The following is a 288358-nucleotide window of genomic DNA, read 5'->3' as shown; positions in this document are numbered from 1 at the left end:
CTTTCATATAACCCTGACAAGGATTCTCTCACACATGTTGAGTGAATGGCTTCTGTGCCTTTCACTGCTGGTGAACCCAATGTTAGCCACTGCAGAAAACTGGGATTAGGACCACAGCTAGGGTTTGGTATGATAATTCATGCAGTCAGCTACTTGAATTTCATACATCATTTGCATAAATCTCACCTAGCCTGTCCTCATTGTGAGCTGCTTACAAAAGATTTTATGGACATTTCCAGTGACTTTTAGCAAAAAACATGCATACCTGGGGCAATCAAAGAACAAACCAGATTCTGAACATGCCTCCAGGTATGGTTGTAATTAAACAAAAATAAAAAGTGCAGCAGCAGAATATTAATTACACATAATAATACTATCAATTCACCTAAGGTCTGAACCAGGGTTTTTTTGATACCAAATTAGTGTGGAAGGATGGGCTAAATGAAGAGTTCTATAAAGAGGCGGATGTAAAAGGAAACCAAGTATGATCTCAAGATAAATTATATAGCTTTTTTTATAAACACTTGCAGATAAATTGTACTGCTATACTTCAACATGTAAATATAGCACAAAGGAAAACTTTATTTCTATGAACATTTACCAGACACCAGGTGTGCTCCTACAAATGACTCATCAATTACATCAAAAATGTAGTTGTGTGAATAAAGCTACAAACCCTGCTGCATGTGCTTTAGAAAATACATTATTTTTGAGAAAGATCATCTATGACACCAAAGCTTACTCTCCTAAATGAAACTCAAACCAGGCAAACACAAATGCGTTAACAAATTATATACTATGTTTTGACAATTCAAAATTCTGCAACTTTATCTGTATAAACCTTTGAGGTACAATCCCATACTGGCACGTCTTTCCTTTGATAACAAGGCTTTGATTGAGACCTCTTATGGAAAGGACCATTTCCTTCAAGTTTAGATGATATTTAAATCAAATAATGTTTTGAAGGAGGAGTGAGAAAAACAGAAGAAATAAATTTATTTTTGTAGAAACAGATGGAGAAAATGCAGAACATTGTTATATTTTATGAAATTGCTTTCTATGTAAGAAATAAAGCACAATTTATTATGTATTCATTTTGCCCATCTGCTAAGTTTATCATTAAGACAATGAATTCAGTCCATTTCCTTCCCTCCCCAGCTAAGCAGTGCAATTAATGGTTTTAGAACACAGCTACTGATACAACCAACTTTTTCCTATTAGTCTTTATTCCAAGTATTTTCGCATTAAATAGCTCTAAAGGCTTTCTTCCCCTCTCTGTTATTTCGTCTTCTAGTCTCACCAGCTTCTCTTCCATATTTTCAGACTCTCTCTCTCGTATGCACCCAAATGCTTATCTTTTTTGCCAAACTATTGCTTCTGGTCTTTCTATAAATCCTATTTTTCCCTTTTGCACTACCAGCTTCCACTTCAAGAAGCTCTTACCACAAAACTTCATTTCTGTTCAGCGCTACAAAGGAGCAGTGATTTGGAGGAAGAACCTTTTCTGCTGTTACATTTTTTCCTGTATTAATTGTGTATGTGAGAGTATATGGTACAGAGGACTTGAGGAGAGCAAAAAATGGGGAAGATCCAACTAAGATTTCATTGTCAAAGTTGATGTAATTGTCAAAGCCTCTTGATGACAGGCTGAGTTTAGACTTCGATTCTCCAATAATTAATACCTAATATCTCTTTAAAGATACAGAGGCTCAGATGAGAAAGTGGGGAAAAAAAATATGCTTTGAACACACTGGCTCAGTGTAACAGCCCTTCTGTTCAACTCTGCCTGCTGCATCATAATTTTTTAAAAAACATCATTTGGAACACTCAGATAAAACCATGGGCTTTTATGCCTTAATCAGAGTATAGATGAAAGAACAACTGAGCTCTCTCTTCATTGAGTGAAATTAATTGTACAAAGAATAGCCCACTCAACCATGCCTACTTACCTACACATATACAACTACAGCACTTGGCATTCAATTTTCTTTTGACCAATTTCTACTATGTTAGCTAGACAACTAAGAAATCTGGATCAATTCTCTCAGTCAGAAAGGAACACAAGTACTTCAAAGGAAGGTTCCCACCTACATGGCAAGCCTTAGTGGATAACAGGAAAACATTTTAAGAGTCTAAAAATTTGTAGGATTTATATCTTCAGTCTCTTTTACTTTAAGTACTCCCCTTAAAATGATTTCTCTAGCACTGTTCACATTTAGGCAAGTTTGGCAATCTGTACAGAGAATAAAAAAACAGAATAGCCAGGCACATAGTAAAAATTAAGTAGCAAATACTCTGGAAAAACAGCAACAAAACGAGTCTAAAAATCTACACAAATACTCATAAGTTGTATTATTTTAAACAAATATTATTTCAAACTTTAAATCTCTTTAAATATAAGTGTTACTTATATTAATTTTGATAAGAAAAAAGGGTCAATACCTTTAACTAGCATGCAGTCAGATGTTTGGTCCTATACAGACATGGGAAATACAAATTCACCCACAACCAGGAATGAAACCCCTTACCTTTCTCCAAACAAGAACTGCAAAATTCGTGATACATCCTTTCTACACGACATTTATTTAGGCTTCAGTATTATCTCCCTGATCCTTCCTTATATTGTCAGTCTGTCCTTCTACGCAGCTCAGAGCAATCTGCAGATTACCTAAGCTCTACTAACCCATGGATGCTTCATGAGCTGAACAACATAGTCTCTTTACCAGCAAGCCTAGTAAAGTCAATGACAAAAAGAACCACCATTAAGTTTGTTTCCATCACAATATGCTACAGTTCAGCTACTTTAAAGTATGACCGTAAGAAAGTAGTAAGATTTTCAAAGACAACTCAGCTCACTAAAAACCTGACGATACAAGCAGTAGTACTGTTTAACTTGGGCTAAAATTAAAAATGTATCAGTAAAGTGACACAGCAGTTTAACAGCATTTAATCTCTAGGCTTACTCACCTTCAACAAACCTGTTTCAGAAGTATAGAGTGTTTTGTACTGAGGGTGGCCTACTACTCAGAGTTTATATATTAACACCTAACAGATCCACTTTTCCCAATCGTTCTGTCAAATTATCTTACTCTAAAAAATTGCTTTCCAGTCATTCTTCAATTTTATACTCTTCTATCAGGTGTCAAATTATAGTCTAGTTATTCTATACAAACCTTATCTCCGCACTGCTGCCAGTCTTTCATACCCTCAAGATCAAGACCTCTTTCTTAAAATTTTTTATGTCATGCACACATTGGATACATCAGTTCAAACTGTTCTCTAAGTTTCCAGGTTGTCGATGCAATCTGTGACTCAATTCCACTCCAGCGCAGATTAAAAGGATATGTTGACAGAGCCTGGAATGACTCAAGATATTTTGACTGTTCTTTTCTCAAAAACTTACATGTTATTTCTAAAGATATGCTTAGCCTACCGTTAGTTTTCACTGTTCAGAATGCTCATCAGGTTCTCAAATCCTCATCATTTTAACTTGTAAATAGTAGGTTAAAAGACAGTAAATTGTCACCTAAGGTCAGTGGTAGATTCACCTGCCAATCTCAGTAGAAACAAGATCTTGCACTTACAGACAGGAGTTCGTCTTGGTAGTGTATTGTAAGTGGATGTTGCAGTGAAATAGGTAATGCAGAAGACAGTGAGGCAGAGTCTGGTAGTTCAGTTTCTAACATTTCTATATTTGAGAAAAGAAACACTTTTTTAGTTCTCTTGTCCTATGCTATATCTGGCCATGCAAAAGCAGTGCCATCATATAAGTTTGAGAGGCAGCTTTCAGGTGTCTTCTTCAAAAACATGACACTATTGGCCTTTTTACCTCCTTTACAAGGTTAGTGATGCTGTAATTATGAGAAGTTGTAGGCTAAAGGTGTATGTTACACAAGAAAATGCGGTTAGAATATCTAACAGACCAAAAATCTCACCTGGAACAAGACAAATTGAGGGCTCTATGACAAGACTGAACTAGGAAACTGACTCAAACCCATATAGCATGCTCAGCCACTGGATTAACCTTTTTTGGTTTTGTACTATAATGAATATAAACTAAACACGTTCATTAATCTAAAGCAATCAATAGTCAAGCTTACTTTAATATTGTAGAAAGAGCAACTTTAAAAAGCAAACATTTTCCCCCCAAAAAAGCCTTTCATCTGCAGTGCAGCTGTATACAAGTTCTGGAGAATTTATATGTATATAGAAATTTGCTTACAGGAAAGAGATAACTATACTAGAAACTGCTTGTTTAGATCTGATTTTTCAATCAAAAAGAATAAAAGTTTTTCCGCATATTAAATGCACAAGGAGTTGTGTTTTAAATGAGCATTTATCATTGGAATTGATAATTCTATTAAGTACCATCTTCATATTAAAATTTTTCCTGGAATCATGCTTGGAAAAAATATTTCTCAAAGACTTAAGGCTTATGTACTATTTTTTAATAATTATACATATTAAAAGCAAATTATTTTATAAAAACTCTTAAAAGACTGTGTCTGTTTTGACATTTTTAATTGAGCATGTGTTGTAAAGTAAGGCTTGCTTTCTTCTCTTATCCTGTTTGTATGCAGTTTGTGTCTAAAATACAGATTCTGATTTCCAGGGTTCAATACCATTTGGGGCAGTTTTTTCCAACCACATTTCTAGCCACATTAGAATATCTAATGGGATGGAAAACAAAAACATTATGACTATTAAAACCACAAAAAGGCCTATGTTTCTTTCCCCCCCCCCTTTTCTTTTTAAGGAACAGTGTATTCTTCTGTAAAATATAACATTTTAGTGAGGTTAATATCAATTGTGAAATACGCTAACTCAGTAAGTCAAGACTTTTTATTGATAATGTCCTTGCTATTTACTGGAATAACGTGGAACAGTCACTCCTGTGAACTATTGCATGCCTTGACAGCACACAAGCCACTCCGTACCAATCCCACATACATTCTCCTAGTACACCCAAGAACGCCTACCTGCAAGATTCCTTGCTGCAGACTGAAAGTATGCGGCAAAGATAGCTGGCAGAGTAACTAGGATGTTGCATTTCATATTCTAGTTTAGCGCACTGAATTATCTGTGCTGACAAGCTCCAAGGTTCTGAATAATTTTCATGATCAGGGATGACCTGAGTAGAGTTTAGATGAGATACCATGGGAAAATGAATCTGTCACAAGATCACTTTGGAGGTATAATGTGAAACTGCCTTAGACCTATTTGAAGTATGCTTGCTGACCACAGCAGCAGAGCCATTCTAGGAGGCAAGAACTCTGTTCTAGAAAACTAGACCTGTTTCTCAAATTACCTGATCATCCTCACTATATCATTGTCATGGAGGTTAGAGGATGTAGATAATAAACAATAATAAATTATACGTCTCCTCCACAACCTGGAAACCCTAAGGCTCAGGCATAAACAGTTAAGGCAAGAACCAGGATCTTATCTTCTCTAACACTTCAAGTATAAGGAGCTAAAATACTACTACATCTGCAATTTACATAGTCAAGATTCTAATTTGACTATTTGCTGGGTTAGAATGGTAACATTTTCTTGGATTCACAAGTTCCCTCTAATAACGTACTTAAAATTATTTTAAATTATCTTTAAAAATTAATTCTAATGAAAGCAGAAGACAGAACAGTAGCCATAACACCATCTTAATCTGGCTTTACACAGAGCATCACAAGAGTTATACAGAACTTGCATCACCATCAATGATCAATATCAAGCCAAAATAGAGGCAATCTGGTCCCATCTACAATTTTTTTCTCCCCTTTTTGTTACTGCAGTAGTACTACTACATGGAATAGTAGAAATACCTAAACCACATATACCTCAGTATCAAAAAAACCAAGAACATATTTCAAAGCTATTAAAATAAGATAGTTAATAATATGGTTTCTGGTATTCAAATTCTTGGGCCTTGCTCGCATTATAATATCTCATCTTGATCTGTATGACAATCATTTATCACATATATGAGAGAGCTGTAATTAGCCACATCATCACAACCCTATTTTTGGTAGCACAGGTGTAGAGCAAGCAGCTTTTGTCAGCACAGTTATGTTAGGCACAAATTATACCTCAGATGCCATAGCTGTGTTTGTAGAAGCTTGTTTTGGACACCAAGCCAGACCATTCAGCTTCTCAGTAATCCTGTTTTGGCAGTCACCCTGACATTAAAATCTTCATCTTTGACAATTCAGACTTCAGCTTTACTGCCAGGCATTAAATATACTATTCCATTAACTCCCTGTGCAAATTCTCAAACAATAAAGGCTGTAAATGAAAAAGTAGTTGCAACAAAGTGATTAGAAGGTCTACTTCCACAAAAAAAAAAAAAAAACAACACAAACAATTCACAAAAAGACAATACAAACCAAACATACTAAAAGCACTTTATCCTCTCAGGATAATGTGCTCCATATGGCTAAAACAATAAGAATGCCAGTCGTTGTACATCAAGGAGACAGCTCAACAGAATTCAAGTATACTGTTACTGACAAAAATGGTTCACATTAAATAATTTTCACCAGAAGTTCCAATTAATATATGCTAGCCACAAAGTTTTCTAATTGTAATCAACATGCACACTACATCAATTCAGCTCAGATGCATTCTTTGTTCAGCTTTCTAGCTGTTCTGACAGAATGCCTTCAAAAAAAAGAAACTTGAATAAGACAATTATAAATTGAGCTAAATGCCCTTTTCCTCAGTACTTACGTCTGTCTAATCTATACAGTTATCACTACAGATGTAAGAGTAGCAGTGATCACATTAAACTACAAAAATTATATTCACAAAAGCAAGAAAAATCATAATTAAGGTTGACACTTTCAATTCATTCTATCTACGCTAGACACTACAGTTTTCAGAGCTTGTCAAATTACCCACTGTCTGAAGACTCAAGCTGCATCACAGGATTCAATAGAGACTGAGAACGATCTCAGTTTGGAGTCCTTACTTTCTGAACTGTACTTGAAATGCTATCAATCAGTAGTCGTTCATGTGACACTAAGATTTGCTTTTCAGTGAATTGATTTTCCATTCACAGTATCCAAAATAGCCTTCTGCACAAGTAACAGTTTTAAATTCTGATTTCATGCAGATGTTAGCTATGACTCCATGCCTACTGTGCATCTCACGCACTTATTCCACCTTTTTATCTGGTACAGGGAGTATTGGGTACCCCACTCACTGTTGAGGACTGATCAGTGTCCTTAGAATTCTGCAAGATAAACATTGTTAGTCAGAGTTAAAGCAATTTTCTTTTTTTCCATGGAGAACTGACATTTTACATGCAGCTTGATTACATCCAGATTTTTCCAAATATATTTAAAGCCACTGAAGACTGAAGCAAGCAATAAGTTTTGGCCAAGATGCAGTATTCTACTGTATTTATCCATTTGTGAAATACTAGTTAGACTCTTATTTGGAGGACAAATTAAAAACTTGGGAAAAAAAAAAAATCAGAATAGCCTCAGGTCTAGGTAATACCCATTAAATGTTTAGGCAGAAAAAGCATTCTGACATTTAAAAAAAAAGACTGAATCTACCCTCATGGTTTCCCCGATTTGTTTGCATTGTTCCATCATATTGATTAAAGTGAGTTACAAAATAAAACTTAGATCAGGATTGAAGTTACTTGACAGGATTGCTTGCATCAAAGTGAGAAGAATAAAGCAGGCAAGAACCAGGTGAGGCTAGAAACTGTAGGCCCAGGCCTTGGTTTTACAGTTCTAAATGTCTGTTTTACCTGTTGAATGCCTGAAACTGGAAAGAAAAGGTAGGAAATATGCATATGTAAATAGGAAAGCAATATAAATATGCCTTTCATTTGTCAAAATGTCGGGGGGAAAAAGCTATTGAATAATGAGGTCATCTTGTTTACATCAAAGTGCTGCATGAGTTTATTGATTAAATTGTTAAATATGAGACTGGCATAAGCTATAATAAATTTGAAAAGCAAGATTATTACTTCAAACAGGTAGAGTCAGGGCATTCATTCACTACTTAATGAAATTTCTATGCAAAAAACATGCAAGACAGCATCTTTGTATTTCGCTGAACTGCAACAGGGAGCCTGAAAGAATGGAATCCCACAGTCCCCATTATCTAAAGACAGCTCAGCCATCAGACAGAAAATTGTTTATCAACAGGGTAATTGTTTGAATAACTATTCCCAGATCTCATGGCAAAACAGGATGCCCAGATCTGATTTTTATTTTGCAAAATAAAAATCTCCTTTGACAAACTTGCTGTAAAACAAGCTTTCCTAGAGTCAAAAGGTTCACATCTTAACGCAATTTGGGATTAGAGAGTCTAAAACCTTTTTCTTTAGTGAAGGCCAAACAGAATTTCCCAATATTGTTGCTAAGCCATAGAGGAAAATAACTTCTCCAACAGAACTCCAAAGTCACAAGAATTCATCTTTGTCGTATTAGCATATACTACAATTTAAAACTATTTCTGATAAATTCGTAAAAAGTAATTGCAGTTTTACTGTCACTTGGGATCTTTGCACCATGTTCATGCCTAGCAGATGTTAGCCATTCTCAGCATACAATTGAAATCAAGTGGGACTACTCATTACCCTGCAGGAATCAAGAACTATATAATAGATGTAAACCGACCGTACAGTTAAAGGTAATTCTAAAGAAAAGGATTAGTACAAGGGTTAAAAACATTTTCTGCCTTCCATAAAAATAATTTTCCCCAATATGGGAGATAATAATTAGTATAATACATTAATAGTGATGCAGTATATTCATACAGTGACTGTTAGAGATAAAAATTTCAGATTTAAGGATATTATGCATCACATGAGATTAAAATATAACAGGACAAGACTGTCCTGTAACTATACTAGCGTATAGTTACGCTAGCAAAACTGTTGCACTGTGTTATTTAGCTACACATACATGTAAGCACACACAAAACAGTTATCCCTATTGAAAAAAAGTCCTCTGGGAAATAAATTAGCTATAACATAGCTATGTCTGAAATATTTTTTTTAATAGGTATCACTACATATCCTAAACACTATGTACTTTAAATGATCTATACTTTAATGAACTTGAAACAGAAACCTACTTGATACTGAATGAATTGCATTATTTTAATGTGCTGTCACAGTGCCTCACACACAGAGAATAGTAACACTCATCTTTACCAAGAGATGAGCAAAATAAGCCTTCTCCTGCAGATGATATTTCCAAGTCTTAGCTATACAAAATAACATGCAAAGTTACTAAATTTGCATTAATTTTTCTTCTTTAGATACTAAACATAAGTGGTAAACCAGGATGGTTTTCAGAAAGGAAACTGTCTCTGAAGATTTTGAAACAGGCTGAATTCAATAGCAAGATCAACAGCACTGGGTCACTATTGAGCAATAGGTTCACGTAGATTAGCTGGATCATAAGACAAGGGTGCTGCTACCAGTACAGATCTCAGCACAAATGTCTTGGCAAGGATCTTTATTCTTTCTCACATCTCATAAATTTCCTAGATTAAACAGGAGGACACAGTAGGACGTGTATTAAACGAAAAACTGCACCCACTCGAAAAATCATTTTGGAACAGAATAACAATAATAAAAAGGTATGCAGCACCATTTTATTTCACCCCAGCAGCAACATCACTCCTAGAATAGTTAAAATAATACAAGTATTTATTCAGTTTTAGAAACATACAGCAAAACAAAGAGATCCTCAATTAAAACTCACAAGCTATGTAAGCCAGATCACAAGGAAACAACAAAACATTTTGAGTAAATTAATCTAAAATGAGCTCCTAGGTGCAAGCTGACCCCATAACCTCAAAGATAACAACAGTCCCATAAACTGGAGCATATGCTATCTGTAAGTGCAACAGTTTTGAGTTATGCATAGTTTAACTACAGTCATATTATAAAAATTAGTTCAAATTAACAATGATATTTCAGTAATTTGGAGGTGAAGGGTTGTATATTTTAATTTATTGTATAGAAAATATGAAGAATTTCTAGATTAAAGCATAGTTCTCTCATATTTACCAGTAAGATAGCCAAGGAATTTTATTTGAACTATTTAAGTGAAGGAGATCTTATCCATCCCAACTGTCAAGGAGAAAGCCATCAATATTCACAAGTGAAATAATCAATTCCAGCACCTGAATGATTCTAAATGGAGGTTAACAGCTGACATCTGTTTAGACTAACCCTTCAACAAAGCTTAAAGGTCATTAAGTATACTACTAACAAAATTTGGAGAATCTGTCAAGTTCAAGATGTCCAGATAACAAATATGAAAGAATGACTGTACTGAATTAAATGACAAAAAAATCCTTCCTAGAATAACCTGAAAAGTATATTCTGTTCCTTTCAAGACTATCCAGGAACAGCAACTAGCTTGCTAAAACACATGAAAGAGCTGACATTATTACGATGAACTGATTTATGTCTGTGCAACAACTGCTAGATAATTCATCTAAAATGGCAGCCAAAGGGAAAGAGAACAGTCTTGAAATACCAATTTAAAAAGTGATCTGGTATGAAAAAGGCGGAAAAGTGTATTTCATCTCTTTTCTGTTTGTCCTCATTTTTCTTATTTAAACCTGACATCTCATGAGTAACAGAGACACAGCTTTTATTCTTAGAATCAAGAGTAACAAGAAAAACAACAGTGTAGTCCCATAAGCAAGAGCTTCCCCATCAAAACTATTTTCCATCCAGGGAAGCTGACAGCTAATGGAGGTTTTTGGAAGATCACATAGTTCACATAGGATACTAACAATTTTATCTCAGTAGTCTTCCCGATCAAGGAAATTCAGATCTGAACTTCTACAAAAAGTGATATCCTCAAATGTCCACCAGAATACTAATTCTGCCTGAGGGAAAAGCAATAGAAAACAAAAACTGCAGCTCAAGGATTAATGGCCAGCAGCATCCTACCAAAATGAAGAGTCATCAAGAAATGCAAGTTAACACAGCTGTACCCATACAGTAAAAATATCATTTAGCACAGCAGATGCATCAAGTGTTTTCAAAGTTTACTCCATTACTCATTTGCTTTCAAAATGACAAACGTTACATTTATCCAGGCTTTCACTGTGCACATATAGAAAATCAGTCTTAAATACAAAATAAAAGCATGCTTCCACTTTTTCAGAAGTTCAAAAGCAGTTTTGTGCTTTTTAATTATATTACATATTTTCTCGGTGCGCCTTATTGTAGAACAAATAAGAACTTATCCATGGCTAAATTAGAATACGAAACATTAATCATAGTATCCTTTGTCCAGCTATCAAGTATTTCAAATGGCATTTGTGCATATGAAATTTCATCACGAGGAAAAAAGTTTTATCGAGGAAACAGCACCAAAATATTAATGAAAATTAAACAGACAACTTATCCATGAATAAAGGATACTTGCATCTTCTCTTCCTTTACTTATTTCTTCAAAGATAACCCAGCTATTCAGTGTTAAAAGTAACACTTTAAAGTGTTAAAAACTGACATTCCAAGTCAACTCTGTGGATACCCTAATTCTCGGGCATGCTTGCCCAGCGACAGGACAGATGAGGACAGGATGTAGTGGCTACACGAGCACACCCTTCAACTCATTCTTGAAAAACAATGCGAATATTGGTGCGGTGAGAGTTCATTAAAATAGGTTGCTTATTCAAGGATAAACACTGAGTATCAGGAGCCTGGAACAGAACTAATGTAAAATCTACTTAGCTTGGTTACAATTTTGTGAAAATATTTAGTGCGTACACATTTCTCAAACTGTTCTATCACTTTATAAATCAAAACAGATTTATGAAAGTTTCTGCTAGAATACTGATGAACACAAAATAAACACTACTTTGTGGCTCATTTCCTGATACTAAAATATGCCCCACAAAGCAAAATACTTTTTTTTAAATGACCCCTGAAAGAATAAGCTATTTCCCAGGTATCAGTGAACAAATGTGGTCATGCCATTTCAAGTTACTGGTTTCTGCAGCAGATCTCCAGGACCTTTTTCATTATAGACCTAATAGCTGCAGTTTCTTTCTTATTCCTTCAAACACAATCATGTTATTTTTTGGAGTTGGAAATCAATCAATTCATCTTTGAGATGACAAAGAGTTTGCTTACATTATTTCTGCACTAGTGGTGGTAACCCATTAAAACCAGGCTTTTCTATATGGCATTACGTTTTTTGTTTCCAGCAAATAACAATACAGCCGAGAGTCACATTTTTCCCCACTTTTCCTTCCATGGGCAACAGCTTTCCCTTCTTACTTTTATTCACTAATATTTTCCTATGAGCCACTTTGTTTTGCTGACAAGTATGTCCCCTCCCCTAATGAAAAGATGTGCAAACTATTGTTCACTCAAGCCATTTTGTTTCTAACAATGACAAAATACCTACTTTATGTCACGTTCTACTGCATGACTAATGAGAATGCAACATTTAGCTGTACACCTGTATTCTTAGAAGCCTCAAATTAGCACCATTTTTAATATAACAATAATCCTATTAGCATAATTCCTCTGCTATTGAATGATAACATGCTTAAGTAAATTTAAATGGTTTAAATTATAGACTTTTATAGATCATTAAAACTATTAAGGAGATCAAGCTAGCCCATTCTTGATCCAAAATTACAACATATTAGAGTCACCCTTACTATGGTTTGAATACAATCCTGAATAATCTAATGTAATTGTTTCCAATTTGCTCTCTTCTACTGCTTTGCAGTTTTGTGATCTCCACATTATTCTATCTGTCACAATAATGAATGTTATATACATGGCAGCTGATATTAAAGACCTATATAGACATTTTTAGTTTAGTAAAATCTGTTGTAAGCATTCACAAAAAGCTTTGGCAATTACAGCCTGGTAACACAGTCTGAAGGTGTAATAACTGATTTTGAAAAAAGTTACGCTGACGAAGAACATCACTGAAATTGATATTCAAGTTAAATAACTCAAATACTTTTAGTTAGATGTTTATATCCTTTGAATGAAATATGCTAAGTGCTTTCCCGAAGTCTACAAAGTGGCAAACACAAACATTAACTCCTTTTTTGTTGAATTAGAGCATCTTAGATTATCTGTTGTAAACCATCAGTGTTCCTACATTTTCTTCTTTTGTTTTACTTACTTATGTCTACATAAACCATATGCATATATTTTATCTTTTAAAATTTCTACTTTCCCCACCCTATATGTATCACAGGTCCCCAATCCCTAACACTCTCAAGAAATGTCATGTGGGGCCTCGCAACCCTGTGATACTTTCTTCCTCCTCCTCCCCAAACACAGGCAGCCCCTCAGCCTATGCACCAGGACTGTCCCCTTCTTCACCTGCTCAGCACCCGCCTCCATCCTTTGCCTTCCCTCTCCTCAGGGTGCTTCCTCAGCCGAGTGGGGAGAAACAGGAATTACTCCTCAGGAGGCCTTCAGTGATTCCTCATCCTCTTCTAGACCAGGAGTTCCTAAAAAAGGAGGCTGAAGTAAGGCCACCCCAAACCGCAGGGTTGTTCTGCTCTCTCGCCTCATAGTTACTGAGATAAGTATGTTCTCCTCTCAAACTTTTCCCAAAGCAGCGCCTAAAAAGGGACGGCAGCCCCGAAAAAAAGAGTGAATATATGGCAGCCGACACAAAGAGGCACCCGCAAGAAAGCGGGAGCTTTTCATACCACTTCCTTAGGACAGCCGCAGGGACCGCTCGCCTCCCCTCCCCTGAGGGGCGCGCACAGAGCGGGCGCGCGGGCGGCCCCTCTCCCTGCCCTCAGGCGGGAGCGACCGGAAGAGCGGCCCCTCCCTCTCCCCTCAGGCGGCAAGCAGCCGTGAGGACGGCTCTTCACCCGAGGCGGGCATGGCAGGGGCGGCGACCTTTCCCTCTCACTGCGACTGGCAAAGTAGCTTCCCGAGAGAGCTGCTGGGAGCACAGCTCGACACAGCCCAGCGCCAAACAGAGGAACTTCACCCTTCCAGGTATTTCCCTCGGGCTCGCCGAAGCCACGCTTCCCAAAATGGCGGGCGGACGGACGGCTTGAGACCTAGCCGCTCCTCACGCTTTCCCGCCCATCTCGGGCGGGGCCCTGGTGACTGATAAGGGAGGGAGACACCAGCTCTCGTTAGTTGGTCCTTTCTTGTAAGGATCCTATCTTACCATTTCGTTTCTTTAAAAGTAAGCACAGCAATAGGTCTGGTGGGGGTTTTCTTCTCCCTGGTTGTATTCTGCTCTTCTGTTGTTTGACAAGGTCAACAGGAGTTAGGGCATGTTTGGAGCTTGCTCTCCTCCATGGCGTGGTGGCTGGTGTTTCTGCTTGCCCAGCTGAAGCAATTGCAATGACTTTGAAAGCCTTAAAGAAATATCTTATCGGATCTGCATGTGTACGAGTGCTGTCCTGTTGTGCGCCTGATGTCAGCCAGATAGCTGAACACAGAAATGACCAATTATGTATGTGGGGGGGCTGTTTGCATTTTAATTGAATAGGGTATATATGCAAATGGAGTATTCGATTGCACATTGGGACAGCTAGGGATGGAAAAGTCAAAAGCTGAAAACCAATACAGCAGAAAAATGGATTTGAGCCTCCTGAATAAATCTGAACTAGTTTTAGCAGGGCTGCCAAAGGTTGCTTATCTGCAGTCTGCCTGCACTGTAGCCTGCTTCTGAGCATGGGGCAGAAGTCGCAGTTGGGCTTTTCACCCACCTGAGCCCTTGCCTTCCCTGATGGGGCCCACGCCATGCCTGTGGTGACATGTGGCTGTAAGGAGGTGAGGCCACAGCTTTGTCACTTGTGTCCCTTCTATTCCCCTGCAGTTTGCTGCACTAGGACCATCTGCAACAAGTTACTTTCCAGTTTCTCAGATGTTTGGGCCCCTCCAGTAGTTGCTCCAGCCTTGTCAGCCTCCTGCTACCTGCCCACATGGGCAGTTCTGCATGCAGACTGGCTCATCAGTTTTCTAAGCCCGTATCCTGCACCTCCAAGCACCTTCGTTTTTCCTAAGCCGAGAAAGAGCCCAGCTTCTGCTTGAGTTTCTGAGATTCCCTAGGTACAGTTCCTGTATTCTCATTACTGTATACACACATGGTATTTTACTGTCCTGATGATAAGTTGATTTTTTTTTAGATGTATAAATACGTAGATCTCTGTAGATGATTTGCATAAGGTGTTGTATAGAAAGCCGTAGATGTTGGTAGCGATATTTTAGTTGCAATAAAATGAAAATTATTCTAGCTAGTAGAAGGGAAGAGGGTTATTTGCTGGGTTTTTTGCATTGCAATAACTACTACCTCATTTAGTTCGGTCAGTAATTCTGGCAACAGCATAATCTCCTGCATAGTTAAAAATCTTGGCTTTTCTCCCTTTTTATAAGTTGAGCAAAAGTTCTGTGCTGACAAAATCATAAATGTAAACAAAATGTAACATAATACAAATATTTAAATTTACTTTTTATTTGTATATTGGTTCAGATAAAAACCTTGTGAATGTGCTTTCCTTCAATTGGAAAAAGACAGAAACAATGCATTCATATGCACTTCACAGTCCTATAGAATCACTAAATAGGGAAAAAAAACTAACCTAGGTCCCGTAGAGGCTATAGCAAAGTGACTTCATTTTGAATGTTCTTTCATTTCTCAAATTATTCCTTCCAAGAGACTGGTTGGAAAAAACCACTATGGGAGATCAGTGCTATATGTGCTTGGCATTGTCAGCATACTGATTCACTAGCAGCTGTTAAGTAGTGTGGCACATATCTCATAATGACATAATCATCTGCAATTACACAAACACAACTATATTGACTACACTAGCAGCACTGGCTCATGTAGGAGGCACCTGCTCAGCTTGATGGCTTCTGAAAAGTACTGTTCTTACACCCTTGACTCTTCATGTTGTAGATGGGAAATGTGGCCTTTTCATTCTGGGTCAGATATTGCCCCTAATAATAAAGCTTTATGCAGTAACAGCTTGTGGTCAGGGTGCACATATACTGCCCACAAAAAGAGAAGGGTGAGAAGTACAGCTATCTTGGGAGAGGAGAGGGAAAAAGTCACAGAGTCTGCAGCCCCCTTCCTCCCAAACCAACAGGTTTTGCAAGAGGGCTGAACCTTAACTGAAGAATGCTGCATCTAGTTGTCTTGGGATGGAAAGGAGCTAAAGTCGTGGAAAGATCAGTGGTAGTTGTTTATAAACAATTCAGATAATCCAGGTAGTGCAATATCTAAGTTCTTTTCAGATGAGTTTGTGTGTAGGAGCCCTTCATATTAGAAGTTGATTGCTTTTTGAAGTGAATGATATCTTTTGAGGTTTTTTGTTTGTTTGTTTCCCATTACAAGAAGTTAAGTAAGCTTTAGCAAATCCAGTATAGAATAGCCATTATGGAAAAATATGCTTTCCTCAAATTACATTTTATATAATTTTTATTCGTACAGTAAGGAAAAAATACACAACATATTCTAGCTTTTATTCTTAAATCCTTCTGATACTAGTGTTTGGAGATCTCAATTACTGCTAAGAACATGAGGTAAACTGTAAGTGGAAGTCTAGAATTTGGAACTATTGAATCTATTGACTCTCCCTTAAATACAGGGAGAAAGTCTAATTCCCTCGCTTATAAATACTGCTTTGCTTCAGCTAGTCTCTTTAATTCAGTAGAAATAAATGTGGGCTATGGCAATGCTATAAGTAAGCAGATATCTTGATTAATTGCTGATAAGATGCAAACCTTGAAAAAGAACATTCTTCAAAGTAAATAGCTATTTAGTATATTAATTTAGTATTAGTATTAGTAATTTATTTCTTTGGCCAGCATACTTTCAGGGAAAAAAACTGAGTATCTTCTCTCTTTTCCATTTGCAGGTCCTTACCTTTTCCTTGCAGTTTGATTTATTCTTACCAAGTTGCTGTTCTGGACTCCTTATCTTCTGCACTGTCCTTTTTTTGTGAAATTTTGTATTTTAAAAAGGCATAAAGCTTTTTCTGACAATTCTTGGATGAGTGCTTTTGTACAGAGAGGAATTGAATGAGTTCCAAAGAATGCATTGTGAATCTGTTTTTTGCTTAGGTGAGCAGTTGTAGTAGTGGAGAATGCTACTGGCTCTCAAGGCTAGAAAATCGAAGAGTGCTTGTTCTGAATTTGCTAAACTTCAGATCTCTAATTCACTTGAGAAAACGCTCATTACATTTTCCCGTGGTGATTCAAGTCATTTGGATGAAAAGTATGCCCGCTGTGCTTTAGATTACAGTGGACGAACTCTTCAATTTAAAAAGAGTTTTTAAATTCAAGACCTACCACTCACAGCCTGTGATGCATGTCTCAACTTAAGATAATGAAACCAACCTGTTCAGACAAATTCCATTTAAATAATTAGCAATTCAAAGTTGTGAAAGTTATTTCAAGATATAAAATTCATACAATTCTCACATCAAGTATTTGTGAATAGTTAAAGCAAAAATAATTTAGTATTATTTGACAGTGCTCACCAAATAGCCCAGGCAGAACTCATTTGTATAAAATTTTGAAATGGTATTTTGAAGAGACTGACTGTAATGTTTAGGGTTTTTTAACTGTCGGAGAGATTTCATGTTTGGTAGTCAGATGATATACAAATGAGTAATACAGCAGTTGTTGTAACTGAAATCTTTAAAGAAAAATGTGAGCATTCTCTAGAACATACAAACAAGGAATGAGGTAAGTGTTCTAATGAATAGTACTTCTGCAAAGTGATTCTATGGAAACCTGCCCATAAGCTAACTGAAGTATGAGTTTCTTTTACTTACTTGTAAACAGTTTATTTTTCCACTTGAGCAATCTTAATAGAGTAACTGGCTGTAGGAATTAGGCACAGCAATTCAGTACGACCTGAAAAGAAAGTAGTAACATTTTGTCCAGAATGTGGACTTCGTCTAAATAAATGAGTGATAGAACTTGCTGACACCCTAAAGAATTCTATTTGATAGGTATATTAAGTTCCCCTACCTTCCTTCGCCATCTTGTTAGTCAAGATTTTTATATATATGAAATAGAGCAGTTGACAATACAGATTGTATAAGTAGCACAAGTAATGAGTAACATGGATAAAAAAAATAAGAAAATGGAGTTCTAAACAAGGCTGTAATGGCTGTAGAACCAATATGTAGAACATAGCAAGTTAATACAATTTTTAAAATTACAGTAATTTTCTTCCATATCCATTCACAGCACTTGTTCCATTTTTTTTTGAATATTTTGTTCTTTCTCCAAGACAGAATGCTTATTCCATTTCTCTTAATTCCATTGTTGTTCTTATCTGTATTTCTGTGATAAGCATTAGTTTTTACAACCATAAGCGGTAAGTGCTTGACTTAGAGACACAAAGAAGAGATGCAGGTAGAAAATGAGCTTTGGACAGAATGAAAGCACTGAAGTTTAAGAGTAGGTATGAAGTTTGATGTGCAACTCAAAGCTCTGCTTCTGTGCATATGTAGAGCTACTTTTGGCGTTAGGGACCATTTGCTGCTTATCTCAATCCTAAGCTTCATAAATATCCTTAAACTAGCCGTTTCTCTACCTAAATCTAACATACGTGATCAGTAAGTGTTGTAAAGCACACTGAAGTCATGCCAGCAGTAGTTGTTTGTGCACAAAACCCAGAAGCATTCTTATTCAAAGATAGCAGAGGCATCTTACATTAAATCACAGCATTTGTGTAGAGGGCAGAAAATCAGACCTCCACTGTCAGATGGACTTTTAAATTTCATTTTTATGTTTGATGATTCAGATTGCTCTGAGGAAATCCTAGTTTAAAAAACAAACAAACAAAAAAAAACCCCAAAACCCCAAAAGCCACCTAAACACCAAATATCTAAATCTTAAGAGAATGTGGGGCTTATGTAAGATTGCATCAAGTTTGCATCTACTTTGGAGTTTTGCATGGAAGGCTTGGGGTGATCTCATTAAACCAAATTATGTTCATATATTGAAAGCGTGCTGTTGAAAGACAGTCCTCTGTATTTCATAGGATGTCCACTGCTGTCACTTCCTAAATAATAGCTGGTTTCCATGAAGGTTGCTGCTTAGAGTGCAGTCCATAGCTTTCCAGGCAAGTGCAGAGAGGAAAGAAACAAAACAAGAGCACTACAGGTGTTTCTTTGGCTGACATTTCTTCTATCCCTTTGACCAGTAGAGGTGGAGATAATTGTTCTAAAATACTGCACAAATTTTTAAGAAATGGCTAGAAGTAACGTTGTAGACAAAATTAAGGAATAAAAACAGGAGAGAGAACATCATAACTTTAGAAAAGCTTTTAGCTCCCTAGGTTTGGTGGCTTCTGTTAGTGGTATGTTATCTCTATTGAAATACCATGAAAAGGTTAACAAAACTATCACAAACTAGGTTGTAGTTATCTTTTTGCTGATGTTTGAGTATTGTTTTCTTTGAGTTAGCTGTATATTTCTCCTCTTATCTCCTTGTAGATGATGCATGACAATCTTTAATTTTAAAATATTACATCCCCTCAGTCTGTAAATAGCAGCTTGGCACCTGCGGCGTTTCCAGGACTAATTTTGGAGTTTTATTTCCTGATGCTTTAATTAATCTTGTGAGAGCTGTAAATGTCAGTACACATTTTTACAGTATCTTTGCTGTTGGGAAGTGAAATAGTTGAAATAATTTCTAGCAGGATAACTTCCTCTTCCCTTTCAGTTTACCAGGTCTAAATATGTAGCAAAATGCAGCTGTCTGAAATGACTTTAGTGATCTTATAAGTTCTGCATTTCTAAGCCCTGTTTCTCTTGCATGCTGTCACTCACTGTTTTGTTTGTACTCCCAAGTTGAGATACAAGTGATTCAAGTGATATATGTTTGTTCAAACTCTATATCCTCTTACCTTTAGTTGTAACACCTTCAGGCTGGAGTTTGCCTTCTGATGTTGATGTAACCTATATTTTGTCTACTCCAGAAATATGAATAATGCTTCTGTCCTGTCACATTTGGAACAATTGCTAGCCGAAGTACTGCGTAAGAAGCAATTTCTAAACTTGTGTCTCCTCTGGCTATGTAATACCAGAATTATGAGAACTTAAGGAACAATGGCTAATAATGAGCTGCCTTTTTTTAATGAAAACTATGTGTAAGTCTCAGGGATACCACTTCCCAGTCATTTTGTCAAAGGCATTTGACCCCTTTGTATTCTAACTAAAGCTTTCAAAATCTACCTAGTGTGCTTTTGAACTCTTCTTCATGTGCAGAATCCATGAAGCATTAAATTTTCTGTAAATTGGTATAGTAGAAATGTTAAAATATGAACTACTGGCTATCAATAAGCTGTTAAGCAGTTGCCATTATGCATTGTCCTTCCAAACCCAACCAAACAAAAAACCTGAAAGTATGAACAAATTTACTTTCAGCATGTTTTATTTGAATAATTTAAGCTTTTTACAAGGGAATAAACCTATTAAAAAAAAAAAAAAAACAAACCTGTTTGGCTGTCTGGAAACATTATTAATATTAAAGATGGTACCTTTCCCTTCAGATGGGTTTTGAGATTTGTACGCTAGCTCTGAGAGCCTATGTGCAATGAGTTCTCTTTAGAGGATTTAGAATAAAATCCATAGCTTCTGTATTGTGGGCAGAAAATGTCCGTTTGCCTTTGTGCACACATGTGCACAGGGAGGAAAAAAAGTTGTCTTAAGAGGAGGATATTACTTGGTAATAAATATCCTGATTTAAGAACTTTGTAAAGTGAAGGATCTGTATGGTGCAGTAAGATCAAATTAATCTTTGAAAATTATTTTCTTTCAACCTAAAGGATGTTACTGATGCTGTTTTGGATTTCAGCCAGGGTATTTCCATTCATCTAGTAGGTTATTTGGCTGCTCATTTTACCTTTCTAAGTTGCAAAAATAAGGGAGGAAGTAAAGCAGCAGCTTTTAAAGGCATCTGTAAAAGTTCTCATATTGTGACATGTTTGTAAGAGACACGTATTATTTTTAGCAAGCCCCTCCAAGTTCTCTACATTCAAGCATGATATATTCTACAACACCTCCCAAGAAAGAGTTGATGCAACTCAAAGCCCATTTTGGTCAGGAAGAACCCTCCCATTAACTTCAAAGTTTACTGATAGACCCATTATGTATATAACTTAGTCAGATTTCATGCTAATGCTAGTAGTAGGGTAGCTGAAGTGATATATCAAGATATCAGTAAGTTATCCTAATGTGTGTAGTATAAGTTTTAACTGTATAATAAAATCCAGTACTGTTACTGCAGGTTTGCTTGTTTACCACACAAGCTAAGGATTTGATTTCTTTACTTTGAAGTAATAATATTAGGAATACAAAAATAAAATTGTGAAACAAATGTCTGAGAAAATGATCATGTTCTGGGAAGTAACCTTGTGTCATTTAAGCTTTCCTACACTATAACCTATATTGTGGTTTTGACCTTTAGCTTTAGCTTTTCTGATCTGTGTCATGCACTTAAATTCTATCCATAATAGTATTATGATGGTATACTGTCCCTTAGCACCCCCATGAGTTTTATTTGTCAAATGAGGACTATGTGTTAAGCTGAGACAATAAGATGAAGGGAGAGGGTAGGCACTATGTTGGGGAGTGGTAATTATTTTGAGTGTTCCTCCTAAAAACATAATATTCAGTAGTTATGTTGTGCTGTTTCTCAAAGTGACACCAAAGCAATAATCTGCAGACTTAAAAACTTCTCCTTTTTCTTAACCCTTTTCCCAATGCCCAAGAAAAGTAGTGAAATTACTTTGTGTAAGAATGTGTACATCACATAAAATTGCTGCAGTGAGTACAGTTTAAGAAGTTACCTAAAAATTCTGGTCATAGTTGATGCTATTGGAGCTCTTGAGCCTGCCAAACTGGGTGCTTGTTAAGGGGAGATACACATTTAAGTTATTTGACAGCTCCCCTTTATTTTGGTCTGTAAATACGGTAACTTGATAAATACCAGAATGCAGAGGTGATTGAAAAGGAATAGTAAACAGAAATCTATTTCATGTCCGAAGACATGACTTTTGGATCTAGAGCAATATTACACATTGTTTCTTTTGCGCCTGAATTGATCTGTAATATATATGCAGTATTCTATAACATAGTACATCAGTAAAGTAGCACTTAAAAGTTCCACCTACCAAGAAATTGAATGAGCACGAAGGAGTACTCGTTGTACTAAGAATCAGCACATTGGTGACAGGAAAGGACTCTGAATGTGGTGGCATTTTTAGTATGTTACTACTTGCTAAGCTTGTATCTTCCCAGCTGATACTAGAATTGTGTGATGATGTGGTGGGGTAAGATACCTATTGGGATTAATAAAATTTGATAAAATGACTGTAGATTAGTATTTTACCAGCTGACTATATTGGTGCCAATTGTGTTCATCCTGTGTGTCTTGGATTAGGGAACATTTATAAGAGCCTAGTTGGACTGTATAAAATTTCCCATTCTTACGAACCATGACTGCCATATGGTATGGGTTGCACTTATCACTAGGGAGAAAAATAACTTCAGGAAAGGTCCCTATTGCATAGGTTAGAGAGAGACTAATGCTAGCCTTCACTAACTAGTCCTTTCTTGCAATGTATTTCCACCCTCTATCAATAGCATAGTTTCAGGGGAAGCAGAATATATCTGGGTGAGTTTTTACCCACTTGCTATTCACTCTGCTACTACCTACTTCTCCTACAAAGTCATTTTGGATGCTGCCAAAAATATAAGGTGAATATAAGAGAAGCAGTCTTTACTGCTTTTCACAGACATTTATGATAACGCATAAAATTTTCAAAATCACTTAGGTGGGAGACTAGATACCTGTAAGGATCTGGGTAATAGAAGTCTGCATCACTGTTGGAAATGGTACTTCCACGCATAATTCCTATTGGATTTTTTTCCTCAAGGATCTCTGCCTAGTTAACTTTCAAAGTTTTGAAAATAGTATTCTGTCATCCCAGCTATTCCTTGCTGTTTTTAAACTGAAGGCCAATTTGCATTTGGCAATTGGGCTTGTTGGCTTGGGATTTTCCCCTTTCTATTGCTGATGCCACACAAATAGTTCTGTTTGGTTGCTTTAGTCTATGCAATTTACTGAAGCTTTGTCATGAAAACTAAAGTAAGATTAGAGCAAGGTAAAACTCAGAAATGTTTGTGCTTTCAGGTCATAGGTAGCAAATGACTTCTGACCACACGTGGCAACAGTATGCCAAGAACAGCTAAATCGCCAGGCGAGGATGCCAGAAGCAGTTTCCCGTTTATGTAAGCAGTGATCTGGCAACAGGTTCCCACTTTACTGGATTTTAGGAGTTGATATCAAAACATCTTTGCAAACCGAGTATTGTAACATCTATGTTCAGCAGATCTGAGTTTATTTAACAGTTTGTTCAAGTCTTCTGCTAATATATTCTACCAAAACAATAAATTTGATTCATGCTTTTTAGGTGTTCAATGGGATTTTTGGAGAACATTGCCATGCAAAAAATATGTTAGCATCAAATATTTCAATAGCAATAAGAGCCCATAGGAATAAGATCAAAGATTACTTTTTGATGCAATGAGACTAGAAGTTAGACAGGGTTTTATGGTTCATGTCAAGAATAAGAAAAGCATGACAGGAACTAAACATGAAGAGCTGATCTCTGTTCTGAGTGCAATTTTAAATGAAACATACTGAGACATATCAGTGAGCCATACTACAAAAAGATAGATGGACAGCAGGGCCATTAAACCTTTATCATGTGTATGAAGTTAAAAGTATTGTTTCTCACTTTGTTTGTCTCTGAGAGTACTACAAAATGTGCTTACATTGACACATTCAGAATGTCAATCATATTTTTAAATAATACGGATTTGGGTCAAGGTATCTGAGAATTGCAGAGAAAGATGTTCTCTTGCAATTTTTTTTAAACAGTATTTCTGCAAATAACTTCATTTTTGAAATGTTACTTTCTGCTCCAGTTTCTCCCTTTTAATTTTGTGATAGCTAGTTGTCATTACTTCATTTATTTTCTACCACTTGTTTTCTGTTTAACCCTGTTTTCCTCTCTTTGGTGCTTTTCTCTTAATTATTCTTATTCTTTAAGAAGATTATCCTGAGTGATTGAATTTCATACCAGTCTACTTTTAAAGTAGTGGTTTGACATACAGTATAAGCCAGTGTTGCCATCCAGAGACATCTTTCTTTTCCCTTCCCTTGACTGCTACATTTTATCAGTTGTGCTGTCATAAATGCATGTACAGCAAGGCAATGAATTAAATCAGGCAACAGATCGAGGTTACAGCTAAGGTGGCTGTTTCACAGATGGCTGACCCACCCAGCTTGGGTTGGGTCTTTCCTACGAGAAGGGGAGGGGTGTATGTGCTCCTCTTCATTGTGACCATGCAGTTGCATACTCGGTCTCACCTGGTGGAGAATGTTGGAGCCTTTCCAGCATTAATAGTTACAGATTTTTTTGCTGGACTGTTGCATTAAATTGATGTGTGGAGACTTGAGAGTGCTGTGACCTAACACAAGACAAAAAATCGTGAACAGTACAGTAGAGCGGAGTAGAACTTACACATTCTAGAGCTTTCGAACTGTTACGCTGCTTACTGAATCTTCTGGAACCTCATGCTTTTGGGTGAGGTGTCAAAAATTGTCTAAACTGATACAGTGATTTGCTACCAGGAAGAATAGTACCACCTCCTACTTGGATTAGCTTTAGCATGCGTCGTCAGGAGCTAGTTTAGCTCATTAAATTTGCCCACCAGAATCTTAAAGAAATGTAATGAATCTGTGAAGAAATGTCTGTTGAATCTTCTTATTTTTATAATGAAGTCCTGTGGTACTTTGTCTTCAGTGCTAGTGCTGGTTCATGTCAGTTTACTGATGTGATCAGCTTCACCATCACAAAGAGTAGTAGATGACAGATTAAGGGCACTCTGGCAATGTGTAGAGACCAAAATGTGTGTCAAAATGTTGCATGCAAGCTTTGTCTCTTGAGTAAGGTTTTAGTTTCATATGTATGAGTTTCATGACTTTAATCACATTAGCTTACAAATGCAGATGTACAAGTCTTGGGAGTAAGTATTACTTTGTTTTGCTTTAATAAGCTTTTTTATTCTGTTCAGTGTGACATTGATGATGTCTAAATGGTCACAATAGAGTCAAAAGGGTGGAAGTGAGGTCTTAACTAACCTTTATGTCTGTGATTGATGCTGCTGGTGATGTGTATTCATAGATACTCAGCCCTGGATTATGCATGAACTAACACATGGAACAAAAATGTCGGCTAAACTGGTACGAAATTTAGGTACCCCTAATGCATGAGAATGACCATGATGGTAAAGCAATTGCACTGTTTAGAGAATTCAGGTGTCAGTGAAGTGTTTTATTTGATAGGGTTTTTTGCCGTAAGTATTAAAAAATAAGCTTATGTTAAAAAAAAATGTTTCGTGTCACTGCAGCATTAGAAAAGTGCTTTTTCAGTTTTCACAGATGACAGCTCAGGTTCTGTCAAGTCAGGTTGGATTGTGTCAGTCCCACTCTGTTGCATAACAGGACATGAGCGATACAAACTGACAGTACGCTGCAGATGGGAAATAAAATCCAAAGTTTCCTCAAACCTGGAATAGAATGAATGCAAATTCTCATAAAGCATTTTGATACTCTTCTTGATGCAGAGAAGACTCTTAAACAGAAATAGCTCTGCTGATGTCCTTGGAACTGTTTTTCTGCTCTGTACATCAAGTACTACTCAATGCAAATAATTCTGCTCCAGTGGTGCTAACGAGATAGTTTCTTTTTGCCTCTTATTTAAGTCTTTAAGGCAGTCTTTTCAAGAAACATATTTTGGTTAGGAATAGATTCAAAACGAAAACAAACTACTATGGTTCTGTGATTTGAGGGACACCTCATTCATCATGTAGAGAGCATGATAATATAATCCAAGGTCATCAAGAAATACTGGCCTAGTAAGTTGCTGCCCGTTAGTTGAGTCACAGGGACATACATGCTCATTATAGATTCCACTTACTTATTCAGATGGGCTAAATTAAACCATTGTGTTTGATTACCACGGTTTGGGGTAACTTATTCAGAATGTTAACTTGGTCACCTGGAACTGTGTAAAGAAATTTATTCTGCTAAGAGACCAGATACTCTCGTACAAGAATAAGATATGCTGCTATGAGAGTTTTTACACTAATCTTACTGCACCTGTTTCAGAGAATAGAGAGGGACCAAGAAGACTTTTTGGTTCAACTGTACTCATGTAGTTAGAACAGCAAAAGTTTTCAGTGTGTGGCTGTAAATCTACAAAGTACCTCTTCATCCAGCTTCCTTCTGAGATATTGCCACTTTAATGTAATATAAAATATGTTAGAGAAAGGTATCTGAATTGCTAGGGCATTTTGGGGTTATTCTACTTAAATCTAGGTTATTACTTTTCACCTCTGAAGAGGAAATCTTGTTGTCATCTGTTCTTGTAAATCATCTCTCTTACAAACTTATTTCATAAGCTTATTCCATTATCGCCTTTTGAATGGGCTAGCTGGCCAGAGGTTTTTGTTTAACAGTTTTTCGATTATGTTCCACAGGTATTCTTTCTTGTTGTCTCATAACTTTGAAACACTGTAGTAAACTGCTACTTCTATAAAGTACACTTTTTTCTTTAATTACACAATAATATATCCTCCCAAGTGGAACAGCTTTTTCAGATGGTATACTTGAGGATGATGCTGTATATAGCATGGCTACCAGCAAGTCACTTCTAAAAATTTGCTTTCATAATTCTCTTTTCCGTTTTTACTATTATTTGACCTTTTACTCTTGTTAGTTTAGAATTAAAAAAAAAAAAAAAATCCAAGAATCTTTACTTAACACTTAGATAATTCTAACCTGCTTTTATTTTCTTATGCTACAATTTCATTTCCATTCCAAGGCATTTTTGCACTAACAAATGCATCCATAGAAACCACTTAGTTGCTCATTTTACTCTTTGTCCTTTAATATCTTGGTTCTTTTTTGTTTCTGCATATGTCCCATTAGCTATTCAGAGTTTATGGCATGTCAAATACCACATTTCCTAGTTTTTGTTCAATAAAGATTTTTGAAACATTAATGTTTTAATGTAACCCTAATCTTTTTCATGTGTTCTGTCTTTGTGTTCTCAATTCTAAATCTGTCGAGACACTAACAGAATCAGTCCTGTAGATACTGCACGTACCCTAGAAAAACACAGTATTAAGGTCTAATGTAGGTTATACATTTTCATTGCACTTACTTATGAACTGAGGTTGTCCTAAAGCTGGCATATAGTGTACCAAAACAATTCCTTGTCAGCCTGAGAAACTCTGATTTGGTGCAGCTGGTTTTCTAATCAATACTGGGTCCTTTCATATGGATTACCTGACTTGGTATATCCTACAAGGAGCATTGTACAATTTTCCTGTGCTTCTGGATGACATTTTCAGGAGTTTGCCTTAAGAGTGAGAGTATGAGCTTGTAATTCCAAGGCACCTGCTTTTTCTTGCCTCTGTCTCTTTGAACATTTAATTGATCCCTCTGATTTTCCTTTATGTGGAATTCTTTCCTGGAGGTACGATGCCAGTCTCCTTTCAAGGTTAATTCTGGTCTTAGTGAGAGACAGACCAGTTTGGGGCATGAAGCAGCTCCAGTAATGTTGTAATTAGTCTCAGAAGGAAGGCAGAAGTGCAACTGCAAGGAAAAGTGTTCCCAGTCTACATGGTGCTTAAAGTTCTGCATTAATTGGCTGTCTTTGGCCGTATTGCAAATGTGGCACTTGCATTAATTTTTAGGGTAAGCAGGAACGTGTATATGCCTGTGCAGGGCAGTCATGGCAGCTCCCTCTTCCTACCTTTTCCCTTTCCTCAAGTGTTAAACACTTTGGCTGCTTGGGACTTTTGTTTTATATTGTGCCACAATAATATAACGCCTTTTTTTAAAGACATTATCTCAGTGTAAGTCAAGTCTGTTTGTGGTGTGTAACAAATTGACTTGGTAGCAGTGGATGCTGCAAATTGCAGATCACAAAAATGGGTTGCTTCTGAAAATGTGCTCTTTCTACATTTAAAAATCATAACTTGACAGTTGTGATTTAATATGCAGCATAACAGGTGCCACAGTTTGGGCCATTTTCAATCTCTGCCATCATGCATGGGCAGATTTGGAGGTTGAGACATGGTTCACTGCTGCAGCATGTTAATTAAGGGTGTTGTCTTTTGCTTTAATCCACGTTGCTATTCTTAAATCAAACTGCAGTTTCCAGCTGTTCTTCCACTACATGCTTAAGAAGTTTTTGAAATTGTTTGGTCTTTGAGAGATCAAACCCACATATTTATAGATTTGAATTATTACTGTCTTTTTATTGTGGTTGTTTTTAACATTGTTATTGTCTCTGTCAGTCTTCAGGAATTTTCTGTCACCCTACCAAGCTATTAAAGATGTCTGTTTAAATGAGAATAGAAAGTTGATGATAGATACAGAGTGTGCTGTCTGCATGCAGTGCATCACTTGTGCCATTTTTTCCCCAGTTACTGTTCGTTCTTTGCTGTTGCATGATGTCTCCCCCTTCTTCCCTCTTTTTTTTTTATTTTTGGAGAATTAACCTGTTACTCTGGTCTCCAGTCTTCACTTGATTTTATCAACAAATAACACAGAGAAAAGTTTAATGGAAGGAGGTTTCTGATGTTTTTCTTTTTAAAGCTAAAAATAACTTCACTGAGTGAATGATAGTCCTTGTTCATGGGGGTTTGTCTCTTAAGTTTGTTTGGTTCAGTGTGGCAGGTTTTTTCCTTATGTATTTCCTCACGATATGTACCTTTTCACTCATTGTTATGCCCAGTTACTAGTGAAAAATACTTCTGTGCCTCCATATTTTGTGATAATACCTATTTCATTCTCCATTATTACTTCTTCTGTAATGATGCAAAACCTGATGTGTTTCCAATCTCTATGTCTCAGATTAATTTTCATTAATTCATTGGCCCACACAGAAGAATGGATAAATCAATAGGTAACCAAACAGCTTATTCAAGCTACTTAATATTTCCATTGTTAACTGGCGTTGGTCAAACAGGTAGCCTCTTTTGGCTCTGTATGAGGTCTTTGTCGATGGTGAAAATAAAAAGAATTTTTATTTATTTATACCCTTTATCTCTTTGTCACCAGATACCTTTCATACACAAGAACTTTTAAAAAGTGCCCTTTCTTCTTCTTTTGCAAAAATGCTTTTCAATTTACTTATGAAATATGCTGGCCTAGATATTCCTAGTAGATTTTTCTAAACACTTTTATTGGATACCTGACTATGCTTCCACTGAAAGCAACAAATATAACTAATGATATTTTCATAGTAACATCACATATCAATTCTCAGAGGAATTCACTGAGAATATGCCTGAAATTAGCTTTTTTTTTAGATTAAAATAACTATTGTAGAAGTGTCACAAAGCAAATTTGAGAAGAAGAAATAGGAAAATAAAATAAACAAGATATAAATGTAAATGTTATCTCACAAAACTCCATAGAACGCAGTTGTAGTGCTTGCTCAAAGAACCTGTATTAATGCATTAATGGCCTTAGCATCCCAATTTAAGAGAAATTATTGTAACATAATGGAAAAAATATAAATAAGATGGACATGACCTCAGATTAGTGTACTTTCGTAGAATGTTATATTCAATTGTGTTGGCCTGAGAAATTAATTTCGCAGCTTTAATGATTTTTGTGTACCAGGGCATAGTGGATTTGGGGTTTTCCTGTTGTTCGTGAAGGGTAGAAGACCATTAAGCTTGTCATATGATTTTTCTATCAATGTAGTATTTTCTGTTCTGAAGTCCTGAGAGTTTGCAAGCAAGTTCCCAAAGTTTGTGCTTTGGGAACAGGCTACAGTAAAGCTTTCAGCAGTGGTGTGTGTCTTAGATAAACATTAAAAAAAGCATCATTTTCTAAGAGCAACATTTTGACATGAGATATAAGGGGAAGAGCTTACTGAAGGCAGGCTTCAGTACTAAATGGACTCAAATTCCATAAGTATCTTGGATCTGGAAAATCTTTTCAGGATAATTGCACCTCATCTTCTCTTGTGCATGTGAGTAGTTAATGTGATCATCATAAAACATTAGTCACCAAAGTCATAGAGCAGCATTGGTATAAGGGTTTGCCTCTGATATTGGAAAGAAAGAAATGAAATAAAAAAAGAATCTTAATCCCTTACTAATTACCCTAAAATTGTTCCCATTATCAGGAATGACCAAATCCATGAATGAATTATTCTGTGTAAGAGAAAATAGAAACCTCCGAGGGTAGCCGGAGTATTTTTAGATATAGAATGTGTCAAATTTGAGGCTGAGGATAGATTTGTTGTTCTGCGGAGTATATTTTACTAAAACAGGAAATGCTGTGATTGCCTCAGTTTAGGAAATAAAAGGGTAAATACTTACATCCTGGAGAGGCCAGTTGTGTTTGGTAAAGAGGTCTGACTTCTGCTGACCATTAGTTACTCACTGTATGAGTGAAGAAGAAATTACTGTGGCTTTCTGGTTTGTTTTGATGGAATCTTGCTTGCTTATCTTGAAGCACTTTCTGAGCATTCCACCTTCTAATACATTAGGGAAACATAAGCTGTTTTCTGAATTTTCCAGATGCCTAAACAGAGGCACAGAGAAGGCAAGTATATTGAGCAAAACTTTACAGAATTACTTGGAAAGGTGGGTAGTAGTACCTAAAGTACTACTACCTAAGTTTAGGTGTAGTACCTAAACATCCGAAATTCATATCGTGCAATTTGCCTAAAGACTCATTCTGCAGACTGAAAAATACGCACAAATACTTCAGTAGAGGCTGTTATGTGTACATGGTAAAAGGTAGAGGCCTATTTAACCCTGTGCACACACACACATATGTACAGGTATATAGAGAGAGAGATGTAGATATATACACACGTGTATGGATCAAAACACAGGGTGATTAACTGAAGCCTAAGGTGGAGGTTGTGCTTTTGCAATTTATGCGTTAGAATACTAACGTCTTTGGCTGTTAGCATTTTCCTGTTTCTGCAGTTCTGTGAGATGATTTCTAGAAATCATACACTGACTTGGCTCTCGTTTAAATGAGAACTGGTAATTGGAGGACTATGAAATGTCCAGGTCAAGAAGTAGATTAATTAAACTCGGTTGTTTAATTTGAAAGGCTTTTCTTTTGCTATGTCTTATAAATAATTATATGAGAATGAGATGCCATTGATCAGCAACGAACCTGAAATACATGTTGGGTCTTCTTTTGTATAACATGTATGATTTAATAATGGATGTTAAACTTGGCCTCTTTTCACATATGACTTAGAATTTTTAGTCTTAAAACAGTTTGTACTTTATATGGAAACAATAAAACAGCTAATACGACTCATATAAGGTATTAAAACAATTCTTGCCTGTTTAGGCACTGAAAAAAGAACAGATGCAATGCATGCTATCAAGCTAATTTTTTGGAAGTAGTGGAAACCCTTTTCACTTCTGGGTTACGTTGCCTTGGAGAAGCACCAGGTCTGTGTTCACATGCAACGTGTTTTGTAAAGAAATGCGATTGCTGCCTAGCTTTTCTTTTTTTTCCTACAACTTTCTATGTTATGCAGTATGAAAAAACCTCTCTGGAAGAAGTAGTAAACAAGCAAATTTTTCATGACTTAATCTTTGAATCCCCCATTTATCTAACAGATGTAGCCTGGATATTTACTGATTTAGCATGTCATGATAGATAAATTATCCTTATGTGCTTCTAGGTATCCCAAGCAATCTATAATAGTCAGCTTTATAGTGACAGCAAGCTAGTAATGTAGTGTGTGGCAAGATTATACAGGGAAAGGTATCTGGGTTACAGAAATCAATTCTGCTTCCCCAGAATAGCTTGATGCTATTTCAGTCTTTAAATCATTTAACTTAAATAGTTCTTGTCTTGAATTGTTGACACTCTCCACGTTAATGTCTGTCTTGTTTTTTTTAAACCTTGCCATGCAGACTTCTAATGAATATGTATATATATCCCTCTCCCTCTGGCTATGTAGTTAAACACTAGAAAACTAGCAGTAAGCTGTAAGGAAAGCCTTGAAAATTAAGTAGTTCTGTTATTAGACTAATTTTTGTAGCACATTGTAGAGATCTGTCTTCTTTCTATGGCCTAGCTCTTTCCTCCTTTATGAAAAGAAAAGGAGAGATGTATACTCTCCTGGTTAAACTACATGGACAGGAAAAGAAGATATAGCTGTGCTAATGAAGCCATGTCACTTTCCCTTGGGTTTTTCCTTTTCAGTTTCCCATAGTCCTCCATGCCTTTTTTCCTTTTGCTGATACTTGCTGACTCTCATTAACCATGAATATAGGGAAAGCCATTTTGGAGGGGAACCTGAACAGCCCTTATTCTCTAAAAACAAATTATGTTTGAACCATTTTATCATTACAGAATTAGGATTTCACATTTCCCTACTTCCTTCCTAATTATTACATAGTATGTATCAGCTCTTCTGACTGTATTTTTGTGGCTTCCTTTAAAGTGCAGAGCATGGAAGTTGTTCTGATTTTGGATAGGCTGCTGGTCATTCCTAGTAGAAAGGTTTGGTGCAGTCAGACAGCACAGATTTTGGGTGGAAGCCTTTGTGGAACAGGCTAGTGTGCCCAGAAGTATGCCCAAGGACCAGCTTTGCAATAGTAAATACCGAGAGAAACTAATTGTACCTTGAATTTTGAGAAAAGGAGGCAAAAAATCTTTTGAACTGTAGCTGCCATATCTAGCTACCTTCCTAGTGCTAAGACCCCAGAGGAAAAGTAAACTAGATGCGGGATCTTTTCAGCTACTCACTCTTCCTATTCTTTCCATGGTGGGTTGTGTGCTCTGGAGATGTGTATGCGAGGGGGGGTGGAGGTTGGGGGGCAGGAGGTGAACCATACTGGTCCTGTTGCTGGTCTATTTGGTGACTCGGACTATCAATTAGAAAAGCTTGTTTTGCATCAATATTCAGTTACCTTTCTATGATACCTGAGTCTAGCATAACTTATAAATCTGTCTCTTAATTTAATATGAGGCATTCGGTCTTTAAATATGCATGCTGTGCTAATCACCTAAAACTCAGTTCTGCCAATCAGTGTACTGTGTGCTCTCTAGTGTGGTGTATGTTACCTGTTTGCCCATCAAAGCATCAAGAGAGTGTTTTATGGAATTCTCGCAAAGAGTCTGAGGGTAGAACATGCAGGGAGGGTGATTAGTTTAAGTGTTCCTAACCATTCAATTGAGAAAAGTCAGAGAAATCTGAAACTGTTAGTATAAAAAAATTACTCATTTAATGTAGTAAGAATGAAATTTAATTTAGATTTTAAGATTCACAATACATTACACCTTTCATTTAAAGAGTTCATTAGAACCTTAGTTTTGGCTGGTTACTGAACATAGGCTTTGAATTTCTGACTTGGAAATTTTGTAAATCATGAAAGAATTAGTAATACCCTTATCATAAAGGATCTCAGCATATCAGCTCTTCTCAGAGAAGTTAATATCAAATCCGTAAGAGGAAGTTGGTTGTAGTTCAAAATAAATTATAGAAGAAATTAGCATAGAAATCTCTCCTGGCAAACCTTGCAGCATTTATTAATTTCTGTGAAAATAGCGTCGTCTGAGAAGGGAATCCAAACTTTCCTTTCTTGCATTTAGTCATGTTTTCCTACATCTTTGAGAAGGTTGAACTATATAGCTTGTTTCCTCATCAGAAATAGAAGGCATTAGATTTGCTTACACAATGATACAGAAAGCATAATGAGATGTTTAAAATGAGACTTCCTAGTACACATCAAAACAAATTAAAGCTAACAAAGCTTGTAATAGTCTATCTTGATTACCCAAAAGTACTCCTCTTTTTTGAGATTTTCATTCAACCTTCTGTCTTTAGAAGTTACGTGCTTGCAGTCATTCTTGCTTATTCTTATTACTTGCTTCGGTGTATTAAGTATTTCCAATGAGTCAGGTAGTCATATAAATTAAAAAGTTTGTTACCTATGCTTCTGCTAAAGGCAATGCGTAATGTCCCCCCTCCCCTTTTTTTGGCCAATATTCTTTGTTTAATAAGATGTTCTAGCTTGATTCAGAATTTGTGTCTGGGAGTATCGTATTTTGGGATCACCACAAACAAGCAAAGTTGGATATATTTGCAAAGCACCTTTTGTAGTTGTCCTAAAAGCAAATATACCTTCTCTGTTGGTTCTGTGGTTTTAGTTTTGTTGTTTTTGTTTTTCTCCTCACAAAGAAGGCTAGCTTCTTTCTAAATTTTGTTGGTGTTGCAAAACAAACTATGTAACTGGAAAACATTTTTTCCTGTAAATATTACTAATCTTTCCTCCTGCTTGTAGTCTTTCTTACCTAAAATGAAAAGGTAAAATGTTGGATTTATTTTCTTCTCTTTTATAACCTTTGTTTTAGCCATGTTGCAACTGTGGGTGGGCTTTCAACCGAAGAATTTCAGTATTTCTAACACGGCTATTGTCACCAGGATTTTTGTGAGAGAGGTTGATTTAAAATAATACTAATTTCAAAATTTCAGCTGCTTTGTTTGTGCTGATCTAATGGTTATATCCATGGAAACTGGAGGGGTAATGCCAGACAGCTGTAGAGTTGTTAGAATTTTCTCTTCTAAAATTTTATCTAGCTGTGTCAGTACAAAACTTCACAGGCCCTTTCCCAGTCTGCAGGCTTGGGTATTTGAGATTTTCTGTAAGATTATGTAACAGACATGGTAAATCTTCTAAAGTAATTTTGTGTTTCATATCTCCATGTAGACTGTTGTTTAACAAACTACACATTTGAGCCAACAGCCTCAAACATGTAATTCTATAACCCTTTTAACAGCTGGAGAGAACAAGGTACAGAGAGAAGTGACTTGCATCACAGGAGAGATCAGTGGCAGCCCCAGGAAAAGAAATTAGGTAACACTCAGGGAATTGTTCCCTGTTATTCACATAGAAGCTGATGGAAACTTTACCAGAGAGCAACATCAAGCAGTTCAACCGAATATATTTAGAATCATAGAATAGTTTGGGTTGGAAGAGACCTCTAAAGGTCATCTAGTCCAACCCCCCTGCCATGGGCAGGGACATCTTCAACTAGATCGGGTTGCTCAGAGCCCCATCCAACCTGACCTCGAATGTTTCCAGGGATGGGGCATCCACCACCTCTCGGGGCAACCTGTGCCAGTGTTTCACCATCCTCAGCGTAAAAAATTTCTTCCTTATAGCTAGTCTACATCTACCCCCCTTTAGTTTAAAGCCATTCACCCTTGTCCTGTCACAGCAGGCCCTGCTAAAAAGTTTGCCCCCATCTTTCTTGTAAGCCCCCTTTAAGTACTGACAGGCTGCAATAAGGTCTCCCCGAAGCCTTCTCTTCTCCAGGCTGAACAACCCCAACTCTCTCAGCCTTTCTTCATAGGAGAGGTGTTCCATCCCCCTCATCATTTTTGTGGCCCTCTTCTGGACCTGCTCCAACAGGTTCGTGTCTGTCTGTCTTATTTGAAAATCCTGTGCAAAAATACTGTTACTTGCTGGCATGGTGCCAATGTGCATTTTTAATAAAACTAGTTTAGTAGCACTGTAGTAAAGCTCAAGTATTGATTGTAACTTCGTGCCAGTTTTTTAACACAAATATGTAAAACACGACATTTTAAAATATTATCATGAACAGCCTGTAGTGGATTTCTGCATTAAAGGGCAGTTCTTCTAGGAAGATCTGGATCCTGCTAGTACTTTAATACAGGCATGGCTTTATTCATGAGTAGTCCTAATTAAGTCTGTGTTACCAGTCTTACATTAACTACGTATATAAGGGCTCCTATAAAGGAATGATCTAAAATAGAGCTATCCCTACGGCATTAACAGCAACCTTTTTCTATCCCAGAAGTATGTAGTTTCTGAAGGCCAAACTTTGTAAGGTTTGTATCGGTTTTTATTTGACTCTTTGATTGATCAAAACTACTGTTGATTTCAGTGGAAGTTTTGAATATTTAAGTGTGTTGTGTCTTGGAATTTTACATTGAAAGTGATTTGTCAGTGAGACAGTATGAAGAGGCTTCTTTATCTACAAGGCTGTTTTTCAGCAATCTAAAATTGATTAAAACTCTTCTGGTAAGAAGCTCTGAATAAAAGAATCTTACTGTCTTAATAGATCCCTGACTGAGATGCGAATGAAATGTACCACATCTTGTCAGAGAAATGAACACAGGAATTGTTTTTTCTAAAACTGTAGTAGAATTTGAAGTGCTGATTCTGGAATTATAAAAGTCCTATATGCATAGGTTACAAATAATTTCCTATACAACAAGTGTGGCAGTTTTGAACAACAAATGAAAGAAGACTCAAGTCCTTCAGTGACATCTTTGTGGGTTTTTTTGCTTTCTTGTCTTCCACTGAGCCTGTCTTCAGTGGAGCCCTTCACACTGGTGGCGATATCCCCTGCAAAAGCTCTTTTCAGGAGAAGGCTGGGGATGGAGTTCTGGCTTTTGGTTGAAGCCTACAGCAGCGTTTGCAGCATATGCTCCCTAAGTCTCACTTGTGGTTTATCTACAGTATAACTTGCTTATGGGTGCAATGAAAAGGGAAAGATTTCTTATATTATGCCAAAGTGGTATTTTTTCTTCATGGAGATGGCATTCCATCTTCTGCAAGAGCATCATCAATTATTGTAAAGCATTAGTGTTGAAACTGGTGGCTCAGAAATAAAAATAGACATGCAGTGAACATATTGTTCTCCACATAGACTAAAAATACCTTCTGAATGAATATTGAAAGGTTAGTAGTTCATATGGATTGTGTGAGCTTTGAAATAAAAATTGACACACCTTGGCACTAGAGGAAGCTCTTTCAAATCTCTCCAACTCATCTGGTGATAATGTTATTGTGTCTATTAGTATAGCCATGATTATGGTGTGTTTTTTTGCATTTGTGTTTTATTTTTTTAAATAGTCAAACGGGGGATGTATGTCCTGCTTTGTGAGGTGTTTTTTCCTTTTGCATTGTTCAACTGAATTTAAAGGCTTTATGTAGAGACACCTTCTAAAACTAATGTCGGCATACCGTATGCCTTAAGATAGCAGTCTCTTCAGGCACAGTCTGATTTTGCAATAAGCCCTGCATAGCCTTTCTCTGTACTTGCATAGACCCTGCTCGGATGTCAGATAGCATGTTACATGGGAGTATGTGACACAAAAACAGTAGGTCTCTTTTTAACACCAGGTTTGGTGGAGAAGCCTTTGCAAGATGAAGGCACGAGTTTACGTTGCCTATGCTTAGTAAAAGCTAGCCACTGCTATAACTTTTGCTAGGCTTAGACTTTCTTTTCATCCAGTAGATGAGATCAGTGTGTGATTCCTAGACAAATCATAAGAATGATGCCTTGTTCAGGCTAGCTACATCTTGCATCCTACAGCCTATCCTGCTGTACTATACTGCAACGCAAATGCGTAAAATGAAGGTGCAGTGGTCAGTACCTGTAAAAATGGGATCAGTGAGCAAGTCTAATGCTGACTACATGGGAATTTGGATGTCTGTAATGTTATGTTGTGATGATTTGGTGAAATAATGCAGTTTAATAAACGGCTTTGAGGGTGGGCTAGACAAAGGCTCATGCTAGCTCAGGCAAGAATTACTTTCGTCATGTTGCCACTAGTATGAGACACAGGCATTTAGGTTGTGTCTGTGCCTGTCCCTGTAGGAAGCCAAATGTTTTGGTATCAGACTTAAGTATTTGCATGTAAAAATTATATGTATGGAATTTGTGAGGTCAAAAACTGATGTATGTATAAAACTGAAATATCTAATCAGCTTAAGGGCATGCAGGAATGCATATCAGGTGTTTTCTGATTTTTTGAGTGAATTAAATCTGTCTTTTGAGGCTGCTTTTCAGTCTCTTGACATTGCTTTCAATCACTTAGTGATTGTTTAGTTGTCAGTTAAGGCATAGCTGATTTGTGGGTTTTTTTGCTTTCTTGTCTTCCACTGAGCCTGTCTTCAGTGGAGCCCTTTGCACTGGTGGTGATATCCCCTGCAAAAGCTCTTTTTCAGGAGAAGGCTGCAGTTTGAAAGGGCCAGTTGAATCTGGCGAGTCAACAAATGGTTACGGGACTGGTGCCACAGCCAGGGGTTTGGCTACTTAGACCATGGGACTTGCTTTGAGAAACCTGGTCTACTGGGGGCTGATGGGGTCCATCTGTCAGAGAAGGGGAAGAGCATCTTCAGTCATAGGCTTGCCAAGCTGGTGAAGAGAGGATTAAACTAGAGATGCTGGGGGAGGGGAACCTCAATCCATCCCACTCCTACCAGTTTGATGCCAGGACCAGCAATAGATACCCAGAGCCTGGAGAAGGAACACAGGTCAGCAGGAGAGCGCCTGAAGAGCAGCACAAAGGAACTCCAGCCAGTAAGACAGCTTCATCGGGGGCCCAACTTAAATGCCTCTATGCAAACGCACATAGCATGGGGAATAAACAAGAGGAGTTAGAGACGTGCACATGCTTGCAGGGCTACGACCTTGTTGGCACCACAGAGACGTGGTGGGATGGCTGCTATGATTGGAGTGTTGGGATGGAGGGATACAGGCTTTTTAGGAAGGACAGGCAGGGGAGACAAGGAGTGGGTGTCACCCTCTATGTCAATGACCAGCTGGAGTGCATGGAGCTCTGCCTGGGGATGGATGAGGAGCTGACCGAGAGCTTATGGGTCAGAATTAAAGGGAAGGCAGGGACAGGTGACATTATGGTGGGGGTCTGCTACAGGCCCCCTGACCAGGAAGACCGAGCGGAGGAGGCCCTCTATAGGCAGATAGGAGCAGCCTCACGCTCACAAGCCCTGGTCCTCATGGGGGACATCAACCACCCCAACATCTGTTGGAGGGACAACACGGCAGGGCATAAGCAATCCGGGAGGTTCCTGGAATGTGTCGATGATAACTTCCTTCTCCAAGTGGTAGAGGAGCCAACGAGGAGAGGTGCTATGCTGGACCTTGTTCTCACCAACAAGGAGGGGCTGGTGGGGAATGTGCAGCTCAAGGGCAGCCTGGGCTGCAGTGACCACGAAATGGTGGAGTTCAAGATCCTTAGGGCACCGAGGAGGGTGCACAGCAAGCTCACTACCCTGGACTTCAGGAGAGCAGACTTTGGCCTTTTCAGGGTACCTACCTCTACTTGGTAGAGTGCCATGGGACAAAGCCCTGGAGGGAAGAGGGGCCCAAGAAAGCTGGGTAATATTCAAGGATCACCTCCTCCAAGCTCAGGAGCGATGCATCCCAACAAAGAGGAAGTCAGGCAAAAATGCCAGGAGGCCTGCATGGATGGACAAGGAGCTCCTGGACAAACTCAAACACAAGAAGGAAGCCTACAGAGGGTGGAAGCAAGGACAGGTAGCCTGGGAGGAATACAGAGAAATTGTCTGAGCAGCCAAGGATCAGGTTAAGAAAGCTAAAGCCCTGATAGAATTAAATCTGGCCAGGGACGTCAAGGGCAACAAGAAAAGATTCTATAGGTACGTCAGGGATAAAAGGAAGACGAGGGCCCTCTCTGGAACGAAACGGGAGACCTGGTTACCTGGGATATGGAGAAGGTGGAGGTACTCAATGACTTTTTTGCCTCAGTCTTCACCGGCAAGTGCTCGAGCCTCATCGCCCAAGTTGCAGAAGGCAAAGGTGGGGACTGGGAGAATGACGAGCTGCCCACTGTGGGAGAATATCAGGTTCAAGACTATCTAAGGCACCTGAAGGTGCACAAGTCCATGGGACTTGATGAGATCCATCTGCGGGTCCTGAAGGAACTGGTGGATGAAGTTGCTAAGCTGCTCTCTATTGTATTTGAGAAGTCGTGGCAGTCCAGTGAAGTTCCCGCTGACTGGAAAAGGGGAAACATAACCCCCATTTTTAAAAAGGGAAAGAAGGAGGACCTGGGGAACTACAGGCTGGTCAGTCTCACGTCTGTGCCTGGGCAGATCATGGAACAGATCCTCCTGGAAGCTATGCTAAGGCACGTGGAGGACAGGGAGGTGATTTGAGACAGCCAGCATGGCTTCACCAAGGGCAAGTCCTGCCTGACCAACCTAGTGGCCTTCTATGATGGAGTGACTACAGCAGTGGACATGGGAAGAGCTACAGATGTGGTCTGTCTGGACCTCTGTAAGGCCTTTGACACGGTCCCCCACAACATCCTTTTCTCTAAACTGGAGAGGTATGTATTTGATGGGTGAACTGTCCGGTGGGTGAGGAATTGGTTGGATGGTCGCATCCAGAGGGTAGTGGTCAACAGCTCAATGTCCAGATGGAGGTTGGTGACGAGTGGCGTCCCGCAGGGGTCTGTATTGGGACCAATACTGTTTAATTAATCTTCATCAATGACATAGACAGTGGGATCGAGTGCACCCTCAGCAAGTTTGCAGATGACACCAAGCTGGGTGGTGTGGTTGACATGCCAGAGGGACGGGATGCCATCCAGAGGGACCTGGACAAGCTCAAGAAGTGGGCCTGTGTGAACCTCATGAGGTTCAACAAGGCCAAGTGCAAGGTCCTGCACCTGGGTCGGGGCAACCCCAGTATCAATAGAGGCTGGGGGATGAAGGGATTGAGAGCAGCCCTGCCGAGAAGGACTTGGGGGTACTGGTGGATGAAAAGCTGGACATGAGCCAGCAATGTGCGCTCGCAGCCCAGAAGGCCAATCGTATCCTGGGCTGCATCAAAAGAAGCGTGGCCAGCAGGGCGAGGGAGGTGATTCTGCCCCTCTGCTCTGCTCTGGTGAGACCCCACCTGGAGTGCTGCGTCCAGTTCTGGAGCCCTCAGCACAGGAAAGACACGGACCTGTTGGAGCAGGTCCAGAAGAGGGCCACGAAAATGATGAGGGGGATGGAACACCTCTCCTATGAAGAAAAGCTGAGAGAGTTGGGGTTGTTCAGCCTGGAGAAGAGAAGGCTTCGGGGAGACCTTATTGCAGCCTGTCAGTACTTAAAGGGGGCTTACAAGAAAGATGGGGGCAAACTTTTTAGCAGGGCCTGCTGTGACAGGACAAGGGTGAATGGCTTTAAACTAAAGGGGGGTAGATGTAGACTAGCTATAAGGAAGAAATTTTTTACGCTGAGGATGGTGAAACACTGGCACAGGTTGCCCCGAGAGGTGGTGGATGCCCCATCCCTGGAAACATTCGAGGTCAGGTTGGATGGGGCTCTGAGCAACCCGATCTAGTTGAAGATGTCCCTGCCCATGGCAGGGGGGTTGGACTAGATGACATTTAGAGGTCCCTTCCAACCCAAACTATTCTATGATTCTATGATTTTATTTCAAAGCAATGACAACAACAAAAACCTTAAAATTATTTGAAAGGAGGAACCACCGTTGTCTGTATGATAGTGAAGTTAGGTAACTAATTTTTTATTTGTCCTTGTCCTCCATCTTACCTTTTATGTAACATATTAGCATCTTGCATCCTTGCATTGCAAGGAACTGGAAAATATTTTTTAAAGCTGTAAATTCTATTATTGAAGCTTGGTTCAGAACTGTATTCCAGTCTGACGGGTCATTTAGATACAAAGTAAATAATAATGTATCATGATGGACTAAGATAGCTGACATCCCATATATAAATATTTACCTATGCTTTACACATTTTTGGCTAAGTTATGTTAAAATTAATAACTGCTGCTGTCTTTTAAGGTTTATCCATTTCTATATGCAAATTGCACTGTAGTTAGGACAGTGACACTGCACTTTGTATGAGAGGGGATGTGTCAATTTACCACATAACGCTTAGTCCAGCTGTCTCTTAACCTCTATTTGTATTCAGTAATTTACAATGTATTTTTGCGTGACAAGTAAAGTGTTCTGAAATAAAAGCATTTAAAGCAAATAAGACAGTCAGCTCCAATACAGGACTTGGAATTGTAATCAGATAAATAATTTTTTAGCCAATTTAGGCAATGGGATGTTTAATACAAAGGCTTCAAGATACAAAATGAGTTCTCACAAGCATGCTATTAACCTGATCTAAGGTAATGAATACTCCGGTACTGGGGGGGGGCAGATAGTGATAAGGAAAAAAAAAAAAAAGTATCCAGAAGCAGTAAATTCATTCTGTCACTTGAGGCTTGACACACAGGTCATGTGAATCATGGAATTGATACAGTGGCTGACAGGAATGAATCTGAAAACCTGCATTGTGAAGAAAGCTTAATTTTACAAGAGTTAGTGAGCTTTTTCTCTTTGTCTTGGCCAATACCATCAAAAGACAGGAAGGTCAACATGACAAAGTCTGCATAAATAAGTGGGCTTCAGAAACAATTTCAAAGAGAAATGAGATCCAAATACTATTATGGGTTTTCATGTTCTGATATCTCATTATCAGTATTTTTTAGTGTATGTACAGTTTTCTGGAAAAAAAACTTTGAAGGCAAAGGTCTCACAATGTATTTGCATTTTTGAAATATATATAGAAAATTATTTCAATAATGTTTGTTTATATGTGGCATAGAAAATTTAAATAGAAAATATACATTAGGAGGTATTCTAGCCTCCCTAGCATGCTAGTTAAACAGATGTCTTCCTACTCATTAACAAGAGTCATAGTAACCTTACCAGGGTTGTGGAGCAAAAGTCTCTTGTGTCTTTTCTGTAAGACATCTGCACTTTGAAGAGAGAGATTATTTATTACAGCTAGAAATACAACTTCTTTTACTAGGTGCTGTGGGTGTTGCTTTTTGTGGGGAGAAGAAAAAATCCTAGCCATACATCAGGTTCTCTCCAGCAGAGATCAAAAAATCAGACTGCCATTTTACTATCATTTTCAAGGATTCTTGTGAATACTATAACTTACCCTTTCCAATATCATACCAGTGATTTGTGTACAGTCTTTTTGGGGATATTTTTGATGTTACTGCCTTGGCTGGAGTAAAATCGGACATGGGAACAAGGCCATAATAAGACAATTTAGTGGTAGCCCCTGCAGACTGCATATACCATAAAAGCTTACAAAGTATCCTCTGATTCTGCCATAAATCTTTTGGCCTACAAACCAACAGGAAGCATCAATGGGACACATTGCTGATGTTAAATCCCTCTTGGGGGAGAGAGACAGCATGGCACAGACCGTAAGTAGATGGTACCATTCAGCATCTCTGCAGTTTCCGGTTCCTGTAGTTCTCGCAACCGCTATTTGTAGATCGTAGAATGGTGACACACAGTAAGTGTTGAGCATGGTTGCTGTAGGACAGGTTACAGCTGAGGGAGGGAAGGTTGCATCTGAAAAACGATTTGAAATAAAAATCAATTTTTCTCCACACTAGCTTAGCATTTCTTTTATATGTATATATGTTCAATTTTGAGATTAACTAGTGATTTAGTAGTAAGCGATGGAAGTGTTTGAAGAACATGATTTGGAACATACGAGAATAAGATTGGCTATGTTTACTCTAGTTTCTCACATACTGATGAGAATTTTCTATTTGGAAGAATTATTGGGGTTGTTTTTCTGATGATGGTGTAGGGTATTTTTGCTTGTTTTAACCTTGAGTGCTAACCATATAGAAAAAAACCAAACTTTTTCTCAAGTGTGTATTGTATCATGCTGTGTAAGATTTGGATTTAATAGCTGACGCAAACCAGGTCTTTCTTTCTGTTTACTTTTTCAGTTGCAGATAAATTGCTTACTACAGAATGAGCATGCTAGTCTTCAGTATTTTTATCTGATATTGTTCTTCTGAACAAACACTTTTATGAGAATTTGACAAAATAATCATCTGCCATCAGAGGTTTAGCCAGGGTCAGTAGTGGCCACAAAGTTTGTTACCAAAGCTCTATAACTGTCTGAGTGTAATCCGTGCTCTGTTGCTAACAGCTGTCATAGCAAGATGTGTTTTCTTCTGAACTGACCTGAAGGGTTGATAATTTTTGAACAGGTTATGCCATAGCTTGAAAGTAGAATGGGATATGTACTTGACTACTTTAGCAGTCTTCAAGGATCTTTTAGGATTTTTTTTTTGGTTTTTTTTAGATCAGCTTCAAATGATTTTTTCGTCCAGTCTTCAGGCATGTTGGAGGAAAAATAATTCTGAAAACAACACTGGGAGTATCAGTCTCACTACTTATTAGAAGTGCTGTATAAGAGTGTTTGGGCTCTGAGACTATATGAAATGGTGGAACCGAAGAGTAATGTCACTGTGAGTAAAATAACATAAAAGTAGTCCTAGATAATATCCCTGTTTTTCTGTTTCGTAACTGTTAATGTTCGTCTTGCATTAGTGTTGAGGCCAAATAGAGTATCATATATAGCATTAAAAAAAAAAGCTTTTATAAATATGCAGAAAATTACTAATTATCCATAATACCTAATGATCTCTCAGAGAGAATGCCAGGAGACTACTGGAGAATAGAATGTGAAAGTAAGGGGGGGAAATTAGTGTGAATGTGGTTTTTAGGTACCAAATGCAATTTGTTGCAAGATACGCTATTTGTTAAAGGGGATCTTGCTTTTTCCAAGTGGCTTTCTGCTTTGAGTAGGAGCTTTCACACTTTTAAAAAGGAGTATGGTATTAAATGAGAAAGCACTTGACAGAGGAGAGGAGAATCTGGTGATCAGGGCTGGTATCAGCAGAGCAAAGGAGCTGTGAGATTAAAAAAAAAGGCTACTTCTGTAAACTATAGATACTACTGGAAGCAAGAAGATTGCATTAGATGTGATGGAAATGGGGCCATGTTTAGTGATCTGAGAGCATCTTACACAATGTCAGAAGTGTCATACACATTAATTCTTTTTGTGATGTTGGTAAAACTTGTCCTACTAGTTCAAATTTTTTGTGGTTTGTGTATTTTAGTATGTTTGCTTTGTTCTTGTGGCCTTTGTGTTATGTGAAGTACTATCTATGCCACTTTATGTCAGATTACATGTTAACTCTTGTTCCACAGCGAATGTAAGGTAAATATAAGCTCTATAGTGTGTACTCTGGCCCATAAAATAGAAATGTGGTTGCATACGTATGCTTGACCCTAATTCAACTTAATGGTGGTAACCTTGGTGAGTATTAAACTTATTGGTGATTAATCCAGTGGTTTACAGACCTAGTATCCTGGATCGTGGAACCACAAGAAGAAAGCAACAGAAAACATGGAAAAGGAAAATTAGGAATATTGAGGCCAGAAAGGAGGACATGTAAAGACATTCTGCTTATTGCAGAATGATACTACTCTATAAATACTAAACTAATAACTTTACCCAGTTTATCATGTATTTGGCTATTGCTTTGTCTTCTTTCAAGTGTGAAGTCTGTACTATGTGCAAGTACTGAATTGATACCAAATGGTGTCAAGGAATAGAATTTGCCACTACTATCCCTCTGCTTCCAAAGAAAATAAGAAACAAAAACCAGTTGTGTATTGTATGCTAGATGTGATTTAACAGTTTGAGGGTTCTAGAAATTCAGTATAGTCATCTGAGAGGCAATGGAGATTACAGCCCTCTAAATACATGATTTTTTTTCTACCTTGTAATGCAATGACATCACTTAGTTTAGACCTCTGAGTATGTGAAGCTGGAATTCTGTGTGTTGTATTGAGCTGATTCTGTTTGGAATGAACATCTAAATGGGAAATGTTTTTTTAAAATACATCTGCTTCTGAATGATAACAAAAAAAATTATTCAGGTAACAGCATTAGTAGTCATTGATTATTGTACATGCTATAGATGCTTCTAAGTTTATACTTACTCATTTGTGCCAAGATACTCATGTTCTTTCCTTGTGTTTACTCATTCCTCACTTAAATGCCAAATGAAGTCAGAAAACTTCTATGTAACAAAAATATACTTATCTAGGAATGACTACATTAAATCTAGCTAAAGACATATTTTGCATTTTCATGTTATCTTCAGTTTTTCATAGCCAAACTTCCACCTAAGTATAGTTTTAAAATAAAGTATTTTGAATGATCATTGTTTGTTTTGCATGATAAAAAGGCTGTCACATACCTTGTTCTCCCCTAAATTTATCTTTCCTTTTTTTTTTTCCTCTGCATTGTGACTAAAGGCTTCATATTTTAAGAACATTTGCCTTTTTAAAATTAGTTAACAAGGTAAGTTGAAATTCTTATCTAACTCCTAGGGAATTTTGCAAGGCAGCAGTAACACCACATTATAAACTGTATACAACTGATATTAATAGCTGCTCATTTGATTTAGAGAGTAGCGTGCCATTCAGTTGCTCTAGGGGACTTCATTTTAATGGTCAATCTTGTCCATAATTATGATGGCTCTGCCTCTTGTCTGCCTGTAGAATGAAAAAATGAATTCATTAATGTAAAATACCTGTAAACTCTGAAACTACTCAGCTGAAATTTTGCTGCAAAGCAAACTTAGATACAGGAGAACATGGAGAAATATCAAAATTGGTTCCTTGAAAATAGTGTCAGTTTCTCTGACTCTTACTTCAATGCCTCATATAAAAGCCATAAAATTTGAATGATTCCCATGAATGGCATTGGGCTCATGTGAAACATGTATAGTACTCTTGGAAAGTGACATTGGAAGTATTCCTAGAAATACCCTGATTTTTCATGTGCAGGAGGCACATGGAATTTAAGATGGGTTTCAGTAATAGTAAGTCCAATGCTAAGTAGAAGATCATTTTGATCATTTAATACTTGCCTTCCCTTCCAAGACAGTCACCAAAAAAGCAAAAATTACACATTCACCACTAATTTTAATTTTTGTTATTCCCATTTCTGAGCATGTGCTTCATTTATCATTGATACAGAAATGTCTAGTGTATGTATTCTAAAGGGATTGTGGAGTGTAGGGACAAGCAAAAAACATCAGTTGTGCTGACATTGCCAGTGTTGGGGAATAAGTACTATAAGCCAAAGCAAATCTGGCATAGAACATCGAGCAGACCAGTGAACATCATCAAATCAAAAATAAATTTGTAAAAATAAAATTTGAGACCTTAATGTATATAGTTTAGACTACTCATACAGTCAAATGTAATAATGTATCTCTAATTGTGTATTAATACAATGTGACCTACAGATAAGAAAGCACTATGGAAACAATTAAGTCACAGAAAAGATGAGTACTTACCCTGGGGAAAGTCTAGGTAATTCAGTACTTTCACATGTCAACCATATCCATGCCAACCATATCTCTAATTTAATCTTTCTACCAAGTGTTTGAGATTTTACAAGGAGAGTTGAGCTAAGAGCTCAACTATTTAACAGCTATTTGTTATGTGTTTTTAACACTTCAGAAACAAATAGTGCATAATTCATCTTCTTGAATGACCACTGTGATGCTGAGGTTAAGAATTTATGAACCTAAACTCAAACATTTATTGTAGAGCATTCAGAGGTAGAATTGAAGGTTTGTCTCATCCTCTTGAAGCGTGTTGATTTTTAGAATAGTTTTGTAACAGCTGTGGTTTCATTAGTTTTGTGATGAGACCTTTGAGATGAAAATCACTAGATTTAGTAAATCCCCTATTTTGTCTGTCTCTGGAATACAAAGTCAATTGTTCTGTTAGTGATTCACTGACTTTTTGCCAGGAAACCTTTATTCTTTCTGCCCAGTGTGAATCCTCATTACTAATGTTTTGTATGGCTCTCATTAGATTGGTTAAGCTTAATGTTGTTCTTGGATGTGGCTCTGGGAATCTGAATAAATCCCACAGAACTTGCACTGTGCTACAGTTGATTTCAGCAGAAGCTATAGTACTGATGGCAAAAAGAACAGGCATAAGGCTGAAGTCTTTTTATAAAATAAAAACCTTAAATTTAGTAAGCTTAAAAAAAAAAAAAAAGACAAAAGACTGTGGAGATAAAAGGCCATTTGTTCCCAGAAGCACACTAGTCATTTGTCATAACAGTATTAAGATAAAAAGACAGGTCTATACTTCCAGGCTCCAACATTAGAAGATTTTTATGTTATGTTTGAGATGTTGCTGCTACTCATTTAGGACTTTGTCAGCCAAAGACGTCCAGTGCAGTTCTGCTAGCTGATAAGAGTGGTGGGAGCGCAAATGATGATGAGGTGAGACTGTTCATTGATATTTTTACCATCATATCTTCTGGATGTGCTCTGAGATAGTAAGGAGGCCAGAAAGCAGTTTTTAAAATTGATTTTCCTGTGCCTGGTGCTTGCAGGGATTACGGCAGTCACACTCAGCCACATGACACCTTTCTTGTGTTCCTTCGCCTGTCTCTCTCTATCCATCTCTTTTCTCTTGTTTTGCACTCAGATCTTATACGCCCTTTGAGAAGGGGGAATGCATTTTGTATAGTGCCAGACACAAGGAGAATGAGTCCTTTTTTAAGGCCTCTAAAGATACATGATAACAAAAATAATGAAGCGTGAGTAGCAGTGTGATAATTGTACTTTTTCATAAAAATTCCCAGATTTAAAGAATAAAATAAATACTTTTGAAGAACACAGGCAGATGGAAATAACGCAGTTAAGAGCTTGTTGAATTTCCTTATGTTAATGATCTGGTGTTCAGGCAATGAAAAGAAAATATAGGGTGGAAATCACCAAAAGTAAGACTAAAACACAGCAAGTACTTAATCATTTCACATGTATTTAAACCCCTGAGATCCCTAATGGGGAAAGACATTTGTTCACAATGAAAAGCATTTTGGATTTAGTTAGCTCGGTCAATCTGGAGACATTGCATGAAGACCTTAAGAATCCCTTTTTGCGCATTGTTGAAAGACAGTTTTGTTTCTTCTTACTTGCATGCTTTCATGTCCTAGCCAGCATTGTTAGATACCTTTCAAAAATATGAGAATCTGTTAACATTTTCTTTCTAGTTTGTTTTTATTACTTATCATAGATTATAGAACAGATGCATGTAAACACTGTAGGTTAAGAGAATGTGCTAAAATTTTATCCAAGGGCATTGTTAATGTTTCCTTTATAAATTTTGCAGCATGATTTATCTTCAGGAAATGCAAGTAAGTTCAACTGTGTAGCATACCTAACTAAATACATACTGTCTGTCGCTAGAACACAGAAAATTGTTGGGTTTGCTTGCCTATGAGTCAGATTAGTCATCTGTGGAAGTCTGAATTGCAGCCAGATGACGTGTACACGAGCAATACCAGTAATTTCAGGTTCTAGTGGCGTGGCTAACTGACAACCCTGTTGCAGAGACCACAGTGATACAGTAGCCTTTCATAAGCAAACAAGGAGCTTGAGATGCTTGCATCCACCTTAGGCAACAAAGTAAAAAAAGATACAGTTCAATATATAGTCCCATTCCAGTTCAAAGTGGAATTAGATTATACATTTTCATTTCTGGAACGTAACCCAGAGTGGACACACATGCATTATTTATATCTCTTCAGTGATGTGATAGAAAGTGGGTTTTGGGGATGTTTTTTATCAATAATTTTCTTGGGAGTTGCTTTTTAGTAAGTTGTGTGTTTCCTACCTGGATGGAGTGACATGCAGGTTTTAGGTCTGTGGTCTTGTACAGATTTAAAATAATATTATGTCCTCTCTTCCTGTACACACTGGCACCTCAGTGGATTTCTTGCAATCCAGGTGGATTTCTTGATGTCCCTAGGCATAGAGCCTCTAGGCCTCTTTCTTTTGATTGTTTCACTAATGTGAAAGTTGAGTAAGAAATGGTTCCTACATTCTTTTTTCCTATGCGTGATGTCATCCTTTTTTCCCCTCTGTTTGGCCTCAACTTAATCACTAAAAACGCTAGCTAGTGGCAGTCTGAAAGAGCTGTGTAAGCTTCATGCAACTTGCCCATAGGGATCAGGCTTAGGTGAGCTCAATCCTTACTGTCTGGCACTAGCAGGAAACATTATTCCAAATAGCATCTCTTTTGTCTGAGAGAGTTGTTATTTTATGAAATAAGAGACTTAATTGCTACTTTTTTTGAGATTGGGTCAAAAATTATCCTGTATATATTTGGGTGAAGACAAGGGAAGTTGTTTTGTCCCTCTTCCCCTTCCCTTGTGAGAAGCATGCACTTTTACAGAATACTTACATAAGGAACTCTTGCAGACCTTTTAGGAGAGTCTTTCTGATTCAGGAAAGACCCACCACAAGTAGATTTTTACATTCCTTATATCTGGTGTTTCTACATTTGTTTTTGTTCCAGCTCTTGCTAATGTGCAAAATGAAAAGCATGCTCAGGTGGAAAAAACACCCATCATTTATAGTTCCTAATGTCAGAGTGCTACATAGGCAAATGAAAATAATACAACTTCCTTATTCCACTCCCACAAAACAAACACCCACAAAAACACAAGACCACAACAGCAAGGGGGAATCCTTTATGTCCTCTATAGTTAAGCTGTGTTTCCCTCTTACCTTCTCCCCATATTCACACACACAACCCATGACTTCTCTCCTGTTTGAGTGTGAAAGGAGCAGAAGTAGGTATGAACAGTGTATGTAGTCCAGCACATTTCCTTTGAGCTCTCAGCAGTGTTTCACAACACTGTTGCATTTTGTGTTTATGGCAGAGCACAGACTGTCTTTCTTGCTTATGTAATTTTCTCTTCCCATGCTGCAAGGCTTAGCTCATTAGGGATAGTTTAAAAGACTGTCACACTTCTGGAGAGGAGAGTATGTTTGGCAGGGGTTTTGTGGATCATAATGATCTAAAAATCCAATCAAGCAGTTTTCTTGATTGATTTTGGGATGCGATACATAGAGGTGCAATTAATTCCACTGAAGCCTATTTTCTTAATTTATATTTTAGGCATCTGACTGCCCCACCACTCCCACTTCTTTTGGTACATTTATTTTTTCCTCTTACAAACTAGCATACAAAGACTCTTCTAGGTATATGCTCTGACTGTATTGATGTTTTTTTTGTTAAATATATGTCTTCCAGGGATATTAGTACTATAATACCTATGTAGCTGAAAAGCATTTTTACAGAAGGATAATTTTAAGTCTCAAGAATGCTGTTGGTCAAGCAGGTAGACTTTCTTGAAAACTGTAGGAGGTACATAAATATAAAATGACACTGATCATGAACGCTGACGATTTCTTGAGGAATTTTCATGGCATGAACTCCATGTATAAGGTTTAAGAAACTATTTTAAATAGCAGTGAAAACAAAAAATGTGAGACCTGAATTACAAAAGCACAATGGTAGCTATCTAATGGTATTATCATACTGATCCTAAGCTTGCTGTTATCAAATACGTTGCATGCTGACAGACCTTGATGACAAAATGTTATTCAGAAAAATGCCCCAACCGTCAATGTTTTGATAGCATCACGTTACATGCCCCAGGACTGAGCCAACAAAAGTCCTTTCAAATCAGGATCTCTTACTACATTTTCTGCTCTGGTGGATTAGCAAGTAATAAAGAGGATTTCTCAGAGATTGATTTATTATTAATCTGGTTGTCTATTTCTTTTCTGTATCAGTTCTGTATCAGTTGCACAAACTGATACGTAGGCAAAATATGTCTGAAAATTCATACAGAGGAAAGCAACAAAGCTAACAGCAAAAATGCCAGGAAAGTCAGCTTTGAATTGAATCAGCTTCTTACCTTGTGAATTCTCTCGAGGAATAGAGCAGTTTGAAATGTCTGATGTACTGTGAACATGACACCTATTAACGGTCACAGTAATCCACAGTGTGAAGACGATGGTTTTGGCAAAATCGAAGGTGATTGAGTTTGGGGTTAGAGAGGGGGGTGGATTATGTGCATTTTCATCAGGAGTTGCCACTGCAAGTTGGTATTTCCCCTCTTTCTAATAGCAGAGGAAAACTGAAGTTTTTTCTGTGGTTTGCTTAGCTGAATTCATTTGATCTTACTCTCAAGAGTGATGGAAGGAATGTGGGGGAAAAATGGTGTTTGAATGGATCCTACTTCCCCTGGTAAGCGGAATGTTTTTTCAAGTTTTGGAACACTGTGAAGGTGTATAATAAGGTAACTGAATGGTGTGAACCGATATTGAACCCTTTGGGACTTACTTCTTTAATGGCTGCAGCAACTCTATTGCCAGTAGCTCTTCTAAGTAAGTACACAGGGGACTATATTGATTGTTGCACCTCCGGTTATTAAGTCTGCAACCCCAAACACATCTCTTTCCTTGTCCTCTTGAGACAGAATGTTTTCAAAGAAATCAGGACCAAGTTTGTTAAATATTAACCACACATTACTTGAGCTATGGTTGTTTAAAAACTATCTGGTTTACCATTTATTTTCTGCTACCCTCTTTATTCTCACCAAGGTTTCTCTTTCCCCTGTGATCTCAAACAATTTATGAGGTAGGAAAAGATGTTTACTTGAGTAGAAATTTTAGTTTCTTTTCCAGTTGTCTTGTGTTGCCTTTTAAAACTATAATTTAGTAGGCATGCTATGTGAGAGCCATTTGTACCAAGCTCCTTTCTTGTCCCTGCTTCAGGAAGAGAAGATGATGATATTGTCCTTCCAGACACGAGAACCTTTTTCAGAGAATGTGGACTCTGCTGGATTTTGGTGTATCTTCCTCTTCTAATCTAGGTACTTAGCCTTATTTTGTAGAAGTTGAAAAACTGCCACAATCACAATTTCATAAACCATGTGTTCAAGGTGATAAAGGAAAACACAAATAGTTTGCATGGATTTTCATTCCAAGTTTCTATAAGGAAAAGCAGTGACTGGGGTTTTCATTCACTTGCAGTTACACAGTTCAGACCAAGATCAGCAAACTTGAGACTTACTAGTAACTGGAGGTACTGAAGGAGTAAGAGCAGAAGAGAAGCAGTAAGAAGTGATAAGTGATGTAAAAAATCCAAAACTGCTATCCTGCTATTTGAAGAATTACTGTGCAGTTAAATTTTAAATCACAAGCAATTGCAAAACCCAACAACAGTGCTACTGTCTAGCAAAATGCCAGTGCTCCTGAAGTAATCTGTAGATTTTGTATTTAAAGGATTGTTTCCTTTCAACAGGATTTATAGTTTGTAGACAAGAGTTCTGCTCTGTGTTTGTATGGCAAAAGATACATCAATTTTTAAGAGTATTTTTTAAAACATTAGAAATAGACGTGCTCGCTACCTATTTAATCACTGATCCATGACCAGCTGTAGATCTGCAAGCAATACTTTAAAAAAAAAAAAAGGCAAGTTGATAACTCCTAAGGCAGTAATGAACTAAAAAATTTGAGGATATGTTGGATTGCTCTTTAAACTAGTGGCTCATTCAGTATTTAGAACTGAGTCCGCTGTTTAATTGTAGTCTTCTTGCTGGAGTTAGAGCAATGCTGTAGCCCCTCAGACAACATTCTATTAATTAAATGTACTAACATGCTACAATAATGTACCCAACAGTGAATAACTAGTGTGTGTTTCTTCTGGATTTTCCTTCCCCATCTCCCCTGCCACCTCTCCACTATTCTCTGAATGATAAATGTATTACAGCAAGGAAGAGCAGTAAGACCACTACTCTAATAGCCCAAAATGAGCTTTTCCAACCTTACTCATTCTCCACATCATTTGACAAGAGATTTGTTAATGGTTTAGTGTCCTCCTTCAACAACAAATTCTTCTACCATTTTGGTTTGAGAAGGATCGATTCTGTGATTTCTGGGGAAGTCCTGCAAATCAGGGAAGTACTAACCACTGCCTAGGTGTGTTCAAATAAATACTCCTCTTGTGCCCAGATTCACTCCCATCACTTTTGCCATTCGTTTTGCCCTCTCTCTCTAAGTAAGTTAAACTACCTGCCTTTAATATCAATATGGCAACAATTTATTGACAGTTGAGTTGTAGCTGGTGAATGTTAATTTAATTATCAAAACATTTGAGGACCAGTTCTAAAGCTTTAGTACATTTTGTGCTGCTAAAAGAGGCACTTTAATGATCCATTCAAGGTGGTTCCAGTAGCACATTAAAAGTTTGCCACTAAAGTCAACAGGAGTCTTTGCATGTAACTTATTTTTATTGACAGGTTTTTTTTACAAGCATTTACTTTTTATTAATTTCACCAAAATAAAGCATATAGCATACAGTATTTTCACACATTTAGGAAACAAATAAGTGTATCTTGAATTCTTTCATGCATTGATAGCTTATGTAACAAAAAGTTTTTTCTTCATTGATGTTAATTTTAAATACAATTTGTTTGCCCTTTTTTTTTAAACAAACTTTTATCTTGTTACCATACGTTTCCCTTGTTAACTTACAGATGTTTAAACAACAATTGGGAAACCGCAGTGATATTTATTGCTAGAGATATAAAGTTGCTCTATTCAGATGAAACCTGTATATCAAGTTATCAACTGGTAAATTAAAAAAAAAAAAAACCTAAATGTACATTGTCAATTGAACTGATACAGAAAAACTTGTTTATACCTCTATTTATAATTACAAAGACAAAATCTCATACTGCATTTCTCTTGAAGTTACCAACTATGTTAAATGCATAATTTAAGATCATAAATACAGTCCCATTCAACTTAATCAAATATCATAGGACTAACTTCATGTGCTCAGAGTTTCGTGCTGCATAGTTGAGAAAGGAAAAAATTAGGTGGCACTTAGTATCTTTAATGGCACTTCTTTTAGCAAAGGATAGCATACATTTGTATTACTAGCCAGGGTTACTCTTCAAAACAGTATTTTAATACATGCATGAAAAATAATAGAACACTAAATAAAGCAACAATTCCTATGTTGTGTTTCAAGCTTTAGCTAACAGTACAAGGATCATCATTGCTTGGTTTCATTTCCCCTTCCAGCAATAAAGTGATCACAGCTTTACTCAAGTAGCTGCATGTTCCCTTTTTTCCCATTGGGTGAGTGTTGTAGAATGCAGTCATGTGATCCTGCAGGAGAGGGAAAAGATGTTTCCAAATTTTTTTAAATCCAAGAACCAAACCACAGGTGGCACATGAACTAATTCATTAATCAGATCAACAACACAGGTTTCCTTCACTGAACACCTGTTTTGCACAGTTAAAACATCTGCTTATTCTCAAATTATATATTGGCTGCTATAATAAAGGTTCAACTCTTTATTTCAGGAAATTGGTTACTTTTATTAAATCAAGGGCAGAGATTGTGTGGTGAAAATATTAGACTTCTGTAGTTTTAGGGTGTGTTTGAAATTACTGGAGTAAATACTTTCGATGTTTATTACATATTAACAGGGAATTAACAAAGTTCAAAATATTTGCAAGTCAGTTCAATGGAAGAGCATAATTCAGACAAATTAGGATTTCTTTTAGCAGTGTTAGGAAAACCTGAGACAGAATATCATCAGAACAATCCTAAATAGGATTAATCCTAAACAGTTACCTGCCAGCGGGCATATACCTGGGAATATGGGAGAGTCAGGTTCCAGAAAATTTTAATGTAAGGAGTTGGAATTTCCAACAACAACAGTCTTAAAGATACTATTCACAACTATAAATCGGGATTTCTTTCTAAGAGACAAAAAGGCATCATTCTAAGTAGATCTGGGCTTGGAAAAAAATCCATCACTTTAATGGAGGCTAGGGCAGCACGAGTAAAAATTGGGTTTTGCATGGGATTTTTCTTTCTGTTTATAGCCATTGGGGATTTCCAGCTTGTCACAGAATTCAGTAGCATATTCAAGATACTGTGCAGAGCTGGCACTTAATAGCCATTTGTGTGGATGATAAGTCTGATTTTGCTACGGCTGCAACCACAGCGTCATTACCCTCCAAAATGGGCAGGCCAAAAGAATCAACTTCAAGAAAATTGTGTCCTTTTAAAAACAAAGGTAGTGTGCAAGGTGATATGTTGCTAAGGCTGGATATCTGGCTTGCTTTCAAATCTTATTACAAAAAAGTAGTGGCAAAAAAGTGAATCTTGAAACTTTTGGAAGAATTCTTAAGGAACGCATCCTTCCTCATCTTTTAAAGGAGCTAAATTCAGCAACAGGAAGTGCTGTTGCATATCAATATGTTATGAATCAATAGATTATTCAGAGCTAGCACAGATATCTCCGAATATATTGTGCACAATAAAATGCCAGACGGAGCGAGGAAGATCATCCTCAGTAACACAGGGATTTACTCCACTACTTTACTCATATTTCCTCCTTCAACCAGTTCAATGAACCTGGCTTTATTACAGAATGTCAGAGCTTTGAGGCACCAAAACTTGTAGCGAGAATATTTAGAGGTCTTTAAAGCATAAAACCTAAAATCCCAGTGAAGTAAATCTTAAAAGCTACTTAATGATCAAGATTCAGTTGTTTGGATTTTAAGCCTTAGTAAAAGCTTGCTAGGTCATGAATGCAACTCTAGCACAAAAATCAGTAGCTAAGAACAGTTTTGCATTTCAAGTTCTTACATTAGTATTGTCAATGAGTTCTTTGGCTACTAAATTTTTCTTAGTATCGGTGTACCTAAGATCCTAAGTTCACACTTCCTTGAGGAACTTTAGTTTTTTCTTTCTTTTTTTTGTTATTCTTAACTCTTCTCTGTTCTGGTGTCCCCCCTAATTAATTCTTTCCCCTTTAAGGAGTATTATAACTATTTCAGCTTTACCCCGACTCTCATTTCAGAGCTATGTAACACTGTGAGTGTTCTCCTTACTGTACCAGTTTGAATTCACAATTCAGCGATAAAGTAAGTGCACACCTTTTATCTCTGCTTACAGGCTCTTGCAGACTTATGCAGCACTTGGGTATATTCATTATTTGTGTTCCATTCTGAACTCCTATGAATTGCTTTTTATTCTGAACTGCAGAGAATTAACATTTATAACTAACTTCAGTAAGAATGGTAAATTCTGTAAGACAGTAATATTTTACTCACTTGTTTTTCAGCTCCCTTTGGACTGCTGTGATCTTTCTGAAAGTCATTAAATGCTTCTTGCACCACTTTGTCCAAGTCCACTTTGCCCTGGAACTCCAGCTCAGGGTTTCTCTCCAAAATAACAGATATAACCATCAACAACTAGAAGGCAGAAAAAGACTGTAAGACTTCAAACTTGTTTTGTTAAAATTCAGGTTACATAAAAGCACTGTTAATAATTGCATATGCCTCTTTCAAGCAGGAAGCCATTTAATAATGGCATAAGTAATAGTGCACAGATAATAGAATTCTGACTTTGATAAAAGAATCACTGAAAAAGCAGGATTTTATGAAAGGTTACGATTTCTGGTGACTACCTTGTTAAGGGCTCTGCGTAAACGATTGACATTAACATCTAACTTTGCTGGGAGACAAGGAAGTTATTTTCCAATTTATTCAGTTCACTGTGCGGCTGCACAAATGCTGGTGCTCTGCCAATGGAAGGGTGAAAAGTAGCAAACGCTAAACCTCAGCATTTGATGTTCTGAGGCATAATCACACATGGTATAATCGTACTACGACGGTGAAGGTGAATGTGACAAGTGACTTCTTGTAATAACTACAAGCGGGCAGTAGAGTCTATACTTGTCATCTTGGGTTTTGATAATTGTGTTCTCTTCCAGCAAAATTTGAGGACTTTCTAGCAGCAGTATGACCATTACTTGTTAGCCAGAATTGAGATGGATTTGATTTTACTGTGGACTAATTCTCACACACACCGGAGGCATATACTTGAGAACTAACAATGAACGCTGCTGACAGCACAGATGTCAGTTACCAAGGGTACAGATGCTCTTGATCTGTTCAGAAAGTATACATTATGTGCAGTGGTGGGGAAGGAGTTTAAACAGCCTCTTGCTTTACTGTGTATGGGAACATAAGGAAACTGGAAGTTAGTTGATTCAGTAGCATAAAGCAACTTACTAGAGAGCCTCAGCAAAATGGGAAAAAAGAATCTATCGCAGGGCAAACTGGTATTTTAGAGCAGTTTTTCCCTAGACCTAGAAAATTGTTAGGAAAAGGCATGGGCTAGGGACTTGAAGGAAAGCTACTTTGGAATTACTCTTCGTATTAGTTTTTGCCTCCTATGACCTAATTTATTGGCACTGTCATTAATATTTATCTATTTGCTAAAGGGGGAGAACATCAAGAGCTTCGTATATTCTGAACATGTTAACAGGAACCTGTTTAATCGTACAAAATCTATGGAGAAGCCACTGAAGCAAGTGTTTATACTTAAAATGCTATTTCGTCAAATATTTGAGCTTTTTGTTTTTAAGCTGTAACATATTCATGTACATTATAAAATTTCATTCATTGTAGGCCACAGACCTCTACAATAATTTGCCTGTATTCTGGCTGGTCAATATTTTGCAGCATATCTTCAACTAGAAGGGAAAAATTCATTTCATACATCGTCATATCCGATAAGGTTGGTTGCTGAAAAACAAATAATACTTTTACTCAAAGACCATTTGCAATAAATCAAAACCACCCCCAGGTAGAACCTATTTGCTTGTTGAATAAATAATACTCAGCTAAGAAGTATGACCACTGTAGGATCAAAAAGGGAGCAGATTTCAGAGTCCATGACTTGGAAAGGGTCTTCTAGACTGATGCCTTTATAATTGTGTTTTAATAGAAATAACTGACTTCTATTCTTATTGTATTTTAGTCAGAACCAAAAAGAAAACTTGAAAATATTTTTTTTTTTAAATTTATTAAATCATAACAGGAACAAATTACCCTAAGTAATACATCATGGCATAAAACAGACATTAACGATAAAATAATTCACCATTAATAGTCAGGTAGAGCAGAAATAACTGAGCATCTCTGCTGGTTTTACCTGTGGTAAAAATTTCCCTGCCACTATTAAACCATTAGGGCTTCTCTCTAAGATCTGCCACACCCGATCATAGAATCCAGCAGGAGTTCGGTTGAGAGAACCATCTATCTGTCTTCTGTTTAGCCAGCCTCTGTGGACAAAGAAAACCGAGAACTTGAAGTAAAAAACTGTTACGGATGCAGAACCAAGCCGTGTTGTGTGGTGTAAGCCAGTAAGGTAAGCAGTGACATCAAATACATATTAATGATGCATATGCAGTATATGTTGTGTTTTCTGGTGAGTTACACTCTAAAGCAAACAAATTCAAGATGCTCAGCATATAGAGGTTAGAATGTTATTCTTACGTGTGTGTTTGTGCTTTATGTAACTGGAGTGAAAGAATTAACTGTGAAATCTATCCAGTGCAGCACAGTAACAGTAGTAGGCTGAATTCATCATGTCTAATCAATTTAAGTCACCACAAACAAAAACATACCTAAAACAGAAGTCACTGTGTGGTACCTATGACAGCCAAATTTATACACACTGAAAAAACCCGATACTAACTATAATATTAACATTTGTTTTATCATACTACAATAGGCAAAACAATTCATTATATAAATACAGCTCAATAAATTCTGCATCTATAAACTACAAAATGTAATAGATAATGGATTAGAAACACCTATCATTCTAATTTAAATACCAGGTTAGAAAAATGCATTTCAGCAGGATTGCTGAAGGTAAGTTTTTTTTATGATGGTGTGTAGAAAAACAAGTGGCCTGTAAATTTAGAAAATCCGACAGAATGGTTTTGTTAAACTAAAGCTTTGAACAAATTGAGTTACATTCTCCACAAATTACAAATTTTGTTTGCCTTCAAAAGCATACTGTCCCCACCTTTTTCTTACCTACAGCCATGAAGTCTGGAATTTAATTTCCGTATTTTTCCTTCTGAGCATTACTGCAGCAATGGGGCTTTAGCCAAAATGTTTTGAGATACCAGCAATGGAACTTTAAGAAGTGGCAGCCATGGGTATGATTTTAATTGGTGGATTCACAGTACAGAATTAAGTCTTGTGTAGCAGTACTTGCACATATTGACAGAAGAGGTTTCCTAAAAGTTACTGTCCTGAGTTGCTTTTTAAATTTTAAGTAGAAAATCTATCTTTATATGGTAAGAGAGTAGTGAGAGCTCTCCTAGGAAGCAAAGCTCTGATGAAAAGCAACTAATACTTCCGTGTCTTAGCTTAATATTCCTGCAAAAGAGTTTTTTAAAAAAAGTTCCAGGTCACAAACAGCTCTTTTATAACCTTAATAAGGTTATAAAATTATTAATTTAATTAATTAAATTAATTAAAATAATTAAGGTTCCCTTAGTAAGAGGGAACAAGTACTTCAGGAAGCACCTCATTCAGGAAAGGTGGCAAGTTTCTACACCTAAATATTTGGATATTTGCAGCACAGGAATCAACACACTATTACACATTATTTACCACTGTGGATTTGTTTGGAGTTGGGTTTTTTTTTGAAAACTACATTTAAATTACTGCTTGGTAACATGGCTTTCTGTATTTCTAAGACCTGGTTCCGGTAGGTTGTTTGGAAAGAAGGGGAAGGAGGGGGAAAAAAAAAAAAGGAAATGCCCTGGTCAACTTTTTTAACAGTATTGTTCTGTTGTTCTGCAGAACTTTTGTAGCCTAGCTCAAATGAAATTCAGCACTAACATTTTTGGGTTTTTTAGTTTTTCCTCTGTTTGTATTGCTAGATTAACTTGATATGTTCAGAATAAAATTACTTGTCAGTAAAATTACTTGTTTATGCAGACGCCAGTGTGCCTCATGAAATAACAAAAAGATCTTACATTTAAAAACCGTAATCTTAAATACTGGACAAATGGTGAGAATTCCTTCTGAGATCTGACCAGAAAAGAGAACTCTAATTCAGACAATTCCATGGATGTTCTTACACTTTTCTTAAGTTTCTTAGTGTAGCTCCCAACTACACTAGAAGGCCAAACAAACAGTGTGTAGTTTTTGGTTTTTTTAAAAGAAAGAAAGAAAGAAGTATCACTAAGGTGGTGCATTTTCTGAACAGGTTTGAGCTCTAGGTATAACTGGGATATGCTTTATGAGAACAAAGGAGATATTTAAAGTTAAAGCTTTAAAGCACCTGTGATACAATAGCAGTCACTGACTTACTATTGACTTCTAATTACTTCCCACTGCCAGGATCAAGCCAATATGCAGTGTTTTTTTTCCTGGATAACTGTATTGGATTAACATGGCAAATTAAGAAAAAAGGTCTCATAAATCACTTCTCAGTAAAACACTTAACTGCCAAAAACTTGTCCCTGTTATGACAGTTCCATCTCATTCTCTGCACAGCTCTGTCCTTGGACTAGGACAAGAAAACACTCATAAAAACAGAAAGACAAGTTGTGATAGAAATAAAAGGTGGTTTTCTTAATACAAAGAAAGAAGCATTTGAAGATGTAAAAAATACTCCGACCTATCTATCTAACTTACTATGGTAAGGAAGAGAGTCCTGTAAACTGTATGAGCAAAATGAGTTTTATAACTGTTTGGACCGTTAAAAGAACAATGCTCCATTTTAAAAAGGCTACTCACAATCTTGTGACCTACATAGATAGGTCAAAAAGAATACCTGTGGAAGTTTGCACTCTGTTGGTGATATATATATAAAAATATATATTTATCTATATGATATCATATCATGGAGCCCAGTGTAAGAGGTAGGAAAATTGCAAAAATTTTACCCTCCATGAAAACTTGGAGAGACTGTTAGGGAAGTACATATACCACTAGCCCTTCATGTATGACAAATTAATTGGCAGCGATACATGGTATCACAGCAGCAGAGATTTTTTTTCTAAAAATCACAAAAGTAGGAAAAACTGTCATAGAAAGAAAACCCAAGGAGACAGTGTTCTGTATTTCCTGTCAGGAAGAGAACTTTTAAAAACAAGTCACTAATGGGTAAGGAAAAATGAGCTAGTAATACTGTACAGGAAGAAGTAAAAGATGCGAAGTTTTGAAGGATATGCTGGCTAGCTTTTGTACTCAGATAATCCCCAAAAAAGAATCTTCATCATCAGAAAATCAACCAGAGTGCTCTTTGCTGATCCAGCTATTGTACATTAAAGGAATCAAAAGCAGAAGGCACTGTGACAACTCATGTAAGATCTCTAATGAAGGATGGTGCTTGAATTGCTTACTGCGATTGACCAAATTGTTTCCTAAATAGCATAATATTTAATGGAAAAGGCTGCAAAGAGAAACCTAGGGTTGTTCTGCTAATAGAAGAATAATGTCAACATCGACATGAGTAGAGACAGCAACTAAACAGCAAGCATTAATAACCACAACCAAGACACTGAAAAGCATGGGGGAGATAAAGAGTACATAGTCAGTTGGACTGAGATTCTACGTCACACAAGTTAGATAAGAGAGAGCTGACAGCGATTTAAGGAGCTTGTTTCTCAGGCATTATAGATTGGGGAAAAAAACAGACTGTGTTTTTAATTAAGCAGGAACATAAGTAGTATGACGTGGTATATTTCCTCTTTGTTGAGAGAAAAGGCCATCATCCATTCAGTCAAGGACTATGGAAATTAGCAGCAGTATTATGTGCCAAAGTTTAATGTAACTTAACTAGAAGTAAAGCCTACAGGAGCACTTTTGACTTTACTCTTATCAATATAGTTAAGTGGAAATACCATAATTTTAACTTTTGTCTTGCACACTTTGTATCACAATGAATGCTCTTTTTGGCAGCTAGTTACAGCTTGGAGAAAAGATTACAAGTTTCAGGCAGCACTGCTATCTCTTGAGAATTCTAGGCAACATCTGTTCTTAATTCATATAATAAGCTAGAAGAAAGAGGACACTGAAGAGCAGACAAACTGTTCTTACAAGTTACTTAAGTAGACCGTATTGAGTAATTTTTGGCTCCTTTCCACACATCAAAAAAGGTAATGCTTCACGTTAGAGTAGTAATCTCTATACTTTGGCAGTAAAGACTTCCACAAAGATAAAGCTGAAAAGGGAAGATGCAGTATAAAAGAAACAATTGTAGAACCTGGACACAGGTGAAAGAATGAAAAAGTGCATTTTTGCTACCTTTCCTTAAATAAGTATATTGCTGGTTGTAGATGCCTAGTGATTTCAGATGTATACAAAGTAGTTCAGAAATGAAAATTACTTGAACAGCCTATTATGAATGAAAACAGGTGCCACAAACCCGCACATCTCATTACCTTCCCTGCTGCTGTGGTTGAAGAATATCCAGCAGAAGCTGCTTCACTTCACTAGGGGACATCTGGTATAAGTCTTTAGTTGGCATATCCCCAGCACGGATTTTCAATTCATACTTCATAGCATGGATAATCCATCTAAAGTAAAGGGAGGAATACATTTATTAATTAAATACAAAGTTTCCGAAGATGAAAAATTTGTCTAATAAAATAGCTCATAAGAATTCCATATGATCCTGCTATTTGGCTGTCAGGACATGCATAAAATATCAAACAACTACTCCACTACTCTTACTGTGTTGTGGAATTTACTCAGATTTTGTGTTTGTTTGCAATATGGTACAACCTGAGAGGGATAATGCATAGATTTTAAGAAATGGGTTGTGAAGCATGCTTTTCATAGGGAAGATATATTTGACCACTATTCCCCTACGTCCCATGTTCATTAAGACAAACATTTACCTGCCTTCTGATGTTAAAATTCCTACTCAAAATTATGCTCTGACAGTATATGCATTTTGCTGATGAGTTTTAAAAAAACATAAAAATTAAATTATTGTACATTTAAAAAGACACTTCAGGGCTTATTTATAGTTTTAGCCTTTGAAATTCCTTTTTGCAGTCTATCACACTTTTCTTTCTTTTGCTACTCCCTTTTGAAAAGATTTGATTAAATAAAAATATGGCAGTAGTGAAGATTTTTCAGCCTTAGGTATCAGAGAGGCAGAACTTTGCAAATTATTGAAGGAAAATGCTGAACTGTATTCTGCACATCATATAAAAACAGTGATACAGCCTCTACTATAATATCAAAGGTGAAATAATGTATAGATACATCTGAAGCAAGATAACTGAGCATGGAGCTTGGTCTCTTACCATCTACATTGCTTCAGTTCAAGTAGATATTACTATCAAAAGGGAAAAGAAACTTAACTAGTTTTTCTTCAAACAGTCCATCATATAACACCTGCTCAAGTCTGGGTTACATCAAAAAGCCTTACTCTGTTTATCAGAAAATGCAGAGTATTCCTAAGAGAGTTACCTTGTCATCAGTATAGTCACATTCCACAGGCATTTAATTATTTAGCCTACAAGGTATAGAATGTTTTTGTTTATCTAAGTTAAGTCACAACCTTTTCTGAAGGATTCTTAGTAACTACACAGAATTCTCAGATGTCTGGCCAACTGATTCAATGTTGCTTTAAATTTAGATTTCTAGGATCATTCATTGAAGGTGCAAGATACAACAGAATATTAGGCAACATGGACATACTACGTTATCCAGAACACACTACTTTTATTTATTTTAGTGGGTGAATAGTGCCCTTCTCTCATTACTAAGATTAATAAACACAACTGGCTTAGGAATCGGTTCCTTTTTCACTGATGACTCAAATGCATCCGCATGGAAGTCATTCACTGGTATTTTCTCTTTGCAGTGGCCTACAAAACATAACAAAGTCAAGAGTGGACCTCCTACCGAACTCTTCACTGATAAGAGGTGGGTAGAAGTCAGTTGGTTAGAGGTTTTTACAGTAATAGGGCTGTCAGGAACTTGATCTATTTCAACATGAAACCCTGAAAACAAATCAGTAATGACAATAAATCAAATCATTATCAAACTGGAAGGGTGTTTCTGCAAGAAGGTTAATTTTGCTCACTGGAGTGGGTGATAACACTGAAATAAAGGAAATTGAATCTTTGGCATTAACCTTGGAAGAAAGAAAAAAAAAATTCCAAAAAGGATTAGCTACGGAGAATGAGGAAGGGGAGGAAAGAGGAGTAGCAAGGATCTGTAGAGGGTACAGAAAAGGTATTTAATTGCAAAAGGGTAGATGTACTTGCAGTTAAATGTAATACAGGTGATTTGAAAAGTTTTTGGTTTTGTGATGACTGGAATGTACTGCTAAAGCGGAAGCATGAATCTTGTGTGCTAGAAAAAAAGACTGCTAGTATCTACCTCCAGTGCTGAAATGCTATATTTTCTCTATGAAAAAAATATGGAAGATGGAACACTTAAATTCTAATTTTAAAGCATGCTCACTGATCCTGTAAATCTCAGTCAGTAGCACCTGGCCTCTTCAAAGAAGAGCTTATTCAAATGCATCTGTCTCTTCCTAAATGTGAAAAAATAATTAATTTCTGTAGATGGCAAAGTAAATGCAGATATCGTGGAATATGATAACACTCCAGCACAGGCTATTTGTAGATTGCCTTATCTAAAGAACTAAATAGAACAATCTAATAGGTAAATGATGTTTTAAACTTGATTCAGGTTTGTGGTTCCTAAGCTACGTATAGCTTAGCCTAACCTATTTAGTATAGAATTGGACAACTATGTAGCTGATACACACAACATGTCTTGACTGTTCATCTGTAACAGGGATACTATTCAGTTGGGGGGGTTGTTTTGGGGTTTTTTGAAGAATAAAAAGACATTTTTTGCAACCTTATAGGACAAATCAGGTTTTCTTTACCATGACAGTTAAGTATTTTTGTGTAGAGAACTGCTCTTGAACAATGTCGTTGCTATGCCAGATATCAGATATTCAGATTCACAGAGTATCAGAATTATACCTTGGTGCCTCAAAATATTTTAGGAAAAGCTGTAATGGTAAATACATTTGAACTGCAGAAGGCTTTTATTACCTGATGTCTCCATTACAGACAACACCCTAAAAGAATAAGCTATCTTTTTAGGCAGATTATTGTGCTAAAACTCTGAAAAGAAATAGTTTAGGTACTTTGAAACACCGTTTCCAAGGGATTTGTTGCTCATGGTTGCCAGACTTTCAAGACTGGTTTAGACAAGGCTATATTGTGAGCTCAGCACTTACTTCTAGTAATGTGCTCTAGAATTCTCTACCAGAGAATGCAACTAGAAGCATATGTTGACTTGGAGGAGAATTGTGTGGTTGCAGAAGGTGTCCTGGTTTCGGCAGGGATAGAGTTAATTTCCTTCTTAGTAGCTGGTACAGTGCTGTGTTTTGGATTTAGGAGGAGAACAATGTTGATAACACACCAATGTTTTAGTTGTTGCTACGTAGTGTTTACACTAGTCAAGGACTTCTCAGCTTCCCATGCCCTACCGACTGAGAAGGCGGGGGGGGCACAGCCAGGACAGCTGACCCCAGCTGACCAAAGGGATATCCCACACCATACGACGTCATGCTCAGCATATAAAGCTGGGGGAAGAAGGAGGAAGGGGGGGATGTTCGGAGCGATGGCATTTGTCTTCCCAAGTCACCGTTACGTGTGATGGAGCCCTGCTTTCCTGGAGATGGCTGAACACCTGCCTGCCCATGGGAAGGAGTGAAGGAATTCCTTGTTTTGCTTTGCTTGTGTGCGTAGCTTTTGCTTTACTTATTAAACTGTCTTTATCTCAACCCATGACTTTTCTCACTCTTACCCTTCCGATTCTCTCCCTATCCCACTGGAGGGGAGTGAGCGAGCGGCTGCATGGTGCTTAGTTGCCGGCTGAGTTTAAACCACAACAGAAGGGAATCAAATTCATGCTGCATCCTTCCTAGATTATTGTATTTATGCAGTCTCTACCGTTTACCCATTTGCCCTGAACCTACATGACATAGGTGACTGCTCAAGTGAGCAAAGAGCTTTTAAAGGCCGCCTCATCCAGGAGCTTTAATCCTAGACTGCACTTTTCCCTCCTTCTTCCTCAAGTCCTGAAAGTCTCTGACAGTAAAAGCTCTTACTGTCCTCTCTACCTCTTGATTCTTCCCTCCTTGTCAGTACAGTACATCCCTAGCCTCCGGCCATGTCCCTCTAACCTGCCTGATAGGTGGGCAGGCAGCAGCGCACCCTGTGTGTATCTACACTGCCTATGGGGCACTGTAAAGGAAGAACCAGCATTTGGTTTGGCGTGATCCATTATGCTTCTAGGACTCTATGTCCACATCACATGTTTATCAGTAACACAATTCATGCTAGTTACCAGCCTTAAGCATGCGCAGCACACCTGTACCTAGTAGATGATAAAAAGATTTCTCCAGAGATTGCCTTGCTGCCCATGCACAGAGAGCAAACTGTGAGCAGACTTTGTATCCGCTCTGCAACTGGGAAACTCTGGATGGCAGCCAGTGTGCTGTATGTCTGCTGCCAGGTAAGAAACTGTCTCAGGAGCACCACTAATACACTCAAGTGCATGCTTTATTATTTCAGGTATGGATATGAGGCCAGCTGCAATCTAAAACAGAACCCTTCAACTCACTGCATTGCTAATGGAGACTCACTGTGTCTATGCCAGAGCTACACACAGTCTGGTTAGCCAGCTCGTCACTGCCTACTCAGCCACTCAGTGAGCCAGGCAGAACATTCTGCCTGTTGGCTGCTGGCAGGACAGGGTGACCTGGAGGCAGCACACTTGCCATTGCTCATTTGCTGTACAGAATGCATCTAACCCCACTACACTATTTTTGGTTTTAAAGCCCTAATGTGATAGGGATCAAGCTTTGAAAAATCCTACAGTTCACTGTATTAGCTGTAGGGAAGCTTCAAGTGGACTATTACAAGGACTGCCCCTCCTCCACTTTACACTGTTGCCTGGCAAATTTGAGATTAGCTGTGTACCCATTTTTGGCACAATGATTTAAAGCAGGCTTCCTAGAAATGTAAAATTGAAGTATACAAGTTTTGCTGCATCATCTTATATAAACCATTTTTGCAGTGTAGCAATAACCTCTGTTAAGTATGTATGTTCCCCTGCAATACCAGTAGTAAGAACAACAGTAGATACTTTACTGACCCAATCCGTATCTTCAGCATGCCACTGAAAAGTTCAGGTGAATTTGAGATGATCCAGCCAATATGTATGACAAGTTCCTGCTGAACTACGGCTTCTCTTTGATCTTGTAAATGACATTTTTCATAGATGATGTTCTTAATCACTCCTGGGGATAACGGATTAGAAATAACTTCTTCCTCTTGGCCAAAAGCTCCAAGTGTCACCTATGGTATATTGAAAACAATTCAGAAGATATGGACAGGAATAAAACCACCATAGAAGCAATTCAGAAATGAAGCTTCATGAACTCTGCTTTTCTTGTTAAAATTTCACAGTACAAAAATAATTTTATCTCCATGACTGATGCTTGTTAATACTGTTAGTTGGATGCTATTAAAATAACAAAATTCACTAAAGACCACAGTAAATATGAAATGTACTTTTATTTTCATTTGGAAAAATGTAAGACCACTGCTTTGGTTTCAAAACTGGCTGTGTAATCACGACTGTACGCTATGTTTAGATAGTCCTTCATTTCTGACATTTCAGCTGTGGAGCTCACTTAAAATTCAGAATTAAATTAATAGGGTTTTTTTCTTATTTCTAATAGCATCCTAAAAGTTACAGCCTTCATTTGAAGAAAATATATTGCTGGTTCTGGATTGTTTAACCACAAAAAAAGGAATTTTGTTAAAACTCTGATTTGCTTTTAATCTGCTGTCAGTAAAACACAGCAACAGTAATTTTTCTCCTATAATAAAGATCATTATTATAAATGGATCAATGAAGGCAAGTTAGGTTAAAAAGATGAGAATCAAGAGCTACAAATCATGCTGCATGCGGGTGCAGCTTCCTTTACAGTTATGTACCACCAGAAGCACATACCCAGTCTGGAGCAAGACAACAACAAATCTGTCATAATAGCACTGCATACAGGTAAGTGTACGCATACACATATTTTAATACCAAAATACATAATATCCAATTCCTACTATTTGGAAACAGCTCTTCATGAACTTAATTAGAATTATTGTGCTGGGGGGAAAAAAAAAGTTCTCCTTAGGAAAGGTAGAAACACTGATGAGTAAACTTTGTTTGGAACAGAAAACTCAAATCCTGAAAGACTTTTTGCTCAACTGCCACCCATCCGTTATCTTAGGCTCAATTACAGAGAGAGTGGCTACATCTTCATTAAGTAAGTCTTAAAAAGAAGCTTTATTACTTGACTCCATCTACTTTTGTGAAATAGGAGGGCATATATATATAAAATCGAAGGAGTTATGTAAATCATGCCTCTTCCCTTCTTATCTAGACACTGAACTGTCTTTTCAGTATTGTTCTGTCATTAAATAAATTTATTAGGCCATAGTATATGCAAGTATTCAATATATCTTTATTTTCTCTGGATTTTTCTTCTTCAGTAACGATTTTTTTAAGCCATTGGGTACTTTTAAGAGAAGCGTCAGAGGCCTCCAAAATTAAAAAGCCCATTTATTTAGTTTCTCTGTTGTCATTCCTTAATACATTTCTGAGTAGTAAAGACTTACCTGCTTGCCCTGAACTAAAACATTAGTAATAGATGGTGCAAGGCTGTCCACTAGTTTACCTAAAAGACTTGCTGCGAAGCGCACAACAGACCTGAGGGCAGAAAACAGAGCAATCCCACTACATATCAAAAGCTAGTTTAATGAATTCATATATAAGTTTGAAGTCTGCCACAGCAGAGATCTCAAAACTAGCTCAGTAAATACATACATTATTTGTAAAGCAGAATTTGGATCATATTTTATGTAATCTTCTATGGATTTTCATTTTTTAGTCTAGATATAGCTTAATGGATCAAAAATAAATTCAGTTAGAACTCATTAAACTACCAACTCCATAAAAAGCTTGTTGTTCTTTTCTCAGCAGCATCTTGAAAACAGACAGGTAAGAGATGCCAGCTTCTCTTTTGTGACATTTTCATAATTTTGCAAGATAAGCTTGGTAATTTTTTTTAGTCTATTTAAGGAAGAGTTAGAAAGATTTTGCAAGAGAAAGTACAACATGTAACACCAAGGCTTTCTTTTGTTTTCCATGCTGAGGTAGTATTTTGCATGGGTAGCATGAAAAGAAGAGACTTGTGTAAACTGCTAGGTTAAGAACTAGCTGTAACTTCTAAGAAAAACATTTTTTCATATATACAGTTGATGGTTAAAGATGTAAATGCTTTTAATAATAATTTCCTGACAAAATGCAAACCTAATAGACCCGTATTTGAGCTTTTCTAGCACAGGCTTTTAGGCTACTAAGAATCATTTATCCACAGAGACAATGAACGAGTTGTAATACTGTATAGTGTTAGTAAAAAATTCCAACAGTTGATGCTGATTCCTGTGAAAACTGCTACACACTTAAGATCAAGAGCAAAGCATTTCAGAAATGCATTAGCTGATACTATCAAAATACAAATAAGCAAAACAAAAAAAAAAGACTTTCACGGAGCTCCATTTCAGACCTCTGGGGCACTTTACCTGTTTCCCATGTACCAGTAAAGTAGTAATATGTGGGGCTATAGAAGAAGAAAATTTCTGTGCAAATGCAGCACTGTAGCGCAACACCAACCTATATGTATGTCACATGGCAACCATGGAAGAGAAATGAAAAACAGTTTACATATTTTGTTTCTAAAAGTACTTGTGATTATTATTCTTTACAAAAAATAGCACCCAAGGTATTTTGGTTCTCCCTTATTATTGGCAAAGGCCCAGTTAACTGTATGACCAGACTAAAATGAAAAACGAGAAACAAATTTTATATTAACAGACTCATCTGCTAGGAAAAGTTACAAAGTGAGAGAACAGAATTCAGGACAGGCTCAACTCATTTCTTCGATAAAAAGAAATGAAATTTCTACTGAGCTTCAGGGCAAAGAAATTAATAACATGTAAATACCAACCTACTTGCTGAAACCTTTTAAAGTTATTGTGACAAAGTCAAGCTCCAAGCAAATTATATCAGGGCAATAAATAAACTGTGTAAGGGTATGAACTTAACTGACTTGTATTTGATCACCAGTCTTACTACAGAAAGCTACTGAAAATATTTTATCGTGCCCTGTAAGAAATAAGAATATTAGTATTCTTTTCTCATTATTTGAATTTAATGGGAACTGTACATCGCCAGTAGCACTCATAGCAAAACCAGCTTATTACTCTTCTATATTTTAAAAGACAACAGTAAGAAAATACTTAATTTTTTTTTAAAGCATTATAGACCAGATCTTAAGCTGCAATGAACCAATACAATTTTGTCAGTAAAGCCGCCCTTTTTTCTTTCCTCCTTCAAGTACGTAAGGATCTGGCTTTACTCGCTATAAACACACTAGGAAAAAAAAAAATTGGTGTAAAACAAAAGGAATGTGATATATGTATACAAACCAGAGCTTTTTGCTGCCAGCTCGTCTATAGATTCTTTCAATATGCTCAGCAACAGTACCTAAATGCATTTAAAAAGAAAAACCACAAACAAAACACAAACAAAAAAGATGCACAGGTTTTCATTTAATAGTAATAAGGTAAATTTGATGAGATCAGTTAATTCTGAATCAGCTTTAGTAAAGCACTTACCTTTTGTGCTCAACATCTAAAAATTTAGATGCAATAAGTCCCCTGTCATCCAGTTGAATGTTGTTACGCAAGAAGCCAAACCAGATTTCAGCAAAATTTGCTGCGCATGCTATAGAGAGACTTACGATATCACCTATTGTTGCAATATATTGGGGAAAATTAACCTATGTACAGATTTGGCCTATAAAGGTACATGCCCATCATAAGGTACATCCTCAAACTGCAGATTATGTTTTGGGTACGGGATGTAGATACTCTCTCCACTGTCTTGCCTCTTTGTTGAGCTAAAACCTACAGGAAGCAACAGGGAAGTCTTGTGCTTGACAGTGTAGTTCATTGAAGTGATGTTAGGTTTGGACAAAGTTTGCAACAGCTGATACCCAAGACACAAGTTGTTTTCAGCTTTGTATATGAACAACAGATCACCTGGTTAATCATGTGGAACGTGAGACTTTCATTTTACAGGAAGTTGGGAGAGTGCCAAAGAGAGGATCTTTCACTGCTTTGTGGCTCTGCCCTGAATAACCACAATAAGGTGCCCACAAAGATACCTAAGTGACTGTGTGTGCTAGCTTTGGTAATCGGGCGTGTTACAGCACTACTCTAGTGAAGCTAATTATCACTGTTGCAAAGTACAGCAGGGGATATTGGACAGATATATAAGACATTGTATTACTGATTTACTACTCTTCCTCTCCAAGCTGATTTTCTGTGTGCCAAAACCAAAGAGAACATTTTGTGCAGTGTTATGTATTAAACTAGCATCATGCTGTACAGACATGACCTAAAAAAGAGAGGGCAGGAAACGAGAAGGGCACTGCTTCTAAGTCAAAGTAGGTAGGTCCAGGATTCAGAGAAGGCATGAAGTACATTAATCAGAACACTAGATACCATTCTTTTGTCAGCCCATAGTTGATCTTAGTGCATCAACTTGGTATACTGACATCCCTTCAACTGTGCGGGGGTCAAGTGGGGACCATTACGTTAAAGGTAAAAATGGTGACGAACACTCCGTTATTTAGACTTCATTTAGCTTCTAGATTTTAAATTCTCAGATGGAATGGTAGTGTTTTTCATGCCAGGCGCTTACTGGTGAACAGTAAGTTCATCTGTAACAACAACAGTAGCGGAAGTTGACTCACAAAATCATAGCCTGTGCCTGTCAGCTGGAACATCCAAGGTTCTTCAGCTTTTATTTTTAGATTTGTTGTATTGATTGTGTGATTATTTAATGTCAGTCTTGGTAATCTCCAGTCGTAGGAGGACAGGAACTTTTAGTCAGTGACTCAGACTGTTTAATGCAAGGTGCATATTAAAAAGGTTATCATCATCTACAACTTCATATGGGATGGCACAAAAAGGTCTATAGAAGTTAGCTCTGAACAGTCAGAGGCACAACAGTACTTCTTTGACCTAAATGGTTTCAAGAGAGTTTTTAAGTTCATCATCATGATCTAATGGTCAAAAGCGGCTATGCTGGTTGCTTACAGAGGTTAGGAAGTCTGCCTCAAGTTGTTTCCAGAGCAAAGAAGGGGACAGCCTACAAAGGACTATAGAAAGCTACTGAGGCTCTCAAAGCCCAACAACAGTACAGATAACAGTGGCAAAAAAGCCTGCTTCAAAGGCTACGCGTGCCTAATGCTCAGATTCCAACCATGACTTTGGATTCACATTGTATTTCAACAATGCACTGTGTATCAGCCAATGAATTTTATTCCACTTTACATTGTTTTCTATGACATTTTTAATATAGCAATATGGATATAATGTATATTTATGTCAAAATGACAGCTCTTCGTCACAAGAACCAGCTGTCCTGTATCAAAATTATGAAGCGGGGCTCTATAACATGAGGTGGTGAGTTACACTGCTTGATGAATAACTAAGAGAATATTATCTGATCTTAACATTCCTCTTTTTCTGGGGCGTATTCATATATACAAAGGCAGCTAATAAGCAGTCTTTGGAAAAAAAAACACACCAAACCTTGCAGCACAAAAGCCACAAGCCTTAGTAGCCTCTGCTGAATTATTTTACATTAATTTAAATCCTGTGCTCTAATACAAAGCCATAATACAAAATTAGAGTAGAGTAAGATTGACAGATATATTGAATTAGCCTGATTACATACAAGTAAAATAAAAATTCAGTATAAAGCCTCACACATTTCAGACTAAATGTTACAGACACGCAAACTTGTCTTTAGTTTCAGTTTTCTATACAAGGTTAAATCCCCTGTTTTTTATATCTATGTGTTCAAAATTACAACCAGATAGAGCACCTGCCTACAAACAATCTAAAAGAGTTCATATATTTAACAGCTCATTCCCCACCGCACTATGAATTTGCATGTCCCATTTAATGCAAAAATTGCTTTAAATGGCAAAGGAAATAGCTACACAACTGCCTGCATGCATGGCCATTATTCATGTTCATTACAACTAAACATACAGCTGCTTCCTGAAATACTCAGAATAGTCAAATGAAAAAAGCTCTTACCTTCCTTGGTGATAAAATTCGGTCCTTCCCTTTTAAGCAATATACTCGAGAGTAACGCTTGACTTGCTAGGCAATTGCAGTCCTTAAAAAAAACAGGAACAACATAACCACAAATTGCCTTCAGATATTCAGTGAAGCAGAACCAGAAGAGCTATTAGAAATGTCATGTGAAACCAAAGGGCCTTTTTTTTTAATTAAAAAAAAAAGTCTACAAATTTCGTTTCTAAGGGGACTTCACAACTATTTCATACCCTATGTATGCCATGTCCTTGTCACTGCTGCTTGCAGAGGCTTCTCCGTGGTTCAAGTTACGTTGTAATAAATTGGCCTCAGAAGTGTTTCCTGATTTTCTGTTCCTGGGTCCTGTCATTTACAGCAGAAACGCTTGTAATGACATAGGGAACCAAGCAGGATACTTTGTGTGTTCCTATTGAGCACTGGATCTAGAAACAGTCACTGGTAGTTTTCCTCTAGATACAGGAAAAATGCCAGATCTTAATGTCTCATTAAGAAGTTACCAGTCTATCAGAGTGAATACCAACTGTTGAAGGCTTTTGCATTTTAGTCTAGCAATAAAATATCTATTCATAAGACACATGACAAACGGATCCCCTTTTAGATGGTCATTTATTACCAGAAGAAGATTTGGGTAGCTGGGACAAATGGAAGCCAACAGTTACAGCACGAAGGGCCAGAAAGTTCTGTGATGTTAAGATAAAGGACTGTCAAGAGGAAGATTCCTCAAGTACGAAGAGAAACATCAGGCATTTTATGTTACTAGCTACTTGATTAACATTGAACCATGACACTAATCATGTTGATCTAAGTAGGCTGCTGTTAAAAAGAATACCAGCACATAATTTCTCATTTCATGAGAATGAAGTTACACTGTATTTTTATCAAGTTTTCTTACATTAAGTTTCTGCAGGATCTCATATGTTGACTTGTTTTTCCAGTCATTAATATTTACATCTGGTTGCTGCTCAAGTTCAGAAGCATTTGGAGTACTAGACTGTCTCTTGACTTTTAAATGTTTTGGAAGATCCAGCTCCTCCAAACTCTTAAATACAGGAGCCCTGAAAAATAATATTTCATTTCTTCATAGTTCAGAAAATATTTTAATTATCAAGTACTTCATCATTATTATTTACACACAGCCTTACTCTTCTGTTTCAGTGATTCTTAGGAAGTCAAGTTGTTCAACAACTGCTCCAGATATTAATGTCTGCAATGAAAAATTGAAAAAATGAAAAAAGATGCAGAAACGTACATAACTATATAGTCGTCTTTTGATCTCAATATGTTGCTGGTGGTTTCCACTGAGAAAGTAGTTTCTTTATCTACAGTGCCAAATATCTTTGCACTTTCAGAGTATCTTTCCTCTTTCTTATGATCTCACGTAAGACAGCAGAAGTCTCTCGGGGCTGCTGTCTCTTTTTTGCTGGCATTCTGCTGTTCTTTTGCCTACAGTGTACAGCTTAATCAAGCAATGTCCAGCCCCCCTCCCCAAAACGGGTCTGATGAAAACACCCAAGATAAGGATTTGCATTCCTCAGAGTCCTGCATGACACCCGTGTTCTGGATCGTAATGCTCATTGTTTCAGGGATCGCTGAAGGATGGGTAGTTTTCCCATCAGTCTCAGTGATGTTACAGGAAAACGCAACATAATAGCATTTCCTACTCTGTAGGAATGTAGTAACGTTCCTGCTTTTAGATTAATTGAAACAGCAAAGATGTTAAAACTAGATCTTAGTTCTTGTAAGAATTTTAATATCTGTGAAGCACCTTTTTTTTTTCCCCCTCATTGATTATCTAATCAAAAGAAGTCCCTCAATGCCTGACATCGTGGGTTTATCCTTTGGTGGTAATTTCACAAGATTGCCGAACATAAAAAAAACCCTTCTCCCTTCTGAAAATCCTCTATGAAGATTATCACTTTCAAAAGACTCATCAAAAGGAATTGAAGTAAGCCCATGTTTATTTTAACAATAATATAAGCTAAGACAAAAACTGTACCAAATGTCTTGGGTCTTGACTCCTTAATTTTATGATACTAAATAAAATACTTAGAAGTCACATGAAAAACAAAAGTAGTAAGAATACATGTACCAGAACTAGGAGGTAAGAACACAGCATTCAGGAAGAACATCATACCTGTACTCTGTCAACATGAACTTTCACTCCTCCAACAATTCCCTTTCTAAAGGCTGCCAACATATCTAATATTGGATTGAATCTGCTCCCTCTGAAATTTGAAACAGAACTCCATTAATCTTGCAATTAGGTAAATACCACACTGCAAATGATGCTTTTCTCTCTCTCTACCTTATATTGTCTTCACGGATAAGTACAACAAACAGGGGACGACCATGCATTTTCCAATACTGCTTAATGAACTGCAGTGCATTCTACGTAAGAAATAATACGTTAGTCACAGAAAAAAAATACACAAGCACAACGTACCAGAATACACAGTGCAAGATACTAGAACAGCTATCATAAAACAACAGCACTGAAACACCCAACAGATTAAAAAACCCTTAGTTAATAAGCCACTGACAGATTTCTTCAACGAATATAAGCTGCTTTCACGCCCTGCTATTTCACAACTTTTCTGGAAATACTCCTAGCACATACATTGATCACAGACTAAACCACTAGTCAGAGTGCGGTGTACTGAACTACACGTAATGACCTAGTAAGTAGGCATGGGAATCCAGGGCTCGAATTGTAGCCACTAGCATGGAATAACCAGTGCCGCCACCTACGCACTGCAGGTAGCTGCTCAAGCACAGGGGACTTGACAGGTAAGCTTTGCACTGCTGCCTGCCTTAAAAGTTAGGGAAGGAAGGCCATTTTTAATATTTGTGCAAAGTCAAGTAATATTTCCTGCAGGTGAGGCTTTCGTATTTCCCCTAAACAGACCAGTTTCCCAAAGAAACAAATGGGACTGTGCTGCGCTACACCATTCCCCATCACTTTTGGGTGAGTTTTTTTTGTCAGATAGAGATACTCGCTAGAACTCGTACTGGGCTGATAGGATATTCATCTTAATACACTTTCCAGCATAAACTGCGAGTTTGTTTTTGTATTAGAAGAACACACACTATACAGTGTTCCCCTCTCAGTCTTCTATTTTGTCAAACTTCACAGTTTATTCTTCTACAGACTCTGTTTTTGTCAGTTTCTCAATGAAAAAGTTACAGATAAATACCTTAATGTCATCAATCAACATCATAACATCCTGGGACATGTAGAAATCACTTAGATCAAAAATGATCGAGTAGCAAACTACAGTCTTTCCTAGTATTCGATAAATCTGTTGAGAGAGAAAGCCTCCATTAATCTTTTCTTTAAAATATCTGAAGCACTGAAGTAGCTGAAAAGGAAAAAAGGTATTTTGAAACTATCAAAGTAATAACCAATGTAGAACAGTTGAATTAAAACAAGTATTTAAGATAAAACCTACAAATCTAATTTTAGGTACTCTGTTTTTTATTAGGTATGCAAATCTAGATTCCATTTCAGTTAAAGCAGTTCACTTCATCACCATTCAGCCTATTTTGGCCAAGTATTACTGTAATTGGATGTCTAGGAAACATATGACAGTTTAATAGTAAAACAGAGCACACACATTCATAATAGCAAAATACATTACGAGCACTTTAAAATAAGATATATGCATAAAATAAAATTACATTTCAATCCTATTTAAAATCATTCCGAGACTAATTCAATGTTTATCTGAAATATACATCAATAACAACAATATAAAAATTTCTTGCAACAACCTTTGATGTTCCAAGGCATCCTATAGGCCTGTCCGGTCTTCCAGATAATCCCAGTTTGTCATTGACTCCCAAATGGAAGTAAGCCTGTGAGAAAGAACCATGAAAACTGAGGGAAACCTAGATACAAGCCTTTCTTGTGCTCCTACTGGGTCTCACATAGAAAGCTGTGTGCGTTCTGCTTTAATCAGAAAACACGATTCATAAAATGTGGTCATAATTTCTATTGGGTTTTTTCCTTTTTTTTCCCAAACATACATCTATATAACAGCAATCAATGAAGTAAGAGAACACTGGATTTGGTAAATGTACAGTTCAAAGACCAAATTTAATTCTTTTGATAACAACAGGTATCTTTACAGCAAGGAAAAATCAACCAGGTAATGGAAGCAAGAAACACAAGCTGCGAGAAGACAAGACGCAAGCAGTCTGCTCCCTGACAGTCAGTCAGTCATTCCAGTGCAACGCACGTCACTTCTGGCAGGCCAGTGCTGCGCTGTGGATACGGCGTGACAGTTTCCCTTCCCTCTTTCTAATAATAATTCTGCGAGGTCGAAGGATTTTCACCTTACTTATGAAGGTGAAAATGCAGTGAATAGTGGTTTACATTAAAAGAGAGATGTCTTCATTAAGGGTAAGCAGGAGTGCTGGGTAGGATCCCGATGCTATGATTAGGACACATGGGTGCAACTTTGGGCGTGGGCAAAGCACCAGAGTCCTGCCTATCTGCATAGTTTCCAAATTCAACTAAAACTTGTTGTTTCCTGTATTAGGTCTTATTTTTACCTTCTTACTCCTATTATTTTTCTAGCCTATATAATTAAAATATTTTTTAGATCTTCAAATTGCTCATTGAAATAATTTTTTTAAAGGACCATTTTTTAAAGGATCATTTACATTTATTGTCTGGCCAATTTTGCCTTCTGTAATGCTTTTCCGATGTGGATACAAAGGCAAAACAGTAATACAGGAACTCTTTAAAGATCTTTATTCTAATTTTAGCAAAGGCCTGCAAAATTAACGCATCAACAACACAAGCAAGAGAGAATTACCTCATTATTCATTGCTTGATTCTTATTTGAGTTGAATTACGTATGCCTAGTATTACTTCAACTGGTATAATTTTGTAACACTTGCATATTAAAGAAATAATCGTCATTTATTACAGTGTATGAGAATAAAACCATAAAAACCCACTAAGCTGTGAGCAAGACAGTATAAAAGTATCAGTTAAACCAGACTGAAAGGTGTCATTTTTTCCTTATTTGTGCTGTTTTAGGTAAGGAACCCACTATTACTAAAACGTCAGAACATTTTCCTAAGCTCAATCTTTCTTTATGTTATAGGAAGATAATTCAGAAGCAAATGAAAGTGAACATTTGAACAAACATTACACTCCACAGCTTTTTACTGCTGTCAGCTTGGGGCCTTCCTGTATTGCCTGTGTTTCTGCATTAATACCAAGAACTATTTAAAAAAGAAAATAAACAAAATTACCTACATCACCTGTTTGTCCAGGCTAAGTAACCGTATTCAAGTGGGAAAGGAATGGAGACATCAAAACATTGACAGCTTTAAACAACCCGTCTATACATAACAAAGCCAAAAGAATGTTGAACCCCTTTTTGTAGTAAATAATGGAGACTAGAAGAATGGCAGTAGACATTGTAATTTAACACTAAAAGGACCTTCATTTTGCTAGAACAAAATTGATTTTATGTCTTAGAACGTAAGATATAAAATGCTTTCTTAACAAAAAAAGAACTCCAGGAGTACTGCAATATTGTCTCTTCCCTTGAAAACTCCTTCTTTAGCTTGAGGCCTCCTGTTGTTCTACGGTCTACTAAAGCAATGTCATCTTCCAGTAATAGCCTTCCATCGTGATCTGTTACAATCAAACCCAGTTCTGATTCAGCACCAGAGTAACTGAACAAGAGTACAGTTTCATGCAAGTCCAGCTGCTGCAAGCGGGCTTTCTTTTGATTAAAATGCCCTTCAGTTCTGGAATATCAGAGCTGCTAATAGCAAGAAACAGCTGCGAAAGCAGACTGGACTGTTGGGTTCATTTGAGAGTGAATCAAACTAGAGTGGTCTTTCACACCATCTGTTTCTGTGTTCTTTTATGTTATCAGTCTGTGCCTATGGAGTATTCTGCGATTCTCCTGTACTATACTTCCACTACATATATACTTTTTCTCTATATATTGCGTGCATCGTCTCCCATTTTCTTGTTTTCCTCTTCCTCCTCTTTTCAGTCCCCGCCCTAGACTTTGTGGATCTGTTTACATGACCCCAGTCCTACTTTCAATCCCTAATTTTCCTGAACCAATGTCTTCCCCTCATCCCTTTGTTTCTTTTTACACTACTTTTTTGGACACGAGCCCGTTGATAAGTCTAGAGGTTTAAACTGTTCTCATGTGCCACTAGAGCAGTTCAGAAGTTTCTAATTAAACACTACTGGGAGCTGACAGCATCGGAATAGTGAATCTTGACATCCCTGTTCTCTATGGATCAACCCTCTTTTCCCAAAACTACAGATAATTGTTCCAGCCGTAGCTTCCCCTCCCCACAAAGGATGACAAATATTACCAGGGTTTTTTTGTTCGTTTGCTTTTTGGTGTGTATTGTTTTTTTGCATAAGCCCACAGATCAAACCTCAGTTCTCCTAATGCCCCAAACACTTTCATTGCTTCAGCTGCACAGCTATTCAGCTTTACAGCTACAGCGTAGCCTTTTCTGGAAGCCCTCCAGGAAGACGGTTTGCATCATGCGATTTAATATTTTCATGACTTTCTTTTTAAAAGTAAATTTTGATGAGGCAGATGTACCTACCCATCATAAGTATAAAGCAAATGTCAGAATTGCCAGATGTCTCGCCAGCTTTTGAAAAATAAATCCTAATACAGAAGTTGTCATAGCTTATATAGGAAATTAATTGATAATAATAAAACTTAATGAAGGTCTCATCTTTTTGTCAGGGAGACCAAAGAAATGATGGATGACTGAGACATGATATATACTTCTATTGTAAATTTATGGAGTATCTATTTATTAAACCAAAATTTCACATACAGAATTTCAGGACAAACACAGTCAGTGAGAATCCATTTTGAAATACATTATCAAGAAAACTAGTGAGCAAAAATGGGCTGAGAAATGAACAAGGCTGAATGTAAACAAGGGTATTTCTTCTCTCTCTGTTTAAGTATTTCTCAGGTGTTAGTGGCAGTCATTAGTTGGGGTAAGCGTTTTCTGAATTAGCTAGCAAGGTTTTGGTACATCAGTTATCCTCACAAACTTAGGAAGCCCAAAGTATGTTGCTACGTTCTCTATTTTTGGTTTTACTTTTTTCTGTGTCCTACAGGCTTCTGATACAGATTAATGGCATCAGCCACGTGATCCTGATTTCAGAGGGAGAGACTCGCAGAGCGATTTGTCCCACAACTGCAACAAACTAACTACATTCATTATACTTCCCCCAGATATCCAGAATTCATCACTCTTGTTTGAGACAATTTGTGTAATTCCAAGTTGGACAAACTCTTTATGTACCTGATCCACGATCAAACTCAGGTGGTGAAGTACAAAATATGTCAAGTGCACATCCGTGATTCGGGATCAGCTTACCTGCCTGACAGTTTCTGCAGCTTTATGTACAGTGGGACTATTTTCAAGGCTTTTTCAGAGGAAGGGTCGAAGTATATCAGAGAGAGAGGTAAATAGGCACCCAGTACTCATACAGATTTTTATTAGGACTTTTGACAAGTTTACCTCCAATTGCTGATCAACGCATTTATCATTCAGAGCAGCATTTGTCATAGTCTCTGACATTTAAATGTATTTCCAGGACGAACAGCAGTGGGAAGCTGGAAGCACATACTCAGTGTAGCCAAAGTGCTATATATAAAGTACTAACAATGACTGAACAAAAAAGAGGCCATGGTAGTGCTAAGAGAACACTGAAATGGACCAGTACGGCCTGTCGCTGCCATGCGTCTTTGACTGCTGGCTTCACGTGGCATTGGCAGCTACCTGAACAGAGGCATCTAGGCTGGCATCATCAGGGAGGCTCAGTACAGATAAGGGCTAAAAGGGCCAGCCTTTGAAGTGAAAGGGTACGGTACTCCACGAGGAGACTCCTTGCCTGTATAGAAAAAGGAAAGCCTGAAGCCTTCACAAGGGATGAAGGGGATTCTGAAGACGTCCTTCAGGCCAGTAATTTTTGACCGTAGATTTTTAAATGTGCTGAGTTAAAGGGGTAAACCGAAAAAGGTTTAAACACTAAACCTCCTGGATATAGTCAACTCGCAGGACTGCTAAAAAAACACTTACAGAAGACTGTATAATGCCTGTTACAGGGGCTACGCTATGAAATTATATGATGGTTTATGCCTACTGCCTTAATCTGTTTCTTTGACTACTGCTCATTTGCTTGTTTCTCCATCAAGTTTCACTTAGTCTACTGTGCTATTAATATTGTTAAAATTTTATTAGTCATTCGTTATTCTTCGAAAGTGGCTCAGGTAATAAGCCTCATCAGATAATATAGAACGTCTGAGCTTCAGTGTTTCACTGAAAGCTCTAACTAGGCAGGTATAACTGACCAGCGTCAGCGTATCTTGCAATTGAGTAACACAAAAACGTAGATAACAAGCTTAAGGAGATACAAGTCTAATAGCTTGGTATAAATTCCTACTGTTACAAAAGAAATTTATAGACAGATAAATAATTTTAAATGCAGAATTCCTTACTTTGACAAGTTCTTTTTGAGCCCATATCTGAATTGGTTCCACCTGCTGGGGGGTCTGAGTTTGGATTCCATATGTGTTCAGAAAAACTTGTAGGCTACGAACAAAATAATGACAAATTTAATGACGAATCAGAGAACAGTCATAGTTTTAACAGTTATCTTGGCAGCAGATACACGAGTAGCAGTATTGTATGCTACGCTTCCTCGAATACCGTTGGCAAATTTAAGATGTCTATTGTTCAAGACTTCCTTAACATATACATTCTTAACGAAAGTAAATACATACCGCTGACTTTCTGCTATCAGGGCCACACGTACTACCAAATCATTTTCCAAAGGGCCCTAGAAAATAATGAAAAAACATTTATTAGCATCGCTAACTAAGTATTTTGTTAGACATAGCATGAAAAGGGACAATGGCTATTTAAACAATTCACAAGTATGACAGACATCACTGCCTGCACTGCTTTTTCTTACTGTGTGAACAAATTGAAAGAACAATGCAGGACTAAAACTTGTAAATCTCAAAACTATGGGAAGACTATCCTATCAATAATACTTTGCAAGATGCATTTTGGAGAATTAATAATAAATAGGTTTCTGCTAATTATTTCCACTGTTTGGTTTGGTTTGTTGTTTTCGGGTTTTTTTAAATTTTAATTTAAATTTAGAATGTATACAATCGATGTATTTCCTTTATGCCTGATATGACATAATGATACACATTTTTGTAAAGAGTGAAATAACCTGGCTATTTGGGTAACCGGTAATATTCAGTTTAAAATAATGAACTGATGATTTCAACCCTTTACTCTGAAATATTTTGACCAGACAGCAACTCTTTACAGTTGTATGAAAGATATATTACATTTTACAGGAGATAACAGCATTTCCTTGCATCGTTTATAACACAGATACTTCACGTTTGAAATAAATACTAGTATTTTACATCAGGAAACCATGCAAATAGGAATGAATTCAACGTGTTGGGTGAAATCATTGACTCAACCTCCCGGGGTCTTGCAATGGCAATTCACCTTTCTTTTCATTGGCAGCATGCATTAGTAGCTAAAAAAATGAGATGTCTGAGTTACTCCTTGTTCATTTCTTCTCTGGCATTCAATGACTCTAAAATCGAAAAACTAAGAGCAGCGCACATTTTCATTCCTGAAATGCTTTTTGTCTACTTTTGTCTAGAAACTACCAGAACATGAATGACAAAAGTTAAATACATCTTCTATCAATTGATTATATAAAAATACAGCTTTTTCTGTGAAGATAGATGGATAGACACATTGATTTAGAACAAAAAGTTCAGGGTGAACGCTTGCTTGTTCAGGCATCTGTAAGCCTTGATATCAAGTTAGATCTTACGAATTTACAGAAGAAATTCTTGATAACGTTTTCCCAAAAGTCTATCAGCACTACATTTCCACTGAAAATGTTGGGAGTTTTTGCCACATGAAGTAAGTTTGCGATCAAAGTACATGCACAAAGAGACCAGGCTAAGAAGCCAGCAGTTCAAGTGACATTAAAAGATCTTCCTCCTCAGAATAAGTTGATCATGCAACCAACTGCATTTACACAGACAGTAAGAAAACTCAAACCAATTCTCTACCGTAATCAGGGCATTACATTTACAAAACAAAAAGCAAAGATCCCCCAGAAAATGAGAGCCCCCTCCAAGACTCTGTTGATTTATAGACAGCCTGTGATCTAACTTGGAAGTGGTCTTCAAGTTAAGGCTCAACTTAATTATAAACTGAGTGGAACTGTGTAACCACAGCTGTAAGCTGTACCTAAATCTGTGTATTCTGCATCTCCACTGAGGTACGTCCTTCTCCGATACCAGGACTAGTGCCTCTCATACACAGATGTACCCAATGGCATGACTCATTTATAGCAGCCAGTAAGCGGTGGTTCTAACATGGGCCATAACTAAGCAAACGCATCTGCAGCACAACTGGCACAACACAAAATCTGTGTGAAAAATAGCTGGACTTTGAAAAAGTATTGTGGAAAAATACAACGATAATTGCTGTACAACTACAGGATTGCTGTAACATTAAACAGAAAGTTACTTTCATTGTCATTTAACATGTCAAGGCCTGGAGGATTACAAGTGGTGGTCTAGAAAATACAGATCAAGATAACAGATACAGTACTCATGAAAAAGTATGTCACTCTTTTCAATAATGATCGTGATACATAGCATTTGCTACATATTAAAAAAAAAAAAAGTGGAAAAGCATTAATCTCCCAAATATTCCACTAAATAAATCCTATTGTTGTTAAAAGTTCCATTTTAATGTGTTCAATTTCACATTTGTCTAATAACGCAAGCTACGGTGTTGTTCACACAACATCAATCACCGTCTCCCCAAGACACTGCAACAGACACCGCCAGCCCCCCCCAGGTTCACCCTTCTGCCTCACAGTTTCACACTGGATAGTGGGCAGAAGGATCTGTTTCAACTAGATCCTGCATGCTGTGCAAATGATAAATATACCCCAGTGTTTTCAGAAGACCAAGATAAAAGACAGATTAGTTGTTCTTCCTCTCAAAAAAAGAAAAAGAAAAAAAAGAAAAAAAAAATCACGTTTTTTAACAAGGTTATAAACTGTTGGAGGCAGGATAAAGGGAAAAATCCCTGGCTCCTTTCCTGGCAGGAGCAGAGAAAGCAGCTCAGTATTAGTCTTTTGCTGCACTCTCACTGGACAGATGCTATCGCTATATGCCTCTCTGCACACGTTCTCAGGAAATCTCAGAACTCTGAAAAAAAACCCGTTCATTTTGAAACATGGGCACGATACTCAAGAACACTGATTAAAATGGCACCTACTGGGCTTTCCAAGCATGTGGAGCGCGAAGAGGAAAACAGAAATAGCACACAATGGAAGAAATTGTACTTAGCCCAAATAATCCACCTTGCTGCTACAAAACTACAACTGAATTGTTACAAAACACATCTGCTTCTGGAAGCATCTAAATACGGCTGAACGATGCGTGGTCAATGCTACTAACACCAGACTTTTTAAATGAAATACAATATGGACACACATGTGCCTTAAATTCTAAAATAACATTAAACAATTTTACAATTGTGTTAACTGTGGTAGACAATTGTATTAAGAGAAATGAAAGCAAGAATATGCTTATCATTAACATTACAAAACAAATCATCCAATACGATACGCCTCTCTAAACCATCAGAATTAGACATGCTCTAACCCTAAACATACTTTAGGTGGCAGAAAAATCTTAATGTATCTCAGTCTACCTACACTTACTAGTTTTAGTTCCTTCTTTACACGTTACCTACTTCCCTGAAAATAGAATAATAAGCAGTCCATCATTTTGACTATTCCCAACATCATCAACGGGCATTAACCTTAATTTCCAGTAACTTAAATGAAGTCCTCACAAACGATTACTAAGTCTACAAAGCAAAACATGAGAAGAATACAGTCATCACATGCAGTCAGAGAATTTAACAGTAACTGCAACCCTATACATATATTTCAAGTTAGCCCAGAAGATAAATTAGTCTTAACTTTGAGGATTCAGTAAGGTTACATTTTTTGTTAAACACGAAATTAAATGTAAGACGGCAATAAATCAGCTTTCCTATGCTCCAGTAAAATACAAAACAAAACCAGAAAATCCCCACCCCACCTCATTTCTCAAACGTCACCGTTACTGTAGAGGCTCTCTTATACACTAAATTCTCCCAAACCAGAATGCAACAACCGAAACTGTGTTATAATATCATCTCTCCTGGATACGGAGGCAGTAAAAAGGAATAATAAAACGAGCTCTTCTAAGGAATCCAGTTCCAAAGAGTTATCCCCACGGAAACAAAATGCCCTGCATTATCTTCTTTCAGTGAAGTAAACGGAGCACGGATTATTCCATTTTCTTTTCAACTCATGAATGGGATTTAACCTGAAACACTACTGACCATTTCGCATTACGAAGCAAATAATTAGTGCAAAGGAGAACCTCTCTCATTGCTGTCGGACTTCACTGTGTTTTGGAACAGACTAAAACTAGCAAAGAGAATCCTGCTCCAGCGCCACGCAGGCGTTTCCCCAAGGGGGAACGTACGGAGACCTCTTCCTGAAAGTGAAAAATAAATTTTGGGGGGCATTAAATTAGGAGAGAAAACATTTCCTTTTAACTATAAACTGACAAAATTAGTATTTTAGTATTAGTGGCCACTAAGTTTTTAGCATACTGCTCATTTGATTCCACAGTTTTCTACCACAAATGAGACTGTCCTCTTTTATCAGATTTTCTAGGTCGAGCAATGCATTCACAGCTGTAGTTATATACCTATATATAGTTATAGGTGCAGTTTTCATTGCAATTTTGCCTCTGTAGGTCTATATTACCTTGCTTTCCTGTAACTAATTCTAGAATATTCCTCACCGGTGCTTCAAAACCATAAAACTAAGGTTGGAATATTTTAAATGCTCTTCATTGCTTGCTTAAATCTACACAATTATGGGGGCATCAGGCATATTTTTGTAGTGACACCAAAGCCACAAATAAACTAAATTAATCACATTTTTCAATGGCAAGTGTATATAGAGATTCCAGTCAATGCAATCAAAATATGAAAATATGCCTACATGGAAAATGCATTTCTCTAAGAAATATTTCCTCAGCGCAGGGCTTCAAATAAAAATTAAAAAAGCCTTCTTTTTGGTGCATCACCTTCCAAAACACCGTACCTCAACAAAATTTATATACACAGGCATCTGAAATTTTTACATATCCTTGCCTATTCCTTACAGGAATGAAATTTAACAAAAGTGGAAATACTTTTCTGTTCAATTTAATTGAATGGTTCTTTAGCTATATGGAAAAGAGAAGACATCATTAAAGAGAAGAAACTACTTTTGATTTCCAAAGATGTAATTAAGATGCGTTGCGTTCCCATTTCGTATTTTTTTAGTCATTTTCCTAGCACTGTAGGCAAATACTAAATACTGATTCTGCATAAATTAGCTCAATTAGATAAAAAGGTATAATCAAATATTCAGACAAACCGTTTAAGCAAATTTAAAATGTGGATTAAAAAAAGGCAAGGTCAAGATTCTCAGCCGGAACTCGAAGTTGGCTGACTTTAACTGCAAGACCTTTGCTGATACAGCACACCTCACTCACGTTGATACATCTATGCATCTGCCTTTCATTCTTTAACCTTCTCTTAATGATAGCAGCAGCAGCAGCAGCAGCACCTGTTTCAGCACAAACAATCCCAATGAAATTCCACAACCACCTGGTTAGCATTGCAGGGACACTAACCATTCTGGTCCCAATTTTCTACAATTTCTACTGTCTGAAGTGCCTCTCTTTCTTCTAACCCACGTTGAGAAGCACATGCAGTATCTTGGATAGTTTTATCATTTACCTATCAAAGAAAAGCATGCACAGTCATTTATAGCAAAGAAGTACCGTCACCGGGAAGAACAGAGGTATAAGCAGACGTAGGCAATCCCAGAGCTTCTTTCTGTCTTCATTTCTTTACCGTTCCACCTATATGCCACTGAACAACAGACAATCCATCTCACAACCTCTTGCACACAAAAGGATATGCACAACTACAGGAATTGCTGAATGTATTGATCTAAGTCAGATCTTTATAAAGATTTTTAGGTTTAAGAAAAAAAAGTAAACCTATCCTCTCTTGATTTCTAGCTTTCAAATGTAACGTCAGTCTTGTTCATCAGAATACACTTGAGGATCACCCTGGGAAGGGCTTCTCTTTCTCTTACCCTGACAACAGCAAAAACATTACTGATCCCAAATACTGAAAATTTCCGCCAAAGGTTTAGCAAATTTAAGCAGCTAAAGACAGCCTTTACAGGGAAAGATTAACAAGCATCAGCTCCACCAAGTTGTCCGGGAAGAGCACAATTGCTCTTTCAAAGAATTCTAGCAGAGACAACTGTTGAGCGCTGAAAGAACACAAGGACTGTATAAGCACTTGAGAATGACAAACCATCTAGTCTGATCTCCCTTCTCACAGTGACAAAGCTTTTTCTCTTGCATTGTTTGCAGATAAAGCAAAATATCAAAATGTTGCTGTTTGAGTTATTTTCAATTCTTTCAACACTGTTGAGCTTTTAGAGGCCCTATTAAATTGCTGAATTTTACCGGATAACTGCATTTCACTAAGTTAGTTCTTTATTGACCCACAAAGTGACCACAAAGGAGTAAGTTATGAGAAAATAAATCATTATTGCATTATTTATTATCTCTTTTGGGAAGCTCTCAGGGCAGAGGCTATTTCTCTCTGAAGATCTGGAAGTTCCCTATCGTATAACGGATACCCCAAAAACCAGTAGAAATGCTTTTCTACTAAAATACTTCCTGATGAGCCACGCAGTGTCTTTAGAACAAACCATCATCTTCTTCAAAGTGTTCATCTGTGGCATATTAAGAGTTATTGGTTTCAAGAGTCAAAGAAAAAAAATTGATGGGCTGCATGCAACGCTCACTCAATATAGGCTTCTTCTAATGGCACTCCTAAAAGGGCAGGTGATAGCGGCAGCTCACAATTTCTGCAGCATTCATAATGCCATGAAGTAAGAGCAAACAAAGAAACTGGGAACAAATGAAGTCACTGAGCTTTCATTATCTCATATTAACATGGCAGAAGTGCTGCACTGTGAACAATGAAAGTCTCGTTATGAGTGAGTCAACACCCAGGCGCTTGGAATACCTTGGAAACAGGAAATAGTAGGAAACAGGTTTTAAGCAGCATTTGGATAGAACAAGAAAAACATCGTTCACTTCTGATCTTGGAATAAATCTTAAGATAAATGCTTCATATTTTATGCTTCAATAACAAATACACAATGCTGAACAAGGAACTTTCCAAATATATATTCCTTACACCAAGAAATAAAAAGGCTGAAAAATACCTCTTAGCTACACTCTCCCATACATACAGTTCTTACCTCTTTAAAAAAGGAAATCCCCTACATATCGACCATGTTTCTGCCTTGTTACCCCATCTACTGCAGATTTGAATTACAATGTTTCAAGCATTTCCCATCCCTGGGCACTCATTCCTGCCGTGCATTTAAGCCAAACACAGGAGCACATGTATATACCATGCACACCAAAAAAGAACCTCATCCTTGTAGCTCTTAGGAGCTCTAAATACAAAAAATATTAATACATTGAAGTGGTAATTAATTTGAAGGACTAAAAGAAAGCAGGCTTATTCTTGCCTTCCTGACATATCTTATAACTCAAAGAAACATACCTATCTATTAGCAGCTATTTAAACTTACATTTTATGTATCATTTTGATTGCACCACTTAATTTGAAGGCAAATGTGCACCGCTTCCCCAAAACTGCAGATGTTATAATCTTCCTTTTAAAAGCAATCCTCCATCAACTAAGGAAACGTACATACATTTAATATTTTCCTAGCACTTTAATTGTAATATTAGAAGACCGTATAGAACACGTAGATGACAATTTTTCAGTAAAAATGTTTTAATACTAAGCTTATGCTTACCTGATTTGAAAATCTCATGCTAACGTTCCGCTGATCTTGTGGAGGTATATAACGTCCAATTGGGTCAATATCTTTAGGACTTACTAATTTGTCAGCTGAAAGTAAATGATAAGAAAAATACAGAATGACTTGAGTACTTCCAGCAGCTTTTGTGAAGGAGACATGCAAATGTATTTTATATAGTCAGTTCTGCTGCTATAATCTTTGTTTTAGATCAATGTTTTACAGATCAAAAGGACATTCTGCAAAATTATACTAATTTTAAAACTAATGACTCAAGCATCATTTAATTATAATACTGTAGTATATAAAAACAATCCTTTATTTTTCCACAGAGATGTGTTAAAAGAATATATGCAGACAACAGACTCCACAACACACAAGTCACGTAAAAAGCCCTCAATCCACAGTGATGCAATTACTCTAGAGCTTTAACTAGAAACTCAGTGGTTACCATCAAAAATTGTTTAGCTTTGAAGAAAAGCAGACAGCCTCTATCTCAAGGTAATCAGACGACTACAATCCTGAAAAGGACAAGGAATATCAAAGGTATCTCTCGATACAGTATCTCAAGAAGAAACTGTAAAAAACCCCAATTAAATATATTGAAACCTAGCAATTTCTACATGGAGTTCTTTACATGGAAAAAACCCCAAACCTAAAATTCCATTATTTTAACATTATCCTGAAAAAAAAAAAATTAAGTATTCCAATAAAAGTATACTATTAAAAAGTTTCAACAAATGCCTTGAATAAAGGTTCACAATCTACTGTGAGCTATTATGCCCTTCAAATAAGCATTCTCCTATCAAAATCTCATTTTGACATGAAACTCTCCAATCTTTACTTAATTTCTTCTACAGAAGAGGTCACAGTGCATTTTCATTTCTCCTATACGTAAGTCAACAATTTTGCACATATTCTTAAAACGCTCTACACTAGGAAATCAGCTAAAAGAGAAGTAACTCATGACTCCATTAGCTTAATTCAGCTACAACAGAAAACCAACACTGCCTCGGTAAGAAAAATGTTTCTGAATTCTACACTGTGTAGTAAATTAAGACAGCAGTTTATAAACTCAAAATATGTCCTGGCTCAAGCTTAACAGTGTTAGGAAAGACCAGAGAGCAGAAATAGACGGTGCAGTGGAAAGAAAACGCATGGGCAGACAATGAAGGACCCCGGCTGGGCAGTTCACCCAGTAAGCCGTGAAGGAGCCTGCTGCTGCTAGGGACTATGCCAGCAACTGTCAGCCACTAGATACTGTGACCATCTCCTGTCCTCAGCTTTCTGTTGAGAGAATGCAGCTTGACTCCTGCCAGGAAAGGACCCTGTTCCTCTGCTCTGCACCGCTCCTGCAGAGTCACGATCCATGTACAGGTGGTTATGTTAAAAAACAAACAAACAAACAAAAAAGCAAAGCTAGATTATGAAAAGTTACCACGGACAATTTATTAATACACTGACACATGAGTTACCAAAATACATTTTAAGGAAAAGAGTCATCTAAGCTCCAGTCCACACAGTCAGACTTCTTATGCTGGCTAAAGGCATAGAAGTTACTTACATTCTTTGTAGTACAGCCGATGCTATAAAACTGATTCACCAAATGACTGCAAGATCAATGGACTCTGCCTCATAGTTCTTAAAAGCAAGAGTGGTTTCCAGAACAGGTGTTGTATTTCCACAGTTTTTTACGTTGATTTACACCGCTCAGTAATTAAAATATGTAGTCAAACTAATTTCATATTTAAAACAACTATACCAACAGACTAATATAAAATTTAAGCTAACTTTCAATATTTACAATTTTAGAAAATTGTAGATTGTGAAGAATCTCAGTGAATATTCATCACCATTATCACAAATGCCAGGGTATCGGAATCCAGATGCAGATTTTTCTGTTAGCTCATTATTTACATCAGCCACAGCTGACAACATTTCAATCTATGTGGTCTATACTCTAAAAAACATTGCTAAAAACTCTTAACCTAGTTCTAGGCAGCACTGAATCCACAGAACAAGATATAAAAATTAGAAGAAGGAAAAGCACAGGAAAGATAAGAGAGCTACTAAATGAAAGACTAAACTGAGTGACTTTTCAGTTGCATAAAACAGCTGAATACCTGGCACCCCTTTCCCTTGCTTTACAAACCTCCTCAACCAGAGCAAGAAAGGAATTCTATAAAAAATTGCATCACCGTCTGCAAAATGCATGCTTTTCTTCATAAACAATTTTTCAAGTTGCATAACCACATGGTGACTCCCAACAGCGGTAGGCAGGCACTTTCATTGCCTCTGTTGTTCAGAGCCTTTATAAGCAGGATCAAAATTTTGCCTCCACTACTCCAGTTTGCCCCCCTGCGGGAGGCAGCGAGATCTGTAAGAAGGGACTCGGTTTCCTGTTGCTGCACTTAGAAAAATGTGGACCTCGACAGGCAGACACTAGGCCCGCAGCCAGAAGAAGACTCTAAAAGGGTTATATTGTATGCTCGCCTACGCAACAGAGTCAAGGAGGCTGAGCAAATGCAAATTAATTGCCACCCTTGAGGCAACACAACCATTTCTGGAATGGGTGATGAAATGGGAAACCAGTACCTTCCCAGAAAGCGAAGTGTTCGGAGTCAGGCTTCCACTTAATTAGCAACCACCAACAAGCAAAGTAACACACACAAAGACTTTTACCAAGGACAAGATTGTTATTCAGGTAGGTGTTCACCCAGAAAGGAGCAAAATTAAATGCACCAATTATAAATTAGTATGAATAAATGGAGGTCCTGATATAATAATCACTGGTGAATAGATTTAGCTTTGCGATAAAATTTCCAGAACCTATTTGCAAAGATTGTGAGAGAAAAGGAAAAAAAAAATTTTTGAAAAAAAAGGAAGGGAGGAATGAAAAGTAGTGAATACACTGGAGAGAAAGTCTTAAAACAATAAAGGAAACAATTACTAATGACAACATTTCAAAAAGAGATTTAGCACAATTATTAGAAAAAAAAAGAGTGTCAAAATGTTCAGCTAAAGGAAAGAATTGAAACAAAACAAAAGAAAGTGACGTTACTCAAACAGCATTTAGCAAACAATAAATACAATTTATTTAACCAGTATTCCGCAGATATAGAAATACACAAATACTCGTACAAGATGAACACTAGCAGAATTACTGCAGTATTCCTGCACACACATTTGAGGATTACTTGGCTAATACTAAGAGGTTAAATTAAAATTTTTTTCATTAAAGGTGAGGTTCCCTGCATTTACTTTACAGTGTTGGCTGACAAAGGAATTATGCAAGGAATACAGTGAAACCAAACAGGTGGAGCACCAGACGGACTCTGTTCTTCCACACCTAAAGATACAACCACTGTTCTTGCCAAGTCTTGAATTTTTAAACTCCCCTTCAATCTTTCTCATTTTTCCTACCGACAGCCTGTTTCCCTTTACAGTGTTCACAGGAAAAAAGGTTTTAGAACTCAATCTACTGATTACCAGGTAAATGCTGAGCATGTTAAAATAAAGTAATATCTCTTTCTCCTAAAAGAAATATTAAGAAAAAAAAAATCTTAACTGTGAAGACTTCTTCTGCCTTAACAACTGTTTTTGCATTAGCCTTTGAATCCTCTCAAGTGAGACCAAGAGTTCATTTGTGACTGAAATTCACCGTAACAACCGTCAATGGCCAAACTTTGAAATGCACTTTCAAATGCTCATCTAGTCTCTTCTATTTTAAAGGGTAAAAATAACACAGACGGAAGGAAACGTTAACTTTATCTGAGACTGCAACTATTCAAAATTTAAACTTGTCTTGCTTAAAGCAGTAAATAATTGGAATTAAATGCTATTGATCACTTACAAACATCACTGTACAGGTGCAGCTGATATAGTTAGTCCAGAAAGTGTCGTGTTAATATATTTTGTCATGAAGAAAAGGAAAGAAGAGGGAAAGCCAGGAAAAAAAGCAGCAAAAAAGAAACCTGTCATGTTTAGAAGATTTTCAGTATTCTGTAAAATATTCCAGTAAGCTTCATAGTATGCTGCACGCAGCATAAAATTTTAACATAAAGAAAAAAAAGCAATTTTTGCCTATCACATATGTACCAAAGCAGAGGACACACATGCCACCCACAGTCCATTCAAAACTCAAGCCAATGTGTTTGTTCAGATTCAAAAACAACATTAACAAGATAAATATCCTTCACTTCTGACGAGTCAAAACCTGATAGAATTTCCTCAGTCTCTTACCTAGGAGTTTTGCAATGATGTAAACTGCCTGTCCCCACAAGAAAAACTTTCCGTCGCGTCCACTGTTACTAGGAAACCGTTTCTGACTGCCAGGGTTCTTCTTTTCCAGTTCAACAAAATCCGCTGGCACATAGTAATACTTGGGTACAACAGGACACCCTACGGAGTTTTACAGTAAGTACAGTAAGTAAATAAATTCCACTTCCCTTATTATTTGATTGTAGTCCCCTAATAAAGCTGAAGTGGATTTAAAACAGGAAAAATTATACCCTAGCAACAATTAGATTGAACAGAAAGGCTCTTGTCATTCATTGTTATCTCTCAAAACCACAATCAGTGTAAGAAACCCAGGGCAATATTAAACTACTTCATTTTTCACCAAACATTTCCACAGAATTTCTTCCCAGAACACATACATTGTTTGTGTGGCACCTGACTGTGCAAAAAGAAAAAAATTTTCACTTAAAGCAAAATGCAGTACAACCAAAAGAAATGAAAGCTGCATCAGAGTGAAACACCTGGGCTGTTTTTCCCCGCATTTAACACCAGCTCAGTATCAGACAACTTTTTAAAACTAAAATCTTGGGCAAAAGTAGTCAAACATTTAATTAAATGTAAATTAGAATTTTTTGCAAGTATGCAAAAACAAGTCAAAACCAGCATTTTCATTTTGAAGCATCATGAAACAAAACGGCGTAACTTCTCCATCGGAAGATAGCATATCTTGTATCTATAATTACGCCGCAGGTATTACTGATCATTGTAGATTAATAACCTCTATTTCAATACTTTTTAAGTGGACAAGAGTCAGGAATTTAGAAACATAATTACAAATGATTGACCTAATTATATGCATTACAAAAGCAAATTACTATGCTTTCTGCAAAACTAAATTTCACCTTAATATTGCTTTAATTTTGAATTTATTTGGATAAAGAACAGATTGATAAACAGAATAAAGTTGCTCTGACTATTTGCTTAGACAAAAGAAAAAAAATTACTGACAAGAAGCTGAGAAAAATTGAAAAGTGGAAGTTATTAGGGATAGACTACTCCAATGAGTGAGGTATCAAAACACACCCAGAAATTTTAAGATGAGACATTCATGTTGACATTCAACAAGAGGAACCACAAGATTAATTTAGTGTCCGTGGAACTTCACATACTCGTTAATAATCAGAAAAAAGCAATGATCAGCAAGGTCAGAAAATTTGCTATGTAATGAAAATTTGGTACGGAAATGTTTGTATTTCTTACAGAAACTAGTTCACTTCAACGGGTATTCTAAGTTTAAAGAACAAGTCAGACTAAACTGTTCTGCATCTACTTGTGTAACTGTACCACAGATGTCACGAGCAGGTGACTAAAGATGCTGAGTTTTAAAATTGGATTGTCAGTATATCGAAGCTTGTTCTGTTCTCAGGCCATTTTTTTTCCTCCCACTCAAACTTACGGTCTTTTTCTTTTTTATTTTAACTGAATTTTGGATGCATGTGCCTGTAGGCCATCAATAGCCTCGTCTGCAGGCTATTTTTGTCCACCAAAATTCTGGAGTACACAATTTAAGTAAGAGAACGTTTTTATTAAAATTAACATGTTGCCTAAGCTAGAAACAATTTCATATGCATATACCAAATTATTTTTTAAATCTTGTGAAGTTAAGTGACAACGAATGATGCAAGTAATTCTCAACTATCCAGGTGGAACACTGAAAGAATCCGACTGTTGGTAGTTAATATCTTCCTGCAAAGGCAAAGTGAACTTTGTAAATAATGAAGCATAGGCGAAGGAGGGGAGGAATGACTGGGTACAGCGTAAATCTCACATTTGTATCAGCAGCATTTTTCCAGATAACATTACTTTTATTATCGCGCTTTATGACGCAATGTATCTACATGAAAGAGATTATTTAGTATCAGTATTTTGCCATCAGGAGACATAGTGATATTATTACTTCTCCTTTGCTCTGACTGCAATACCCATTAATAGGAATGTCAGTATTTTAATAATTTCACATAAATAAAAAGCTACGGTGTGATGATTATCAGATAATACCTTCAGATGTACGTTGAAGCAAAGGATCCAGAAGATCCTGATATTCCTTTACTTGTGCAGGATTTCCTCTAAAAACTCCTAAAAATAACCAAACAATAATTGATTTAATGGAAGAAACAACTTTTCCGTGAGCTTAATGTTCATAAAAGAAGAAGAAAAAAAAAATCTAGTGTTTATTTTTCAATGGCGTTGTGCTTACACACTAAATAGTTCATGAAAAATAAAAGACTGAACTGTGGATCCTCACTTCCTGCTACAGGTAAATCTCACAGGGATCATGAATCAGCCACTCTCTTATTAGCTTAAACTGAAATCGATGGCAAGTTACACGGGATAGTAAAGCTGTGAACTTGCAGAGGCTCAGGAACTGGACAGAGACAACCAGCCCAGCTAGCTGTAAATAACTTCCTTAATCATAGCGGAATGAAGAAGCAGAGCTTGTGTGCCAGTATGGAGGCAAACAGGCTGGTTCTAAATCTTTAGGACAGAGTTGCAAACTGATCTAGAATTGAGTTGCCTAGAAATCCCAATAAATAAATACAAAAGGAATTTGAAGTAATAAATTGAAAAATTCCCCTCCAAAGATTTTTAGATGGAATGTTTACATTGATAAGTTATATAGGTATTTTATTTTCATATTATAGAGGTTCAGAACTGACAAGTGTTGTTCATTACATTTTCAAATATTCCCGAGTGCATATATACAGGAAATGAAATCACTTCCCAGGAGAAACAAATGCAGTGAAAGTTTGCACACAAAAAAGGATGTGTTTAAGTGACACACTGAACTATTTCAAAACACTTCAGCACAGTCATGACATAAGAGCAATATGATATTTGTAATTTACTCTTATTGGCAGATGCTGTAGAGGATAAAAGGATGCATCTACGTGATAACACAATTGCTTTTATATTAAGAATCACCTAATGAAGGTAACAGTTGGATAATAATGATCATCATCCATGAGGAATAAAACAGTGTTCTTGATACTACGAGAAAATGCATAACTAATTCAGTAGTATCTACTTGCCAGAACTGTCTTAACTCTCCGTATCTTAAAAATCCTAAAGAGCTGTCACTGACAAAACAGAAAAGTTGATGAGCTAATTAGTTTGTCTTGTAAAAGAAAATATAAGTAACTATATAGTAAATATATAGTTACTTGAATATGTTCTGCTAATCTTTCAAAAAGGAAACGATTGAAGACATTTTGCCGATGTGAACAAAATTGGGGGATTACGGACTATGATTTACAGGACTCTCCTTCCTTATTTAAGGGAGCACTGTCCCACTGTTAGACAGGTAACAAAATGCAGCTATCAGGAGTTACCCAGCTATTCAGGAGCTTAATATACTTTGCTGAAAGGGCTTTGCTTTGTACTCTGCCAGTGTGTTGGATGGGCCAATAGGCTTCCAGCTGAAGCAGTATTCACAACGTAGCAGCTTGAGTTTTTTTCAACGTTTTCATTATAAAGACATTCAACTGTCATCTACTCCTCCTCCTATTTCATTGTCTTTTTGCAGTTTAAGTTGCTCTGAATACGCTTCAAATTTTGCACTAAGGAAGCTTGTGGATTTGGAGATATTTGGAGATAAAATCTACTAATAGAATTGTTCTATTTGATGAAATTGCGGTACAGGAAAAAAAGACAAGGATGGTATGTGCAAAATACGTATTTTGTACTTTTTCTTTGTAATACAAGATGAGTAAATTGCTTTCTTTATTCTTCTGCTAACTTCAGTTAAAGAGCACTTCTTTCTCGTTCTTCCCAAACCGCAAGTGGGCAGCATTAAATGTCAGTGCCTTTCTCCTCAGTTTTGGACATCGCTCTCTGAAAAATGTCAAGCACTCCTTTAGAAAAAACAATTCTGAAACCTTCTTACATCTTCAAACAAAATATTTTAATCTGTGGGTGGCCACAGAGGAGTCTAAGCAGCTGGCAGATCTCTATGCCCCTCACCATCCTTATTTGAAAACTATTCCACACACTAAAGGGAAAAAAAACAGATGGCCAGATTTTCAACCATTTACAAATCTTTTTGATGGCTGTAACCCTTACTCATTTTCTTACTCAGACTTTTGTTCTGTGTGAGTTTTAGCTTCTATCCTGAAATCATGCCGTGAACTTTTTTGGTATGTCTCCTATCCTCAAGACAAGGTCTAGGTAGTGTTATTTTTGTTGTTGTCGTTGGGGTTTTTTGTTCTCTTTTTTAAATCAGACTAATGGCTACGTGGAAAAATGTGGCCAGGAAGCACAGGCATTTCAAAGAGAAACTAGGCCTCTTCTGGTTCGCTTTCTTCTCTTCTGAATTCTATTTCAGTTACCACAGAATATCCAACTTGAAAAGGCCTGCTGCAGCATTCAGTTTGTCAGTGTTCTCTCTTCCACTTCCTTTTCTCTCATGTGCTGCTGCGAAGTTCTGATATACTGTGGAAGATTTTAAGGCTTAAAAGGCAATGCAGGGCTGAATGTCACAGATTCAAGCTTTTAAAAAACCTGTATCGAGTTATATTCTAAAAACAGGTCACGCTAAAAATGCTGAAACGTGGGGGGTTGGGTGCTTGGGTTTTTTTATTAACCCATGAGGCAGAACTCTCAATGAGATATTTAGTGTCACCGCATTATGGTTTATTTTGGCAGGACAGGAAAGTCATTTTATGTCTTTCCTCTAAGGGCTCATCTCTCTAATGCCTTTAAAGAACAGGAATGTAAAGCTGTACTTACCATCAATTATCATGAAAATAAAAAACAGAGGGAATTCACACTCAATGCCATCAAAAAGCTGAAAAGAAGAAAAATTGAACAGACATTTCATCATTTTGGTTTAAGGAAAGGTATTTGAATATCCTATTGAATAATTTCAAAGCAACAAAAGACAAACATGAATGCAAAAACATTTTAATACATCAGCTTTTCATTTAGCTCACAGCTTCTTAATTCTATGTGCACTTTAACTGTGCTTTTACATATGCTGTGGCTCATTCTCAAGCAGAATATTTATATAATCTATATTTTATTTTCCACAGAGAAACTATTGCGGAGAAAAAAAAGTAAATTTTCATTTAGATGACCTTTACTGATAAACACTGTGGTCAAAAGCAAAATTGTTTTCTATACACTCAGACTGTAGTCAGCTGTGAAATTAAATAAAATGATAAATAACTTCCTTATTTGTTATGTGAAATCAACTGTACCCTAAATGTAAATGGAAGCACATTCATTACAAAACAAATCAATGACGAACTTGCTGACTTAGCAATCTCTCAAAACTGCACGTGCCAAATTACAAAATGCATCTCCTTCACTTGAAGCAATTAGGAATCACTGTGCAATTCAAATTGCAAATACTGGGCGGGGGGGATGTCCGTTTCCGTTTTCTTTTCTTTTGGGTTTTTTGGGGGGATTTTATTTTGGTTATTTTTTTGGTTGGTTGGTTTGTTGTGGGTTTGTTGGTTTTGTTGGCTTTTTTTTTTTTAAGTACTGCCTAAACATTTCAGAAAACCAAAATTTGTCCTTATATAGGCCAGGTATTCCTTTACCTTAATTTCTGCTGGTTTATAGTAACGCCGTGTTTTGTCCTCCAGCGCTGTTCTGTACCCATCTCTCAGAAATCTTTTAAACCCATATTTTCCTTTCAATTTTCTAATAATTTTATCTAGTGTTTGACCGAACAAAACCTCATCATCCAAAGCAAATGCAGGATAACTAAGGCAGGGCAAAAGGGCTGCATCAGTATTCTGTAGAAGGAGAGGGCGAAATAGCGCATTACAAATTTAATTTGATCTCCGACAATTATTTGATGAACAAACAAAGACTGTTTAACTTACTAAGTGAAATATACATTTGGAACATTATTTTATCTTTATCAAAATCATAGTACTAATATGTTAAAATAGTGTGCAAAATAACACTTCTAAAGATGTAGAAGGATAAACTCCAAACCCAATATTCGGATATATGATTTAAAAGAGAACTCATTTGACTCAAAATCTGTTGATAATCTGCAGGGATAAGTGAATACATTCTAGAACTTTGTGGTTGTAGAAACAAAAAATATCCTCCAGGTTATTCCTGGAGGAAACACAAACATTTGGGTATCCTATGTTAAAAAAGAATCACAAACATTTTATAAAGGTGCAATGCTGAGAAGTAACTGTGATTAAATCGTCATTTCTGAAAAGCTTTTTCAGGAATATTCTTCAGGTGCTGTAACAAACAAGCCTATCTGATTTACAATTAAGGCAATAAAGGAATAATTTCAGGAAAAAAAATGAGTAGCATTTCTCAAGAACCATGTGCAACTATCATGAATTAAAAACACAAGAAAAACTACTAACTAGTGCATCACCACTACAGGTAAGCTTACAGAAACACAAAAAAGTAGTTTTAAGTTATAATTCTTGTCACGCACTGTTTTGTTATTCCTTTCTGCTGATATATCTAAGATATTCAACCATTTAAAATACCATATTTTTGCCAATATCATTGATGTGAACCCATAAAAGGAAAAAAAAGGACACAAAGATTGCTTCTATAGCATAAGTAACTTATGAAACCAGCTTCTGTTGGAATATTTCAAGTCTCCAGCAAATACTAAACAGCAAGAGTTCTAAAAGACCATTAGACTATTAAAAAGTAGCTGACGGTGCCTTTCATTTTAATTATCCAGTATAACAACTCTGCTGTAATTCTTCTACACGAGTAAACTATTAACGTTGAAGATTAATAGTCTGTTTCATGAACAAAAATGCTATTATATCCCAGAATGAACAAAAAAGCAGTAGAACTCTATTATCACTCATTTTGAATTACTGATTTTCAAATTTACCTTTGATGCTAGTACTGAAATAGATTTTTTTTTTTAATTTAATCTATACTTTAGTCACTTAGATTTACTCACTGAGGAAATACTTATTTGTAACAGTAGCTTATAATAACAAGAAATCCTCCATATTCAGCGATTTATGAAAAGCCAACCTTAAAGGCTTCTTTTCAAGACAACAGAATGAATTAAAGCTAAAATAGTGTGTTTCAAAAATGCAGGCACTGAGTGTATAGTGGAAACTAGGCCAAAAGAAAGACAATCACCAAGACTGCAAACCCTACTTAGGTTACTGCAGATCATTATTATTTTAAATTTTATTTTAAAATTGTTTAGAAAGCTACCAACAGGCTACCGTTTTAACCTAAATACTCACAAAATAAAGAACGCCATCACAATTCTACTTCAGAGAAACTACATCACAGTGACATTTAAGAAGCAGAAATTTAACATCTTCCCAGCAAATTCCTATCTTTATTAAGCAGAACGTAATGGCCATCACAGAACTAAGAACTATGTTCATATTCATTTATTTTCTCCACACTCTGTTGAGGTGAATTTCATTTAATTACTTACATGAGACCTTGACTCTCGAGGTAGCAATGAACAGAGAGTCTGTCTGTTACGGTTATGGGCATCAAAATCCACAAATATAACAGACCAAGAGCAGCCCTGTAAACAGAACATGAAATTTATTTAAGGGAAAGGGAAGAAAGGTTAGCATATCCTGGTGAAACTAACTGGTTCTTTGTTTTATGTAGGTTATGTTGTAATAGTCTGGTAGCTGGTAATTTTAATCAGAAAATGTACCTCAACATCAAGTTGAAAACATTTTGAATTTTCAAACTTATTTAAATATAGCCAAAATTAGATGGTTTTATCAATTAGTGATTACGAATTATGAGATTCATGCAAGCTATGAACCCTTCCCTTAATTCTTGAAAAACAATGACTGTATTAAGGACAAACAAAAAAGTAGTCGTCCCTCCCTGTGACTGCAGGAAATGTTCCAAATAGCGATGTTGCATATTTCATTACAAGTCAGTTAGAACACAAATAATGGGATATTCACCTGAGGTACTGCTTTGGGAAAGGACTTCCATAGCAAATAAAACTGACCTGCTTTTCAGCTATTGTAAGGTCTATGTTATCAACATCTACTCCTTAGCAAAACCCACTTCCTAGTAAAATTCTGTAATTGTACACTCTCTCTCTCTGTCAGCTTTGTGATACTTCCTGAAACACTCAGAAAAATTCCCATACCTGAGATACTGTTTAAACAGAATCAATAGCACTTAAAAGTATTATCGGTAGGCAATTTCTTGGAAACTCAATACAGTTTGTTAATGAATGGATATCTTCATATATGTTGTAATTGATAATGAATCTCAATATCACTATCCCATTGGAAGACACATTCAACACTGAACTCATTCCATTACTTTCATACATACCGTACCATAAATTTTCATAAATTCACCAAATTTCTCCTAAAAAGCAGTTTCTTTGGTATACTATTCTCTTAGGAAGACTGTTCTAGAACCCACCCTCCCTAAATATTAAAAACTTCAATTTCCAACTAAGTTTCTACATAACTAGCTAACCACCCTTCTTTTTGTGCCAGTACTAGCACCCATTCATTTGGCTTTCCAAACAACTGAGGTTTTGTCTTACTTACTCTTTACCCACACTCTAATTATATATAGCTATCATACAAATACTCAGCTTTTGCTTTGCTAGGCTAAACAAAACATGTTTTTCCACCGTCCTCATGGAAAATAATCTCTCTGTTCCCTTAATCACTCTAGCAAGATACACCGAATAGTGCTGAGATAAGAACGTACATAATCACATTTGCTTTGATGATTTGTTATTCTCCTACTTTCTTCTTAATCCAGATTCTGATTATTCACAAATCTCTAAATTCATCTACAAACTCTGAACACAATCTGTCTACACATGTGAACATGCACTTTCAAAATCTATGCTTCAGTGAAGGATTCTTTGGGGATTCAAAAGCAGACTAATTTGCATTTCATAAACCCACAAGCATCTCATTCTACAAATGAACGATTTTTCAGTTCCCTAAAGATTGTAAGGTTCTGTCGTAAGGACACCTTACAAAGGCTTGATTTTTTTTTTAACATATTTTTTTTTCCACAAACTAATACTGCACATGTAGCTCTCATACAAACAATTGATTACACTATGACTAGGTCAAACTTGAAACGGTGTTCATCTTGTCGCTAGCTGTCCCATTTTAGTGCATACATGCATGCACCGTGCACTTAATTCATTAGTTCATTAACTCACATTGCCAGTAAATGCACGTCCTCTTACGTAATTTTTTTGCCGATATGTAATTTTTTCTAAAAGGTATTGTAGCTAAAATGGAATTCTTACATTAATGATACAAATTCTAAGCTATTTATACTCTGTGATACTCTGAAACCAGAGGTTTGGGTTAAGCATCTCGAGCCCACAAAAAGATAAATTAAGTTACAGTACTTTCAGTAGTGATGATTCTAAAGTGATTAAATAAAACCATAAACTGAAACACAATCAGTTCACACTGCATCCTAAATGTAAAAATCAGGCCCACTTTTACAGTTCTTCCATACAAACTTCAGCAGAACTGAGGATGATACAATGATTTCAGGATCTAGCTACGATCAATGCACAGTTAAGGATTATAACAGAATTCTTATGCCAATGTCATACATATTAACTACTTCATATAGATTTATAACTATTGTTTCAGAGATATACAATACATTGGGAATAAATTTAAGAAATTTAGCGTAGGATATAAAGCAAAATAATGGAAATTATATAGCTTATTGTTATATTAAAAATTCTCTTCTCAATGTGTAAATAAATCTTTTACTGAGGGAACGTTAGGATTACAGCTTGACTGTATTTTTATGCTTGTTAACTCCCACTTTTTATGAAATACTTTTGGTATGATGGAGATGAAAATGAAAAGCATTTAAAAACCATGAATGAACTCCTTTTTACATTAAAGCATGTAAAATTCAGATTAAACAAAAAGCCAATCATTTTTCAATTCATAATTGTTCTTTATTGTATCTGGCACCTAGAAAGTATAGCAAAGGGTGCATTAAAATTATCTGAACATCAGTTAAGCAGTGCTTTGTTACAGAACAAAAAGTAGTATGATTTCTTACAGAAATACATTCTTTTTTAATGTTTTCTAGAATTCGGGGAGGGAGGGAAGGAACAGTTTAATGTGAGTATCAACAATAAGTGACCTTTATTTTGTCTTCTCAGGGTGCATCCATGATTGCACAGGGAAACTGCCCTATCATGATATAGTCAAAGATATATAACACACATGCACGTGTGAGAGCACAGCTACAATACTACATACTTGTATTTATTAGTCTCTTCCAGCATCCACAGTATGAGTGGAAAAATCTGCATGGGAAGGCTGAGCAGTCTGTTGTCCCCAGCAATGATTTATGCAGGTTGCACTAGTGTAGTTGCAGGTGCAAACAAGTTCCTCTCCAGGGGCTCAGCAGGTTTTCTCAAAGCTATTGGAACACTGCTGGAGCCAAGCACAAAGGCAAACTCTGCCGCAGACTGAAGGTCAAAATGGTTTCTGTTTATGCTAAGTATCTTGGAATTAAACTCTCAAAGCATTTAAACTGGTTTTGCTTCAGCAATTTATTCATCCATTTCAGAATTTAGTAAAAAAATCATTTGGAAAAAATCCAGCAGGCGCATTTACTGGTGCTCGAGACTGTTGGGATGGTAAAGATTGTAGATAAATGTTTTTTCTGAAATACTGACAATGTGTGTATAATGTCTGATCATTATTTAAGATCCTTACTAGCTCCTGGTTCTTAACACATAACACCAGTTCTTAAAACATACGTAAAGTAAACCAAAACTAGACCAAATGGCTAAGTCTTTTTGAAACAGTGTATTTGTGTATGCATAAAGAGCACTTCCATACTTCTCCACTCATCAGCGAACAGCCATCAATATTTCCTGAGGAGTAGATTCTAAACAGAACAAGTCTATCGTACTACAGTACTAGTACAAATATATAGATGCAAAAAACCAAAAAAAACCCACAAAAAACCCCCCACAAACAAAAGAACCCACCATGAAGAGATATCCACAAAAAATGTAATGGATGCTTAAGTCTATAGAGTCAGAAATCCTTCTTCAGGAGGATCTCGTGTTTTATGCCGTAAGACAAAGAAGGGTCTAATAATAGTAGGTGGTATAGCTTTTCATCAATAGATAAGATTGTTTAATAGATCGTACTTCTATGTCAGTTGCTCACTATTTAAAACAAATTGTAAGTTATATTTTTCATCCCAGGCATATGAATAGCTCTAATGAATTTTAGTTTAACAGTTGTTTTCAGGTGAATAAACTATAAGGCAGAACATTTTCTCCAATAGTGCTAATAATTATTTTATATGACTGTTCCGATCCATACCTTCCATTTTACCAATAGAAAAATGGAGACACAAATAACTAAGAATGTTTTAATAAATCAAGCAGTACAGAAAGGAACTTGGAACGTAATTTGGACTGTCTCCCAGTCACACTTTTACAGTTGACCTAGCTTATACACATTAGCTTACACAAAGAGCACCTGAAAATTCCCCTTATTCACCATTTACCATTTTACCATTTATATCTTCTCTCCTTTGTACTATTTTCTTTAGGGCAAATCAGTGCATTTAACCAAGTTTCTTAAAGTTGAATATTTGAAACAGACAAGCATCACAATCTGAAAGTCAGCTCCATCTGACTTACAAGACAAAAGGAGAGCACAGGTACTACAGAAAGAGAAAAAAACCAAAAAATCCTATCTTGAAGCCAGTGAGAATATACGGAAACTTTACTCAAAAAATATACAAATAGTACTTCAAGTCAAGGTCACAATATAAAATTATTAAAACTCAAAAGGATCATATACCACCTAGCTGCAGAAAAAGATTTGTAAGTTTAAAAATAAGCTACTCATGTAAACGCATGTTATTTTTTAACGAAGTTTCAACTGTCACCCAACCCTAAAGAAGAGATAAAGCATGTTTCTTTGATTAATGTTCACTTCTTATGAAATACAGACATTTGGGCATGCGAGCAAGGTCCATCAGTTACAAGTCAAAAAGGATGAAAGCTTCCAAGAAAACAGTGCAATATGGAAAGCTTTACTTAGCGTACTGAGCTCACCACTTCGTGGCTTGACCAACCTATCCTCCCTTCCACACAATTTACAGACAAAACTCACCAGGAAGTTTTGTAAGTATTTCTACACACACTTGATGCTATCCAACTGCCTTTTTAGCTGCACTCCCTACCCTTCATTTCCATTCATTAATAATACCAATAGCTTGACAATGACGTATCTCTTCCATTTGTAAATTTTCTAGACCATTAATTTGGAAGAGCATGCTTTTATTTTAGCTACAGACTACTGTAGGTGTAACACCCAAAAAAAGATGCACGTAGAAGGGGAATACAAGTCAGGAGATAAGACTCTAAGATAAGGCTTGCTTTCTTAATTGATCCAAACCATGTGAAAGGATGGGAAAAGAAAAGATTTTACCACTATGCAACATATTGAAATTAAAACCCGACAAAACAGTGGGATTATGTACAAGTAGCCTGTTTAACGTCTTGATCAAAAGCCACATGAAGGAAGAAGACAGAAGTAAGGTAATGCTTGTAGGTAGAGGTATACTGTATTATGATCAACAGAGAAAATTCTGAAAGAAAAACCTTTTTGGCAACCAAGTCCATTTTCAGAATAAGCTGCACTCATTTTACTTTTTTTTTTTTAAAGAAAAAAAGTAATTCTTGATAGTAAGGGCACTAATAATTTTATCAGACGAATTCTGTACCTGAAACAGGAGCAATCAGTTTGCAAACGAACTTTTTTTAAAGCTAGAATCTAACAGACTGTGCTAAATATTTCTAAATAGCCTCTTTAGCAGTAACAATCATTACTGCTACAAAAAAGGAGAGAAAAAAAACATTTTTATTACCTGATTTCCAAAGAGATTGAAGCCATTAATTGCTTCTAAAGCTGCTTTTGCCAGCCCCACGGAGCTGAGGAAAAAACAACAAAAAAACAGAGGTATCATTAATTCAAGCCCAGACTAAAATTTAACACATTTGACAGCTTTCAGAGCTGTGATCTTTTCTTGATTTGAATTTTGTGCTTAACCTTTATGTCAATAAAATGATGATGCAGCAAATTTGGGGTTGTTTGGCGGTGGATTTTTGTTGGTTTTTTTTTTTAAATACTTTTCAGCATTTTTATTTGTCTTCAAATGTCAGACACCATCTGGAAAAAGCACTACTGCTCTCACCTTGCTACTAGACATCTGGCATTATGTACTTCAAGGTCTTGCTAATAGTGTATTAACAGAGGATTTACTTCAGCACAATTTTTCAACCCAGCTCTCAAGCATTAAACTATAAAAGACTGATTTCTGACTAGCTTTCGATATAGTAAAAGAACTCATCAATCTGGATTCAGAAAAGGAGGATTTTCTGATGTCAACCATATAGTGAAAAGTCTTTTATTTCACTTACTCCATGACTAGTATCCATCACAAAGAAAACAAGACCCAGAAATACTACCAACAAGCTTTCAAGTTAGCAAGTTCATGTTTAAAGATATTAAGCACTAGTCGTATCTACCAAAATCACTAGTCATTATATAATTTTTAAATCAAATTATATAAGAAAACATAATTTATTACTGATTATGAAAATTATACAGTGCATATAAAAATATATACAAGAAGACTTTTACAAGGCTGTTTCATTTAAAAAAATGTAGTCTTAGCCTTTCCTTGTGACTATTTAAAAAAAAAAAAAGAAGAGAACAAGCATTCCCTCTCAATACACACACACACTTTTGATGATTTTTTTTTTTTTTTAAAGAAAAGCTCAAGATAAACTAATAGAACTCTACATGCATTTGACAGGTTTATATGAAATTTGAAGTATGACAGAGGGCAGAATTTCGAAATACCGTTTTAAAAAATACATAATTATAGATAGGCCAACTTCACATGCGTCCACTCAACTGCAATAAAGAGCTAAAGCATTAACATACACATAAAATGCTAAATTTTTGCACATTCATTCCAAAATTCTAAATGTTAAGGTCACAGGGCATCAAAAAGTAAAATATTAAACGAGTTAGTTCCCAACAGTGCTAGAGTTTAAAAACGTAATATATAACAGTACCAGATTTCTGACAGTTCTACTATCGAATACAAGCATTCAAAGTAGGGAAAGGACTTTGGACTGCTTACTAAGTGGTGACATAAAAGTATAGGAACTAGAAATACTACAGAAGTCTAGCTAATAAAACAAACACCTTTTATATTCTCTTAGGCTATCTGGTAAAACAGATTCAGAGCATCCTGCAAAACAAAGCCTAGCGTAATTCTTCCAATTTTTATTCATAAAACTAAAACTTTAAATTACGCCTTTGTCTCCACTTAACTACAGCGCCTCCGACCAATGCATCTTTAGCTGTCTCTGCTTCATTTCTATATAAACTACAACAGTGATTTACTGACTTCATTGACACCCTATGTGCTATCCTTAAATATCTGTCCCCGTTTTGACGCTCTTCCTGCAGAATCAAGTTTCATCTTTCTCCCTAACTGCCCATTCCTTTAGATTGGAGCTTTGCTTTCCAAGTAGCTTATAATTAATCTGAAATATTTTTAGTCAAAAAATGACTATAAATGAGACAATAGAAAAGGAAGACAGCAGAATAACAGGAAAGTATAGATGTCTACCTTGTTATCTTTAAAAGTTAACAAATCTGAAGACATGTAGCAAAAGACTGAAAAAGGAGAAAGCAGAATGAATCAGGCTGACATTACAAAAGATTCAGAGTTAAAAAAAGACCGTAAGGGTAAATGAAAGTGACAGAACATAGTACAAGGACACAGATCAACACTGCAGGAAGAAAGCTTCAAACCTTAGCAAGATAAAAATCAGTGGAAAGAAGAACTGAAAGGTTCATCTTTCCATAAAGCCTTCCTATAAGGGAGAGGAGGTTGTTGATGCTGTCCTCAGCTAACAACCATTTAGATGCAGCTACCGTGTTCCTTCCAACTGGGTACAATACACAAATTTGGAGAAAAACAAAACCAAACTAAACACACACAAAAAACAACAACAAAAAAAGCCCACCCAAAACAAAAAAAGAACTCTCTTAAATATCTACACTGCTATAGATGCTTGAAAAGTCTTAAGTTTTAAGAACTGGGAAAAGTCTGGGGAAAACTGAATATACCAATTAATTTAACAGTTTATTTATTAGCACAGTAATTCCTTGAAATACTCTCTTTAAAAAAAAGGACAAAAAAGGAGTTAAAAGTTTATATCCTTCTTTTTCTAAAATTGATTATCCACTCAGCCAACCACACTTTCCTTTTTCTTGCCATCTTTCATTTGGGATAAAAATTACCCAGTACTGCCAAACAAGGAATGAAAAAAAAAATCGTTTATCAGAGGATCCATGTGCCCAGATAACACGAGAACAACATTGACAGAGAGATAGTCATGATTGTGAAAAATTAAAGTATCCTTAAGACTCTGAGGGCCGCACTCCACTTGCAGGGAAATACTAAAATTAACAACAGTTAGGAATATGCACATTCTGAACAGGACAGCCCTAGATATTTTGTTTATAAAATAATCAGTGAAGCAACACTGAGTTAGAAAAAATATTCGGAAAATAATCACTAGTAATCCCCAGCTTCTGTGTAAGAGGAGTTGTGATAGTACTGACAAACAACGGCACTATCCGGCCCACAAAACTTGTAGCAACCAAATTGCCAGAAAACTGCAAACGGGGACTATGCTTTAACCTTAATTCTTCTATACTCTATGAGGCATTTTGGGATTAGAGCTAACTTTTTACCTTACTGTAAATAAACTGATTTGTACTATTTATTCATGTAAAATATCCAATTTTGAATGTTTACTAACTAGTCCATATTTTAAAGATGGGAGCCGATTATGATTACACAGAAAATGTTGAAAATAATGAAAAAAATTCAGTGCAGAGTTACGGAATGTGTTTACTTTAAGTCCTGTTTTACCTGGGTTGGTTTTAATATTAGAAGTACTTTAGACACTGATTTCAGACTCTGTCATTCTTTTTAACTATTACCAACAGGTTTATAAACCTCCGTCTGTCTTTCTGAAACATTGCCAGAAATAGTACTCGTGGGATTTAATTCTAATTGGTTCAACAAGAGAAAGCTGATTAGGTTAACTAAGTTCTGCTCTGAGCAGCTGCCATGAAACAGTGGTGAAATCCCTCAGTTTCGGTATCTTCTGCTAATGAAAGCTTTTGGTACTGGAGAATGTGATGAAGGAATAAACTGAAGTCAGAAGTGTTGTGAATATAATTATTTTTCTGGCTTTGTTTCAAATATCTAAACAAAAATGTAATTGTTCTAACAATTGCTCTATTTTAATTATCACCCAGCAATTGATCAAACAAATTGGCTTGATGGCTCAGAACAGAACTTTTCATAGGAATTAAGTATTATTATCAAACTGCATACATAGAAAATGAAAATCAGAGAAATCCTGCACACTGAGATCTGTATCACATGTTAAAATCTCATACTCTTCTTTTCCCTTCCAAATAACACTTCTAATACCAACAGCCAGATATTTTCAGAGCAGGAAAAAAAGTTACTGACAAAGGGTAGAGAAGCAACAGTTGTTCAACAGCAACAACCGCTGGTATTCAGATAGTGTAAAACTACTCACTATATCTACAAAATAGGATGATACTGCTTGAAAAAAACTGAAGACAAATATGGATTCCTTCCTTGAAATAATTTCTATTTTACATACTCAGTCATTATTCTACAATTAGAATAGTACTTACTGTAATTGATCAGTATTTTTCTACCTCTAGTTGTTCAAAGTCCCTGAAGTCTTCAGTACTCTCACAAATATTACTTGCAAATGAAAATATAAATGTCTCAACATTGAAATACTGCTTTCTTTCCCCCGTCATGTAGTATTTCTTCACATTACAATGGTATATCAAGCATTTCCTTCACCATACACACAAGTACTACTTAGATTACTACAAGTTTCATGGGTAACTGACAGGAGGAAGTTCCTTGGGGGGGGCGGGGGGGAAGTCTGAGAACAGCTGTAGTATCAAGGATGTCTTCAAAAGACTGAACAATCACAACATAACACACTTCAGAACTATGATCACGCTTCAGACACTTGTTTCATTCCTACTGATTAATGCCTTTCTGTTGGGCAAATTAGAAAAAGGTTTTATAATAAACATTATGCTCATGTCTTTCTACAGAAAATACATTCTTCATACTCTACAATTCAATAATGGAAAAAATGGACTGTTTTAACAGTATGAATTAAAGGCAAAATGTATTTTAATAAATATGTTCCTTCCTTCACTCAGCAACCCACTATGAACATGCTGTGTTAACCTGATGGACTCTATACCCAGAGAAAAAGATGCTTACTTGTAGATGGCCCCAAAACAAAGCCTAACCCAAATCCTCTTTAAATATTCCTCTGAAAATTTCACAGGATCATAAAGTCATTGGTTGGAAGGGGCAGATAGAACTCATCCAGTCCAACATGAAATCTCACTTGAAGCCAGATACAATAACCCAGACTGATTCAAGTAAACCATAGCCTCATCTAGACAAGTCTCAAAAACCTCCAAGGATGGAGATTCCATAACTCCTTTTGAGTATCCTGCTCTGGTGCTTACTGCGCTTCAAGTGAAAAGGTGGTTTCTTGATGTCCATACTGAACCTCCCCAGGTGCAATTTGTAGACCTTACTGTAGCCGCTGACTATTGTGATTTGCCACAGATTATCAAGAGCAGTCTTGCAATCATAATGCTACGGGTAACATTTGACCTTGATCCACATTTGGGGCAGGGGAAGCTGAGACCTAGAGAAATTATACTTCCAGCTTGCTAAAAAAGCATTAGTAAATTCACTTAAAACGTCATTGCTAATTCCCAGTAACTTTTAATTGTTAGATTTACCCTCTCAGTAACATACCTGAGGGCAAACACTAAAATTTGCATATTCTTAGCAACTGCTAATCAAAACACACCTTAAAGCATATACATCCTTAATCCTCCTGCCATTCACAGTTTCTTGCCTCCACCCAAGAACAGCGCGGTTCAACTGGAACATCAAACACCACACGGGATGTTAAAAAAACCCCAAACAACAAAACAAAAAACAATCCTACAATAATAGTAATTTCATAACTAGACAAAACACAATAGAACAAGGAAGGACTGCGCTATAGCAATATAACACCTACACTACAGAGAAGAGCAAGATCAAGGCTCTACAGTCTTAGATTTGGAATATGAAGACACTGCACTTCAGCAACTTCATTATTCTCACAGTACATATGGGAGATGTCAAAGACATTTTGCAGAGGTACTCAGCAGATGCCTGGAGAACAGCTTGATCAAATGGTTACAGGACAAATTAATTTTTCAGAAGTTCAGCCGTATGGGAAGGGGATCACGCTATAATAAAAGCTGTTACAAATCTTGCCTTTGAACTAGTAAAAGACATCAATTTGCATACATCAGTGAAGACCTGGTCCACAGACTGTTTCGCTATTTATCATTTATTAGAAGTGTTTTGAACTGTACTAAGATTGAATACCAAGAGTGTGTAAAGACTTAAAATATCTGCATCTTCTAACACAGGCCATAATTTGCAGTTATTATTCACAGACTTCATACTATATAATATCTTCTTTAAAAAGAAAGCCTCTTTCAACAAAAGACAAGAATTAACTTCTAATTCTGAAAGCAAACACACACTGTATGTAGACTTACAGTGTGAGTTGTAAGTGCCAGGAGTACAGCATACTTAATACTGAAACTTAAGTAACTGGTTTGGAGTCCGTAATCACTGAAGACAGACATACATCATTCGTGACTAGCCCTGATTAGTTATAATCACTTCTTGAATTTTTTTTGAATTTTTTTTAGAGCTCTCTTCAGTAGATACACTATAATAGGAGCATAACAAAGTCTTGAGAATATTTTAGTGTACCCAGGGCTTTCCTCAATAATATCTAAATACATCTTCTGATGCATGTCCCTCTTCTGTTTTTTTTTTATTTAGGAGAACAAGGGAAATTGTCTACTGGCTTCCTACAGTGAAGCAGAGCATCAACATGCACGCAAGGAAAGATAAATAGGGGCAATACCTGTTTCTGATGACCAAAGTCTACTTCTTAAATTAGGACCAAGCTCTGTACTTACTTTTGTGCCAGCTCAATGATCTGTTAGTTTGGCTCAGTCCATCTCATAAAACTTCACCCTTAGAAAAACCAACCTATAAATGTCAGTCTAGATTAAGGCAAGACAACATGCCCATTTCCATCTGGTTAAAAGATGTTCAGTTCTCCCTAGAGGAAATTCACATACTGAATAACCACAATGCCGCAAACAACAGGAGACACGGGAGTTTCAGTGTTCCATTTGCAAATTTGTGCAAGGTGAGATGCGGAAGGAAGTATATGATTCTCTAAGTGAACGCTCATGTAATCTGGCATTTGACAATTTTACAGGCATAGGAGGAAGAAAAAAAACCCAACAAATTAATCAAGCAGATTATATAATAACAACTTGGAGATTTCAGTTTTCATACTGGTACTAAAGCTCTACAAAAGCCCTGAAAAAAACATACCTAAATTAATTGTTTTGCTGCAATGACATGTAATTTATCTATAGCTTAAAATACATGCCCGTATGTGAACTAAGAAAAATTATTTCATTCTGAAATGAGAACACAGATTCATTTGGCAACATCAATGCCTGGAAGAAACACATGTGTATTATTTGCAAGCCCATGATAATTATGATGATCAATGATATTTTAAAAATCCTACGATATCCAAGCTATAGCCGTTCTTGATTAATAAAACCTCAGAAGTCAAAAAGTGAAGAAAACAATAGTAACGCTAGAAAAAGCAAGTTGTCAGATTACAGATTTGATCCTTCAAGATAGACAGCATGTGAACAGTTCCACTGAAGTGAACCGGACCACTCTAACAATAAAATGTTGAAGGCATTCCTAACTGTCTCACGGGACAGTGGTCAGAATGCCGTTACTTGTAGCATCTGAAGAACCTGGAAAAGAACTTGTGTACTAGGCTATCCTCCACAGTGTCCAGCATCTTCCTCCCAGCATGGGGGAGATGAGAAAATCCAGACTCGTGATTCAACACGTTCTTAAATCAGGATATTCCTAAACATTTTGTGAATCCAATCTAATGCACATGCCTCAAGAGTCTGAACTGTTCTGAACACAATTTTCAGAATTATATGCATGCAGCTGCACATAATTACTGGAATTTGAATACCCAAATAGCTAAGCATCTATGCGGTTATTTCAGCATGCATATGATGATGAAATTATGCTTCACACTTTCCCAAAATACATCTCTCAGTCTTTAGAGAACCTTAATTTAGTTCAAACAGTATTTTAATGCATTATTTTTATTATTAACTCACCCCATGAATTCTTTTTATTCATATCACATTTACTTGCATTTACATTTGACTGAAAGAGCTACATTTGCTCACCTACCTTGAATGCAGCTCTGGACTGCCATTGTTGTATTTACTTCCTCTTTCCCAGACACCAAAATCTGGTACACGATAGGCTCTTTCCACGCAAAACACAAGATTTTGAATGAAGGACACCTATAATAAAGAAAGAAAGAAAGAGAAGGCGAGAGAAGGCGAGAAGGAGAGAAAGGTGACTGAAGGAAAACGAACGCATACTTTCTTTTGTTCATTTTTTCAAAAAGACAAAGTTGTTTTTCCTCAGCCATCATAATTGTGCCTTCTATCCTTCCCACCCCAGAGAATGATGTTCCTAAGTTCAGATAGTCTCTTTAAAACCAGTTTTTAATCTGTCCCAAATTAGGTGATGATGTGATTTATGTAGAAGTTCCTACAAAGCCAGGGATAAAAATGATTTCATATTCATGACACATATTTGAAGAGCTCCAAAAAGGTGGTATTTGGATCTTCTAAAAAAGATTTGTCCTACAAACAACATCAGAGAGCAAAAGAAATTAAATCCTACATGATTAGGACACAGAAATCTTGGTGCTGTTTCTTAATTCATTTTAACAGAATTGATATGCCAAAGTTTTATTTTATTAGCTCCAGATAATACATACTTACGCAGATTCAAACACACTCCTTTATAAACACAAATAAAATTCTGAACCAATTTATTATAATTAAAATCTCCTCTTGGATCAACATGTTTCAACTGAATACTATAAGGTATTTAAGGGTATTTTAAGGTATTTAAGGTATTTTAGGGGTATTCAACTATAGCTGCGGACTTATTTAAGCAGATACTTTTTCCTCATTTACACTGTTGAAAGAGACATTTGGAGTTGCTCAATTGTAGGGAAGTTACATTGATGATAAATTTTACAGTTCACCTCAAAGAGTCCACAGATTAGAACTTACAGGAAATTTAACCACAAACACAAGATTTACACTGGTTCATCCACCAAAGCAGGGATTTCATCCCCTCCCGTTCAAATTATTCTAGGGGATTCTGTGGGAAAAGAGAATATTGCAACGGCTATAAACACAACCATACTGGGGAACTACAGAGGAGGATCCACTTTACTACAGTCAAGTGATTTTTTTTTTTTTTTTAAATGAGCTATCAGATAAAAAACAAATCTTTTACTGAAAGGTATTTGTTTCCATTTTAATTTACCTGCATATCTCTGTTTTGTCTTTTTCTCTCAATTTTTCTTTAAATCTTAAAAAAGTTACTATTTCAGATACACCCTTTATGCTAATACCAGTCCACCAGCGATATATATAGTTCTATACTTACTTGTCTCTCTATATACGCCTCTGCTAAAATTTCACTATGGGGTGCTCATGTACAATTATCTGTACACTAAATCTTTTCATAGCTAGTACTTTCAAGGAAACAGACTGTCCCACTCTTTAGATATGCCCGGTATTATTCATCCCTGTAATTTAGCATTTGGTTGTATTAAAATGAACTTTCTCCGAATGAAGCTAGAACACACAGTGATTAAGAGTGTGGCTTCTCCTATTTCTACCATTAACTGAAATTTAGATGCATTAGCTAAATGAAGAAGCAGAGAACCACATAGAAATAAATAACCTTACTGATGACTTTCTACCAGTGATGATGTTCAGAACACAGAGAAAAAAAATGGTCAATTACAGATGAAACTAAAGGTTTCCAAATAGCCCATTTACAGAAAAAAGGCAGCAGATAACTGGTTGCAAACCAAAATCTTCATATCATGGGCATGTAAATGCTATAACCAAGTCAGTGCTAAAGCACTTACAGAAATTATGGATCGTGTGTGTTAGGCTTATTTATCCAGAAGTCAAGCATGTGGAGAGCAAGGTGTAATAAAGAATACACATGCAGTGTAGATGACTGCAAATACTAGTGTTACTCTGTTTTATGTGTAGATAACTGCTCTCAAATTCATTCACATGCACAATCATATACTGTTCCCTTCGTTACGGATGCAAAGATGCGATTAATTTTTCAACTGCAAACAGATGCAACTAGAGGGTAACTCACTGACAGCTGCCACGCCTGACATCAAGCAGCCTAGTATACAATGATTGCCTCCTAAGCCAAGAGTTCTGTGTACAAACATATTCATGCAGACAGCTTGCCAAATATCAACCATCTGCCAGCGCCTTCCACTGTGCTAGCACTAGTTCAAAACCCTCTCTCTATGGAAGGAAAGAGGCTAAATACGTCGTGCAATGGTATCATTGGAAAGAAATATCCAACTTGATGTCTGGGTAGCAGATTGCCACATCCACGGTGCTGCCAATGCTCCTATGCTGAGTATTATCTAGACACACAGAAAAACTTGGAAATACCATAATTATGTGGCATTAATAAGATCTTAGAATATATCCAATTGTTAAAGCTATACAGAGACTAATAGAATGTACAGGTCTGTGGTAAGATAATCTTTGTATAAATCTCCATAGTCCACAAATTTCTAGGGTACGGTTGCAATGAAAGCTACATCCTGACATTGAAGTGGAGAACATCCACTGACTGGAGAGTCTATACACTTGCACTTTTTCTGCAGATTCTGTAATTAAAGATCTGGAGGATAATACAATTTATAAATCAAGCTAAGTAAATACATAATTATATACATTTGCCTCCTCACAGACATAAGGGCAATTCAGAGGAAATAATATAGACCTATCATATGATCTAACTCAGCGAGAAAGGAGACAAGTTGCATCACCTAGTTTTCTCATTATCTAAAGAAAAAACATTCATGAAGATGTAAGTTTTAGAAATATAATGCAAATACACTATTACTGGAAAAATCTCCCTTTTTTAAAATGGTAGTACTATATGTGCATTTAAGCTTTTTAAGGCAATACAGCAGTGATTATTAAACAGACAAGAGTAAATCTAAACAAAACCAGATTAAGAAAATTGGAAAAAAAAGCTAAAAAAAAAAACCAAACATAACCTCATTTTAGAGCAGGACAGCAGGTTGTCCTGACATGACTTGTCCTCAAGTCAAGGCCATGGTGGCTATTATTATCTTATTTACAGAACAGTTAACAATCTTACAAACATCTCTTACCATGATAAAAATTTTTTTATTTTCAATTAAAGATACAGCAAAACGTCTTAACACCCATAGATTCATATGTATTTGAAGAAACTCCTTCAGCTTTCCAGAAAATTAACTCTATTCTTTATTATATTGAAATTCCACTGGACAGCATGCACTGACTGACAGCTTGAAATAAGATGAAAAGTGAGAACAACATAACTAACAGAAGTTAACTGTCCTAACAGACCTTTTAATTCTTGACCTTGTACCTTTCAGAAATAGCAGGGAACTATAAAAGTTTGCAACGTCATGTTACATTCACTCTTTGCCTATCTAACACTTTATTAGCTATTAATTTATTTCACTATCCATTCATTCCATTTACCTTTTCTGACTTCCATTAAAAGTGGAGAATATCTGCAGTGTATTTCCAGAACAATTATTTTACAGTTGGTAATTAAGTAAAACCAGGAAAAAAAAAGAGCAACTTAATACAGCATGTGTTTTAACATCAGAAATCGATTTGTACCTCATCTGTATTGTAGATAATCTGCAGCCCCGAAGAGATCATCTCAACCAAATAGAGGAGAAATAACGACACTGCATTTATCTGAAGTAATTAAAGACAGAAAGGAAACTATAATTAAATTTATGTTTATTTGACTCCAATAAACATAAACAAGCTAAATGTGATATTACTCACTAACAAAGATGGTCCCAATATAACACAGTTTTGGTTCTTCAAAAATATTATCCTAATATACCAATATCCTAGATATAATGATGTGGAAAACATCAATAGGAAGAAATGCCACAAACAAGCACTGACCTCTACAACTTCTGCTGCAGTATCACTTCTTAAATCATTTGAAACTCTGATATTAAAATGTTTTTGCTTAGGCATACTGCTTTGACCCACAGGCAATCACTTTAGTCACAAGCTGTTTCACATTTACACATACGACAATTTATTAGCAAATAGAGCACCAAGAAGGCAAGCAGCATATTGAACAGTACACAGCACATCTAAAAAGCAAATCACTTTATTCCTAACTGGAATTTTAGCATTATCATCTGAGAGCAGTACAATTGCAACGTTCAGATATATTTGTGAAAAACTGTTTTCTTTTGTAGCTCTACATAGCATTTATTAACAGTAATTACCTTCAGCAGGTGTACAGATGAGCATCATAATGTCAATTTATTAATGAATCAAAGAAAACTGCTTTTGTTACACAGAATTCCAATATAATTGAGAATTTGTACAACTTCAATAGAGAAAATAAGTTTATCACAATAACTTGCTTCAATGAGCTACAAAACTACAATCTCAGTATAGTAAATTTAGAGAAACCATCCAGAACAAAAAATTGGATCCTTATCTGAAACATAGCAGAATAAGGTCCAAATTCTAAAAATTCCAAAAGATTTAAAGACCACTGACTCCAGATTCTTAATACAATCCGAAAAGCACCAAGTACAGCAATAACGACAGACCAGCTACGTAATATATTCCATTCTTCCCAACTGAACAACCTCAGTTACTGTTTTCTATTGTCTCCACAGAGCTGAAAACCCTCTGTTCTTTGAGATTTGCTGATGACAGAAGGGAATGTGCATTCATGTGTATGGGAAGGGTTGAGTTGCCACAAAAAACAGAGACTTTAACTATCATACAGTGCTCCCCAGGTCCCAAAATTATTGTCTGCTCCTGCAGATGAAAGATGTGCATGTTCAGGAAGCTTCACATATAAGTCCAAAATGCTAACTTAGGATAACTCCATAAATCATTTTTCGCAGACCATACATTTCCTGATTCCAACACATTTACTGTACAAACTATTTAAGTGATGCTGTCACCATGAAATTAAATAATTATCAACCTACTGCCACTTCTGGATAATTCCACTAACAATTTCCGAACTAAAAAGAGTACGCAGAGTTATGGAATGCAAAAGAACAAGGTCATGAATGCAAAAAAGGGTCTGAAGGTAAAGAGAAAAAATAAAGAGGAAATCAACGCTTTGGAAAATTAAAGACAATAAAACAATCAATTATGCAATGAATCTGACTAGGAACCACTACACAAAATAGTGAACAAATTTGTAACTAGACAAAGCTGTTGACAGTGTACATTAAATCTTTACTATGAATGAAAATTGCTCAGACTTAAGGAAAATTAAGCTGGGAACATTAATAAAAAATATAATATTCAATGTAAGATTACACTAAACCTTTCACTTTACTGACTACTTCAACATTTTTTTGCCAGGATTATTTACTGACAGCCACCTGTCGGTCTCAAAAAGAAGCAACTTCATAAACAACCCAACCATCTACCTCCACAAATCCCACAGTTATTTCGGTACCTTCTGACCAAAACATACCACTGAGCTATGTTTCAATACAGTCTGTCTTCTTCACCAAAAGATGCAGAAGGAATCTCAATTTTATCAAGTACAACACATCTAACAAATCTAAACAGACAGCTGCATCATGAAAGAATGGAAACAGCAATACCATTATTTAAAATCATCCAATCTTTCATTTACGCGCACATGCATATTTTACCTGAAGGTGACCATATTCCTTATGGGAAAAGACCTCATCTCCAGTGTGTGCACTGAAAACAGAATGAAGACATTCAGATGGTTTGGGGTCTTGCTTAAATTGCTGAACCTAAAAGTGAATTAAAAGCAAAAAATAAAATCGAAGTCAATAATTTCAGTATGTTTGGCAACCACAAATTCACTACATAACTCAGGTATTTCAAAATTTCTTGATATGACCACTATGTAAAACTTAGAAGCAACAGTTCCTGAAACTTATAAGAAACTATTTCATACATACTTAAAGTATACATATACTTAAAGAATACAAATATTCAACCCATCTGTCTAATCTTTTTGGGTCTGGTAGAAAAAAAAAAACTGTAATAGCTAGCTACAGATGCTTAGTCACTTTCACCTTCTGGACAGACACCACTTCATTTTACTGGAGCTGAAATCTTAGCAGAAAGCACGTTGAAGCATATCACGCCTACCCTGAATTCACAGATCTGAAATGTACATATAGAATCCTGACCCATAAGCTCTCAGCTGGCTCACCACCTTTCCCTAGCAGAGCACCATGAATGCAGCTACTCTCTCACATATGGGGCAACTCCCTTGCTCACTTTCCTGGCCTGTCCTAAAGAGCCTGTATTCGTCCACCACAGTGTTCCAGTCACTTGAGCTATCCTACCACGCCTCCGTGATCCCATGAGATCATAGCCCTGGAGCTGCACACATACTACTATTTCCTCCTTTTTGTTCCCCATGCCGCATGCATTAGTGTACAGGCATTTCTGAGAGGCACCCAGGCATGCTGATTTCCCAGAAAGGGTACGAGAGCTTTCTTCTCCATAATGCTGTCCCATAGGTACCTCCTTATTTCCACACGTACACTTGGGACAATTCCACTTCAGTTAATGCTATGTGCCTTCTGTTCACATCACCCCAGGCCCTTTGCTCGCCTACACCATCCACCACTTCCTCACTTGATTGTTGAGCACTCTCTTTCTCCCTCACCATTCCTAGTTTAAAGCTCTTACTGGAATGCAAGAGCCCAAAACTTATGTTGGGAACAATAGTCTTAATTTTTATGAATAATGATCCATAAAAATTAATAATTATTGTTGTACCATTTGACAATGTGACAAAGGTTTTAAAACAAAAAAGAAATTATTGTTATTAATAATATTTTTAAAGCCTTTTGGGTTATAGACCTACAAAAGTGTTCAGAAATTGCCACGTACAGATCATGTAACAAATGAAAAGCTGCAAGAGCTAAGAATATCTAGTATAAAAGAGTACATGGGAAAACAAAGATTTACTTTGGTGAGCACAGTTTGTGACATTCAGATGTACAGTGAAATGTTTACAGATACTGGAAGGCAAAGCTGATAGCTTAAAAAGAAAACATAAAGATTATAGATAGGAAGACTAGTACCCCAGATTAAAATGACTTTTTATTCATGGACACTATCATTGAACCTCAGAATGAGTCTCTATGACACAGAATCTCTTACGATGGAGATGGAATGCGGTAAGATGAATAACTAATACAAGAGGTTAACAACAAAGCAGTGAAATAAGAACGACGGTGGTTTTAACGTAGTTTTGACTCCTTTTTCGTCACGAAATACAACGTCTGCTACTTTACAAAACCATTTGAGAAAACAATCTGGACTGTCAGAGAGCTGCCAATAGGGCAGAGAAAGGAGATCACATTCACAAAGAACAGAATGAAGGTAACAAAAGAAGAAGATCCTTCTCCATAATTCCTCAAGTCACGCTACGCTCTCCAACAAACAGTTTCTAACCATCATTGCCAGGACCTAGTCCATGTTTCACAACATTTTCAACACTGATCTTAACTCCATGTGATATTCTTCTCCACCAACAAATCATACAGAGCATATAGTATGTGCCCCAGAAGCAAGAAAGTGAATACTATTTTGTGGAGTTATCATGTCTAGTCCATGAACGCATTCAATACATTTTGGGTCATAACTCATATGTTCATTAGCAATAGAATATAACATCTGCAATTTTTGTCACAAGCAGCATCATCTATTCAAGTCATGCCTTAGCATTTGGACATATATAATTCATATTATTAAAAAATATCCTCCTTCAACATGAGGCCAGCACATACAGTCTCTCAGAATAAAGTCCAATTTGACTTACGTCTGTTAGGTATCTCAGACTGCTTATTACTACGCTGTGGGAAGAGAGAAGCATTTATAGTAATCAAGGCAAAAACCGACAACCAGTATGTCAGCAGTGTGACACCTGTGTTAATTTAATGCTCATTATTCGTATCTGCAGTGATCATCCTCAAAACAAACCACTGCATGTCAAAGAGAAAAACAACAGCTCAACTGTAACAAGATCAATCTAGGTCAAGATTATTTAAAGATATAAGACTACAAAGAAGCAGACTAAGAAAACTGAGAAAAAAAATACCATGTCAGCATAAATACAACTGGCAATACACCTGATTTGCTTATTATTATTACTGATATCACATGCCTATAGACTTTACATTTCAGCTTCGTGCTTAGAAGCGATTGAAGCTATGTGGTAACACATGAGAGTTAGTTTTATTAATACAGTTAAAAATCAGTGACATGAAACTTTAAATAATCACATGGAATATAGATATTTAACTACTTGTAGAATTACTGCTAACCACTGTGCAAAATTAATCCACCACATCTAAATTTTGATAAGGAGAAGCCCTGAATATTCAAGAATATTCAGGTTATACTCACAAGGGGATTACAAGCTGAATATATCAACTGTATTACAACATAAGTAAGTTACCCTGTTTCTTTATTCATTTCGGATTGTTGCCCTTCTGAATTTACATCATTAAGTCAAAGAATACTGGATAGTGGCTGCTGAAGAAACCAAGCAAAATAATCAAATCACCTAGGTAAGGAGAACAACTGCAAATGCAATAACCAAGTTAACAGTGCAAAGAAAACTCTCCAGCCTTAGCTAAAATAAATTCTACATCTTTCCATTTAAGCATTAAAAAGACATAAAAACCCCCCCCAATTACTAATGGTCTAATGTTTAAACGGGATAAATAACTGCAAAAGGAACCCAAAGAAGTTTCAAGTATGCTCTGCAGCTTACTTGGCAAAATGCTTGTGTCTTTTATACCCTAAAACAATGCTGCAACCTGACAATAGTGAAGCAGCTGTTCTTAGCTGGGACACAGTAATACTGCATTCCCCTTTTGAATTTTATCTATATTTAGAAGTTAGTTTTCACAGTTTAATTAATCCCTCAGAATTAAGTGAATGCTTGTGTCCACACTACAGTGTTTTACCTTATTGGCCTGACGCATGTAGCAGTAGAGAATTCCTCTCATACACTTTATAGCAGAATGCTCCAGTTCATGAGTCCTTCCCTTGTCATCATCAATACGCCTGGGTAAGAGAGAGAACTCATAAACCAAATTGGAAATACATTAGCGGGGGGGGGGGGGGGGGGGGGGGGGGAGAAAAAAAGGACACATTAGTGCTTTGGAATATTAAGTATGTAATTAACACTGTTGTATAGTGGTGCCCACACTCATATCAACATATTTATAGCCCTACCCATCCTTCCTTATTTTAAAAAAAAAAAAAAAAAAGATTTTTTTAGTTTATGTTGCAACTTACACAAACATTCCTACTTCAAGATTTAAAAAGAAAAAAAAAGTCCTTGCTGATATTATAACATTGCAAGCCACTGTTCTGTGTTCCGTGAGAGATCCAAAACACAAAGGCAATTTCTCTTTAACTGTACAAAACATCCGCCGTTCATAATCAAGCAGTCACTTTCCAGATGATGCTGATAAACTACAGCTGTGCATACAAGAGGCTGAAAGTTAACTACTCTGAATGTCCAGAAATGTGTTTCGATACCTTAGTATATGTTTTTACACCATGAAATCAAACACCACTCTCAATTTCTATATTACTAAATGTATATTAAAACCAATGCCAAATCCCAAGTTATTTTAACTATAACAAATGTATAGTGTCTAAACAATCTCGATCTTTGCACTCATGTGTTCTGTCTCTTCCAGTTCTCAATTTTTGATTGAGCCTTTCAAGGTGAAAATGATGTTTTCTTACATATTTGTAACTTACAACAACATATCTCTGATACAAAACAGCGTAATATGCTCACTGCTATTTCTCAGTCCACTTCATAGCAGTTACTAATTTGATTACAGCTAAGTGGATGATAACTACACTGCAAATGAAGCATATCCTTTTCCACCATACTTAACGTGTTAGTAGTTTATGCCTAGGTTATGCCACCTACACTGAAATTAGGAAGGTAGCAGTAACTTCAAAAATCATACACATCCAGAAATCGTGCTATTTAAATAATAATCTTAGATATGAGAAATGTACTTGGTTTCAATTACAAAGTTGAAACAAGGGGGGAAAAAGCAACCCCACAAGGAATAAAGCCAGATAATGCAAAATTAATAGGTTAAGAAATTTTAAGCAGCAGGATTTATTCTCAACTTTATCATAATTCCAAAGAGCAATAAGAAGCACATGTAAAAGCTCTGAAAGTTTTCATGTTACAACATTTTTCCTCTATTCACGATAGCAGCGTTTGTCTTCTTAACACGCTCTCAAGAAATTCAGCTTTTATGAAAGCGGACAGTAGCACTGGCATGAGTCAAGTAGAGTAATCTGCATGTGGTAGATAATGCAGCCTTCCACACGAGTCTTGTATCTTGGCTCATTTCAGATTTTAGCCATTCACTTAATTTCAATCACCAACCTTTGCCCATCAAAGAAAATTTGTTGTGCAGCACCTGAAGTCCAGGGCCCTGTTCTGAGCATAACTGGAAGTAACACAAACTACTTATCTTGCCACCTTGCCCTTCCTTTAACCTCCAACAAATTTCATATATCACCTTCTATGGTTCTACATATTGGAAATTAAAGACTGACTAACTCGGGCAACATTATGCCATGCTCTCTTCTATGAATTGCTGACAATTCCAAACAATCACCCCTGCCCCTTCCATTCTTCCTTCTAAATTTCTTTCTATTTTTTTGTTTTCAAATGCTTATATTTCACCAACAGGAAGAGGAATTAAAAGAAAAATGCAAAGATTTCAGTATAAGAAATGAAAGTAATAATTACACATTCTGAATGTTAATTCCTTATAATTTTTGCTAGTTTCTCAAAATTTTGAAACCCATTAGATCTCAGGCATGGCATCTCCAGAAGTAAACACAGATCTCTGTACGTCTTCTCTTTCAAAAAGCATCATTTTCTAACAACATCTCCTAGAAGACAATTTTAATAACTTTTTTTCAGACTGGCATCAGAGGTATAGAATCTAAAGCAATAAATGGAAACAAAAAAGAAACTCAAAACTTTTTATCTGCAAAGTAGATCATCTTTACTTCAACAGTAGCTCCTCATATTATTTCTGGCCCTTCTTCTGTAACATATACTAGAATTTTGTCCAAGAATGTGATCACTACCTCATACGTGAAACTGATTACTAAAAAGAGTAAATTATTCAATATCTGCACACCATCTTCTTCCTTAAAAACACTGCATTTGAGTTATCATCACCTCTGTCTGTGTTTTCCCGGGTGGCTGGGGTAGCAAGGTTGGAAACAAGGAATACTAAATCTCAGAAAGCAATTTCCATAGTTATTTGACCTAAAGGAGAGGGAATTATGAATAAATTATTATGGGAGGTAACTCTCCCATAGTTCTTAACGTCATAATACACCACACAAATTCCTAACCTACTTCCCTAATGAGTCAACAGTGGAAATGGAAGAAACGGAAAATAGAAGAGCTAACAACTGAGACTGCCCAGCCTTTGTACCTAGCGAGGATGATAGTCACTATCATTTCCCAAATACACCATTTCTCAGCATTCAAGGATTCAGTCTCCTGCAAGTACCCAGATTGTTACTACCTGCAACAAGCCTGCTTCTGCTCTGAACTCTCCTACTACATTTAAAATGAGCAGTATTCCTTGATTACAGTTTGCCGCAATAACCTTTATTTTTAATAGAATGCATTAATTCCTCTGTTTCAGAATATTGGTACCAATTAAATCATATGAAAACATGTTTGCTTACCAAAAGTAGAGTGGCATTTTTTAACCTAGTAGCTACATAAATATTTTTATTGAGATTTGGAAACATGTACCATCTCTATGGGTTTACAAAACTATTTTTGATAAAGCTTCATCTTTTAAAACATTTCCAGGGAACTGCATAAGAAAGAATGTAACATGGCAGAGATGCAAGTTTAGAAGTTATTCACCTGTAAGCAAGGGCTAATGCCCAGGCACATGCAGCACAGTAAAGACTGTCGTGTACTTTTGCCTTTTGGTTATCCCCATATGTCTTTGTAGGAAACAGACCTGTGGTGGGGCTTTGATGAAGCAGCAACGTTGACTTAACTGGAAAAAGGAAAAAAGAAAAAGTGGTATTAACAGCACTTATATTTCTTCCAGTTTCTACATAGATTTTCAGGAATAAATCAAGGTGTGAACAACCTGTTAGAGCATGCACAACATAAAACAGAAGAGAAAGAAAGGTAAGGAGGAGAAAGCCACACGAAAAATTTTTTGTCACATTGTTTTTTCAGTCAAATTAGACCTTTTTACAAAAAATCAGTATTCAAAACTATTTTTATGGCTCTGTTCTAGTACAACCCTCTCCGTACAGAATCTCTACAATGCAACCCAGTAATTTCCCTTTTATTTAAAAAAAAAAAAAGGGGGGGGGGGGCTACAGTATGTCAACTGCCCCCCCCAAATAATTTAAATAGTTAAACTCTGCAGAACTGTACATTCATAAAAATCAAATTTTTAACTTAGACCAGACGATTGTATCAATATTTTTAAAAAAGGAAAGGAATGAGTAAGTAAGGAGAAAGGACAACTACGGTTATTTAACTCAGTACCTTGACATAAAAATAGAACAAGACAGGAATTTTCAAGTTGTCAAAACTGAATTAGAAAAAATACTAAATATTACTTTCTTCCTTTTTGTACTTTAATATTTCGCATTTTGTGAATTGTTTTCCTAAAACTGTGTAATAACCAGCATGCCACAAGATTGAAACAGGGCTTAATGTCCTTGAACACGACCCTTCTAACAATAACCTGTCCATTATAAGACAAGAAAGCAATTTTCTTCCAGAATGTTATCAAGCATCAATTTAAAAAAGCCTCTTTATTGTCTATGTATTAGAAATTAAGTATTTTAAATGAAAATTACTGGGGTTTATGGCTTTTTGCATTATATTCTTCGGTGACTTAATACATTATAACAAGAACTTTGATAAAATGTTACCTGAAAAAGTCAATAGAGATAATTATAAAATGAAGTATAAATCCAATAGTAAATTTTTACTGAGGCAGCAGACTGCTTGCAACATAAGTGCCCAACAGCTAAATAGCAAGCACCACCACAGATTTGCTGCTGCCAAGCATTAAAAGTAAATTGAACAGTCATCTCCTCTGTAAGAAAGACAAAAGCAGTGCATCTATGGATAGACCAGGCACAACTCACAGATTTCACTTCAAAAAGCAATTTGAATGAAGGGAGTCTCATCCCACATTTTTAGAATGATGGAAAAATTGCTCACTATCCTATACCCTTGCCTGACTAAGACTTAAATTTTAAACAGTCAATTGCACAACCATTAGAAAACCTGATCTTAGAATACAGACAGGACTTTATTATAACACAACCCCCCCCAACACCCAAAACAATCAAAATAAACCATTGCTTCTTTAACACGCATGTTTTTGGCTTAAAATGATCTCATAATGAAAAGAAAAACACTAAAGTTGGCTTAAAATATGTTAGCTAACAGATAAAATTTCAGCACAAAAATCCATTATGGCACCATCAGTTACAAAAATTAACTTCTCACTGATGGCCTGTCAAACTGTTATAAGTACTACAAGAAAGCTTTCTTCCATTTAAATGTTTCCTCAGCTGTATCTGGCTAATGCCACAATACTAGCTACCACTTTATCCAAAATAATTCTAAATTCAGTCTTACAGCTGGACTGGATTTCCAATATACATTTTCATTTTCAGCAAGAAGTGTAATTCAGCCCTCCAGTTTTTGCACCTTTCAAACTCCCAGCAGAAATTTAGGAAATTATCCTCAAGTAAGAATAATGTAGCAATGATATTTAACATGTAAATATCAATTCCAATTCATAGCTGGGTTAGCTCAAGCATCAAAAACCGCTCCCCATCCAAGACCATCAGGTGCAACTCAGAATCTGTTCTACCATTTGACAAATGCAAATGATCATTCTGAACACTATTTACAGGTCATGATTTTTCAAGCAATGTAAGAAATATCCAAATACATGCATTATATTATCACAGGAATCTTATGAGGAATTGTAATGACAGAACCCTTTACCTCTCAGAAAATAAAAATCCTTATTAAAGACTGCAGATATTATTTTAAGACAAAGCTAATTACTGTCATAACCATAACTGTAAATATTTTAGTAAGTTACACTGAAAATCTTTCATGGTAGGAACAATTATTAACTTACCAATTCTGTAATAATGATCTAATTTGTCCCACAGACTTCCCCCCTCTGGTTTTGGAAGGTTAATACTTTTAAGTGGCTCATAAATTGAACCTAAAAATAAGAAGAGAAAAACAAAATCAAGATCAGAATTAGTTTCATAATTCCACTATTGCTAAAAATTACTGCAATATGATTTTTTCATGTTTGTTATACAAAAGCACAATTTATCGAATTTCAATTCAAACAAAAAAAAGTTGTAATTTCTATAATTTCAGAGAATAGATTTCTATACACATTTTTTTCTACAGTACCTGTCCACACAAACAAGACCTCCATTTGGATCTCCAATGACTTGCAGATATTCAGCTACAGCAAATGCTACATAAATGTATATTTTAATTATTGAAGACAGCCTATTAAATGTTAAGAATTTTCTAGGAACGTTTTCTTAGAAGTTCAGTATGCTACAGACAGAATTCCTAAAGATATGTAGAAAAACAGAAGGCAGAGGGACAAAAGTAGCCCAAATTTAACTATTACTTCCCTACCTGCCCTCTAAAATGAAGACGTACAACACTATTAGTGTTTTACCTATCCTAACCTCGTTTTCACCCACCACCACAATAAGCCTAGCTGATTTCACGTCTTGAATCAAAAAAGGGTTAGCTTGTTCTCACATACTACCAAAGCTTAAGCAACCTATCCAACAGATAAAGCCCCCAGATTACCTATATTCCAGAGGAATACTACACTACCAAATCCACATCTTTCCTTCTCAGTGTCCCACATATTGACTGCTTCCCTATTTGCACCTGAAAAGTCCGTTCTCCTGATAGCTGAAATGAGCTACCTATCAGAAAGACACGATTTCTTAAAAATTACTGGGGCAAACCATTTCCAACTTCTAATTTAAGAGTAACATACTGCTCTCCTTCCATAAATCACTTTGGCTTTATTCAGTGTTTTGGATGGCAAGATCTCCCACAGAGCCATTTGATAACAGGAAGAATGAGAATTTCCCCTTTCCGGACTGCATGCTGTCCTTCTGAAAAGCTCAGAGAAATGAACTGCCAGCAAAGCCCAGCCAGCCAAGCACTTCTGGCAGGATGCAGCAGAGTGCTCCTATTCAAGTCACCTCTTTCGCACGCCCAGCACATATCCAAGCATTAGACAGGAGATTGTCCATATACAGGACTCTTATCCAAAGGAAATGAATGTATGTGGAGTGGTGACAGAGGCTTTATTCATCAAGTCCTGTGGTGGGGAGGTTGGAAAATGTTTTTGCCCCTCAGGAACTCAAACCCCACCCCGCAAATTAGCATTACTTTTGCTTTGCAATTGTAGTAGTGGGGGGAAAAAAAAAAAAAATCCACCCCTCCTTGAGCAGACTCCTGTGGGTCTGTTGTGCATGGATTCTCTGGTTTAACAACACATCTGAGCTTCCCCTACAGCCTTTCCTTTCCTCATTGGGAGAGGTTAAGTTACAAACAACATGTGCATGTGGGGAAAGGGCCTGAGAGGGAAGCGCAGAGAGCCCAATTTATTTTAGTTGACTAAAAAAACAAAGCTAAAAGAAATGAAGTTTATCTGTAACGGAGGAAAAAAACCAACTTGTAATACATCACACCTTTTCACAGAATCATAGAATCATAGAATAGTTTGGGTTGGAAGGGACCTCTAAAGGCCATCTAGTCCAACCCCCCTGCTGTGGGCAGGGACATCTTCAACTAGATCAGGTTGCTCAGAGCCCCGTCCAACCTGACCTTGAATGTTTCCAGGGATGGGGCACCCACCACCTCTTGGGGCAACCTGTGCCAGTGCTTCACCACCCTCAGCGTAAAAAATCTCTTCCTTATATCTAGTCTAAATCTACCCCCCTTTAGTTTAAAGCCATTCCCCCTTGTCCTGTCGCAACAGGCCCTGCTTTTCTATCTTCTGTTTAAAAATCAACATTCTTAACGCCATTTAAATCCATTTTTCAAAGCAATTTTATCTTTCTACTTCTTTTTGCCTAGGAATCCCTGTCCATTAGAAAATTTGCAATTTATATTGTCATACTATTAATTCAGTTACCTTGCAAAAGCACACAACACAGTGACCTGCAGTAACTGTAATTTTATAAGGTGATTCAGTGAAAGTAGGACAGAATATGCATAGGAAAAAATCTTCAGTAAGTCACGTATTGCATAAAAAGTAGCAAATTTTGGAGAAATATTTACTTACTAGTTTTTCAAAGACAAAGATTCTTACTCTTAGATATGTTAACCTTATAACACATACATAATACACTGTCCTTTGTGTGTGAAAAAGGTTCAGAATGTCTATTACTTGCAGATTGTTAACCCCAGTACTGCACCATGAAAAACAGTGGAGTATTCACAGGCACGCACACTTATACACACAAGTCAAAAGTTTCTAAAATAAAATTGTTCTAATTTACATACTTACCAGACAATCTGTGACCCTCTGTGGCCAACAGAGAAACAAAATAAAGTTATCATGAACAAAAAGCATATTCTCCTTTTTCAGAGCATTCAAAGATTTGAATTTTGTGCAGAAAGAAGACTGAACAGAACAAAGAGCATGACAATGTCAAAGCACCACCATCTACAAACTATATTCTTTTAGATGTTTGGAACTTTACTAGCAGAAATAAATTAAAACAGCCAGAGTAGACTGTTGATGAAACAAAAAGGTGAAATTAATTCAAAGTTCAAGAAAATTGACAAAAAGTAAAGTTTTATGCCTTGAAAGTATTCCTTAAAAGTACTCCTACTACGAGCAGAACTTGTTTAAAGGAACACTCAAAATCAAAGTTTTCCACATACTCTTCATTAATTCCTCATTAGCATCTATATAGTTCATGTTTTCCTTGGATGTTTACAGCATTCTGCTGGACAAATCCTGTGGTAAATTATGTTTCATTAGTATCACAATCTAATCAAAAGCAAGAAACAGATAGGGCAAACATGAAGCTAGCTGCTCCTTCTGTGTGGTTTTGTAGTGAGACCATAACCCAGTGGAAGCTATTTTTAGGATGGCTAAAAAAAGCCCATCTATACTCTTTTCCAAAAGCTATTTAATAGTTCATTTCAGCAAGACAAAAACCTGCCATAGAAAGCTATTTTCAATTACATGTTTAAAATAGGTTTTCAAACTGAAAAAAATGACAGCAGCAAGACTCTGCAACACTTAAACATAAAAGAATGACATATGCAAATAGTACCCTTGAGTTCTCAGTTTGTACGTTAGCAATCAGAAGAAACCGAATGAAGACATTAATTTCAAATACTATTTTTCATAAATATCTCATTTCATTGTAACCATACAGTGTGAGTTTTATTTTAGGTAAATAAGTATATATGCTAGGAAGGAATATAAAGAAATATTTTGTTGATTTAGTATTTCTTCAGCTGTACACCGGTGTAACAACCCTGTACAAAATTTAAATAGGGTACATGGTAGTTCAGATTTTCTTCCACAAAGAATGAAGTACGCCCATTACTTCCTTACATCAGAAGTGGATTGCTGCATGTCAGTAACTACTTCAAAATCACTAAAAACCCAAACAGATAGGAAATCAAAGTGTTGCTTCCTGCATTAATACATTTAATGTCTGATAAGAGAACACTCAAAATCCTTATCCCAAGTCCAATTAAATCCCTGTTTGTCTTCAGATATTGCACTGACTAAATACACTATATCCATACTTTGAATCAAAAATGAATCCCCTTTCATTTCCTACCACGTACAGGTTCCAAAGTAATATGATTTCACCATTCATCAGGTTGAAGAATTACTAAAAAGGATAGTCATTTCCTTTCAAAGTATTAGAGAACAAGAAGAAATCTGCAACAGCCCAATAACTGATAACAGAGACATCAATTACTAGTGTAGAACTAAAGTAATAAACAGAGAAGATATTTCTGACTTAGCTAAGACATGGAAACTATAAGAAAACATTATTCAGCAGGTGAAACTCAAATGTACAACAATTCCAGGAAAAATTTATAATTTAATTTTCTCTTCTAAGCAGAATACAAAACTGAAGGAAAGTAAGGGAAGTTCTCTGAGGTGAGCTATTAGCAGTGTAAATACTTATGTATATCAACCTCTGGAGGCTGAGACTATTATGTCATCCTGATGTTAAAGTACTTTCCCATCCACTTCATTTTTATTCCAGTTATACTTCAGACTAGCATTAATTGCTCTTCAGGAAAGAGCTATAAACTGCCTAGATGTTTAGATTTAAAAGCTATGGCCACCATTTTGAAACCCTGCTCCCAAATTCGTCTATACAGAAGCTTTGAACATCCACACATCCTTGAAGATGGCAGCAATTGCAGGTACTAAAGAAAAATAGGCATCAGAATGGAATTCTGGACCTAGTCTATGGATAAAGATTTGCATATTTCAACAAGGATTGATTATTCAAATTTTTCAAAGTACAGAATTTAAAAAAACAAACAACCAAACACCCCCCCCCAAAGTTTAATCACAAACAAATGGAAGCAACACAGCAAGAATTTTTTTCCCAACATTTCACATGCCAGAAGAACAAAAGAAAATGTTTACTTGCATAATTAAATCAGCACAGACAAAAAAGCTGAGAATACCAGGTTTCTTTCGAGATTTGATCAGACTAAAAACTGACCACAGTCCTTTAATGCGACACTAGTTCTGGATATAATCCAACACTTGCGACATGAACAAGTTCTGGATCTCAGATCACAGTAACCTTCATTACCCGGTATTCGTACCGGCAGCAACATCTTCACATTACAGAAGTCATTGGGACCAAAGAGGATTTTATTTTTTCACACAGCAAAGTTTAAGAAATGATACCATATGAAAAAATCACATCCTCCCAACGTCACATTTCCCTTCCCTCAAGACCTCTCCTGCAATCTCTCCTGAGCTCAGACTTAATACAGAACTGGAGAGAAACACTGTTGGATGCAATACAGTTTATTCTAATAGTTGTCTGCCATGAAATACATCTGCTTTTAAGTCCAAACCCATGTAGCTGAGCAAGGTGATAACAGAAAATAATTTTCAGAAGCACTTCCACTAGAAGGAAAATTCATTTCTCACATGTGTAAATATCTGAACTCTGATTCCATGAACTTAACATGTACCAACTGTGCTGTTGCTGGTGGGGATTTTTAATCACTACATACAGGAGGAAACTATGATCTCACAGCTGACCCTGCTTTGAGCAAGAGGCTGGAGTAGATGACCTCCTAACATCCCTTCCAAACTGAACTGTCCTACAATTCAATGAAAACATGGTAAGGAAATGCAGGAGAGGGGCTGGGGGAGGAAGAAGAAAAAAGTGTTAAGGTATTCCTCTATCTGAATAAACATTAGGAATAAACACAAGATACAAAGTGTTACGTAGGTTGAGTAATGATAACAACACAAGTAAAAATGAGTAAAATCTTGTTTAGTTTCATCTAAATAGTTTTAAAGTGACAAAACTTTTCAACTATCATTTATCAAGAAAAATCATGTGTTAGACTATGCATATACTTCAATTACAATTTCATGGAGAAATAAAAAAGTATGTTCCAATTTATTCTGTCCTTTCTCTATTTCCTAATCATCTTAAGTGATTTCTCTCTACAGTACATTATACTTAATGGAAATTACTGATTTCAGCATTCACAGTAGCTAACAACACACAGAAGTTACTAAACACCAGAAGTAAAACACTGACTGTCAGGCCAGCACACAAGAGCTTCACATAACCAAAACACACCAAAATGCCAATGTCTACCACACAAGCCTTGTAAATGCTAGAAGCAAGGCAGAAAACCATTCAGGATATGCAAGGCAATCATTGCCATTTCTAAGAACTTGAAACAAGAGCTCTTAAAAGTACTAAAAATGTTTATTTTGCATCATAACAACAGTAACATCAAGTATCAATATAATAATTTGGAAAGAGTAATTTTTTTATTACAATGTCAACACTTCACATGTCCTTTGACATTGAGAGGCAAAACAGAAGTGCCACAGGCAGGGCAGGGTAGTTCAAGTGACTCTGTTGTGGCAAGAGACAGCTGAAATCCCCTTCCCTGGTTACTCTCACTAGCACTTGTACTGCTTTTGTGTTTCAACACAGACTAAACAAGAGTCCTATACAGTTTTCCCCAGATCAGCGAGCTTCACATATGGACACATTTGTTCCAGTCAAACTCTTTTCAAAATATATTGAGCTAAAACAGTAATGGTCTTGACAACTTCACATATTCTAGCTTCTAAAGAGAAGCTGTGCCAGGGGGCTTTATTTTGCTTCAACTTAATTTCCAAAATTCAAGCTTTGGAACAATGACTGACTTACTGGAAATTTTACTTCTTTTCTCTAAACCAGTCACATTGGGTTTTTTGAGGAGTTGAATCTAAACACCGTTCTTGGTGCACCTTTCACATGACCATCATCTTAAAAGAGAAATTTCAGTTCAGAGATTGTTACACTGAGAGATACTTACAAGAACACAAAACACAAATAAAATAGGAAGATCTGAACAGTAGATTTCAATCTAAGTAGATTCCAATTTTCAGAAACTTTCACTGAAAGAGCTCAAATTTTTAAGTTGTACTGTACAGTGCTAAAAAATGGCTAGCACAAAACACTGCATGAAACACAAAACATACAATTATTTTTTGTTGAGTACAAAACACAGAACTGCACACTTACCAAATTTTAAAAAAGCATGCGCAGAGGAGGTTCTGTCATCATCCAAATTGGCCATTTCAAATTGGTGCAGCTAATCACAAACGTCTCAGGCTAAGCTACAGCAATTTTCAAAACTGTTTAGTAAACGTTAAAGGCAATCAGCATTAAATTAAGTGAAAGCAATGTTAGTAGAGTTATTAACATGACAGAGCGCAGGACACAAAGGGTAGTAAAGTTTCATTACATTTTATGTTTCCCTCTTCTACTCTAAAAATTGGTTTTATTTTGCTTTTACTTCCATAAAACTTATCTGAGTTAAATGACACAGTCTACACAAAGTCCATCGTTTGGACATTAGACAGTAACTTTATTATTCAATAGGAAATTTGCTACTAACGTCAAAAGGTGCTGAATAAAATCTATTTGATATATTTCAGGCTTAAATAAAAATACTGATTTAACTGGTGCATATAAAAGTGTTAAGTAATAGTAAGCACGGGGACCTAAAATTCTGCTTAGGCATAGTGCTGCTTTTATCCCATGTGGAATTTACACTAGGATGTTTCTTGCAGTCATATATATTGCTTATGGTACTGAATATCTCAGTTACTTGAAGTACAACATCTTCCAGTTTGGAATGTAAAATAAGAAAATACTGTTTGTAACTACGATGACAAGTTCTTCCAAATCTTTAAAAAAGTTTATGTTTTTTAAAGTAACTAAAATTTCAGGGGTTGCAGACTGGCCAACTACTGAATATCCTTCTAATCTGCTCCTAAATATTAGTTATCACAGTAGCAACGAATGAAACAGTATTTTATTGCTTAAGGAAGGGAAAGAAAAAATTCTCAATAAAATTTGTTTTCACTGGCAAAAATGTAATTCATAATTTAATATACATAAACATGAAGATATGGATTACCTCCTACGGGATAGGGTCTTAAATAATACTTTGCTGTCGACTATAAAACATGAATCACTCATGCATTTCATGTACGTGTGTCTATACTCCATGTTTACTATATCTTACTCCAAGCATCATACTAAAAAAAAAAACCAAAACAAACAGTATTGTTTGTAAACTGGGACTCTCAGCCAATTTAGAACAGCATGGGGGAGTTTCAGCCACTTTAATGACTATACCAACCATGTCTCTTTCTGACAGTGCCAGAAAGCAAGGATAAAAGCTCTGAAGCTATACAAATTTCAACATACTTATAAAGATGCAGGAGTAAATTTGAGAAACAAGAACATGATCTTCATTTTTAGATAAGAATGTTACCTGGAAGAATATATATAAAATTTGATTTTTAAAGCAACTCTTTTATCAGAAAAGCATTTCAACTAAAATTGTCTTTATTTCTTCAGTAAATAACTTCTTCAGTTACTATATAAATGACAAAATCTCTACGAACAGGGAAAGAAGGAAGTGAACTACAATAATAATCTGTCATTATTACAGAAGACACTTTCTTATATGTTTAACAAAATAGTAGAAGGCAGCAGCAGTTAAGAAAACCTCAAGCGTTTAAAATCACCCAAATGCCTTCTGCAGTCCCAGGGCCTGGATCTGCATGGGAATCCCCAAGTTAGCACGCTGCCTTGTGACTCAGGGTTCACATACTCCCAACATGCAGGTTCCAGACTTTGTTTTGTAGAGCTCTACGGCTAAGTCTGTAAATCAATTTTCAGACAGCAGTGCTGTGTAATCATAATTGGCCACAAAGCAACAACTGATTTACTGGATAGTCTTAATAATGGTATTTTGCAAATTAATACTATACATAAGTAGAATTTTTAAAGCCGTATGAATCAGAGGAGTCTTTAATCAATCAATTTCCCTTATGAGAGCCCTCATAAAGCTCCGTTTTCTTTTCACACTGTCTGATCAGTCATTACCACAACAGAACCAATCAAATACACAAATAAGGAAATAATGATTGAGTTTTACAAGCACATATGACAAATAAATAAACACCACAGGGATCATTTGGAAAACTGTTTCCATTAGAACATTAACAATTAAAGCCCTACTAAGACTGTACTTTATTTAAAAAAAAAATAAAAATCGGGCTTTTTGAACTTTGAAAATTCAAGCCAACTCGGTAATCATGCTTTCATTTAGGCCAGAACGCAGTCCAAGTTCAGAACAGGCAATTCTCATGTTAAAAAAAAAACCTATCTTGATCCAAGGGAAACCTAGCAAAAGCCGGTACTTTTGCGTAAGTGCCCGCAATTTTAAAATACTTATTCTGTTCGACAGCTTTGTAAAACTGCAGCAATACTACCAGGAGCAGCTACCTTTCCAACCGTACTGTCAAATGACACCCGCAAACCATCTGAAACGCTGCCTGGCTAACGACGCCCATTTTAGAGCACCGCACTAGGGTCCCGCACCGGCAGGAAACCGGGCCGCCCTTTACAGCTACCGTGGAAGGATCACAGCTGCCGCCGCCGCGCAGCGAGGCGCGGGGAGCGGGAAGAGCCCCCCGAGCCCGCGCGAAGGGACCGCCGGGGAGCGGGAGCGGCCGGGCAGGGCCGCGGCGGGGCGGGAGCGGCCGGGCAGGGCCGCGGCGGGGCCGGCGGCGAGCGACGCGCCAAGCTGCGGGGGGGGGGCGAAAACAGCCACAGGGACGGCGTCGGCCAAGAGCCCGGGGAGGGTGGCGGGGCAAAGGGAGGGAGAGGAGCGCGGGAACGGGCAGTTAGCGAAGAAGGGGAGAGGCGCTGGCGAGGAGAGGGAGCCAGGGAGCTCCTCTCGGGCGAGCCAAGAGGTCAGACCTGAACGTTTAACGCGAGCCCGCAGCTCCAGCATCTTCCAGCTCACGTCGGCCATATGGGCCGTCGCGGGGGCCGCCGCCATCTCGGTGAGGACCCGCCGCGCCCGTCACTCCGCTCTGGCCAGGACAGCTGCCCTCGCCTCACCGGCGCCGCAGCCAACGAGCCGGGCAGCGATCTCCACCTGGTTACCCGCGGCAGCCGTAAAGAGACTCGCGCCAGCCGTCGCGCCGTCGTCGCAAAGCCGCCGGGTCAGTCCCGGAAGCGAGCCGGCTGTTGTGGCGGGCACACCCCTGCGCTGCCGTAAGTGATGCGGGCGGGGGCGGCCGCGGCGGGGAGCTGGGCCGCGCCGCTGCAGGATGGGGGGCTGCCGCGGCTGGCTGGGGCTGTGCCTGCTGCTGGCCCTGGCGGGGCCCGGCGCGGCCCTGCAGAACGTCACCGCCCAGCTCTTCGGGGCGGAGGCCTACGGGACCCTAGCGGCCTTCGGCGACTTCAATTCGGACAAGCAGACGGACCTGTTCGTGCTGCGAGGCGGTGAGCGCGCCGGGGGCGGGAGCGGGGCCGCCGTCGTTACCGGCGTCTGTCTGGAGGAGGGCGGGAGCGGAGGCGGCTGGCTGGCTGGGCGCTGTCGCAGGAGTCCCCGAGGAGCGCCTTGGGTGTTTTCCCCGCCGGCGTTAGGAGCGCCGGTCGCTGAGGCGGGCGTGCTCCTGGTTACGTTTCGAGGCTTACGGGGGGACGGGGGCAGGCGGGCGGCTGCAGGCGGCCGCGGTGCGCCCCGCCGTGACACCTGCGCCGGCCGCTGAGGCGGCGGTCTGCCTCGGCGTCCCTCCTGGGAGCGTGTTCTCGAAGAGGCGCGGGCTGCCTGTTTGGGAGATGCTTTCTCGGTTCTCGGTGGGTAGGGAAAGGCTTTCCCGGTGGGAGTTGTCCTGCCCACTCGGGGTGCCCTGCGGTTCCGTGAACTACTAGCTGCGTGTCCTTCGCCTCGTCTCCTAAAGCGCGGCGCTCGGTGTTCGGGTCTGTCTGCCCTACAGCTGAGGGCGAGCGTAGCGAACAATAAAACTATTGCCAAGACCAAAATCGACGTTTGCTTCGCTCCTGAGATATCTTCTGTATGGAAAGAGGTGTTTGCAGCTTGCACTAAAATATGGCTTCGTACAGGGCAAGAAATACTTCTCTTTAAAGTTGAGTTTATGGTTGTGAAACAATCTAAAGACTTTGTCCTGCAAAGTGAGTGGTCACAAATCGGTTTTTCACTCCTGCTTTCATAAAATTTGGGGAAACAGAGATGAACGTTTCACAGTTGTAAAGAGGATAAATTGCACGTTATCCTACCTTGAACACTATGTTAAAGTGGGAGGCGAGATAAATTTGTTCCACACAGCTGTCATCTGCCATGAGTTTCTGATTAGGCTTCAGACATGGGGGGACCCCAAATCAGAGCTTATTGTCAATGGTCAGTGTTATTTGTGGATGTTAATCTTGGCTTATTTTACTCGCTTGAAGCCACGCATTAAGATGATAAATTTATTCTCAGAATCACCTTTTTTATTCCTTCAATCTCAGAAATGTTTCTATAAGTAGCTTCGGTAAAGCATGAGTGAATTTCCTATCTAGTTGAGATATTTAAATGCATGGCTCCTTGAAAATGCTCCACTGGCTCATCTACTGAAAAAATGCACTGAAAGATTAGATTTAAAATGGACGTCAATGATAAGAGATTTTATTTTTACTCTCTTACCTTTCAGATGAATGCATATAAAAATGTGAACAGTTAAAAGTTTTAGAAACGAGACTCATGGTTTCTTCTTTGTTTCCGCACAGCGGCACTTGCTCTAGTTTTCCTACTTGATACTTTCTGTAAAAATCAGCCTGAAATAACCTACTTGAAAACATTATTTTTCATAATCTAAGTCTTGACAAAAAGTAGCCTGAAAAATTTACAGAATACCTTCTAAAAAAAAAAGTAATAGCCAATTCTAAATAGTAGAATTCTAAGTAGTAGAATAAATGGTAGCCAATTCTATATATTGCTGAAGAAGTGAGCGTTGGAGATAATACTAGACTTTGAGGAACAGTGATCTGGTAAAGAAGCCCAGGCCTAATAATCCTGACCCTTAATAAGGAAATGGGGATGATGTCTTGGACCTTTTGCTGGATTTATATTACTGTTCTGATCTTGAATTACTTTATTTGAATGAGAGTTATGTTTCATATGCTCAGATACATGAAAGAAAAATCAGTTTGTACTCGGAGCTTTGTAAGGGAGGGTAAACTAGCTAAACATTAGAGGTAACCTAGATCCAGAAGTATCTTGTTGCCATAACAATTCAAAATTACCAGTGGACCCTGGGTTTAGTCGATTTTTGGAACTAAAAATATATGAATAAATGGAATTGTGCATATACTTACCTGTTTTGTAAGTCTACGCACAATCAGGGATAAGTGGGGAAGCTCATGCTGTTTGCTTGTTCAACCTACCAGCTTCTAGTTATGTTTGATGCCTCTTCTAATAGTACAGGGCAGTGAGTGATCATTCCCCTATTCACCTTCTGCATTTCCTGGGGAATTTTGAAAACTTCTGTGGTATCCTCACTCAGGTGTTCAGACTGAAGACCTCTAATGTACGTAATTGTTGTTTGTATGGAAACTGTTCCCCTTTTTCACACCCTCCTATGTACTTGTTTCCTTTCTTCTGTATTCTTTTTTGAGATGAGAGGACAAGAACTGCAAATGGCATCTAGGATGTGGACACTATGGATTGAAGTAGCGGCATAGTGATTTTGTTTTCTGTTCATCTAATAATTTCCAGCAGTCAGTTTGTTTTGACTATTGATGAGCACTGAGCTGAAATTTTCATAGATCTATCTTTAGTGACCATAAAATCTCATTTCTGAGCAGTATAATTGACTTGGAACCTGGTGTGTGTAAAAACACATTTGCTGCTTCATCATCATCATTACTTTACCACGTAGATGATAAAAAGGCAGGTGAAAGTCTATAGCGTGAAATCAGAATTACAAGTTTTAGCAGACAACCTACAGCTTTATTATCAAAAGCTTAACCAGCCGGCAGAATTCTTTACCTTACTGCGTGCTGACTTTTTCAATCATCTGTGAATATGTAGTGCAACACAGGCTTTATTAGCTTGCCAGGTGGGACTGCAGTAGTTGGCCCTATCCATTTCAAAAGGGTTTGTTGTCATTTACTCATTTGCTGGAATATTCTCCTTGGCAAATACATTTATGGCAGTTATCTGTTTTTTCATAGCCAGGAAGCTTGTATTCTGCTATTTCACAGCTGTGAACTTTGCCCCAGAATGATGCTCTTGAAATATACTATGGTAGCTCGAGTTTGGAGCCGTAGAGTTATTTTCAATTAGGTAACCTAGTTCTTGCAGTTTGGGATGCTACAGGTGAGTTTCTTGGAGAATGCAGAAAACAAACATAGTAAAGGATGAGTAAAAATATTCTTTTCTTTAGCTATGAACTATTATTTTACTTGAAGGAGTAAGTGCGTGTGTATTGTGGTTGGCTGACTGAAAATACACTTCATCGTTCAGGTTAAAATTTTTTTTTCTTCCCTGAATTTCAATTATTTGTGCAACATAAAATATGGGCTTTTATTTAGCTCTTCCTGAAATAATTAAATGATAGTGGCTTGTATCATTGCCTTTAAATGAGGAAGTGCCGCAGGGAACCAGGTTACTTCTGTGAGTTTCACTTAAAGTGCTTTTGTCATCTGGCTTGGGAAAGCAGTATCAGATCCTGCTATGTCAGAGACAGTATTAAAAGAATTCATTTGAGTTAGCTTTTAAGCTTTAATTATTTATGTGGAACTGATGCCTACTACTTTTCCACATGTAATGTTTCTTAACTCATTATAGGAAGTTTTATTTTATGCCATGTGATAAGAGTAGCAGAGAGAAAGGTCTAACACTAAGCCCCAAAGAAGATTCTTGATATTTGCATTCCTTTGAGGTGCAATTAGATTTATAGGTTGTATTGAAGAAGTGCTCCTTTTGCTTCCTTTTGAATGAGAAGGAAGTAGTTGTATGGGAAGTCTTTCAAAGTTTTGCTACTGTGAGGAATGACTATTTGTGGCATAGCTTTTTAAAAGTTGTTTTTGTATTTAAAGCATTTACAATTCTCCTCTGTTATTTATCATCTTACTTGCTTTTGCAGGAAGTGAGTTGATTATCTTTTTGGCTGACCAAAAGGAGCCCTACTTTAAGCCCCGTGTTAAGTTACCGATGAAGTAAGTATTGATATTCAATGGTGAAACAATTAAGTGGCCATTTTTCTTGAAAGTGCATCTCTGCAGTCAGCGGGAACATGACTAGAATTGTCTGTGCTGCTGTTATCTGTTCGACTGTGTTGTTCAGCTTGCCCTTAGAGCTCCAGTTCTTTGATCGGTTTCCTGATTAACTTCCTCATACATTTTTGTTTTGATTTGTTTGGATTTTGTGGATCAGATGACAGAATTTGTGGAGATGAGTTTTGTCATTCATATTGTTAACTAATAGGTGTGACTTCCCACCCCCTTATGGAATTTCTATGGGGGGTTTTTTGTCCTCTAATTAGTATTAAAAATACCCATATCTTGGAATATTTTTGCAGTTGACTTGGTTTTTCAGGACTTTATTTCCTAGTAAAGCGAACTATTGTTCCATATCATAGGTTAAGTCCTTTTGGCAGGTAGTATTAGTCTCTGTCCCAAGACGTGTTTTCAGGGAAATTCTTCTAGTTGCTGTAGTTACTAATGGAATCCAGCCAATATCATCTGCTTTAGAAAGAAATATGGAGAATGGTGTTCTGGTATTTCTGTGTAGAGGTCTGTTCCTTTCTAAAGTTTAAATGTGGCTTTAAAAAAAGCATCAATTTTTAATAAATGTAAAACAATCTGTGTGTTTATGTACATGTGTATAGTTTTAACCATAATAGTATTACAGGATATGTCATTGCTTATGAATAATGCTTACTAATAGTATTATGTCTGTTAAAAGTTAAATTGCTGTAATAGCTCAGCTTCATCTTCTATAGTTCTATATATTTTTATTTTTCCTTATTCCCTCCTATCTTGGAAGGAGCTAATTTGTTTAGTGCATTAGGAATGATCTGCTTTTAATTCTTAACAGAATGATCCATGTTTATATGTGTAAAGCAGAGTCTCTGAGTAGGTAAACAAGTAAGAAAAGATAGAACAAACAAATGTAGGGAGGCGTGGCAAGATGTGGCAGAAGATAGGAGGAGATTACATTGTCTTTAAAAAGATCTAGCTATCTGGCTGACTCCTGCTGCTTAAACTGCTCCTGTTGCTTTATGGTCTTGCTCTTGGAATGCAACCAAAAGATCCTGCTCTCTGGAACGTGTTTTTGAGGACTGGTTCTACAACAAATGAAGGGTTTTAATGAAGTCTAGATAGCATTAACAAACAGGATGTGGCTGCAGAATGCCTGTTAGCTGAAGTTTAGACTTAAAAATGTCATCCTTCCTTAGAGGAAGACAGCCTGCAGCATGCTTGATTTAAAGTTACTTTTGCAATACATAAGGACTTTATAAAAAGCCAGATTGTTGAACGATAATATTGTATTAGACCAACTAATAATAACTGGGATGAAAAGGCAAGCCTTTGAACACACAAGTACTTTCAATTTTCATGCACACATTTGTACAATTATTTGCACGTGGTTTTTTGTTTGTTTTTAATTCTAGATCTCTCAGTGTTACCATAACCAGTGTAGTTCCTGGAGATTATGATGGTGATTCACAAATGGATGTCCTGCTGACTACCCGGGCACAAAATCATGGCAGAGATGAACTTTCAGTGTTTATTTTCTGGGGGCACAACCAAACATTAGGTGAGTTGCTGAGAGTGCTTATTAATAAGATTGTTAGACTTCTTAATAATTCAAAGTATTGTCAGAAAGTTATAACTCCATTTTAGAGTAGTGATTGTTTTTACAACTAAAATAGGGATTAGCAGCTATTCAGCTTCCTACCCATATATTATCTTGCTGTTAAACTGTATTCAATAATTAATGAAAGAGAACAAAGCTAAAACTCTTGCTTTATATCATGCAACAGACATAAGCAAACAATATTATAGTTTGACAGTAACCTACTAACTGAAGAGCTACTTCTCATGGCTTCCCCATTATGCATGTCAGCTTCACAAAGATTATCTCAAAAGACTTATCTTGAATTTAAAATGCGCTGAGAACCTGGTGTAAAGTTTAGTGCATAAACTTTCAAAATATTATACCTAAACTTACCAACAGTGATATAACACTCTTATTTCTGTTAAACCGAATTCTTTAAAGACAGTGACACACTAAAGTAGGTTTTGGGAGAGAGGTTTCTAGAGTCTCTATCACTGGAAGTTTTCAAGAACTTTTGAATAAACTTTTCAAGAGTCTTTTAGGAGTGTTGTAGGTATAGCTGATTCTGTCTTAGGGTAGAGTCATGGACTGTGTGAACTCTTGAAGTCTCTTCTGTTTTCTGTTGACTTTGCTTGGAAAGGGTTTTAGGAAGAGTTTACGGTTTGAAGAACAGAAAAGCAAAAGAAGATACTCTAAAGTCTGCAAAAACTACTGAAGAATAATCACTATTATAAACAACTGTGTTATAAAATAGTTACAGGTGAGGCAAGTGATGACCTTAGATACCATTGCTTCTGGCTTTAATCAGAGGTGAAACAGGCAACCTGGGAAGGTGCACTGGATCAAGTATTAAGAGAATAGGAAGTATCTGTAATATTGGGAAGAATATGAAGGATTTGGATTAACTTATGCTGTCTTGCTTCTGAATAAACAAATTTTGGGAGAGGCACAAATGAGCATATGGGGCTTAGAAAAGGAATCAGAGGTTAAAAATTCAGGCAATGGTTGGTACGTAGTCAGGCTACTGGGAAGGTATGTGGTGCCTACTTGGGTAATGGAAGTGTGACAGACAAGTCAATAGGAGGGCACTGTCATATAAAATGTGGAAATGGGAAAGAAGGGAAACAGTATGGAGAGATAAAGGAAACGGGGATGATGTGGCAAGGAGTTTGGATTACAAGTAAAAGTAAAGTCTGAGAGGTGATAACCCGATTAGGACTTAGACTCCTTGCTTCCCATTTAGGCAATCTATCTCTCATCCTTACATCAAACACTCAGTGTATATGATTAAGAATGTTTTTTACAGTGACAAAACATTAAACAGAGGTCTTATGTACAATGTTAGATTTTTAGACTGTCTTCATCCTGACTGTTTCAGATTTTGTCTGTCTGTGTGATTGCAGTCATACATAGAAATAGGTTTCACTAAGATCTATTCAGAATAATTTGTTGAAGAGTTTAGTGGAGAGAGAAGAAGCTTCAGCATTTTAACTGTAACTCACCTTTCCTGCATAATTTCAGGAAGCCATTTAGTTGTTTATGTTCAGTGGTGGCTGACTCTTTTTAATCATGCAAATGTCATAATGTTGGTAACTGAATCAAATTAATATTTTCTATTTTCAGATCTTAACCATAAAACTATGTTAAATAAGAGTTTTCAAGATGAGCCTCTAGTAATGGAGTAAGTATGACCTACTTTTTTAGAAAACAACTTTTATAATGGTGACTAAGAGCAACTGAAATATATTTTGATGCTAAAATTTGAAATACATGCTCTTTAAGAACAGGGTTGTTTGTGTAACGTCAACTGGTCTAACAAAAGGTGACAAAACATAACAGTCATCTTTACAAACCTTATATTATATCATCCTGCAATAGTAACTAAATAAGCTTTTAGTTCTTTTAATTTCAGTACTCTGTTTTATGAAGCAAAACAGCCATTCATTTTTTGGTGAATTTGTAAAGCAAAAACCTTACTGGCTTATCAGACTGAGCACAGTGCACTTCCCTCTGTGTGAAGTGCCGAACAAAAGAGAGGCAGGAAACATAGCTGGAAAATCAAATGCATGGCATAGTGTAAAATATTGAAAGAAGCGTGCTACTACCAGCAGCCAAAGAGCCAAAATTCAGAAAAGATGACATAGCTGAAAATTATTCATTGCTTGGTGGGAAAATGCTAACCAAATACAGGTTAACTTATGAACAGTTAATTTCAACTCCTATAATGACTAAGGTGATACTGAAATTGTTTTGCGTTTTCAGCTTTAATGGAGATTTGATTCCTGACATCTTTGGTGTCACAAGTGATTCAAGTAAGCCCCAGATATTCATAGGCGGGTAAGCTAAGGGTTTGTTTATTAGCATGAATTTTGAGAACTTATTCATTGTGCATCCGCTTCTGTTCTTATTAAAGAGGCATAAGACTCGTGTTTAACTGGAACTGTGCAAACATGTGAATCTTCTCTCATTTCCATGTGTATCTTTAAACATTTTACGACACACTGCATCTAATTTTTAAAGTGTTACGGAATGTCTACTTCCCCTATAAAATGAGAGCTGAGAAAACAAAATCCCTGTTATTTGACATGAGAAATAGGATAATTGTTTCTTGGAACAGTTATAGTCTCCTTTGTTTAGTACACTTTGGTATTTTTTTATTATAATCTGTATTACAGAATTCTGTGCTGTACGAAAATATAAACCAAAGGTTTTAAGTAGTGTCTGTAGAATTTAAGCTGCATTTAGTCTAATAGATGAAGTGGCAGGTTGATGATGTGAGAAGTACTGGAACATATCTTATAAGGGATGGCAAAAGGAAAATGTGCAAGAGTTTGGGGTAAACAAAAAATTCAGCTCTCGTTTGTCTAGGAAATCAATTGTAATGGGAAGGGTAGACAACATGGGAAATCAAAAGCACGGGAAGTGCAAAGTGTAAGGGTACTAAGCTACATATTGAGGAAAATATTTGGTATGCTTATTGGGGGAAGAGCTTCATAAAGAGACATAAGGCAGAGGTGACTTTAAGTAGCAATATAAGTGCGCATGCAAGTGATGTTCTCTGTATCACATCTATGTTAAGGAGTGGCTAAGGCCACTCTTCGGCAGATAGAAGTTGGGTGAAGTCTTACGAGATGAGATTGCAGTAAAGGGACTAAGTTTCGTTACTAAAGTTTCTGCTAGCCCTGGAATTTCTAGAATGGGACTAGCTAGCAAATACTGGAATAAAAATTATTATTTTAATGGAATATTTAAATGGTTAGCAAGGACTATGCAAAGGATTATTTTTGTTTAACTGTTTTGGGTGTGAATGCTGAAATCAAAGCATAACAGAAGAATGGATCTCTACTGACTTAGAAGAAGCAGTCTCTAAACAAAAATTGTAAAAGTAGCAATGTTTCTATTATTGGGCAAGATGCCAAAGAAGTTTAAATCTGTCTTTTGCAAATAAGTTATCTGTTAAAAACACTACTGGACCCTAGAGAAGGACAGCTCCCTTTCTATTCAGTTTTCCTGATACTGCTTTTGAAGTTTGTAATCTCAAAAGCCAAAGCTTTCTTTTTCTTTATCAGAACTGTTAGGATTGTGTATTCAAGGACACAAATTGGTGTGACTCTGAGTTAGTGAAAGTTTCATTATTGAACAGTGATGGATGACCTTTTTTTAACTAAAAAATATGGGTCTGTACATCTTTTCAGTTAGGCAAAAGTCACAGGAACTTAGCCATACATTCAGTCTTTGACTTTTGTAAGGAAGAACTTCATTGATAGTGTTGTGGGTTTGGGCATTCCTTGAAAAAGAAAGAAGCCTCAAAAGAAGGATACTTGAATTAGAGCTCTTTCCCTGATTTAGAGATTTTTCTCTCAATTGTCAAAGAATGTGCTCGAAAGATAGCAGAAATTATTTAGGATGCAAGTTGGATTATAAATGTCAAAATAAATACATTGTTCTTAGCTTTGTGATGATATGAAAACCACTCTTGACATTTTTCTTTTTGAACTATTTTCTTTTGACTGATAATGAATAATTGGAAAAATTAGGAACTGGGCTTGTGTTTTCTTAGAGGATTGGACCTTTAAATCAGTTACTTGAAGAAGTTTGCATCTTCTAACTTGCTATTTTGCAGCTTTTAAGTGGAACCTGGTAGGATTGTCTTGAATGTTATTTAGTAACATTCACATAGAAACTTGCAGCTCTGTCTTTCAGGAGAAATCCAGGTGTTGGCATCACAGCTGGTTTAGGTTTGCATACAATCAATACTTAGGTTTATTTTAAAAGAAAGAGTGTGTTAGGAAGTCTTTGCATTCCTCTGTGGCTGTCTTTAGCTATTGTGTCAGGAGAGGTCTGTTACCACTGGGGAAATCAATGAGCTGATTACTCTGTTTCTATGGCAACAGTACATCAGCTTTCTATTGTGCATCTCCGTGGCCCTTAAGAAATGCTTGAGTAAGGCTTTCACCCTGCCACACCCTGTGGGGATTTAAGTGGCACTGACTCTGGCAGGCAGTAGCCAAAGACCTTTATTGCTCTTGATCACATCTTTTATAGCAAGCAGAAGCATACACACGCTACCTGCAGCTTGCAGAGAGGTTATAGCCTTGTGTTCACGCGCATCTATGCTCTAGTAGACTGGCCCGTTCTTCCTCCTCCTTCACTTGTTGTGAAATGCCTTCATGGCCTTTATCTTGTTTTCTCCTTCCAGCTGCAGCACATTCCTTTTCCTCCTTTCAGCTGCAGCATATTGCTTCCTCCGTTGTTTATGTGCCTTCTCATGCCAGGTGGTACAATGTTTGCTCGTTAAAATCAAACTCAGGAGATGTCTGTTAGTGAGATTCCCATCCCCACAACACCCCATCACTGAGTTTAACAAATCTATACCTGTTGTTCCTAACTGGCTATTTTCTTTTCCTCAGAGATCATTCAGAAGCGATGTAGGGTAAATAACATTTAAATGTGTAAATGGAAACGATATCCTTCTTGGCAATATGTTTTTGGTCACTAATCCCAACTTGAATTTTATCACCATTACTTTCATTTAAATTGATGGCTTATGGAACAGAGATTTCAAATTTACAAGGGTGTTTCTGAACACCTTGTAAATGATTATATATTGAAAAATTTAATGAGCTTTTGAAGATATGGAAAAATGGGAGACATTTTGTTTCGTTTTGTTTAAGAAATCCTTTCAGTAGCATTAGGATACAAATAAACTTACTCATTACAGCTCAAAATAAGACTGAGTGCTATAGGTAGCAGCATAAGCAATGTCTTGTATGTGGAAAACAGCTTTATGACATCTGCTTAGAAAAGCGTTTTTCTATTTTTCATCTAAAATGTTTTTAAAATTATACTAGAGCTGTATAACTAACTTTCTTGACTGTCTTCAAAACTGAATACATAGAAAAACCTATAGAAAATATTTAATTATTTCTTTAAGACGAAGTGATTCCTTTTAACATTTCTAAGACTTAGTTATGATTTCTGGGAAGTAATCAGAAGCTCATTTTTTTTCTTACCGTAAAATAGTCACAGAAGATAAGGACTTTAGTAATATGTATGTAATGTCACTAGAATAAACTAAGTCATTCCAGACAGTAGTAATATCACTGTCCTGCTATTGTATAGTGCATATTGAGATTTTTCTGAGTGTATTAGGTAAGGGTTCTGAAAGTAACATTACTGATGATTCAACAGCTATGACTTTTTGAAGGGTTTGTTATATTTCAATGCGCTGCTAATAGGGAGGTTTGCTGGAAGTTCATTAATTTTTAGAACAGAAACCAGCGGGGCATGTATGTTTATAAATAAATAAAAGTATCACCTGCTTGGGAAATGCCATAATTAGCCTGTAGTCCATCATAATGTGAGAGATTAATTCTTGTGTTGATTTTTTTAAGTGACTGAAAATAAAGTCCATTTACATACAGCAGGCATGAGCTGTTAATTATGTCCATTTTTGCTCATCTTTATTAATCCTAAAATAGATTTCAGAAGTACTGATAGTAAAACTGCTTGAGGAAACCGGGGAGGACAGCGATCAGTGTCTCGAGATTTACGGTTGAAGTCTAGGCACTAAATTTCACTTTGTAGGTAGTGATACTTCTCTGTGTATAAGAAAAGTTGCTTTAGAAAGTTAATAAAATCTAACTGAAGCCCCTGTGCTATGAATCATCCTTCGCAGAACCTTTCAAGCAATTGCAATATACTAAGTAACTAGAGTAAGCTAAGTAGTAATTTTAGCTTAGCACTAGGAGAACATACTTTCTGTTCAATTTTATTTGAAGCTTCACAATTTTCTTTTTAAAAGGTATATTATGATTAACAGTCCCTAGGCATTGATTAAATGTATTGCTTTTTATTCTCGTCTGTAGGAACTTATCATGGCATGCTGTGTTGGAAACTCAAAATAAAATGTATATACCGCACTCTCATGCGTTTATAGATTTAAATAATGACTTCACTGCTGGTAAGTCATAAAGGTGTTAAATACCTTTCTAAAAGTATTTATCACTAAGTATACAATGTAATGTATTGCAATTACCTTCTAATACTTTAATAAATTTAATTGATGGTTGTAAAGTGTTGGTTCTGGAATGTTGTATTCAGTAATTATATGACTGCGACTTCTGATTTTTGTTTTATTTTTAATTATTTTAATATCTACAATTTGAAGATTCTGGGTTTTAAAAAATAACTGCCAAAATGAATAGCCTAATAACATTTTCTACTTCTTGATGATAATTTAATTAGAACTAATGCTTGTTCTGAATAATTTTGTGTTCACTATTAAAGCATTGTTTCCTGTTCTTTGTGATACTGTACTCTAGTATTCAGTTTGCAACTGAATCAGAAGCAGGGCTGCATTTTCTTCATCTTGAGTCTGAAAATAGTTTTATAGTTCATTCAGAAGAATGTTTTCAAGACTGGACTTATAATTTGTTTCTTGAAGATTTCAATATGACTTCATTCTATTTTGTTGTAGTTAATTCTAGCACTGATTGAGAAAATAGCATGTGAGACTTTATTCTTCTTTTACTATATAAGCAATCCTACAACCTATTTATAATTCACTGTTCACATATGAGTACTGGAGACAACTTTTCTTATGGTAGATAAACTGTATTCTTCCTTTGGTGGCTTTGTTTTGTTTGGGTTTTTTGTGAAATATGCAATGCAATTTAGCCTTTGATTACCACGATGAATCTATTTATCACTTACATACCTGGTTCGTACCTCCAAGCACACTTAAACATTGTGCTAAACTTAATTGCTTCACACACTAAATGAATTCTGAAATGCTTTACCTTAGAATCATAGAATCATTGAGGTTGGAAAAGACCTCTAAGATCATCGAGTCCAACCGTCAACCCAACACCACCACCCACTAAACCATGTCCCCAAGTACCTCATCTACTCGTCTTTTAAATACCTCCAGGGATGGGGACTCCACCACTTCCCTGGGCAGCCTGTTCCAATGTTTAACCACTCTTTCAGTAAAGAAATTTTTCCTCACATCCAATCTAAACCTCCCCTGGCGCAACTTGAGGCCATTTTCCTTCTGCTGGATGTGCAATGTACATCAATTCATATATGGTAATTTTGGAAAGAGCTTATTTTTTTTCCTATTTAGTAGCATGGGAATGAGAAAGAAAAGAGTCCATAAATTTAATTAAGATGCTTATAAATGTTGGGGATTAAGTTAATTGCTTTAGCGCATAGTCAAACCTTAGTATTCAGTTCTGGCATATTGCTGCACGAAGCTGCCGAGTGGAAATTCCAACTGGAAAATTAAATATACGGTTGCTTACCATAATCAGTGTCAGGTAATAACTGATTCTAACACATTTAGTTCTATAAATCCTTTGGAATTTTGTTTTAGTGGCATGGGCAGCGTAGATGAGCATTCCAGGTAGCATTTTGAGATTAATATATTGAAATCTAAACTCAGAGGTAGGCAAAGGTAGGAAGTCAAAGTTGCTTACATAGATCAATCACAGATTGATCGATTTTTGCATGAGTGCACAAATGTATTTTATGACAGCTAACAGCCTAAACAATGTCCAGAGAGTTCCAGTTAGTGCTAGTGATATATGGAAGTTCCTCTATTAAACAGAAATGAAAGTCAGGATCTTGTGTTGGGGAGTGCCAGGAGGTTTTATAGATTCACATCTTTATTCATATCTCAAGTTGTAAATAGAGGCTTCTATGAAGCACTCTCCGTAGGAAGATCCTGACTTTTATTTGCTTGTAACAGCAAGGATATTAACACCTCAGGCTGAAATATGTGTTATGTTACAGCAACCTGAGGAAAATTTCAAGGAAAATAATTCATTCTGAGAAGAAAACTGGAGAAAATATTACCACAGAATTATTTTTCTTAAAATAATTTTTTGCTTCTAAGATGGGAATGGTAAATTGTTTTTTTTGCTGTCCCTATGAAAGTTGGACTAACTGTGAACGCGGCATATGTTGCTGAAAAATAATACTTTACTGGTGATATCTGATATTTCATGACTGATGTGTTATTCCAAGACTGCCTGCTGCCAAAATGAAAAGGCACCAATCGTCTGGTCCTGTCTGCACATTTATGGCAGTTCCCTCAGCTATAGTAACTGCTCAGGAACTGGGCCTGATGGGGAAAACAATTCATTTTCACTTGAGTTATTAAGCTGATACAACTCGCCATGCAGCTTCAGGATTGCCAGAGCCAATGTAAGCGCAGAGAGAAGGTTGACTCCTCTTTTAGTAGCAGCAGTTGTAGCCTGCCTTTAACCAAGCATGAAATTGCACCTTGAGTCTCACTGTGCCTCTTCCAAAAAATACCTGTTTAGTGTTCTCACCATGTCTCCTGTAACTTGTGTTAGTCTGTACGGAGTTGGGCAGGTGACTCATAGAAGTAGTCATAAAAGTAGTCAGCTGATATAAACTTAAAAAAAAAAAGGCAAACCAAAAAACAACCTGTATGTAACTGTCCATACAGTACTGATAGTAGTGTGATTCTAAATGCGTTCTGTCAAATAGGGCCAAAATAAGGTGCTGATATTACTGTAGTGTGCCCACAACTAGGCCTGTGTCTCGCTCTGTGCAGTCTGGGTAGACTTTGCAGAAGGCAGCTAAATGCTTCTCCTGTTTGTTCGGCTCTGTTCCTTGCTAGCATAGCTGGGGCAGCGCAGCCTTACTGTACCAGCAAAGAGAGGAGTGCGATTCGTACTGTGTTACTTCTCAATGGAGTCAGTGGAGTCTATTACTTATTGGTTGGTTCAGGTAGAGCTAGTGAAGAGGAGAGGATTCTTGTGACTCTCTTGTGTATTCACCCGCACTACCGTTCTTGAGTTGGAACAAAACCTCATTAAGAATAGGTCCTGGTACACATTAGAATCATATTAATTAGGAGGGAGGCGTTGACGAGGATGCAGGGGAATAGTCTGCATACTGAAATCCTGTTGTCCAAAAGATTTAATAATCATGACATTTGATGCTGCTGTGGTACTTTTTGACTGAAAAATTCAGAGTATTTACTCACAGGCAATGCTGCTATTCATGAATATGAAGATATAGTTGTACCTAAAATGGATGCACTGATTTTTGTTTACAAATCAAAACCAAATCTCCAGAATATGCCATCTTGTTGTTTTTTGAGGGTTTTTTAAGACATTTTTCTAATATTCTGCAATGTTTTGGGGCTCTTTGTATTCTGTAACAGATGCAGCCAATTCCGTGATTTTTAGCTGGGCTAATTTTGGCAACTATCATTATAAACAGCTTAGGAAATTTAAAGTGTGCTTGACATAAAAAAAGAAAAAATCCTCTTTGGGCTGAGAATCTTTGCTAGTTTATTGCCTAACCCGTTTTCAACCTGCTGATATTAAACCCTCAAAACAGAGCTTTTAATTGGTACGCTTCTCCTTCTCTGGGTAAAATGAAGTTGCATTGTTATGATTTCATTATATGAGAACATGTTCATAAAGATGTTTTTAATCCCTAACAGTGCTTCATGAAAGGCTAACTGTTTAAGGATTTTATAATCCAAAAATCCACTAACAACAACAAAGGTAATACTAATCTTTCTTGGTGAGATATAAACTAGGCCGTTTCAGATAGTAATGTTGCTGCTGTCTTTAAATAAAGCATCCTCATGTAGAAATCTCAGCTTCTTATAATTTTTAATTCAGTAAGTAATTTTGAGTTAGGCCAGGAATTTTATATAATCCATGCAAAAATTTGCAGTATAAAACTCCTACCAAAGGGTCTATGTGTGCTTTACAGATGAAGTAAATAAAAATTTTCAAGTGTCTTCTGCATGTGTATTAAGCGTGTGTTGCTCCTGGGAGGAATATCTAGTTCACAGAATGGCTGAGATTAGAAGGAATGTCTGGAAATGATCTAGTCTACCTACCTACCATCAATGTCACTGTTCGTACATGCACTGAGATAGACTGAAAGATGAGGAGAAAATGTGGTGACCCTTGTTAGAACAGGGCTATTGGGTGTCCAGTAATACATACTCACGCTTGTCATTAGTTCTTTTTAATAGCTAGCTTAAGAAAATAACCTTGAAGCTAATAACAATAGGCTTGTCTGAACAGATTAACATCAGGTGTATTTTATAGAGCATGACAGTCCAGGTGAGCATTTCCAAAGCAGGCTCCTCAAGTAAGAGGCCTGTCTTAAAAACATCATATCCTCAAACTGAAAAATTTACATCGTGTGACTTAAGCAAAGAAGTATTTGTACAGGATTTAACTCTTTTGACTTGTAGTGAAGGAGGTAAAAAGTAACTTCTCTTTGCATTAGTCCACTCAAAATAAAAAGGAACTCGGTCTTTCTCAGAAATGCGTTTCAGATGTAGTCAAGAGATGGTGAGAATTCTGTTTAACTGAGTAAACGCTATTCGCAATATGGTCATTATAGTGAAGATTTTACAACTGAAATACATGAACCAAACCATGGAGGAAAAGTGTTATAGCTGGAAACTGAGGCCAAGATAGGCAAAAGGACTTGATAAGGACCACCCAGAAATGATGTAGAGATGGGTACCGATACAGATCACCTATTTAAAGCTAGACAACAGACAACATATTTTGTTTATGCCATTGTTGATTTGCATTACAGTCAGCATTTTCAGATAAATACTTTGGACCAAGCTGAAGTTTAAATTTAGCATGGGTCACTAGGTGAACACTGATTAGACTGTCTTAATGTAAGCTCTCACAGGTGTATCAAGAGTGTTTATCTAAAGTTGAAATTTTTAGGATAGCAATTACTTTGCTACATGTAATTTTTTCTTCTAATTAGTTAACTTGATTGTTTCTATTTAAAACATCCTAAAAAGTCAGATCTTCATTTAGGGCTAATGCTGTCTTTCTAAGCCAAAATTTTAGTACTTAATTACTTGGAAAAAAAAAGGATTATTAATGAACAATAAATTTGTATGCACTCAAAGCTACAAGTCTTCTACCAAGAAATCAGGCCATGTCCTTGCAAATATTTTTAAAATGTTCAAATGGATGAGACAAACTGCCTTGGACTCTGACTCATACTGTAACTTCATACTGTACATCTGTCAATGTATCCTTGAATGCTATGAAAAATAGCTAATGTATTAAATATTCTGTGCCTTATTTGGTTATGTGATTCCGAAGTTTGGAAATACTGCTTTTACAACCTGTCTTGTGTTGAACACTAGCACATGGTGTGTATAACTGCAGATATTTCTGGAACTGTTTATATAAAATGAAGGAAAAATCATAAATTTTATTTTGGGAAAACTAAAGGGGAAAAATCATTAGTCAGAAACAGCTTGCTATAAGCTAATTGCTAGTCTCTTTACTGATTTCTGATGGTTAATTTTCTTACGTTGTTTTGCTTTGGGAATCTAGAAACTTAATGTACCAGAACACTTACAATGTGTTTTCTTTTTGATTCCCACTTCTTAGTTTAAACGCATACATGTAGATCGTTTTCTTCTTGAAAACCATTCATTCAAATCACAGGTGATTCTTCCGTTGTAATCATTTAAACCTGGATTCTGAAGACTTGATGTTAGAGACTGATTTTATTTTTGGTGAGTTTCCTTTTGATGGAAGCTGGTAGCCTCTCTGCCTATAATATTATCATCGAAGCTTATTTTATGCAATAGATCTGCATTTATTCTCTATGAAAATAACCAGGCTCATTATGTTTGCAAACAAATTATCTGGCCTTTTAAAACTAACCTTGAGTGGCATTTTAAAACTGTGGGGGTGTGCATATGTATTTGAAGTCAAATTGTTCTCTCTGTTTTGCCCCCTCCATATGTTTTTTTCCCAAAACAAATATTCAGCAATGCCATGTCACTGTTTCATTCCTTGACCAGGTACGTTTTTTAAATTTCTTAACTGTTTTAAGCTCTGAAACAGAGTTTACCTGAGAGTTTACAGCAAATAATGGAGGCAAAAAATGTATAAGATACAGAGGATACATTTTGGAGGACCTCCATCTATGTCTGCAAAGCTTTGTTTTTTATTACTTTTATTTTTACTATTTACAGATTTGTTATCTCCAACTAAAAATGCTCTGTGTGACATGATCTCCTGTTACCTCTATTCCTCCACTTGTTTCTGCACAGTATTCAATACCACAGGAAGTTCCTGCTCCTAAGATGAAACTGGAGTTTTCATTTAATTTGCTCAAATTAGCAGCATCTCCTCCTGCAGCTGAGATTGGTCTACTTTTGCCAATGGCACTTTTCATACTCATAGCTTACCTCACAAGGAGAATTAAAGAATGAGTAGAGATCTTTAGAGAAAAGAAATAGCTATTTTAACTGAAGTTTTTCCCTAATCTTTCTAAAAGAACCCATGGCCTGTGCTATCTGCCTAGCAGTTTTAATTTTAAAATTGCCATTATGAAGTGTCTCAAAAGCTATTCCTTTTGAAATTTTTAATTATATACTGATATAATTATATACACTGGGGAGTACTAATATGGTATTTTTATGGGAATCAATAACTTAATGTAGGTGAGAAGTAAATTGGTTCTGCCCCAAACAGCATTTTGTTGAGAAAGCATGAATGTGAAAATGGGTTCTGAAAGCACTCTTAACACTGAGTGGTCATCTTCTATTGCTTGAAACAATATTGTTGCCTTTATTCTGAAAATAAACAGAATTTTCTGCCTGAAAACTCATGTTTGAAGTGCAAAAAATCAGAGGAATAGTCCTACCTGCTCTGCAAATTCAGAAGCGTAACTATTTGGCATAAACCTAATTTAAAAGCTTTCCATTTAAGTGATGCTTTTAAATTAATACATGTGGATTTTTTTTCTACAGTAATTTTTAATAATGAAAGAGATTTTAGTGCTTAATTATGTTGTTTATAATTGTTTATCGTCTGCTTTACTAAATAGTTCCAGTAAATGCTTATTAAATTTTGAAAGACCCATTTGAAAAGCAGAATAAATTCACAACCTCTTTTACTATAAGCACATTTCTTAAAAAAAAATTTGTGAACACAAATTAGCTTGTTTGGAACATATGAAGTCCTTTTGCTTAAATTTTTCAGAGGAGGAAGTTACTGGAAGGAGTGGTTCCTTAACTTACTGTTTCATGTAACTAGCACCAAAAATTCTTGACAAGTTAATTGCAAACTCATGAGCATTGGTACTTGTATCTATATTGTAAAAGCTAAATTGCTATAGCTAGGCAGTAGGTGTATTCCATTTTCTCTAGTACAGTACTAATGCCAACTTGACAAACAAATCTGAATACCAAATGATAGAGGGTTTCTCTACCTGAATGAAAAACTTACAAACAGAAGCACAAGACTTGTCAGGTTTGGTTTTCCATTTCCATGTAGTAAAGAAATAAAACTGACTATATCTAACTTTTTTGTATAAAGTTAGGTTTGTGCGTGTTAAAAGTATTGTAGAACTAAAGTTGTGTAAGTACAACTAAAAAATTGTCAATAACTTTTTAAATTTTGTTTTTAATACTTTTTTTCCTAGTGGTAGGTTGGTCTGTAATGTAAATAGAGGAAAATTTGTAATGTAAATAAAGGAAAGTTATCTTTTACTTGTCCTTAGGCTTTATGGCATTTAATGATTTTAATACAGTTGCCACCTTACCTATTCTGTCAACACACTGCAAAGAAGAGACTTTTAGTTCAGCACATTATTTACATTACATTATTTACATATCTACATATACCAATACATATACACTACAAGCAGGCATGTTCGTATCCACAAGTAACTTCTAGTTGAAGAATATGCACAGATGCACCTGTTCTTCCACATGAATGAAAATTTTTTTTAGGCATGTTTGGAGTGTACATGTCTATGTTCTAATTGGGTAATACCTTGTGCATTTTGATAGTGCTTAAAAATAGGGGCGCTTTTTTTTCCTTTATTAACTTAAACTTCTGAAGTAAATGTGAAGTCAAGCTGTAACATAAGAATGTTGCTCATGCCCCTGGTGGCTTCTGAAGACAACCGTAGATGCTGGGGGTTTTAATTCTGATATAAAGCCCTGCGACATTAAACAGAAAGGTCAAATCAGTCATTAGTGAAATGAACGCTCCATCTATAAATAGTACTGGTTTTTATAGCACTCGAAAGTGAAGGAAAATAACAAGGATAATCAGAAGTGAACTTGGAGCAGATTCTGTATAGTTAGGTTTTATTGCAATTTCCTAGTAGTCCTAATGAGAAAAAGCAATGTTTGGAAGTAGGGTTTGTAATACTATCTGCTTTATTTAATAAGATAGTCTGCAGTTTTCCAGTTGGGCTGAAGTCTTCTAAGCTCTCTACCGACCTCCACATTGAACTTTTTGTAACCTTCAGTTATAAATGCATAGCCACTTTTCACAGATTGAAGTCCTGGTGGAGCTCGTTTGGTATTTGGTAACTTAGGGCAACTTTTTTCTTAGTGACCTAGCACTTGCTTTTGAAACAGCCTTCCTGAAAGACAGCAAGGTCTCTTTGCTTTTGCTGTTCTAACTAAAAGATCCATCCAAATTTAGCCAGTTTGAAACAGGTTTTAGAAATATCAACTGGGGGGTTTTTTGTTGTTGTTTTCCTTAATTGCTATTTGTGCCTTTCTAAAACAGCCATCAGTAGTGAACATACCATAGACAGGGATTATCAAAGCCTTCCCTTCCATTGTGGCTCTGGACTATTGCCAGTGTTTGGATGCTTAACTGAGAGCAGGGGGCAAAAGGCAGAGATGATGCACAGGAAGTGGGAATAGAAGTTGGTAGGTGGGGAAGAAATCTAGGCTGAAGGTAGGGAATTTAGATGGAGATGATGAGGAGCAAACACTGGATGAATTTCTGCAAGAAGAGGATGTTAAAAGATGGACTTGAAGTTATTAGAAGAGGACTGACCTGATGCTGTGTGGAATAAGAGAAGCATAGTTGCATAAGACTAGGTTGAGAGGAGTCTAGGATTGTCTGTGTAAAGGATACTGTGGGATAAGGATCGGAGATGGACCTGCTGTTGGGTGTAGAGCTGTTTGGTTGGAAACAGCCTATAGGATTATTTCTACATCTGCGGCAAAAATTGTAAGATATAGTGTAAGAAGCTAGGGATTGCAGGAAGAGTAGAAATGCTTTCGTGTTTGAGGTGTTGGAATGCTGTCTTGCATTTTAATCCATCTTTTCTATGGAATTCCTTTGTCATGACCAATAACCTGTTGCAATTACACATTGGGCTCTCAGGAGGTGATTATCTATCAGGCATCTTTATTGTAAGTGCCTGGCTTCTGAGCCGCCGTGGCAAGAATGCCATGCTTTTGGTGCCCAAGATGGGCTACCATAAACATTAGTAGTTATGTAATGCTCCATTAGATATATTAAATAAAAATGATCAGAAATTGATCTAGGTCAAGATACGGGTGCACTGTGTTCAAATTATTATTTCAATGTTTGTAGATGTATCTGGGATGACACTGGTATTAGTACAAGATAGATCTAAAGGCACTAAACTCAATGCAGTCTTGCTGTACGAGTTTTACGTAGCTTTCTGGGGAGATTTTTCAGTCTTCATTGGGCCATATGTTGATACAATGTCAAAATTAGCTGATCCTATCAAATAAAGATGGATGGAGCTGCTGTGGTTCCTCTGTAATGAGCTTTAGGTTATTGGAGCTTGCAATACAGTACATGAATAGCTTCCCTTTCTCAAGCTGAAACATAAATTCTAATAATCTCCACTTACTTTTTTTTGTAAGAATGAATGCTGAATTTGGTGCTTTTCAGTATATCTATTTACTGTTGATAAGATGTAGTAGAGCCTGGATAGCAGCATTTTATTACTAAGCCAATTAACTCTAATGAATAGCCAAATATGCTCACCAACTCACTTTTTAGGGAAAGTAAAAATGTGAGTAAAATGCTAATATAGTGTGAGTTTGTGTCACAGCGTGTGTCAGATGTCTTCTGTATTAAGTGTTCGGTATATATTTAGGTTGCTTTTCAGTGTTGTGGATCTAAAATGCTGGGTAACCTCCTTGATTCTTTACCTTATTCCCAGGCTGATTCTTTATCTTATTGCCAGGCTGTTGAACTTTGTTTATGAATTTTCCTGTTGCTTATGTTGTTTTTATGTTAATCACTGCCTGTTAAATCAAAAATAGGAAAACATACTTAAATGTGAACACACTTCACTTGGCATTTGTTTAAGAGAAACATTTCATCTTAGACAGTATTGCTTTTTTTTTTATTTCTAGCCATTCGCTTAGGCTGTAGGTGTAACATTTCAGGAAGATGTGAATCTGACAAGAAGACCTTCCCCCATCCCAACTATCAAGGATTTTACTTACCTTTACTACATCACGTCACAAATCAGAAACGTAAGAAATGCCCTGCAGGCATAGTCTAGTGGTCCATCCAGCTAACCCAATATTCTTTCTCTGTCAGCGGCAGTAGGAAAGTGGCCAGACTGATGATTTTTTTTTTTCCTCCTCCCATTGTGTATCTCCAGAATCTACAATTGGCATAGGGTTGTTAAAGATACATCCTTGCTTATTGTTTTTAGTATCCCTTTATGTACCTATTGTCTAGTAAAAGCATCCAGAGTATCACATTTGCAGTCTGTAAATAACAGATTGCTGAGCTTCCGATTATTTGATTTTATAACCTCAGGTTGTAAGTATCACATTGTGGTAGTGTTAGGTTCATCAGTATTTGAACAGAGCGTTATGATATGGCCCTCAATACTTTATCCGTGCTTTTTAACTTGAGATCTGCGTGCAAATGATTTGTTTTCTACAGCTGAAATTACGACCAGAACTGCCTTCTAAAGGCAATGTGGCAGCATATCTTTTCCTGGGCATGTGTAATATGGTAGGCATTCCTTGTAGGAAAGAGGGGTTGAATTTTCTTGATATAGCCACAAGCAAAACAAAAATGTTGCAGTTTTCAAGATTATTAGTGTATTAAAATACAAAAAATGTAGCAATGAACTGTGTTATGTCTTCATTGTTGTGTAATCCAAGTACTGAACATACAGATTTTTAACGCATTTGTTGGCTCCATCTCTTCTCCTGCAGCCCTTATACATTGAAGAATTTAGTAATAATAGGCATGGAAAGCTATAGCAATAGTGGTGGGAGATGTCTGCCATGGACACCGTTCCTTTGGGAAGGAGATGCTTGCAAGGAGTTTTTGCCATGGCTGTATAGAAAAAGATATTTATAAATTGCACAGATCCTTAATTGTTTCCTCTCTCATATGCTTTTGGCTCTTAGGCACAAAAACTTACGTAATAAAGCCAGATGGAATCATAGAATAAGTTAGGTTGGAAATCATCTGGCCGAAAACACTATACCAGGCAGGGCTTGGTTTTTCTTACAGGTTTCTTTCCTACAAACTTGGAGAAAACATTTGTAATTCTGAACTATACAAATTCATAAACAGTTATTTGGGGTGTCTGAATTACATTGCATTTTTACTCTGCTGCTGTGAAGAAATTATTTTGTTTTGCTTGCTTTGAAGTCTCTGATGTTCTCAATCAAAATGGAAAATTACTTGTAAATATTAAGCATTCTATTTGATTGTAGTGCCAGAGGGTTTATTCACAAAAATATGCATGAGCATTTGAGACACGTAGCTTCTAAGAAGGCTTAAGGATAAAAAGGAGGACAATTGGCAATAACACACCGGCTGAATTGGTTCAGCAGACTCTAGAACAAGAGGTGGTGTTGCTGTACCTAAGTTGTCCCTAAATCACAGCTTGTGGCTTTAACTTAGGAGCAGTGTGGCACTAGCTCCTCTATACTATTTCTGGAAGATTATCTGCTGTCTTTGCCTGCCTTTGCATTTTACCAGTGCAGTGTGATACTACAGCAGCCTTGGAGCTGCTTTGGTGTGTTGGTTCTGTTTGTTGTATACAATGTTATGTGCCTCAAGTTAGGAAAAAGGAGAGACAGAGGAGTACATGAAGAGGAACAAAGGGCAACAGTAGTTTACTAACTTTCAAGAGAAGCTGTTTCGGGGGTGTGAGGGGAGTTCAGTTCAACAAAACAGGCACGTTGCTGAATTTAATCATCTTTAAGCTACTGCAGAGGGCCATATTCAGCACGGATCTCTTGCAAACCAGAGAGATGTATGGTAGATTGCCTCCTCTGAAAACATAGCTCTGTTTTCCTACTCTCAAAATGTAGAACACGTGTTCACATTAAAATACTTGGTTTCTACAGCGGCTGAACAAAGACTTTAAATCTGTAAGCACCTCCACATTTTTAACATAGTAAACATTTTAGATGTTTTAAATTATCGTCTTTCTATTGGCTCTTTGTAGTTTGACTTGCATGTAGTATCCTGATTTATTCCTCCTACACTGCAGATAGCTAAATGTATTATTTGATTTTATTAATTTGTGAGACATCCCAGCCACCATGGTTCTCTCATCTCCGCCGCGCCCCCCCCCCCCGAGTTTAATGTTTATTTTAAAGCTACTTTTGATTCTGGTCCTAACATCTGGGATTTTATATGCCTGTTGTTCCTTGCCTTCCTATATTATTTCAGTTCCCTGTGCAGTCACATTTCTGAATATTTCTATACACTTATTAGGAAATCAGATTAAATGAGTAGGGGAAGAAAACCTAATATAATATGGTTCACACTAAAATGGAAAAAAATTGATTTTTCAATGCGCAAGAAAAGTCCGTTGCAAAGCTCTCTCTTTGTTACATGCTTTTACAAAAGAGGTGTATATGTGTAATATACAGTAACCATACATACTCTGTTACAAGTAATTCACTAATACTTGACTGAGTTCATAATGGCTGTGGCTCAAAATTAGGGTTAGTATACTTTGCAGTTTGCTATCGTTGTTGCCCAGTCATGTTGAGTGCCTGATTTTCTGTGGCCTGTTGTAACTCTGGAATGAACAATATGGAATGTCTTTTGAGTCAAACATGGTCGTTATGCTCTCTGAGGAGCTGTAACTGATAAATTTACTCTGTAAAGCTCAAATAAAAACAAGATGTATTACTACTTATAGATAGTTCAATTTGTAGTAGTGCTTATATGACTTCCCATTAAGATGTTAAGGACATTCATTTCTCTTTATTTAGAAAGCTCTATTGTAAGGATACTATAGGGGGTACTGCATTTTCCCATTGAAGAAAGATTTTTTTTTTTAAATTTTTTTTTACTGAGAAGTTGTCATAGTATGCTGCATTAGTATACATTTTAAAATTAAGAATAGTTGTTAAATGAAATTCCATCGCATGTTACATTAGTCAAGAAATAGTGCTGTTTTATTTTTGATGGTTTTATTTTTAATGAACTTTGTTTTAACCTTAAATAAATTATTTAGAGCTAAGGTCGTTGTAATACCCCCAGCATAACTCATATCTGCCTTTTGTATTTGTTCCTTTCCACCCTAGAAGCATAACTGTGTTGCATAAAAACTTGATGCATTTATTTAACCTAGTAATAACCAACTGTTCAGAGCTGAATTTCTGGCATAATAATACTGGGTGAATTATGTCTTCTTGGCAGCTGTGCCATTTTGTCTAATTCTGGGATAGTCACAAAACATGTATAAACATAGTGTTACCAGTGGGAATGCTGAGTTAATGGTCCCCAAGATCTTTCCTTGCATAGAGGACTGGGCAGAGAGAGGACTGACCTAGCAATTAAAGATGAGAGGTCAGCTCTGCAGTGTGTGAAACTGAGTCAGAGATGTGGTGGGAAAACAGTTACAGTGCCAACAAAATCTCTGCTGAAGGTTAGGCAACCTGTTATATTTGCTAATCAAATGCTAGTCATTTGCTGTGTATTTAAATAGAATACTTAAAGAGCCTATTGTGGCATAATCTGTATGCGACATAGCCCATAACTAGTTGCAAATTGCAGTACAAATTACAGCATGGATATACTACTACCCTACTTGAAATACTTACTTGAACCTCAAAAACTTTTTTTAAAGATTTAGTGGCATTTTGACCTGTAGAAAAGTGAGTTAAGGCTTCTATTGTTCCATGTTTCTCATTTTTTCCCTGTGAATGTATTAGATTTTTTTAGTATTTTTCTGGTTTATATCTGATAGTAATCAACAGTATTGCACAAACTCCCTTCTACATGCAAAGTTAAAATTTGAAAGTTTATATATGTTTTCTATGTTACATCTGTAACAATCTTCAGATTGTTTCCATTATTTCTGTCTATTGCCTTCAAGAAATACTTAAGTATCTATACAATTCATTCCAATGAAGCACACTATCATGCTTTTCACGTGTGCTCTAAAGGAAACTGCCATTTCAGGTATTCAGGGGAATAAAATTAAACGGTACAACTTTCAAGCTGGGGGCAGGGGGATGGAGAAATCTGTAAGTAAAATCTTTGGGGTTTTGTATGTTTGTGGGTTTTTTGGTTTTGGGTTTTGTTTGTTTGTTTGCTGTGGGGGTTTATGGTTTGGCTTCTGCCCACCCCACCCCACCCCCACCCCCCGAAGACAATACCCCTTATTGTGCCATTTGAAATTCCCTGTACAGCAGTCCACCTGGTTATTCAGAAAACCACCTCAGGGTAAAGCATTAATACTCTCTTTTTTTAATCACTTTTTTTCTGCCTACAGAGTAACCATTGTGTTCTAACTCAAATAGTGATATTTTAAATTGCCGGGGGGAAGGAGGGCAATGAAAAAGAAAACAAGTGCTTAAATCTCAAAGAGTAGTTTTCTTAAGATCTGGACTTCTTAACACTGGACTTAAACTCCCCCCCCCCCCCCCCCCCAAAGCCCCCCCTTTTTTTAACCTCCTTTATAAAGCTTTTTCTTCCCGTTTTCCTAATTTGGGTGCTTTCCTAAATGGTGATGAATAAGCTCATCTTTAAGTAGGCATTGTCAGATAAATCCTTTGAAGCACTCTTTTGCACTGTTTTGATGTTTAAGAGAATTTTTGTGTAAAGGAAACCTGAAATATTTCTCCATCTCCTTTTCTCCTCCTGTCAACAGTATATCTGTTACTTAATTCAACATACCCAAAATAAAAGGATGGTTGGTAGGTTTTTATTTTTAATTTTAACTTACTAAAAATACAACTATGTATACTTTTTTTCTAGCTTTGAGGTCTGTCTCTGTCTTCACTATTAAGAAACGTTCTTCACTGTGCATATATAACATCCAGCACTTACTAGCTCATGTGACGCTAACTTAATTTAGGTATAAACTATACAAATGCAGAAGTTGAGTGCAGAAGGTATATTTATACAGAAGAGTGTGAGGGATGAAAATAGTTTTGGGGGGGGTTGTTCTTTAATCTTTCTTGCTTAATATATATACATCTAAACATCACTGGAATATAATATTTATAACTTATAAAATATATTTTTAAATAAGTTATATTACCTATATCTTTATTGAGTGATCAAATATGTGTCTAGTCTAATGTTAAATATTTTATTTCTCTTATGTTTTTCCTTGCAGATTTGTTCCTTACTACATCACCAAATTCTCAAAACATTCAGTTTGAGACATGGGTAAATAAGGTAAGAGAGAGAACCCAAATAACCATTCTGTTAAAACACAGACAAGTTAAAAAAAAAAAAAAAAAAGGTCATCTGATATTTCTTGTTTCAGGAATGAGTGGAACCGATGTTGAGGCACTAACTGCACTATTGCATTTAGACTGCAGAATATCACTGGAGATCTTTTACTCAGCATAAGTTCCTCTGCAGATTTTTTTAACATGCCTACTAAGTAAATCAATCAGACACCTTAGCAGGACTCCTGGTGTGTCGTCAGCTGTTCTAGGAGGTTACTGACACTTAGCATGGTGATCTATGAAGAAGAGGCTGATCAGATTTTTTTATTCTTGCTGTCTCAAAGATTTGATTTCTTTAAGTTAGCTTTCTTAGAACTATGACTTCAGGTCTTGGGTAAGATTTTGTGGGACAGGGGTTTAAAATCTCACTTGTTACAATATGTATGCAAGTTACAGCTGAGAAAATCCTGAGTCCTATGTTAACCAAATATCACAAATACAATTCAGAGTTGGGGAGAAACAGGTCAATGGATTATTTTTTTTTATTTATTTATTGAGGTTCTGCTTTTGTATTGCCTAACTTGACCAGGGTCAGTGAAGAACCTCATTGTTAATAACAATTAATGAAATTAGTTGATTTGAAACGAAGTGTATCCTTTATACTAAATCTGTTATCCGAAAGGACTATGGTTAAGAATCTTAGCATGTATATGTTAAAAGTTTACTTTATTGTTATAATAGAAAGTGCTTAATGTGTTTCTTATTAGCTAAGGAATGAGTTTTTGAGGCTTTTACCTGAAAATTTATCCATCATATCACAGTGAGTCACTGTAGAACGGAGAATGTAGTCTTGTCTGTGACAACATGGCCATCTTCAACCAGCTGCTGAACTGTAAAATGTTAAAAAAAAAAAAAAAAAAGCTGCCAGATAATCTCAGAATACTAATTCTTAGGCAAAAGTAATGAAAGCTGTACTAGACACTTTTTTTAAAGCAGAGGGTCATGAATTCTGTATTTCTAGCTTTTATATAGACTTAAAAATGAACAGTTTTTGACTTCAATGAATTTAATTCTTGAGGGAGTGAGTGTTCATGACGACACAAGGCAATTTGACCTGTCTCCTGCAGGGGTTTTTGGGGTTTTGTTTTTGTTTGGTTTTTTTAATTTTCTTACAAGTTTTGGATTTTGCAAACTCATGTATTCTAAATATTATCCTACATTACATATTTTGTATGCATAGATTTGCTTATCTTTAGAAAGAAAGAATTGTATTCTTTGGAATCAATCAACCCAGTAAAATATGTCATACATATAAAATATAGGTACGCATATATCAATCTTAAATACCTTAATTGATCCATTAAAAGCTGTTAAATTGCACTACAAACCTATGCAAAGTAATTCCCTTCATTGATGCACCATAAAATGCTTTTAAATCATTTGCCTATATGATATATGCTTTTCTGGCCAACTGAGCAGAGGGCCTAGTCGTCTTTTCTGCATGGAGATGATTTGCATCAATTTTGGGTTTGTTTTTTTCTCATCTGAGTCATTGTCAATTATATGTCAAGGTAAAGATACATAGTCAAACATCCACGTACTGTCTCCAGAGTTGCATCTTCAACAGCATTGAATATGACATGAGTAAGCAATATGGATAACTATGCATAATCCACAAAACAGTATCATTTGTCTCAGTGGCTTTACGTATACTTGTGTGCATAGCACTTTGTATGAGCTGATTGCAACGACTAGAAAAGTGGGCCTTAGGTCATCTTACTTGGCTACGAAAACTTAACGTTTTAAATGGTTTTGTTCCAGTTGTGATCCAGTTCTACAATAAACAAGGATCCAGCACTCCTCTTGTCTTTCTGATGAAATACTGGAATATTGTTTTCTGTAGGCCTAGGTTTTAATAAAAGATGATTAAAACAAGACCTGAACCAGACCTAATGTAAAATCAAGTTATTTCTTAATTAGAAGGAAAACCAGAAGATATTTTTAACGGGTGTGCAGGTGTGTTTTTATCTATTACATATATCTATAAAATCACATGTCAATGTGCATAAATGCACATTAGTATTCATAACCAGTTAATTATGATTTAGATTATGTTGCTGAAATAACACAGTCTCTTCCTCATAACACAGCAAAATACATGGACAATTGTATCTGAATATTACTATTATTGGATTTCCGTAAGATTCCATGAAGGATTAGAAATGCAAAAACTCAGTCCCAATTTTCAAAGAGTGCATTTTTTTTCATAGCTGAGATGTCTCTTTATTATCTACTTAAGCGCTTTTTTTATTGATGTGTATTTTCTTTGGTTCAAAAGTCAAATTTTACCACTTAGTCTGCAATTCAGTTTTTCCATCATCTTTGTCCTGTTTGATAGGATGGGAACTTCTCTAAAGCTGGAAAAAGTAAGGAAACGCCTAGTGGTGTGAAAGTTGTTGGACAGTCCGTGTTTGCAGATTTTGGTGAGTTTTAGTCTTCTAAACTATCCTGAGTGTTTCTTTTTCATATTTTGGTTAGCTACTCTAAATCAAAGAACAAATAAAGATGTTTAGCTCTAAAAGTTGGGGGGTTTTACTTTTTTTTTCTTTAAGGTGTTATATCTATTTGACTGTAAATCTTGAAATAGCTGGGAATAATTATTAATAAATTCAACTTTGGCAATACCAATACATTCTGCATCACATGTATCACACTTAAGGACTGTTGCTTTGGGGCATGGCACAATGCCAAATTTACTTCTATCAGACATGTATTTTGTTTGTCATGATTTTGGGGTTTTTTCCCTAATCTTGTTCAGAAGATATTATTTGAGTAAATGTTCATAAATTCTTCACTTGTACAAACTAATAAAGCCAAACTGTAAATTAATTAAAATGACTTGAAAAAAGATTGATGAAACATGGTAAACTCTTAATGGTTGTAATTGAAAATTCCAGAAGGCTTTTGGACAGAAGATAAACTTAATTTATATGTAAATCTATTTTTGCAAGGGTTAGTGAAAGCCTGTATCTTTCTATTAGAATGTACTTTTTCACTCAATTGTGGCTTATCAATGTGTATGTCATGTTACAGAGAACAGGAAATGTTGGGTTTGTAGTCCAAAAAGTACTTCCTTTTTCTGTGCACTAAAATAAGAATTTTGCAACCCAAGGGAAAGTGCTGCAGGCCTCATTCTGCTGACACTATTGAATGTAAATAACTTCTCAAAGAACTAATTTACTATATTTATACAACTTGCTTGTTAATTGTGAGACTGAGCCTGTCTTTAAATGTTGTCAAATGGTAGCCTTGTTGCATCATTTTGGTTTAAAATCTGTTTTAAAGAAAATGACAATTTTTTAATTTAAAAGTCAGACTCTAAATTAGACCCAGAGTCCGATTCTCTTGTTCTGTGCTGCCACTTAGAAGTATTCTTAAGAGTTCTAGCAAAGCTGTTTACTGACATGTAACGAGAAGGCACCTCTGCTGGGTAGTTAATTATCCTTAGATCCTTTTCTAGCAACTGTGGATGGGTTTACAGATCTATAGTAAATGAAATAAGGTAGAAGCTGAACAATGCTCTAGGTTCTTCTGTGAAATGTTAAACATTTTCTAAAATCTTTGTAAAATCTTTTACTGTTTATGTACAAATATAAAAACTTGTGTATATAATATCTGAAGGAAAGAATAGAATACTACAGGTTTTGCAGTTAAAAACCCAAATTTATTTTTTTTTTTAGTAACCCATTTTCCAAGCTGATGTTCTGAATAATGTGTCTTAATAGGTACTAAGTAGAAATCTGATTTTTTTTTTTTTAAATGATGGCAATGTGGAAAGCAATCTTTATGTAGGATAATTTTATCTCTGTTAGGTAGCTAATGAGCCCAAATGATATATCATAATTCTAGAAATTTATCATAATTAATGGAATTTTAATAAACCCTGGGATGTTTTTGCAGAGAGATGTGGAACTGTTCAAATGTTAAAGTTAAAATTTTGAAAATGTGAATAAATTGAATGCACAGTGATATAGTGGTGCAGTACGCTGTGTGGTTTTGGTACAGCCAAGGTTATGAAAGACAATGGCCGATATAGCTAGCTTAGCTGTGGGGAGCAGCTGTTTTGGAGTTCCATCACCAGTTGTTTAATACCCTGCTCTGCTAATCATCATCAAATTCACAGGCAAAGCACTAGTGTGAGGCAATAGTGAAGCAATCTTTCTAGTAAGGATGAATACAATGGGAGAAAATGCGTGCAGGGACTTAAGAAATGCATGCAGATAAATGTAGAGGGACAGCACATATGGCAAAGTGGATAGAGAGGCAAGGAATCATCAGTATCATCTATGGGAGGACATGCTGGCTTTTCAGAAGCTCACTTTTCAGAACTGGTTATTTTGAAAGATCTCAGCCATTTCATCTTTAAGAGAGAACACCCAGCACAGATCTTGTAGTATGAGGGTCTTGCTTCCTCTTCCTGAACACCTACATACACACTATAATCTTTATCTTCATTCCAGATGACTCAACTTCGTCCAGGGTGAAGGATGGGAAATGGTTTAATGGTCTTTCTGCCCGTTAATTTTCCTAAGCGAGTGAAAGGAGTGTTAACAAGTGTGTGTGTGTGTGTGTTTTGATAGAGGAACAAAGTTTATTCTGACAACTATGGAAATACTTATAACTATGATTTCAAATTTACTATTTGAGTACTACTATGACTTTAATCTTTCTTCTGTTGTAACAGTGGGTAGGAAATGGAGCAGTGCATCAAATTTTTTTCATCTTCAAAGCATTAATTTAAAATAATCAAGACAACACATAGTTATTTTCTCATTGAACAAAGTTTTAGAGAATATTGAAGTGAATATGGTAATAAAACGTATATGAGTAATGAATGAATATAATTCTAAATTCCATGTTCTTTATGAAATGCAGCCTGAAGGAAGCTGAATAATACTCCACCACCATCAAAAAATCCTACCTACAGTGAAATAGTTCTGTGTAAGAGTGGCTATACAGTAATTGGTAGGAGAAAAAAAAACTTAATGCAAAGGAGGATCTTAGTTGAGTTCTGCTCATGTTCATTTTCATTCCAGTATTTTTTGTTCTGCACCAGTCTAACAATAAAGAGGCAAAATCTCACATTACTGGAATAACACTGTATCAGAGTAACTACATTTACCCTCTGCGCTATGTCTGCATATGTTTAGATACTTTAAAAGGTAGGCATTTATCATACAGATTCTGCTTGTAGTGAGCTGAATTTAAAGAAAATGTCTTACTAGAAATGGTTTGTCAGACTTGAACATCTCCTTTTTTCAGTTTTCCGTTTCAAAAATGAGGAAATAGTGATTGTCATGAGTCAAAGGAAGTTAAGGTATGATGGTTTGCAGTTTGAAATAGTATTTTGACTATCTGTAATGGGGCCTGAAAGAGGTTTCATTGCACAACAAATCAAAATAGCACAATGAAAATGTAAAATGAGATGCATTAGAAGATTGCGCTACCTTCTACCTAAGTAGCTTTTGCCAAACTGTGTGTGATACACTAAGCAGAACGTACCATAGCGCTCTCGCTCTGCTCTGTGCATGCTGCAAGCATCTTATTTCTGTGTTGCCTGCCTCTATTTTCTTCCCCTTTCTTGACATTTTCTGTACCTCATAGCTGATGGGCCAGCCTTGCCATTTGCTAAAGGTCTCAAAGGATTGAAAAAATCTCAAAGGATTCCATACTTCTGTATGCTTTCACTCTCTGCCACTTCTCATTTACTTAACCTTGTGCATATTAGACTCTGGAACTATGTCAGGCCCAGACATGAGCTTGGGAGTATGTCACTTGTGCTGCAGCCTTCTCATTTACACCCACCTTTCTATTTGGACATTGTTGCACTTCTGTAGTCCAAGATTCTGATTTATTGATTACACCTACATCTTAGCAAAACATCTTTTGAAACAAAAGATGACTTTGTCTAACGTTATTTCCTGCTTCCAAAAGTTTTATTTGAAGTACTCCTTCCAGCCATAAATATTTACTTGTCATTTGAAAAAAGGGGGGAGCTTTGAATAAGATCCTGACTGAGAACCTCCAAAGGCAACTAATTTTGGGTAAGGTTTCCTTTCTTAAACTAAACAGGTTGAGCAACAGCTATCAAGTAGAAATTTAGATAAGTGGAGCTGGAAAGAACAACAATTAGGTGACTCATGAGAAACTGTCACAGATGTTAGTGTAATCTTAGCGCCAAGTGTTCCTGACGTACTCAAATAAAGATATATTTTTCTCCATGAAAAAGATATGCAAATGTATGTTTGTATACATCTATATATATGTATCTGTAAGGTCTACTATATTTCTGTATATATGTGTGTGTATATTCTAATGGAAAAATATGCAAAAGCAGGTATGTGTATATATATCAATATATTTATGGTAATGTGGTAGACCTTAGACTTTAGGTCTAAATTGGAACCTCTAAAATAAGTAGCACTCCCCTCTGTTACATGATAGCAATGATTGGTATATTAACCTAACCAAAGCATCCTGGCCTGTATCAGAAATAGTGTGGCCAGCAGGAGTAGGGAAGTGATTGTGCCCCTGTACTCGGCACTGGTGAGGCCGCACCTCGAATACTGTGTTCAGTTTTGGGCCCCTCACTACAAGAAGGACGTCGAGGTGCTGGAGCGTGTCCAGAGAAGGGCAACGAGGCCGGTGAGGGGTCTGGAGAACAAGTCTTATGAGGAGCGGCTGAGGGAACTGGGACTGTTTAGCCTGGAGAAAAGGAGGCTGAGGGGAGACCTCATCGCTCTCTACAACTCCCTGAAAGGAGGTTGTAGCGAGGTGGGTGTCGGTCTCTTCTCCCAAGTAACAAGCGATAGGACGAGAGGAAATGGCCTCAAGTTGTGCCAGGGGAGGTTTAGATTGGACATGAGGAAAAATTTCTTCACTGAAAGGGTTGTCAAGCACTGGAACAGGCTGCCCAGGGAAGTGGTGGAGTCCCCATCCCTGGAGGTATTTAAAAGATGTGTAGATGTGGTGCTTAGGGACATGGTTTAGTGGTGGACTTGGCAGTGTTAAGTTAACAGTTGGACTTGATGATCTTAAAGGTCTTTTCCAACCTAAACAATTCTATGATTCTAAAGGACAGTGAACAATTGACAAATTTGTATTGCCCTTTTAAAAATAAATTTATTACAAATGGCATTTCAGTTGATTAAGGTGAGCAGAGCTGGGCACTGGAGAACCCTGCACTTATTTGGTTGACACATTGCTCCAAACAAGTAAGAGCTCTTCATTATTACTTTTTTTTATTCTTCTCATGTCACTATGGTAATTGCAGTGCAGTGGTTGCTATAGCAAAAATTATTAATCCTCCGTTGTTGTTAACTGTATGCTAGCAGAGGCTTTTTATAAGATCTGCTTGTACTGTCTTTAGAGGAAATTATAGATGTTGGCTAGAATTCTGATAAATAATCACAATTGTAAGGAGTTTTAATAATTGTCACTTAAAATAGTGGAAAATCTTGTATTTGTTAAAGAAATTTAAGGATTTCAGAGGATTTCAATGCTCTGAAAATGACCAATTTTTTTTTTTTTAGTAATGAGATGAATGTGAACCCTATTTTGGACACACAAACCTCCTATTTTCTTGCTACATTGAAGATTAATGAAATGTCTTTAAAGTAGTGATCCAGAAACAATTAGCATAGAATATTGTGCTGTTTATACAGTCCATTAATTCATTTTTACAGGAATGTTTAATGTTATAACTGCTATTCAACTATGATTGGTTCAGTTAGTTTAGTTGAGATTGATAAATCATCCTTTGTGATATCTGATCTAAGAATGTAAAAGTTTGATTAATAAGTCACTGATTTTGCTTAGTTTAGGCGAACAAATTTGTTGCGGCCTGTATGTAAAGAGAACAAAAAATAGCTTTTTTGAAACCAAACTAGATCATACTGTTGATAGCGTCCTCATAAGTAAATACAACACAACTCTTACATTCTCGAGGTAGCATTTAGCCAACGCCACTTCAGTTCTTTATCATTTACTCACCATTTATTTTCTTAGCTGCTGCTGAGTCTTTATCTGTGTGGTCTTCCCTAATTTATGAAGTCTGTGTTTACTCCTACTATGCAAACTTGCTTACTTTTTGACAAAGCATGGACTGGGATTGTTAAAGTTCTATATCCAAGTCTGTTAGGGACATGAACTCAAATTTTTCTCATGTTTAAAATCCAGTTATCCAACTAATAATTCTAAGACAATCTTCTCTGTTCTTCTCCCTACCAAGTAATTGAACTGTTTCATGTATGTTAACTACTTGTATGACATATGGTAGAAATTATCATTTTTCTTGTAGGAAATGATAGCTTATTATTGCCAGTTAATTATGTTTAAACAAGATAACAGAGAGCCTAACTTTTGGGGTTTTTTTTTAAGCCATTCATTGCACTGCAAAATGCATTTTGGTGAAAGATTTTTGTTTAAAGTAGACTTTGATTATCCTGCAGCTGATGATTTTTTAAATGCACTGCTTTTCTGCCTGCAGTTGCATTTCAATTTTGTAGCTTTTAGTTTTGTGTATCAACTTCGTTTTAGCATCTGAATTTCTCCAGTTTTTTTTCTTCTCTTCAGAATGTTGCATCTTCAGATGTAGTAACTATGTATCAAAGGAAAATTTTAATGGTGCATTTCAGTAAATAACCGCTTTATAAAGCAGTTGCCTTTTGAGCACTGCATTGTGAAAATGTACTAGTGCTCCTGTAGTCCATAAAAAGATTCTCTAAGAACCTTAAGATGCAGGAAGACAATGCTTCTGTGTTTGAGACATTCTGCATATGCAGAAAACTGTTCTTACTGTGATCAGTTTGGGTGAAAAAGATATAAAAGCTGATGGTAATAAAGAATTCTGAGTGACTTGAGGTAAGAAGTTGTTTTAGTAACAGATGCACTTCAGTTCATCTGAAACAGCAGTGCATAGAGACATACCAAGTTAATTGCCACTTGTTTTTTGAGTCCGTGAAAGTGTATTTAGAGGCTAAATCTGTCTTATTTGTTAATTGGTAACAGCATTGGTAATGCTGTTCAGTGATACCTTTTCATTTTAGTATTAGTCCTACTTTTTATATTTCTATCACTTTTGACAGTTCTTTCTAGAAAAAGATCCTGTATTTTGAGGTTAAAGGCCATAGCTGTAAGTGTTACTCTTTTGCAGTTCCTTTAAGTTTAAAAAAAAAACAAGGAAACAAACAAGAAAACCCCAAACAAACAAAAAAGTGTAAATTCATGTTCAGTGTAAATAGATCACGTTGCTCTACAGACTGCACCCATCTGACTGCCTTAGTAACTTCATCATTCATTTTTGCAGTCATGGTGTGGATCTGAAATTAGGACAGACATTAAGTTGAAGCAGTTGTGTAAAGTCCATCTAGGAAACTTTTGAATACGGTGGCCTCAAATTCTTCTTTCAAATTCATCTTTGACCCCTTCAGGAGATTATTTTTCTGTGCATCGCATCCTTACTGTTCTTCCCTATCATTTAGTAAGCAGTCTTCTATACCATCATTTCATATTGTTCCTTTTGCTGTTTAAAATGCTGCGTTTCCTGATCCTTAAGGCATCTGTCCTGATGACATCCACAGAAATCCCACATTTCTGAACTGTTTCCCATCCCCTTGCCACTAAATGGTAGCTGGGTACAACTGTACCAATGGTATTATCGAAAATCCAAGAGAGATTTTTTCAAAACCAGTTCTTGTTTCCCCTGAATTTGTACAGGGTAAATAATAAATAATGCAATAATGGTGTAGTTGGGATTAAACTGTCTAATTTTGCAAGAGGAAAATATTTTTGAGCATTTTGGCACGTGCTGGCACCTGTGAGAGTGCTATTGTGGTGGGCTGATACTGGCTGGAGCTTCACCCTTAGATGACATGATACAAGAGGTCTCAGTACTCTTAAGTAACTTCATATGCATTCTTGATTCCCTCCAAACTATAAACACTAATTCTGTTATTTTTTTTCTCTCCAAGTCTTTATTATGACTTGGATACGGTGAGATATTTTTGTCCACTCCAGTTTTAAATGTTGTTCCAAAGCAGTGTCCATTTCTGGGACGGGGACACATGACACAGATGGACGGATGACTGTTTCCCATATTTTGCCAAGTTCTTTCACATGTTGTTGACAAATGCTAACATCTCCTGGAAAAGAAATAGATGTTGATTCATATTAATTTTTGTCAAAGGGGCTTGTACGTTAAGAGTTACTTTGCTTTCTTTCCAATAATAAAATTAGAAGAGTAGTGCGCATGCCACTTGCTTATTCATTCTTTGTTGAACGACTTCATCTCCTCAGGATTGAATTTTTCTTTGACAATGTTCATGGTTAATATAACAAGAACTGTCAACCCAAAATTTAGTTGCACAAGTGGCTTTCTTTAATTAGTGTTATCCCCTGCATTTGTTAGCATGTGAAGGTTTGATGCCATATGAGCTTTCTAAATGTGTAACATTAGATCATTCCAAGCTGTGCAGTCAGGCTTTGTAGTTTCTGTTTTAACAATGAGACAGTTGGAACTAGTAGTTTTCAGCATAAACTACAACAGGAATTTCAGTGTTACTTCTTGTTTAATGTGCAGGGGGGGTGTCTCATTTTGTATTTAATCTAATTTCTTTTTCCTGCTTGGATTCCAGTTAGTACATTTGATACGGTCTTTCCATTTAACATAGAAGACCGCACTGTTGGATCACATGCAGCCTGGAAGTCTCTGTGCAGTTTGCTGGCACGCTGTGTTTAAGTGCTTTTCTTGCAGTGGAGGTGTGAATATGGATTCTTTGGAAGGATATAGACAGACTTAGTCAGAATTGATTTAGTATGAAGGAGAGTGTTATAAGGGTTTCTTTAATGTCCGCAGAATTTTGAATCATCTGTAAAAGCTCTTTGCATCTCTCTTTTTGAAGTTGTGATTCACATTTTCTAAAAGCAGCTGACAGTGATTCTTTTAATAATGCGTCATTATCTTAGTAATTTGTGATAATTGTCTCTGTCATGACCATCTCGTTGAACACCTAAAGGCAGAGTGACAAAAGAATTCTAATCATTTTATTACTTCAGAAGATAAATTTAAGATAATCAGCTTTCAAACAAACCTTTATTTTGTTTGAATATCAAACTCAGTTGTACTGGTTGTAGTCTTCCTGCCTGCCCCAGAAGGGTATTGTTTCGAGCACTAACAGGGCTTTTTCCTCCTTATTTTCTTACTATTCTTTAGAACTTTAAATGAAAGGCTCATGACAAAGGAGAATAAGAACTGTGCAAAACCATGAGGGAGAGATGTGAGCAAGCTATACGTATGGTGAAATAAAAAGCATATAAAGCTTCATTAGGATATATTATATTAAACAAGAGATGCCTTTATACTTATTTGGACTTTAAATCAACAGCAGAGAAAAAATTCTTGGCTTTTATTGTACTACGTTGAGGACTCTTTTTTTTCTCACCTTTTTGAAGGGAACTGGGAAAACTGCACCGACAGAAGGTTGTAGTAATGCAGGGACCACGGCTAGTTTAGAATGTGTGTTCTCAAGAGAGAACAGTAGGTTCTCAAGGCATGAGGACTTTGTGGTATATGAAGTGTCTTGCTTTTATGTAGCATCAGGTTCAGAATTATGAAAGCTAGACTGTTTTCACTGTCTTAGCCTGCATAGTTAGCTTACTTTTATTTGCCAGAAAAAAAATTCTTTTTATTTAACACAACTGTAATAAGTTATAATAATCAGTCTGTCATCTAAAAAAAAAAAAATTGATTCAATTTTTGTTTTTAAAGGAGCAGAAGTAAGATTACACTGCTTCAAGTAAAAAGATTTGGATCATACACCCACCAAAAGCTGTTTTGCTCTTTATAACTACAACTTTTATCTTGCTGTATTGCAAACCAGTTTTGAATTGAGTGATCGTGGTATTCGTCATTTCCCCAGGTTCCATTTTTCTTTCAAAGCCCATGTTGGAAAGTACATTGTACAGGCGTGTGCAATGAATCTAATAATCCTTGAACTTGGTTGCAAAATACCACTTTTCTGACACCTTTTTCTATGTTTTTAAAGGAATTTGAAGATTTGGATTGAGTATTTTTTGCCTGTGTTTACTCATGCATAATTATATGCATGTTTGCTTTAAAAGCATATATCTGATATATCTTGGTCTGGGAAGGAGTTCATGATGTATGTAACTTTTTCTTAAAGTGTGAAACAACTTCTAATTCACTAGCAGTCTTTTCTTAAAAATCAATTTGGTAGTGGAGAGTTACATTCTGTCTTTTCTCTATTGTAGGGCCTGCTGCCTGTTTGCCTGTTCAGCCTAGTTACTTTATATGTATTTCTCTTTAATTATGAATAGAGGTAGGTGATAAGTTAGTTATCAGACAGGATTGACAGAGTTCCTTTTGTGATGGGGTGTGGGGGGGGAAGTCTATGCCAATGTGAGATGATAACCCAGCTGGTTCATATTGAAAGGGCTAAAACCTAACAGACCTGCTACAGCAATTTCTTAACTGTCAGAGCTGAAACTATGCAAACTCTACTGTGACCATTACAAATTAGCAGAAAGCACAACATCTACATGTAGATGTGCAATTCAGTGAGATGCTAGGACCTCAGGGTCAATGAATCTCTCAGAGTAACCACTGAGACACCGTTTGCTATTTGTGCATTCGTTTTAAAGCGTGTGCTTATGCTACGGTACATTAGTATTGCATTTTGAACACATAACACTTTTTAATATTATGTTCTTAATCTGATTTACAAGATTTTTTTTCTGCTTTCTCCCACTCAAATTTACTTTTAGAATAGATTGAAAAGTTTTGAGCTCTGTTTTTTGCAAGTGTGAACATTCACAATCAATGTTAAAGCTCTAGCTGCAAGTAATTTTTCTCATACAATCTCTCTGTATGAGGTGTGCTCCCAGTGATCTGCACGGTCTGTGTCTTTTGGGTTACTCTTGTTCTGAATTGGATTGCTAGCACTTTGCAGACACGGGCAAAACGTTGGAAAGAAGGCTTTGTGTCCATGGCTTTTCTTTGAAATACAGTGAACAGGCAGTTGTAAGTAACGATTCTCACAGATTCCTAGATGGCATAAGACTGCTAATTTTGTCTTTACATATTTTGACATAAGTACAGATTTGCAGCTGATGAGTATGTGGAACTGTTCTTTTTCTAGTCTTTTCCACTGCCTATAAAATTTGATCTTTGTTAACTATGTAGTTGTTTAGTATCACAGTCAAGCCAGAATCGTGTGTTCAGAACGTGCTAGCTAAGAGTTGAGTTTTTATTTGTATGTCTAACATGCTTTAAGTTGAGTCGTGCTAGCAAAGGACGTTTGGAGTCTAGAGTATGTTTAGCCACATCTAGTGCTACAAATTACATTGAAATTACAAGTAAGGGTAACCTTGAGATTTCCAGCAGTTTGAAATGAGATTGTTTAAAATCCATACAGTAATAGAAAGATAGACTAGTAGACCCTTGGAGCTGAGTGAAGACTACAGAGGATCTCCAGAAATAGATTTCCTAGGTAGACCTAGGCTGAAGTACATTATTAAAGACATGTTACGCAAGGCATTTTTTAAAATCTCAAACTAGTGGAGCTTATTTCAGCTGGTCTGCCATTGTCACCAATGCGTGTTTTGTCACCTATGAATACCTAATTGCACTAGAGCAACTGTGCTAATGATATTCCTTTTTCATTTCCGTCTTCCTCCTCCTTTGTGGAGGAATTTAAATTCAAGATTAGAGTTAAAATTGAAGGATGTTTATTTAAATTGAGATTGAAACCAAGCGTGAAGATGAGAAGAGTTACCATTGTAGGTCCGAGGTAAGTTTGTTGTTAGTGAGATTGAGCTCTTCTGTGAGCAGCTGCTGGGGGGTTTTTGTGTGGTCTTAAGATCTGTAGAGTGGTGCCAAACGTTTGTATTTCAGCGGGTGCTTCTAAGGTGGGAATCGCATAAGGATTAAGAATAAATTATTTTCTTTCAAAACTGGAAAAGCTGCTGCATCAATTTGTTAATTTCACATAGTGCCTTTGAAAAAGCTTCAGAAATACAGGAAACACCGTATTTCTGGTTATTACAGATGAGGACAGTTTAAAATGGCAATGGATATTGAAACAGATTCTGCTTTAGCTTTGTGCTTAGGGCTGGTTTTGGGGGAGGTTTTTTTTTCTTCTTGGGCTTTTTGAACAAAGATTGATGCAAGATTTGCATTTAAATAAATTATTCTACAGTTTTAGCCAATATTCTGCATGGGTTTTATCCTTATTCTTTTTTATTTTTGTCAAAAACAGTAACTGCTGCAGTTGACTTGTAAAATGTGTGTTACCATTTTTTGACAATCTCTGATTTTTCTTCCAAAAATTACTTTTGATCAAATAACCTCAACAGTAAATGATGGATCTATATATCGTAAGATGTGCATTAGAAATAAAAACTAGAGGAAAAAAAAAGAGATAATAGTATGACAGAGATGAAGAATGTTGGGCTTTCCTTCTTTTGATTGCTACTTTTCTGTAATACAGTATATAACTAATTGTGGGTTTTCTTAAACTACTGCTACGACTCAGAAGATACTCTTGTTTCATTGATGTCCTATTTCCAGCTACATTCTCATTGTTGGTGCTTCACTTGATGCCTTTTAAGTTTCAAATTTGTTTTGCCTGCTCTACAGTATGAATATGTACCTAACCCTTTCTTTTAGATGAAAAATGCTACCAGTTATGAAGTTCTTCAGTGAGGCAGATTTATAAAGCGCCCGTTATCATGTATACTGTAAATGTTACAAATGTTTCTTGGAAAGTTAGATGCTTTAATTGTTCCAGCTTTCTTTTGCTATATTCTTCTTGTTCATTGTGTTAGCAATAATGGGTACAATTCTCATTCACAGTATATAAAACATATTAATTTTTAATTATGTCTAAATAAATACCTAATTTTCAAAAATAATCTTTCTATGTGTTAAGCGTATAACGGGTAAAATACCTGCAGCTGTTCTTTAATCGTCCAGTATGACAAATAAATGTCAGGAAGTAATTTCTGTGTAAATCAGGTACCATGTCAAAAGCGACATGAATTATTTAATTATTTTTTTTAAGTGAATACAAAATGCGTGGAAAACTCTACACTTAGGAGCCACATGAAGAAGTTTTAAAGGAGGTGCTCTTAGAAAGCAGAATCTAAATAATACCCGATTTTGAAGCTGGTAGTTTTTCTGTGCTCAACTGTGAAGGCAGTTCTGCAACATGTTAAACGCTTTTTTTATAAATCAATACTTACGTGGTCCAAGGTCATCCTTTCCTTTCCCTGCTCCCATATTTCTACTGTCTCCAATGTGCTGGTGCTAATTCTTACCTGATTCCACAGTGAGACGTTCTAGAGCTAAATCAGCTGATGCGAGCCATGCACTTCTGAGGAGGGAAGGAAATGGAAGTGCTTTTAGACAGCTCAGCATCCTCAGTCACCTCACTATGTGGTCACCTTTAGTTGAACCCCACAGCCTGTATCACTTCAAAATAAAAGTGTCATACTGTAAAGCCACAGTTTTGTAGAGCCATATAAAATGGATTTTATTAACATATTAATTTTAAAATACTAACCGATTTAAGGAATTGAAAATTTACAACACATGAACTTAGCTTAAAATTTAGTTTCAGCCATCTATGCTTAAGACAAATGTAATTATACTGATTTATTGGACTAATATGTTTATATCTCATTTCTCTGTTATCTTTAAATTCAGCTGAGCACTGAGTGTAAAAAAAAAAAAAAAAAAAAGAAAAAAAAAACAGTCCGGTATTCATAAGATGGATATCTCTATCTGAAAAGCTTTTGGAGGGTGGATACAGCAATAATTTGAGATCTAGGTGAGCTTAAGGATGGCCCCTCAGACTCCTCGTCTTCAGGATTTTTCTTGACAAAATTTATTTTAAAAATAAACTTTTTTCTTAAAATTGTGCTATTAAAAATTTAATTTTTAACTATTGGATTCTTAAATATGTTACACAGAATTGAAGAGAAATTGCAACTGAAAACATGAGCCTATAATAAGTTACATAAATGGACCTGTAGGTTCTGGTCAAAGGAATTGGGGAAACTGTGTCCTTCTAATATGGAATATGTATCATATTACTTTCAGTTGCAGGGGCAAAGGTATGGGGGTTTTTGATGCATATTTACCTTCTATTCATTCTTTGATTGTACTGAATTATTGCATCTGCAAGGTGGTGGCTTCATAGCTAATTATGTGAAAGTTCCATTCTTTTTACTGCCCTATAGTTTCGTTATTCTTCAAAGCTACGTAGGTTGTTCTTGTCAATATACTGCAATATTACTGTACATCAATTACCAAAACTATCAAACTGAGTTATCAGCATAACAAGATGAATGTTTGCAATTTAAGTAGAATCAAACATTTTATATTCTCCTCTGCTCCATAGTATAATTTAAAATGAGAACATCCTTGTCCTTGTCCCTTTCTAACTAACAAAGGGCAAGAAAATAAGTTAGTATTTGAAGATTTTTTTTTGTCCTCCTCCATTATTGAAAAACTTCTAAAATGACTTTATACTGAACCTTCTGTAGAAATGTGATTAGAAGATTAGGGCTTAATTTAAATTTTTTATTTCACGGAACACCTACATCTCTGCAACTTAATTCTGTTCTAGCAAAGCCTTCAACTTTTCCATAGCTTATAATTTGCAAATTAAACAGTTTCTCCCATTTTAAGTTTAGAAAAAGCCTGCAGTCTAAACAGTATTTTATTCTAGTTGATGTAAGCAAAAATTCAAGTGAGTAACATGTTTTAATTGTTGTTCTTGAATGATGCAGAAGGAAAACAAACAGCTTCAAAAATTGGTGCTGATTTCAGACTGATCAAATTCAACAGTTGCACTGTTAATTTCTCTATTCAATGGTAATTTCCTTTCCTATCTCCTTGGATGCAAACTTACTGGATTTCTACCACCTAGGCTACTCGGCATCCTAAATTGTTTATCCTTGATAAAAGATCTGCCGTGATAATTTCGGAGGGGTTTAGTGGCGAGGTAGGATAATTCATGAGGCAGATGGGATGTAGGAAGCCACTAAAGGTGACTGGCTTTATCGCTTGGAGATACTTGGGGAAGTCTGATATTTTTATCACTCCTCCTCCCCCTTATAACCCTACTTAACATCTTCTGACTTCCTTACGTAATAAGGGAGGGACCTAGAAAACTTAACTATGCATAGATAAATTGATACACACACACTAAAAGGAGGTTCAGCTTCATAAAAATAGAATTTGGCAGGCTGAGAAAGCATTTCTTACAGTACGGGTAAAGTATGACAGAGCGTTTAGGCTGTGGTCAGTAGTATATTAGGAAACGAATAAGAGATTCAGTAACTTTGGCAGATGATCTAGTTTTTGCATATTAACTATGGAGACTTCATCAAGCAACTTGACAAAATCCACTTAAAATATTAATACCGAGCTCCTCAGAACTGTATGGGCTAAGGGGCAATTTGGAAAGATTAGGGGTTTTTTATTACAGTATGAGCTTTGATTTCATAGCCTGGAAAATCAAATTCCCTGAAATTTTCCTGGGCTGGGGCATATGATCTCTCTAGTAAGTCAGGTTTGGTTATAATCAGGACTTGCAGCAGTAGTCATTAATGCAGCAATTCTGGCTGCTGCTTTTTGGCTGCTTACATTCAACTACTTCTCTGTTCTTCCTTTTCAGCCCATACAAGGTAACTTGTGGTGGCTTATCTCTTAGTAGGAGGGCAGTGTATTTCTGAATATGCTAGGCAGGGCTGCAAGGTCAAAATGTGAACATAGGGATTTCTCCTGGAGTAGATAATGAGCAGTAAATTGATTACACACACACACACATATTATATGCTCTGTGTGTCAGAATTCTAAATGCAAATAGACGTTGCTTGTTTAAACATTAAAAGGTCATTATTCTACTAAAGGTTTTAGAAATACGTGGATTAAAAGGTGCTTGAACATTTTTTTGTAAACCTGTAAATTACTCGGGTTTGCCTAATTCGGTAAACCTGGAATTTATTAGCCATTGGGTTAATCAACTTTCCAGCATTGTTTTTTTTTATCTTTTAATATAGGTTCACATATTACATGTGAACTCATGACTCTTCTTAGCACAGGAGTTTAAAACTAGTTTAGAAAATTAAGTAAGTTTGTATGGTAGATTTGTGATGGTAGATTTATATAAAAGGTAATTTTCTTCCAAACTAAACACAGGGGTTGAGTAAATTACTAAGCACTTACTCTTCTAAATATATCACATTCTCATCAGAAGTAAAATTTAAAACTTTCTCTGTATTGTGGGTCAAGATGAAAATATATCATCAAAGACAATCTTCAAACAAACGACCCAAATTAGATGGTTGAGTTAAGGATTTTGAAAAGGTCTAGTTTATCTTATGTAATTTTTCACATTGGAAAAAATAATAAATTATTCACAGCTGATTATCTCTTGCGAACAGGGTTTCTGATTTTGCAAATAGAAAGCTGACAGTCTTTTTTTCCTCTTTGACAGATGGGGACGGACAAAGTGAACATTTATTACCAGTCTGTGAAGATACAACATGTCAAAAAAGTGCCATCTACTTAACTAAGCTAGGATTGGATCAGGTATTGAGAGTTTGGAATTGTAAAGACAAAGGAAAATACTGTGCTTTATGAAATAATATGAAGTAGGAAAATGATTTTTCAGGAAAGAAAAATCAAACTTCCTCACCTGTAATTATGGCATATAAGAGACTTTTATTCATTTACTTATTTATTCCCTATCTAAAAAAATATGGGCTTGGTGGAAGAGGTTGCATACCTAGAATTCTATATAATGGATAATTCTACTCAAGAAAATTATGGATGTTTCTGACGAGTCTCTTGATTGCAAAACACTGCATTCTAAGCACCATAACTGCCCTAGCACGAGATGACAAACAAGGTTTGTGTTAAGAGTTGGAAACAGATCTAATTAATTCAAATAAGCTTCTTCAGTTTAAGTTAGGAAGTTATTCTGTAGTTTAAAAAAAAAATATATATATATACACACACACACATATATATCAAGTTGAACCAGCCTGCACCTCTTACCCCTTACTTCTACTGTGTCTTTGATTGTTATTAAGGAAATTTCCAAATGGTATATAAAGACTTGTTTAGGCTACATATCTTCAGGATTGGGTTTCTATTAAACTATTTCAGCTTCGTTTGTTCATGACGCTATTGTTTTGAGAGACGTGGTCATAATTCATGTAATAAATTACTATGCATTAATTTATTCTAAAATGTGTGCTAATCTGTTTTAAGTATTTACAGAGCCCTGCTTTATTATAAAATTACAGCTTACAATAAATTAACCTAACGTTTGTTTGATGCCTTAATAAATGTTTTTACTAAATTCATATTTAGCAATGTGAACCTAAAGGCCAAGGTGACCTATAAAGTACTTCCTCATAGCTGACAGCAAAACCCACTGTAGCGTACTTACAGAAATTTGTAATATATGCCATACATGTTTCTAATCAGGTTATAAATTACTGAGTATTCCTTTACTGACAAATTAAAAGTAGAATTTTTTTTGTGCAAGTAGTACCCTCTGATCTATATTTTAGAATTTATAGGTGAACATACTGTTTGCTCAAGGAACAGTGCATACTTTGATAAGGTGGTGCTTGTTACGGTCTGCAGCCCAAGTTATAGTGTAGATTTTTCTCATTTAAAGAATCAGAACTTCTAGATAGGCTATAGCATACTTTCCTACTAGCAAGAAAATCACTCTGTACTGGAAAGGAAAGCACGCAGTTACCAGTCAGTTAAGGAAGTGTATCCAGGATGGAATATACCATCAGTGTAAGAAAGAGTAAGTAACTCTAAATTTGGTAATGTATCTCTTTCAGCCTTCTAATCCTGGCATCTCTGTTCTTAGGAATGCATGTTTTCCTGTGCATGCTGTTTGCTTGTTTGTGGGTTGGTTTTGGTTTGGTTTTTTTACCACTAATTCCCTGTGAACACAGAATAGAGGCAGTGGATTACAGTGTTGCTGCATTACAGTAGAGTTTGATTTACAGGTCATAGCCTTTGTATAAAGCAAGTGGATGCTCAATTCATGATACTTGCATTGCTTTCTGGTCAAAGGGGAGAACACAGACTTTTGATAAGCATGTTACACTGGTTATATTGCTGTAAAGGTCTGCTTACATTTCACTGTTGAGTAGTTGGGGTGCTCGTATGTCAAAAGACAGCTGCTCTCTAGCTCTAAATTTAGTTCCTTACTCTTGATAATATAAGAAGTAAAAGATACTTGAGGTTTTTCTGCTCAAGTAAATTTGAGACAAATATTCTCAACAAAAGTAATTTCACTGTAGAAAATCAACCACACACAAATAGCATCTACCACTCAGATACAAAACTGTTACTTGACAGTAGCGGATGACTGGACAGTGTGCTGAAGAAAAGTTTTTGTTATCTGTTGTTCATGGTACGTTTCTAGAAGGAAGTGATGCAATAGTGGTGGAGGAAGATACGGGTCAATTTGCATAATATCAGAATTTTGCCAGTCTTTTATTGTTACCTGCTCTGAAGTAACATTGCACGTAGACAGTTTTTCTGTTCCTTCGTTATTTCATTTTTTTGACAGAGGCCAACTATTTAATTACTTATACATCAGATTTTTAACATACCCCTTTTGATACTGATCAGTATATTTAATTTTTATACTTAATTTAGCAATTTCACTGTGTAGTTTCACTTTTAAAATAATTGCCAAGATAATGACATTTGATTTAAAAATTAGCAGCTGAATATTGTCATTTTATTTTAAAGAATGAAGAATCCAACAGATTCTTATCCTGCTAGAAAAAAAGTATTAAAAAGTATTAAGGGTTACCTAGAAACTTTAAAGCAATTTTCCCTGCATGTTTTTAGAATGACTTTTTAATTAAAAATGACAGTATCAAATGGCATGCAATAATGACTTGTTCTGGCCTAACCTTTTTAAAGAATTATATCTAGAATACTCTCTTCTTGCACTCTTAGACTCATCTATAGGTGATGGAGTTTTTTCTTCTAAAGCATTTTATCTTTTCCATTCTGAAACAGTGGAAAACATCAGTATCTTCATTCATGTCTGCAGTTTTTCCCATGTGTTGCATGTTTCCTTCAGGTAGAAATCTATTCAAACATGTTACTTCCCATATTTATTTGGAAGTGAAATGTTTTTGTTTCATTGAATATGGTCATTGTGAGATCAGATGACCCAACTTCTGAGCTTTGACTAAATAAGTTAATCTTCACAAGAAATTATAAACTTAAACTTTGTAGCAACAGACTAGGATCAATTCCTTTTGTTTATTTAATCACTACAATTTGATGGAAATAATAATGAGCCCTTGTGGTGCAGAATGTGTTTCAACAAGGGGATGGTATCCCTTGTCGAACAGGTAGGTAATTACAGGGAATATACAGGAAACAGAGATTGCAAGTCTATTATTGAAAACGTAGAAGATGCTGTATATCCATTATCTCTGTTCAGTGTTTGCTGTAGGGTTTTGTGCGGTTGTTTTTAGTTAAGAGTGTAGCTAAGAATTCTAGTTTCCAGTTTTTGGTTGGTTGGTTTTTTTTTTTTTAAACTTACTGAGATCAGATCTGAAAGATCACAAATTAGATGACTGTCTCACAAAAAATATTTGCCTACAGTAACTGGACCTGGTTCTCCTTCCTGCTTGTTTGTTTTGGCATTTGATGAAACCAAATGAAAAACAGTTAACGCAGTTCCATGATAGTGTACGATGCATTGGGATGAAATGCATAGCAATCAGAAATACACATCTGTAGAATTTGTGGTTCTAAAAATTATGCTGTGGAGAGGCATGCAATGGCATGTCAGGCTTTGGAGTTGTTCTGGCAAGATCTTGTTTGATGTCTGTCAGTCTGCAGTATATTTCTCATGATGTCTTTGGCACAGCTGGATGGCTACTGGAAAGCTAAGCAGATCTAGGAGAATTATTTCAAGGATGAGCTTTCACCATAGGTTTTAATTTACTTAATGATTTAACCTTTATAAGTATTAGAAATATCTCAGATAAATTTTCTTCTTTTGGATGATGGAGCAAAAGTAAAGGCCAACAAAATACATATGAGTGACTTAAGGAGATACAGACCTACTAAAATTTTTAAAGAATGTGAATGTTTCCATAGCAACAGAAGAATTGCTGTGAGATCTGAAGTAGAATCCCATATGCTGTTTCAAATTGTGGCAGGTGTTAGGACACCTCAGACTTCTTTAAATTCACCTGCAATAGCTACAGACTAATCTGCTAGCTGATTTAGATCTCTCATCTAGATTCTGAAAATTAGACCGAGTTCTCCCTGAAACTTGTTTTAAAGTCCCTGGTACTCTTTATTGTAGAAACTCTAGATGTTGTTATATTCTTAGAGATGACTAATCTTTTTTTAATTTTGTCATGTAATCAGTATGATTTTTCATTCGTTTCCTGAGGCAAACAGTATTATTTCAGTCCCTTCATTTGAGAGTTTCTTTGTGGGCTTGATGATTCTTATAACCTTTCTCTGTACAATAGAAGGGGTATAGCTTATAAATCTAGCAGCTCTGAAGTAGAACGCAGCAGTGCATCCTACAGCAAACCACAGGTCGTTGTGGTGTCATTCTCTAGGCTAGAGAGGTGTATCTGACAGCATTGATTATCAGCTGCACTTGGTCACTGTTAGAAGTTTTTCCTTGTTCCTTTATAACAGTTTAAAGGGGCGGGGGGGGATTGCAGCTGCTGTAATTTTCACAAACCTCAGATTCTACAAGATCCTCTCATCATTTCTAAGTAAGTTGCTCATTTTTCTCAAAGCAGCTATGGGGCTGTGAGCCACATTCCAGCATCGAAAATATGACTTTCACTGCTTTGGTTACTTTTTTTTTTTCTATGTTGTTAAATCAATGTTGGGGATTGTCATCTTCTGGGCTTTGAACACTGTAAGTTAACGGTGTCATGTATTTAGTAATTTACTTCGTTTATTTTTATGCAGTAGTGGCTGCTTAACTGTATATGGAATTCAGGTGACCTTCATACGCACTGAAAGCCTAATGCATCCTGAAATCACTGGATTTATTTTTTTATGTGCAGCTGAACTACAATGCACATGTACAGTAGAGGGGGAGCCCCCAGGGAAAAGGACTCCTGTTGCTGTGGCCAGTTCTTTCAGGCCACTCTTGATACTCATCTTTCTATAGGATAGGATAGTGTTTGTCATAGAAAGGAGGAGAAACCCTGGCATTTCAAGAAAAGATATTGGCCAAGAGTGGGCTACCAATTCCCAAATGCTTTCTGACTCGCAGCTGGCTCCCTGCCTGTGTTAGGTGGCCTGGAAGTGGGTAGCTGGCTGGATGGGTTTTTTGTGCTTCATAGGTTTCTGGACATAGTTTAAAAATTGAGATGTGTTAATCCCATGGTTTTGGATAAAAAACCTGTTAACAGGCTTTAAAGCAAGAGAATTGCCTTTCCCAATGTAAAGAAGAATATGGACTCTGAAAGAAATGAGCCCTTTTCGAGTTAAGTGGGGTGAGTGCAACTAGATTTAAATTTTTCTCAAGTACCCGAGATCTTTTTCAAAATGAAAAAGATGCTGTTTTCACAGGGCAGTAAAGCATTATCTCTTCCACTTTTTGAAAAACAAGTATTTGAAGAGTTTGAAAACAAATTTTCAAGCACTTAAATGAGGTTTTTTTCTTATTTTAGTCTACAAATCATTTATTGAAGGAGTAAAAATATCTATATAAGGTAATAAGTAATGACATTAGTGGTGCTATGCAATGGAATTCAACAGAAGGGGAAGAAGTAAATCTTTGATTTCTCTGACTCAATTTTATGGGTTCATTTAAATTTTCTTTTAGATACACTCATTCCATTTTTAATCTGTTTTTTCATCTGAGCTAGGTAACAGAAATCATATGATAAGAAAGCTGCAAAAAATAGCTTTGTGTGTCCTCATTATACCCACCTATTTCTATCTTAGTGTAAAAGGAAAAAAAATTAGTTTGTCTTTTTCCTATTAAGATAGTAACAGCAAACATGGAGCTTAGAGTAATTGTCTGGATTAATAAACACAAAAGAAGTAGGAGATTCATATTATTGACAAACATATTTTCATTTTTTGTCTTCTGTACTGAGGTATATGTCCTGAGGCACATGAACAATTAATTTTGCATTACATTACACAATACTGCTGTTTAGAATAGAAATATACAGAATGAGTTTCACCAAAAGTGTGGATTACTCTGAATTTAAACCGTGAGAGTAAGTTACGTATGGTGCTAGGACGTGCTCTGGGTACACATCGAACAAGACTGATGTTTTTGAAATGTTCTACAACTGCTGTTAAAAAGTCCCACAGCTGGTTCAGTGAGATGGATGAATCTTACTCTTTAGTGTGCTTGGTAGCAATAGGTGATGTTTCTGTTTTGCTCACCTATCGTTTTATATCTCTGCATTTCATTGTAGACCTTGTGATTCTAAAATTGCTTTCTATGAATCACTCTTTAAGTAGAGTAAAAACAGAATACAGATTCAGATTTGCGCCTAAAAATTCATTTTTAATTTTGTTTCTTTAAAATAGCGTTACCATACATGGGAACATTTAGAAAGTATATGATGGATATAATTTGATTTCATTGCAATGACTGTGTGAATGATACCGTGTAAAGTAAAAACTATATCATATTTCATGGTTCTGATTTCAATCAGTGTTTTTCAAAATTACAGTATTTTGCAATAATACTGTTTCATCTGTCTTCTGCATGACAAATAAGTGCCAACAAATCTAACCCTTTGAAAAATTTCCCTCAGGTTAAGGGTCTTTTTCTTATTTTCTGTTTCTTTCCTTAGATTTTCCAAACCTTCAGCAGCTAACAGTGACTAAATAGGCATGCATATGTTGGAGGGGAGGCAAGGGTCAAAGTATGTTTGATTTCAACTTTGAGTTTTCATCAAGAGTGTTGTAGATCATCATTGCAGTTCAAATACCGTCACTTACGCAGGCAGACATGTGCTAAGTATATGCAGTGTCTGGCAGAACTATTCCAGGCTTCTAAGCCATCTGTGATACCCAAACAAAATTGACCTTAGTGCACTTTTTTAATAATTTTGGGGGCTTCTCTAATATGCATGTGGTTGTATGTAATCTCAAGGGACCAGTCCATGTGTCGCACGCAACTGCCATGTGGCAGGAATGTTGTTGATTACTGGATTGTGTTAGTGAGGGAGTCTCTGCCCAGCAGGAAATGATGCTGTCAGGGATCTCGTTCTGGTTCCTGAAATAGCTAAATTAAGGCTTGGATGAGAGACATTTAAGATGCTGTTAAGTGCTTTTGATGTTGGTGATAGTGATCCTTTAAGATGGCACCCTTCTGTCCTTTTGAAGGCATTGTCGGTTAGTTGACATTTAAAATTCCTTCTGGCTTCAAAAATGGCACTGAATTTTCTGTAGCATTGAATTGTTAACCCTGGTACTTCAGCTTCATACCAACTTGTGAAATTACTTTGATTTTAATTAAGATAAATTCCTATTTAGCACCTCTGCAGCACTTTGTGGAAAGTAAGTGCAGATACATTCTATTTCTTGTCCGGGAGAAATTTATACTTTGCATTTCTTTTGTACTTTCAATTTGATACTGTAATCTTAATTTCTTATCAAACAGTTCAGTATCTGGTGCTGCTGGGGAGATAGGAGGGGAATTGAAGCTCTTGAACTTCTAAATATCCGTGAAGAATAGAATCATTCCAGCTGAAATGAACCTTAGGAGATCTATCCTCCTGCTTTAAGCAGAGTTAACACTGAATTCAGACCATGTTGTTTAGAGCTTTGTCCAGTCAAACTTTGAAAACCCCCAAGGACGAAGATTTTGCAGCTTCTCTGGGCCTCTTTCCTAGTTTATCGTCATCGTAGTAAATCTTTGTTTATCTCTAAACAAGGTTGGAACCTCCCTTGTGTCAGTCTGTGACTATTGTCTCTTGTTCTTCTGCCACGTATCTCAGTAGAGAGCCTGGCTCCATCTTCTCAGTTATCTCCTTGCAGGTATCGGAAGGCTGCTATTAGGTCCCCTCTAAATCTTCTGTTCTCGAGGCTGAAAAAGCCCTGTGCCCTCAGCCTGTCCTATGAGTAAACATTCAACGCCCGACCATCTTGATGACCCTTCTCTAAACACACTTAATATTCTCAAATCTTTTTTGAACCATGGAGCACAAAACTGGACACAGGATCCAGATGCAGACTAACGAGTGCTGAATAAAGAGAAATAATCACTTACTTCAATCAGCAGGAGTACAGGCAGCAGTTACAGTGCAGTATGCTGTTAGCTGTCATAGCTGCCACACTTGGCTTTAGCCTACTGTTTACCGGGACCCATGCATCTTTTTTAGGAGAGCTGCTACCCAGCTGGTCAGTCTCCAGCCTGTACTGTTGCAGGGGTTTACTCCCCTGTGCAGGACTTTGCTGATTTCTTATGAGGTCCCTGTTTGCCCATTCTTGTCTCTCTAGGTCCCCTCTGAATGGCTATCCTGTCCTGAAGCATATTGATTGTATCCCCCAGTTTGGTGTTGTCCACAAATTTAATGAGGGTGCATCCCTCCTCTGGCTTTAATGCTGCCTACTGTTTGCAATTCCAAGAAAAACAAGGGGACTCAGGATCTCAAGGCCCTGATGGTTTGGGCTTACCTACACTTAAGGATTAGTACAGATTCCAGGCAAGCCTGAATTTCAGTGAAGTAGTTCCTGAATATCTCCATACGCTGGACACACTCCAAAACACAGTTCATTTATTCTTACAACCTTATCTATTTTTTTCTGTTCTGGAATAATTTAGAGCATAGAAAAGACTTCAAATTAACTTTTTCATTTGGTGACAGAGATAGGAAAGAATCCTTATTTCCTCTTTGGAATTTTGTAAATGGCTAAGAATCCTGATGCAGTGAAGAACTGTCAGCTGTTTTAATTAGAATTAGGTTGTTTAAATAAATAAAATGGATTTCCTTACCTAGCTGTTCTTTTGTTTGTTTGTTTTATTTTACAGTGGATTCCAGTCTTGCAAGACTTCAGAAATAAAGACACACTCTGGGGCTTTGTACCGTATCAAAATGACAAATCTTCAATGGAAATTTCATTTCCAATTACGCTTCATATTGGAGATTACAATATGGATGGCTACCCAGATGCTCTTGCTATACTAAAGAACACATCTGGAAGGTAAAGTATATGTAAACCTAGAAATAAAGACTATCAAATGCATGTTCAATCATCAGTCATACAAATTACTAATTTTAGTGCATCTCGTTTTATCAAGTGAACAAGATTTTTGATATCTGCTAAATGTTTCCCTTTATGGTCTGCATTTACATTGTATATTCAGAATGCACAGTTGTGTAGGCTCAGACTGTGACTCTTGGTGGGGAATTGCACCGAGGAGTGGAGCATGAAGTACCATTTTGGGTGCTCCTCCTGGATCACAGGAGCTGATGATCTCTCCCTTTCCTTTACCAATTCATCTTCTGTAAAATCCTGACTTTGGCTTTCAGTGTTGGCTAGTAACACCAGGCTGCTGAGAGCTGGGGAACCTGTTCCGTGCTGTCACATGGAGTGAACACAGATTGGTGACTCTGCTGAAAAATGCTATAGTGTTTTGCCCCTTTTGAGAATGAGGAATTTTAGATACACCTAATAACTCACCAGTGATTTTTATATTGTCCAAATTTAACTGAAATAAACTCCCCCCCACCCCCACCAAAAAAGAAGCTTCTAACTTTTCCTATTAAATTTGTCAGTGTAATTTTTCTCCTCTTTTTTTTTTTTTCTTCTTCATTACTTGCTTTCCCAATACTTTGTATTGCTACCATCTGGTGTTAGGTGGGAGAGGGCATGTAGTGATGCTTACAGGGAGACTATTGTACACTGAGGAGTTAGTGATCCACATAACAGTTGACCTGAGTAGGTGCCCGCCTGTGCTGTTGTGCGCATCACTTGGCTGCAGGATAAACTTAGCCAGCTAATCGTAACGGAGAGGCCTGTCGCAGCTCTAACTTAGCACCTGGTGATGATACCACTGGCATGTCCTTGTCTTTACCTTGAAGTGAAGCAGCATGTTTTCGTGTGAACATCCTTTTGCTTGACAGTTGAAATGATGAATAGACTTGTTTGCGTCTAAGAAAAACTTGAAAGAGCTCTAGAGACCATAATGCCAGTGAACCTCACTACAGACAGGATATGCGCAGCATGCTGTGCCCTGACTAGAGGTCTGTCTGATGCTGCACAACTTGGGTTTTCCAGCATCTGAAGAGATGTAAGATTATCTATGCTATCCCCTTTTTCTTCCTCATGTCATAGCTTGTAAAAGGTATTTTAATCAATACCTTATGGAGTCTCAACATCTTCCTTACTGGCATCTATGACAAATACTTGCACTAGTGCATTACAAGGCAAAATAAGTCTCTCTCACAGGTGTATTTATTATCTTCCTCTGTATGGTATTTTGGATGAGCTTGGGTGCAGGTTTATGGTTTGAATTAATAATACTCAGTAAGGAAAAGAACTGAGGAGCTTACTTTGGTGCTTAAAACAGTATATAGACAGAATTTAGATGCTGGAGTCAAAGAAGTCAATTCAGATCCTCTAGTGGTTGCCTAAACATGAGTCACCCACTGACATTTTTGTGTTAGAGTCCTTCAGATACTGACATATACCTAAAAATGACCCAGTTTGAAGAGTTACGTGCTTGTATTCAGCCTACATGATGTGATTCAGAGACAAGGCAGTGAGCAGCTGAGCTCTGTCTCTGTACCTCTAAGCCTTAAAATAACTAGCACAGTAGCTGTTTATATTCAGATACGGCAGAGGAGAAGGAGGTGATGCTGTTACTGCCCAGAACTTGCATAAGCAAAGTTAAAGCACTCAGGCCCTGAATGTCAGATTTTTTTTATGCCATAGTCTCGCTGAGTTGGGAGTTTGCATCTTCTGTTCAGTAGTCATTGAATAAAGACTGTAAACAGTCTAGAGAGCAGACTAGAACCAAAGTCTTTCCTTTTGCATTGAAATACCATGATATCTAAACTATAAAGTTGGTTTTGTCTTTGTTTTTACTTAAGCCCCACAAACCTTGTGTTCTGAGCTGTACTATAGGCTATCTTCTAGTGTGTATCCTGATGGCTAGTACACTTTGGAAAGACTTCATGAAGATTTATGGAGTTCAGAAGTTTATTTGAAGTTATTTTATCTTTTAAGATTCTTAGGAGCCTCTCTCCTTTGGCTGGTGTATAATTATGGCAATGTAATATTATGTAAAAGATTTAAATAGTTTATAAATAGTTACTCCTATAAAAGCCCAGGAAGTTACCTATGTCTCGTTGCAATGAATTACTGTGATACACTTCTATCTTTATTCTCCTTCCTTCTGAAATTGTTTGTTTATTCAGTTGGGTGTGTCTTAGTTATTTTGAAACTTGACTTCAAAGTTGAGTGACACAGTAAGGCATAAGGACTGAAGGTACTGGCAGATGATTTGACAGGTTATCAAAAGGGAAGTTCAGAGAGCCGAAGAAGTCTGGCAAAAAAAGAGTAAGGAAACTAAGAATTAAGAAATACATTGCATGTTAGCACTGTATATTTCTAGTATTTGTAGAAAAGTAATGGAAACAGACTCTTCGTACTTTGGGATGGGAATGAAAGTCACATTTTTTGCACGCACTATGAAATGTCACTTTCAGAGTAATATTAATTCATTGTTTCTGAGAGATTTAAGCAAATACTTCTTTTTAAAATGCGTAACTGGGTCATAGAGTGGAGAGAATTAAAACAATGTGGGAATTAAATTAAAAGCTCTTTAAATTAGAGCAAATTAAATTGAAAACCTTATTTAATTGATTTTAAACACTTCTGGATTGAGCTGTTTATTTCTTTCTGTGAAGCCTTTCATGCTACATCTACAGATCTAATTTCAGTGATTGATTACTGTGATTAAATGATAAATGCATTTTTGTAAACTCTTGACCTCAATCTGTGCTATAGTCTAGGAAGCCTAGCTTCTAGTTGCTGTCTGTAACTTAAAGAAATTAAAGGAGGTAGAAAGCGTTTTATTCATCTGAAAATATACTGATACTTGATAATGGAAGAATATGATTAAAATCAATTATATGCTTTCATCATAATTCTGGAAAGCACTTTCAGATCAAGTCCTTAAAAATACCTACAAAACACTGAAATAAAGACATGATAGTTAGGAATAACTTTGGTTTACTGTCCTTCCAGGTGAGTAAGGAAAAATTATTAATAGCTTCAAGTATTCTCAGAACTGTCGTAAGTCTACACTGTTTCATCTCCTGCCATATTCTTTTGATTTTGAATAAAAGTGTGTAATACTCTGACAGCATGGAGACATTCCTTATTAACAGCAACAACAGAAAAAAAAAAGTCATCTCACTTGTGGTTCCAAGTGTGGTGGGGGTTCGAACCCAGAGACTCAAGAAATTCCAACAGGTGAAGATGCTGAATTCACAGTCGATTCTTACATATTTATCTGGCCATTATAAATCCTTTTAACTTCTGACTTGACACAAAACCTGCACATTAGAATTCCAGTCCACAGATTTTTCTTCAGGCTAGATACATAAATGAATTTTTATTCCCTCTAGTTATGACTGTATTCGTAATTGTCTGTGTGTATGGAATAATAATAGGTAAAGGGATTTTATCAGTAGTTACTCATTGGTTCATCTCTACTTGCTATCTTATCTAAATGTATTCATTTTTTTCACATCCTGGTTTGAAATTGACTCTGGTAACATTGAAAGTGTAAGTACGTACTGTATGTGAGTCTATAAACACCTGTCTTTTTCGCACCTAATTTGATGAAACAAATTTTGCTTAACAACTTGTTTCCAAATTAGATACTAATAATTGGCATCTTGCATTGCAAATATGTAATCTAAGGAAGCATTTTTTTCAATGATGCTTTTACTCAAAGGGAATGTTTTTCACTGGTAAAGTAACGGTAAGGTTGGAAGTACAGTATCTCTCTCTCTGACGTTGGGGATAAATAACAGTAAAGACTGAAACTTGGAGATAACAAACAACTGGATATGGACAGTTGAATGAAAAACTTTGAGTATAATACACTTCTAGAAAGTTTTCCAGGTATTCATGCTCAGTTTTAAATTAATGTATATGTATTAATCCTTTATATGGGTCTACTTGAAAGGACTCTTATTTGACCAAATTATCTCTTCCTAAATCATTGTTAGTTGTCACTTGTCAGAAGTGAGGTTGGATAAAGGACTTCTTTTAAATGTAGGATTGATGAGTACCCTGTAATTGAGCAAATCTAAAAAATAGAGGCAAATCCAATTATTCTGAATGTCTGGAATAAGATATTAGTCATTTAGATGTCCCCTGTATAACTGTAAATGAACTAGCCTAAAACTGACAGAATGAGAAATGTATGAAATTAAGCAGTAAATATTTAATTCTAATTGCAAAGTAGTATGTTAAAACTGTGATAAGTCTTCAGTCTTTCTTTGGTGTTAACCCTTGCTTATAGTAATTCAGCCTTATTAAATTTAGCTTGCTGCATAGATGACCTTCGGTCAGAAGGTTCCAAATTGTAGACAACTCTATTTTATTGAGCATCATTCGTAAGCTGTTTGGGATAAAGTTTTGCAGGTAGTACACAATTTAGGTGCCACTGTGTATACATTGGTGTGAATACCTAAATATTGAAAGTGCTGCAAGTAGCATGTTAAGGGTGATATGCTAGTCTTAGTTCAGAGCTCTTTTGCTCTGCCTCTTCTCAGTATTTAAGCTGATTTGTTCAATATTGACTGTTACACATTTGTGTAGCACTTTAGCATTGATTTTAAGGTTTTACCATTGTAGCAGTGTCTGTCTTTGTGTTTTCCCATAGGCTTTCAGGGACATTGTTTTGTCATTTTAAGCATGCCAATGATATTCATTGTTACAGGGAGATTTTTTCCTGATGGCGTGAATCTTCAAAATTTGGTTCAAAATAATAGGAAGGTCATAAACTTGCTCTTGGTAATTGTAGTATGTAGCAGAAATAAAACACGGAGGTAGATACTGTGATTCTAGTGATGCTCATGTATTAAAGCCCTATATAACATAAGGACTCAACTGGCAGCTCGTAGGCCAAATTCAGACCTCAGGAGTTCTTTCAAGAAGGAACTGAACAGCTGAGGAGGCAGCGAACAGCTGATTTCTCTTCCCTCTGCAAACAGTAAGGCACCGCAACTGTCCCTGTTGCTGCAGCCTTTCAAAAGAGTGGCCCGCGCACCAAGATCTCCTCCTGCTGTGCTGGGATGTAGCACATGGGAGCTCCCGTATCGGCACAGCCCTGGCAGTGGACTGGGACTGAGAAGGATCAAGAGAGATACAGTGTGGCTAACAGTTACTACCACAGACAGACTCTCTCTCTCTTTGCCATTAGTGTTCATTATTATGTAACCAAAATCTACAATCCTTTATTAATGTTTTATTTCAGTGCTTATTTTTTTATCTTGTATTGAGTCAAGTGGGAATCACTTGACTGTGCATATGAAAAAAAATTAAGTTCGTGCACAAAGACAACTAGTTATATGTGCAGCCTTCAGTGGAACTCGGAACGTAGCTCACCTTGAAAACTAGATGGAAGTTTAAAGCACTAAGGCCGTTTATATACACAGATGTGAGGAAGGCTGCAAGTACATAGCTTTTCTTTTTTGGTCTGTATATTTGGGGCAAACCTGAAGACTGTCCCCCACCACCAAATGAGCGCTTTTTGTTTTTTCCTCTATTCAGAAGTTGCTGTGTGAGCGCATTCGTTTGCTTTTTAGAGGTTGTTATTTTGAAATTGTTTCTAGGTGTTGTAGGTAATTTCTACATACTCATGATAAAATCCTTATCTAGTATATTATCAAGAGATAATGGTTTGAAAATACTTGAGGAAAACTAAAGTCATGTTCACTCACTTTCAGTCAAAAAAGGAGGAAATACTTACACATAAGTAAATGTATCAGAAATTAATATTTTCAGCAGAAACTACTAGTATTTCAAGAGTGTATTTTAGTTGGCTAATGCTGTTCAAATACTAACGGCAGGATATATAATTCAAAATTTTGGCCAGAAATGTGAATAAAGTTAAGAATAAAATTGAATCCTTTTGGAGATAAAGGTGAGGTTATGACTTAGTTCCTTACTATAAATACTATCCATTTTTTTAAAAAGGAAAAAAACAAGGTGGTGTAGAAGATACCTGAATGATATTCTCAAGTTAAAGCATTTGTTTAGAAGCTACGTATCTATTAAGTTATTAGCTCTTCTCATCGTGCTTTTCAAAGATGCTTTTAAAGGAAATAAGAGGAATTTGATGCTGGTATAGAAGTCAAAATAATTTGAAGACATCAATAAAATAAATGGCAAGGAATTGCCTTGGAAATTGACAGGAAAGAAGACTCAGCTTTAATTATAAAGCTAATAATAGCTAGCTTGTAAACAGGAAAAAAAAAAGTCTGTATGCTTCCAGTGAAGTGATGTGTTTCTGTAAATTCCACTTAAAAACCCAAAACTTAAAATTAGTTTAATATTACAGTTCACGTTTAAACCTTGTTTTAGCCCATCTTTCTCACCAATAGTAATAGTTTTCATTAGCTTTAGAATTTAATTATTTTTGTTTGTTACCCTGCAAGTTCTTAATTTTTTTTTTTATGGTAAACAATAACACTGACTCTAAAAAAAAAAAATCAAAATAAAAAAATCAGATTTCAACTTCATATGACTCACAGTAGTGAATCTAAACCTATGTGTATGTACTTGCAGGTATAGTTAACATTCGCTGTAGCTTAACATTTATATGTAACATCTTTGAGTTGGTAATTTTACTAGGCAAGCTTGTATTTGTGTTTCAGAAGGGACTGTATGGATATAAATCATCAGTAGTAGTATGAAATGAAATTTCCTGCTGCCTATTAAGATAAATATTAGTAGACTTTCAGCTATATTCTGATTAGGGGTTCTCCAGACCTCTGCTGCTCTGCCGCAAGGTACGCTACATCTATGAATTTTTTTTTTTCCCTCTACACGATAGCTCTCCTATAGTGCACTTCTTAGTCTTCAAGCATCTGTTCAGGGTTTGGGATTTTTTTTCTTCCCATTGTTTGTCCTGTGTTTCTCTTGTGGATACAGATGGGCGAACAAAAGTGGCATTTCCCTGCTCCGTGCCACTTTGATTAATATCTTCCTTTTTTCTCACAGTGCCGTTAGCGTTATGTTATTGTTTGTCCGGTTTGTGATGTTTTGAAAGTCATTAAATGCACAGTATCAAGGAAAGGAAATAAGAGGTTCCTGTACTAAACAAACTTCTTTTGTCTATCCATTCACAAGGCTTATAGTTTAGACTTGAACAATACTCTGTACATAGAGTGTAATGCAAGCTTGACAGTCTTTTAAATAATATCATCTAATAATTTCTGGCAATTTAAAAAATGTGAATTGAAAGAAAGCATCTTTGTAAAACTTCCTGCAAATTAAAAAAAAAAAGTGTATGTCAAGATGATGAAAAAGAGAAATTGAAACAATTTGCTTAGCTCAGGTTGTCACGTTACCTTATAGCTGGTTAATCTGATATGATACTTATGTAATACATGAAATGAATGTAAGCACTCAACAATTTCAAGTTATGATTATGAGTTCTCAGATACAGGTAATACAATGTCTTAAATATTGCAGATCACCTTATTTCATTTTGGCTGGACATTAATTCAATATACTCATGCTTCTAACCGTGAAATGTTAAGAAGTGGGTTGTTCATATTAAGCTTCAATCAAATGCAGGTACATGGCAGAAAAATAAAGGCCTAACGTGTACTTTTCACAGAAGCTCAAGAAACGTGATTATAAGGTTTTGAGGGAAGTGTTTAAGTATCCCATTTTACTTTTGACACATCTTACACAGAACAAAATCCTACGTTTTTCCCATTGCAGGTTCTGAAATATTAACTTGCAACGGGCAAGGAAACTGATTTACTTTGGTGTCAGAAATGTTTGTTCTCGGGGTAAATGTTTTGCCCTTCTCTCACTCTTTCCGAAATGGACGGAGCAGAAATATGAATATTGTGGGATATGATTCTTATGAGTAGCAAATTATCTGAAATATACCATAGAAACAAAGAAAAATAAAACCTTTCCTAAGGAAAAGTATGCGTGTGCATGTGAGTGACTGCATCTTGGAGGCACTGGATGCTGTTAAGATACAGAAAAACACCTTGTTGACACCCTCTGAAACAGCAGTATATTCAAGGTCATAACGAAGAAGTAGTTTTGTTTATTGCCCTGGGCTCTGACATGCTTAGCTAGCTTTACAGAACATTGTCTGCTCCATCTCCTGGCTCTGCCCCCAGAAAGAAAGGAGGAAACTTCATCTGTTCCCATTGCCAAGGCAGTGATGGATTCTAGTGGGCTCCCAGGGATACAGACCTGCCAAAGAATCAGACTCCCAGTCAGTAAAGTCTGCCACTCTCACTGGAACGGTGAAAACCTTCCATGCTACAGTATCAGAGACAGCATATAATGCTATTAGTCATCAGCGTACACGTATGAACCTTGTGTCTCCCACTGACAAATAGGCATGTACTAGATAAATTCTTTAGAAGGGAGATTTTGCTATACCAGACCTGGTACTCTCGTTCATTTGTTTCTTGTTTCAGTATTACAGCCTGTCTTTCTGTCTGTATTTGTTTTATGTCAGCAAATGTCCAATTTGGTTTGTCTTGTCCTATTTTTACTGTGCTACTAGGTTGGGGTTTGTTTTTTCTAGTTTGCTTTGAAACAATGGGGAACTACCAATAGAGATGTGGTTTAATCTTAAATTTGTTTAAAACATCATGCAATGTGTAAGAAAATTTATTAATGGAGCTGGGGTAGGAAAAGATTTTCATAAAATAATGAAAAAGCACTGACACTTTTTAAGTAGTGCTTAAGCTAAAGGGCCGTGGAGGGATTAAGGAAAATAGCAGATAAGTGCACTTGTACTTGTTCTGGAATAAAGTAAGAATATGTTCAGTCTTTTGAGTGGATGGTTAATGAAATGATTCCTGCTGATTTGGACACATCTATTTATTTGGTGTATTCATTGGTTTGTCAGGCATGACATAATGGTTGTAATGCTGTCTGTAAAGTTAACATAAATGCTTATGGATTTTAAAGTATCCAGTGGCTGCTAGCTTTGTTTTTATTATACTTAACTTCAGCAGACTTAAATTAATTAATTACAGTATTTTTGTAATGTCTATTATTTAGACTATTTATGGCAAATAAGTTGTTTTACATATATATATATGTTTTACAGCAATCAACAAGCATTTTTACTAGAAAATGTCCCATGCAATAATGTAAGCTGCAAGAGTGTACGTCGTATGTTTAAAGTTTTTTGGGAGCTCTCGGATCTAAATCAAATCAAGGATGCAGTGGTAGCAACCTTCTTTGACATATACGAAGACGTAAGTTCAACTCTTTACTACGGCAAGCAGCAGCTCTCTTTCTGTGCTGCTGTTATCTGTCTGTGTGCCATTGGCAGACTGCTTTGTAGAAACATTGGCTTTATAGCACATGGCAGGCAGTGCCTTCAGCCTGGGAAATTCGTTCTTGAGATGCTCCCTGGAAGGTGAGCAGATAGCAGCAGCCCATCGCTGCCGAAAAGTTTGCTGACCCTCCGTATACTCCGTTTGAGCTGCCCTCTTCAGTGGCAAGAAAGAAGCCGTGGACCACATGCATTGTCCTGGTTAGCTGTGGATGGAGCACTCTGTCCTAAATTGCCATAGATTAGTAAGATTTGAAAGATTAAAATTCGTAGCGAAGGTGTAAACTTTGCTGCACACACACTATTTTTTTCCTTTGTGTCTCTAAGGGAATTTTTTTGCTAAGTTTAGATGTTATCTAGAGTAAATCAGCATTCTAACATAAACTTTTTTTTTCTTCTAGGGAATCTTGGATATCATTGTGCTAAGCAAAGGCTACTCCAACAAGGACTTTGCTATCCATACATTAAAAAATAACTTTGAAGCAGATGCCTATTTTGTTAAAGTTATTGGTAAGTTATCACTGTATAATCAAGTCAAAATGGGACCTTCAGAGGAATGTGAATATTTAAGCCTCTGTATATGATAACGTTATGGTAATGCTCTGTGTATGATAATTCTAGGGAAAAAAAACCACAGCGTGGGAAATATTAGGGATTGCAGAAATTTCTTGTTGCAGAATCTGAACTTGGATAAGTTGGTTTTGTTTCCTTTCAAAGGGTTTTTTCTTGGTTTTATTTTAGTGTACTTATTAAAATTTGAAGTAATTCTGCCCACTATTTTCAACACTTCAGCTGTTTTTAATATCAATGTTGACCACAGTGACCTTTAAATAAGTGTTCATCATCTCCTGAGTGTGGTTTTTTGGGGTTTTCTTTACAAGAATGCATGTCTTATTTCACTCATTAACTAGAGGCAGGTTAAATCTTTCCTTTCATCCTGGACCTTTCCTTCTGCATCCTAGCAAAATTCTAGAGACAGGTACTAGGTCTTTAAAAACTCATTTCTCAGCTGGCTTCTGAAGGAAAAACAAGAATTATCAAGTGTCTAAAAATATGATCTGCAGGGAAAGAGCACATGGAACCAAGTTATTCAGCCTAAAAGAGAAATGTAAGGAAGATCTGTGTCTTCAATCTATAATGATCCATAACAATGGGGGAAGAGTGTTCTGCATGTCCATGCAGGATACAACATAAAGTAACAAACTAGAAGAGTAAATAGTAAGAATAATTTCCTAAATGATGGCTTGTGAAGTACTAACATAAATTCCTGGAGAAGTGGCAGTTACCAATGTTAGAGGTCCTGACAACTAGTTTAAGAAATTATGTGGTATATTTAATTGTTTTTGAGGGAAAGGGTTAGACTAGCTGAACTTATGAGGCCCCTTCTGTGAATCTTTTGTACAATACCTTCACTGATCTCCTCACATAACATAATGTTGTCAATATAAAAATGGCGTTAGATCTACACGTATGCATCATTCAACTTAGATATTTTTTTTTGAATGTGTGATGCTATTTAAAATTTGGAGGAAGATTAGTTCATAAATTGCTAATTTGAGGAAAAATATAATTATGCTTGCATATATAAATAAGTATGCCACAGTGAGACAGAAAGGAACCAGAAGAAATTAAAGCAATATTGACTTGAAGGAACTTGCTTTATTTGTTTGTCCACTATCTTGCCTATTTTCAGAAACGTAGGCAAGAAACAATAGTCGAGTGCACTTATTCTCATCTGTGCCTTGAGTGGTTGCAGTATGTTCTTTCCAACAGGGACTTCTGTCTTTTTTTGCTGTACCTCTGTCATATCAAGCTTACTTTACTGGAGTTCTTTTCTATATTATCTGGAAATTATGCAGAATCTAGTGCAAAACGGGCTGGTTTCATTTCAGTGACAACTGGCATGGTGTATATTTATATTTATTTATGCTGTGTGATCTATTCTGAGAGCCAGTTTGTTTCCATGTGTGAGTCAGTTTGGTGTTTTCAGCCTAAAAGCACTACATGGCACAAAATGCATCTTACCATAAAAGCGTAGAATGGCAATGAATGTAGCAAGGGTGTGTGAATTAATCAGAGCCTTGGTTTAAAAGGCTAGAGTTAGATTATGATATCTGTAATTGAGAGTAATTAGGTTTTCAAATTGCATGCCCTACCATGTTCTTCCAGACTGCAAAGGTGTTGAGCTTTGTCTGTCTTCCTTGATTTTTTGAGAACGAGTGAAAAATGAGGCTGTATGTGAGCTTACGAAGACAAAGCTAAACAGGAACAACTAGGGGTTCACCTTCAAAAATTGTATTTGCCTTCACATTACTTAAATGCATCTAATCCTTCTAAAGCACACATTCTGCACACCATAAGGTGAACAGAACTGCAACTACTACTGGGGGCTGATGCATTTATTACTTTCTCCTTAGCCTGAGCTTTATTCTCATCATAATACCCTATAATGATTTGTCATGTTGATGGAAGCCTTCTTTTAAATAATACTGTATATGCGTAGTGTAATTCACACAAGCATGCAGAAAATCCTCTAGAAAAATCTTACATTTCACAAAGCCATATTAGAATTATAATTGTTGTGATATTTTAATGGGGAAAGGAGTAATGTGCAACATGCTTTTTGATTCACTCTGTGTAAATCTATCTTAAAAATTGGAGCAAGTATTTTTTTAGCACCCTTTTAGGATGCAAGTGGTTTTGCATAGAAATCCCAGGAAATGGGAATTAATGAGTGGTCTAAAAATATTTTTACTGTGATACAGGGGAGGGTATTTTAACAAAACATGCTTTGTGCGAGTTAGTGTATCAATAAATGCATCGTGTTCACTTATTTGGCATATGGACAATGAGAACAGTTTTGCTCATTATAACTGATGTCAAATGTACTTGGTCAGATTATTTGTTCCAGTAGTGAAATTGAACAGCAAATTGCAGTGTGCTGTTTTGCATCAAAATGGGAGACTTGGTTCCACTTGCATACACACCTATGTATAACATATAAAATAAGCTCGTAGCATAAAAGTCTGTAGATACAGTCAGTCTTCAAATTCTGCTTTGCCACACCATCTTACCTGTCCAGGTTTTTTTTTTTTTTGGACTGTATAAAAATAATAGATTTTTTTGTATTTGGAAATTGCGACATTTTTAAATTGCAAGCAAAGAATTATAACTTGGGAATCATGACAGTTGTTAATATTAGAAATGTTCCTTCACTAGAACAGTGCCATTTCTGACTCCAGTAAAAGTACACAGAAAATGCTTTAAAAAAAATCCTGGTGGTTAGGATCACCTGTCCTCAAATCTGGTCCAAATCTTAATTTTCACTATCTGCCACACTTGCTTTGGGATACCATAACTCATAGAGAAGTTATGTTTTTACTTGGCTTCGGTACTGCCTGGTCTGTGTCCTCTTCCAGGCTCATAGCCATTATTGGGCTGCCACTCAACCAAACTGTTGTCATTTAAAGTCCAAATGTTGCATCAGAATGACACCTTAGATTTTGTGTGTATGTGTGGTTTTTGTTTGTTTTAAAGGCACTTTAGTACTGATGTTCTAATGTGACAGGATGTTCTAGGTTATAGAACAGATGGGTTTCATTGTCTGTCATTTAGTTGATTATAAATGTTTAACAGATATTTCTGTAATTTCACTGATTTTTGAAACTAGTAAGTTTTAAACAAGTAATTGAACAAGTGTCACAGACTTTAGATATTAAGTAGAATTGTACACATCTGCTTATAATACTTTTGAATTCATAGAATAAATAGGTAATGGGATTTTTGTTTGTTACAGCTTTTGTGAATTGCTTTAAATCACATTGTAAAACTACCCTTTGTATAGAAGGAAAAGCCTTTACTTACCTTTTTACCAGTTAAAACAGTAAAGCTCAATCTCTGCCAATATTTTTACATGGTTAGAAATGAAGAATAATGAATAAAATGTACAGTCCACTATTTTAAAAATGTTTTAATTTGGAATTTTTTTAACTGGCAACTCTCTCCTTTTGGAGCTGGTTAACCAATGAGGTATGATAAAACAGTGACTAGCTGATTAATTTCTACAAAGATGTATACTTCAAACAGATTAGGGATTTTTTTATACATTAACATGAGTCATATAGAAGACATTTATTTTCTTTGTGTTTTAATGGATACCTGACACTATTACTATACTTTAACAGATTTCAGAGGTAGTGCTTGTAAGATGGGTTGTTAACATAAACACGACAAGCTCACTTTTTGTTTTTGCAGTTCTCAGTGGCCTCTGTTCTAATGACTGTCCTCGGAAAATAACAGTAAGTATAACTATAACTTTGCATTACTATTTAGCTTCAAATAAGCTGAGGTCTAATTATACCAAAACCTCTCCACACATTAAGACAGTTATTGACTTGAGGAATAATCCAAATCATGACTGGCCAAGTTCTGCATATTTGAGACCCATACCTTTCACCAGCTGCCTGCTCAGAGATGAAATCAGTTGACTGATTCTGCAGTGTTTGTTACCCAGCATCATGGGGGCTGGGACATACCAGATACAAGAAAAACTTGTGTAATACAGCTGGATGCCCAAACTCTGTAGTGTGCCAGGTCTTGTTCTGGGCAGTCAGAAAGGCCAGGCAAAACTGATTATGGGACAGATTCAGCCATACAGCCACTTCTGGGCTAAAATACAGTAAGTGGGTACAATGAAGGATAGAAGGGAGGGAAATACACTTGGTTCTGATGATTCTGCAGATAGCTACATATACATGTGCTGATTTCTATTTCAATTATTTTAATCATCTCCAGAGACCCTGCAACTCGCCCACCAAACTTTCAATTAGCAAATTGTTTAGTAATGTTCACAGTGAAAGTTGGCCTAAAAGAGGAACTTAGAGGAATCAAAGCTAGAATTAGCACTTTAGCTCTGCAAAAATATGAAATTTAATTTTAATTCGAAAAATCAAAAACTGCTTCAAATGGGACCAACTTTTTCTTCAAGCCTATTTTAAGACATAGGGTATAACTTCCAATATAAAATAATAAAGGGGGTTTGATAGTATTATTAGCTTAATTACAAAACTAAAGAAAGGGTTTAAAAAGCAAATTTTCACAACGGATGCTGGTGAACATTTCATTATCAAGATCCTTGAAATACTATTGCCTCCACTGTAAAAGAAGTTTTCTGCCAGAAAGTAACATAAAGTACATTATGCCAGAATACAGCTACTTGGTGGGGAAAAAAAAATAAAAATCAGATTTTCACCTTATTTACTCATCTTTCATAGATCTGCATTAACATCACCTTTGCGGTCTCCTTACTCTTCATTCTAATAAATTATTATTTTTTTAGGCTTTGACCCCATCTCTCATCATTATCACTTATTCCTACAGTTTAGAACTTACTATTTTTTGAGGTATGATGTGAAATGTGTCATCATCTCTTCTTTTAGTGTTCTTTCTGTAACTCATTTGAAAGATCTTTACTGGATTTGATGCCCTAATATCAGCTTGAATTCAGCATTTAAAAAAACAAACAAACAAAACTTTCTTTAAAATCTATTCTTACAGTTGTCCCCCCTCCTCTCCCTTCCCCACCATAGGAGATAATTGTGTCTGCCCCTTCTTGCTTAGAAGTATTTGTTATGGTTCATCACTCAGTAATCCACAACTCCCTTTTTTTTTTAAAATTTGTTTTTTTATTTACTTTTTCCCCCATAACTGTACTTTGATGTTTAAGTACACTTTCTCCCTCAAGAGAATTTGCTTAAAATAGATATTGGTACTCAACAAGTAACTATTCAACCACTTTCATTAATTAAACGCTGCTAAAGAATGATAACAAAATTTTGAATTTGTATAGTACTTATTCAATTCAGAAAGACCATCAAGATAGTGCATTCTCTCAGACAATATCAGATGAGTTCTGTTTTTGAGAACATGCAGTTATTTCTTTGAATTTTTAGGGGGTTTTTATTTTACTTGTAACTTTGAAGGAAACATTAAACCTTTTGCCAGAGGACTGAATAGTATTGCTTTCTTCATGAGAAACTGAATGTTACTTAGCCAACTGATTAGCCTTATCTCGAAAATTAATTTCCATATGATGCTATGACCAAAACAGTTGCAAGATTTTGAAATTATCTATGTCAAAAGGAAATTACTAATCTAGAAACATTTTTCTTTGGTTTACTGTTTTATTACTATAGCTTTGTCTGTTCCTAAAATTTTGCCTGCTTTCCCCCCCACCCTGTAGCCTTTCGGTGTTAATCAGCCTGGTCCTTACATCATGTACACTACTGTAGATGCAAATGGATACCTGAAAAATGGGTCAGGTAAGATAACCTCATAATGAGAATACACATGGTACGGTCTGTCTGTATATACTTTTCAGCAGCCTAAAGAGTTGGAAAGAAGTCTACAGAGTGAAATGGGACTGGTTTTGAATAGTGTCTTCAGTTTACAGGGCCAAAAACCCCTAACTTTCTCTTATTTCTTTACAGATTGCATATTTATTACAAACATTGCAACTGCATTCTTCTCCTTTCTTCTGTCCCATGCAAATTGGGTTTGAACAGTTGGCTATATCTTGCCCAATCTGAAAAAGTCGTTGGGTACAATATCATCAGTTTGTGACATAGCATAAACTTCTAATGATTTACTTTTTCTACCAGTTCCTTAGCAATTATGTATTAAGAAACAACAGGGGCATTGAAATACCTAAACAGAATCTTGTAGCTACATGAAAAGGGATCAACATAATATTCAGTAAACACAGGATGTATTTTTCTGGAGTTGTTCATTACATCTGGCAGGCTAACAGGCATCTATAAAATCATGATTAGCATGGAGGAAGATAGAGGGGGAATGGCTGCATCCTTTCGTATAATACAAGAACTACAAAGGTATCAAAGAATCATTAGGTAACGGGTCAAAATAAATGGAAAGAAGCAGTGCTTCCTGCAACTTGTAGCTTAACTAGAGGTTTAATCACATGAGATGTTGCAGGTGCCACAGTTTACATGAGTCCAAAAACAAAGTAGGCAAAAAAAGAATAATCCATTAGGCCATGGTCCGAGCAGTGCCTAATGTTAGAAGAATATCCTAGGTTTTGTGCTGCCTTCCTAGGTATGTGCTAGTGGCTCCTAGAAGACACAGGTGACTGTACTAAGAGGTCTATTAGTCTAACTTATGACTGTTCATCTTATGACCAGGATCTCATAATGGACATGCTTCTTGCTTAGGCAAAAAATCCCACACTCTCAAGCCAAAGTATGGATCAGAGTATGCACGTCTGTAAGTTGCGCCATTCTGACTCCTTCCCAATGGTGGCAGTCATCTGCATCTGTCATTCAAGTCTTATTTCAAATTAAACTCAAATTTTAAAAAAGTTTCCCATAGTTCACTGGGAAAATGGTATTCCGTATAACATTAATTTAAATAATAACAATAATTTAGGGGAAAAAATGCTGACATGTTAGGGTCCTAAATCAATGATAATGCTCTCACCTTGAATACTGTGCTCAGGACTGTTAATTCTACCCTAGAAAACAGAGAGAGAAAGAAGAGAGCTGCAAAAACATATCCTGATATTCTGTAGCACTTCAGTGTTCGAACATGCTTCAATATGGGTTTGAAAGCTTGAAAGTATTAGCCTACATTTTAATCAAACTAATAATTAATGCTAGCATGAAAATGCAGAGTATTTTTTCTAATAGTTGCACAAATTCATTTTAACAAACTAATCGTCCTGCCAGTTGTACACTCAGCTTCATTTCTCTGAAGGTTTTCTTCATAAGCTAAATTTAAAAAGAGCTTACATATTTAGTTAGAAACACTTAAAACCCCATGATGAGTTTAGAGATTTTTAGTTACACTACACTCTGTTAGACTATCTGACCCATGCCCTTAGGCAGCCAGTTCTGGTTGGGTAACAACTGGCATATCTCATTATTTCCAATTACCAAGATGAAGGCTTGCAAGCTTTGTCAGAGCCAAGTCACAGTACAGCTTATCTTGTTAACCATATCAGAAAATACTGGTAAAGGCCTACACAGGTTCTTTCTCCTTATCCCTCAAAAGCCTGGATTCCTGTGGATGTGCAACTTACTTCAGTATGCTGTCTTTTTGGTTATTTGTGGGCCCTAGTAACTTTTGAATCCACTAGCTTAATTAAGCCAATTTTAACTGGAGCATACATGCCTCAAATAAAACTCTACCGGTTCTGGAAAAATCAGCAGTTCGGTAGAAGACAAAATTCCACGTGAGAAAAAGACTTTAGTTAGAGATCAACAGTTATTTGGTCTGGTTTTGTCCTCAGGCTGGCCACATGGTCAGCATGCATGCAGTTGCAATTAGCCATAGCCTGAAATGTTCTTGCCCAAGCAGTAACAAAGGAGCATAGCAGAAAAAAGCTTAGTGTACTGCGGAGGGTTTATGGGGAAATAGAAGATAAGGCTAAAAGATGTTGCAGGTTCCATGCAGGAAGTAGGGCTGCTTGCAAAGACGTGCAGGATTCATATTCATACAAATACAGGCATTCTTAGTTTCACAGCTTCTATCCCGTTTTTGAAGGCATTTTGCCTCAGGACAGGTTTCTAGAGATTCCTACTGTGTTATCCATATTACTCCAATCCACACTGGAGTGCCTTTTCTGTTCTGTTCTTCTTGATAACCAGGTATCTTGGGTTTTGTCCTCTTTTTGCTTCCATGTTGCATATTGGCTTTAGAGTTGAGTTTCTGATAGAATACCGGTAAGACATACACTGTTAAATACAAGCAATTTTGTTGTACCTATTCCTTTTTTAAAAGACATAGGAGTACTTGTTTTTCAAAACAACAAAAGTATAAACAGCTTGGAATGCACTTCATATCTTAGTAAAGAGTAAAAACTCTTTTACTTTCACAAATTTGTGTAATAAAGACTGGAGTTCACTAATCTCTCCTTACGCTGTTAACTAAACTACTTGCAGTTGATTGCTGCCCCTCTGTACTCCTGGAGGCTATCTTCTTGGAATATGGACCTGTTGATAAAGCTTCTTCCTGAGAGCTGCTGTCAGAGTTACTGGAAACTACTATAATTTCTATATTACAAAATTTCTTTCCAGCCTGCCACTAAAAGTTAGTTGAGTGCATTCATTGGGTGAACATGCGTCTAAATGAAGAAATCAGTGGGTTTAAAGTAGTGTAATGTATTTATTCCTTCAGGCTCACTGGGACTTAATGCAGGCCTGCCTAAATTTGGTGCACCCGTGTGAATATAAACTAACTTAAAGAAAACACAGCTTCATAGTTCCTTTGGCCATGTGACTTGTGAATAGATACCTACACATGATCTTACTATCGGAGTATCAGGAGTACTGATGAATAACCGCCTAAGTAACAAAAAAGACAGTTTTTGCCTAGGAAAAGAAACACGTTAGTAAACCCATCAAACTGACCCTTTTTTTCTTCTTTAGGAAAGTGCTATAAAATAGCTATAAATCAAAAAAACAACATAACCTTTGCTTAGATCTCATTATACTCATTTAGATTCATTGTTCATGTAGTCAGAGAAGTTTCTAACTCTTGCTACTTATTTGTAATTAACACAATCTCAGACTTAGAAATCTGATGTTTTAAGTTAGCTCATACAATGGACTTAAAAAATCATGTCTAGTAGAATCTATATTATTAGATTCTTAAAAATATTTTATATTTGGGATATCATAAATAGTAACTGTAGAGGACTGAAACATGGCATATCTGAATGATATACTACATGCTGCTTTTTAAAATAAATTTTATTTTCATAAATTGACATAATTTTAATCGGAAGATGACAAAATAATGGGTTTGAAGGATCTCAAGTGCAGAATATCTATTAAAAGGTTAATTCACAGCAGTATAAACTGATTCTAAAACCCACTTTGAGGAAATACAAGTTTAGATGGGTTTGTTTTCTGTATGTTTGATCCTTTGGCACTTACTACTTAAGCAAGCTTATAAAATAACCCAGTGGCAAAATAAAGATGTTCTTCCAACTACAGTGTACAGACCTTTGTGTCATGGAAGAATGCACATAGCTTACAAATTCCTTATATCTGTGGGGAATAAAGCTAGCTTAAAATTTGGACCTATTTCATGTATCATTTTCTTAAATTTTTTTTTTCTGGTTCTCTCTTCCAAGAACAAAAACATTTTTCTTAAACATTATCTTTAGGGTTTGGTGAATTTGGTTGTTTGAGGGTTGTTTTGTTGGGGTTTTTTTTTGGGGGGGGGGCAGTGCTTTTAGAAATGCAATGTTTTTACAATTTACTCTAAGAAACAGCTATCAAATATGATTTAATACTGCTGTAGTACCATTCATCTTCACTGCTACCACATTTACAATAATAAAAACCTAAGAGTCCAATCATGATGAATTTCCTTTTCTGTTTTGGCATTATGAAATAACAATAATGAATTCCAAGTGCATTTATGACCCTAGCAGTATTGCTACAGGGAATTTTATAATACTGCCTTTGATCAGTTTCTCAACTGTAATATGTTAACAGATTTTTTTTTGAGTCTGCATAATTCCTGCAAGAACTTTTCAAAGTCATGTTTTCTGAAGCTATTATATTAAGTTTGTAGCTAAACTTTCTTCTTTTACAAGTCCTACTCATAAAATTCAGTAAATATTCTAACTAGAATTACTGGCCTACAGATTACTATCTTGAAAAACAGTCTGTAACATCAGAATTGTATTCTATTTGACTATCAAGAAGTACCTCAAGCAACACTTCCATAAATGTGTACTGGTGGGCAATACCAAACCCACATGGCATTTTGGGCCATGTATAAACCTACAAAACATCTTTTCCACATTAAACTTTTAAAAGTATGGCATCAATATACTATTTTAAAACTAATTTTCATCAACTTATTTGCATTCCTTATATAATATACAATCTATATCTGAAGCTTTTAATTATATGAAAGCAATAATGAGATAATCTGCTAGTTTGTAATCATATTTTTTTAAATAATTCATCTCTTTCCCAAGAAGTAATGTGAGTAACAACATAGTTCTTTTTCTAATGAAAACAATGCCCACCATTCCTCCCCGCCCCCAGTCAACTGATGCTATTTGTTGTCTTTACCACTGGTCTTCACGAGGGAACAGTTATTGGCTGGACCACTGAACACAAACTATCCAGTCACCTTAAGTTATCCTTCCAGCCCTGGGCTAAAGTAAATCATACAGTGCTCAAAGAAATGTCCACCATTTTGCTTCTGATCTTCTTAATTCTTCAGGTCTTTAGTTCTGAATTATGGTATCTTTCGTGTATGCAATATTTATGCAAAGAGTAAAATAAAAAGGCACATATGGCTGTCCTTATCTAATTCATTTTAAGGTTCTTTGATCTGCCAAGCCTTAACTACAGGAAATTTGCATAATTACGAGGGGGGTTTTAAAACATTAGAAGTTTGAATTATTCTCTCTCGTATTAACATCCCAGTATGTCGTTAAAAGATAGCAGAATAATAATTAGCGCATATTCTGTGCTTTTACTTTCACATTGCTCAATTCACTTGTAATCTTACAACAAGAAATACTGTTAAATTAGCTACAAGGAGTAGCAATTGCCAAAATGAGCATTAGAATTGAGAAGTACCGGGTCTTGTATCTGCAAGTTTATATCTCCACAGACCTTCTGTCTCAGAGGAAATTCAATTGCAACAGCTTCTTCAAATACTTAAGGAATTTTATGCTTCAGATCAGGTCTAGGTGTAAATCTGGGAGAAGTACGCAAACTCAAATTTGAGTCATGCTTTCTGATCCATTTCCTGCGATCTGCCGTCTCCACTCACCATTTCTTTTGGAGTTGTTATTTTTGAGGAGACCCCACAGTTAAGTATGAGTGTCAGCCTGGATTTTCAGCTCTACACCTGCATTTCCAGGCTTTTACTAGCTTCAAAGAAATTTCTAATATTATTGTGACACAGTGTTTTCCAGCTGAATCCTGTAAGCAACAATGCATAGCGTAAACTAGAGTATAATAACTAGGGTATAATATCTAAAGTTGAGCACAGAGTAAATCAAAGCTGGTCTTGGGGTGGGGGGAGGATACATAAGATGAATTTAGTAAAGCTAACCAAATGCAAGCTGTTGGGCTTTGGTTTTTTTGTTGTGTTTTTTTCTGTTTTTTGGTTTGTTTTTTTAAACTTCAGCATCCTAAAAAAATCATTGTTGATCATGAAATAGTAGCCCTACTAAATCTCTTTGGTTTTGAATAGAATTTTGCTTCATGACTGATGCCAGTTAGATTACTGCATATTATATCTATACGGCTCTATTTGTTAACAGTTCTGACCTTGGCTAAAACACAGGCATGTCATTTTTGCAGGCTGAAATGGGTCCCAATAATGATCCTTCGTGTTTTCTTGAGAAAGCTACCTACTTGATATGTTTGGTTTCATTTATTACCAATAACACAAACCAATTTTCTTAGAACGAATGTCCTTGTGGACCCAGAACAACATAAATAAGATCAGATACTTTAGATTTAATATGGAGCAGCTGTTAATTTACTGAAATGTTTTCAGAAACTGCACAAGGATGGTTTCATATTGTAGCACCAGCACAAGACAGATATTTTAAATTTGTTATTGCAATGTTGCCTTGTCAAGGGCTGAACAAGTCAAATGACTGGGTAGTCCTGTAGAGACTTCATACTATGAACATCTGGCTGCCTTTAGCCATCAGCATCTTTTTACCCTGTTTTTCCTTCTGACAAGCCTTCCCCTTTCACCACAACCCAATTTTTCTGTCTTCCTGCTTGCTTTCTCCCTCTTCTGCATGCCATCTGAAAGCTCAGATACCTTCTCTTTCTCTCCTTTGTAGGAATTCCTGGCCTTGAATTCTGCTTGTCAGCAGACAGGCAGATAGAAGGATAAGACTGGTAGCTATGCATTGCCATAACCACAGCAGTACTGGCTGACTCCTTAGTGTGTTGACTAGCCAGACAGCTGAGGCAAAACTGCTCACAGCTCCCACTTGCCATTTTTGTGATAAGAACACCTATGGGGGGGAAGGCCTCTTATTCTGTGCAGTGTGTGGCATACCCAAAACACTCTTTATATGTTTTTTGATGTGCCACGTGTCTTGTATTTACCAGATGAAGCCTTGTGATTGTGCAAGCCAGGCCCAACCTGGCTGGAGCTTTGGGTTGATGTATTGTTTCATGCTTTCACTTCTACTTAAAATGGGAGAGTATCTTCTGTGTTTCAGCCTGTGCTACAAACATCTTAATTTTCTCTCTTAACGTAAAAATCTGCCGATAGAGTTTGAAATAAATAGGGTCATAGTTGCAGTTTGTGTCTACCAAAAATATTAATCCTGTGGGCCAGGAACAACAGAACAATAAATGTTTAAGGTTTACTCAGAGATCAGTATCCATACGTAGGCATAATATTATCATATGAATAGAGTCATTGAATTGCTCGTATGGATCAAGTCATAATTTGTTAAAGCATCTGTATGACTGAAGCTGTATGGACTGATAGCCTTAGCAATTCTCATTTCAGAGCGCTCTCATTTTGCTGGTGTTGCTTTGTTTTGTTTTAAACCTTCCATGGCAGAATGACCTTTCACATGCTGGTGAAATGCCCTTCTGGTTTTTTGAAACCTGCTTACTCTTCCCTGTTGTTGCATTGAGTTCTCATGCTGTTTGAACTAAATTGGATTGTGAGGTGAACACAAATGTCTAGCAGCTATTACAGTAATGAATTTAAACATAAACATTGCAATATGTACCAGACAAAAGCAAAATAAGCTTAATTTCAATAGCCATTTGACACTGCAGGATTCATTATGTAGAATTCCACTATACAGAAAGAAGAGCGTATTAATGGAACAAGCTGGAATCATTTAATAATTGAATAGCTGGATTCTGTTAAGAGGGATTTTCTGGTTGCTGTAGGTGGGGATACCCTGCTAGTATGTTTTTCAATATAACTCTCTTTTGTTTAGAAAACTTATTTGAACTTGTAATGTTGCATGCAATATTACCAAACTTCAAATATTTAGGCATTACAAATTAGACAACTTTCCCCTGTGCAAAGGGTTGGAATATCAGCAATACGATGATTTTGTTGTTTGGTTGTTTTGGGGTTTTTTAAGAGCTTTTAAAGAGTTTCTAGTTTTAACTTCTGTAATTTTATGGTGTAAAGTTATTCTTAATGAAAACATATATTCTCATATAAATGCATTGTAGTTTGTGCTTTCAGAAGTATCACAAGTGTTAGCAGCGCTGCAAGTAATAGGTATCAAAGTTGCAAGTCTGCACTTTCAGTCCACTTCCCCCAGTTATTTCTGGAAATCCAGAAGAAGGTATTGCGGAAAGCGTTGAGAGGTGAAGTTATGTACTGCATTAATCTAGAATTTCCTATTGTGTGGACTAATGAAAAGAGGCAAACAGCTATGTCAGGAGAGGGAGACGTCCTCAGCCCTTAGAAAGTTGAACTTGCCATTGCATAATTTTAAGCAGAAAAAGAGTTCTTTCTCCGCTACATTTTTTTTTCCAACCGATGACCTACAACTCCAAAGGCAGTAATGAGGGAACTGAAGTAAAGCTTTCAACTAAAACCAAGAAAATAAAATTCTCCAACGTTCTAAAATGTGAGATGGTTGGGGTTTTGTTTTTTTCTGAAAGCTGCTTTGTAATTTCTTAACGCATATTACACAGGTATTTCATTATTATCAGTTATATTTTCCCTTTCTTTTGCAGTAAGTAGTTCTGGCATATTTTCAAATAAAATAAGGAGCTGCCAGCTTCAAAAGATGGGGAAACACTTTGGTGTGCAATGTAGCACAATACCGATAATCACTGTAAAGTAAATATCACTGTAGTGTTTCAACTATGCAGCTTAAGTGACGCACATTCACTGTGAAATTCTACCTAACTCTTGAACTGGCTTTGTCTTATTCCAGCTGTTGCATGCATGTTGTTCACAGCTATGCAGCAGTTCGTGCAACTTCTGCATGTAGTTTTTTGGAATAACTTTCAGTTTTTCTAGGATGCATATATGTATCTAATCTATAAGAAAGCAGTCCTTCATGTGTTGACCTCAATATTAGGTAGATGATGGTACAGAAGAATTTAGATGCAAGTCTGAGACTAGAGACTACAACTCAGATACTATGTTTTACACAATGAACTGTTTTTTTACCAGAAAAGCTGCCTACATTGTCAACAGGAACAAAGAATGTATGTCTAAAACAAAGCAACTCCTTCTTATATTTTCTAACTCTGTTAGATTTTGGGGTTTTTTTGACAAGTTGATTCACACTTCACAAGTATCTTCAGTTACTATTTTGGTAAATGTATTAAAGCTTCTGATAAATGCATCGTTTTGCAAATTAGAGGAAAATATAGCAACTGGAAGAAATAATGACATAACATTTTTATTTATGAAAATACATTTAGCTATTCAGTCCTCTAATATACTGAATTTGGGGGACTTTTGAAAGCCTAAGTATTATTACTGCATTTTGAATTAATCTGGATGGCTTTAATGGACTACTTAAATGCAAATGATATTTTGTCAAGAAAAGCGTAATTAAAAAAATTAAAAGAATGGCACTTCAGGAGACCACAGGTTTGAAATCAGAGTTTCCATTAGTCTTTCAACTCTGTGTAGCGATCTTGTATGTCCTGCTCTATTATTCCACAAAACAAGCTTATTTAAACTGACTGAACAATACCAGTATCATGAATCTATTTATGTAGGTTCAACTAGACTGTTCATAAATCCAGTGTCACATATTATCAGTTCTGTTCAAAGAAACAATAGAAAGCATTGCTTCTACATGTAAAGGCAATCACCTTCCCTTCATAAAGTTGAATTGGCTTCATTTAAGCACTTATGCTGCTTAGGTGTAGTCACCCTGAAATAAGCTGTTAAGGACACTGCAATTTAACCCAGGGCATATTGCGCTACTCTTAAGCTTTCAGCAAGTTTACATCAGTATAATGGAAACAGAAGGGAAATGCCTTAATTCAGATGTAAAAGAACAAGTACTGTATGTGTCATAGACGACACGTCATTCTGTTTTTCAGAAAAGACTTTCAAAAGGTTAATGATATGTATTGCTTCTAATATTATATGCCAGACTTCAAAAATAAGGAGATTGATTCAGAGATGTCCAGAATGATTTCTGAATATCAAACTGCAAAATTTTATAAGGTCTGGCTGCCCAACATCATTAGCTATTTCTTAAAAATTTGGTCTCTGACAGGCTGAAACCACTGAAGACCATGTCTTAAAATGTTGAGGTTTTTTACTCTGCCCGAGGCTTTTGAAGCAATAAACTTAGCGACTTATGATTTAAAACAAAAATATAAACACCAATACCTATACCAATATCATAGCCCATGAGGTTGTAGCGAGATGGGTGTCGGTCTCTTCTCCCAAGTAACAAGCGATAGGACGAGAGGAAATGGCCTCAGGTTGCGCCAGGGGAGGTTTAGATTGGATGTAAGGAAAAATGTCTTTACTGAAAGAGTGGTGAAACATTGGAACAGGCTGCCCAGGGAAGTGGTTGAGTCCCCATCCCTGGAGGTATTTAAAAGACGTGTAGATGAGGCACTTAGGGACATGGTTTAGTGGACATGGTGGTGGTGGGTTGACGGTTGGACTTGATGATCTTAGCGGTCTTTTCCAACCTCAATGATTCTATGATTCTATGATATCTGGGTGCTTCCAAATAACTTTTTGAAACAAGAAGCATAAGGCAAAAGACATAGTGTTGAATAGTCTTTAAAGTAGTATTAAAAAAGTAATAATGTACAGCATGACCAGGGGAAGGTTTTTTAATTCTTGTTTATGGTAACAGTTCTACTGATGAAGCAAAACAAACTGTGAAGCAACAGCCACTTTCTCCATCTTGCTTGCATAGATTTCCAAAAGCTTAAAGAACAATCTTAATATAAGAAATAAATCCTACCTTCCAGCTTGAAGATGGAATAATATTTTCAAATCTTCTTGGAACAAGTAGAAAAGTTTTTACAATAGTTTTACAACAGAACAAATAGCTAGAGTTGCTATTTAAATTAAATTTTAAATATTTTCATAAGTAAATTAATTACCGGTGACTGAGAACTTCAGAAATGACGATAAACTGTTAACAGTACTCTCTGTAATTTCTCTTTTTATTTATAATCTTTGTTCAAGGTTTTTATGTTTCTCAGACGAACGCTTGTCATTCTTAATTGTTTGCAATTCTAAGTGGAACATTTGAGTAACCATCATACTCCTACAGAATTTGTGATAGATATAGGTGGAGTAAAGCAAGAAATAGCCTCGAAGATCTCATATCTGTAGCCGGCTTTTAAGTAAACTAGAACCTTCGATATGCCATCATCCCAAGCCCTGCTTAGCTAATATCTCCCAATTTTAAAGGCAAATTAAAAAAAAAGGTATGTGCACATTTTCTGCCTGCTATGTAGAAGAAAACATTCCTTTCTCACCTTTGCAAATGATCTATTTACATCCTGAAGCATAAGATTTCATTATCCTTATCTTAGTAGGCATAAGAACCAGTGTTAGTGGCCATGAAATTATTCAATGCTTTTAAGAATTCTAGCTGCAGTATCTGACTCTCTAACCTCTTTTAAGGCTGACTGCACACTGTGTATGACATTTTCTTTTATTTCCTTTAATTTAGTTGACATTCATTTCATTTGTATGATGAAAGAAAAAAAGGAAGATCTCAGTTGCAGTCTCCTCATAATCCTAAATATTTCACTCAAAAGTCATTCTAAAAGCTTTTCAATGTTAAATATTACAGCAGCACCTTGTTCTTTTGGGAAAAGTCCTTCAGAATTCAGCATTAGTGAAGCAAATTTTTAAAGAAAATTATTATATTCTAGCATGATCAAGTAATACAGACTTTGTTTTTATAACTAAGTCAAATTTAATACAATTAAACTTGTTCCTTGCTACTTTTATATTGGAACCAGTGCTTTCAGATATTATGTGCTTACTTTAATTTGAGAATTACTCAAATTTTAGATTTAGAAATTGAGACCTAGAGATTGAGCAATTTAGCCAAGATCATGTAAGGGAAGTCAGTGACAAAATGGGGACAGACTCAAGATTCAAGTCCTATACTGTTATCTCAACTTAGCAGAAAAATCCCCATTCGTAAAGAGACAAGCTGCTCAGCTAATGCTGTCTGCCACAGATTCCATAATCTAGGAATTCACCTAACAATGTACGCAGTACACCTTGCCCCCACAACAGAGGGCTGAAAGTACAAATCCTATTTAAATATTTCCACATCTGCTTGCTCATTACATGGTTCTGCATGGGGAAAAACTAAATCTAAAACGTGCCTAATCTTTAAGACGACTGTTATTGTTTCTTTTTGCTAATAGCGTTTCAGCTTAACAAAAAGGTAACTGCATCAGCCTGACTGTTCAGATCTCATCTAAGTGTATTTAGTTGACATTTATCTTGCCTTTTTAAATAAAATTATCATAGCTCTAAAAACACAATAATACAGAATATTTACCTCGTGATTAAACAGGCCTGTTTCAAAACATGCCTGACGGCACATGGCAAGCTTCCTCCTAAAAAGCTGGTGGAGGCTGGGGAGGCTCAGAAAAATAGAACCATAAAGTAATCATTGTATTGAATAGGGGTTCAAAATTATCATCATCCAATATACGAAGTAGTTTGTCCCCATAAGAGGATACAGAAGCTGAAGAGCTGCTTCTGAAAGTAAGTGTCCTATCTTGGTAGTCCCTTGGTGTAAGAGCTTTTATAATACTCTTGCACAGTCACTTTCCAGAGACTTCCCACTGGGATCGCTGCTGCTTTATAGTGGCAAATGCATGCTTGCGCTTATCAGACTATCTCCAGGAGCCAAGAATGGGAGTTTGTTTCTGCTTTTTCTTGAAAGGATGTTTGGCTTTGCCAAAGAAGTTGTGGTGGTGGTTGTTTGGGGTTTTTTTTTCCCCCCTCTGTTCACTGCAACTGTGCAAGATGCAGTGCAACTAGTATGGCCCACAGCCAGTTGTCTGAAGCAAAATACTAACTTTCAGAATCAAGCCTTGGAAGAAAGTGTAGAGAGGTAGAAAGGAGTTGGCTGTGAATTCACGTTCTTTATTCACATTCTGTTACGTTTTGTCACTTAACTTATAATTTCCAATTTCAGGCATAATGTGTCAGTTGTCAAAGCAGAGAAAAATCTGACACTTAAAAAATACTGACTGTACGTCATATCTTTGTGAAAAACTGTTTTATTGATTACATAAGCCTACTTGTTCCCTTGAATTAATTTCTGTTAATCTGGTGAAGGGCTGAATTCACTGCGGTGCTTATGAGGTGCTGATACCATTCCTGCTGTGGAACCAGATGACTTACTAAGAGGCTTTCTAGAGAATGAACAAAGAATCTACGTAGGATCTGAATCAGTTTGCCAGAAATCAAAAGATTACAAGATTTTTATTTAAATGGAATTATCGGATACTTTGCAAATGGGATGTTAGTGAACGTGTTGATAGCTGCAACACTTGTCTGTTTCCCTACTGCTTTTCAGGAAACAAAGAATGTTGTTTTTCCCTTACAGTCTCTCCTTTAATTATTTATAATTACATGCTCTTACTAGGACCTAACTTGCAACCACTGTAATCCTGTTGTCATTAAATCAATTTATTATTTGAGAATTTGTTCATGAGAATTTAGCTAATTCTGTGAAACAAGAAAAAACAGTAGTAACTGATTAACACTAATAAGAATTAAAGTGAACTTTCACATGTTGAGTCTGAGCTTGTAAATCAATGAGGCAAAAGACGTGGCACTACTCATCTCAAAATAAATGTGGATAGCTGATTTCCTCTCAACTTGTAACAAATAGTAGAGATTCACTTTAACATAGAAATGGTGCTCAAAAGAATCATTTTACCTAGAAATCTAAAGCATTTAGGCTATTCTCCAAGTGAGTGCCCACAAGTAATTTGGAATTGTGGGACTGAGCCTTTAAGAATTAAATAATCATGCGGTTGGTTAAAGTTTTTTAAACACTTTTATTACTGATTCTGAAATGTGTATTTGTGTAGAAAGTTAGTGGGTTTGGGGTTGGTTTTTTGGGTTTTGTGGAGGGTTGGGTTTTTTTTTGTTTGGCTTTGGGCTTTTTTTTCAAAAACTTATTTGGGCTTCTTTTCTAATTATATTTCAGCTGGACAGCTTAGCCAGTCAGCACATTTTGCTCTCCAGTTGCCATACAATGTGCTAGGTTTGGGACGTAGTGCTAATTTCCTCGACCACTTGTATGTTGGCATTCCTCGTCCTTTAGGAGAAAAGGTTAGTTGAGATTTAAGACTGTCAAGCTAATATTTATGGTGTTACCTTTCCTAATAGAGTTTGGATGGAAATACTGCTATGGACACTTTTTTTTCAGTAGCAAGAATATCAAAGAACTAAGTTTGAATACAGAAAAGTTTGCCAAAAAGAACCTTGCATGCCTGGTTTTTTGGGGGGTGTATAAGCTCTCAAGCTAACACTAAGACCGAAAGATGACTGCAGTTGTCTAAAATGTTAGCACAGGTATATAGTGCTTGTTTATATGGTAAATGTGTATTAGATCTGAGGGTCCAATTATTATGTTTTCAGCTGTAAGACTTTCCTGGGGTTGGTCTGGCCAGCCTGTAAACTCACATAATCCTTTCTGCCTCAGTGATAAAACCACAGTCAGTATGATGGGAGGTGGAGATGACCGTGATTATCTAATCTTCAGCTGAAACATAAAAGTAGGGTCCTGACCATTTTCGGTCTCTAAAGATCTGATGGTACTACTTTAAAAAGTGACGTAGTCGAATTCGCATACTGGCCAAATTCTGATTTGGATAATTGCTTTGCCTGCCTCCTTTGTAGAATTGGTTCTTTTCTTCTTTCCCTATTAAGTTGTTGCTTTGTACTTTTTAAGCAGATGCTGTGTTTCATGTCAGCAACAGTTATTTTGCTTTTACTTTCTTTTGCTTTTTACAAGCACTTTGGAGCTTTCAGAATTTATACACACGTTTATACAAATGTAAGGGAATAATCACTTACATTTAAAATAAAAAAAGAGCAACTGGGTTTTTGGTTCTCCTTTTGTATACAGAAAAGTTTGCCAAAAAGAACCTTGCATGCCTGGTTTTTTGGGGGGTGTATAAGCTCTCAAGCTAACACTAAGACCGAAAGATGACTGCAGTTGTCTATAAATGTTAGCACAGATATATAGTGCTTGTTTATATGGTAAATGTGTATTAGATCTGAGGGTCCAATTATTATGTTATTATTATGTATTATTTCAGCTGTAAGACTTTCAGCAGAGAATTTCTTTGCTTTTAAGTGTGTTGGTTTGTTAGGAATTGACATAGCCTTTGTTTTTCTTTCAGTCCATAAGAAAACAAGAATGGACAGCTATCATACCAAACTCCCAGCTTATAGTCATCCCCTATCCTCATAATGTTCCTCGAAGGTAACTTCATCATTTTGATTTGCCCTTCACAAAATTACATTAATACAGAGTTTAAATTAGGTGTTATGTGTAGACTTAAAAACAGTCACTTGTATAGAAAGCAAATTTAAGAACAATGGGGAGGGTTCAGTTCTGTAGATGTAGTTGCCTCTGTGGCTAGGCAGAATGCTTAAGTATTTACACAGACTCTTAGATAGTGCCCGTAAGCAATCAAACTCTCTTACCAGCTCATACAATCAAAATGTATTACTAGCTCAACTCCTGTAAATAATAACATATATGCGAGATTTACCAACATGCTTTTTGACAAATTGCAAGGATGGTAATGATTGAAGCAAGCATTTTTGTTTCACCAAACATGCAATTTCTGTCTAGTTGCATAGAAAAGCTTTATTTCAGCCCTTCTAAATGCCCATCTGTTGCCACAGGTATGAATGTTTTTCTTTAAGTAAAGGTGAACAGGTTGGTTACACAAGAGCTTGAACACTGAATTCATTTTGCAATTAAAATGTTTATCCCAGAAAGAGAGCATGTTTCTCTCTTTGCTATTAGAGAAAACATTAGTGACATATTCCAGCTGCTTTTTGCCACTTGATCTACTAGTGAGGTCATTTGTATTTATCATGCAGAAATGATTCTGACATCAGTTTCAGCAGTTAATTTTACTATAGGACGAATAACAGTTGAGAAGTGATGTGCCACTTGAGTTGCTAATTAATAACCACAGGAATAGCATCTGCCAGATGAAGAAAATTTACTTATAGTCTTGAGGTATTTAAAGGTATGTGTTACGCAGAATTTTTTCTGTCGTCTTATCCTTCAACTATTTTTGCCTTCCTATAAAGTAAGTTTATGGACACTGTAGAATAGCAGAGGATAGAATCCCCAGAAGAAATCAGATTTCATAACAAATACTTCTTAAATTTATAATTTTTTTTTAACATAGATATGTTGTTTCGTGAGAGGCCTCAGTGCTGCCTCAACATAGAGCCTCCTGCTGACAGCTTTCCCATGATCAAAAGCCTGGAGCACAAAAAGGGTGTTAACTGAGCCTCAGGACCCCACAACATTCGAGTGATGTCTTCCAGAAGCCCTTAAAGTGCTTAATTTTGTTGTTCTCCAGCATTCTCCTGCCATAATCAACTGGTTCTGTTGCTTACAACTGCAGTTGTTCCTGGGTAAACTTCAGACTTAGAGATGCCTCACCAATTGGACCCCGTGAGCCTGTCCAAGAGGAGCTTCTCATGTGGAGGAAACAATCTATCTTACAGGCTTATTTAACCCTGCTTCTCCATCTCCCCAGGCCCCAGGCAGTTTTGTGGAAGGTTTTCCTACACATTTTACTTTGTCCTGGGCAGGGGTGGGAGATAAATCTCCTAATGAGAAAAAAGTCAGTCCCTGAGGGTATCCATAGCATTCTTGGAAAGTTAAACAGAAAATTAATTTAGACATGGCATTACCTGGAACTAATTCTATTAAGCCATATATTTCCAAATAAACACCATAAAGCTTCAGTCTCTAAGTATAGCCACTAGTTTCTGTAGACAAAGTTGTTACCTCTCTTACACTAGCAGGCTCTTTTCATCTTTATAAGTTAAAACTATTTTATCCTTCTTAATGAAAGGTATTAACGTCTCCTTGTATTTTCTTTTGTATAGCTGGAGTGCCAAGCTGTATCTGACCCCAAGTAACATTGTGCTGCTAACAGCTATAGCCTTAATTGGTGTCTGTGTTTTCATCCTTGCAATAATTGGCATATTACACTGGCAAGAAAAGGTAAGTGTAATTAACTAGATTTTTTTCTGTTTTCTATACTATTTAACACTTCCAAATATTTTACAGTCTTGTACATTGGGGTCTTTTGAGTAGTTTTCTACAGTATAATTTCTGACACAGACTGCATTATTCCCAAAAGGTGTTTATTATTAATTCAGTATTTACTGCTAGCTTAAAAATTGGCATTGTTTTTCTTTAAGCTCTAAGACACTTAAAAAGGGAAAGGAAGAGCCACATGGATAAGCTTTTGCCATTAAGCTGTTATTCCTAACTGAATGAGACATTTTTGTTTCGTATCTAAGCTTTCTATTTTGCAGAGTTTTAAGGAGTACTGTTTTGGAAAATGGAACATAAACTCAGTTTACTTATCTTGAGTTCTGCTGGTAATCTAAAAATAAGGAAAAGGTCTTTTTCTGTATCTCTTTGCTGATTGCACTGACATTAGCATTCAAGACTGTATAGGGAGTAAATCGTACGTATTGGCTGCTTTGCTCTGTGTGCCTGAATTATACATGCAGTGTATAGAAATCCATTGATTTGAAGAAGCATTTTGAAAGGGGCCTTTCATGTCACAAAAGAAATGCATTCCCATTTTCCCTAACTATGCTCAGCTCACAATCATATCCAACTGGCAGGATTGCCAATAAATGCTACTACATACCCAAACCATAATCTCAGCTGTCAAATAAAATTACTGCACATTTTGACATGGTAGAACTGTTTGTTATTTTGTGCTTGTGGAAATAAAATGACCTTGTTAAACATCCAGATAGGCTTTGTGCATGCTTCATATTTAAATAAAACACACAAAGCAAAGAAATACGAAGTTTATGATGACTGTCCTTAGCATGTCCTACTGTACCAAGAAAGCATTGCTAAGTGGTAGCTAGGACTATGCACTGGCTGGGTTTAACTCTGTCTCCAACACATCTTAAGCAACAAGAGTAGCAGAAAAAATACTTGGACTTTGAGTTGCAGAAGGATTAACTATGTATAATTCCATCTGGAGAAATGGAGATTTAATGTCAAAGCTTAAAACAATTCTTCGTATAATAATCTGTGTATTGTAATGTAAAGAAGCACTCAGCCCACAGTGAGTGCTTTCTGAGCCATTTTAAACCCCATTAGGTATATGTGAATGAAGTGGTGTATTGGTTGTATTATAAACTCATTTCCAACAGCTGCATCTTGCTCAAAATAGGCACAAATATTTGGATAAATTGTGTGTATTTTCAGACTACTGTATAAACATTTGTTAATTCCTATAATTTTCCAATGCCCTCCTATTGATTTTTACCTTCCCAATTTTTAGAAGAAATGGTTGAGAACAAATAAGAATCTTGACCAAGGCTGTATTGTGCATCACTGACCTCCAAAGTTCCTTGTTTCTAAGCTTGTTCTTAGTTTACTGCCTCTTTCAGTAATCCTCTCATAAAAACACTGTTCTGCTTAAATGCTGTTTTCCCTTACAGACTCTAGAGTACCTATAGCAAAGAAAGGAGGGGGAAATGTACTGGCAGTTACAATCTCTTCTTTTCCCCCAGAAGATATATCTGTCTGTAAGCTGCAGTGTTTTATTTAGCAGTTAAAATAAACCATGTACTTTGACCTCTGCAGATAAGTAGTAGTAGGAGCCCTTTGTCTACAATAGTTCTTACACATTCTTCTGTCAGCCAAGTATTGTATTGTTTAAATAACGGTAGGGTTTAGGGTTAGTATGTTGCTCTGTTGTGCCATAGAAATTTTGGATCCATTAAAAAAAAAAAGCTTTTAAATCTCAGTTACTAGTTTTTAATTTTGATACATCAAATGAAAAAGAAATTGAGGAATAATTTGCACCATTATTCATCTTCGCTAATGTAGCAGACTATATTGTTGTAAGGACCTTGATATTCCTGTATTCTGATTCTTTATAACTTTCTTTGTGGTCTTGAGGCTAGTCATGTGAACGTGACACATTGATGATAATACTGCTAGAGAAGTTTTGATGGATTCATCAGAGTATCAGTTACTGTCAAATTTGAAGTAGTAATTTTTTCAGGAAGCATACGAGAAATGGAGTGAAAATTGCTTTCTAAGTGAGACTAAAATTTTGTGCAATGTGACAAGCATTTAAAAGTAGGAAAGAGTATGCCACTCCCTTCTTCCCACCCCATTTTTGACATTCAGAATACTACTGACATTGATAAAGTCCCTGCCAAAAAGCCAGACTGCTGTATCTTAAACTCCACTGACAGCTCTGCTGCTGCCACAAAATGCAGTAAAATCCACAGTTAATCCAATGGAGTTGCTATCATACATAAACATTGTGTGATGAAGAAATCTTTGGCCTTGAGCCAAAGCAGATGACAAACTTTCATGGCAGAACACGTGCACCGATTTCTACCAAAATTGTCATGTATATTTATCAACTGAGATATAAATCTGAATGCCCACACAACAGCATAGTGTAAAGGCTTTTCGTCATTTTACTCATCAAAAAAAAAAAAGTTACGTATAAGCAAGCTAAAAAGCATTTAAATCTGTTTTAGTAAATTCTCTTATGCTAGGATTTACACATACTGTCTGTCATGACAAAAACACTGTTTTCTAGAAAAGTTCACACTATGTGTTCAAAAATCCTTTATTAAGTGCTTTCATACTGTTACTGCTTTAGAACACAAGAGGAGGCTTGTGGGAGAGGACATGTTTTTACACATTACATGGATTATAGGTACAATTTAAATATGCTTCTCTTTTCCAGGTACCATCCAAACTACTCTTTCAGCAGATCAATGTGTGTTCTGCATAAATAAGCAGGGAAACGCATCCTACCTCGTATTTTCGTAATACAGACAAAAACATGGAACATTTTTAGCCTACTTGGTGCTGTTAATTGTTGGTTGAACTGCCATCTTTGTCTAAATTCATATTTAACAGAATTTTTTAACAAGAATCTCATTTTAAGTGTACCATAGATGACATTTACAGTTAATCCAGAGTAATTTCATCTCGTTTTTATAATGCAGACTAAATAAATGCATACTAGAAACATTCTTCGTTTTTGAAATATTCCCCTTAAAAAGGCATTATTAGAAATAATAGAAAATAATGGGTCATAAATACTAAAACAGCTGAGCATTAACAGCAGAAGCCAATTTTGAGTAGATTATTGCTATCTCAAACTGGCATCATTTAAAAGCTAATTATTGGGGCCTTTTACTAAGCTTTTTGCCTTTTGTCAAATGAGTGACTTGGAAAAAATCAACCATTCTCTGACATTTGACAACTCATTTCTGTAACATTATTGCTCTATATCCCACAAAGTGTTTTTTTATTATTATTTTTCAGAAAGCAGATGACAGAGAGAAGCGACAGGAGGCTCATCGGTTCCATTTTGATGCTATGTGACATGCCTTAATATTTATGAAGGAGCTGCTACTCATTTGCTTAATTGAAATACTAAATTCTGATTTGTAAAATGATTACCGTGAAAATACTGCTGGTGTGCTATTTGTAAATGTTGCGTTATTTGGTATTTATTTGGAAAGTATTAAAATTAGACCTGAATGTCTCACAAGGCCTTTTAGTTAACAGACTATATATAATAGCATTTGGTCTTTAACACAACTGTAAATTTATTTTTCTTAGTAAGGGGGTGAAATTGCATGTACCATTGTTTACGTACCACCAATTCTTTAGTAATGTTTGATAGAAAGCTGTGTAAATAAAGTTTAGCATTTCAGTGAGCAGAATACTTTGTACCACTTGAATTGGTCTTGTCATTTATACATTGCTGCAAAATAACCTGCATTTCTGAAAATTAAGCTTGAGCAATTTCTCAGATGACTTGATCATTAATTATTTTGATTGTACTAAATGATGCTCAACCTGAAGTATTCTGTATTTTTCTTTGTTTAAATCCATATGTGCAACAGTTAAAGAATTTAGGAACTGGAGAACTAAAAGAAACCTGCAGCGTTAGTGCTAGTTCAGTAGCTCATCATGGGATAGATGCGGCATTTACGTGTGTTAGTTCTAAAGAGAAGACAACACATTAAAAAATTAAAATCATGAAAATGTATCAGCATTACATAAACTGCTTTTATAATTAAACTATTACTACATTTATTTTAGAAAGGCCTAAAGTCATCATGAAAGTAACTTTTTTTTTTTAAAAACTTGTAAGAAAGGTATGGGATTTTTTTGTTTGGTTTTGTTTTTTAAAGAAGTTAAAAGAAACATTTTGGAGTAGAAGGAGAATGAGGATTGACTCCCTAAAATTTATTGCTAAGGGATGAGATAAACAAAGATTAAATAAAGAATATAATAGGACACTCGGATTAAGGAATGTACATTATCTGTGTACACTACTACGCTCAAATTTCATAAGGCTGTAATAATTACATAAGACGAGTAGCTCAACTTTCTATATATAAAATGGTGATAATGTTACAATTGCCCAGTGTACTTTGGATCCTGGAAGAGCCTCTAAATATAATCATGTTTTTATTTAACAGTTATTCCTTAGTGATAAGAGTTTACATGATAAATTGTGCATTTAAATCTGTCAACTTGAATTCCTAATAAATACTGTTTGATAAACTAGAACGCACTTCCTCAACAAACTACAAAGTGTTGGTCTTACAGGCAATCACCTCTGCAGTAGCTATCTCCTCCAGTCTGGCACTTGTTACAGGACACTACCTTTGCTTGTCAATACAGGAACAGAAAAGAGAGAGCAGGTACAAAGCTGAACTGATCATGTCCACCCTGAATCACAGTCAAACAATTTGTTACCGTGGCAGTGCTGAACAGTGACCCATTCATACAGCAGCACCAAGCCAAAAATCAGAAAAGTACTGATAAGCGGTCTACTAAGCTGTGAAGTTTTACTAGATATTTCTAATATGAACTGATCAGATTCCAGCAAAGGAGACGTTCATATTACAGTACTGTTATTATGTAGGATAGCGTATTTCCTTAATGCACACCTTTAATGCTTCTCTTAGAGTGGCATGAAAAGGTAAGATTTTTCTAGATAAATACTTAATGCTACTGGATTTTTTAAACCCCATTGATAGAAATAATCCTGACAGCAAAAGTAATAACAGATTTCATAATTAAGAGGAAGCACAATTCAATACATTTTCCTGTCTTTTTCAGATGGTTGGAGAATAAGGCTAAACGCATAATGCCACTGTGGCAGCAAGGTTGGTTGTAACATTGTGACAGAGGGCTACAGACATAGATTAGCCTCCTTTATGTTTTTTGAAAAAACAGTCAGGAATGAAATAATCTCATGCTGGCATTTAAGCTGTTGTCAAGTTAACAAAACAATGAACTCAGTATCTTTTGCTTTAAGATATTTTGCATGCTCAGTAATGCATCATTGCATTATATACATTGCATTTATATACAATAACATTATTGGTGCTTTAATAGCTTTCTTATAATAAAGTTTACCCCACGTTCTAACTACTCACTCATAGCTTGGCTCACAACAGTATATGCATACTATTTTGAATTAAGGCATTAAATATTGTTAAACCTCTCGCCAAGGGTTTCATGTCATACTTTGATTTTCTATTCTAGAAGCATGAAAAATATGTTTGGGTAAGGTTATTACTCTTCTACCAGTAAGTTGAAGAAAGCAGCATCAATTAGAAAGCGTAGTTCCAGGTGATGGTCACAGTAACCAAGAAGTGAGAAATAGTTCTAACTACATTAACTTTCAAAATCCATCCACCATAACCCAGCCCTGGTGAGAAATGCTATTGGAAGGCTGCTTCAGTGTGAAATCTCACCTATATAAAAATACCATTGACATGCCAACTGACAGATGGCTGTTGAAATACCATCTTTCTTTGTTCTTATTTTCCATGAGAAGCTTTAAGACTGAATCTTCCTACCAGATTTATCATTAATGCACTATAATTCCCCCACCAAAAGAACCAACTTTTCTGCTGCAGATTAATAGGCATATTCTATATAGTATGATATTCCTCCTATGATGAGGCCATCTTTCTCAACAGACAGCTTTATTAAAAACATTTGCTACACTTAATTGAAAAGTATAAATGCACCAAGTCAATTCAGGACTTTTGTAACTACTTTCAAACAAATGACACCTAAATAGAACAGAAGTCAATCCGTAAGTTTCTATACGATAGTATAATTATCAGAGCTTAGTTTTGTTAAAACAATGCAAAAGCATTAACCATGCCAGCTTTGAAGGTATTAATAACCAAAAGAATTATTTTTTTAAATCCAGAAAATAAAATTATGCTTAAAATAATCTCAAACTTTGCAAATAAATAGTATTAAGACCAGTGATTTCACAAAAACATCTGCAATTCAAACACATTCTAAATGGAGGGGCAAATTTTTTTATCAAAGACTGAGAAGTATGTCAAGAAATCAAGAGCAATAGAGATGTTAAATCTGGAATATTGCTATGCTGTTTCAGTAGCCCTATTATCCATTCTATTTTTTTTTCCATTTTGGCGACAAGATCTTTTTGTTGAGGCACTAGTAATATCGGCCTCGGCTGTCACTTTGAAAATAATCAACCACACAGCATTATTTTTATAATTAATTCCTGTCTTCAATGAAAAATGTGATCCCATCTATGATACAATCCATAAAAATTGTAAAATATATGCTAATCTTATTTTGAAATTCCTGAACTTCCTGACTTAAACCAGAAAAGTTTGTAGGTATATTCTAATATAGATCTAATTATATTGCCTAGCAAATAGAGAAGTGCACAGTTAAGCTTTCTGAAGACTATCAGTATTCTTCATGACTATTTGAAAGTTTGCAGTGTTCTTAACTCAGTAGTAAATAACAAAGCCAATTACACGTATTTATGTATGATTACATATTATGTTACCACACTAAGAGGCACTTGCACCTTCTATCATTTTCTAATTAAATCTTAATAATATACAATTTCTATCTTAATTATCTGCACCTAAATCCTACTGACAAACCCAGGCACCGGAACAGTTAAAATGTAACTCCAAACTTCCTTTCATAATTATTCACTGTTGACATCTATATTTTTGCAACCTCTTTTAAAACCAATATCCACATAGCCTCAAATGTAGTAGAAAACTGCTGGTCTAAGGCTATTTGTGATCTACAATCTGCTACTCAAGAGCAGCAAATGCTTTACGTAATAGTAAAATTAAAACTTGTAGCAGAACAGCAAACCAAAGGAAGTTTTAAGGAACAACTGTTGGGAGGAGGCAAAACCAGTTCTAATAATGGAAATTTAAGCCTTTTATTGCAGCAGAGCACCTGTTGTAACTGACTCATTCTTTAACTGTTCGTGCAAGTATTTGCCTACATCAAAATAAGGAGTCCCATTGCCTTCCGTGAACTACTCCCATTCAAAAATAATCATGATGACTTACTGGAGCAGCAGAACAATATACAACTGGCTGTCCAAAAGCTGTCTTCAACCTTTCTTAACTCCCAAACTCAAGTTTAACTAACTCAAGCTTACTGCTGGCTTGACCCAGTGGCACAGCGTTCTGTTCCCTAGAAACCAGCACTCTGCAGGCTCGGAAAATGGGAAGTGAAAGTTTCTTCAGACCTGTCACTACTTTACTATAAACTATTTTAAAGCACCACCTATAACAAGAACTCTAGCAAGACAGCAGCAGGGATGTCCATGTGAGAAATTTCTCTGAAAGCAGCAGTAAACAATGGCAGAATGTGCCCCAAATCTATGAGTTGATGCTACTACCTGCGTCTCTTACAGCTTGACACTGCCCTGGGAAAAGAACAGGATGGAAAAGCTACTACACTTCCCCAAGTGTGTAATAGCTCTGTTCAACCTTCTAATGGACAAGCTAGAAGTTCAACTTTGCAGTTAAATTGACTGTAGCAGATTGGGTCTTTGCAATTACTACCAACTTGTATTGAACACAAGTTATCACTAGGTTTTTCTATTTCCTTGCTGTGAGACAATTGACCGCAAATAGTTTTCTTGAATGCAAATTCACCTTGAGATCTGAGAATCAGGCTAGTTCTCTCATTTCTTATATCATCACAAGTAATAAAGATATCCGAGCCAAAGTTTGCCATCAGCTATGCTGTGCATTCCAAAAAAAAAAAAAAAAAAAGCAACCCCCGGCTCCTAACAATCTGCACAACAGCATAGTCAGATTTTAATTTTGTGCTTACGTACTTGCAGAGAGAATAAAAAATTGTGGCTGATGCACAGATACAGTAGAAATTATTAGTCTGTCAGATATTTTCTGGAGTTACTACAGTAAACATTTTCGTTAGTAAAGAAAAAAATGCAAAGTAGATCCACCTAATGAGGACTTATCTTAATATAGAAGTTTGCACTATATAATTTAACATTTCATCATACCACTAGAAAAACATGGTTAAGAGGTGAACAGAGAGAAATTGCTTTATCCACTGCGGGAATGCAGCAGCTATTTAACAATTCACGGGAAAACTACCCTTTGAGAAGGGCTGTATCATCTCTATTTGAAATTGAAAGGACAATTCGAGTAAGCGGAATAATATAATTATGTAACTTGGGGTTTTGCCAGAGCATCAAGCTTAATACTTCATCAAGCTTCTTGGAACACTGAAATGGATCTTTAATACCCAGAAAAGCTCAGGACCTTTACAGTAAGGTCTTGCCGGGTCTCCCGTGCGCCCCGCGGCCGAGCAGAGCGCAGGAGCGCTCGGAGGGAGGAGTGCCACCTCCCGCACACGCAGCCCCGTGGGGCTCCGCGCTGGCTTCGGCCGACTGCTCTTCGGTCCCTCCTTGCTTAATTCGCCATGACTGACAATCACAGTGACTTGAAGAGCCTGAAATATTTAGCTGATTAAGCTGAAGCAAGAGAACTGCCTTTTCTGACAGGATACGCTGACCTTTGAACACTGTAGAAAGAATTTGACATTCAAAGACATAGCACCAAACCACAAGAAAATCGGAGCTTTCACCTCTCACAATCGCGTTCGAGACTGTAGTGAGCGGCCCTACTCCTTCAGGAGACGGAATCGCAAGTTGCAATTAAGCATCTAATTTACAGTTTGCAAAATCTAATGGGTCTATCGAGTGGGTTCCAAATTGCTTCCATCAAGTGCCTGAGCTCGGACAGCGGAGTTCCGCGTGGGGGAGAGGTTCCGGAGGTTCAGACTTGCATCACTATGCACGACCGCGATGGGGAGAAGACCTGAGTTAAGTGGAGAACGTGACCTCCTGCATCCTGCGGGCGGGGCTGGAGCCTGCCCTCGGGCACGGGAAACCCGCGGTCGCCGCGCCCGACACCGCAGCCCCTGCGGTGGCCGGGCCGGGAGGGCTCGGACCGCCCCTGCCCGCTGCACAAAGCTTTGCAACACGCTCCGCACACAGATCCAAACATCCCCTTACTTCAGTACTCCGGGATCCTGAGCAAAAGCTCTCAGCCTCGCCTGATCGGCAGTTCTAGGGAAAAGACATCCTATATGAAATACCCTGAGATACTTCAACCCATGCTGCCTATGGGAGATTTAAAAAAATCTCTAATGGGCTTACATCCGTTGCTATAATTTTACACGTAGCCTATCGGTACGGCAACCTTTCGCGGCCATGCTCCCGGCTGTCCGGAACAGCAGCGGCTCTCGCCGTTACACACCTCCATCGCCAGCTCGGAGGTGTCCGGGAGGACGCGGAGCCCCGGCTGCCACGGGGTGCCCCCGCGGCGGGGTCTGCTGGCCGGGGGCTCTCCCTCCCCCGCCCCGCCCGGCGGAAAGCCCTTCTCCCGGGGTTACAGTCATCCCTTCCGCCGACATCGCCACCTGCCCCCCCACCTCGGGCCCTTTTGCTAGGTAACATCTCCCCTCACAAGCTAACCTGATGTGATGGATAGCCAGAGGGATGGGAGCCAGGGCAGGCAGCAGGCTAAGTGCGCCTTTTTATTAACTTCTTGTAAAGTAATAGCTCCATTTTAGCTGTCACTCTTGTCAGACAACAGCCGCACCATAGCGTGTGATGGGCTCTTCCCGGCGCCTGAGCTGCAGGCAGCACACTGCAGCCAGGCAGGCAGCTGGGCACGCCGCACGGCTGGAGCCGCGCGGGCTCTCTGCCACGAGTGAGGGGAAGAGGGGGAGGAACAGAAGATGAAGGGGAGGACCGGCTCCCTCTTACCCCACCGGGACCCCACTCAGATCCCAAACAAAGGCGGGCAGCCGGGATTCAGGTTCACCCGAGCCACCGTGTCGTGGAGAGGGACCTCACGTCTCGCCCGCTCCGCCCTGGTCGCCGTGGACGCGCTCCTGGCGGCCAGCACCGCCGGGCCCCTCTCCGGAGACGGGAAAATCCCGGCAGACGGGCGGGGAGGATAGGGCCTGCCGCATGATGCACGGCGGGGGACCGAGGCGGGGGACCTCAACGGGGCCACTACCGGCTCCCCGTAGGGACGCGGCGGAGATGACTGCTGCCCTACTGCCGCCGCCGCCGCCCCCGCTCGGTGCCCGGCCGGGCGGGAGGAGCACAGCGGCCTCGCCGGCTGCGGCTGCTTGCGGGGCTCCGTGGGGGGCGAGCACATGCGTACAAGCGGCTCATCCAGGCAAACACCCCTCACATCTTAAATGAGCTTCATTTACCGGCAGCAGCTTCACTCGGGCTGGGAGCTGCCGGGCGGCGCTCAGACCGCCTTAGGGGGAGATTTCCCCCCCCCGCTCCCCGCCCCTCGGGGCAGGCCAGCCCAGCCCAGCCCCGACGGAGCCCGCCGCGCCCCACTCTAGATGGGACTGAGCACGGCGGCGGCGGAGGCTCCGGGCTCGGGCGGCGGAGGCTGAGCGCGCCCCGCGCGGGGGCGCCGGGCATGGCCGCGGGCGGGCAGGGGCCGGCCGAGCCGTAGCCGCGGGCCACAGCGCCCTCGCGGGGGGCCGCCGCGCCCGGCCGTGGCCATGGAGCGCCGGTGATCGCCGCCGCCGCGGAGTCGCCGCCGCGGCCCGCCGGGAGACAATGGCCCTGCACAAACTCTGCTCGGTGCTGGAAGGTAGGAGCCGCGGGCGGCACGGCGCCCTCCGCGGGAGAAGCTGCCCGCGCCCCGCCGGGGGGGAGACCGCGGTACCCCCGGAGGCGGCCGCCCCTTCGGCTGCCCCGTGCGGCCCCCGCTCTGCCCCGGCCGCCCTCCCACCGCCAGCGGAAACTTTCGTACGAGGGGGCACGGGGGCTGCTCCTCCCGGGCAGCTGCCGTCCGCCCACGCTGCCCCACCGCGCCGCTTCCCCGCTGGGCGGCTGGCGGGTCCCCGGCCGTGCTCTGCTCCGCTCCTCGCGAAAGCTAGCGCTGCGGTGCGGGCTCGGGGCTGCAGGGTGGACGCTGCCGGGAGCCCAGCGCGGGGCCGTGGCGGGCCGGGAGCCCGCAGCCATCCCGGGCTGCTCCCGTCCCCGCTGGGCGCGGGAGGGCGGCAAGAGCACCTCGGCACCTCGGTTTGGGGGGGTCCCGGCCTGCAGAAACGTGGGTCACGATGGCAGCGACCCTGCCCCAGTGCCCCATATATTCCTGAGACACACCGAGAGCTTCCTGCGCTCCAGCCTTTTCACAGTAAAAATACTCCTGCTTTCTGAACTCTCCTAACGAGATGCCTAACAGCGATCAGGTTATCACACTTGTTATCGGGAGCAAGATCTGTTTTCAACAAGGTTTTTCACAAAATCAGTCACCTGAGTCACAAGCTACTGCCTGACCGGTATTCACCTGTGCTTCTCTTCGCTTGAGGCATTTAAAATCTTGTTTCTAACTTCTTTAGGTTCAGAGATAAACAACTGAGGAAGGCTCCTCATCCTAGCATTTCTTTGTCTGTGGTATTATTTATACAGCTCGACAATGGGCGAGGGTTTTCTGTTAGAAAATAAAGCTAGATATGGCAGTTAGCCTTGTGCCTCGAGAGATTATTTCTAGCATTCTGTATCTTCATTAGCAATAGCAGACTTGAACCATCGGGGATTTTTTTTTTAATTATTAAATTATTCCATTAGGAAATTTTGGAGCATCTGCTTGCATTATTGAAGCCAGCAAGGCATATTACTGCAGAGCGGAGAACTGTTTCTGATATGCACTCATGTCCTCCCATGACATGAAAGTTGTAAGGAAGTCTGTTTTAAATCCAGAATGTTTCCACGGCCCATAAAATCCCATGTTCCTGGCCTGAAGGACAGATGTCTTGAGGGTTTAAATAAATATTTTTCATTTTTTAGCATAATAATTGAGAGACAGAAGATACTTGCTCAATAAATGTCTGTCTGTATACTGAGTTTAGATAACATAGGAACGTAAGGCTTACATGGGGGAGAAAATGCATTGAGATTTTTTCCCCACTCCCTCTTTAAGTAACACAGTTAAATACCATAAACCACTATAAAACAACCATAGAATACAACTGACATTTCTACTTCTTAATTACTTTCTACATATGCAGATTTAATTACACTTCAGAAATATGTGATTGCTGCAAATTTGACTGTACAGGTTTTCTCCTGAACAGACCTCATGCCAATCTTTTATAATCACACTAGCATCCAGGTAAAAAGTCCCTCTACAGGAAGTTTTTTGTGTTATTCATAATCTACAAATTGCACAAAGCCGTTAGTCAATAAGCTGTTAGTATTCTAAATGCATCACTTGCCATGACTAAGAAACAACCTATCATTACTTAGCATCATAAACTCCCTTTTATCTCTTCTTCACTAGAAGTCTTTATATAGTCCAATTATTACATCTAATCAGAAAGAAAAAAAAGATTCCTATGAATAGACACACAGATTTAATCCCAAAAGGAAACTGTTGGGAATAACATTCAAAGTAAGCCTCCATATTTTACGAGTTGCATCTTAAATTCTGCATGGAAGCTCTACCTACAGTGGCAGTAATTTTTTTCTCTCCGTACAAATAGCTTTGTGTGCAGAACTGGGAGAGTTCTGCTAAACCATGTATGAACTACCATGAAGCTCAGTATATTCTGTGAAGTCGTATATCTTTTAATAATACTTAGAAACAGTTTAATCTTCTGTTCTTAACATGGAATGCATATATACATTTCTGTCGTCCACAAAGGTTGTATTTTTTGGCTGTACATCAGTTTTGGACTATTTCACTTATTATATTGGATTAACTTAAAAAGCCAAAAAGAGAATTCTGTAGTTTCTGTCCTGGTAATTCAACAAGCAGCCAGGGCTAGAACAAATTGCTGCTACTTCTGGAAAGTTGACATTCCCAGCCTTCCAACGAGCTACAGAACTCTTTCCAACTCTGGCAGGTTGCAAGAATGTGGAGTACTATGATTAACTTCCTGCCATTCTGCTCAGCCCCCTCATTTGCATTTTGGCATGATTTTAACAACTAATTTCTCACAAACAAGTAGCGTTAGGAAGTAATGCTTCCTTCCACACAAAAGCTAGGAATTATGGCCTCCTGTTTCCAAAATCAAAAGGTGTAACAATGGCCCAAAAAGCTGAAAACAAGCAGAGAAAAAAAATATTTTAAAAATCTGTTAATGATTTAATGATTTGTCCACTGAAACCAAAAGCAAAGTACTGACTGTAGAGGCTACAGTGGCCCTAACGAAGGCAGTATCAAGTGTAAGTCAGAATTTCATTTTTTACTTAAAACAGGATCTACTTGCAACCTTTTCTGCTGCACTCAAAAAAAGCTAAGCACCAAACAGCTTGCACTGCTAAGCGGTTAAGCAGAAGTAACTCAAGTAACTGTAGAATAGGATTAAAAAGCTGCTGTGTTATAAACAAGGAAAGTATTCGGTGGTACGTGTTATGCCTTGCTATTAATACATATACAAACTTAATATCCAAAATGCACTGCTCCCAGAGTAGCATAACTTTAACATTAACTCGCTAGTTTTCCTAAGACATAGTGGACAATGACCGCTAAAATTTTTACAGAACAAGTTGGTTATAATTACATTGATATTAATAGAAAAGTTCTGTGTATAAATCAGGTATATAGTTGTAGCTGGAGTACAGAATAACACTGGATTGAAACTGAAGGAGCTGTTAAATTATGTATCCCTATCTAATGAAAAAGCTACGGTTTTCAGCACCTTCTCTAAGGTTTAATTCACGGAGAGAGATTAGACACAAGAATTACCCCAAAATGAAACTTTATAAGCTATTCATCATTTATGAACCTGTCAGAAATTCACAATATAATTCATTGCAGGAATGGTGAAGAGAGCTGATAAACATCTGCCATTATACCAGAAATTGCACATACTCTTGTACACGCTGTTTACATACAAAACAGGTTACACATGTAGTGATGGACATGCTTATCTGGACTGAAGCAAAATCTTAATTATAGTGTCTTGGATACAGTTGGGGTTCTAGCACTGCAAGCAAGCTCGCTGCTTTTCTGCCTTATATACTCCAAGTTGTTTTTTGATTAATGAAGCACTTACAGTCTTGGACAACTTAAATAGCTTGCTGCCTGTATTGATATATGACTGACAACTGCCACCTCAAATACTGCAAGTGATTGGGGTGGGGGAGTGTAAATTTTTCAACAAAAAAATCAGCAGGTAACTTTTCATGACAAAATCCCACATTTCTTTTAGCTTATCTTTATGCTTCACTCCATTTTCTGTTACTACAAAGCTGACCCACTATGCAACAGGAAAGGACTGCCAATGTGTTAACAATACCTTTCACAAAACCTCCTTCTTTAGCATACAATAAAATCCACGAACATAGAGAAGTCTCTTTTTAAGGGACTGAGAGTGAGGAGCTAGAAAAAAATATTAATTTGTACACAAATTGTTGTCAGACATGACAGAAGACAGCAGAACTTTTAATATTAATTCCATGATAGATATTCCTGAAAAGATTTTCACTGACAAATACACTATCTTGATAATAAAGAACGAGAGATGAAGAAGTTTGGTACAATCTGATCTATTTTTAAGTCAAAAGCATCGCTATCCAAGTGTTCTAGGAATAAGTAATCTCTAAGAAAGATGTATTCAGAATAGTCACATACAGCAGGATCAGTTCTATCAGCTACAGGGAAACCATCTGAACTTTAAGTCAGTGTATATATTTTAATGAGGGGGTTTTTTTTTGGAAACCCTCATCAACATGGTTGCACATGCAGCCTTCTCATCAGTCTCTTGCTGCACACAGCTTGGAGATGAAAAAAGATCTGTATGAAAAGGAAAGCTATTTTAAAAATGAAAGATATCATTCTTCTGACAGAAGTTTTGCTGGCAGACATACGCAGGAATAGATTATAAGTAACAGGATGTGGAGCAACTGGTAAAATGAAGTGGCCCGCAGCTGCTTATACATTTCTAATGGAAGAAGGGATCAGAAATGTTAAATGTTTTGAGCAAACCTGGAGAGAACTCTGTTAGTCTGTCCAAGCATGAATTGTTCTGCAGATTATTGTGATCAAAGGGACATGGGAGAACTGCATTTACTTCCTGAATCAGTTAACCTGGTTTCTCTGCAGAGATCCGGACTCCCAATTGGTTTCTTTGGCAATCTTAAAGAGAGGAGTCCCTACTGGAAACAGCTGGAGTGAGATGAAACTCTTATATCTGAGAACAGACCTGAGTGCATTCAGATATCCTGCTGTCATGCTAATGGCTAACAAGATTTGGATCTTAGGCGCTAAAGTCACTGTTAATAGCTGGTGAAGCCCACTTCTGCTATCAAGCTTTTGTGAGGAGGATTAAAAATGGGTTGGCAGCTCCACTAGCATGCTCTGGGCAAGACTTACAAACAGCTAAAATACATCTTGCCTGATGCACACCTTCATCTCTGTCACTTTATTCTGTGGCAATCCTGCAGTACATTCCAACATGAGGAAATCACTGGAGCTGTTAATAGGCTAAGTTAGAGGCAGCCACCTTAACTGCTCTTTGATACTCATTTTACCAATCTGCAAATGTCCTGTTGAGACCACAAGAAATTAGGGAATATATACAGACTATGAACTATAAAAGCACGTGGGATTCAAAAATTGCTGTGTTTTCATCCTCAGCAATAGAATTGTTTGCCTAAAAAAGCAGCAACAGATGCAATCCAGTATTCCTTTTATCAATTAGCAAATGTCACCAAATGCTAGGGAGAGAGAGAAAAAAAATCTCATTCCCTGGAACTTACAGTTTGTGTTTCTGAGCTAAAAATGGCTTGAATCAGAAATGTGCTTAAGTAGCTTTCTGAAAGAAAAGGAGGTGACCATCCACACAGAATTACATAAAATCCAGAGTGTCTCTCTTCCTTCCCCCACTTTACCTTGTCTGTCTAAATTGCAAAAGTTCTTCACAAGAAGACCGGTCAATCACTTTGAATTTGTGCAACATCTAACATCATGGGACCCTACACTTGATCAGAGTCCTTAAAAGCAACCAAAACACATATAAGTAACTTATGTTGCATATATGTGCATATATGGAACTTTGTGTTCCCCAGGGCTCAGTTTTGGGGCCGGTCTTGTTCAATATCTTTATCAATGATCTGGATGAGGGGATCGAGTGCACCCTCAGTCAGTTTGCAGATGACACCAAGTTGGGCGGGAGTGTTGATCTGCTCAAGGGTAGGAAGGCTCTGCAGAGGGACCTGGACAGGCTGGATCGATGGGCCCAGACCAATTGTATGAGGTTCAACAAGGCCAAGTGCCGGGTCCTGCATTTCGGCCACAACAACCCCATGCAGCGCTACAGGCTTGGGGAAGAGTGGCTGGAAAGCTGCCTGGCGGAAAAGGACCTGGGGGTGCTGGTTGACAGCCGGCTGAACATGAGCCGGCAGTGTGCCCAGGCGGCCGAGAAGGCCAATGGCATCCTGGCTTGTATCAGAAATAGTGTGGTCAGCAGGAGTAGGGAAGTGATCGTGCCCCTGTACTCGGCACTGGTGAGGCCGCACCTCGAACACTGTGTTCAGTTTGGGCCCCTCACTCCAAGAAGGACGTCGAGGTGCTGGAGCGTGTCCAGAGAAGGGCAACGAGGCCGGTCAGGGGTCTGGAGAACAAGTCTTATGAGGAGCGGCTGAGGGAACTGGGACTGTTTAGCCTGGAGAAAAGGAGGCTGAGGGGAGACCTCATCGCTCTCTACAACTCCCTGAAAGGAGGTTGTAGCGAGGTGGGTGTCGGTCTCTTCTCCCAAGTAACAAGCGATAGGACGAGAGGAAATGGCCTCAGGTTGCGCCAGGGGAGGTTTAGATTGGATGTAAGGAAAAATGTCTTTACTGAAAGAGTGGTTAAACATTGGAACAGGCTGCCCAGGGAAGTGGTTGAGTCCCCATCCCTGGAGGTATTTAAAAGACAAGTAGATGAGGCACTTAGGGACATGGTTTAGTGGGTGGTGGTGTTGGGTCAACGGTTGGACTCGATGATCTTAGCGGTCTTTTCCAACCTCAATGATTCTATGATTCTATATAATCTTTGCCAGAGAGTAAGATAGCATGTGACATCACAAATGTCCCCACCACATTAATAGCTAACGTTAATGTTTAGATGTATATGGGAAAAAAATGGATGTAAAAGCTGGGATGCTGTGATTAGCAGTTACTGAAAGTAACATTAACTTTAGCACACAGGGCAAATTAGGAGCTAGATTTAAGTATAGTATGCAGGAAAGGATTCATTCCCATAAGGCAAAACATAGTATATAATTAAGATCAAGCATTTCTTACTCTAGGCTGTATCTGCCAGAAAGAAGCAGGCATCCTGGCACGATTTTTCTAACATGCATGACCTGCGTGCTGCCAATTACTATTTGGACTATATGTATACAAGGTGCTGCCTAATCCGGGGAGTACAGCACAGAGATAAAACAGTGAATCCTGCTTTAAGCAATGTCTGTCATCTTTATCCCTAGGATTCTGACTACCACTACACTAAGAATGTGTAATACTCTAAATGATTAAGTCGTTATTTAAAAAATTGGTGGAATTTTTCACTCTTTTTCTCAGTTGTGCATGACTGTTCCCCAGTTTGATATTCAGCTTGCCTTGCATGCATAGATCCCCCACTGTCATCACTGAAGACAGACACTGCTCTCAGAGCCACACAGCAAATCTAGTCTGTTTTCTCTATATGTGAAGATCCCTAGAGTATGCAGAAAGAGCAGAGGAAAGACATACCGTAGGGAGCTCAGAGCAGTACTGTGTCCCATGAAATCTGAAGAATGCATCTTGCAGAAAGTACAAGCATGTGTCAGATTTGCAGCCTAAAGCACTTGATTTTCTGAGCAACACACTGATTTCTCAATATTGGGTTGAGCACCCGTTTACTATAAAACTAACTATATTATTCTCATTTTTAAAGAGAAAAAGGAGCCACTCATTTGTGAATCTCTCTCTATATACTTCAATACACAAATTAATTTTTTTTTTTTTTGCAGCTTAGATTCGTTTTAGAGAATTTTAAGAAATGCCAGCAAAGAAAATCTTGACTCCTGCAAACAATGCATAGTTTATTACACCAGTTCAGGGGATTCTTTTATATTATTCCATAAGCCTATTTCAACAACAGAATAGTAATAAGAATTTGCAATGTACTGTTAGTGTCTTCACTCTGAAAAATTTATACAGCTGTCTGCAGGCTATGTGATCTAAAATATTTCATGCAAAGAAGTGAAGAAAATGAAAAATCAATTCTTTTAAAAACAGAGACAGAATCCTGCTGCTTTTTCTTTATTTCTACTTAAGGTTCACACAGGTAAAAACTATCAGATCTTTATACGGCAGTAGAAGGGTATGCACCATAGTTCGTGGAATAAAAGTGTAGCAAATACCAGATTCATGAATAAAAGAAGCCCCTCAATCTGTCTGCCTCAGTGGCTACACTTAATGATAGCCTCTTCTACAGTATACATATCATGAAGTAGAAGCTCAATATAAGGTGCAAAAGCACTAACCTCTATTATATTTACCAACTAAATATCTCTAAGTTTATAAGGTCAGTCTCCCATATTTCAGTGTCCTCTAGTAGAATTCTCACCACACTCCTCCATTAAAAACAAAACAATCAAACCCACCCTTCTATCCCTTTGATATTCAATGCAGTCATGCAATCCTGCACTGTTTGTGCTGTTGCTTACTTTAGCAAGCCATGTTCAAGTGGCATTTTTAGATACTTACTGCTTCTGCTTCCTGTACCATAATAGAATACGGAGCTGAGTCTAGAGTTATCTTTCATCCACACTGAAGAACAGTCATGTCATAGTGATATGTAAGAATTTAAAAGAGGAAAAAAGAAGGAGCAGAGGAATACTGAGTCCCGTTGTGAGTTCAGGTGCATTATAACTATTTGAATTTCAGTTTATCAGAAATAACAAGATCATTCTTCATCCTTCTGAAAGTGCTACAAGACTTTTAGTGAAAGTAGTTCGGTATCTCATGTCTGTTCTAATTGCTGTGTCTGTGTCCCCACATGCAGTACCAGGATACTGGTTTAGCACTAGCTCTCCATTGCACCATCCTACAGGGTCTGTCTCTTCTCTAGACATCTTCCTTCCTTCTTCCTGACTCGTATGGTTCAAATTAGTCTTTTGAGATTCAAAAATATTTTTCCAGGAAGTGGTATGGATTAACGACACCAACTGATGGCTGTGTTGTTTTTAAAATGCACACGAAAATGGGTTAATGGAAGCAGTCTAAAAGGTCTAAAAATATCCTGACTGATTTTTTTTCCTTCTTTCTTTTCCTTTCATCCTGAACATTGATAGGCCTTGTTTTCAGGCAAAAAACTCCTGTTTGCTATCCCACGTTATACTGTGTCATAAATGCACACAGTTCAAGGCAACACTACCTCAGGCATCCCTGCCCAGTACTCTCAGGAAGAACAGATATAAGTTGTCTCTCCACCTTTTTGCTAGCAATGTCACAGAGATAAGGACAGCACACATACAGAGTATTAGTCAGAGACACCTCTTTTCTTTATCGTTCTATCACCCGGGAAAAAAGTAATGGCAAAGGAAGGCCCTTCAACATTTGCTACCTAGGCTGCCTTGAATACATCTTAAGGGTTGTTGAGAGCATGAGAAGGATAGGCATTGCCAGGGAAAGGCAAGAGATGGAAGAAATTAAAAATGAAGAGGATGAAAAGGGCAGAGAACAAAGAGAAGGTGGCCCATACTTACTGTATCTACTTATCCATATAACATGACAAAAGGAAGACAGTAAGACAAATATTCAGCCCATTTATCTCCTGTAATTGCCTGCATATCCATGCTGTTCTGCAGGAAACATGCACTGTTCTTTTGCACTTACACACACATACACAGCTCTGGACTATTTATAGAAACGGCACAGGCTTTAGTGAAAGCCAGTCAGATTTTCTGAAGTCCTTTTAGGAGGCTTCTTTCTGTATCCGCATCATTTCAAGAAGGGAAATAACTGGTTTGTAGAACTGAACATCTATTCTTATGTTGTCTCTTATCTGTACAAGAGAGCACAATCACTGAAATAAACATAGATGCTTACTGGTATTTTCAAGGTGAAAAAGAAAAAAAAGGTATACTGTAACAGTGTTAGCCATAGTAGATAGCTGTACTAAAAAAAGCTGTAAAGAGATTGCTGTGTCCTTGCAAAATAGGGGGTGGACATAGCACGTCTTTAAGAAAGGTTAATTCAACAGAAAAACATACTGACACATGATTTATATAGGATTGTGGAAACTGCGTTTACTTCAACAACAAAAGCCAACTTTGAAGTGTTGCTCCAAAACCAGTGTAGAAAAAACCAAAGAAAATACATAGACAACTTTATAACCACTATCAAGATTCTCTGTTAGGGACAAGCGATCTCAGGAGTACAAATGCATTATAAGTTCATGCACTTAAACTCAGATCTTTGAGTGCACAGTTTAAACACAGAAGCCACAAAAATAAACTGCAAATAATTTTGAAATAGTAGCATCTATGTAAGAAATATTAAAACTAAAAAATATCTGAAAACTAATGTCAATCATATGTTAATAAAGATGGGATATTTGTTTATTTTATTTGCTTTAAAGACTAGTGAACATCCATAACTTGAAGACCAGTAATGTGTACTAGATAACTTTCTTCTGAAGGATGAATTTTCAATCTAGGCTGAGTTAGCAATGATTAATGATTGATAATTTGTATTGGGATAAGGACAGTTAGGAAGTATATTTTCAGTATATTAATATTGATGAAAATACAGAATTATTGCAAAGATGGAAATTGCAAAACTACCTAAGTCTTAACCTGCTATCTCATAATCCATCCCTAAAAATCAAATAAGCTTCTAGGAACATAACACGTGTTTGCAAGACCCATATGGTATTTTAGAACACCCACAGTTGTAAACTCAACTTACAAGGGAAAAAGCAGTTGTTGGTAAGGAAAGTCTCATAATGATATACAATCTGTTTTAATATGGGTAGAGAGAAGAAAGGGCAGCAGTAATAAAACACAAACGCTAGATGCACACTTTCAGGGGCAGACTTTGATTCCTTTTGTCTTTCCCCAAGATAATATATCTATGCCAACATTACAGTAGATGTACAGTAGATACATCTAGATGACCTCAGTCAAGATCACCGTAGTTCACAGTCAGTGCATGCTTGCTCTGGAACTCTCTAAAGGGCTGAAAGTCTAACAGCAACACAGGGCAAAATCACAGATAGAGAAAATGCCGTTTCAGCACGAGCCACTAAAACCCTTGAGCAACGAGAGGGGAAAATTGGGAAAATAAAATTAACTTCTTGAATGTGACAATAAAATTCCTGCTGAAATCTTTTTTTTCCCCTGCAGTGGTGAGGCCATGCTTTTCTGTCTTAATATTAACAAGTAGATTAAGAACATGGGAAAGGCCATACCAGGTCAAATCAAAGGTCCATCTAGCCTGATATCTTCTTTCACAGAGGTATAAAAGCAGAGGTCTCAGAAAGAGTATAAAAGTAGAGCAAATTATGTTTGCCCCAAATATTATCCCAGACTTCCAACAACTTACAGCTTAAGGGGTTTCTGAAACAGAATTTTCTACCTTAAGGATGTGTTATGAAGTATGCGCATTAAAAAAAAAAAAAAAAAAAAAATCTTCATTTACTTTGAACATGCCACCTGCTAGCTTTGTCCGATACCCCCTGGTTCTTGCATTGCAAGAGGCAACAAGTAGTTGCTCTCTATTCACCATCTCAATGACACTCGTGATTTTATAACTTGTATCCTATCTCCCCTCAGCCAGCTTCTGCCCAGGGCAAAGAGTCCTAGCCTACTTAGCTACTTCTCCAAGATATGTGTCCAGAATTGTAGAGGTACTCAAGATAGAAGTAAATGAAAGATTTGAAGAGTAGCATAATTATATACTCTATTTCATTCTCTTTTCCCTTACTGGTAATCCCTAACAATTTGAGGAGACAAAGCATTTTAGGAAAATCTGGACATTAAGCCTGCTTTAAAACTGTTGATGAACAGTGGAATATGGAATCTTTAATATGTGCTGTTCAAACTGACACTTCTTAGGTGCAACAAAAGTGTAGACATAAGGGGAAGGCCAAAAGCAAAACCATCTAGACAGCTTCTTTTGGGGGAGGGGAGGGGAAAGAGGGTTGGGGGAAAGAGTATAACAAAATCTTTAACAGGTCCAATAATTAGTCAATTCAAATCTAGAAAATGCCAGCATGTACCAACAGCTGAGACTAACACAATACTTCAGCAAACCAGAGTGCTTGCAACATTGTACATCCTAACAGAGTCCACATCCTAGCTGTTGTCACTACTCAGACTGTCTTGTGTCTGCTCGTTTTCTACTGCCACATCATTTGCAGAAATCACCGGTATTGTGGCAGCATCACAACAACCAGTCTTGCAAGCACAGTTCTATAGCGCTCCTGAAATCCATGTAGGGATAAGACCATGCAGTGTCTCCTGTGGTCCTGATTAATTTCTTGGAAGATGGAGAAGACTTTTGTACACGTTATGCATATGGAGTTTTAGGATAAATATGGCTCAATATGGCAGTGAAACATCTTGTTTCAGGATATAAAAGTTCTATAGAAGATAGATACCAGTTAATTTTATAAAATGCTTGCAAATTAGTAGATACTCTAGAAAATATTCTTAAAGTCCCCTCAAACAATAAATTACTATTCTCATATACGCTTTCTTAAGGAACCTGGAAGAAGAACCGACAGTGCACTTAGACTGCACTGGTTTTCTAAAGTTGAAATTTTAAGAAAGCACATAAATGAATTACGTATTTTTGTATGTTCCGATTTGTTTTGGTTAGTGATTCTAGGATTTGCATGAATCAAGACTGCAGAAAATGGTCTATAATTTTGATGAATTACTGATGTTTTTCCTGTCCAATTTCTCTCATCAGTGTTGCTAGTAACAATCCTTGTAGTGGAAGGGATTGCCGTTGCACAGAAGACACAAGGTACAATTTTGGTTTGGTGATTTTCTTTCAAAAAATGTAACAGTTTTATAATTTTTAGTTAAGCAATACAAGTGAAAGAAAGTATTTGTGTTCAGGTATTAAAAGCTCTTGAATTACCAATATGAATTCCAGTATTTTCCATTTTCCCCCTATTTACTGCATTTTTTTCCAACTGAACAAAGCCATCCAGTCACAAATAATATAGACGTTCACTTACCCAGTTAAAGTCCTATGGTTTTAGACCTTAGAGGAGGAAAAAACCCACCACAGAAATTCATGTTTTCTGTATCTGACAACAAGCTTTTCAAATAGTCCACCCACAAACATTTTTGAAGCCTGCTGAGTGGGGAAGGCATCAGTTTCACAAACCTTATTTTCTCGTATGTGGGATTAACCCACACATAGGAGAGAATAATTCCTTGAACTGACACCTACAGAATTTCCCTGAACAATTTCTGCAGGAGAGACTAAGTTTTCACCCCCATAAATCAAAAAGCTGCCAAGATACCAGTGGAAGGTGATGTAATTTACTGGAGGCTGCTAAGACCTGTATCAGCATGGACTCCCTCTCAGAGGTCTGCAAAGAAAAACTGCATAAATATAAATAACGTTATGAGAGCACCCTGTGAGATTTAGGAAAAACCTAGCAGAAAACACATATCCTGTGTCTTTTTCTCTCCAGTTCTGCTGATAGCAAGGAGAAGGGTCAAAGGTACTTGAGAAGAATGTCGGAGAGATCATATTATTCCCAACTCCTTTCTCCTTGGATAAGGAAATCTGAACTAACAAAGGTCTTGCGAATGATCTAGCGTGGTGCACTAGCTTAGTAAACTGCATAATCTCAGTCAAGGATCGTATTTCCCTGTACACCCAGATGACGACCTTTGATCTTAAATGAAACCCTTAGCTACCAGTGCAATCTACCTATTGCTAGTAATTTTATTGACTACCATTGCTGTATTTAGTGTATTTACATATTATAATTCATTCTGTTATAAGCATTCTGTATTCCAGCAAATTATTGTAAATAGCTATTCAATCTAAGGGCCATGTACTTCAGTATATTCTGGAATCAGGGCCAAAAATAGTAAAAGCTAACAAATATTTTGGATTATATTTGCATAGGAGTGGAGAAGACATAAGCCATAAAATAATGCTGCTGTATTGGCAGCCACTGTGACTATTTGACTTAGAAAGAAGAGCATCAAAAAACCTAAACTGGTTTGGGCAAAAAAAATTACTCCCTCTCTTCCCTTCCCAAGGATTACTGGACATACTTGATATTCAGAAACTGTGATCTCTTTAGTATATACCACATCACTAAATTAAACGTAAGATTTTCCTAGCTTATTTCCTTGCCTATTAACAAGTGGCACGTAAGAGGGCTTTCAACCAAAATAAATTACTTTCTTCTTTTATAGGATATGTGTTATGTCAGTGTTTTACTTTTGCAAAGTCAAATTTGCATGCTTGCAGGAGAAATTTTTTTGATCACTTTTTTTTCGCTTAAGGTGGGCAAAATATTGGAGTGAATCGCATTCCTCCTACCCAGTGTGACAATTGGGTACGGACAAGTAATGGAGGACATTTTGCTTCACCAAACTACCCTAACATGTACCCACCAAATCAAGAGTGCATCTATATCTTAGAAGGTACATGCTGCATTTCTGTTTTGTTGTGTTGCAATCTTACTGTTAAATGGGTAATCTTGAACCTTTAAAACTGTGAAATTTTACTTTACTGTCAAGTATTGTATAGCCATACTGGTAATATAATCAATTCTGCAGTCATTTGGTTGAACAAGAAGCTGAATTTGGTCTCTGAAGTAATAATAACAAATTAATAGAAAACGCAAACATTCAGGAATTAGCTACATGGAGTAAGACATACCCTCAGAGCCAGAAAAAGCAGCATCAGATCTACTGTAATTTATGAAGGCACAGAACTATTAAGATAAAAATTCTAGGTTGTTATCATAATATCACTTCCAATATTGCTGATAACAAACTGCAAAAGATGGTTGAAGACTATATTCTGTCTATCTTGCAAGCAGAAAATCTTTATGCTGTCCTTTATTAATAAAAAAGACACATCTGACTGCCATAGCACTGTACTAAAAATATGGAGATTTGTTAGCGCTGCTGAGGTCACTATTAAAATTACGTGATGAGGACAAAAAATTTCATTAACTAGAACAAAACCACATTCCAATGCGAATATCTTGGATAAAGCCTGCAAGACTTGGGACGCACTAATTATTTTTTCCTCTTATTAGAATGCACCCAAACCCCATTGAAGTCAGCTAAAAAGTTAGTCAGCTTAATCATCAGATTCATATCAATTAATTGAAATATTTCAAGTAATATGTTTCAGTGAGTTTTTATTTGTACAGTATAGTACTGCTTCATAGATACCCTCATTTTTGCTTGTATGCATGCACATCTGTAGTTTTGCATCTTCCCTGCCAGTGAAGGCACTGGAGGGCAGATACCCTGTCCAGCTTCAGAGTTCGAACATACCAGATCCATTGCTGGATCTCCCTTGTGCAAGGCAGTTTCCATGGGGCACGGAATCGGTTTCCACGCCTCTGTCCTCACCGTCCCTATACAGAAACATTATGGGTACCTGAGTGGAGACAAAGACCCTCCACAACTTCTAGCTAAGATATGGTCCTTCCTGCAGACCACTGCCAATACGTGCAAACAGCTACAAATGTTTTTAACTTCTGTATAAGTAAGGCATAAGGTCTAAACAGAGTGTTAGAGACATGTAAGTAAATCCTTTTTGCATTCAGAAGAAGCAGACAGCATGTGATTCTTTAATGCTGTCACTCCAGATACCAATTAGTATCTGAAAGTTCATGTAGCTCAATAGATGACAAGAACAAGAAACACTAAAGCTATTTATACAATATAAAGTCATGGTTCCAAACTACAGATATGATAGTCCAGTCACAAAGTAGCCATAGCTGCGTCTCATCAGGATTTAGGGGTCTGATCCAAATCCTGATGTTAGGCTGTCACTGGTTCAGAATTACCAACATCTGCAGGCACCTGCATATTAATAATATATATAAAGCATTTACACGTCTCTGAATATTCTAATAAAAGATGTCTCCTGCCAAAGGATCTGCAAATTTAGGCTTAATGTTTAGGAAATATACCAGTGAGTAGTTCTTCGTATCTTTTTCTTTTCCATTCTTTTCTGCGTCCCTCAATGTTTTGTCCTTTTTTATGTACTTTGCTTTCACAGAACACTGGTTTTAATTTATATCTTAATATTAAAACTTGTTTGAGTACCTTTGCATATATGTTAATATCTACTATATGTGCTGCATTAAATTTATGTCATTTCTGAATGTTCAACAATAAAGATCAGCAAGCAAAAAAATTCCATAAAATTCCATGAAAAAGTATCTTCTACACAATCATTTTTAAAATTTTTATTACAGTGTATCTGAGTTTTTATAGCAGACTGCCAGATGTATTTTGAGAATTTTCCAGTCTCTTTTTTATCTTGCTGTGTTTATCTTGTTGTGTCTCTTCATTATTTCATGTCTTAATGTGTTTTTTATATAGATCTTCATTTAATCTTTTGCTCGATTTTTTATGTCTAGCTGCTCCACGACAAAGAATTGAGTTGACCTTTGATGAACCTTATTACATAGAACCCTCATTTGAATGTCGGTTTGATCATCTGGAGGTTCGAGATGGACCTTTTGGTTTCTCCCCTCTCATTAATCGTTACTGTGGTCTGAAAAGTCCTGCACTAATTAGATCAACAGGGAGATTTATGTGGATCAAGTTTACTTCTGATGAAGAGCTGGAAGGAAAGGGATTTCAAGCAAAGTACTCATTTATACCAGGTAAAGATGCCTAAAATTTTGACCGAGTTAATGATGCTGTGCTCCCATTGAACTCTGTAGATGTGTTTATGCTGGCAGTCTAGAGCTGTATTTCATAAGTGCTTATGAAGGCAAAGTGACAATGCGATAGTTACAGTCTCAGTCCTGCTAATCCTACAGCATACTTGACTAAAACCACTTTGGAAAATTGACTGAAGGGAATTACAGGTCTATAGTTTGCTAGTGAAGAAGTCAGTTGATCTTGTTCATGCTGAAGGCTTTAGCAGCTTCCCTCTTTGTTACTCTAACTTGTACCAGTTTCACCAGTGGCAGTAATGGAAAGAGCATTTATGTAGGCAAATAGCTGGCATTTTCAACAGCCTAAATTCTAGGAATATAAGACACTATGACAAGAACACCTGAAGCAAATCTACAATAGCACTTCCAGCCAGATGCAAAACATTTTAAATCTCCATTCTGAAAAGCCAGAGGAAGTATCTATACAGTCCAAGCAACAGCTCCCAGTATAACTAGATTCCCTCAGACCACAGGCTCAGACAACAGAATTGTTCTTGGCTCAAAGTACGGTGTAGTTTACAGGGTATGAAGGAGAGTATAATATGCTGACAGTGCCTTTAGACAAACAAAAAGTATATCTCCTCTGTGGGGCCACTTAAAACTGGCAGAGCATTCTTTTTACAAGAAAATTTGACCTGATGTCCATGTGCAATGCTTGACTGCTGTACTTCATAGATACTATACGTGTAGTTACCAGCATTTTATTGTCCTTTGGGACAAAGGACAGTATACAAATGTCAGCTCTACTACTACTATAAATGTATACACAGGCATAACTTTAATGTCATCTTTACCCCTACAGCACATGAAAACACTATACATGATTATGTATTGCTGCTTATAGAACTGTATACCTTGCTAGGGATTTAGACTTGGAAACTCTGGTGAAACTTGGAAACATGGTGACCAGTTGACTGGGAATAACGTGCTAAAATGTTTTCATAGGGACAGTACTTAGACATTTTGCTAACTTTCAAAACTAACTTAGCCTAGTTCCAGGCTGAACTTTAAATATACATTTAAACTGTATATTATTTTCACAGTAGATTGCAGCAACTGAAGGACTGATATTTTTCTTTCATCTGCATTTACATAGAGTGTGGTAAAATATTTTGGGATTGTGAAAGTGGAAGGGGACATGCACATACACCTCCCACTTAAAAAAAAAAAATCAGTTCACAAAGAAGGTTGAAAATCTCTTGCAGAATTTTGCATATAGTGATCATAGATTTCACTATAGGTAACTAAAACAGAGGAGGGCAAAGAAGGCATTTTCTCAGCTGTCCTGAGTCTTAAGCTCAGGACTGAGGCATTTTAGGGGAAGTGATAAACTCCCTATACAGAAAAACATTTAGAGGACCACAGAAAGAGCCAAATTCTGGAACTTCGTTTGGAAAAGAATTTTGTACAAAACAGGCATGCACTTCTGCATGAACTAGTGCTTTCTTTGCATAGACTAACATTTCACACACATACACACACTATGATTTCTATGGTGATTTTTTTATGCCACAGCTGCAAATGGGTGCATCTTGTGAGTTTCTATGCTGATTTGTGAGGAAACACTAACCTGATCACTGAAGTGTAAGCCTTGGACATCCCAGCCCATTACAGACTCATTTTTAGCCAAGCCCTGGTCCCAGTAAAGTCAAGTACCATCAGTTAACCATTATGAAAAAGTATATTCTTAACTCGCTAGTAGTATGCATACAGTATACTACTACAGTATATACTACAGATACATACACTACCTACACGTCACATTTAGAAGAGAGAAGATAGAGGAGCAATCAAGGTGAAATTCTGCCTTCATAAATGATGTCTAGAACCGTGCTACTCGGCCTAATAGAAGAGGCATGGGTACCCAAGGAAAAAGGATCTTTAGTATTGAACTGTCCTTCTTTATATTCTTTATTAATAGCAATTAGCAATTTCAAAGTGTTGATATATTCTACTAAACTTCAAATTGTTCAGAACTAGACAGACAGCAATCTGATAAAAATGACGCACACAGAAAGATCCCCGGTACTCTTGTGGAGCGCCAATGATTTCAGTGAAAACTGGCATAGTTAAATTCAGAATGTAATGTAGGAGCAAAATAGCCAATAGTAATTTTTGGTGTTATGCTGGAAATCTGAACTGTCAGTATAGAATTATCTTATTCAGATAAGGTCAATCTTTGTGGAATAATGTTATCATCTAAAAAAAGATTGTCTCTGTACCCTCCAATTGATTCAGTAAACTTTCTGGCAATTTTTATTGTGACATAATAAAAAATGGACATAATCTTCAGATTATATTAAACCTTGAAGTGATTCTCAAGCATTGATAGCCCCTGTGATTCATGACTTCTTTCTATTACAGATCCTGACTTCACTTACCTAGGAGGTATTTTAAATCCCATCCCAGGTCTAGTATTACAGTAACAATTTGTTTATACATGAAATTTTAAATTAATATCATACTGCATTTGACAGCAAGGTGTGTGTTCTCCCTAGACTGCCAATTTGAGCTCTCGGGAGCCGATGGAATAGTACGTTCCAGTCAAGTAGAACAAGAAGGAAAAACAAAACCAGGACAAGCAGTTGACTGCATATGGACAATTAAAGCTACTCCAAATGCTAAGGTGGGTTTCATTCATATCATTCAGCATATAATGGGTTTCCAAGTCATTAGTAACAGGTAATAGTCACTAGCTGTAATTTGCATAATGTCTCACTTTCACTGAAATGAATTATGTATCAGTGGCTTAGGAAATCCAGATAGAGGATTGTTTCTGAAATTAAACTTATACAGCAAGTCCACAGTGTTGTCTTCCTGTTATTTGAAACTTAAAATATAAAATAACTGTGAAAAATGGTTAAGCAACAATTTTCAAGGGCGTTTGACTTGGACTCTGGTTTTATTGGAAGACTGCAGGCAAAAATGCTGGCTAACAGCTTTGATAAATTCCAGTAAATCTTGCTGCCAAGGTTTAAAATTTTGCTTCTGGTGGCTTATTGGAGAATTCGGTTCTCTTCAAAGTCAACAGAACACGTACCTGCTCCTCCCCAGTCTAATTCACAGTCCAGCACCTTAAAACCCACTTTCATCAGCAGTCTGAGCTAAAATGAAAGGCTTTACCTGGAAACAGCTGAGGAATTATCACTCTCTCTCTCTCTCTCTTCTGACTTAGCTATAGGATCACACCCTCTTAAAGTGCCACAATAAAATTTGCTAGAGCTTTTCTGCCCAAGCTCTAAAGGGGCATATTAGCTGCTCAAGCAAAAAATCAGCATTAGTTACCTAGGTACCTGATATTTATGATTGTGCTTGCAGAACTAGAGACTGCTTACAAAAACATCACTATCTCATGCTCATTAAAAACAACTTGAGCTTTATTGTTGGGCAGAGAGAAGGATAAAATCCTAATCATAATTCCAAAATACAGTAGCTATACCTGTTTAAAAAAAAAACCCACCACCTATGTTTCAGAATCATATACCTGTTAATTACTTGAGTTGCACTGAAGAATATTTTTTCTCCATATAGCATACACATCTGTAATTTTGCTTCTGTATGTGTATTAAAGCACATACCACTGCTTGCATGTACGTAAAAATTAAAAAAATATTTTTAAGCAGTAGCTGCCAAGATGACAAACCTACTCTATGCCTTCTTACACACTCCTAATAGTTAACTAACCAGCCCTATTCACGAACTTCTAAATTAGTTCTGAAACAGCAGCCTAAAAGATGTTAATAAGAGGACAAGACAAGAAAGAAACTAAAACTCCATTAATATATTTGAGCCTTTGAGGAAGTGACTCAACTCCCAAGAGCCCTATACTAGTCTAAGTAATAGCAGCAGTTCTTCCAGAAACAATAACAAAACCATTTTCTCTCTACATTGCCACTTGAGTGCACCAGGTCTTATGCTTAAGTATTTTAATAAATTATTGAACGTTGCCAGAAGGCAGAGTTATCGTTGGGTCAGTCCTGAGATTAGATCATCATCCTAAATTATTGAGTTAAAACATCACAGGAAAATAATTCTTAGTATTCTGACAGCGGTTTCTCAAGCTTCAATTCTGGCAGAATTATTATGATAAAATCTATTAGATCTGATATGGTGCAGTCTCTTCAGAAAAATAAGCATAGACACTTTTAATGTCATCAATTTGATTTTGTAATAAAAATAAATTTTTAAACTGACACAACTGCAGCAATGAAAGATTTTTAAAATCTGCATAACAGATATTTAATAAATTACCTCAGATTTCAGAAAATTACTAGAATAATCAATAGAATCTAAGAGTGAAGACCTTTTGTATTTACTTGCCTAACACCCTAACCAGAAGGAGTTTTTGCAGAGCTGAGCTCTTTTAATGGAATTATTCCTTTGTTTTCATATACAGAATAGCTCTACTAAAAGTGTGCTAATTTATTTTTAGCTTCCATTGTAATTTCACAGCAGATACATAAAGTCAATCATTAAATGAAAATACCATCTCTCAGCCCAAATACTAGCACGCACAGCTCACACCCATGTTTGTGAGATAAGACATCAATGGAAGACAGGTTCTCAACGTAGCTGAGAATTTCCAGCAGTAAATCTAAAAAAGACAGCGGGGGGGGAAATATATACTGAAAATCACAAAACAGTGAGATGCAGCATGAGATAATATGGCACAGGCTGCACCTTTTCACAGAATGTGCAAGGGGAGACAGCGCTGGCAACCTGCCTCTGGAAAACACTGGAAAGGAAGAGCCAGGGTGTACAAAGTGTCACCTGTCTTTCACTGTGCTCTTTTACCATGTTTTCAATAGAGCCTGTTAAGTGTATGTGGAGGGTATCTTTTTTTTTTCCCCACACAAAGGTTTTGTTTTAGTGAATTCTTTAAAATTCAGTTTTAAAAGGTTTGGCACTAGCTGAGGTTAAAAGCGAGATATGGCAAAAGGGCAGAAAAATAGGTAATATAGCGGTAGTAAGCATGGTATTCATCTACCCTGTCTTCCCTGCTTCACAAACTAAACAAGAGTTTGTGATTCTTGCACTAGGCAGATGCACGAAAAAGCGCACTGTGCAAAAGGGCTTTAGCATCCATAGTATCAGCCAGAGAGGTAATTGTAAACTGTACAAAAAACACGTACAGTCTAGACCCAAGCTTATCTGAGGAACATACTGAAGACTTCATGGATAGAGGAGGAGCACCTCTTCTCCCATGGAGCAGGAGACCTCAGCCTCCACATGGATAGATTTCTTCTCTGTCAAAATAATGTCCATCTGAGGAATTTTCAAAGTTTAAAGATGGACTTTGCAGCATGCTTAGGTGACTTAGTTACGTATCTCATCAACTTTCACTAGAATTTTGAGAATTCCAGTAGAACCATTCAAGAGATTAAAAAGCCCTATGATCTTTTCATGTAATTCTAACTGAATTACAATCTTCCACAAGTTTTCTGCTCCAGCAAAGTAAGTTATTTGCTTACTCTTCAAGTACCATCTTGGTCTTCTAATTTCCTTGCTGCATATGTTCTACCACATACGCTGCCTTCTCTCGGATTAGATTTCTGCTTTTGGAGGAATTAAGATTAGCTTAAATTTATTAACTCTTCCTAGATAGCCAGCTTACTTTTCTCCTGCTTCCATTTTTATTCAAATTACTCCTGACTTCATGGTTTGTCTTCCATAACACTGCTCTGATTCAGTAATCAGCTTTCATTCTGAAGCAACAAATTTTAATTTCCTTATTTTACTTCAGAGTTTTTCTGACTAGACTCCTTCCCTTATATTTTAACATTGTTTTCATGAATTAAAAAGAAAGAACAGTCAAAACACCATTAAAACTCTTTCAGCACATTTATGTGTTTCTTGTATCTCTTCTAGAGTAGTAGACTGCACATTTAGCAGAGCTGCTTAGGGCTTTAGCAAGTGTGTTGCTTTTTACTTTTTTTCCCCAAGGGGAGCAGAAATATATCAGAGTAAATTATTAAGTAAAGATTGTTTTGGGGAGGGGGAAGAATTGAAACAGATACTTCAGACAAATTTCACATAATACTCCGCATTGACATTTAATGAGAAAAATACAAGTTTAAAAGTGTTGTGAATTGGGAGTTACACATGTGTAAGGGGACAAAACATCCTATTCAAGATTTGCTAAGAAAGAAAACTGTCTTCTCTGTATTACTTTTCCTAGAGACATTAATTTCTCTTTTCTAACAGATTTATTTGCGATTTCTCGACTATCAAATGGAGCATTCAAATGAATGCAAAAGAAACTTTGTTGCTGTATATGATGGAAGTAGTTCTATTGAAAACCTGAAGGCAAAGTTTTGCAGCACCGTAGCAAACGATGTCATGCTGCAGACTGGGACAGGTGTGGTACGAATGTGGGCAGATGAAGGCAGTAGACTAAGCAGATTCAGAATGCTGTTCACTTCATTTGTGGATCGTAAGTAGATTTTAAAGTGCCTATTTCTCCTGGTATCAGGGTACTTCAGGTATTTTAGGAAAAGCATCAGCTATATATTATGCACTAGGAACACACAGAAAAGGTTGTTGCTGTTTCCTTCACATACTAGCAGGTAAATTAAATATTTGCTTTATTACAGTTATAAGCATGGTTCCTGAAGAAAGGCATTCCTCCATTCTTAAAAGGTTTATTTTTCATTTGAATTCAGTAATAATACAGCCCTAAGCTACGGCCTTCTCACAAGGAGTTCTACAAATGAGCACAGACTTACTTAAAAAGACAGCAATGGGACTGAAGTGTGCTCTCCCACTAGCCGCCATCTTCCAGTTCCCTGCCAGACACCACAATAGCCTCTTCTCAAGCCCACACTGGATGTTCAGAAGGCTAGAAAACACGTGTGACCCTGCAGAGTCTGGATCTTCTTCCTGTCCGCAGCCCTACCTTCAATTTTGGATCTGGAACTACACCCACTCCAGCTACACCTAAGCTGCTACCTCCTTCTCAGCCGCATGTGGCTCTAAACGATCCCACACACACTCCCTTAGCAAAGCCCAGTTGTGTTGCACAACCATGGATAAGCAGTTAAATCCAAATTTATTTAAGAAGGCTATATTAAAAGCAGAGCTGTAAATGCAATCTGGATTTCTGTTTGGATTCCATAGCCTGGGTTAGAGATAGTCTTCATTCCCATTGTAAATTAAGATGTTTCTTGAAAGCATGCTTTTTGTGAGATTTTCTTCTAAGTGCTTTCTCTCTGAACTAAATGGAATTTTGTTGCCTCACATATTTACAAAGGACGACATTGTCCACATTGCAGAACCTGAAAGTAAGTGGCATCTTCAGCACAAAAGTAGACTAAGTTTAGAACTGCAGAGCAGATCTGAGATACATGGGGAGAGCTGAATAAAACATATCTGCCACTTCAGGAAATCAGACCTATGCTTGTGCTAGAGGTTTTCAAAAAGTTCTGCTTGAAGAATAAATAGTACAGATATGCTGTCAAAGAAATAACTTTTTTGACAGACCTAACATGTCTATAGCCAGTCCTGAAACGGATCCTGGTCACCACCTTGCAAAAAAGTTCACGTTACAGGTAACAAGTAGATTTTATATTCTCTTCCATAAAACAGTAAAGTTTAGCACAGGAGAAGAGTTACTTTCTGTAAAACAATCTTTCTGAAGTAACAGAAACTTATAAGAGAAATAGCTTATTGCTTTCTTTGCATACATGGTAGTAAGGAACAATTGCATATTTCAAACTAGTCTATTGTTTAACCTACAACAGGCATTTAATAAACTTTAGATACTGTGAATTTCAGTAAATACCAGTTTTAAGCACAACTTGCAAAATTTAACTGCTTTTCCAGTAGCTTTTATTTCAACACAATTACTAATATTAGTGATAGTGCAAGTTATTCCAGCTTTCAATCTAGAAAATGCTATGAACTTTGCCAGGGAAATTATCCATTTATGTTATAAATATTGGAGTGGTTTCTTTTTTTTGTTCAGTTTGGGTTTGGGGGGTGGGGTTTGGGGGGTTCTTTTGAGTGTAAGAGGCTGAAACAGTAACTACTCCTAAAGCTAGATAATTTTCAAACTTATGATTTTAAAGCGGCTCAAAAGTCATCAGCAGAAGAAAATCTGCAAAGGTACGTAGTTATTCTTATTTATCTTCTAACCTGAGATACTGTCTTTCTTGGATAGGGTAATTCAAAAGTAAGTGTCTGAAAAATGTTTCATGTATCTTTAAATAGTCTAGTGATAAGCAACTTTTCTAACTGAAAAAAGTGAATCCGTGCTTATCTTATTTTCAGATCGTTAAGCTATTTTTCCTCTTCTACCTTACTAATGATTTGTAATTATATGAAGCCAACCATAAAAACAATCAATATTTCTGAAAAGATTTACATAAATGAACTAATTTTGCATGACAGTCACCTAACACACTCCTAGTGCTGCTTGCAGGTTTGACTAAGTAATTCAGCTAACAGCAATGTTAAAAATCAATGTATTTGATTTCTGGCTTGATTCAATACATGAATAATGCTAGATAGAAAGAACACTATGAACATTGCACCAGTCTTAGGCAGCTGTTATGAGAAGAGTCCAGCTATGTCCTTGAAGTCCTGGACTGGAACCGATCAGTCATTGTGACTTTTAGACTTTGTACTCTGCAAGTGACAAACAAAAGGAAAACGAAGTCCATTTGGCCCGTCTTTATGAACTTGTGAACAAAAGCCATCCCCCAAAAATGTTAAAGAGACTACACAGGAATGTAAAATAGAGACTGTGCTCGCGGATGGAGGAGCAGCAGCAGAATGCATCATCCAAAAATACAGAAACATGAAAAAAATTCCCCTGTTCAGGGAAATAAGAAAGGGAATGCGTCTTACATCGTAATTCTTCCCTCTGTGCCTCCAAAAGAACTACAACTCCATACAGATCCATATTGAAACACCAGCAGATACACATGGATCCGTGACAACCACTGTGGACACAGATTTCATAGATCCTCCTTTATCTCACAGTCAGAAATATTTTAGTAGATATTGTAGCCTATTACATACATAGCCTTTTTAAGCTATTCTGTTTAAATGATGATCCTGTTTATCCTTTATAAAGGAAAGCTTGCGCAATCTTTCTTTCCAAATTCAGAAGGAAAAACTACTTAAGTCTTTTCTCCCCATGTGTGCTAATAAGGCCGAGAGCCTTTTATTTTGTAGTCTGCATCATGAACATTTCCATTTTAACTATTAGCCTTTCTCCCACTATGTATGTATAATGGTTAGAAATGTTGAGTACATCTTCCTGTTTCTATGAATTGCTTTAGGTTGTCTGGGATACCGGTTTTCATACCTAGATTGGTACTCCTGCATAAGTTTTAGCCTATCATCATTTAGTCCTTCAGGGAGAAGGTGTGAATCCCTTTGGAGTTTAATTGCAGCATAATTTCAGACAATGCTTACATGATGATGTATCATGATTTCATATGATGCTTACATTATGCCTTAAACCATTTATGATGTGAATTGACTTAGCATCCACTCTTGATAGATCGTAGGTGATAGTTTGGCACACCGACAACACAACAACCAGGTTCCTTTATATTTTCTTTCCTGAGCAGTAGCAGTTGGTGAAACAGTTAAAGACATAGTTCAGTCTGAATGTAGGAAAATGTTTGATTTTATTCTTCCATTTACCAGGTAATTGCATGGTTGAACTTAAAAAGAAGTCCCACTGAATCATGTCCACTGAAAAATGGTTTGGCCTTTGAAACAAAGAGGGCATAAAACATTCTTGAAAAAAAAAGGCTGTTGATTTAGAAACCTAACTAGAAAGTCTCTCTGGTCGGAGAGGATCGAGGAGAGCAGGTTTCCCAGGACCATATGCAGTCAGTTGCTGAACATGTCCAAGGATGGAGACTCCACAACCACTCAGGGCAACCCATACCAGTCATGTCAGATGCTCCAAGTCCTTATCTTCATGCCATTTCCCTGGATGCCCCCATCTCTCTCTTGTACTGGTCACCCCAACACTGAGCATAGCACTCCAGATGTGGTCTCACCAGTGCTGAGCAGAGGGGAAGAATGACCTCTCTTGACCTAGTGGCAATGCTCTTCCTAATGCAGCTCAGGATGCTGTTGGCTTTTTTTCCTACAAGGATGCATTGCTGCCTCACGTTCCACTTTTTCTCCACGAGGACTTCCAAGTATTTGTCTACAGAGCTGCCTTCCAGCTGGCTGGCCCTCAGCCTGTACACATATGTGGAGTTACTCCTCCGCAACTGCAGGACTTTGTGTTTCTCTTTGTTGAACTTCATGACCTTCCTGTCGACCCATTTCTCCAGCCTGTCTCAAATGGCAGCACAACTGTCTGGTCTATCAGCCACTCCTCCCAGCTTTGTAGCATCTACAAACTTGCTGAGGGTGCAGTCTGTCCCAACATCCAGGTCATTAATGAAGCAGTTAAACAGCATTGGCCTCACTATTCACCCCTGGGGTACACCAATAGTGATGGCCTCCAGCTGGACTTTGTGCCTCTAATCACAACCCTTTAAGCCTGGCAGTTCAGTCAGTTTTCAGTCCACTTCACTGTCCTCCTATGTAGTCTGTACTTCATCAGTTTCTCTGCAAGGATATTACGGGATAGAATTTTTAAAGCCTTGCTAAAGTCAGGGTATACAACATCCACCGCTTTCTCCTCATCTAAGCTAGTAATTTCATTGTAGAAGGCAATCAGGTTGGTCAAGCATGATTTCCTCGTCATAAATCCATGCTGACTACTCCCAATGACCTTATCCCTGATAATCTTGGAAGCCGTTTCCAAACCTATTTGCTCTATCACCTGCCCAGGCATCAAGGGAAGCTCCCCTCTGTCCCATTCAGTAGTAGGCCCATATTTTCCTTGGCCTTCCTTTTGTTGCTGATATACACTTGAAGAAGCCCTTCTTGTTGCCTTTCATGTCCCTCACCATATTCAACCCCAGGTAGGCTTTGATTTTCCCAGCCCCATCCCTGCATACTCACTGTGTCTGTATTCCTCCCAGGGCACCTGACCCTGCTTGCACCTAACGTGACATCTCATTCATAACTGATAACAATGGGTGTGATCTATACCTTCCTAAGCATTGGTCATATTTTAAAGCAGTGTTCTTCAGACTAAATCTACCTTCCAAGCAGTTAAATTCTCAACTCAGTTCAGCGAGGAAGATAGATATGAGTTACTATGACATTTTTAAACACTGAAATTACATAGATAAACTCTTCCAAAATACACTCTAAATACATTCTGTATTACGTTAAAGTACTACAGCACTTGCACTACAATTAAAGAACAAACTTTCTATATGGAACTTCCTGCCTGGTTGCCAGGGATTAAGCAATAACAGGAAGCTAATACAAAAGCTTAAAACCATTGAGCATAAGTTACCAAAATTCAGTGGAGTAAGAAATGGGAAGACAACGCATATTAGATTTAGGGAATGCAAATTCAGAATTAAAGGTTTGAATTTTCTTTTCTCTTAGGCATAACTCCTCTTTTTGTCACTGAGACTCTGAAGCCTAACAGAAGGACTGAGAAACACGCTGTATTTAGGACTAGTCACCCTCCTCTGCTCTACCCTTTGGGTGCCACATTATGTTTCAGAGATCCAGACCGCTCAAGAATACATTATTTCTATGAAACCAAATAGTAGAATGTCTATCACACATCTTTGCTGTTTTAATATATAACTGACTCCACTAATAATAGATATTTCTATCATAAAAATACCGCATTACTGAGACAGAAAGGAAAAAATCAATTTCTTGCCCAGTGCCCTGAATTCATAAAGAATTCCCTATGTATATTATACAGCATCCTGAAAAGAATTTAACTACTTTTTTTTTTTTTAATGTATTTTTCTAATGTCAAGGAGCTATAACAAACATTCACGGAAACAAAAATCTTTAGGGCAACTTTCCAGTTAATTTATTTCTTCAAATTTCTAACTATATACAGACAGATAGATAGATAAAAAGCTAAACTGTACTCTCTCTTAATCCCTGCATTAGCTCTAATAGGAGGATCTGAGAGCTTTGATTCACAAGCAGGGATGACTTAGATGCCTCCAGTTACTGAAATCTCTTGCAATTACTGAAACAGTCCTCCACAAGCTGAAATCTGATTTGCCTTAAGATATTAATGGGCTCTAAAATGCAGGTGTTCAGGAACTGCTTCACAACCAGCTATACCATCTACATAGCAGATGCACAGCAGATTGAATAAATATATAATTGATGGTGAGAATGCGATTTTTAAGTACTAAGTTTTCGAAGACAAGTATTAAAGCCTTCTTCCCATTATCTGTGTTGTGTGACTGTCTATCTGCTACCCATTTTGAGTAAGAATTTTTTTTTTTTTTATAATACACCTGAAAGCAACCACATAAAGAAAGAGTAAATCGTCCGATAATTAGTGACATGCGGGAAAAGTGATTGTGTTTGAAACAAAGATAAAGAATGAGTATGCATGTCAAAAAAACCCAACAGGAATTTACTAGTTTTATTGCAATGCATCAATGACTGAAAATTCCTAATGTTTTCTTTCTCTTCTCCTGCAGCTCCCTGCTCAGGCAACACTTACTTCTGCCATAGCAACATGTGCATCAATAATTCTTTAGTCTGCAATGGCATTCAAAACTGTGCATACCCTTGGGATGAAAATCACTGCAGAGGTGAATATAGTGCAAAGTATAGCCTTTATGAGCTAGGCTGGTCAGTTTGCCTTTCAAGGAAGTCATGAAATATGTTTTTCCTGGAAATATGCTGAAGACAGCTATTCTACTAATCTCAGGAAGGTGTTCCAAGTTTTTATTTAAACTCAGGAGACATGTAAGCATCCTGAATATTGATCTTACTGCTTTATAATTAAATTTCTTCCTCTTCAGCATATACTCTATTTTAAAAGGATGTCAGCTTAATAGGAAATAGAATTTTATTTGCCAGGTTGCATCCTGTCCATTTCTAAACTTTAAATGAAGCAAGGATCATAGGGACAGGTAATACCTTTTATTAGAGAAAAAATATAGAGCTGGAAAAAGACAGACAAGTCTTCAAGCACAAAAGGCCTTTCTCAGGGCTGAAATAGAAGCAATCTTAAAAGACAAATACAATCTTAAAACATTTGTTTTAAGTTGTTAATCACAGACTATCTCAGAGTAAATACAGCTGCTGCATATAGTGTGAGAAAGGATGGGAGGAAGAAGGAATTATTAGGAAGCAAGAAGTCATTGCTTATGGAAAACAGACACATGTAAATCACTGCTTCTAGAACATGGGGTAGGGGAGTATTGTTTAAACCATCACAACTACAGTAAAGACTTGTTTCAATATCAGGTTTTGTAGGAAAAATTCTCATGATTTGAGGAAATTGTTATTCTGCTAAAGCACAAATATATTCACCTGTGCTTCAATAATAACTGAATTTTCATAGTTGGAACAAAACCAGTTTAAGGTCAACAATTTTTATTGCTAAAAGAAAACAATAATCAACAAGCTTGAGCTTGGGTTTTTTTGACAAATAGAATGGCATAAATAGGTTTGAACACAGAACTCCTGAAAGATTTAAATATGTACTCCATTTCAAAGAGAAGTTGACCCTGCAGGAAGCGTCAAAACTTTCTCTATAGAAAATCCTGAAATAAAATGGCTTTTCAACACACAAATCCAGCTTAAATTTTTTATTAAATAAATATTTAAAAAACTACTTTGAAATTGTATTTCGGGCAAACAAAAAAATTCACACCACTAATAAATACTCTAATGCAAGGTATATTATGGCAGCTTTCCAGTTAACAAAACTGATCCATAACTCCCAAGTTTTCGATGTAGAAGCAAGCTTCCTCTAAACAATCTTTGACAATATTCAATGTTCCCTCTTAAGTGCAATTTCTAGATCTCTTTCCCATCTCTGCCAACTGCTTTCTAGAATCTTGCCTAGAATCCACACTTCACTTACTGCAGTATTTTAAAAATGAATGCCATAAAAACCGTATCACAATGTGAAGAAAGTCTTTCCCAATATTTGTAAATTGCTGTATCTGGTGCTGAATAATCTACCATGTTGAATACAATCTAAATTCTGCTTTAATACTTGCAGAGCAGATAACTAAGAGGCAGCTGAAGACTGGATCCATATTGCCAGCTAAGGTAGACTGATGCAACCAAATGAGCAGTATCTAGCCTTAAAAAAAAGTTTCTCACAATTGTGCTCAATTCCTGCAGGCACCCAGAGTTCTCATTTAGACCACATCAATAGCTACCTAAATCTGAGCATATTGTGACCTACCTTATGCCTAAGCCCAGTGACACAAAAATTGATAGAAAAGTCGGTTGTGTGCAGTTTCTTTTAAGAGACTGGAGAAGACATCACCTTTTGCATAACCACTTTTTGATTAGAACATCTTCCAAGAATTAAGAAGCCTAGATGCAGATGAGAGAACTGCCATAGCACTGAAATTCATACCTCCCACAAAGTATGCTAACACTAAGATCTAGCTAGGCAGGACAAGGGGAGATATCCTCCTTCACATTAAAGGTATAAATGTAACTTGGAGTAAACAGTCTAAGAACAACTTTATTTCAGACATAACTTCTTATTAGCCACTTCCTTGGGACTCTCTGTTTAGTATATGGATTGTTTCAAATAGTATATGATGGTATATAACTCTCTCCATGCACTGTGTGTGGAGTACTTAGGTACATAACACACATATCCAGATGCCGGGAGCCAGATATCTGAAAATAATATGCAACATTTAGGCTACTACATTTTCTTCTACACAGTCTTAAATGCTTTTCTCCCCCACTAGCAGATGTTGCAGAGTCTCAGTGTAGAATTGTTTCAGTCCCCTAGGACAAGTACATTTACAGAACAAATCCAACTGGAAAATTTTAATCTTCAAATAAGAATTTTAAGTATGGAAAACCATCTTGTTCTGATGCTACCATCTTGTGTGTTTTCATATGAAGTACTAGTCAAAAGTGCCATATGATTTGGGTTGGTTAGTTGCCCCTTGCCCCCCTCCCCTTTCTTTTTTCCAACTGACTTGATTACTGGACTGTTAGTACTGGAATGTATCTATGCTAAAGCTCCCTGTGTTGAAATAGGTATAACAGACTTATGCAATAGACACAGTCATTAAGTTTCCAAGAGATGTGAAAACAAATAGTACAGTCAATCTTACATCATCACTATGATAGTATTCACTTTTAAAGAAGAACTAGATAATTTTAAATCTGTGTTTCCTTCTGACATCAATGGGAATGTTACCAGCAGGAGCAACCCATGGTAAGAGAAGCATCATCTGTAGCTGTATAAACTCCTATTTAACTCATGGATTTTGGAATATGAACTGATCAGTATAGGTTCAGGATTGAAGCCACATCCCAACTGAGTCAGCATGCACTGGCCACAGAGTTCCACCTACCACTGAATTATCATATGGTAGCCACTAATGCAGACAGGGAATTGGACTTGCTGAACAAAAGCACAGATCCAGTATGATAAATCCCATGGACATACAGGTCTAGTCTCCAGTGCCATTAAGTCATTTTGTTAATACAGCACTTATATGGCAATCACAATACAGCTTGCTTTGTTTTAATACATGATCAAAAGTGTGGAAAATAATAAAAGCCATATCATAATCCTTGTTTTTTCTTCGCAGAAAAGAAAAAAACTGGATTGTTTGAACAAATCACCAAAACTCATGGAACAATCATTGGCATTACATCAGGGATAGTTTTAGTTCTTCTCATCATTTCAATTCTAGTACAAGTAAAGCAACCTCGCAAAAAGGTTATGGCTTGCAAGACTGCTTTCAATAAAACTGGTTTCCAGGAAGTATTTGATCCTCCACATTATGAACTATTTTCACTAAGGGACAAAGAAATTTCTGCAGATTTGGCAGATTTATCAGAAGAACTTGAAAACTATCAGAAAATGAGACGCCCTTCAACAGGTTCCAGATGCATCCATGACCACCACTGTGGCTCCCAAGCCTCTAATATAAAACAAAGCAGGACAAACCTCAGCTCCATGGAACTTCCCTTTCACAATGATTTTGCACAGCCTCAACCAATGAAAACATTTAATAGCACATTCAAGAAAAGTAGTTACACTTTCAAACAAGCGCATGACTGCCCTGAGCAAGTCATAGAAGACCGGGTGATGGAGGAGATTCCATGTGAAATCTATGTTAGAGGAAGAGAAGATACGGCACAAGGTTCATTATCTATTGACTTTTAATTTCCTCGTGAAGGTGGTATCAGTGTATATACAAGATGCTTGTGTATAATGACAGTGTATATATTAAACGTGTACTATATGCAGCGTGTGAGATGCACACACTTTTAGCTTATTATACTTCATTTAAAAAAAACAAAGTCTTCGTAACTAAATCTTGCTGACAAATGGTGGATTTCCTCCTATCTTCCCAAGCTACCTATCTAGTGGAGGAGTAAGACAGAGACTTTGCATGGAAATTATAACTTAAGGATACTGGAAGAAAAAAAAAAACAACAACTACTAATAATTGAACACTGAAAACCATGACTACTATTCTCTTCCTTATATAATTTTCTCTTCTTTAGATGTCTGCTTTTCAAGACAATATTAATACCTCAGTTACATAAATAAAAGTAGTTAAGTGCACCACGTGTATGTCAACATAGGTGTCTTATTGTATTTGTCAAATTGAAAGTAAAGTTAGTGTTAAGTGCCAGTTAAGACTCAAGAATTATGTTACAGCCATCTGTTTCATCTTGCCTACCATTTATATTGTCTTTAATTATCAGTTCCTCACTCAATGCTTTGTGAGATATAAGTGTAAAGGATTACTGCCTTTTAAAAATACTGAGTTATATTAATTTTAGTACATTTGGAAATATATAATCTTTGCAGCTTTTGGTTAAAACACAAGTAAGTACTCATGTTATTCTAGATGCAGACTTAAACCAGTTTTCTTTCAAGACAGTTTAGGATTTTAAAATATTCTGCCATATATTACAGATCCATAGGGCTCACTGATTTCACAGCTCTGTAGTTAGAAAACAATTTTGTTCCTGCGTTTTCCAAGTATTTACATAAATAGACTGTACTGTACATTCGTCTCTTAAAATAGCCTTTTAGTCCTTATTGCAGCCAATCTTTCCTACTGAAATCAGTGATGATACTTTTAGTTCATGTCCTACTTGCCTGGAGAGAACTGCTCTAAGGTCTGTGTGATTACCAGGTATATGAAGATACTGGAAACAAAGAGAAATCACAAAGCAACTCTTATTAACCCTTATGGAACCCTTCTTGTGCCCCTTGTTTCCACTTGCAAAATTGCACATTTCATACCTTTTTTAATGGTGGTTTGGACCTAATTTTAAAATTTTTACAATATAGAAAAATTTTTAAAATATAATAATTCTCATTGTGGTTTTTAAACTTTTTATATAGTTTGATACTGTACAGACTATTTATTCAATCAAAGTCTAGCACCTGTACAGCAGGCTTGTTTCAGTGTCCCCATTAGCAGCTCTGAATAACATGCAGTGGCCGCTGCGTACATCGCAACTTGCCAAGAATACTTAATATGACTTCCACATTAGCCTACATTTTATTCCCTGGTTTGTTTGGGTTTATTCTAGTATTTCATTTACAAGAAGCCTTTCACTAAAAGTGACATACCAGCTTGCACTGGGCATATCCTTTATTTGCAAATGTATGTAAAACCATAATGTTTGTTGTGCTGGCTGTAGTATAAAAAAATACATATATACACCACCCTAGCAACTGAAAAAACTTTCTTTAAAATAAAAGATGAACAACAGCTGTAATTGCAGATTTTCATTAGAATGACAAAGAAAAAAAATTTTTTTACAAATGCTTAGAACGTAAGAAGTTTAAAGGGGAAAAAAAAGAAGAGGGGAATTGCATGTCTTCAACACTTCCCAAGTTCAAAATTAACCCTGTCTGATGTCTAGAAAGAACTTAATCAGAAGCTCACAGATCAGACCCTTAAGGCTGTATCCTGGTGTCAGTTTTTGTGCTGGTCCCAGTATGTCTTTCAATTTGAAAGAATTAAAATGGGCATTAGTTTTAGATGCACTTCATGCAGAAGATGTGTTAAAAAAATCTAGCTAGTTTTGACTTGAAAATTTTTGAATATTTAATTAAGACACTTCTTGACAGATTTCATTTACTTCTCATTGATTTCAGTAATAAGTATCTCACCATGACCTATATGATACAGAATGTTATTTGTGAGAGTCTGTTAGTTCCAGATTCTTTCAACAAGTAATATGTAGTTTTACACAGGTCATTTTTGTCCGTATAACTCTTGTAAGTGCTAGGTTTGCATGATTAAGTTTTCTTTTTAAGGTATATTTGTCTATGTGATAAAAATGTGATCCCTATTCTTTCTGAAATTATGTTGTCTTTGAACAGTAAACCTGTAATAATAAAACAAATAGCAAGCCTGCAAAGCCCAAGTCTGTGGAGAAAAGGGGGAAAAGCTCTATTGAAGAATTTCCCAAACAGCATGAATAATATTCAGTTGTAACTTTTTGATTACATGGTCAGAACGCAGCTGCTTTTTGGCTACCCCAGAGCACATAGGTGAGCTCCCATAACCAGTCATGTCTTCTGTGCGTAACTTTTTCCAATATCCCCAAGCGCAGCTCTACGAGCTTCACTTTCCCCCCTTCCTTGCTTTCTAATCTGTTTTTTTTGTCTTTAGCATAAATAAAGACAAGATACTGCTGCCTAGTTAACACCTGCTCCTGATTCCCAATACAGACCAAAAACTGTCCTGGAGGGAGCTTTTCAGTATTTCTGTACTAGCAGACCCAGCCCTTACTGTGGCAATAGCTGTACACTTGAACAGATCTGAGAGAGAAACCCAAGGGAATAATGATTTCTATAGGCTTCTATAAATAGTAAGGGCAGGAAAATGAAATATCAGTGCTTGTTTTATCAGAAGCAAGGTGAAATTAACACCAAACCTAAAAGTCTGAAAGGAAACCTTGTGCATGGTGTGTTTAAAAAAATGTCTATACATCTCACTGTAATGTTGGGTTCAGTTACCTAGCTGTGCTTTAAGAAATGAGTGGTAACTATTAGAACCATAATTCCACTTCCAGCAGAATCAAATTCCCTTCACTATAGAGAAAAACTAACTGGGTATACTGCTTGAGTATACTGCACTTCAGAGTGCAGAAAGCTTACGTTTTCAGCAAAAGAATCTAGTTATTAGTTTTGCAGTCTCAATCCAGTTGGAGCTGGTGTTGTGGTCTTTAAACTTTTCTTTGGCATTAGTGAAAAACACCACCTGTCATACTCTTGCACTATCTAAGTACTGTTAGCATATTTCCATTGTCTCCATCTTAAATCCATACATTTCTAGGAGCATCCTGATTTTGCACTCAATTTTACCCCTATCTCTGATCCCTCTGTTGACACTGAATGCACATAAGCAAAGATACATTCCCCAGACACACATTGACCAGGAAAAGGCCAACAGCATTAACTACTTTTTGGTACTTATAATTAATTTTTACCTTTTATCATAGTAGCTTAGACATCAAACTATCTAACATGAAGAAGGACTTGTTGTTGATAAAAGTTGTAGAAGTAGACCTACAGCCAACATGAAAATAAAAGTGACTGAGAACCATGATTCTTGAGAGTTCTGTAAGGAGACATCTGCATTTACAGATACCATGACAGTGATATAGGAAACTCAGACTTAACACTGTTACTGACTCTGAAATGTTTCCGTGATCACAGAAATACTAATTTGTACTTAAAATGCATGAGATTCTCTTGTCTGCTATAGGCAACATGTCCCTCATAGTGCATACAAATTATAATGGTATAAGAATTACTGTCTATTTTTACTAAACCAATACAAAGAAAGGTTATGAAAAGAGCTGTCATTGACTTACAAAAAAAGGTGCTTGTCATGTGAACACTTCACAGAATTTTTAAGTCATTAAAATACACTTTGTTTTGTTTTTTACTTGGTACAGAGAATTCTGTGCATTACCAGCAAATCTCCTGCTAAATGAGGAAAAAAGGCTTGCCTTATTTTCAAATCAATTTAGTCCTCAAATAAGAAGATTCTTATATCAGTGATTGTAACAACATTTAAGTTTCCAAACTATTTAAGTATAATCCGTTATCTAAAAGGCTACCAACAGCAAAAGTAATAAAAAAAGATCTTAACACCTATACCTGAGAAGCCAAGAGTAAACTACTGCTTGAAATGAAACAACTTAATTCATATGGATATACTGAAACATATCTACAGTTTGATCTTCCTGTATGGTCAGTCTCTATATATCTGTTCACAGTAAAACTCAGTCAAATCCATTTACTTTTACATGTCCTTATTTCAAAGTTTATGTATGAGTCCTATGATTGCTCAGAAGGTCTGTAGACTGTTTACCAAAACAAGATTCCTAATTTATGTCAGCCTGAAAGATAAGCTGATTTTACATTATTTGAGATCACAGTGTTACAACTGAATATTATTTATAACGGGAGAAAGGATTTTAAAAATCAAAAACCTTTGAGTTGATTCATGCTTTGAAAATGAGTATTTATAGCACCTATCTCAATCTAACAATATAAAAGCTACTATCTTTAAGACTTCTGTTCCTGTGGTTTCCAGTGACCATCTCTGTATAGGGTAAATCCTCCCTATAAATACACAAATAAATCACATGCCAATATGCTCTAATATGTGGTTCTGTGTCACCATGGAACTGCAAGTATATTTTCACATTCAAATTCTTTTGCTACACTCCATTTTACAGAATCAGCTTAACAAAAATATGTTTTCCATCTGTTTCATAGATCAACACCAACAACAGTCATTTGTCAATTGTCAGCTTGTTCCCTCTTATCTAGCTATTGAAAATAATCTACCATATACCAGATAAAACAGCTTAGTTTTTATAAATCTGTTCTTACACAGCCAGGCTGAGGGAAAAAAAGTAAGAACTTGATGTCTTTGGATGTTTTTCCATTACCATCACACAATTTATGGTAATAGTTTTTATACTGAAGAAACCCATAAAATTTATGTCAAATTCTGTTCAAGAAAAAAAAAGTATTATAATAAACCAAATAATAGGTACCTAAGACCTACACACCTCAAAATTCAAAATAATTTGCTGTTTTGGAATCTAAATCATGCCTTCTGAAGGGCAAGAGCTGTCAATGCTGCCGGTGTACTTAAAGGATGCACGTCATACCATCTTCTCTGAAAAACTACTTCTCCTCCCAAACACAGATTTTCTAGACACCTTTAAAGTTTTAAATCTTATTTCATTATTTTATTAATATCTACATAGAAATTAAGCATGTTATTTACATCTTATAATTAGCCTCAAAGTACATTATCACCTACATAAAAGTTGCTTCTGTCTTCCTTCCAGATGTATTTAGGAGCAAGAATTATGTTGTAGAAGTATTTATCATTAAACCAGAGCATTTCAGAGTTTAAGCACTATGTTAATTTCTGAGTTTATACTGCAGCTTATTTTTCACCTGAAAAGTAAGAGACTACAAGGAAAACGCAAAGCTCACAGGATTATCTCCTTAACCTCAAATGAATATGGCTAAACGGGAACAGAGTACATCAATGTTTTAATACTCAAGGTTTAGTTTTTTATGGGGAAGTAGCATCAGAATTAAAAGAGCATGTGTTTTTTATGTGAGAAGGTTTAGTTTGCCCCTGGTTATCACACTCAATTTGCTCATAACACTTGTCTTTAATAGCTACTATATTTGCCTGTGAATAACACAGGAATCCAGAGCTTAAGCTTCCTTTCAGTTCCACTGGCAAAGCACATCAGACTACAAAAATTAAAAAAAGCTATTTGCAGAGACAGGAGTGGAGTTGAAAAGTAAAGAATTCTTTGTTTTAAATACAAAATGGGAGACAATACCAACCAGTGGACCTTTCTGATACAATGTTTAACTCACCCTTCAACACACTCAAATTACTCTCAAGGTAATAAAGCACACAATTCTACTTAACCAATATGTTAGGTTCCCTCACTTCAGTAAACACCCTCAATACTCCTAATAATTTGGAAGAAGCCAGCTGTTGGTACTGAGTTTACTGGATAGCCTTCTCAATTACTACTGATTATGATATAAAAAGATGAGTCAGTGATTAATGGGGGTGAAAAAAGTAGGAGAATACTCTTGAAAGCAATTATGAGAATAAGGGATTCTTAGAAAGACAAGTCAATAAATCCCAAGTCTCTTAAACATTGTAATGAATCTTCTATTTATAAAGAACAAGCAGACAAGGTACATAAGCAATACCACTCATTACTGGCTCTCCACTGTATGTTTAATAACCCAACAGAGCAATTGAAGGCCTGAGGCAAAGCCAAATAATTTTAATTTTTCTGTAGTAATGAAAAACAAAGAGATCTAGTAAGGTGAAGATGTTTGCTTTGCACTTACCAGAGGCAAAAGATTCTGTGCAGGCCATTTTATCATCTGTCATCGTTAAGTTTTATCCTTAACAGTGAAGGGAATTCTGGAATATACAAGAACAGCACAAAATACCTATGTAAAATTCAAGTGTATAGTAAACAAATCAAAAAGTAATGGATACTTAAAATAATCTCATATAGTAGGTAATTTTTAGAGCTCTGTATGACTCCTAAGGTTATCATATTCTCCCAGACGTTTCTGCATTTATGTCTGTTTTGACAAATTTGAATACAAGCACTCAAGTGTTAAATCTGTGCAAGAGAAGTAGTAATAACAGAAAACTTAAGTTATTTGCCTTTAAGATCCAGAACTTACAAAGCTAAACTTGGAAAGCTTCACTGTACTGCACTTTCCACATCAGAGTAGGAGCAAGGACAGACATTAGCATAAGGGAACACATCCATTACTTGAACTAGCAGAATCCAAATATGAGTTATTTCTTATTAATTGTTAGAACACACACGGTAAATTTGTTTCAGTTTTTTTAATTGTAGTTCCAACTTTCCTTTAATTATTAGCATCATAAGATAAACTGTTCTCTAAAGCAAGCATGTGGATTTCTTGCTCACAAAGAGCTATAATAGGTACATTTAAATATTGCATTACTGTGTTTGAACTTATGAAATACCTGGTTTTAATGTCAATTTATAAAAGTATCAAAAGCTGCATTACATACATTCATGGAATAGTTTACATTACAACAAGTTGCCAGATGTGTAACATCAGGATTCAATGACAACATTTCAGCACCACCTCTAATGCTACTGCAGTACAGTTGGCAAATACTAATGCTCAACAACAGAAATAAAAAGCACAAACCCACTTTTTCAGTACTCTCTCCTCCCCTCAGGAACACAAATAAAGTACTACTAACTGTTCTTTAGCAACAGTACCAAACAGGGAGCTCAAGCTAACAAGCAGCCCTCAAGGCTTAGTGGAACATTAATGAGAAGTAGAAAGAGTGTAGAAGATATTTCTACATTAATTCTCCTATTCTTAAAAAGATCATGCATCATTTAAAAACAAACAAAAATACCCAGGGTGATCAAACAAGGACTACCAAGGGAAAAATACGTAATTGAATTCAGTTTTATTTGAATCAGAACTGGAGGTCATGTCTTGTCCTTACTGTAGGACTACACAGAAATTAATATTGCCAAACTGAAAGATATGGGACAGTCACTTCAGATTTACAGTATAATGAAAAATTATTTATGTAAATTTGCAAGAAAATGCAGATTATTTGGTTGCCTTGTTGAGTTACAAAGAGCAATTTACAATGACTGAAGGAACTGGCAGAAAGCCAAGCCTATCTTAAAGCAGAACTTGTTTGCCATATATTTGAAAATGTAATAACTAGTCTTCTGCTTGCCTAACCATGAGGCTACCTTCTCTTCTTTCATCATGGAAGCACTTGAAGTAATGATGGAAGAATATCTTAAATTAATGGCAATCTTGCCTGTGGGCCCCTGGGCCAACCTTCACGGAAATAACCGGTATGACATATCTAGGAGAAAATAAAAATATATGGCTTTGATTCCTTCTCAGACAAGAGTCAAATTTTAGGGTCTAATATAAAGCCCGCCAGATTCAGTGGATAAGCAACCAGAAATCAAGGGCCTGCCCAGTCAGCTACAGCATCAGAGAAGGGGAGACCATGAAAGACAATAAAGCTGTCTCGGGATCCATAGTTTTGGAAGCAGGATTTTCTGCAAGTCTTTTGAGGTTCGCACAGTTATAAGTCAATCCTCTCTATGTCTCTCTCTGGCTATCCAATCTTTCCAAGAAGGAAAAATAAAACAGTAAAATACAGTTATTTTTCTCCTTTTTCCCCACGTTTCAATTTTTTTAAAATTTTTTTTCCCCCCAGCACGGAACGTTATCTATGTTGTCCAGTATAGCTTTACATCTTAGGATGTCTGATTATAAAGTGGGATATATGTCAGCTCTGTTTTATTGAAGAGGATCAAAAAAAAAAAATCGTACAATCTCCTACAGAACTAGATCTGGATCCCCTATGAACAATAGACATTAGTTTCATTGAACATACTGAAATACTTTTCAACACTAATCCACATTCAAGTTGAAAGATTTCGAGACAGGTCCAAACATCTAGAGTGCTATTTGGAAGGGTAATACATTATGGTAGTGAGCCTATTGATTAACAGCAAAACCTTGTTATTAAGGTCAGATGTACTTATTGATTTTTTTTTTTCTTTTTAAGGAAGACTTTGTATGAATATTAATGGCTAATGCCTAGAATCGAAGAATTGAAATTAAATTAAACCAGATTCTCTCTGTTCCCAGCAGCCAAGCTATATAAGCAAAATGCCACATCTGATCTAGTGCTTATTTTTACTATTTTTTAAAAGGATTATGAAAGAAAATCTTTGTCATAAACCATTTCAGAAAGGGAAAAGCTAGGTAGGAAAGTATGAAAAAAAGGAAGGTTAAGTTACAAAAGTATCAGAACAGATACTACACAGTGACAGTCTACAAAGGGGTGAAAAATTCAGTTGTATACATAACCCAAGGCATAACTCATATGTCTCTAATGCCAATATAAAGCTGAAAATTGGAAATAGGTTTACTTTTCTAGAGCTCAAAAAAACTACAGCATTATTGAAACACTGCACTCTTCTACTGCAAGATTTGTCTCATTTATTGCCAGTGAAGTTTATCACCCATCTAATGATCTAATTTTCCTACACTGACACCACTGGAGGTTTTACACTGTAACAGTAGGCTGCACAGATATTCACATCACTCATGATCCTGATGGTGCATAACATAGATCAAAGACCAAGTTCTTTGTTTCTAGGGCAAAAAAACCCTTAAGCACAGACAAATCTGATTATTCAAGAATATTGTCCTCTTTAGCCTGCTACAAAAACAAACATTGAAAAGAATAGCTAAACCTATTTCCTCATCAAATGGGCCCTGTGTCCAGTAACGTCTATACACAGCATGTCTAAACAAATGTTACATCTTCATTAGAGTTTCATGTCAGTGTTAACTCAAATAATAACAAAACATAAACCTCAGATTGAGTATGCTGCCAAAGCCTGCCAGCTCTGCTTTTTCCTACAGTATTAACATCCATTAAAGCTGTTGATTGTGAAACTACTTTCTATCCTTGTCCTCCACTCCATCTGACCAAAAGCTCAGAGACTACTGCTCTCTTCTATCTTCATGCAGTAACAATTCATATTCAAACTCAAATAAACATCAGAAAGTGTGATACTATGTTCTTCTAGCAATTATTTAAAATACTAACCCATTAATATCTATAGCAAATAGGGGAGACAATCTGCTAAACAGTTATCCAGCAACCCTGTAAGAACCTACACATACAATTTAAAATATGGATATTTTCATCTTGGACAACCTAAATTTTAAAAAGTGTGTATACAGGAGAGAAAGAAGGATATTGTGGAAAATCTAACAAAGGAGTTAAGTATTTCCTGTTTTATTAGCAGCTTACTATCAGCATTAAAGATTAATAATGTATGGATATCTAGAAATTGAAGAGAGAGGTCAGCTTGAATAATCCATCACATCAATCTTTAGGGAAACAAATTAGGTTACATTACTGTCACAGCTTTTGCTTAACATGGTTTCAGGGTTTAATCCAGTTATGTGGAAAGACTTGGGAACATCAAAGAAATAACTTCCCTCCCCCTGAACACAAACAAGTGAAAAGGCTTCTTAATAAATCCTTTAAGCTGGATACATAGCTCATACAGAGGGAAAGAGAATATTAAAAATATATATATATATTCCTCTAAATTCTGACTTACTCTGGCAGAAGGAATGATGCCTCAGTTACACCCCTACCAAACCAGAGGCTTTTACAAGATTCTTTCACTAGACAGTAGCTTACAATTGCTACATCAATGTACAGTTCAGGCTTTTAAGTCAGGGGGCCAAGGCAGAAATGAATCAAGAAAAAGGGCATGCCATGCCCCCTTTACAATTACATTAATGATTTTTCCCATCTCTGACTGTGGAAAAGTTATTTACTGTATCTAAATTTCTCATTCGACTAACAAGACTGAGTGGAGAGACAAGATAAATACCTCTTACTTCATTTACAGAAGTTGTATAGCTCACTTATTTCATCAGACTGGTCACAACTTATAGTGGTCAAAGTGAGAGCAGAACTCTCTCTTTACATCCTGATAAGCATACAAATGAAAGGCTTATGCTCCTCCATTAACGCCAGCTAAAGCACACTCAGGGCCAAATAAATAAGCAAAGAACTGACGGGGGGGGGGACACCACAACTTACTTGCAGTGATGTGATGGTCTAGTGAAAACTGGTACTAAGTCATAGCATTAACATGGAAGAAGAGTCTCATCATTCAAGTACCTAATTCCTGTACACATTACATTAGTGGACTGGGAAATTAATTAGTAAAGGTCATGAATAAAGGTGCATTTATGTATGTGCTCTTCTACATCAACTATTTCAACAATTTCAAGATTATTTTTGCCTGCAGTTGTGGACTGTAATTCTAAGCACACAACTGTACTACAATCAAATCACAAAATAATACTGATTGGAAAGGGATACTGATGTAGTCAAGATTCAAAAGATAGAGTATTAACTTTTCTGTCAGGAGTCATGGATTTTCTTCCCAATTCAGCCATTGTTTGCTGTTTTTTCTCAGTTTAGTCATTTGAGATCAAGTGATCAAATTTGTCTATTACTTTCATGGATGCAGTAATAAAATGTTAACTGTCTGCCCTGAACATTTCCAATGGTGTGACAATACTAGTTTCCTATAAAATTCAGTTTTACTTCAAAGTGTTACAGCAGACATGAAAGATTCGCCTTAGGCTTTTCAACTTTAGACTGTATTGCACTCCTGAAACAAGACAGCATGCACATCACTGAAAAGAAACTGCATTTTTTCTCATATTTTCCTCCAAAACAAGATTGTGGCAATTTGCCAGAGCTCCTTTTCCAGCGCAGAAAAACCAAAACAACAACAAAGAAAGAGGACTCTTAAAAAAACACTTACAAATAACTACTTTATCTAGACTAGAGGAAGAAAAAAACACCAACACACAGAAGTTACCCAGTTACTGAATAGCTAACCATCTTCCACTTGATACATGACTACTTCCTGCTGTCTCTGAGCAAAGTGCAACCACTACTCTCATTTGTGTTGCAAAAAAGTATAATTGTTTAGTGGCATATAAGTGACAAAGAGCAGGAAAAAATCCGACCACAATATCTCTTTCATGATGCAAGGCATGATGCTTTTAACAAGTCTGGCTCACAGGTAGGAAATTTACAATTTAAAGCAACAAAAGACAGGTCAGTGGGGAAAGTAATTAACACAAGATCTCTTTAAAATTAGATTTAAAACTGCCCACAGTGAACAACCAAAACAGCAAGGAGGTAAAGATAACTTTTTGCAAAAACGTTATCTGAAGACATTAGCAGGATCCTGACTACGCAGGTATCACATCTTTTCTAAGTTCTCTCTGCTTTTTCTTTTACCCAGGTCCTGCAATATGAGAAAGCAGGGTGTATTTAGTAAGTAAATTATATTTAGATTTAAAAAAAATTAAAAGTAACTATCCACACAAAATTGCAAATACACCTTGTGCATTAGTGATAGATCTTTTCAAGTTGTCTGCACCCAGAGTATTGGCATTGTTATTGCTGTAGGGATTATGCTGACAGTAGCTTTTTGGCAGCATATGAACAGGTGATGTTCATTATCCAGGTCATGTTCTTCTAGAGTAAACACTTGTAAACAAATTACTGTTTAAACTGCTATTTCCTGGTCAAGAGTACACTCATGTAATCTGGTTTGGGGCATAGTTCCTCCCATTTTTAATGGGGATGATACTAGAAATACCAAAGAAAAACATAGTCACAAGATATATTAAACTGTTTTGACACAGAAAGGAGGATAACAGTAATGACAAAAATCTGTTCTAGAGCAGAGGCAGCTAATAAAGCTAGGTGAATTGTGTTTCCTTTGTCTTTCAGAAGGGGAAAAAAAAAAAAAAGAAACCAAAACCAAAAAACAGAGAAGGGTGGGAAAAAGAACAAACTCATCTTCTTTATAGCATCATCAAAAATCCAGGCTTTGTAGTAACTTTGAATTTTGACTCAATCAACACAATTCCATAAAGGTTGGAATGGTCACAGAACGGCAGCAAGGGTTAGTTACTATACTTGATATTAAATTGAAGTATCTTGCTTTGCTGGCTTAGATCTATTCAGCTTGATTTTTTTTAACTTATGCTGAGATTCAGCTCGTCTCTGGTCAAAAGTAACTAATGCATGGGAACACTGGGCAAATTTGGGTGGTTACTAAACGTATGTAATACCACATATGAAACTCATTACAAAATTTTAACTGGGTTCTTTCCCACGCAAGCCTTCTTGCTCCCTTCTCTCCTCCCATACCTAATATTGACTATAGATGAGGATAATGTCTACAAAAATGTTTAATTTGGAGTGAAATATTTCATTATAACTACTTCATACAAACTATCACAGGACAGTCATGTGCCAATGCTTCCACATAGGAGAGTCCCTCTAAGGTAGCACTCAGCACAGGACTGTGCATGTTGTTACCGGCTATGCACTATGTTCAGCAGGTGTATGGCAGGCTGACTAGAAAAAGCCTGAAACACAAGGCTGCTTATGGGTACCACTGGTTTGGAACCGTTACATTATGAGGCAGGAAATTATTGTCTATATCTAGTGACCAGTCATCTTCTAGGCAGAACATAAAAGCAGCAGCTCCAGCAAGAAGGTAATGTATAGGTTACAATACTGAACAAAACATACAGTCCATTCCCTGATGAAACAAAGCCCGTAACACTTCAAGAAAAAAGCATCACAGTAATGGATTATTTAAAGCCTCCAAGCAGAGCCTGCTTTGATGGAAACTAAGCAGAAAATTAGAGAAAATGGAAACAAAGATTTCATTTATACCTGTGGCTATGAAAGTAGATTAAAAAAAAAAAAAGAAGATGAAAGGCTGCAAGTTCCACTGTTGCTTATCCTGAGCCACGATAGGCTCAAAAGGCTACGCGCACATTTTTGCTTTCACAGAGAAAGAGAGGACCAGAACAGAAATTCTGAACTCCATAGATGATCCCTATCCTTTCAAAACATGGCTCAACAACAGATTTTTTTAAAGCAAATATCAAGAGGATAGATGAAAAAACTAAATATATAATAGATTTTAAAATGTTTTAGTATTGGAAACATTTGAGGATTTTTTTTTTTTTAAGAACAATCTAAGAAGCATATCAAATCAGTATAAATAATCCTTTAATAATTCTCAAGCCCTTCTTCTACATTTATTGCTAGTGACAGAACATTCAAATACAAGACAGTGTAATAATTAATGTCTCAATTAATTATGGTAATTAAGTTTCTATAGCAGTTTCCAATTGAAGATACCAGCTGCTTGACAAGAGATAAGGGATATATTATGACTTACTCAGCTGAGCAGTTACTTGTGTAAGCAGTCTACTGTCTTTGATGAATCTAGTCACATAAGTTACAACTGTGGAAAAACAAGTACAGTTTTTATAATAAATGAAACACTTATTTTCAGATGCTCATAAAATAACTCCATGTTCTAACCAAACAGCAGAGATAGCTCTAAGCATGGGCAAAGCAGGTGGCTGCCTAACACAGCAGCTGTATACAACTACTGTATCTACGAGTGGTAAACTCTACAGAGATCCTGACAGGTGAGTTTGTGGGGGTTTTTTAATAGCTTAAAGGTTCTTCACTCTCCCAATGTCTCATCCTTAAAAGTGAGAGGTTCTACCACAGTAATCTATAAAATGCCTCCACCTCCATAAGGAAAATATGCCTCCTGTAAGAACCTGCTTTCTTTCTTTCCACAGGATCATGGAATAATGTGGCTCCTATAGGCAAAAGCATATTACAAAAACAAAACAAAAAACCTTTTCACCCATATCTGTCAGCTTCTGGAAAACCTAGCAGGAGGGGTCTTCTACAGAGAGCAGGAGGAAATATGGCACAGGACAAGGCTTTCTTCTCTTGTCAGTAGGCATTTTGGGCCCACGTTACCCTATTCTACTCTTACCTGCACCTCCAAGCAAGAGGTCACATGACTACTATCCTTTTGATTAGTATCAGAGTGATGCTTTGCTCATATAACTGTTTTTGTCATAGGAGTTTGCTACTTCCTCCCGGGGTTTATAATTCTGTTATAACATCCCACGCATGATCAATGTAACAAAATAGTTACTGCTAATTGCACAAAAAGTAAAAATCCATTTGTAAACGTTGTGGGGTCTCCTGCTTTTTTCATTTAGTACTACTTACTAAAACTACATAAATAGTTTAATGAAATTAAAAACAGGCACCACCTGCCTCCCCTTCACCTCCCTAAATTCCTTCTTACCATAAGACTGGGTACGAGACATGATTCTGCTTTTTTCCTGTAAAAAGAATGCCTCTACATTATACTGTATTAAATGAAAACAAAATATGGATTACTAGGAGCCATTTCTAACAAATTTTACCAATGCTGCTCTAATATAGTTCGAATATAACATTCCCATCCCTATTACTTTGAAAATTTTACTTCCAGACAACCCCAACAAAATAAAACTGTCTCAGTGCTACTCTATCCAACCTCCAAACATAGGCTTTAGAGATGATAGTTGAATATTACAGTCTTTATTTTGGCAAAGCACTGTATATCACATCTGTCCAAGTTGCGCACTGTGAAACAATGTACCCTAAGCACTAGCAGCCCCAAAATATATATGATGTTTTAAAGCAAAAGTGGATAAAGCCAGTCCTATTCCTGTTTGTCTCTGTTTTCTTTTTCTTGATCCAGCATTATTTACAAATAAGCTATAAACAATACTGAAACAAGAAGAAGGAAGCTGAACTAACAAAGCATATGACAGTAAACAGCTTATCAGCAATAGTTGTACCCCCTTCCTCCCTGCCTCATTCAAATTAAAGGAGATCTAGAATTTATAGGATGCTGGAAAAATAAGTTTTAAAGATTTGAAGCAGACTCAGCAAGAATACAACAGTTACCGAAGTCCACATAGGGGCAGAAAGATATGAACAGTCATTGTCTGTGCAACTCAGCTGGAGAAAGCTATGAGTAAAGTACACAGTGAGAAGCGACAGGACTGCAAAGTAAGCTCACAAGAGACCTTTCTGTCCCATCTTTCCCAGATGACCTAGCAGCCCAGTACAGCGACTGAGAGCGCCATAGAAAATAATGCATCACAGTTTTTTGGGTCAAGTTGTTTTCCTCCGATAGGATATGTATTCAGATTTGGAACAGACAGAAAATAAATATACTAGAAGGTAATTATAACATTTATCTATAGATATCTCAGACTTCAATGATGCAATCCTATGAGTAGTTTTCAGTACAGTATTTTTATTCAACCTCTGCTAAAATGAAAGACCTCTACTACACAATTGGATCTTGCTGTTCCCCTGAAGCAGTCGCTTCAAGAAGTTTGAATTCTAAACCACTAATATTTATGCAAATAAGAATTGCCTTTTAGCATATAAAGTTGTCAAGACAATAGAGATTTATAAAGCATTAATCAATTTCTGAATATACTTGATTTACAGTCTGAAGCTATTCCTATAATCACCGACATTGGTTTCCTTAGAGAAACAACTCTTGTTCTATGCTGTCATACAGTCTTAAAAGGACACAGATGCAAACCACTGATGCACTTTCTGTGCTAGTTTTTTATAGAAAGTTAGAGAGGATGATTGTTCCTTTATCATAATTTTTACTTCAGTTATTCAAATATCAGATCAGCAGGATACTTTCAGCACTAATGAATGTAGTGACAATTTCAAAGCAGGCAAATTGCTGATGGGTGCTATACAAGTTTCGTCTTCAAATTCTGTCCACACACTTCAGTTCTGATCCGTGTTACCTATTTTATCCTTGACCTGGAACTCTAAGAGACCAAGGCTGCTGATTTCACAAAATGAGCCTAATAACTAAGCAATGTGAATCGGCCAAATATTTTTTCTCCTCAGTAAATTGGCAGAAGAAGAATGTTTAGGATATCTTGGTACACAACTGAATTTGTGCTGTGTTGGTGTCCATGTGCCAATGGGACAGCTCAGAGAAAAAACCCAAAAAGTCTGGAACATCAAGGCAATCCTGTTAAATCAGAAAGATGTATTAGCCACCAAGCCTTCCAGGACATTATCTCAGATCCAAGCTATAGACAAAGGTCAGAAAAGTAGTAATGAGGTTGCCCTGAAACAATGTTGAGCAAGGAAGACTGCAAGACTGTTCATAATTTAGACAATGTTAGATCAGATAGTACAGCCTTACATAAATGCTGTTTTAAAAGCATCATCAGAACCATGAATTCCGTTATTTTTTTCAAATAATTTTTGTAAATACTCATGCATTTGTCCAAATTTACCAAAGCGATAATTATCACTGCTGTTTTAGCTTTTATGAAATCTATTAAAGGCAATTTTGTTTATAATGACACACGAGACATGTAAGCGTACCTAGGTACAGGCACAGGTCTAAACTTCTGAAACCCAGTCCTAATTAAATTTCTCGCCTGCAAAACTACTATGTGTACTCTACCTCTGTACTCTTCCACAATTGTCAGTGCTCTGCATTCCATTTTAGCTACCAGTTTACTTTCTTTGGTGTTTCCTGGGGCTTACAGGGAGGATGAAAGAAACATGCTCCTTTCTTCCAATGTTTATACTAGTTCATGATTGCAGAAGAAAGAAATTGGTAAGAAATTCTTGTACATTTTTGGAGAATCCGAGATGGACCGTGCCAGCTACGATTCCTCCACTGTAATGATTTATTGTGCTAGCTTTTTAAAGGATAACACAAAATTTATTTCCTGCACTGAATAACAACAGTACAATAAAATAATAGATATTATTGTGCAACTTGGGGTCTTTAAGTGAACTAAAACATGACTTTAATTCCAGATAAAAATAGTCTGGAACAATACTAATACAGCTTTGGACTAAATTCTGGCCTTGGGTACAAGAACTAACACAAAAATGAAACCAAAGATCCCCACGCCAATAAATAAAAGCGAGTGCAACAACAGAAAAACTTGTCCTGTTTCATCACTGTAGAAGCACACACGAAAACTGAGAAGCTCCTTAAACAGTTTAAGAATTGGCCTATATTCATAAGAACACACGATAGTTCAGGTGTGGAACTAACTTATTAATACCAACAGTTAAGCACATCAAGCATGTCTGACTGACAGCACAGATAAGAGTCCAAGTTAAAATACTCATCAATGTAAGTGGATTGCAAAATATATAAAAGCTTCAATTTCAAATTTTAATTAAATCCCCAAATTTTATATTTGAACTCAGCCTTTAAGGATACACATTCTTCAGGAGTTTCTTCATTTATTGGCATCACGTCAAACAGGACATGAGGACAGACAAAATGTAGTCTGATCCAGTATGCTAACAGCCCTGGCCATAAAGATGATACCTTCTTTTTCCCTTTCAGTAGGTAGGTATGAGGTAACAGATGTTGAGAACAAAGTCTTGCGACAATGAGAAAATAGGGATTACTGTTTACAACCGCTATTCAAAATTTCAAGAAATTCAGCATGAAAAGAAATGAAGCTTGATTCAACTCTTATTAAGCAGTGTCTCTGCTCACAAGTGGCCTACTGATATCGAGTTAAGAATGCCTTAACCAGGTCTTAAAGGTGAAGTTCAACACTTTGCAAAATATCAGTATAAATCCCATGCACCAGGTGGAGTTTACATAGAATTTAAGAGGCATGTAACTCTTGTGTCAACTTCCTGCTCAGGGATCAATTTTGCCTTAACATACAAAGCAAACTACAGTGAAAGAAAGGTTATTGCATAGTATTTAAAAGAAAATATGACATTCAGGAAAAAAGTAAATATCATCATAATCTCTATAGTCTTCACCTCCTCACTAAACTAAAAATGAATAGCACGGCTATTAGTTCAGTCAAGAGGAATCTGTATAATACATGCAAAACAGGTACACAATTACACTTATTTTTATATGAAATCCAAATTTTCTACACAAATAAGTTCTAAATACCATCTCAGATCATATACTTCTTTCTTTGTTCTAAGCAGAAAAAAGAAAAAAAAATTCTAGAACAATGTTACTCCCGATGACGCCAAGCCACTAGGGTCTTCAGATGCCAGAAACGACCATAAGACTTCTGACATTTTTCCATTGCTCAGACTAACAACATGAAATGAAGGCAAAGAATCAACCAGCTAACGAGCTACTTTAAATTACATGAAACTCAATAATGAGTTGACACTAGCTAGGTTTTGTATTACATATATAAGAGATTATATAAAGTTATGGTTTGGATTTATGTGAAGGAGAAGAAATTTAGATTTTATTATGTTTGTGCAGTTTTGCAATGTAACTGTGATATTCACCAAGCGAGTGTCCTGCACCACACTTGATGTAGTATCTGATCTATATAACATCACTCCTTCTCATTAAACACGTTGAGTTTTTAAAAATTTGATATTTAAAAGACTAC

The 288358-nt window shown here is 36.7% G+C and overlaps 3 protein-coding genes across 11 annotated transcripts; 2 read left to right on the top strand and 1 right to left on the bottom strand.

Moving 5' to 3' along the window:
* Positions 1-53911: 53911 nt before the first annotated feature.
* PHKB (phosphorylase kinase regulatory subunit beta) lies at positions 53912-138479 on the bottom strand. Of its 8 annotated transcripts, none has more exons than XM_076349245.1 (33): positions 138246-138314; positions 135489-135601; positions 131234-131251; positions 128807-128896; positions 126538-126676; positions 123560-123659; positions 120248-120355; positions 118206-118286; positions 114640-114755; positions 107011-107074; positions 101555-101650; positions 99696-99893; positions 98881-98938; positions 96154-96231; positions 94099-94257; positions 89854-89948; positions 82598-82653; positions 82313-82406; positions 77565-77648; positions 76988-77092; positions 76099-76181; positions 75928-76018; positions 74936-74997; positions 74686-74848; positions 73773-73854; positions 71085-71142; positions 70179-70269; positions 67687-67889; positions 62928-63062; positions 58667-58796; positions 58150-58257; positions 56779-56919; positions 53912-54816 (listed from the first exon to the last, which is right to left on the bottom strand). In XM_076349245.1, the coding sequence occupies exons 2-33, from the start codon at positions 135541-135543 to the stop codon at positions 54679-54681; spliced, it is 3279 nt and encodes a 1092-aa protein (XP_076205360.1). In that variant the 5' UTR covers positions 135544-135601; positions 138246-138314; the 3' UTR covers positions 53912-54678. The 8 variants fall into 8 exon arrangements, with proteins under 8 accessions (XP_076205360.1, XP_076205363.1, XP_076205361.1 ...); XM_076349248.1 differs by lacking the exon at positions 70179-70269 and adding an exon at positions 69213-69303; XM_076349246.1 differs by having other exon boundaries at positions 135489-135583; positions 138246-138312.
* A 104-nt stretch (positions 138480-138583) lies between these two features.
* On the top strand, positions 138584-231547 carry ITFG1 (integrin alpha FG-GAP repeat containing 1). The gene is made up of 18 exons (XM_076349252.1): positions 138584-138776; positions 142424-142496; positions 143954-144099; positions 145744-145801; positions 146383-146457; positions 150489-150583; positions 166030-166091; positions 168486-168570; positions 184672-184766; positions 193219-193391; positions 202528-202678; positions 203160-203268; positions 207013-207056; positions 209000-209078; positions 222953-223077; positions 224154-224236; positions 225895-226012; positions 229343-231547. The coding sequence occupies exons 1-18, from the start codon at positions 138602-138604 to the stop codon at positions 229400-229402; spliced, it is 1806 nt and encodes a 601-aa protein (XP_076205367.1). The 5' UTR covers positions 138584-138601; the 3' UTR covers positions 229403-231547.
* Positions 231548-236922: 5375 nt separating this feature from the next.
* Positions 236923-273299, top strand: NETO2 (neuropilin and tolloid like 2). Of its 2 annotated transcripts, XM_076349241.1 has the most exons (9): positions 236923-237009; positions 249318-249374; positions 250886-251026; positions 252991-253239; positions 255661-255705; positions 255795-255922; positions 259501-259729; positions 265851-265964; positions 268959-273299. In XM_076349241.1, exons 1-9 carry the CDS (start codon positions 236976-236978, stop codon positions 269537-269539), a joined length of 1578 nt encoding a protein of 525 aa, XP_076205356.1. In that variant the 5' UTR covers positions 236923-236975; the 3' UTR covers positions 269540-273299. The 2 variants fall into 2 exon arrangements, with proteins under 2 accessions (XP_076205356.1, XP_076205357.1); XM_076349242.1 differs by lacking the exon at positions 255661-255705.
* Positions 273300-288358: the final 15059 nt, after the last annotated feature.

The sequence above is a fragment of the Aptenodytes patagonicus genome, chromosome 11 (genome assembly GCF_965638725.1).
Source record: "Aptenodytes patagonicus chromosome 11, bAptPat1.pri.cur, whole genome shotgun sequence".
Classification (NCBI taxonomy): domain Eukaryota; kingdom Metazoa; phylum Chordata; class Aves; order Sphenisciformes; family Spheniscidae; genus Aptenodytes; species Aptenodytes patagonicus.
Note: the sequence above shows the minus strand (reverse complement) of the source record. Positions and strands in the feature narration are given on the sequence as shown.

Excerpts from the sequence above, each read along its gene's own strand:
- PHKB (XM_076349244.1), bottom strand. The coding sequence starts at position 138,327 with ATGGCGGCGGCCCCCGCGACGGCCCATATGGCCGACGTGAGCTGGAAG. Across the intron at positions 118,287-120,247 it reads AGGAATATGGTCACCTTCAG|ATAAATGCAGTGTCGTTATT; the intron begins GTAAAATATGCA and ends TAATTACTTCAG. Across the intron at positions 77,649-82,312 it reads CTCAAAAAGAACTTGTCAAA|GCTTACTTCCATTTGGGAGT; the intron begins GTAAGGAATTCT and ends TCTTTCTCACAG.
- ITFG1 (XM_076349252.1), top strand. The coding sequence starts at position 138,602 with ATGGGGGGCTGCCGCGGCTGGCTGGGGCTGTGCCTGCTGCTGGCCCTG. Across the intron at positions 144,100-145,743 it reads GGGGCACAACCAAACATTAG|ATCTTAACCATAAAACTATG; the intron begins GTGAGTTGCTGA and ends TTCTATTTTCAG. Across the intron at positions 168,571-184,671 it reads GTCCGTGTTTGCAGATTTTG|ATGGGGACGGACAAAGTGAA; the intron begins GTGAGTTTTAGT and ends CCTCTTTGACAG.
- NETO2 (XM_076349241.1), top strand. The coding sequence starts at position 236,976 with ATGGCCCTGCACAAACTCTGCTCGGTGCTGGAAG. Across the intron at positions 253,240-255,660 it reads AAAGTACTCATTTATACCAG|ATCCTGACTTCACTTACCTA; the intron begins GTAAAGATGCCT and ends TTTCTATTACAG. Across the intron at positions 255,923-259,500 it reads AAGCTACTCCAAATGCTAAG|ATTTATTTGCGATTTCTCGA; the intron begins GTGGGTTTCATT and ends CTTTTCTAACAG.